The sequence below is a fragment of the Mya arenaria genome, chromosome 5 (assembly GCF_026914265.1).
Source record: "Mya arenaria isolate MELC-2E11 chromosome 5, ASM2691426v1".
NCBI classification, from domain to species: Eukaryota; Metazoa; Mollusca; class Bivalvia; order Myida; family Myidae; genus Mya; species Mya arenaria.
This window is the reverse complement of record NC_069126.1, coordinates 71,735,838-72,024,195: the sequence shown is the minus strand read 5'-3', so window position 1 is coordinate 72,024,195 and position 288,358 is coordinate 71,735,838. Positions and strand designations below refer to the sequence as shown.

The 288,358-nt window shown below is 34.9% G+C and overlaps 6 protein-coding genes, 3 long non-coding RNA genes and 1 pseudogene across 11 annotated transcripts; 4 read left to right on the top strand and 6 right to left on the bottom strand.

Moving 5' to 3' along the window:
* Nucleotides 1-8,710: 8,710 nt before the first annotated feature.
* On the top strand, nt 8,711-22,028 carry LOC128234151 (hemicentin-2-like). 2 transcript variants are annotated; one of them, XM_052948190.1, is made up of 9 exons: nt 8,711-8,831; nt 10,535-10,804; nt 11,266-11,369; nt 12,300-12,477; nt 13,221-13,553; nt 14,658-14,936; nt 15,482-15,793; nt 16,762-17,040; nt 21,896-22,028. In XM_052948190.1, exons 2-9 carry the CDS (start codon nt 10,597-10,599, stop codon nt 21,961-21,963), a joined length of 1,761 nt encoding a protein of 586 aa, XP_052804150.1. In that variant the 5' UTR covers nt 8,711-8,831; nt 10,535-10,596; the 3' UTR covers nt 21,964-22,028. The 2 variants fall into 2 exon arrangements, with proteins under 2 accessions (XP_052804150.1, XP_052804149.1); XM_052948189.1 differs by lacking the exon at nt 8,711-8,831 and adding an exon at nt 8,938-9,080.
* LOC128235932 (contactin-1-like) lies at nt 21,964-26,397 on the top strand (the record flags this gene model as incomplete). The annotated part of the gene is made up of 6 exons (XM_052950719.1): nt 21,964-22,180; nt 22,298-22,630; nt 23,581-23,886; nt 24,886-25,035; nt 25,367-25,388; nt 25,814-26,397. Coding segments are annotated over 6 exons (1,122 nt in total), but the record flags the coding sequence as incomplete, so codon positions are not given.
* A 13,327-nt stretch (nt 26,398-39,724) lies between these two features.
* On the bottom strand, nt 39,725-60,451 carry LOC128234152 (uncharacterized). The gene is made up of 10 exons (XM_052948192.1): nt 60,332-60,451; nt 56,016-56,124; nt 54,716-54,801; nt 52,962-53,028; nt 49,725-49,882; nt 49,202-49,384; nt 48,421-48,662; nt 46,428-46,570; nt 43,666-43,776; nt 39,725-40,654 (listed from the first exon to the last, which is right to left on the bottom strand). Exons 2-7 carry the CDS (start codon nt 56,016-56,018, stop codon nt 48,635-48,637), a joined length of 525 nt encoding a protein of 174 aa, XP_052804152.1. The 5' UTR covers nt 56,019-56,124; nt 60,332-60,451; the 3' UTR covers nt 39,725-40,654; nt 43,666-43,776; nt 46,428-46,570; nt 48,421-48,634.
* Nucleotides 60,452-63,191: 2,740 nt separating this feature from the next.
* LOC128235931 (uncharacterized) lies at nt 63,192-78,895 on the bottom strand (annotated as a pseudogene).
* Nucleotides 78,896-87,737: 8,842 nt separating this feature from the next.
* Nucleotides 87,738-94,734, top strand: LOC128234153 (uncharacterized). 2 transcript variants are annotated; one of them, XR_008260888.1, is made up of 3 exons: nt 87,738-87,964; nt 88,130-88,197; nt 94,121-94,734. It is a non-coding gene; the product is annotated as an uncharacterized LOC128234153 (long non-coding RNA). The 2 variants fall into 2 exon arrangements; XR_008260889.1 differs by having other exon boundaries at nt 88,106-88,197.
* Nucleotides 94,735-104,329: 9,595 nt separating this feature from the next.
* LOC128234283 (uncharacterized) lies at nt 104,330-229,029 on the bottom strand. Its single transcript, XM_052948443.1, has 14 exons — nt 229,009-229,029; nt 227,007-227,070; nt 223,158-223,475; nt 200,638-200,771; nt 154,503-154,743; nt 130,731-130,829; nt 122,098-122,220; nt 121,741-121,767; nt 121,352-121,459; nt 116,243-116,314; nt 115,036-115,107; nt 110,251-110,410; nt 108,751-108,822; nt 104,330-108,625 (listed from the first exon to the last, which is right to left on the bottom strand). The coding sequence occupies exons 2-14, from the start codon at nt 227,065-227,067 to the stop codon at nt 108,427-108,429; spliced, it is 1,686 nt and encodes a 561-aa protein (XP_052804403.1). The 5' UTR covers nt 227,068-227,070; nt 229,009-229,029; the 3' UTR covers nt 104,330-108,426.
* On the bottom strand, nt 203,209-204,904 carry LOC128234284 (uncharacterized). The gene is made up of 2 exons (XR_008260920.1): nt 204,653-204,904; nt 203,209-203,763 (listed from the first exon to the last, which is right to left on the bottom strand). It is a non-coding gene; the product is annotated as an uncharacterized LOC128234284 (long non-coding RNA).
* Nucleotides 229,030-236,216: 7,187 nt separating the features above from the next.
* Nucleotides 236,217-241,684, bottom strand: LOC128233928 (uncharacterized). Its single transcript, XR_008260816.1, has 3 exons — nt 241,554-241,684; nt 240,960-241,026; nt 236,217-236,340 (listed from the first exon to the last, which is right to left on the bottom strand). It is a non-coding gene; the product is annotated as an uncharacterized LOC128233928 (long non-coding RNA).
* A 6,015-nt stretch (nt 241,685-247,699) lies between these two features.
* On the top strand, nt 247,700-250,000 carry LOC128235310 (uncharacterized). The gene is made up of 2 exons (XM_052950126.1): nt 247,700-247,916; nt 248,502-250,000. The coding sequence occupies exons 1-2, from the start codon at nt 247,700-247,702 to the stop codon at nt 248,741-248,743; spliced, it is 459 nt and encodes a 152-aa protein (XP_052806086.1). The 3' UTR covers nt 248,744-250,000.
* Nucleotides 250,001-250,916: 916 nt separating this feature from the next.
* On the bottom strand, nt 250,917-253,206 carry LOC128235930 (uncharacterized). Its single transcript, XM_052950717.1, has 3 exons — nt 252,820-253,206; nt 251,488-252,357; nt 250,917-250,967 (listed from the first exon to the last, which is right to left on the bottom strand). The coding sequence occupies exons 1-3, from the start codon at nt 253,138-253,140 to the stop codon at nt 250,917-250,919; spliced, it is 1,242 nt and encodes a 413-aa protein (XP_052806677.1). The 5' UTR covers nt 253,141-253,206.
* Nucleotides 253,207-288,358: the final 35,152 nt, after the last annotated feature.

The window sequence follows — 288,358 nt, the reverse complement described above, 5'->3', positions numbered from 1 at the left end:
TAGTATTTATGTATGCATCCTCGCTCATAAATGTCTACGATCGTTAGTTTTTGGAAAGGTGAAGACAACAAAAACCATCGCAAGAATTAAACAAATCCTTTATTGGTTGAATTGACGGTTGAACAGTTCGAAAAACAATGCGAATCCATGCAACATATGACTTGACATTACTAAGAAATTGTTTGTTACATGCATACTAAATAACTAAAAATATTGTCAAAGTAGATCGCAGCGTCAATAAAATATCTACATAAATGCCATACGGTCTTTCAAAACAAACGGCACTGTATTTATAAGCTACATAAAAGTCTGGCATCTATGACATACCAGTTGGGTTTGTAACTGTCAGTGTTGTTGTATAGGTGTCTGTAGTTGGTGTTGTGATGCTACATCTGTACTGTCCAGCATCAGTTCCCTCAATTGGAGTAATGATGAGGTTCTTTGTGTCACTAGATCGTGACCATCGAGAGTCAGTTTTACTTGGGTTGAACATTGCCTGTGACTCAGCTATATAAACAGTACTAGAAGTGCAATCATCCCAAGAAGGACTAACGTATGTGCCAACAATGTCACACACTATTGTTGCCGTTTCACCCCTTGCAACTTCAACACTTCGTATGCCATTGATTAAGAGGATCACTGCAATACAAAAATAATGTATGTTATGTTTTGGAAATATGAAAAATTCAAGAAGAAAAAGAAGAAGTTATAAATGTTATTAATTTTGATCTTAGTATATTGTTTATATAATGTATAATTTATGTTGTAAGAATAATAAAAAAATATTAGTACATGAAGGTTGAAATCTGATATCTGACTAAATTATGATATTTTCAATTTTAGATGGTCAGTAAACAAAAGGGTTAATATTTAAGGATGAGTTCTGATTTGTACATGAAACGATTAATCGCCATATGTAATGGAAAACAATGTGTTTTCGGTATATAAAAAGCTATAAGCATATTATTTCGCCATCGACATCAAATAATTTGAAACACAGGGATAAGGATTTTACATAATCAAACCATGTGTAGTTATCCATCATTATGACTATAAGAAATCGGATTTCTATTACACTTTGATTTTTAAAATACTGTCAAAAAGAATTGATGAAAAGTCATCAATAAAATGTATCATTTAGACAATCAAATACACTGGACAAACGGAGTATGCATGTATTTCGAGGATAATGTTTGTATCGATAAAATACTCACAGTAAGGGTTTTAAGGCCATAAATGAGCTCGAGAAATAAACACAATCAACATAACCACGGACAAATCGTTTATATTTAATGATAAAACAAATAATTAAAAGTCGTAAAATTAACTTTATTATATTCACTTTTAAACTAGACAATAACTTCAATACATTCATTAATTTCGATTTTTATATCTAAAATGGCATTTCTGGAGTTTTTGCTATGTTTTTCTCCCATAAAATATATATATGACTAAGGTCCAACCACATTTCACAAACAAAAACACACCCAAATAGTGTCTAAATAAAGCCTTCTGCCGAACCTTAAGGCCAATATTTGGCAGCATTGTATCTAAAAAATACTTGAGTTTGCGAAATTTATTTGCATTCACAAAGTGGAGGTAACTCATAGTGTTGACTTGAACCATGGTGTGATTCTAAAAGAAATATAGCATTAAGTGCTTATAAATCAAATAATTTTTATCATAAATTTCAAGTGCCAATTGAAAAAGTGGCTGGGTAGTTTTATATTACAAATATCATTTACGTGATGGAATTGAAGTAATTAAAAACTAGAGATTGCGTTTTTGAAAAAGCGCTTGTCTCCCCTATTGTGTGGTCGTAGCTGAGAAAAAATAAATGATGGACATGCAATTTGTAATTTTGGACTGGAGACGAACCAATAGTGAAGTTTATTCACCCGTATTAAATAGTGAAGAGAAAAAAGTGTTGTTGATTAATCTTGGAAAATGTAAACGAAGTTTGCATTGTATGAAGTTCCTGGGCGCAAGCGTTATTCAAATCTTGATCGGAAACCGTGACCTTGACCTTTGACCTACTGATCAATAGGGATCATCTACATGACCAACTTGCATCCCAAGTATTAAGCTCTTGGGTGCAAGTGTTTTTAAGTTACTGAGCGGTAACCGTTTCTTCGCCTCGAGGTCACGACAACCTTGACCTTTGACCTACTGATCTCCAAATCAATAGGGGTCATCTACTAGACATGACCAACTAGCATACCAATTAAGTTCCTAGGTACAAGCGTTCTTTAGTTATTGTCAGAAACCATTTTAAGCTTAAGGTCACTGCCAACATATCGTTTTTACCTGAAGGTAACCTTGACCTTTGACCTTTTGATCTCAAAATCAATAGGTGTCATCTTCTAGTCATGAACAACTAGCATACCAAGTATGAAGTTCCTGGACCTAAAGGATCATTAGTAATTGAGCGGACACCGTTTCTTCACCACAAGGTCACGGTGACGTTGACCTTTGACCTAGTGACCCCAAAACCAATAGGGGTCATCTACTAGTCATGACCAACTAGCATACCAAGTATGAAGTTCCTGGGTCTATACGATCTATAGTTATTGAGCGGAAATGAAGTGTGACGTAGTGACAGACTGACTGACTGACTGACTGACGGACTGACGGACTGACTGACGGACAGGGCAAAAACAATATGCCTCCCCATGAATGGGGAGACATAATAATTGAAATGCAAATGTATGGCTAAAACGATGTTAACTGATTGGCACTTCAGAAATCGATATGTTTTATTGGATAATACTGGTTGTGTATTTATTTGGGGTGATTTAAACATAAGGGTTTGAAATAAAAAGGAATCTGTTATACATGGTTTATTAAATAGTTGAATTGAGAGTCCGGATCATAATTTCGTTTGTATAATAGCTACGGGGTAAAAAAAATAAATATTTGTAAATAGATGTCACATGACGGTTGTTTTTGATTGATTTCTTGTTATCAAAGGAACTCATTTTTTTTTCAAGATTAAAGATTAAACTAATGGATATTTAAATGAAATAAGCGATCAGTCGTAATAAACTATTTCATTGCTATGTAACAATACTATACCTTATGTACAAATCACTCAGAGATGAAATATAAATGGATTTTCTCTTATCGGGAGCAGTTTCTCTCCGAGATAATTGCGAATTTGTTTGATTGTAATAATATTATTTACAACTGCAGATTGTTTGAGCAAAGATTGTGTTAAAAGTATGCTAGTTATGTTTATTTATACAATTATTTATTAATACATTTCGTGGTGTACTTGGCCCATTAATTTTTAAAAAATGTCGTTTAAAAGATGAAATATATTTTGAAAACTGTACAACAAGTGGTAAACATTGGTTTGACCATGTATGTACTAGTGCTCGAAGCTTTTACTGAGAGGCACTTTGGCTATTTTATAATAAACTACTGATGCATAAAAACACGAAAACAATCATAAGACTTTTGGTTGAAATTGTTGATCATAGAGAAAGCATAATAGATATGAAAAACCTAAGGAAGAGTAGACCCAGAGAGTTTTTAAACTTCTTATCCAAATCTCCCAATCAGATAAAATTCATCTTGGTGATCTAACGGACTATTTTAAGAAAATTAGTACCAGTATTCGCTATAATATTATTTTAAATAAGGCGTTCCTCCATGAATATTCGACTGAATGTCCTATTATTCCCCTCAACATTCTTAACGCTTAACATCTGGTTTGCAATTGCAAAAATATTGTGCAGGTAATTTGTGCTGTAATTGTTTTAAACAAGAGTTGAATAATAAAAATACAAATTTTAAACGTCTGCCGTTGTACATGTACTTAATTTTACTTATTTGAACAGCTGTGAATTCCTGATTACATTATTATTATAATATAAGTTAGATAAGATCTGCTTACAATCAAGATATCGTTTGAACGATTTTTAAAACAATAAACTGTTGCCCTTAATTGAAGGACTGTTAAATGTATATAAGTTGCAGATTATAAGATGTGGTTACGGAAAAAGCAATAACTCATCTTTTCGATTCGTTTTTACGTCCTTTTGAGACGTATTTTAAGTGTACTAGATGGTCAGATCATTTGTGTCCATAAAGTAGGAATGCACATATAAACTTCTCAAAGATAAGCTGATATACATGGAGAGGTTCTTATCACATTGTTTCATTATTCGACATCATTTTCGTCATATATCTTGTGGCGAAAAACGCTAAGTGAGTGTAGTGCAATATTCGTTCAGCCTTTCCTTCCGATATGGCCGGGGTTGTTTTTTCTGAATTGATATCTAACAACAGTTATAAGATGTAAAATGCACTGAGGTCAATTGGTGTGCTTAATATATCATAATTGAAAAAAAAATCTTTATCCATAAAATCTCTTGGAATGTACATAAACATAATATTTGGATTTTACACGTTCTTAAAATAAATTGCAAGAGGAACATATAACACAAATGAATATTAAATGGGTGTGCATCTTTCGTAGCATGTTACTCTGTAGTTTCTGATTACTTTAAGAGAACTTAACATTTTTATTTGAACAAAAGCATTAACCAATCTTTATTTAATAACCTTTGCCAAACAGCATTTTCCGGTTTTTTGGGTTTCGCTGAAACTATGTTTATATTGCACACTATATCGCGAAATAGCAAGTACATATTCATTTATAGAATGTCTTTAATTGAAGCAAAAGCTTATTTTCAGTGTGTTTTATTTTGGAAAATGTTCATGTATGTTTTATTTAATGTTAGAACTATTCTATAAGCCTTATACAAAAATTCTTTATCCTGTCATTGTAAATTAAGCATAATAAAATAGGTAAAGTATGTATAAAATGTGTGTGTGTGTGTGTGTGTGCGTGTGCGTGTGCGTGTGCGTGTATGTGCATGTATCTGGATAAAAACGTATACAATGAAACGACTTCAGCCTTAAGTACTTCACCTTACTGGCAAAACGAAGGTTACTGCATCACCTTTAAATTTGGAATCAACATAACTGTATGCGCTTTCGCTGATAAGTTAAACAGTTTATAAACCTACAATCTGTCTGCACAACCAGGAAATTTAGAACGCATGTATAGGTTATAAACACTCAGGTATTACAGCAGTGTATCTTTTTATAAAACATTGGCCATGTTTAAGGGGTTGAGCTTTCAAAACTATTTTTAATACACGTCCATTGTTTAAAATAACTTCAAACATCAATAATCATTTGTCAACATTTAATTGAAAAGATCTGAAACTCTTAGCATGCAGAATGTTTGCAGTGATTTCTGAGTCCTTGTCTTTAGCCATTTTAAGAAAAGGTATAAGAAAGGATGCAATCGAGACAATGTATTACAATTTTCCATCCTACAGATTTCTGAAAAAATCATTTATATATAATTATGAACGAAATGTAGTGAAAAATATAAACCATATAATGAGAGGGCCTCTTCTTCCGTCACTTTTCAAGTTGATGACCTTGAGAATGGAAATAGTTAGAAACCATCGATCCTTATTTATGTATGTGGCTCATGTTTGTTTCTATTGTTTGTCAAGGAAGTCTTTGAACACTCTCGATATCAACCAGTTATATGACAGTCATATCAAAAACGTTATTGCAATAATTATTCATTTACATTCATCATCTATATGAATCAATAATGAAACACTTAAACTATTATATAAAAAGGCATCAATTTGATTTTTGTTTTATTTATATATATTATATAGTTAAATATAATTCAATGCACTCGTATACAGCTATAGTATACACAGTATTATTATTAATGCATTTTCTCATTTACAATGATATAATTTTATCATAGTGTTGTTTTAATCAGTATCAGTTATGTCTAAAACGTGATTAGTAATCTGTATCAAAAATCCTCCACTAGTAAAACAATTCCTAGATAAATCAAAGTGCTGAAAGCACTGATGTTCTAGGGCTTTATTTAGGGGAATGTTGACAACCATGTTCTAAGCATTGAAAATATCGGCTCACATCACAAGGGGTCACTGTTTAATGGGCTAGCTTAAACTTTTGACTTAAATTGCTTGCACGCTGCAAAGGAAATTTGAAAAATCTCGTTAAGTGTGTGTAGAGTGAGGGGGGCGGGGTGTGGGGCTAAAGCGTTATATCAGATTAAGTCATAGTTCTTTTGAATTTCTCAAAGTTGTTTTATCAGACTTGTACAAATTAATTTACGTGTTTGGCGTATGTTAACCAAAGTACACATACGAAGATTTTCAATGATGTAATTATATACTATATAGAAAACCTGTCACCTCTTTTTCAGGGAAGCTTTAAACCACAGGGCCATACTTTGAACAATATTTGTAAAAGACATCTACATTTTACACGTATGTCAGACTGCATGCACAATGCTATTAGGAAGTAGTTTTTATTTGAAAAATGAAGAATTATTTTCTCTCTCTTAATTAGTGCTTGGTATTCAATTAATGTAAAATGTTACCATGATAACTTAGTGGGTTTTTTTGTAGATTTTGATTTTACTCGGCTAGTGCCTTGTGAAAACCGAATCTGCAAAAATCTACTTGAGTCCAATACAACCTCCTGAATCAAAACGCAATACTTATAACCCTATTATGTACAAAACCTGTTACCCCATGGTCAATTGTAACCACGCCCCCCTCCACGCAGTGAACAGCAGGTACTTTGACTTTCGGTCCAGCCAGTCCCCGGTAAAATCCCTGCCCTGCGGGAACGAACTGGTGGTAAAATCCCGTGAATAACCCCGCATCCCGGGGATCTAAGGTAAGAGCAATTCCCTGATATAATTTGGGGGAAGACAAAACCACCGCAATCTCCCGGTATTGCGAGGACACAAGTTCTGGCTTCCATTCCATAACTTCAATGTTGATATTTATTTTTTTATGTTTACAACACATTGAACAAGTCCAAAAAGGTAATATATAATGTGTTCGCTGAAGTTCTTTAGCTACGAGGACACCTGAAAGGTTAAAACACAGCCCCCCCCCCCTGTATATCCCCAAGGGGCCGTGGTAACAATTGACTGGTGCATTATACGAGAGGAAATCAAAATTGAGCAGGCAAGATTGTTTTACCTACGGCGATGATTTATCACAATGTCATTGAACAAAATGTACTTACACTGAGAGTGGCTCCAAGAATTTTCTTTGCACATAGGTAAACAATCATCTTATTCATAAGCCAGATGCTGTGCACATATTCATACATTTGGCTTCATTTAGAATGAAACTTCATAAATAAGTATGCGCATATTTGATATTTTTTATCTCCATTTTGCAAAATTGAAATCACATGATTTTATCAAACGAACTTGAAAATTTACGTGTCAAATTAAAAATGCTACCCACGGTAAAATGAAAATAAATCCGTTTGATGGTGGTAATCATTCAAGGCACAGGCATCTGGATCATTGTTTGTCACTTAAATGTTACAAAAAAGAGACTCTTTTTTGTATATCAAAGACACTAAATATCTTCAGATGTGTTGTTTATCTCATTGTATGTACCCAAAATGGTTTTAAACAATATTTAAGTGACAAACCATGATCCAGATGCCTGTGATTAAATGTCGGCTTTATTTCCTCAATAAAACACTACGAAAATCACATCATCAGCATCCGGAAGTAGTGATAACATACATGTCTGAATCATTCGGACGCTCTAATTAGAGTACATTTTGAGGTCAATAAGTAGACTGGTACCCTGATTGACTTTTCCTAAAAAATATAAAGTTATACAGGTACGCGGCATATGGTTTTTAGTTAACATTAATAGTATTTGAACAATAAATACCAAAAATCATGTTGTATTTAAAAAAGTGCTAACTGCCATGCGATGATTAGTTAAAAAAACTTTGTATCGAAAAGAAAATATCACGGAAACATACAAATTATGTCGAAAAAAAGAACAGGGACCGACTTCGGAATACCAACATTCTAAACAAAGGATAACAATACTTTTTTAAACCAACTTTCCTGGTTGTTTTCTACTTAGACCGCATGCTTTATTCGCTTTACGTATGAATTCACAAGACATTTCGAATGCGCGACGGGCGCCGCGGTTAGCTGATACTGGTTTCATTTCGGATAAAAGAGAAAGAGGGTACTAGTCTATCAATACAGAGCATTGAACGGAAAAATTTCGATGCGTACTTTTCCAATATGTTCATATTCTTATTGCATATAATCTGACCGTATGCGAGAACATTCATGCAGTTAACCCGATTAACTCACTCACTACGTATGAATTTCTTGTGCTTCATTAAAAGAACATACAGTTAGCTTGAATTGTTATGAGAACTATTTTTATTGGATGTTTTCATTGTAATCAGTTCTGGTACTACTTTGATTATTCAAATTCGCTAACGGCAATCCAATCAAAATACAGCGTATGAATACATTACGTCGGTGAACCCACAGATGCGGCTTGAAAATGCAGATATCGCGGTTATGGCTATGAACTTGGCCACAAGTGCCCTAGTCCAAAAACTTACCATTTCTTCTTCATTGTAAATACCATTATATCCAACACTTCAAACTTTAATCAACACCGTTACTATAGTTGCAACAATAATAAAGATCGTAAGATTTAACTAACATTAATCTGATAATAAACTATAATGGAAGTTATACAATCTCGCCCTTCTCCCTGAGACAATCAGCATCATTTGCGAATAGCAGCAGATACATTTAAATTTGGCCTATCAACATTTTCTTTTATGTGCATCTATTGCTTTCAGCTACCTTTTAATTAGTCAGTTCAAGATAAAAAGCAGAATCAATCGTGCTTTTTCTAAAACAAATTCACACTGATAAAACAGAATTTTCATCAGCCAATGAGGTCAGTCTCTAAAGTTTTAAAATGATGTTTTCTTGCCCCAATTAATGTAGACATATGCAAACCCCGATCGTATTGGATAAACTCGTTTCAATCGTCGATAGATTTTCTTCCTGTTAATTATGTAAACCATTTCATAATACAAAAATAAGGTAGTTTCAAAGTGAAACATGATTTTAAATATGGAAAAGGTGTATATAAGAGTGTTGATTTGTATAGTGAAAATGATTGTTTTGGCTTTAAAATGTGCAGGTAAGTTCTGATTTATAATTCGCATATACAAATTATCACTGAAGTTAAATATGACAACAAACTACGCTTACTTATATTATAAATAAGACGTAGTTAACTTAAAATAAACTACTTTTTTCTATTAAAGTCAAATTTTAATTCGCCAATAAAGCTTTAATTAAAAGTAGATAAAATGTTAACACAGGAACATATAATATATTTATTATAATAACTTAACCTCTGTATAACATGTCATTCATGAATGGGTGAATTCCTTCGTATACAACTTTTAACACAATTGCTTAACTAACTAAATTTACTTCCTTATGCTGAAGTTTTAATTAACATTGCATTTAGTTTTAACGCGCTTCATCTTAAACTAACCTGTATATTTAAAAACAAATAGTGTATAAATAACAGAGTAACTGAGCATTTAATACTACTTCTATTTCAATAAAACCATAAGTGTTAATCAATATAAATCTTGAGTTTTAAAAATAGTCTGAATATCATTACCATTATCTTACTCAAACTTGAATTTATAATGATTGTAACAGACGACTGACTGTATATTCCTGATGTATGTGTCCTCCTTTAAGATCTTTAATAAACAATAAATAACATGATATGTATACAAGCTTAATTTCTCATATGTACGACTATATCAAGGGCGGTCCAAATATAACATCTAAAAGCTACACGCTGTAAATAGTTCTTTATTTAAGTTGATCAATCTTCCTGCACCAATATGTATCCCGTCACGTTCACCCTGTGTTATTGTATTATCAAGAAATGGAAATTAAGCGCTATTGGGTTAACGGGTATACGTCATTTATATGAATTATTTCGCGATACAACTGTAGAAACCACGAGGACAAATATCAGTTTCCAATTTGCCGACATGCAGTTTTGATGAAATGCCGCGTATTTTAGTGTCACGTAGACTGCCGACTACAAACTGTAGTTTCTAGAGAGCTACCTGCTATCTTTAAGACCTACACTATTTCCTTTAAGCATCATTCACACTTGACAATATAATAAACAAAAGTGATCAGAAACTTTCAGCACGAAACCCATTCTTTGCGAATTCAATTAGAGAAAAATACCTGTTCAGTTGTCAGTTATCGTGATAATAAAATGTATAAAAGAAATATTCCGAACATTCGATGTATAAAAGTTATTGCCAAATAATAGGCAATATATTTTCAATTACAATAAATAGTTTGATATAAGACACTTCCCTTTCGTGAGAAAGAATATATTTCACATGTGTATATGTTTCATGCTTCATGTTATTCTCAAGAATGAATTAACGTGTGTATTCATGTTCATATCACACACACACACACACACACACACACACACACACACGCACACACACACACACACACACACACACATTTTGTTAATTTACCAATATAACAAATGTATACTCTATTTACCGTTTGCCAATGATTTTCCATCATTTCTTTCAGATGCTGCAACATTGACGATATCATCCCCGTCAAATTGTGGAAAGGATACAACATTAACTTGCATGGATGCCAACCCATTCTCGTTCTGGGCTATTTATCATAATGGTTTAAAAATTCTAACGGAAACTGCTAACTTTCCTAAGTATAGTAGCACTTTATCAGAGAACACTCTTGTGGTAACCATACATTACACCAGTCTCAATGATATAGGACGCTACACCTGTTTCGCTGATTACACTCAATCAATGAACGTCTCTTTACTGTTTGAATGTAAGTGATACTTTTTTAGTATCTTTGTTACATAACTACTATTTCATGGAAAGGAAATTTGATACACCAAATAAATATGGTCGATTTACATGTAAAATACATAGACAACCTGGGATATTTTGACACTATTTACAAAGTTTGATCTGTACGGTTTAATGATGTTGTCAAGGTAATTAGTATATTCGTACGATTGATTAAATTGTAATCATGACCGAAAATGCTTTTTATAGTTTGCATAGTTTTTTTAATCGTTGAAACTGAAAGAAACGTAAGTCCTCTAGATAGCCACCAAATCTCTGTGAGTTTATAGATAAGGGTCTGAGTAAACGAGTTATCCGCATTAAAAGTTTCTTTTCGTGAACATAATTTATAACTTAAATGGCACAAAGGAGCCTCAAGAGGAAGCACGATTGTTTAGATAACAAAATTATATAAAATAATGCTTTCTCGCTATATTTCAGGTAAGGCAACGGCCGTTATTGAGACAATTTTGAACACAAAGAAACTCAAGCTACAGCTTGAAAAAGTGTATCCAAGAAATATATCGCTAACAGCTAGTTTTGAGGTTTGTATATCTTCAGAGTTTCACCAATGGAATTATAAAGGCTGTGATCATTGCAAAAACACATTTACGGCATACATATCTCATGCCATACATCAAGTCCATGAACACATCATTGAACGCTGTTTAATTCGCGCAAAACGTTTAAAAGATTGAAAGGGTTATATAATAAGTATGATATGTGTGCCGTTATACATATATATGTACGGTATTAATGATTATTATATTCTATGAAATATTCTAATAAATAAATGCAAATTCGGTGATTTCTTTGCTACTGGAACTAGTTGTATAGTCGTTCATAGAATGCCATCCACAAACTCATTTTAATTATGTTTTTTTTTTATGAAAAAAACACCGTTGTTTTATTTCCAACGAAATAGTTAAGGTGACCAAAACAATTGATTTGCCATGGGCTAGTAATATGCAAAATCACACACGAGAAGTTCGGAAATTATCAATATTTAAGTATTTTTTGACAATCACAATCATCTCCCATTCTCCCTATTGTTTGATGCCGTTCAACTGACAATTAAATTCACGTTAATTTCAATATCATGCATATAATGGTGTTTGGTTGATGATGTATCATCACCTTAATGGCCCGTCGAATAACGTTGCAATTTAAATATTTCTAAACAAAATAACGCCAATTTTTAACTTCTTATGTCCAATTAAATTGTGTGTTTTTATTATACCACCATAAAATTGGGCTACCAAAGTATTATATTGAATACCTCAATGGCCCATATAGTCGTAATTCCCAATTTTCCTTATTTCTGTTCATACCAGAAACATTTGAAAGGTAATAAGAAGTTTGAGCTTGGAATGCGCACATGTTTATCTATAACTTTGGCCTCTTTTTTATGGGAAACCTTGGGATTGATTTAAAAAAACAGATATGCCAATCGGAACAATATGGTTTATTTCCAGAGTGGTGGAATTTCAGCGGTTCTCGGTGGCACTCCCATCTGCAAACCGAGTACAACTTTCGAGGGTTATTTTTCTTGTACATGGACCTCAGACTCTTCGTTGTCGGACGGACAGTACACGTATAGAGCAGTGGTAACAACCTTGACAGCTAGTACTGTCAGTGGCAGTTTCCAAATAGGTATGTTGCATCAATAAAAACGGTTGACGCTACGGAACAATCCCTTATTTTTATGATACTGTTAAAAGCACAAACAAAATTCCAAAACAAAGCTAAACGAAGACACACAGCGTCACAAGACAACAAACACCTTATATTAAAATCGAGTATAACGACAAATATATTGCAAACAAGCAGACATGTTTTATAAAATGATACAATTATTTATATGAGTTGCAGGCATAAGGATCGAATCCGAACAGACATTCAATTTCACATGACAAAAGATAACATATTAAATCATCATTGTCAACAAGATCACCAACAACAGCAACAACGTGTATTGCTTTAAGTAAACTGTCTATTACAAATTGAAGCTTATAGAAAAACAGGGTTTTTCGTAAGAGAGCAAAATGATGCAATATACACCAAACTCACTTACGGTATTATCAATAATACTCGCATTAAATGGGAATAGTGGTGAAAATTTATAGTTGAGAAATGCTAAATCACAATTGATAACTTAACGTTGCAGTGTTGTAGTTACCACATAAGTAAGGTCAATGCAAGAAATAATTCGATGGTAGTTAAACCGGTTTATAAAAACACAACCGGACACTTTTCAAAACATGTATGAATAAAAAAGTAAACATAAACAAGATTGACACATAGCAAGCTAAGTCATGAAAAATGACAAAGTCGGGGAAGATATCTATATATTTTAGTGTAATATCCAAGTAATTTATACAGACTGTGCGTTTCAGCCACTCCCGATGCTCCAACGTTTTCCAACATCGCCAACGAAAATAACCAGGTAGTTCTCCGTGGGGATGTGGGGAGCCCATTGAATGTGACATGTACCTCTTCCGGTGGCTATCCCGTTCAGACAGTCGTATTATACTTTGACGGTAACCAACGAACATCGGCAAACACAGGAACACTTCAGAATGATTTGTACACAGTTGCCGTGACGTATACCATGCCATCACCAGCACGCATAGACGATTCGAAAACATTTTGCTGCAACTCGTCTTATCCAAATGCGGATATTGGCTATAAAGACAATCGTGGAAACTGTTTTCCTCTCTGGTTAAACTGTAAGACTTTCTAGTATTAGCCAAATACATCTGAACAAGTATAACTTAAATAGATTTGATGTTTTATTGTTCTCGTTTTTAAAAGTTAAAGCGACGTTTTTCATGATTGTAACCTTAGTTGAAACCTATAGAGATTAATTAAAAAAAGTCATCATCTTCATTATGACTGCAAATGTGTACCTCTATACACTGCGCATTGTACAAAGTACGCCAGAAAGGTATGTTTCCCTAATGTCTTAAATAATAGATACGTATAAACCGAATAAAAAACATAGCCGATTTTTTTTTTGTCTTAAAATATTCTATAGAACAAAAGTAAACAACATGTAAATACAATTACATATGAATATCTTAAATAGGAACGGGAAAAAACAAGATCTTCTCTTTAATTACAACTAATTTAAACCACATGTACGTTAGCAGTTTAATTTATGTTTAAAATCGATTTAATTTCACGGCGTTTTGTTCGAAGTTTGTGCTTGAATGATAACATCTCAAACCAAACAATGAATCACGTTACAGCACAAACAGCTCAGCGTTTAAAAATATTGTGTGTTTTATTCAGTTTAGAAGCAAAGTATTTGATAATAAAAATGTTTCTCATTTAAGTGTTTATTGAGTCTATGTTGGACGTTCAAAATTAATAGTCAATATCCATTTAACTGAGCAATTTTCTTCAAACGTTAAGATTGTCTTAGTTATCTGATAAAAAAAGTAGTGTAGTTTCATCATAAAACACTGATTTTTTAAAAAAAAGCCCTATCGAAATAAGCGCTTTCACTGAAAAATAGGAATTTCAAAATGTATTTGAACGTTTCTTACAACTGCAGTTGCGAAGTCCCAACATACATGTGTCTGAAAATCATAGAAAAACGAATGTAATGATAAAGGTTTGGAAAACATACGCAATAATAATAAAATGCCTGGTTGTAAGTGTTGTGTAAGTGAATTTCGCTTACGACGTGACTGTGTTGATATTATTATAATAACAAATATAACTTTATTTATATTCAATTATCTCAAATATATTTATAACCATGCTTCAATATGTTCACTTTATGTTAAACCTTATGCACACGTGATTGCCATATTCTTATTTTGCAGACAGTGCAATTATTGTATCAATGACCGACCAAACGGCAAGAGAAGGAGATACAAAGTTTGCACTCAAATGTCAGGCATGGAGCAAGCCTCCCGCCACCTTTCGCTGGTACAAAGAAGGAAACACAACCCTTCTACGCCAGTCCACTGGGACGCTTGATGACAACTCGGGAACTTACGTCATCCCATTCGTTTCTAGGCTACACGCTGGTCGCTACGAGTGTCGTGCAGAGAATGGAGTAGGAAATGCTGATGCAAAACACGTTCATTTATCTGTGCAATGTACATTTGATTCACATAACTTTTGATATTTAATGGTAAAATGGTAAATATAAATAATTTGAGAGAATACCTCTTAATGATACAATATAATAAGTTACTGTTCGATCCATCTTTAATAAGTAGAACAGTCTGAATAGTTGCCATTATTTACTTTCAAAGTAATCCTAACGTTCACACTATTTAAAATACAACATGTAATGTTCTTAAAAAGTCCAGTTGATGTTTGATCACCCTCTTATATGTAATACTTACACAATATAGTGTGTTAATGTTCGATCAGTCTCATGTAAGTAGAGCAGACAGAATAAGTGACATAATTTGCATTCATAAGTTCAGGTATCAGTTATCCTAACTTAAAAAAATGTTTTAATTACAGTCTTTGTAATAATTGTACATCATTTTCGCGTCTCATTGATGGAACGTATCAAGCTACTGAGTGATGCGTTTCTTATAAGTTGAACAGAAATTCTGACTGTTACCCGTTCAAAATAATGTCATACAATAAAAAAAATAATGCGGACGTATATGTTTCACCACAACGTTAGTTCCAGCACTGAATACAACAATCACAGGACATACAGACATTTATGGCAATGGAATAAACAAAGTAACTCTGACATGCAGCACTGGGTCTTCAAACCCATCTTCTAACATCACGTGGTATCGTAACAGTCAACATATCACCAGTAGCAACCCGGTAACGAATTCGGCTGGGGATTATGGCGGGAAAATCACGTCACAAATTTTAGAGTTTGTTCCCACGCGGGAGATGGACGGTCACGTGTTGGAATGTAGAGCTGGAAACGGAATGTCAAGCTCAGTTGCCCAGTGGGCTCGAGTTGGTCTAGATATCAAATGTAAGTTGAATGACAGCATGGTAGCCAAATGGGACGAGACAAATTAGACGGAAATCTAGTATATTTCAATATTGGGACATATATCATATAATATGACTTATCAGTTCGTTCCATATAATCTGGGTTTCTTTTTGTCTGACCGCAATGGCTTGTTGAGTAATGTGTTGTCTTTATATTTCTCGAACAGACTTAACTTAACTCTGTTCTCTACCCCATCTCTTGATTAATAACGTGCTCCAATGATAGTCGATTAGTAAGTGTATATGATTCAACAAAATCCACATATTCGATACTGATAGACGGTTGAGTAAACCACGTTGAGAGTGCTGTCTTTGTTTTTGTATAAAAATGAATTCCCATATCGCACCGGTGATTAGTGGACGGAGCGTAACCGTGCAATAACTATATCGCGATAAATGTCAATGTTTTTTCACTTTCATGTACGCTAGTTATTGAACGCTGTCTTTGACAACATGATATCACACTGACATTACGTGTAATATCTTGGAGAGTGCTGTCATTGTTTTCGTCTATACATTAATACCCAAATCGCAACGGTAACAAGTAGGCGGAGCTTGACCATGCAATAACTATCTAGCGGATAAATCACAATGGTTATTCACTTGTATGCATGCTTGTTATTGAATACAGTAACTTCACCAACTACTCTCGTGGTTAAAGGTATTCACTCGCTCTGAGACGCTCGTGTATCATTTAAATAGCTGGAGTTGTTGGAGGAGAAATTATTAGATATACCATGACATTGGTACTTTGATTGGCGTTTTCGGGCTATTAACATTGACTAAATATTTAAGTTCTGCAGTATTTATGATTCTTATACTGATATGTTATTAAGATATACTTATATTATGCGTAATTATATGCGTATTCATTTTATTTTATTAAAAATAATTGTTTTAAACTGTCATTTCACCTCAGACGGTAACGATATTGTTTAATTCATTCAGACGACCCTATCGTTTCCGTGACTACGGGGTCAGTTGAGATGGACGAGACTCATTCAGGTTCCTTATCATGCACTGTCGATAGTAAACCACCGTCCACAATCACCTGGAGCAGGGTCGACAGCGCTAGCGCCTTACCGACAGATAGTATGACTAGGGGCAACAACTCGCTAAAGTACAGGATCAACACTGCACAGAGAGAGGATGCCGGCCAGTATCGATGTACGGCAAACAACATTTTTGGAGGCAACAAGCACAATCATACCCAGATCGTCGTCAGATGTAAGTATTTGATACTTGTACAAGACGATTTGTAATGCATTACGCTAAGCGATGGACTTGTACCCTTTGTTTATTATCGTTAAAACTTACGACAGGTATGCTCGTTAAATTGTAGCGATTTTCAAGCAAATGTTTTCCCCTTAATAGGGAATTAACCACTGCCTCTACCGGTATCATTGAAAAGGCAGCGAATAATTCAGAACATGTATTTATAAAACATATTTCATATCGGCGTTTTGTTTATTCATTGATATCAAGACGGTACCTTTACAACATGGTCAAAGGACAGTTGAACTAAATGTGTTATTGATAAGTATTCATTTCCTTACTATAAAAAAGCTATCCAACGACACTTTTCCAGTGGAAAGTGTAAAGACGTATTCACATAGACGCGGCCGGATGGCGTCAAATGATGTGCTGATTGGTAAATTAGAAATTCGCTAGAGTACAGTATATGCAATGCACAGGAGGTTAATGTCAGGCAGTAACGATGTACGACAAACAGTTGCTATGATGGCAACATGTTTAAAAATACGTCAAATGTAAGTTAAGAGTCTGTTTGCTTGATGACACAAAATATCAATGGCTGTTTTTTACTAGATTTGCTTAAAATATATTTCAGGAAATGTCATTAAGTACCACAAATAATCTTTAAAAAGTATTGCAATTAACGCAATGGCTTCAAACTAATATGAAGGAATATATAATAAGTTATTTGATTATATCGCTTTTCATTCTGGATCAAAACCAGCATTAACGACTTTCAAACGTGATGATCATGGAAAATGATAGTTCTATTCGGTCTTGGTTAAAAATTGCATTAAGTACGTCCCATCTTAATAAATAGTAGGTATTTTGTAATTCAATGAGAGGTATCGAACGCAAAGCATATAGCGGATACCTTGTATATCCTTTACAAGTTCGGTTGGTTTTAAGAATAGTCTTTAGAACGTTTAAATTTACGGTTAATACCCCTTTCACACACATGGATTGTTCTTACGAGTCCTAACGGATAGTCAAATTGTAGTCTTTTGCAAGCATTCGTATATATTTCGTAAGTATCCGTTTTTACTCGTTACAACTCGCAGACAATCGTGAGGATCCGTGAAATCGGGGGCAATTCTTTTGACATGTCAATGAATTGCATGCGATTGTCTACGGATTATATTTTGCGTACATAACTCGTAAACAACTTGTAACAATTCGTAAGTATCCTTAACCGGTCGAAACAGCACGTAACTGCCTTACGGATTGTTGAGAGTTATTACGAGCATTTTTTAAGTTTGGTTACGAGTACTTTACGAATACGTATGAATACTTGTAAAAATATATTTGCATTTTGTAACCATGAAATGAATTTCATCCACTTTTCCATCATGTTTTTTCAATAATTTACTTATTTGAACAGAAATCCTCTAGAACTCCAAAGACATTGTTGATTAGGTAGTCTTGGGCGTTTTGACCCAATAACAAGGTAATAATGTTAATACTTTTCTGAAATAATGTGAATACATTTTTGGTTCAAAATGTGAAAAAAATCTTCTTTTGCAAAAATTGAAACTTCTTGCTACCCCAAAACATGTCACCAATAATCTAGCTTTTACTCCCTAAGAAGATAAAAACTAAATAAAACTTTTGAAACGTTTTTACTGTTGACCTGCTCCACCCACTTTTGCAATGTGGCCAACCCTTAACATATGTGCAATTATCCACCTATTCCACTTATATCACTTACGTATTTGGTCGATAATTGATTATGAAATATTGAAGAATTATTCGTTATTACTTCTTGTCTACTCTTGAACTTATTGCCTTATGTATTTGAAATATCGAACTTCTATAATAACTTTATGCGGAATACCTCACTTTGGTGAAAGCGATAATCTCACGCCTAATGCACTATCTACATTAATATAGTGTCATTCTTTTAGTTAGCCTGTCGGTGCGGATTTGTTTCCCCCTTGGTTGCTGTGCGTTGCGGGCGGGTGTCGCTGGTAGGAATGGACGGGCGCTGAACTAGGTCGTGTACGGGTGTCCCCCCTTGGTCGTTCGTATGAGTGAACGGGTTTCCACCTTAGTCGCTCGTATTTGTGGACGGGTTTCAACCTTGGTCGCTCGTATGAGTGGACAGGTTTCCACCTTGGTCGCTCGTAGGAGTGGACGGGTTTCCACCTTGGTCGTTCGTATGAGTGGACGGGTTTCCACCTTGGTCGCTCGTAGGAGTGGACGGGTTTCCACCTTGGTCGCTCGTACGAGTGGGCGGGTTTCAACCTTGGTCGCTCGTAGGAGTGGACGTTTTTCCACCTTGGTCGCTCGTAGGAGTGGACGGGTTTCCAACTTGGTCGCTGGTATGAGTGGACTGGTTACCACCTTGGTCACTCGTATGAGTGGACGGGTTTCAACCTTGGTCGCTCGTATGAGTGGACGGGTTTCCACCTTGGTCACTCGTTTGAGTGGACGGGTTTCCACCTTAGTCGCTCATACGAGTGGACGGGTTTCCACCTTGGTCGCTCGTATGAGTGGACGTGTTTCCACCTTGGTCGCTCTTATGAGTGTACGGGTGTCCCCCTTAATCGCTCGTATGAGTGGACGGGTTTCCACCTTGGTCGTTCGTAGGGTTGGACGGGTGTCCACCTTGGTCGCTCGTATGAGTGGACGGGTTTCCACCTTGGTGGCTGGTAGGAGTGAACGGGTGTCCACCTTGGTCGCTCGTGGGAGTGGACTGGTTTCCACCTTGGTAGCTGGTGGAAGTGGGCGGGTTTCCACCTTGATCGCTGGAAGGAGTGGACGGATTTCCGCCTTGGTTACTGGTTGGAACGGACGGGCGACGAACTCAGTCGCTGGTAACAGTGGATGGGTTTCCATCTTGGTCGCTTGTAGAGGTGAACGGATGTCGTATTTGGTCTCTTGGCGGTTGGTCTCTTTGGTTGTTGTGGGGGGGACTGGGTTGTCGAACTTGGTCGCCGGTAAGAGTGAACGAGTTTCCACCTCGAATGCTTGTTGGAGTGGACGGTTGACCATCTTGGTCGCTAGTAGGACTGGACGGGTGTTCACCTTGGTCGGAGAAAGTCGTGAACTTGTCACCTCCTTTGATTGACGGTGTAAATGGTAGAATTCCTCCAGAGTCGTAGCGCAATCTTTTAAAGTAGTTTATGAACAAGTATTCTTGATAAATATATACTGTCGATTCTCCTTTTACTACATTCAGTCAAAATACATTCATAATATTTTCAATGAAAAGGTTTACTCTTATAATTGTTCCGACGTTTATTCCTATGGACTAAAGTTCGAGGTGCAAACATTTTGGCAGATAATATTTATCTTTGATTATAATATCAATTTGTTAATTTATGAGAAAAATTTAGAAACATTAAGTCATAAATTGCAATCTTAAAGCGTATGAAAAATATCTTTAAGAATTAATGGGATATAATCATTTCGATTGATTTCAAATTCTAATTAAAAAAACAGCAACACTCGCTAATTTAAGTCATTTGCAAAAGTAAATCTGGCAATGGGAAAACGCTTAAATCAATCTAAACGCACATAATAATCAACCGTAGATTGTAGATTTTCTTTTGAAAATTATCTTATATTGAAAAAGCGTCGCCATCAAATGGTATGAACTTTCTGTGTATCTTATTATACTACACTAACCATTAAAGTATTTCGCTCGACCAAAGTCCTTACAGTCAACTCTCATGCAACACTGTCGTATCCATGCCTTTGAAAAGTGTTAGTCTGTAACGGTATGTAAAGTTATTTATGCAGAAACCATTAAGGTATACAGAGTCGACTTCTTACTGGATTGAACCATTTTCAAATCAATAGTCTTGTGTTATATCAAAACACAGCTGTTACATAATGGAACTATTTAGGTTTTACTTGTCATTAATATGTATAGCACTTAAATGCACATGAAATACACCTTACTTCATATTTATATAAAAACAAGAATGATGTAATCAATGAAAAGCGATTGTGTTTGTTATGAACAAAAGAATTCTCTAGTATTCCCATGTGCCATATCGTCAAGGAAGGTTTACTGTAGGATAAAGAACATAACCACAAAAGACCTTTCAAACATTTATATTTTAAGATTTGTAGAATGGAAAAAAATGTCTTTTGTCACAACACTGACTAGTTTTGTCATAGAACTGAGGTAAAACTCAGATATAATGTGCTTAATTAGTAAACATAAAAACACATAAAATACACCATAAAACTATCGTTAGGTAATCATTTAAGAGAAACGCATGTTCATTAATGTTAGACATCGTTCCAATTTGTAAAATAGCCATGCGTCATATTGTGGAATTTTACGATAACGATATGTATTTGACCTTTGTGGGTATCTTACAAACCTTTCTGCTTTTATATTCTTCGAGAACGACAACAATTAATACTTAGGATTTTAATGAGACACATTTACGTTATTATTGAAATACAATATATTTAAATGTTACATAATGGATCATGTCATGAGTTCACTCAAAATTCAGGATGCAGAAGTTAATAGCTCCAAGCTAAGAATCAAGGTGTTAGGGGTTATTCTTGTTGAATTTGGTATTGGTTACGTCTTGTATACTTTTCCCATGGAAACTCAAAATATAAAGGAATCAATGTTGGGGTACAGAATATACCTTAAAATTTTACACCCTGTTTTAACATTAAAACTTGGTTTTATATTCCGTTAGACTGAATTAAAAACAGCTTTGTCTCTCTGTTGTAAGAAAAAAGATTGAAATGTCCACGAAGTAACTGGCGCAGCAATAAATAGCATGATGCTGTTACCGGCATCTGACATTTATTCATCATTGTCCAGTTATAACTGTCACACTGGTTCTATTCACAGACGCACCAGACGTTATTGTCGTTACACAGAATACCACTGTCAATGCGTCATCAGTGGATGTACAATGAAATCCAAGTGGTGTTCCTGCAACATACAAGTATACGGCGTGGGAGCAGGTGTGGCCGGGATACGGACTGGTCAGAACATATCCCGGTTCAGACGTTCTCACACTGACAAGGCTCACGTACGAGGATAGCGGTGTCTACACATGCAAAGTGGAGAACGGTGTTCCGTACAGCAGGAACGCGAGTGCAGGTCAAGGACAAGCCCTACTCAACATACTGTGTATGTATACATTTCACATGTCGGAACATTGTATTGTCCTTATGCATGTTAATCATTTTTTTAAGTATTACCTAAAACTAACTATCGCTTGATCATAAGCTTTGATTTTGCTTTCAGCCTATCCTGTTATTGCGAACGCTGAAACCACCATTAACGTTGCAGTTCAGATCGGAAACGTTTCGGAATTTTCGGCTGAGTTCTTCTCGAATACACAAGATGCAACAGTTTATATTAAAAAAGAAAACTTTGAATCAAAAGCAGACATTGCATTGACCAAAATAATGCCAAAAAAGGTGAAAATGCAAGTTTTCGATCACAACATTGAAGTTGAGTGCTTTGTTGTAAGGGCATTGCTGAATATAACGAAGGTAGAAGAACTGGGATCATACAACATGTTCGTTCAAAATTCAATTGAAAGCAGAAGTCTTTCTTTTAATCTTATACCAGAAGGTGGGTGAATATTTTATATATGTATATGATTATTAAGTATTTCAACTCAAAACATGATCATAAAGATTGAAACATTCTACGCAAGGTACTTTATAAGGATAATTTTATTGGTCGCCAAATGATAAATTCGCTGCCAAATTGATTTCTTCCTGAACATTCAAATGATATACTCACTATTTAAAGTAAGTAAAATCCATTTTATTACATGTAGTAAGTGCTCGGGCTCATTGGATCCAATTTCGTGATTCTTAAAAATATCCAATTTATCTCTCACATTCTCAATTAGTCGCTTTTCATAACATGGTCCAACCCGGGCAAGCCACTATACAAGGGATTTTAAACAATGACCGTTGATTATGATCTTGGCATCTGTCTAAAATACATTGGTATTGCGCGCAAAACGCCACCATCTCACGGTGAATCATTTCACAAAGTTATATTAGAATTCCCAAACGCATGGCGTTTTGACCATTATCCTCATGTACGGCCATGACTCTGACATACATACATACTCTCAAATATTACCTTGACCATCCCACAATACATGGTCATGCTAAAACTCGGGCTAGCCAAGAAAGAAGGGATATGACTAATGATCTTAGGTTAAGACATTGACCTTACCCGAGTCACAATTCCCATGTTGAACATCGAACAAGTTATTTTAAATCCCCAAATGTAAAATCAAACTGCAATGTTCATACTCTCGAAATATTGTCCTGTTCAGGACTAGAACCCTTTTAATAGCCTTTAATATAATTTATTCAACACCCTACTATTCATATATGTTTACACAATAAAGATATGTTGTCGGTAATTGCAATCGCTTAGTTGAATAAAAAAAATAATATAGCTATTCATTTCCAACAGGCGTTTATGTAGCAGCAATATTGGGCAATACCGTCCATGAACGATTTAACCAAAACACAATATATATACTATATCACTCACAGGTCCACCAGGTGGCCTAACCATCATTTCCGTAAACAACGTACAACAAACGTCAGCGGTGGTGACCTGGACTCGAGGATTTCATGGTGGGTTCAGACAGACTGTATATGTTGAACTCAGTATCGACAGTCATCGTTGGAATGTTAAATTAAAATTGAATGAAGGGAAAAATGAAGACAAAGATGAAGTAAATACAACATTGCAAGAACTTCAACCAGGATCATTATATTACATACGAATGTATGCTGAAAACGATCGAGGAAAAAGTGGATATACTAGAATTTTCAATGTCACACTATTAGACAGTGGTAAGTGTTTTTCTTCGTTTGCTGTTAAAACTTCATGTATTTTATACATTGTTTGATAAAATGGTAAGAATTGTATCAGTACCTTGAACTTTTTGCAGAAATGTTCAAATAGCGTCAACAAAATTGCGTCGTTGGTAATACGCGTTTCGATTCAATTAGTTCTCGAACGTTTCATTGATTTTAATAAGGCAACACCATGTACACACTTAAAAGTGCTAAGAAAACTACAGGGACATACCTTGTAGCTTAACTATTCTTATATGACTTCGTTCTCGGTCAAGCCTCCCATTTAACGGTATTGCTATACAACTCTGTGATAGCTGTAACTAATAAGAATAAAATCGAATTTAAAAGTTTTTATTTATTATTTTCTAACAGTTGTCTATATAATTGATGCTGGTATAAGCATGCAGTTTAAAGTGCCAGTAAACACACTAGGATATACATATGCAGTGAGCGGTTATAAGATATACGAACTGTTTAAATTAAAAATAAAAATTATTATATTAGATGTTTTATATGTTTAAGTTCATTTTAAATGAATTCTCAATAGTGCCGTGAAAGAGATGTGCCTTGATCTTTTAACGCATTTTATGTCAGATTATTAAACATTACCGGTCATATCCGTTAAAATGTCTGGTCAACAACAAGGACTTGTAAAGGCCGATCAGTATAGTTTTTGCTGTACCATTTGTAGAATTGTCTATTTTGTGAGTCTGTGGGTGCCTCAGTGACTTTATGGTAACATCGTGTCTTTAAAAAGGTCATCGTCATGGTAGTGGGTGTTGATATTGCCCCTGTAGTTTCTATCATATTACTTAAACTTCTATTGATTCATTCAAGTTCAAATCGTTCAAAGGTTAAAGTTTAGATAACTACCTGGCTACGGTCAATACAAACTAAGTAAATAATTATCTGGGTGATAAAACAAGTTTACACTCACTCTTACTCACAGCTGCCCCAACATGCGCCAAACGTTCGAGCTAATCTGTATTTCAGTAACGACAGAGAAAAGTCCAAATGCTGGCCCCGCTATTGGAGGGGCGATTGGTGGAGTTCTTGGAGCGGTCGTGACCGTAGCTGTCTTCATTGTCATTTTCAGACGAAAATACGCATTGCACTGCAACGTGTTCGTAACAAGAAAAACAGGTTCGAAGCAGTTTCATTAAGTCATTAGCCCTATCATCCCCTCCTGTCACACTTACCTTTTGGTAAAGATGTTTTGCCTTGTTCATTTATCGGTCTGAGTGTGCGGTGGATTGCTTATGCCCTCCTTATCCATTCAGTAATTGTATGGCAGAAAATGTCCTTGTATGAATCGTTTAACAACGCAATTTTTAAATAAAAACTAGATGTGATAGTGCATGTTTGTTTTCTATGCAAACTTGACAAGGCATAGCCAGTTTGATTCATGTTTGTATCCTTAGCAGGAGTACAACAACATGTTTTAACGGATCAAACTAGGTTAATTTATTTTCAGGAGGCCCTGCCCAGACATCGATGTAAGTACTGGTACATATATTTGTAATTCCGTAACAAAACAATCCGTCTTGACGGGTTGTATTAGGGTATTTTTAAATTGAAATCAGAAACTGTAACATGACACATTGACCCACCTCATGTCATCCCTTTAAATCACCCATAAACTATATACATACTTATACATGTTTTGTATAAAGACACAACGTTAGAAATATTTCTAAACGAAATATAGCTTCACGAATTGATGAGTTGCAAAAACATGTTGTTTACAGTGCACATAAATATTGACTTGTATTGAAATTACACATAACTATGTTTATGCAGTGAATGTTTAAAAAAATGCATGATGGTGAAATAAATGAGGATGAATGAGGTCATTCGTATTCGATTTATGTTACTTTTTCAATGTAAGCCAGTGTACACAATGATAATTGATTTTCTTCAGATCCGGCGCTGTCAATCCTAATTTCGACGCTGCCCAGACATACGAGGATGTGTCCATGACAACGGGAACATCAGTCTACGATGCTCTGAGTTAGTATAAAACTTAACGTTGTAGTTCGGTATTGTGTTATCCTTGATTATTATACACATACATTAGGCAGCAACTGTTGTAGCAACCGCATTGTTCGTAACCTTGCGCCATACGCATATACAACGTTTATGGCGAATACATGGTTGGTGCTGAGATGAGGGCAGTTTATCTGGCGAGCGAGAAAGCGGTCACTTGTGAGCAAAGTAAAACATACTTTATTTTAACATCAACCGAGAAATAGATTAATCCTGTTGTTTTTTTGAATGCGTGTAACATCAATGTTCTGGATGAGATTTTGAAGTACGCATCTAACTATGTTATTTATAAACATAACTCTTTCCTTAAAAGATCTGCCTTTCGGCGAATAGTTTCTGATGATAAGTGGGGTAGGTTCGGATTGCGACCCATATTATATTTATAAACATGTAACATGTATAAACAAGTGAAAACTGTTCATCTTGTTATTGTTTGTATGGTGTCAGCGTCATAGGAAATTCGTAATTCAACTTGTAAGAAAGTGTTAATTAATAATAAGTTGAATGTGTCGTGGTCATTTACGTTTCAATTTTTCGTTTTAAAGTGACTTGAAGTGATCACTTTTCCCCGCATTATTGTGACGTTATATGATTAACTGGTTCCGGTTATGGTCGGGTCGTTCTATTTACAGAATCGTGAGAAAGAATGACTGAAATGATTTCCTAACTGAAAAAAAGTAATTTTTATCAACTCTTAAAGGAAATAAAGAACTTGTGGTGTAAATATAAGTAACAAGACGTCCTTTGGACTCCACACTCTTCAACAAGCCCAACTGCGTTCATACCCCGATAATGACATCAATCCTTTTTTTTCTTATAATAGTCATCATTTCAAAACTATGATCAGCTTGATAATTACTAAATGTGCATAATTCCCTGGTTTCAAAAACAAAATTTGAAAGAAATTTACCGACAAATAACAATTTGATTTGAATTTGAATTACCCTAGATGCCCCCCCCCCTCCCCCATTTCAGATTGTTTTTATATAAACGGCATAACCCTAGACAATAAAAAATCCTTTATTTATTTAGTTTTCAATATTTTGGTAATAATTTGATATCAGAGTAAGAAAAGTTACATTTGCTTTCAGAACATGTTTTATCAATGATCAATATATTGATATATAATCAAACTATACTGAAATATGTTATTTAACTTATTTCAATCACACTGTTTTGACGCATAAAATTGGAACATTGACGTTTAAAAGCAAAATCAATAAGTTTTAGAAATACTTACGACGTTTTCCTCTTTAATAATAAACCTTAACCTTTTATCTAACATCATGCAAAAAAAAATCAGAATGTTTTACCGCCTCGTTAAAAAATAAGGGTTTGAACGTCCCAACCACCTATTCCAGCCATGACTGCAAGAAAGAAATTCTTCGAAGAGAGAAAGCTTATATTTATGTAACAAATGGAATCAATTACCATAAAACCCTCAAAAAATGTGTAGTCCTGTGCTTTAAAACAGAGGCTAAAGCATTGAACTTAAAGAGTTTCAAATGAGGTTTCCATTAGGGGTGTGCATCCTTGAATCTTGTTATCATTTGTAACGAAATGACGCCGCATTTGCAGCACTTTCACTTGTGTTGAACTTTGTTAAGGGACTAGGATGTCTTACCGATGAATACATTTATAGAACAAAATGTGGAAGCTCATTTATATTTAAAAGGAAAATAATTATAAGTATTTGTAGTAGTCATATAACATTATTTCATTGACTCATGGCATATTCATACGCCGCTCGTGGTGGAACTGCCGGGAATGTCAACAAGTTTAACCAGTATGTTTTTATCGGTCATTCGAAGAGATAATTATACCGGAATAAATAACATTGGAATGTTTGAATAGTTTTGTATGTACTTATTACTTTCATGTCTTTTTTCTGTTGTCAGACCCTATTTTATACTTCAATGATCTGAAATGGAATTGTTAAATGAACATTTACATTAGTATACATTGCAATTAAATTCAAAAGGTAATATAAATCGTCACCCTAGTGCAATAACTCAATAACTGCATATAGAGGTAGAAGCAGATAGTGAGTTCTTGCACTATGGTGACGATATGTAATGTGATTGTAATTGCTTTCCATCGTTATATTTTTTTCAGAAAATGGAAACAATGGGTAAGAATAAAATATCATAATATTTTCATATAAGTCATAAACGTGTCGTATAATGTAAGAGATACAATTGTATTCATGTACAAAATACACCTTCCAAATCACTTCCAATGTCCAAATGTGTCTGCCATATATTAACCCTGTCTCCGTATTGTTTTAATACAATGTTAAATATGTGAAATAGGATAATACATGTAAAGTATGAATAAGTTTGGGACAATTTATGCGAGTCTAATATTCACCTATTTAGGAAATGATGTGTTTGTCATTTGACATACTTATTACTTTTAAACGCACCGATTCAATAACTAAAAATAACACGTCCGTCACATAAATGCCTTTTCCTGCTACACCTATGGCTGTAAAACTTGCACAAGTGTTTCTTTGTCTAAATGTTATGCGAACAACATATTTGACTTTTGAACAGAGTTTGAAAGATTTACATTAATTTACAGATTGACTGATTAAAAAAAACAATAAGTGTTGTATTTTGCTATTTTAGTGAACTATTTTCATCATAGTTTGTCATTGCAATATTGAAAATCTCATTTACCCTTATTTTGCTAAATTTTAGTATGCAATGAAAACCAGCACATTGTGAGTAATCTTTTGTTAACATTACATTTCAGACCCGATGATTCACACGTGTACACGCCGTTGGCTGATTCCAGTTCAAGGTCGCACGTGTTTTACGAAAATGTCAAGAAAGGTATGAAATTTGTCTACATTTTGAAAGACAGTTGTGCATTGCTGCAGATTTGAGTGGTCTGTGGATGATTGTATAACGATCAAAGTATGCAAAATACAAGACATCTTGAGCTTTCATGAAGATAAAGTATGAAGGAAAATCACATATAGTTCTAGTATGTTAAATTTGATATCGTTACTAAAATTCAAATTGCACCAATCTGTGTATCACTTTGAAAGAGTAACAGCTTGATATCGTCTTTCTGACGACTTTGTGTTTGTTTGTAGAGGACCCCGTATACTACAACACGGTGCTGAAGAATCCTGCGCAAACCGTTCTTTAAGTGGATACTTCAAGCCTCAAATAAGACGTTCTGACGCCGTTTGTCTATTTGAAGATCTGGCATTAAGTTTTCACAATTGCATTTTCTTTTCGAGTGAAAGATTCAATGATACTATTTCTTCATTACTGCCTATGAGATGAGGAAAATATTGCAAAAAGAACAGATAATGCATATTTCTGTGTTCATATATTCTTTGTATAAATATTATTGTATCGATAGTATATGCTGAATTCGTAGAATTTATAAGAAGTGACACGAGGAACAAGACATTATGAAATGATTACATAACGATGACGTTAAACTGATGTTTTACCGGGAAAAAAATACCCGAGTAGAAAGTAGGGAAATTAGATTATGTTTTTCAATCTATAAAATGTATGATTGACATTTTTCAGTCGGGACCGTAATTTTTTTTTAAGAATATGACTATAAAATCCAAAAGGATATATCAAATTTAGGACAATAAAGTATTCATTATTAGAAAAGCGCATGCGATGTTTAAAAAAAACTTTCTATATTATTATTTGGTATACCATTACGATAAATATCAAGGAGTTATTTATTTTGGGAGTTCTGGTATGTTCTATACAAAACTATACAAAACTACATTTTCCAATTGCTTAGGCAAAACAAGCCGGACGTTAAGATGTTTTTGCCTCAAATGTGTATTAGGAGAAGAGATCAACTTTTTCTAAGAGTCCTAATCTACTACGTCTAAGTATTATCTTTGATATATCAAATGTCTAATGTATATGCTGAGACAGGAATAACGTTTTTTTGAGATACAATTACATTTCGCTATATGCTTTAACAGGTTAAACTCCCCCCTGAACCGGTCATGACAAACATAGAGAATGGTATGGTGAGATTATATAAATAAGCTCACAAAGTCAATCATTTTCTTAACATTTTTTTTTACTGTCAATTTATTGAAAAGTGTATGCTTCAGAATTGACATCGCTTATTATTATTATTAAGTGTAATACTTATATAAATTTGTATTGAATTGTGTGTCTGTACAAATAACCAGCGTAGCTTCCTATATAAACATTTAAAATAAACTGTACACTATCATGCAGACAAGAGATGTCACAGGAACGTGATACATTTCCCCGAGTTTGTAAGAGTAATAGTTTTGAGTTAATTCTGGTATGCAATTGATGAATAAAGTCGTCATGACTCAAATATTAATTGAGGTTTGGCAATTATCTTTCATAACCAAAGGGTAAGTGTTTCTTTCTGTGATTAAATCATTCCTTTGGCATGGGACGTTATTTGGCCATAAGCCCATTAGAAAATCTATGATTTAAATAGTTTCGATAAAGTACGTGTTTATCTTTGAATGTAAATAGTAGGTTGTTTCCAGCAAACACAAAACGTTGTGACAACATTGTGATAATGTAATAGGAACGGGCTTAATTGTGTCATTATGAGCATGCCGTAAGCACTATTCTTGCGTGTTTATACGTATGATACAAAACACCCAAGTGCAACTAAGGTCCGATAAATTTTGACATACCGTTTTTTTTAGTATTGTTGTCAATTTTCTGAGCGCCTAAAAGCGACTTTACAGTTGTGTTTTCGTACCCATGGTACGAAACGTTTAAATTCGAGTTGACTTTGTTTCAGTGTCCGTACGATAGCGAGATAGACATCAGATCGGTTATATTCTCGTCTACATTCTCAGTAATTTACGTCTATGCTAGAACATTAATATGTAATTGAAACATTGCACAAGTCAATAATAGTGATTGATAGTTGGTCTAGTGGTAAGACGCTGGACTAGCACGCGAGAGGACACAAATTCAAATTCGGGTCAGGCACACTGAAATACCTTCATGTAATTCCAACCTCATTGGAAATGCAAAAGCTGCCTCTCGAATTAAAAATGGCATGTGGAGTATCCAGAAACAACTCGCTGCTGACTTGTGGCAGGGCCAAAATGGCGTTGGACTGAAAAGTGGGAGGCTTCAAAAGAACGAAGAAACCAAAATTACGGCGATATGAAGTACTATTAGGATTGACGCCTCGTCAAGCAGGCGCATGTAAAAAAACTGGGAAATGCTGAACCAGAGGAACCAGATCCGTGCTGTGCTAGGGAAACCTAGTGGGCAACCTCGTAGAACCCCGACAGTCAAGTAACCTTCCGGCCAGACGCTGTGATGACCAGCGGAAGCCAGGGTGTGGGGCGTTGAGAGGTGGACCAAAATATAAGAAATAAAAATAATAATAGTAATAAAAAATATATAAAAAATCAGAAAAATAAATAACAAGAGCTGTCACAGAGACAGCGCGCTCGACTATTCCGCCGCTTTTCAGTGTATGGACTGAAAAGTTTTGGCGAAACATGCATGGATCACTGTTAAATTAGATTTCAATGCAATACATGATGTGCTGAGACATTAACATAAATGTGGTTACATGCAAAATTTCAACCATAATTTTTAAGTCTAATAATAAAGAGACATTATTTACAAAATACAGTTATCTATCTTGGTTATTCAATTATGTTGGGTGGTTGAATACCATTGTTTAAATTCTCAAAGAAATACATAAAGTAGATGCTGAGATATTATCCTATGTGTGCTAACATGCAAGACATTAACCTGAATTTCTAAGTCACATTAGAAAGGGGCAAACATTATATAATATGAAAGATATAGTTATCTTACTTGATTAAAGAAGATGGTTAAATGGTTGGGAGCCTGTGTGTAAAGTTTCAATGTAATACATGATGTATTCGCTGAGGTATTGGCTTAAAAGTGAGAACATGCAAATCCTTAACCAAAATGTCTATGTCGTATAAAAAAGGGACCATAATTTAAATTTATTGAAAACTAGAGTTATTCAACTTGGTTAATTAAGTAGGTTGGATGGTTGAGTACCATTGTATTAAGTCTCAATGCAATATCTCAAGTAGTTGCTGTGATATTAACATATGTGTGCTTACACGCAAAACCTTAACCAGAACTTCTAAGTCGAATAATAAAGGGAAATTATTTGCATTAAATGCAAACTAGAGTTATCCAACTTGGTTAATTAAGTATGTTGGATGGTTGAGTACCATTGAATCAAGCATCAATGCAATACTACAAGAAGTTGCTGAGATATTAACATATGTGTGCTTACACGCAAAACCTTAACCAGAACTTCTAAGTCGAATAATAAAGGGAAATTATTTGCATTAAATGCAAACTAGAGTTATCCAACTTGGTTAATTAAGTATGTTGGATGGTTGAGTACCATTGTATCAAATCTCAATGCAATACCTCAAGTAGTTGCTGAAATATTAATCTATGTGTGCTTGCACGTAAAACCTTAACCAGAATTTCTAAGACGAAAAATAAAGGCCTATTATTTGCATTAAATGCAAACTAGAGTTATCTAACTTAGTTAATTAAGTAGGTTGGATGGTTGAGTACCATTGTATAAAGTCTCAATGCAATACCTCAAGTAGTAACTGAGATATTAACCTATGTGTGCTTGCACGCAAAACCTTAACCAGAATTTCTAAGTCGAATAATAAAGGCCTATTATTTGCATTAAATGCAAAGTAGAGTTATCTAACTTGGTTAATTAGGTAGGTTGGATGGTTGAGTACCACTGCATCAAGTCTCAATGCAATACCTCTAGTATTTGCTGAGATATTAACCTATGTGTGCTTGCATGCAAAACCTTAACCAAGGTGTGACGCCGACGCCGACGCTTGGGTGAGTAGTATAGCTCTCCATGTTCTTCGAATAGTCGAGCTAAAAATATGTCATGGTTTCATAGATACGGTCTCCGACTGCTGATCTAGAGGACCCGGGGTTGATCCCTGATCCACGCGAAATATTAATGTTTAACTTCTAAACTTGAAATGTTTAACACCAAACCCCCAGATTTTTCTATATCTTTTAAAATCAGAAAAGCAGTTAATGCCTTACAATATTCGTATATCCGATTAGATCACAGATCAATATGTGGTAAAACGTTTATAATGTATGTCTGTAAACAACAAGGATGGCAATATATTACCAACGACGACAGTCAATTAATTTGAAGCCAAAATGACGCATGACAATATCATTTCATCTAGTTTAGAGAACATTCTTTTAAGTAAATATTTTCAGCGCTTTTTTGATAAGCCACACGTGTCGCAGCCGAAAAAAGGGAAACGAAGAGTAGCACAAGGTCAATGTTCAAGTTCAAAGCAAGATGAAAGAAGCCATGGGAGTTATGCAGGATTCTTTGACAAACAGTTCGGCGGAGCTCGTCGATTCACACCAGAAAATAACAGAGGGTACTGATATTGTAACTCATACACAAAACCTCATTACGTAGGCAGATTCCTCAGACAGAGGTTGGAGGGTTGTTCAAGAGTTTAATTCTCGCCCGTAAGCTCAATACTCAGACGATGAAAAGAGAAGGCGTCCGGTCATAAGAATATAAGATATCAAAATGTTGAACGGTATAGTTATAAATTGTCATTTAGAGATGTTCCAAAATCTGTATTTTTAAATAATAATAAGTCAGCGAGGGTCAATTAAGCATTTGCTACAGTTGAGATTTAATCCATTGAAACAGGGCTGTATTTTAGAGGTTAGTGAGCCTCCTTTTGTGGTCAATCCGTTGACAGTTGCGAACTGCAAAAAAAAAGGGTGAGCCAAGACTTGTTTTTGATTGTCGTTATATAAGTCCAGAGGTTTTTTAAGTACAAATTTTGTTTTGAAGATCAATTAGTGATAGAACAAATGTTTTGCTCATATACAAGAGATTATTATTTTGCATTTGATATTCGGAGTGCATACCATCATATGATCTTTCCTGAACACAGAACGTTTTAAGGATTCTGGACAGGGAAGAAAGAGAGGCATGCAGTTTACAGTGTGTGGGCTTTGTTTTATTTCTTGATGTAGGACTTGGTGACGCAGCAAATCATGCAGACGCCGCTTATAGGTCATGATTCATTAATAAAATGGCTTTTTAATTGTCGAAGACATATGTCAATGAAAGCCAGGTCAATATATTGCCTAGCTAGGTTATCAATGGAACTCGTCCGAGGGTACGTTGTTGTTGTTATTTCAATGAACGCATAAAGAACATGTTGAGTTTATTGAACAATTTTGTATTTAAACTCGCAGGAAGACCATATTTCCAGTACGTTTAACAGCAAGGTAGCTTAAGAGCTTTTAGGCCGCTTGTGCGTCTCAGGTCAAGGTCACTGTATCAATGCATAGCATAGGTCGCGCAAGCTTGAACGCTTCTGTCATGGTGAGTAGTACGGCATTTGATGAAATGCTGTTCTGGCGGTAAAGTTTAAAGGCGTTGAATTGTGGGAAATTAGACACTGATTCTGATGTTGAGTTGCCCCTGTCAAGTTGAGCAAGTCTTCCTCTAGTGTGACGCCAGTAGAGCTGTATATGGAGGGTATCTAGAGGACGTAGATAACAAAAGCGTCGTAGTTAGTTGTTGATCTGAAACTGAAACAGGTTAAAGTTCCACTTGGGGAGAGCTGGAGGCTGTGCATAGCTCAGTCGATTGGCTGAACGGGCACAATATCACAATTTATACAGACAATGGAAATGTCACCAACATTTTGAAGGATGGTAGCAGAAAACCTTACTTGCACGACATCGCAGTGAATGTAGATTTGTATATAGGGATCACAATATCATGATCGTCCCAAAATGTGTTCCACAAGAAAATGATATTAAAGCATATTTTATAAGTAGATGTACTGATAGCGACGATTGGTCATATCAACTAGAAAACGTAATGGATCCACACATGTTTGGTAGTTTTACATTGCTACAATGCTTAATGCACAGTATTCAATTCAAACCACTGATGCACAAGAACATAAGCGGTAGATGCATTCAGTGTGTAATGGGCTGGAGAGAACAATCGGTTGGTTCCTCCTCCGATGTTGGTGTGCGACTGTAACATAAAGTTGAAGAAAAAACTGTCCGAAAGCTTATTTGTTTCCTATTTAGGAACGGCTCGATTTTGACCGTTGTGCTTTTCGAGTCAAGACAAAAAGGCCGATTATGTAAATGACGTCGTTGTTGTTCCGACTGGCCCTCACACCAAACGGGGACATGGAAGGCAGGGCATGTTTGATGGCAGTCCACTTATACTCGGTTTCATTGCATTGAGATTTGAGTGATTGACAATGTATTATATGTTTTCTGTGTTTATTATAAACTAGGCACATTCTCTTAGAAATTTACCGGATCACACCATTAATTATGTTGTGACAAATTTGCTTGAATCCGCAAAAAGTACATCATCAATACCTACAAACCGTTAAGAGCTCGTTTTAAAACACTCATGGATCACTTTGCGTAACAAGTGATCTGATAGTACAGATGTATATATTCTCAGAGATGTGTGTATTATGGTTGTTGCTTTTAATTGATATTTGCGTTTCAATGCGTTGATTCACTTGAAATGTAATTTGTATATGCTTACTTAACAAATAGAATCAGGGAAAGTAAAACTGAACGATTTCGCAGTGGAAATAAAAAAATATATCTCAAGGCTAGTCCATATGTTGTGTTAAAATGAAATATCAGCGCGGCAAAATTGCCAACCCTCGACAATTGTTGCCTTTTTCTTCCGATACATTGATCGAAAGATCAATATAAGCTGATTTCAAAGAAATAAACCATTGAACTACACTCGTACGCGTGAATGTATTTGATCATGATTGAAAGCTAGTCGGTGGTAAGAACATAGGTCTGCACTCTTTACCCGCAGGGGCGCAACGTGACCATTTTCTCAAGCCCGCTCTTTTTGTTTTCTAAACGAGACATGTCGTCTGGTTTTGCATATAGTTGTTGTTTTAAGTAAAAACGAAGTCGAGCAAAGAATATTCATTTTACGTCACGCGTTTCGATAGTTAAGCGTGAAATATTTGACTATCGCGTTACGAGGGGGATTTTAAAGTAAACTATAGATTGGTCAGTCCTACACGAGGATTTCATGATACAGGTGTAAAGTTGATAGTTGTGAAGTGTATGAACTAATAGCTGAATGCTAAATATTTCTTCAAATCTGAGATGATCACCTCAAAACTTACAGAATTTCGACAAGTATTGTTATTTTTAGGAAATATATCGAAAAATAAAAAATATAAATCGAAGGATTTCACAAGCATTAGCTCAGCTATTTTTATTGTAAGAAATGGCAATGTAACTTTTAAACTGTTAAAGATATGCCCTTAGAAATGTTCATAGTACTGTACTGGGGATAGCCGTATTATGTACTGGGGATAGTTTTAAAGTTGAGAAATGTGTGTCCTGGTGATAACATGTAAAATGGCACAAACATTTATAGTAACACTGTAAATATACAATATACATGTGTATATATTTTTCGAACTTTCAAATAATCTGCAAAAAGTGAGAGTACAATTTGATAAGAAATAATTGAGCAAACTTAAGTTAACAATGAGCTTGATCCATGATCTCCCAAATGAACGTATATATGCAAGCTGCGTAAATATCAGGGTTGGTCACAATACATTCTTTCTCACTTAAGTGAACTAGCAGAGACCATTATTCTGTTCTAAGTAATACCAACATCGACCCAAGCTTAGAAAAATCTTTACATGTTCCAAATTTGATCAAAATATCTGATCACTGGTGACTTTCTGTGTGCAAAAACGTACCTACTTGATTTACAAAGCAATACTATATATAAGAATAGCAAACACCACATAAATTCTACAGCCATATGTTTTGTGTTACTCAATAAATCCGATTACCGGCGTATTTCAAATATTTAGATAATGATGCTTGTGAAAAACACATCATGGTTAACTAATATGTATAAATGAAACAGTTTTTGCTCTCATCCCTCGATATGGACAACATCGAACAAGCTCCCTCGAGCTCGCGTGAAGGAAAATAGCCGTTATCATTATCACTGTCTCGCTATTCTAAATACATCGTTACTATCCTCAGTCCACTTAAATGCTATTCCCTGTGCAGTTATTTATTTGCTTCATCTATCCCCAGTACACTGCCAGGGCATCAAAAGGTATGAATATCTCCGTAACAACAAAATATATCATATTGATATTTTACACATTACTAGATTATGTAATTACAAGGAAATCGCTCGATTCAGTTTTAATTCTTATTTTCAATTTGTTGATTTATGTTTGAAATCGTATCTCATAAATGAACATTTGTGAGCGATCATGCAACTTTTGGCCAGAATAAGGCTATCATACAAAAAAAAGGAAACACATTTCCATCATAGTCGTATATTGCACAGTATCAAGTAATTCAAAACTCTTCGATTTCGTTAAATATATCACCATAAAATACAAACTAGAACTCCGCCAGTCGGATGTGTCGCCTGACGAATTATTTACTGTCGACATTATAGCTGTAAGATTGGCATTTTATTCATTTATAGACAATGATGTTGCCATTTAACTTTCAAGTGTAGGTGGCATTTGAACCCTCAATCAGATATACCTACAGAATAAGTTTCAGGTTGAAACCTCCTATAGTTTACGAGATATGCCACGGACAAACCTAAGCAAGAAAATTAACAAAGGGCAATAACTCTAAAAATATGGCAGCAAGAGTAACGGTTCTTGTGCACTGCACTTACCCTCAATGAGATCTATCTAGCTATGAAGTTTCAAGTTGATACCTCTTATATTCTTCAAGATATGCCCCGGACAAAACTTTAAGCATGAAAATTAACAAAGGGCAATAACTTTAAAAGTAAGAAAGCAAGAGTTACTGTTATTGTGCACTGCACTTACCCTCAATGAGATCTATCTAGCTATGAAGTTTCAAGTTGATACCTCTTATATTCTTCAAGATATGCCCCGGACAAAACTTTAAGCATGAAAATTAACAAAGGGCAATAACTATAAAGGTAAGAAAGCAAGAGTTACCGTTATTGTGCACTGCACTTGCCCTCAATGAGATATATCTAGCTATTAAGTTTCAAGTTGATACCTCTTATATTCTTCAAGATATGCCCCGGACAAAACTTTAAGCATGAAAATTAACAAAGGGCAATAACTTTAAAACTAAGAAAGCAAGAGTTACTGTTATTGTGCACTGCACTTGCCCTCAATGAGATCTATCTAGCTATGAAGTTTCAAGTTGATACCTCTTATATTCTTTAAGATATGCCCCAGACAAAACTTTAAGCATGAAAATTAACAAAGGGCAATAATTTTAAAACTAAGAAAGCAAGAGTTACTGTTATTGTGCACTGCACTTGCCTTCCATGAGATCTATCTACATATGAAGTTTCAAGTTGATAACTCTTATATTGTACAAGATATGCCCCGGACAAAACTTTAAGCATGAAAAATAACAAAGGGCAATAACTCTAAAAAATATGGAAGCAAGAGCAACAATTCTTGTGCACTGCACTTGCCCTCAATTAGATCTATATACATATGAAGTTTCAAGTTGATACCACTAATAGTTTAGGAGATATACCCCGGACAAGCGAAAATTGGACGCGGACGCCGCCGCCGACAAAAGTAACCCCTATATGTCGTCTTTTCAGGCGACACAAAAAATGATAGAAAACTGTTCATGTGTCAAAATCAAACGCTTGTCGATTTATCACTTTTTGAGCTTTATCCGGTGTCCGTTCCCACACAGTGAAAATGGTGTCAATATGTCAGACATTAGGTCTTATGTATTTAAGATCAACAATTGTTTTTTATGGGTTTTTTTTTACAAATGGTAGCAAACAGAATGTTTACTTCAAAGACACTTGAGCAATTGAAATAATCTCTTGAATCAAGTGTATGAACTGTCAACATTGAAGTAGTACAAAAAGTAGCACTTTAAATCAGGAAATTAATTCATGATAAAGCACATTTAACCGACAACTGAACAAGTTTAAACTCAAATTTTATAACAGGGGTTAGCTCAAACGAGTGAATGCGAATACAAATGATCATTTTGTCAAACAATTTCAAAACTGTATTATTTATAACAACATTTTAAATAACAAAATAGTAGGTTTAAGTTGAGGATTCCAATGCACCTTTTCATTTCGTTAAGATTTAATGAACAATAAAGTTGATATCATGCATTTCGTCATGGTCCCCTGATATGAATTGTCCTGGATAATGTACACATATTTAGCATGAATCTTAAAAGGGACAAAACTCAAACTACGTCGATCCGTTAATAGGGTCCTACTAAACACTACAAAGTCAGGCAAAGTCTAGCAAAGTCAAGCAAAGCCTAGCAAAGTCAGGCAAAGTCTAGCAAAGTCAGTTTTATTTTAAACAAAGTCAATTTATTAACACTTACAAGTAATATTTAAAAACAAAAGTATGTCTTTGTGGTATAAATGACTTTATGAGAAAGAGAATAAGGCTTATTTGCATGATACAATATCTAAGTCAAGCAAAGTCAAGCAAAGTCGAGCAAAGTCTAGCAAAGTCAGGCAAAGTCAGGCAAAGTCTAGCAAAGTCAGTTTTATTTTGAACAAAGTCAACACTTATAAGTAATATTTAAAATAATAAACAATGCCTTTGTAGTATAAGTGACTTTATTAGAACAAAATAAGGCATATTTGCATGATATAATATCTTAAGTCAAGCAAGGTCAAGCAAAGCTAGTTTTATTTTGAACAAAGTCAATTTATTTACACTTATAAGTAATATTTAAAAACAAAACGATGTCTTTGTTTTTTATTTGTCTTTATGAGAATGGGAATAAGGCATATTTGCATGGTACAATATCAAAGTCAAGCAAGGCCAAGCAAAGTCAGGCAAAGTCTAGCAAAGTGAGTTTTATTTTGAACAAAGTCAACTTATTAACACTAATAAGTAATATCTAAAAAAATAAACGATGCCTTTGTTGTATAAATGACTTTATTGTCTCAACGAGGACAACATTTGTACCAAGTAATGTATGGAAATCCATCAATGCATAAGTAAGTTATAGCGCGGACACGAGCATGTGTACTCTGACCTTTAAATGTCTGTCTCGTGTGACCTTGACTTGAGGTATGGACCCGGGTCAAGGTCACTGCACATCGTTTCAATGAGGACAACATTTGTACCAAGTAATATGGTAATCCATCAATGCATAAGTAAGTTATAGCCTGGCCACGAGCATGTGTACTATGACCTTTAAATGTGTTGTGTGACCTTGACCTTTGAGGTATGGACCCGGGTCAAGGTCACTGCACATGGTCTCAATGAGGACAAGATTTGTACCAAGTAATATGGTTATCCATCAATGCATAAGTACGTTATAGCGTGGACACGAGCATGTGTACCCTGACCTTTAAATGTCTCATGTGACCTTGACCTTTGAGGTATGGACCCGGGTCAAGGTCATTATGAATTTGCAAAAGAGTTTCAGCCCTAGCACTATTTTCCAACAACTTATGAACACTTTGTCTGTTGATTTAACACCAGAAAACCATATCAAGTTAGTTTCGTGTTTCTGCTATCACCATTTCTTTACAGTCACTATAAATTAACGTCCATGTGACACACTCAAGGCCACATCTCTGTGGTCATCTCTGGGGTCATCTCTGAATCCATCCACCAAAGAAAGAGGTCCTGCAAAACATCATTCAAAACCACATTAATGTCTTCAAATATGATAAAAATCACTGTAAACTTGAAAATGCATACAAGAATGCAACGTTTACATCATCAAATGCTATTTAAGTGGGGAGAAACATTGCTTTTAAGAACTACTTGAAGGGGTACAACAACGCGGAAGCATTTGGGTGTGGGCTAGACCTTTATGCAAACCTTAACTTCTTTAGGGTACAATGTGAAGAAGGGTATTAGATGACCAAGTTCCCCAAGTTTCAAAGTGATAGCTTTGATAGTTCCATGTAAGTGACCTAAACAAAAAACTTAACCAACACCTTCCGACGCCTCTGACAACGACAATCAAGTGACGACAATAGCTCGTCATTTTTTTCATAAATCACAGGAGCTAAAAATTAATAAAACATCAAATTTTTAACTTAAATATGAAATCTGCGATCTGATTTTTTGTCAGCAATCTTATATCACTGGTTTCTATGCATTTTTGCATAAATTGGCTCGTTCAAAGACAAAAAATAAAAAAGTTATCAAAGCGTTTAATCTGTGACAGTGCAGCTTTAAGTGTTAATCTAAAAAAGAAATACACTTTTTTTCCATTTGCTATGAAAAATTGTACCGCAACAGCAATTTAAAGACAGTGATACTCATTGATGGAATAGGCCTTCGGACAGCTACATTTTCTAAGAAAGGGAGATCAGACTAAATTTGATGTTTTTCCAGATATGATTAATAGATTTACATGAAATAAAAAAAAAAAACATGATGCAGTGTTTGTGTTATTCTTGTTCCTTTTCCCTGATTTAGTCCCTTCACTCCATTTAAAATGTGTTTTTTAGAGCTTTACTATAGAAACTAGAAGCGCCGCAATGCGACGAAACCAGGTTTTTGTTATGGGCAATCAGAAATTATAGCCAATTCATTTGTTGTATGACTTGTTACCCAGTAAAGTAAGAAAGTTTTGTTTTTCTATAAATCAACAGAAAAATTAACTTACCTTGTAAAATATTCTCAAAAAATCAGTTGTCTGCTTTTTGAAAACAACCTTAAGTTTTTAACTTACACTCAACAAATCAAGTACCTAGTCCTTCTTCCCCACCCTCAAAAGCAAGTTCAATCTGCAGCTTCATATAAGCTATATTCACACTAAGATTCATCACTATTCATCAATTCTAACTAAGTTGTTGGGCAGAAAAACAATTTTCTATTTTTAGGAACAGTGACCTTGACCCCACCTCCCAAGCTAGCTCTTCACATAAGCTACCTTCCCTCTAAGTTTCATCAATATCTATCAATGCTAACTAAAGTTATTGGGCAGAAACCATTTTTCTATTTTTAGTAACAGTGTCCTTGACCCCACCCCCCTCAAAAGAAATTCCAAGCTTGCTCTTCACAAAAGCTACTAGTACCTAAACACAAAATTTCGTCAATATCTTTCAATCCTAACTAAAGTTATTGGGCAGAAACCATTTTTCTATTTTTAGTAACAGTGACCTTTACCTTAGCTCCACCCCCCTCAAAAGCAATCCCAAGCTAGCTCTGTACATAAGCTACCTACACACCAAGTTTTATCAATATCTATCAATGCTAACTTAAGTTATTGGGCGGACACCATTTTTAAATTTTTAGTAACAGTGACCTTGACCTTAGCCCCAACCCCCTCAAAAGCAATCCCAAGCTAGCTCTTTACATAAGCTACCCACACACCAAGTTTAATCAATATCTATCAATGCTATCAAAAGATATTTGGCAAAGAACATTTTTCTATTTCAAGTAACAGTGACATTGACCGTAGCCCCTCCCCACTCAAAAGCAATACCAAGCTAGCCCTTCACATGCTACCTACACACCAAGTTTCATCAATATCTGTCAATGCTAACTAAAGTTATTGGGCAGAAACCATTTTTCTATTTTAAGTAACAGTGACCTTGACCTTAGCCCCTCCCCCCTCAATAGCAATCCCCAGCTAGCTCTTCACATAAGCTACCTACACACCAACTTTCGTCAATATCTATCAATCCTAACTAAAGTTATTGGGCAGAAACCATTTTTCTATTTTTAGTAACAGGCGACCTTGACCTTAGCCCCACCCCACTCAAAAGCAATCCCAAGCTAGCTCTTCACATAAGCTACCTACAAACCAAGTTTCATCAATATCTGTCAATGCTAACTAAAGTTATTGGGCAGAAACCATTTTTCTAATTTAGGTAACAGTGACCTTGACAATTTTTCTATTTTAAGTAATAGTGACCTTGACCTTAGCCCCTCCCCACTCAAAAGCAATCCCAAGCTAGCTCTTCACATAAGCAACTTACACACCAAGTTTCGTCAATATCTATCAATGCTAACTAAAGTTATTGGGCAGAAACCATTTTTCTATTTTAAGTAACAGTGACCTTGACCTTAGCCCCACCCCCTTCAAAAGCAATCCCAAGCTAGCTCTTCCCATAAGCTACCTACACACCAAGTTTCATCAATATCTATAAATGCTAACTAAAGTTATTGAACAGAAACCAATGTTTGACGCCCGCCTGCCAGCACGTCCGCCCGCCCGCCCAACGACAACCTCATTCTAATAACCCGGTTTTCGTTGAAAACCTGGTTAAAAATGTAAAAGTTACAAAATTTGATTTATTTTCAGCATATATTATAGATATATACAATCATTAGCTTCAAAATAGTGACTAAAACATTTTATTTTATAAAACAGTATTAACTTTCTTATCTCTACACCCCTAACCCAACACATTTAATCTGCCCTTACCCCGAGTGAAGAATGAAAGGTCCACAAGGCCTCTTAAAATCAATGAGAATCCTGTTTACTTATTTTAAAGCATTAAAAAGGCTTTCTATACATAATGGAACAACAATTAGTATCTGGTCTCCAATGCTGTCACAGCTGTATTTCCATTGAGAAATTCTGAGAACTTTTTGTAAAAATGATGAAAGGAAAGCTACAACGCCAGACTTCTGGCAGTTTTTACTAATTTGGAAACAAATACACAGAAGCTCACCATGCTGTTAAGGAGTCTGATATTAATCCTGGCTACAGTTCCGATGGAGATGTCAATTCCAGACGGCTGGAAAACTGGCCTGGTGCACTGGATCTGCACCATTGGCAGTACCTGCAAGAGGAGGGTGTAAATCTGGGAAACTGAATTTGTAATCAATTTAAGAGAGTGTGTATCCATCATAAGTAGTGTACAAACAAGTACCAGTAGGCGAGTAGTTCTCGGACACTTTTAGAGGTTTTATCGATAAAGTATCCTTATTTTAAAGGATATATGATATTCCAATGTTTATAACAAACCTCAGCTCTTCTTCTGTTGAAATAATGCAAAATCAAGTGAAATGAAGCAACTTAAGTCCATTCTTATAGGCTCTGAATGAGGTGCTCAAAAGGGGTTAAATTTTAGTTCGAAATCGGGAAACATGCGCTGAAGTGAATTTTTTTATTTAATATATATAAAAATGGAATTTTCAAACCAGTACGAAATATATATCTTAGTACTTTCATTAAAAACTAATCTAATTGTACATATATACATTTACAGGCTTTCAAGTGACGGATAACAGAAAAGTAGGGATAAAAGTAGGATTTTTGGGAAAAAGTAGGGAAAAATAGGGATATTAAGAGTGAAAAGTAGGGATAGTACCGGGCTCTTTACTTACCTTTTGTATGCGAACAAATGACTACCAAATCAATTGTCCTTTCCAATAACTCATTCATCTGCCCCTGAATACACTCCACCCGTGAGATTTAGTCCACGGAAAAAGAAAAGTTTACTTTCAAATGCCAATGCTTCAATTTCCGCTTGGTTGGGTGTAGCCCTTTTGTGTATAATTCTGTGTTCTAAAGGTTATATTGGGTTTTCAATAACAATGTAAGAAACATGCCCTACAACCAAACCAGCAAAAAGAAAAGCATGACATTTGAAATATGAGTTAACGTATTTTCTCCTTCAGGGGCAGATGAACTAGTTATCGGAAAGGGCAGTTAGAACTGCTTTATTGACAATGGGCATATTGGCCGATACCTGACCCATTTTTCACAAACAGGCTCAAGAATTGACTCAACTGAGTCCACCAAGTTTCACAAAAAAGAAACAAAGATTTATACAAGAAATATTGGCTTAACACTCAAACAAGCCAAATTGTAGCAAGGCATTTCAACTTAAAACTTTTCTACTATTGGGGACTCAATCTCCCAGATGAAATGCCTTTCAGGGGCAGGCATGCATGCTATATCCCCCGCCGGCAGAAAAATCCCCCGGAATTCCTAGCAATCACATGGCCCCCTGCAGGGGGATCCATATCCCCAGGAATTTTTATTTTAATTATTTTTTAATTTTTTTTTAAAAATAGCTCAAGGATGACAGTGTCCATAATACTATGAGTGTGAAATTCCATTAAGGACCATGATGACTAAGTCCAAAAATTACTTATTTAGAGTGCGTTTCTGTATGCATTCCTATACCATGAATGTAGATATTGCTGTGTAAAAATCCCCTGGTGTAATATCAAAATCCTCTGGAATTCAGACCTAAATCCCCTGGCAAGCCTCTTAGAAATATGGCATGTATGGGCAGGTAAATGAGTTATTGGAAAGGACAATTGTGATGTACATGTAGTTATCTTTGCTTATAAACCAGGGCTCCAAGAGGGATTCAGCCACAAAATGCAGAGATGAACCTGGAAATGGTGTCTCTGACTTGTAGACATGCACCACTCATTCTCATCATAGAACCCCTCTTGCAGCACTGGGGACCTACTGCATCAAACTGATCTTACAAAAACACTAGAAATGGCTTCTTATTAAAACCAAGATTTAGATTAATTCAATCAATGCATTCAGTTAAAACGTTTCTATTATTTCTTGAACTATTTGTACAAAAAAAGTAGGGATAGTAGGGCTTTTTCAAGACAAAGTAGGGAAAAGTAGGAGCTTAACAACAAAGTAGGGAAAAGTAGGAGCTTAACAACAAAGTAGGGAAAAGTAGGAGCTTAACAACAAAGTAGGGAAAAGTAGGAGCTTAACAACAAAGTAGGGAAAAGTAGGAGCTTAACAACAAAGTAGGGAAAAGTAGGAGCTTAACAACAAAGTAGGGAAAAGTAGGAGCTTAACAACAAAGTAGGGAAAAGTAGGAAAAGAAGGGCCCGCTTGAAAGCCTGCCATATAACATGAAGCTCATTAAAATGAAATAAGTGGTATCTATTTTTAGCACATGTGTAATGTAAATGCTCAACTAAACATGAATATTTTCATAAATGCAGAAAGTCGTCTGTCCAAAAAAGGAAGTGTACCAAACAAATTGTATAACCTAACTGTTGCCCATATTTTAAGTTGTGCTTTTTGTGCATGCGCACTATACAATTGTGATTCCCAGCGAAAGTAAAACGTGATTTTGTAAACAACTGGAAACTTTTGAAATTTAACGTCTTAAATTCCTTACCTCATGAAAAGATTTGTAACCGGCTGAAACTTTTCAAACACCTGATTGATTTAACATGTTTCTGAGTTGAAATTTCCTTAACAGGTGCTTAATATGTAACTTTCAAAATGAGGACAAAATCACGAGTGTTTGAGAACAATTAGTGTCCGAGAACTACTTGCCGACTGGTATAGAACATCTGAATTTTAGTATTGTAAAGGAGACAAGGTTTTGTCTGAGATCTTAACTTGAATTTTGATGCTGATACTGTGAGTTTTGCTCAAAACAAGTATGGACTTAAAGCAAGTGCATAGATGGCTTGACATCCCAGATTGATCGCTTACCTGAAGTTTGTAGGGCTATAATTGAGAGCTCTGCCGTAAACTGCAGGGAATGTCCACATGAGCCTCTTGTCTCGGAGGAAAAAGGTGGCTTAAGTGACTGGTGTTACAACTATGCATTTCCACCCAAACGCAACACTGAGTACCTGAAAATGAAAGAGAATGACCATGCACTTATGGAAACTAACTGGACTGGAAATACGCCTCGGTAAACAGGCAGTTTTGAGTGTATCAGATAAAACTTCCACAAAAAAATTGTGAGGCCTCCAATACAGCAGTACTGTCAACAATGCCGAAACCTGTTAATCTGTTTATCAGTCATGGAGCTGTTCTGGTCTCTGGCATCAAAGACACTGCAACTGTACAATTCACTAGAAATTTCTGTACAGAAAACAGAAACATCTATTTCTGAGCAGTCTTTCGCCTTGTCCAAGATATAATGACAAAAAGTGTTTCACAAAGGTTAAAAAATAAAAGTATTTAAATAGCCAAATACATTCCATAACAGTAGGGTCATGGTGTTATAAGAATTTGAATAAAATCATTAGGTTCGAGCTCCATTTTTTTCAGGGTGCTTTAAATGTTGGAATACTGATTTTTTTAAATTTTGCGTTGTATTTCTAAATGCTTTTGATAATGTGACAGAATTCTTTTATTATGTTTTTTAGCCAGGCTTGTGGCACAGGCGCCAAATAAAGATATGGGCAAAACAATTGACTACATTCCTTCTAAGTAGAAATAAATGACATTTAACCAAAAATAGCACGATATTATTTTGAATTTGACTGCTTGTAAATGGTCTACCATTTTTAGAAGCCCAAGGAAGCAAATAAAAGTTTGTTTTTCTTATACTAGAATCAATAACAAACAAACAAGGTCATTCTAATTTTTTAGCATTATCTTGATGCATAAAATTTTAAAATCACTTTCTGTATTGGGTCTGAAGTGCCTACGAATGGGAAAAAAACGCACACTATTTACATATGAACTTTAAGTTCAGTTACAAACCTAGTAAAAACATCTCTTGTTGCAAAAATGCTAACAGAACACAAAAATGAAGTATAAAACATTTAATATTTCTAAATTTCAGTAAGAAACCTTATAATTGTAATTTGATAATCAGACTTTTAAGCTCAGTTTTCAGTTGCAACTGTCAAACTTGAAAATTCATTAAAATAAAAGAGTGTCAGTCATATGTTTTAAATTCCTCATTGAACACCAAACGTATGATTTTTCACTGGTTCAGTTGTTAGAAGTAGACACGATGTAAATGTACCATGTGTTGTAAGTGTCTACGGATGGGACATACAACTATTTAATGTGATGAACCAAGCTGCATGCATAAGATATTCCCTGATTGTATCCACAATAGATGTACTGTATCCAGTGACTAACCACTTCAACGTTTTATAAAGGAAATTTCAACTTAGAAACATGTTATCAATAACCAGGGCTTTTTCTATAGTTCCCACAGGTCCCACTATTAGACCCATTCCCAAAGCAAAATATATGATATTTTTCCCAATCTTCAGAGAAAAATCCCAATCAAAAGTAGGTCTTTTTACCTGTAATGGTTCATTCAACATCCTTAAATTATGTGATGTAAAGTTTTGGGGATAATCAAATTCAGGAATTATTGATTTTCATCACATTTAGAGATCAATATGAACTATGAGTATCTGTCATGATTTATTGCAATAGATATTTACACCCCAAGAATTAATATTTTACCTGTTTAAGGTCTTTTGAAAGGGAAAAGAAACTAATATTTAATAATTTCCTGATTCACAGGAGACTTAAAAGCTTGTTCTTTTAACTGTAAAATTTCCCAATTTAGGCATAATTGCGACGGTCCATAGAATTACCGGAATCCCTCTAATTACCGGAATCTACCAAAATCTACCGGAATTCCCTGAGAAATAAAAATAAAACTATACTTAAATGCTGTTTGGGGTGTTTTTAAGCTTTAATATATGTAATGTACTAAGAGGTTTACCTTTATAATCATATTTCCATAAACAGAAAGTGACCAGGATTCCGGTCGGATTGCCGATGACAACAATTTAAAAGTCTGGTATGGACAGGTGAGGTCAAATACAGCTGTCTTCAGGTCAGTAACCTCATGCACTTGCCAGTTTTTATTAGTCAATCAAAGGCACAACAAATAATATAAGCTTGCTTATCATGTCCATATTGCCATTTGTAGGGTTTTAGCCAGGTTGTAGAAAGGACAGGGTTCTGCAAAACAAGCACATTGTATCAGGCTGTGAAGAACTTCAACATTATAAAAGTTTACAGAAAATGTTAGTATTGTTTTTCATTGTAAGTAATATTGGGTTTCAACCAGCAAATATGTTATGTTTGTTGGTAAGTGTTATCATATTTCAGTTTTAATCAAAACAATATAGTTGCCTTGCCATTCTTAAAGCTGCACTCTCACAGATTGACTGTCTTGGCAACTTTTTATTTTTTGTCTTGGAATGAGCCAATTTTGCGTAAATGTTTGGAATCCAGTGATATAAGACTGCTGACAAAAGAACAGATTGCAGTTATCATATTTTGTTTGAAAAGTGATGTTTTTATGGCTAAAAGCTAACGCTTTAGGAAAAATGAAATTTTCTACAGTTTACCTAACAGTTGAGAGCTGTTCTATTGTGAGTTCTCTAATATGACTGAATTGAAGGCATTGATACCAAAATCAGCTCATTCTGAGACAAAAACTAAAAAAATGTCTTAATTGTGAATCTGTGAGAGTGCAGCTTTAAGCTTTTACTTACATAAAGGCAGAAGGGAACCCATGCTGTATTCCATGAAGGCAGAAGAGAACCCATGCTGTTCTCCATGAAGGCAGAAGAGTACCCATGCTGTTCTCCATGAAGGCAGAAGAGTACCCATGCTGTTCTCCATGAAGGCAGAAGAGAACCCATGCTGTTCTCCATGAAGGCAGAAGAGTACCCATGCTGTTCTCCATGAAAGCAAAAGGGTGTTACCAATAAAGGACCCTTCCACAACTCAGCTAAAACTCTACCACTAGCAAAACATGTTCAAAGTTTCGTGTGCAAATGTTGAGCAGTTTTTGAGTTACAGTCCAGGTTTAAGAATATTTATCAAAACAGCAAAGTAAAACGGGCGAATAGTCGGCGCTACCAAAACCCATAGACCAAGCTTGTAACAATATGAACATATTTTTATCAGGCTTGTTCATGAGAATATGAATTTTGAGGCCTAAGTCATGAAGGGAAAAATAATTCTGATCAAATTAGATTATGTGAACAAAAGCATGTTTTTAACATAATCTACCTGGCCAGTTTCAGGTCTGTGGACTTCTGTGAGAAAAGCTTGTGGAGTTTCTTCTCAATGCGTGACTTCACCATGGAAACAGACTGCTCTGAATTCCGAGCATCGTTGACAGACTTCTGAAACTGGACATAACTGAGGAAGTGTTCCTTGTTCCTCTCCTGAATATGTGCATTGTGAAACATTGTTTAATAGATTCTTGACATGTGAATAACCTGTAGAAACTGAAAGGGGGCAATTCTTTAATTCAGAAATGAAATTACAAAATCATGTTCTAAAACTTATGAATGAAGTCACTGGGTATTACTTAGCCATTCTATTATAGTCCCCAACCAATTTTGTTGCCATAGTAACAATATTTTTTGATGTGCGTCATAATCATATCCTTATTAGCCCCTATTAATAAAACCACTTTTGCACAAAGTTTCATGTATCAGTTACTCAGTATCAGAAAATTGGATACTGTGATAAGAAGTATGCAAGCTACTAAGTTGCTTGCAAACTTTTTATCACAGTATCAATTTTTCTGGATAGAAAATATGTGCATGCCCTTCATCCACAAGCCATGTTTCTTTCACCTAGCTGCCATATGTTTTGAGTTATTGCTGCATCTAGTTTTTCCAATGGAACCGATAGAATACTTATTAAATATGTACATTGTGATGATTCCAAAATTAACTATATTAAATAAAACACCTGTTTTTCTTATAATTCTGAAATAGGTTTACATATGTGGTATAATTCTAGGTTGATAGTAATGTCTTAAATATCAATAAAATATTTCAGACAATTAAACAGTTAATAGTAAATTTCAAGCTTTCTGTAGCTATTAAATAATGGTTCTCAGCAGAATGTATGGCTCTTATAACTATGTACTAACGTCTGATGTACCTTTTTTGTGAAATATACACAGCAATGCCAGTAAATATGACGAAAGTGTACCTTTTCTCAACAAATGGTACATCACAAAAATCTGTTTGATCATGACTCATTCGTCGAAATTAGTCTTTTGGATGAACAAGCCCGAATTCATACACTACTGATTGGTATAACATTTTTGAACAAGCCCTGCTGTATAAAACCCAGATTTTGAGCCAGCCTGAAAAGCATTTTTCCAGTGCAGGGCTTGCGGGCTTGTGCTTATTTCGACCACTGTTTAACTGTCCAAGATCTTCTCTTGTCCAGAGATCTATCCCCCTACTGGCATTAAGCCCACACATGGTAAAAACAAATAGGTTATTTTGATGGATTATACATGTATGTAAGTTGGGTGAAATTGTGAATGTTTTGGAAGTAACAAAGCGTTAAGACAAGGCAAGTGGTCTTGAATATAATTCTTAACCTATGACAGTAAGAGCTAATGAACCTAATGTTAGTCAATCATTTAATTGTACATGATTCTTTTCATGTAAAAACAATATCTTTCATGAAAATAAAGCATGAAAACATGCAGAAAACAATATTCATCTTCAAAAAAGGTTATAACTATTTTGGATCAACAGGCCATGCCCCAAGAACCCCTTAACTCCCAAGGGGGAGGACCCCAACACTTCTGCATATTGTAACGACCTACGCAGTCGAGGCAAAACTTCCTTAAAAGTCAGGGAATATGTTGAAACACAACGAACACCGAGTTGAACGTTAAATGGTTTATAGTGTATTCTTATATCTTCGAATCATAAACATCAAACAGTATGTATAGTCATCAGATAACAGTTTATGTTGCATTGGCTCTCATGTTTTCTATATTTGGTAACAATCAACTATATATCGTTAAAACAACGAAGGAACGTTGTTTATATAGAGAACAGGATATGCCCAGTAATCAAAACTGACCGATGGCGGTCGGACCAGTGAAACGTCCGACCAATCACCGAAGGGCCGGTGAAACGCTGACCAATCAAGAGGACCGCCCTAACAGAACAGGGGGACCGGTAGGGCGATACTCACAGTTCCCACTGGGCGCTCTGGCAGCCATGACAGTTTGTTTATAATATTAAAAATACAAATTCAAGACATTAAATCAAGCAGTAGCGAAGTGGCTCAAAATATAAATGTTTATTATAGGACAACTATGAATCTGTTAATAATGTTTATCTAGTTAAGAAAATGGTGAAGCAGTTAAACTTATCAGTTCACATACATTCAACATGTATATGTGGAGAACCCCTCTTGTATGTACATAGCAACAGAAATAAAATGATTGGATGGAATTTAAACAGACATGACCGAAAGTAAGTGTAACGTTAAATTATCAATTTATAAAACATATCATAGTCTTCAAATATATCTCAGTACTTTATGTTAGTTCCACAAAAAGATGGCAAGTAAATGTCCAGGTGAGTAACCTGTGTAATGACAGGGTCATTACAATATTTAGGGGATATACCTCCTACTTATTGGCCATGTGATATTTCTTGCATGACTTTTTCCAACTATTTAGGGACATTATTTTACAATAGTTAAAGGAAGAATTATGGGACTTGCCATACATGTGTCTAGTGTCTCCTGCAAAAACATGTGCCAAGTTTCATTTGACTATCTTGAACATTTTCTGAGTTGTGACCAAGTTAAAAAAAATCACAACAACCCAACGACACCAAGGTTATGACAATAACTGGTATTTTTGTTTTTTTAAACACAGATGAGCTTATAAGGATAATATTACTAATAATGATATTAAATAGAGAATAATACCAATAATGATAATACCGGTAGGTTATGAATTCTAAAGTCAAAGGGAAGTCACTGAGATTTGCATTTTCACCATTTCTCATGATAGATTTGTCTCCCTTGCCTTAAATGTTGAACTTCTCACTAAATTATCATTTTTAACTCTACTGTAACAGCTATTTTAATACAGTATTGATATGGTAATTCCTACAGAAATTAAAATATCAAAAGTAATGAGTTGGTTTGTTTCATAACTAGATTTCCATGGGTTTTTTTAGAATATGAAGGGGCAGTTTTACTTCCTCCTTATTTCCTTGATGAGCCTCAAACCTGTACATGTGCTCTGTGACGTAAATTATGAATATGTCTGTTAAAATGTTAAAGGCAATATGTTCAGAGTCTTGAAAAGAAGTTTGAGGATCTTTGTAAAAAAATTGGAAATTACAAACTTAACCATTATTAAAATAAATCTTGTTTGTTAAATGTCAGGTCATTAACATTGTACATTTATGTAGGAAGGCAAAAATCCTTGGAAGTATTTATAGCTTAATACTCATGGATAGATACCTGCAATAACTGGTATACACTCTTGTTCAAAGATGGCTGTCTGGCTTCTCCACCATCATACTTGCACCTGTAAACACAATATTACAGTTACCAGTGTTAGATGACAACTGATTTACACACTGTACAAGGACGGCTGTCTGGCCAGATCCCTCACTTCACCACCATCATACTTGAACCTGTAAACACAATATTACATTTAATAATGTTAGATGAAAATTGTGACACTATTTTACCTGTTGCATTTTTAAACATATATTTGATGTAGTGTTAGCCCAGCCAAAATGAGTCCTTTCAGTTTGTGATCATTTTCATCTATCATGATAGCATTTGCTTATCAGAACACAAGAAGAATTTTACCCATCTTTTACTGCACAAAACACATAAACAAGGTGCACAATTGTAAGAGCCCAATATGATGTCACTTCCTGTTTACCTGTAACATTACTTGGATGTTTTTAATGCAGTCTGAACAAACACAGGAGATTAGAATGACAGATGCTGACTGTGTCTAGTCTAATAAAACATAGTTTGTCATTCAGATGCTTGAAAAAATACTGCAGCAAACAACCTTGTGATTTATTTTCTATGGGTCAAAATTCCAATCCATTTATAAGAAGCCAACCAAGCATGATAACATATCAATTAATTCATTAGCAATGATGTTGTGAGTAGATATTAAACCAGGAGCAGCCAGGGATAATGCAACAAAAGAGGTTGTGGGTATGTACCAGTAAACAGATAATGGTTTTCTAATTTCAGTAACAGTGGCCATTTCCTTGACATTAGTGATCTAACAATAATGCCAACTAATGTCCTCTCAAGAAAAACCTAACAACAAATTGGATTGGAAAAGCAAAGCATATAGTTCACAAAGATCATTACTTCTAAGGGCACAATTCAAGAAATATCAGACAGGGTGATAGAGCTTGCTACCTCATTGTCTATGGTTGCTGTCAACATGAGAATTTAACTTCATGTATTAACCTTGACAGTGGCGTATCCAGGATTTCGTAACTGGGTGGGGCACAACCTTTAAATCCTGTCAAAACTTTTATTTCACAAGTATTGAAATGACATGTATAAAAAATGTTGATGATTTCAACCCTTCATTCAATAATACTTTTATACATCTGACAAAGTGGACTTAGTTATGAAAAAAAAAAAATATGTATGTATATATCAGCTTATTATTTGTTAAGGTATCAATTTAAGGTTAAAATTAGGGATTTTCATGGTTCCAATGCCGGCCAACTGGGGGGGGGGGGGGGGGGCATTGGCACTTGTGCCCCTCCTCACTAGATCCACCACTGCTTGACCAAGTTGTAGCAAGATGACATCTTTAAAATGTCCTCAAAGTGTATTTAAGTGGAGTTTCCACTAAAACATGAGCGGTTTCCTTTTCACAATACAAGTTAATAAGTAAAATATAAGTTAATCAGCTTTTTCCACCAAAGCATTATTATTATCTTCCTCAAAAATACAACCAGGGTTGAGAAAAGACCCCAGTAGCAATATTTATGAGAAAAGCTACACTTCTACAAGTCTACAAGTCTAGCAAGTCTACACGTAAAGACAAACAGGAAAGGTAACATTCAACTGATGATTTTTATACACTTACCCGGTAGTTTTTAAAAGTCATTTAAAATTTTGATGAATATCATGAAAACCCTTGCTTGAAATTTAGTTCACTACTGGTTTATAAACAAGCAATGGATAATATTGTTACAATTTTAGTAACAAAAGTTTATACTTACAACAATGCCATATCATTCGCGAAGGCTCCATTCAATGTGTCTCGTAGAAATGTACCAATCTCTGAACAGGCCTCTGGTACATGTTTCTACAGGAGATATAATTCATTATTTCAAACAGGCACAAGATACTAGTATCCTCTTTAACAAGCTTGACCTGTTTTCAACAGTTGATTTATAAAGGGAATAACAGATATGATAGAAGGAATAATAGTACTTAGTTTTGGTGTATTTACGCAAGTTGACAACTTGTGATCATGTGTATCGAAGATTCTTTTATAATTTTTTAGTAATTCATCCCACCCCAACCCTTCATTCAGACAGCTATAAGCTGGACTGAATCATTTCCTTGGTTGAAACCTTTTTGAAATGCCACCAGAATGTTCCCGTGTTTGGGTCAAACCAAATCCTCTTTGGTAAGGTAAGTAAATAGTGTTCTAAAAAATCACAGCTATGATCATCACCTTGAAAACTCAAAAAATGACATTAAATCAAACTCAAACATCTGGCCCCAATTTCTCGAAACTTCTTAAGTCCCTTATAACAGGATTAAGCTAATCTCACTATTTTTGTTGTTCTATAAAATGTGTTATATTTACTTCTTCAAGAATTTTTAGAAACTATGTAGGATTAATCTGTATGATTATCAGAATAACCCATTTTTCATTTATCAAAATCCAGTTTCAGTATGTATTTTGGCTAATTGAAATAAGCGACTTAAGGCTGTTAAGCTTAAGAAGTTTTGAGAAATTGGGGCCCGGATATTTTTTTTTTTTTTTTTAAATAAAGCTTATACCAGTCCAGTAGTTGGAATTTTTCTCACAACTCACTGTGAATGCAGTTTCCAGTGTAGATGTTCACTTCCTTTCATTCTCAATCCTTCCAACTGTCCACTAGAGAACTTTAATTGAAATACCTTTACCCTTTTTGTCCACACATACCATGGAAGGTGTCTCTAGTGGGGGCATGTTACCCTCCATTTCATCCTCCACCTATCCTGGCCAGCTATAAACTATAATACACATCCCTTTCCTGTTTCTCCCCATTTACTGTGGAAGCTGTCTCAAAAGTGTCTTTTCCTCATTTATCGTCCCCCCCCCCCCCCCACATTCTTCTCCCATCCAGGACAACTTTCCAATATATTAAACACCACTGTACCTTGTTTGTCTTCACTCACCGTGGAAGCAGTCTCCAGTGTAGATGTCTATTTCCTTCATTTCTTCTTTCCCATCACATTCTCCACCCATCCTGGCCAACTATCCACTATAACACACGCTCCTTTACCCCATTTCTCAACACTTACCATGGAAGCAATCTCCAGTGTAGGTGTCTTTTCCTCTGTTTCTTCCTCCCCATCACTATCTCCACCAGCTGCCTCTCGACTATAATACTCATCATTCTCCAAGCCTTTCCTGATAAAACAGAATTTATACATGAACTAAAGCAAGATGATTAGAATCAGATTCATTTTGGTTAAGTTTAACCGTTGCCAGGTATTATTGACTATGTTGTTTGTAACTTCTACTTACAGTTGCCTAAAAGGGTTAGACAGTCCTGTATGTGTTCAGAAACGGAATGTAATTTGGTATTATCAAAGAATAACCATTTTAACAGGGTTAAAGGAGACAAGCCATGCTTTTAATCAATCGTGACTGCTCGTGAGATCACGATTTAAAATTTCAGCACAATCAGCAGGGTCATTAACAATCATTTTGGTTTGCTTCATAAACTGAGATTCACCGTAAATCACTGTGTATATGACGCTAGCATAGATAGGACACAGGCAAAAGATTCAAGGAAAAAAGGAAAAATATACTTTATAACACCTATACCACAGTAAGGACACAGTGAAAACATGTCATAATTGGCAGGAACCATACAAGTTTTGACAAATTTCAAATCATGAACATAGCAAGGGTTGTTAAATAGTACAGCACAGCATAAATGATTAAATATAAATTGAAATATCAATGGCACAAGTTGAATAAAGCACATAGATAATTAATTGCAATACTGTAGAGCATTTGGGGTCCTTTCATCAAGACTCCAAGGAGTTATTTCATACCTTGAACAGCTTTTCAGTTGTAGAAATGCATGGAAAGTACTTCTAGTAAGAACGAGAGCTGTCGTAAGACAGCACGCTCGACTACGCCGCTTTGACTTAGAATTATACAATAACGATGTAATAATACCAAGTTTGGTCTCTTTATGTCAAACTTAACTAAATTTATTTGATACATAAGGTGACTTTGATGCTGCCCTCCCACCAGCTGGCCCAAACCATGACGCAAGTCATTCAAATAACTTGATTTCCCATTACGAAAATGTGGTTAAGAATATACAAATATGCCTTTCAAAGGAAATTCAAAAAAAAATATATATAAATAAGGGCCATAATTTGTATTTAGGCTTAAAACGGAGTTATGTTTCTTGTTGTAAGATGTTCGTAAATAATTTTGAATTTTATTAAGTGCATTTAATGAACGGTATAGAAGTTTTTTTATTGAAATCCCAACTTGCCCTTAACTTTTACTTGCCTAAAACTTTAACCTAAGTCAATCAGGGGCCATTACTTGTATTAAGGATACGGAGTTATGTAACCTCATTGGGTGATGGTCCTGAACAATTGTGTGAAGTATTAAGTCAATTGAATGAAGGGTATAGAATTAAGTTATTAAACAATATCCCAACCTGCCCTAAAACTTTAACCTAAGTGCCATAGTCAATCAGGGGCCATAATTTGTATAAAAGATAATATGGAGTTATCTAAACTCATTATGTGATGGCTCTGAACATCTGTGTGAAGTATTAAGTCAATTGAATGAATGGTTTTGGAGTTTTAAGTGAAAATCCCAACTTGCCCTAAAACTTTAACCTGCCCTAAAACTTTAACCTAAGTCAATCAGGCCATAACTTGTATTTAGGATAATATGGAGATATGTAACCTCATTGTGTGATGGTCCTGAACAATTGTGTGAAGTATTAAGTCAATTGAACAAAGGATATAGAAGTTATTAATAAATATTCCAACTGGCCTTAAAACTTTAACCAAAGTTCCATAGTCAATCAGGGGCCATAATCTGTGTAAAAAATAATATGGAATTATCTAACCTCATCATGTGATGGCCATGAACAACTGTGTGAAGTATTAAGTCAGTCAATTGAATGTAGGGTATTAGACTTATAAGTGAAAATCTCAACTTGCCCTAAAACTTTAACCGGACGCCGACGCTGACGCTGGGGCAAGTAGTATAGCCCACCTATTCTTTGAAGAGTCGAGCTAAAAAATGGCTTACAAAGCGATCTTAAATTTGTTCATTTCTATATATTTTCGGTCCAAAATGGCTAAATCAGTAAAAATTGTAATACATAAACCTGGTTTGTCATTCACACATCCCCAAACATCCCAATAATAATGACAAGATAACCATCAGATTTACGCGAACAGCTGCTTTGTTTTGCTTTGATGAACACTCGATATCTTCTAATTTGCAGAATTTTGTAATTGGCCCAAACACGTGGTAGATCACAGGAGACACATTTTGCTAATTATATAATACAAATTCTTTGTATATTGGTCAGCTTTTTATTTTTTCCATGTCTGAAACAAAACCAACTTTTTTTTTTTCTACAATCAGGCTTTGCGTATATATTACCTAAATATGTCAGTCAAATACTCTAACATCCCATTTTACTTCAGACTGGTTGACCCATCCCATTTTACTTCAGACTGGTTGACCCATCCCATTTTACTTCAGACTGGTTGACCAACTACAGTATTAACTATGTTTGAGTCTAGGCTGATTAAAAAATGATAGGAATAATAATAATCAATAATCGTTTCTGACAACCTTCAAATCATTGCCAAAATGTTTGAATTCACTACAAATATGAATGGGGAAAGGCAAAAGGGGGGGGGGGGGGGGGGGGGCGGTAGCTGTGATCTGTACCTTGACCATGACTCTTGGTTACCATATGTTAAACCTAACTGAAAATATTTGATACCATAGGTGAGTTTGACACCGCTCTTATGCCGGCCCGCCCCAACAGTCGCATACGTCATTCCAACAAACAGGTTTCACTTTGGTTATAAATATAAAAATGTTCCTGCCAAAAGCAAAAACAAAAAAATTAAAAGGTCAATAAAGGGCCATAATTTGTATTTGAGGGTAATATGGAGTAACTATGTGATGGCTGTTACCAAATGTGTGAGGCACTTAATGAAGGGTATAGAAGTAATAAGTTAAAATCCCAACTTGCCCTAAAACTTTAATCTGTCCCAATGTGCCCTAAAACTTAACTGAAGTCCCTAAGTCAACCAGGGCCATAATTTGTATTTAAGATAATATGGAGTTATGAATCCTCATTGTGTGATGGTCCTGAACAGCTGTGTGAAGTATTAAGTGAATCAAATGAATAAGTAAAATGCCAACCTGCCCTAAAACTAAGCCTCCTTACTCTTCAAATTGTCTAAAAAGGCTAAAAATTCATTTTCAGTCGGCAGGCTACGCCCACAGCTCCCCTTGACTCCCAATTTGATAGAGCCCAAGACTCCTCCTACAACCATTGATTTTTGTATCTAGTCACAAATTAAAATTATATGAACATCTTGAATGATTATTAAGTTAAAGCTGCACTCTCACAGATTGAACGTTTTGACATCTTTTTTTTATTTTTTGCCTTGAAACAAGCCAATTTTTGCCAAAATCTATTGAAACCAGTAATACAAGACTGCTGACAAAAAATTAAAACGCAGATTTTAATATTTAAGTTAAAAACTTGATGTTTAATGCATTTTTCTTAAACTGTTAGTAACGGTTTAAGCCATAAACCATTATTGTTTGTTTGGAAATATGAAAATCTGTGATCTGATTTTTTGTCAGCAATCTTTTATCATTGGTTTTGCAGATATTTATGCAAATATTTGACAAAAAATAAAAAAGTTGTAAAAATGGTATATCTGTGAGAGTGCAGCTTTAAGGCCAAGTGACTTTACAATAAGTAAAGCAAGAGTTATGGTACGTGCTGTACACATGCCTTTCTATAATGTCTCATGTGTACCATTTTCCATTTGAATATCAATAATATTATTATAAACTTGACTGTATTTTGAAGAACAAAATGTCCACGTTGTTTTCATTTATGACCAAGCTAACGCTTACCACAATGACGCCAATGACTTGTTGTTCTCCAAAATACAGGCGAGCTGTTAATAATAAATATAATTTTTATAATAATATTTAATAACAGAGAATAAATATTAATAACAGAGAATAAATTTTACAGTCAAAGAGAGGTCACTGCGATTTTCATTTTTTCATTTTCCATTGATATATTTGCCTCCCTTGCCTAAGTTGTTAAATATTAATCACTTGTTTTATCTTGCTTCTGTATATAACACTGTTTCTTTATAGAAATTGAAATGTTAAAAAATGAGTTGGTTAAATTCATAACAGTTACTGATATTCCCATCATAATTTTGTCTATACATTATGAAGTGGTAGTATTTAGAGCAAAATTTGTTTGTACAATGTTAGGTCATAACTTCCTTGTACATTTATTTTGGAATGCAAAAATCCTTGGGAGTATTTGTAACTTTAATAAGTTTATTATATGTACCTGCAATAACTGATGTAAACTTTTGTACAAGGATGGCCAGCTAGCCAGATCCCTCACTTCTCCACCATCATACTTGAACCTGTAAACACAATATAACAGTAACCAATAATATATAACTTCTGCGACACTGTTTTTATTTGTGGAATTTCATGGTTATGATTTTGCTATTTTAAAAAATAGGCTTAAGAGTCACAGCCAAGAAGAAAAGTGTTATTCAAGTTTGTGATAGCAATTTTGTTTTTTCGGAACACAAAGAAGAAATTCACTCCTAAATGGGGGCAATCTATTTAGAAAGTGCCTCTGGGTCAGATTGTATGGTTAAATGGAATAGCCCTCAAAGGAAATCAAACAAGAAAATTCATTGAATTGATATCCCCCGCCTGATTGGGCTAAGTCAAGGAATGGAAATCAATTGTTGGTGAAATTTATATATGTGGATGGGAATGGGAATATGATCATTCTGGCCCAAAAATGACATTTTGAGATATTGTAACCTTTATGATGCCAAGTATTTCTAGAACAAAAATCCAAAGTTTCGACTTTTCGTAACACAGGTGTAGAAATTGATATGAACAAAATGTATGGGCTAATGTGTTTATTTAGAATGAAATATCCATGTCAGATTAGTATCATTGTCAAGGACTATTTACATGTAACATATAAGTTTTAGCATAGAAACAATAATTAAGCACTCATTGTTTGATTACAAAAGTTTACGAAAAGATCATAACTGCATTTGGTTGCTATGGTAACTATTGATAATGCCATTTTCACTCATTTTCTACATGTTTCTCAAAAAATAATGTTATTCATAAAGTTGTGTTTTAAGTTTTTGACATTTTTATGATAGGAAGCAATTGCAGAAATAAAATCTGAAGTTGCAAGTCAAATATTAAAAAACCCCAATGGATATGGTACATTTTGTAACAGAGGGCTTTAACACAATGTGAACGAAATGTTCGCTAAATCTGTTCTTATTTTGAATGAAGTATAAAAGTCAAAATATTAAAATATACAACTATGTATCTTTACTAGTATCACATAAACTGCAAAAGGAAAATAACAAGTATACATCGCTAATGTCCATAATGTTAAAGAAACTTACAACAAAGGTCAAAGCAAAATTCAGTTGCTATGGTTACTTATGAAAATGCTATTACCAATCATTTTTGAAAGTCTGCATAACAAAGAATTATCTAAGTAAAATTGTTTATAAGTTATTGACATCTTTATGATACTAAGTATTTTCAGAAATTAAATCTGAAGTTTAAAGTCAAATTTCACAAAAGTTAAAAAACATATGAAACATCTTGAAACACAGGGCTAAAAAACAATTTGAACAAAACTGTTCTAATTTTGAATACAATATCCATGTCAAGATATTTATATTTTAACTTATCTTTACAAGTGTTACATAAACTTCAAAATTAAAATAGCAAGTACACATTGCTAATGTCCATAATGACATAGAAATTGACCACAAAGGTCAAAGCAAAAATAGCAAAAATAGCAAGTACACATTGCTAATGCCCATAATGACATAGAAATTGGCCACAAAGGTCAAAGCAAAAATAGCAAGTACACATTGCTAATGTCCATAATGACATAGAAATTGGCCACAAAGGTCAAAGCAAAATAGCAAAAATAGCAAGTACACATTGCTAATGCCCATAATGACATAGAAATTGACCACAAAGGTCAAAGCAAAAATAGCAAAAATAGCAAGTACACATTGCTAATGTCCATAATGACATAGAAATTGGCCACAAAGGTCAAAGCAAAAATAGCAAGTACACATTGCTAATGTCCATAATGACATAGAAATTGGCCACAAAGGTCAAAGCAAAAATAGCAAGTACACATTGCTAATGCCCATAATGACATAGAAATTGGCCACAAAGGTCAAAGCAAAAATAGCAAAAATAGCAAGTACACATTGCTTATGTCCATAATGACATAGAAATTGGCCATAACGGTCAAAGCAAAAATAGCAAGTACACATTGCTAATGTCCATAATGACATAGAAATTGGCCACAAAGGTCAAAGCAAAAATAGCAAAAATAGCAAGTACACATTGCTAATGCCCATAATGACATAGAAATTGGCCACAATGGTCAAAGCAAAAATAGCAAGTACACATTGCTAATGCCCATAATGACATAGAAATTGGCCACAAAGGTCAAAGCAAAAATAGCAAAAATGGCAAGTACACATTGCTAATGTCCATAATGACATAGAAATTGGCCATAACGGTCAAAGCAAAAATCGGTTGCTATGGTTACTAATGAAAATGCTATTTCCAATCATTTTTAAAGTCTGCCACAAAAATGTGTTCTTAATATACAATGCGTTTTAAGTTATTGGCATGTAAATGATACCAAGTATCTAAGATATAAAAACTTAAGTTTCAAGTCATTTTTGTACAAAGAAATCAAAAGATATGGATCATTCTGTTACACATTGATAAACAGTTTGAAAACAATGTCCATTAAAAATGTTCTTACTTTAAATGCAGTATCAATGTCGAAATACTAAATTTACTGTCTGTTATAGCTAACACATAAACTAATAGAAACAATGAGTACACATTGCTCATTATATGTACAAAATGACATAAAAGAACTATGGAAACAACAGTCTGTTGCTATGGTTACATGTGATAAGCCATTTTTTGATCATTTTTTCACATTTGCCACAAACATTTGATCTACAATCAACATTTCACCAACAAATGAGTAAATGACAATAGTTAATTCATCGAGATGTTATTTTCAACTGAAGTAATAATTATAAAAAATGCATCTTCTTAAATTGTCAAGTCACATTTCGGTAATGCTAAAGGCCTAGCAAGTGATTAAGGAAAAATCTGCATGGTCTCTTTCATTTGCAAAAAAAACAGAGTTGTAGTTTGCAATGATTTTGTAATAAAAACACTTGCACAATGCAATGCAACCAATGATATTAGTAATACACAAAAAAGCAAATATTATTTCTCATGTTTCAGATGGCAGAGATACATATATCTTAATTGTGTTAGTCTTTAGATGTAGAGGATATTACTCAAGTTGTTTAATACAAAGTTGATTAAACAAGTGTTTTCTGTCCACCTAATATAAAGGGACTTGGCAAGCCTATAACAATCTGAGTAAACAATTCCAATAAGTTATTTTGCATTTCCTCTCCTGTGATATAATATTCATATCAATCCTACTAATATGAGTATTTACAGTGCTAAACACATTAATTGATACTACAAAGCATTCACATTTTCAACACCATTCATTATTATAATGTCATGTTACAATTTATTACACTTGTTTAAAATGCCATTTATGACATAAGTAAACTTCCAGACTGGTTTGACAAAAACAGATCTATGCAGCACTACATTTAACCAGTCCACATTAAATTAACACAGAAGGCTATGTTTGCGTTTACTGCCTTTTGGTGTGTCATTTTTGGCAATATCAACTTTGACTTTACACAGAGTTGGTTTAGGGCATACTGCAGATCTTGATGACTCAGATCTAAAGAATGGACCAACAGAATCATGAAGGTTGACGTGCAGCATCTAGGCATGGTGCGTGCTTTAGTTCAGGCAAAATACCACATTCTGGATTCATCCTCAAAAGATTAACTTCAATTTCTGTGGAATCTACAAACTCTTTGCAAACTACAACTCCTGGTTTATATTTTGATACATAGAAATGGTGGTATTTGGTAATATTCTTTAGAGTTTTGAAATATGTATTTAGGAATGATTTCCAACTGTGAAATGTGACTTGCTGCTGAGGGTCATTAACCAGCTGTGGGATGTTGTGGCCGGACTTTGAAGAGGCGGATACAGTGTGGGCAATTTCTTGAAGATTCTCGGCATTACAGCATCGCCACTTGACCTTCCAGATGCCGAAGTGACAGTAAGGAGCAAATTTGGTGTGCCCAGACAACATAGTGTTTAGTGTTACACTCTCATGCAGTCCTGAAAATTGTTGGAAGATCTGTTTAGTGTATATAAAACTTATCTATATTCACAAAAAATAAAACTAAGCAAATGGTTTTAACTAGGGTATAATAAAATTTTCAAGACATATAAATCTAACAATAATGGAGTGTTTACATATATGTTTGTTTAGTTATGACATATCCCTTATATCAAACAAATTACTGCCAACTTATAACGCTCTAACTTCATCCAGTTCAGCATTCTATTAAATTAGAGCACCACTCGCAGGTATCAATGATGTGATTGTTTTTAAAAAGACAGCTTAATGCATTAGTCCTAAAAAAACAGACAAACAATTATTAACAGAATAGAAAACTGACCTTTCATAACACGCCACATGGCATACCAAAGCACAGTGTGGTTCTTGTTTTGGCCGACAGCATTATCGAAATAAACCTGGAATACATTCTTTTTTCATATTTAAGCTATATTCAGTACAATGTTATAATAAGGGACACATTTCATAAGCCATAGTTGAATCTAAATATCCAATTGTTATCAATCATCGAATGTGAAATGGAAAAAAAATCTGAGAAAGAATGTGTTTCATGGTGTAATATATGTTAAGTTTCATCATCTATTATATTCACTATTGATTCTCATAATCTCTTCTCAGCAATAAGGATGAAGTTTGCATAGGCTGTTAGAACCTTTAATTCATTAATTATTCTATAGATAATTTTAATGGGTAATCGTTTTGAAGCACTAAATACCTCAGCATGTTTTTCACCAACCGGGCCATGCCGCCGACACTGTCGCTTCCTCTACCCGGCAATTCAGCCTCGTCCACCAGATAAAATGTCTGCTTTTCTGTATAATTAAATATTAACTATTGTTAAAGGGACTTTACACCAGATTGGCACCAAAATCTGAATCTGAAAATCTGAAAATCAAAATTTTCTGTAACAAACCTCAGGACAATTATTTAATAAAATGTTTTACTCTTTGATATCATAATTGTAAAAAAAATACCAAAATGTTAATGTTCGATCCGTAGTCGCCAAATTTGCAGTCCAGTGTTGTATCCACTGTGCTACGAAGGCTTACTCTAAACCTTTGGAACATTTAAGCTATATACCTAACTTGGTAATATCATGTGATAACATCGACAAGCCAATCATGCATAAGAATGAATTCTACTATATAGGTATATATCCATACCTAGTAATCTTTTTTAATGGTAAAATACGAAAAAACTGTGAAAAATAAATTAATTGTAAACTATGTGGTACTTCAGTTAGTTAGTTTCAATGCATTGTACTCATCAATACCAAGTTTATGTCAGTTTTCGACAATTTTCTTTTTTTTCGCTATATAATCATACAGTGGTAGCCCCTTTAAATGATTTCACAAATAATAATAAAATGTTACTAAAATAGTCAGCAAGAAGATAATGTAGACAACCCAAAATGACACTAACAGAATAGCTGTACAGCTTTTACAGATCTATGTTATTTAATTAGAATTTATTTTTAAAACCAAAGCTAAGATCAAGAGTGTTTTACTTGTTTAAGTTGAATCTTTTGAAAGGATTTCTAAGTATGGCCAATGTAAAAGTTTTTGAACAAGAATGCAAAGCTGACAACATAAAAAAATCCAAGCAAAAAATTTAATTCTGACTTGGAAAGACAATTTTTACTGGTACATTTGGTATAAGATCTGTATTCTGTTACTCCTTGTTTAATTCCGAGTGACATCTAACCATAAAAATGTACCTTAACCTTCGGCACACATGCGAAATACTTGACACTTTCGTTGGGTGGCGAAATATATCGGCCCAACTTGTTGCGCATGATGTGGATGGTGGACTTGCTGGGCAAAATCCCATGAGTAGTGGTAGTGCACATCTTGGCTACATGGTTCAGCAACTTCAAAGACAATAATTATAGCATTTAAATAAAAATCAAATAGTATTGTAATTTATGAAAACAGGTGATCCGACCGCTATTCAGTAACTTTCAAATGATAGTAATATACACTGTATCAGAAAGTGTTAGGGTAAATAATAATTAATTGTGGCACAGAAAAGTGTACTCAGAACAAATGTTTTTGATCAATATATTAACATATAAATCTTATTTTGGTTTTGGCATGACTCTAACCTTGTGAAAGAATTTCACTGCTATAAACATCTTTGCTTGCAGCAGTTAAGACCCTGTACTGCTCTCTTTGTTTTTTGGCAGTGCTTAGATGAGCCTCGTACTCACAAGTTCATTTTTATCTTCATCACTTAGTTGACCAGACTTTCCCAATTTTACACCAAAGTCTTGGCATTTAAAACAAAGGTCTGTCGTTGGCTTTGCCAAGGCTATGTTAGGGCAAAGTTCATTCCAAATGTTTCGAAATGTTTTAAGACACACTTGTCTATAGCCAGTCTCAACAGCACTTTCCTGATACATTTCATGAATTTCAGAAATGTTAACATCAGATGGCAATAAAAGAACAGTGATTTGGGCAATTAGGAAGCCGACCTGGCAATGGCAAAGCATTGTCTGTTGCATAATTTTCAATAAAAGTTTTCAACCTGCTTCTGTCTGTAAAGCTAAGGGCGTTAGCTGGGGCCTTGTGCTTATTCCCATGAATTCTGGGCTTTATCCCCTCAGAATCCAGTGATTTTGCCATTCTTTGCAAACTGCAGTAAGATGTTGCATGTGCAAAAATAAATGTGGTTTTACAGATTGTGTGTCCCATAAAATAATACATCTGCGATGGTTTCACACGGGTCTTTTGTGATTTCTTATTGGACAATATGTTGCCAGTGGTAACTCTATGGGCAAGCAAAAGACTCTTAATAACAAGTTCTCTTTCATCATTTGAAAGGTCCATGCAGTCTTGTCTGTAAGCTAATAGTTTCTCAAAATCAACTACTGACGAGCATGGTTTCCCATTATATAATCCTTTACATCCACATGTTTCTGCTCGCAGTTTGTTTACATTTTGAATCTCTTTGACATCTTCAGGGCTTGAAGACCCATCATAATCATTTGACAAAGTAAGTACATCATCGTTGAAACTAGTTTCAGAAACATCATGTTCACTATCAGACTCTTGTTCATTGTTTATTTCACAATCAGAATCATCATTATTTATAAAACATGATAAAATTGACCTTTCATCTAAATCTTTTATATTTTGACTTTGAGATGACTGCACAAGTTCATTGAAATAAAGATTGTCAAGTTTATGTAGTACATTTGCAAAATCTGGATCATCATTTTGAAAATATTCTATATCATAAGGTACCGTCGCGCGAGGCCTGTGACAACGTGAACTGACTCATAGTTTATTTAACATTTAACCTTGGCGGTCATTATCGGTTGCTAACAACAAAAAAAAACATTTTCCAATAGGTGTCGCAGAATTCACTTCCAGGTTTTGTCAATTACTTTGATTGCCATGTGAAAGTACTGTCCAATTGCATTATGAAGCTTGTAGATTGTGTTATACTGATTAAACATAATCATTTAATGAATAAATTACATTTTATTTGCACTTACCACTTGTAATTCCACAATTTGAACCCAGAAACGCTGAAGTTTAACACCGGATGTTCCTTGTGATAAACCGGGAAACGGTGTCTCTGTTACTGCGCTGTTCGTCAGAATGTGAACAAATATCGGTTATAAACATATTCTGATCAATGTCCTTTCATTTCAAAAAAATAAAATAATACTGTTTTTATTTCAAAAACGCCTCACATCATCGGCCAGAAATGTTTGCACCTTACCGTCATACAAACGAAGTTACCAAAGTCCAAAAGCCGAACAGCTGACCAACTCTTTCGGTAAATTAAACACACGTTAAAAGGTTATGATCAACTAAACGTCAACGAATAGTGTTGCAGAGGGTTTATTGCCGAAATTGATGTGGTTTTTTTATGTTGACAACAAATAACTAAGTTTTAAGCTCAAAAATACCATGAAACATCACGGGACAAGAGTGCGCGATTTTATTCTCGCTTTTTCTCGTTATTCACAATAGCACAACAATGATCAAAATCGCGTTCACATCCACATATGAGTTTGATTGCAACTGTTTGAACTAAAAAAATATTGTATATAATGTAGCATGTATGACTCCATGTTACCCTGTTCCAAACTAATCTTAGATTTCATCAAGGCAAACATTCTGATCAAGTTTCATGAAGAATGGTCCAGATATATTGCAAAAAATATAGCCTCTAGAGTGTCCACAATGTTTATTTAAGATTTGACCCAGTGACCTCATTTTTGAGCCCACATGACCTACTGGTTTCAAACTATTCCAAGATTTCATCGAGGCAAACATTCTGATTAAGTCTCATGGAAATAAGAGCAGATGTATTGCCTCTATATTGTTCCCAAGATTTCTGTAAAATATGACCTAGTGACCTAGTTTTAGACCCCATGTGACCATTTTTAAACTCTTGAAAGATTTCATTAAGGCAAACATTCTGACCATATTTGAACATAACTGACTATTCAATACCAATGTTTGGTTCGGGACACAATTTTTCAAAGATTTCACCTACTGACCTGGTTTCTTACTCCATGTGACCCAGTTTCGAACTATTCAACAACAATCAAGGAAAACAGTCTGATTAAGTTTCATGAATATTAGATTGCCTCTAGTGTGTGTTCCCAATATTTTTTCTAAGATTTTACCTATTGACCTTGTTTTAGACCCATATGACCCACTTTTAAAACACAGTCGAAAATGAACCCAAGAGAACATTCTGACCATGTTTGAAAATAATCCGACCAATCACCACCATAAAATAGTTTCAGACAAGATTTTTGAAAGATTTCACCTAGTGACCTAATTTTTATCACATGTAACCCAGTTTAAAACATGTCCAAGATTTCATCAAGGAAAACATTCTCATCAAGTTTCATGAATATTAGACAATACATAATGCCTCTTATGTGTTTCAAAGATTTTTCTAAGATTTGACCTAGTGACCTAGTTTTTTAGCCCATGTGCCCCACTTTTAGAAGTGGTCCATATTTCATCAAGGGGTACATCACGACGAAGTTTGAACATAATCCGACCAATCATTACCATTCAGGACCAAAAAAATCTAAGATTTGACCTAGTGACCTAGATTTTGACCCAATGTGACCCTCTTTTACAAGTGGTCCATATTTCATCAGGGGATACATCATGACCAATTTTGAATAAAACTTGACCAATCATTACCATGATATGGTTCCGGACAAGAATTTTCTAAGATTTGACCTAGTGACCTAATTTTGGATCATATGTGACCCAGTTTTATTTATGACCAAGAGTTCATCAAGGAAAACATTCTGATTAAATTTCATGAATATTTGACCATGTATAATGCCTCTGGTATGTTCCAAAGATTTTTCCATGATTTGACCTAGTGACCTAGTTTTTGAACCCCTGTGACCCACTTTTTTCAGGTGGTCGAGAATTGGTCAAGGGGAACATTCTGACCAAGTTTGAACATTTTCTGATCAATTTCTACCAAGATATGGTACTGGACAGATGGACAGACGGAATGAAAGGACAACGCCAAAACAATATCCCCCTCCCGAAACCTTCAATTCGGCGGGGGATAAAAACAATGAATAATATTGTTTTGTTTGATCGTAATTCGGCGGGGGATAAAAACAATGAATAACATTGTTTTGTTTGAAAGTAACAAAGGTTTTTACTTACAACAAGACCTTATAATTCACGAATGCTCTATTCAACTGTCTTGTAGAAATGTGCCAATCTCTGAACAGCTCTCTGGTACATGTTTCTACAGTAGATATATTTCAATACTTCATTATTTAAATCATTTTGGAAGGCAGTATGTTAATGAAGATGCCCAAGATATCATCATATTTTTAACCTATAAGCTTGATCTGTGTTCAACAGTTGAATCATAAATGGACATACTTAACAAATATGATCAGCAGAATGACAGTTCTTGGTTTTGGTACACACATGCATATCGCACTAGTGATCAAGTGTATAGAAGAATTATATACTTTTTTACACTTTCTTTACAGTATCCTTGCTCAATTCAGTGTAACCCTCCACTCAGAGAGCTATAAGTTGTTGCTTAATCATTTCCTGGTAGGAAACTTAACAATTAAAAGCTATGATCAACATTGCTATAACATCTTGATATTTAAACCAAGAGGGCCAAGATGTCCCTGTATCGCTCTCACAGGACAGGACAAAGGGTTGTTAAGTAATTGATAGGACAACTTACCAGACGCCTCATGCCTGCAAATGGCAGGTGAAACTATATGTTTTTTAATCGGGCTTATAAAAACATGTAAAATATGTATTTGTTTAAACAGCTACAAAGCATTAACTTTTTGAGATATTATGCCCATACACATTCTGGAACAGGATGACCTAATTAACAATTCTGTGAAATTATGTTGAAATCAGGCCCGAGGTTTCTGAAGAGAAGATTTTCAATGTTTTCCTTTTGGCTGCAATGGTTCTGTATGGAACCACTTTTATTGAGGGAATCTGGAAAAGGACTACCAAGGAACATTCCTGAGAAGTTTGGTTGAAATTGTCACGGTGGTTTAGGAGTAGTTGTTTAAAGTTGACAGAGGGACAGACACACCACAATGGACAATCTCCCTCTCAATAGCTTATGTGGAGTTCTTTGTGCTCAGGTGTGCTTAAAATAAAAATAAAAATTTCACCTACACCACCTGGCCTTATGTCAACTACAATTCACCCCGCACCCCTACTCAACCCCACCAGTATCAAATGTCTCCCAACTTACAGCGGAAGCAGTCATGGTTCAAGATCACGAGTGTTTACAAACAATCGCCATATGCTAAATGGATTTAATTCATGTTAATAGTGTTGAATGTTCAGAACTGCACCGGCAAAGAGATCATTCATTTCTGTTGTAAGTGAAATTTTGTCATTCACCACAGAAATGGAATTAACTATTGTTGAATGCTGCACAGTTTCCAGCATTTGCGGGTGGGGTAACAGGGGTTTCAATAAGTGGACGTAGACGTTTTATACGACCGGAAAATCGCCAAAAACTTCCCAGAATTTGACCCCGGGCGTTTTGAAAATTCCTTTTAATAGTCTTGTACACCTCTTTTAATGAGACCAGACTTTTTCATATGCTGTGCACCATTGACTGCTTAAAATATGCCATACTGCCCTTTCATCTTCCCATATGCCTTGTATGTGTCATAATTTATGACAGCTTATTGTTTGTAATGAGCAGACGACCTGTGTATTCATAAACGGCCATCTTCTAATCCGTTAATTAGAAAGAGCCAATTAGTGAAACATCGCCAGGAGGCGGAGCTATTGAATGTCAGCCAATCATAATATGCAATGAGAACTTGTTTATTCAAAGATGAAAGTTCGTAAAATGCTGTAGAAAATGCGAAGGGATGTTGAAAAATGTTGTCAAACACTATTAAACCTTGTAAAATAATTGTATTGTACAGACGAGACTCGCTATTTTAAATATTGTTGACTTAAAGCAGACGGTCACTGCCGATTTGTAGACATAGGAAAGCTGGTGCTAACACAATCAAATACATCAATTTATCACTAAATGTTTTGAAAGGGTATTTGTAAAATATTCATGATGAACATTTCTTTGTAACCCCCAAAAAATATTTTGATGCTTATGTCACGTTTATCTATCACGTCTACGATCTTGTCAAAATTTGCCGAAACCGCCATTTTGTCGGAACGATTGTCGGAGTTATTTTATCAATGTTCTATGCTGTATAAGTGTTTCTTTAAGCAAGGGCAGTGATTTTCATTGTCGTTTTATTCTAAACATCAACATATTAAGCATAACTTTACCAAAGACAATTGAATAAAAGCCAGGCTGAACGTACCCAATCCCGATCGTACCAAATGATATTCGTCCCCTACATATTTTTTTTGTGTATTTAGGCCAGTATAATTGTTTCAAATGCTTAACTGTCTGGGTTTTTTTTATTTTACATGAATTTTAGGAGAAAAATAAGACATTGCACTAAAGAAGAATCCAGACAAGTAGTCATTTTACCACAGACAAAAAGACGAATTTTAATTTCGATATTTAAACACACCCTTCTAAAATTTGTGAAAAAGCCACAACATTTTGTACAAGTCAGAAAATCATGGAAAATGGTTAAAATTAAGTATGAAAACAAAACGTTCTACAAGAAAACCCCACAACCCCCCCCCCCCCTTGTGACAGGGGTCGACCCCTCCCACTCGCATTCCCATGCTACCCTATACTAGACTCTTGTTATGGTTGAATATAAACAATAAACATGAAAACAAACATTTTGAGTTGTGCATCAAATGCGCTATTCTATGAAAATTCCTAAAAATTCCTGAAAATCAGAGCTGGAATTTTAAACAAGAGGGCCATGATGGCCCTAAATCGCTCACCTGAGTAAAAGAGTTTAACATAGCTTGTTTCTCAAAGAATATTAAAAAAGAGCTGTCAAAGTATGTGACAAATGCCCCCCAATGTGACATTGATCTATGAACAAGTACATAAAAAGTTGATCTTGCCTTTATGTGTCAAATACATATTGCAAGTTATATTAAATTGCCTCTGAGCATAGAAAAAAACCCAATCATACTAAATGACAGCCAACACTCTTTATGTCCTCATATTCAGATTCCATTGTGAATAAACACTTAGTGTATCTTTCACCTTAGAGGTAGGGACATGGGTCTTTCACACGACACATTGTCTTGGTATGTCGAAAACATATGGCAAGTCATTTTAAAATCTGTCCATATAAGAGAAAGTCACAGCGCGGACACGACAGCCTATATTTTCCTTCAGGTTGCCATGACAACCAGAGTTCTGCATGGAATTAATTTTTTTGAACAATTTTGAAAAAGCACCAACCAAGGAGCATTCCTATGAAGTTTCATCAAAATTGTCCAAGGGGTTTAGGAGAAGAAGATGATTATAACCAATTGTTGACACTTTTCCTTTAGGTTGCCATGTCAACCAGAGTTCTACATGGAATTAATTTCTTTGAACAATTTTGAAAAAGCACCAACCAAGGATCATTCCTATGAAGTTTCATCAAAATTGTCAAAGCGGTTTAGGAGAAAAAGATGATTATAACCAATTGTTGACATTTTGCCATGGCAACCGGGCCAAACCAAATTATGTGAACAAATTTAAGAGAGGTCCATGCAAGGACACTTCAAACCAAATTTGCTGAAGATCTATCAAGGGGTTCATGCGAAGAAAATGTTAAGTTTTTTTTTACTAATTTTAGCTCTGGTGGCCCTTAAAAGGGGCCAAACAAAATTATTTGAAAAGACCTGACAGAGGCCCATGCTAGGATGCTTCAGACTTGAAGATCCATCAAGCAGTTAATAAGATCAAGTTGTTTAAAGGTTTTTCTATTTTTTGCTCTGGTGACTCCTAAAAGGGGCCAAACAAAACCATTTGAACAAAGTTGAGAGAGGACCATGTAAGGATGCTACATATCAAGTATGGAGTCATTCTGACCTTTACTTTCAGAGGAAAAGATGTTTAAGTGACAAGACAATGTAAAAACAAATGACCCCTGAGCAAGGCTTGAATTTGACCCCGGGACAATAATTTGATTACCTTTGGTGTAGGTCCACTAGGTAACACTATATACCAAATATGAAAGCTCTAGGTCTTATATTTTGGAGAAGAGGATTTTTAAAGTTTTATCATATAAGACTATATAAAAACAAATAACTTTCAGGGCGGGGCCAATTTTGACCCTGTGGCAATAATTTGAACAACTTTGATAGAGGTCCACAAGATGATGTTGTATACCAAATATCTAAGCTCCTGGCCTTACGGTTCTGGAGAAGAATATTTTTAAAGATTTACTATATAACACTACGTAAAAACAAGGACCCCCTAGGCGGGGTCAATTTTGACCCTGTGGCAATAATTTGAACAAATCTGGTAGAGGTCCACTAGATGATGCTGTATACTAAATATCTAAGCCCTGGGCCTTACAGTTTCGGAGAAGAAGATTTTTAAAGATTTACTATATAACACTATGTAATAAAACTAGTGACCCCTGGGGCGGGGCCATTTTTGACCCCAGGAGAATAATTTGAACAAATTTTGTAGAGAACCACTACATGATGACACATACCAATTTTCAAGGTTCTAGGCCTTGTGGTTTTTGAGAAGAAGATTTTTAAATTTTTCCCTATATAAGTCTATGTAAAACAAGTGACCCCCGGGGTGGGGCCATTTTTGACCCCAGGGGGATAGTTTTAACAATTTTGGTAGAGGACCACTAGATGATGCTATATACCAAATATTAAGGCTCTAGGCCTTGTGGTTTTGGAGAAGAAGATTTTTAAAGTTTTTCCTTTCCGTTGCCATGGCAACCAGAGTTCTGCATGGAATTCAATTCTTTGAACAATTTTCAAAGGGGACCACCTGTGAAGTTTGGATGAAATTGGCTAAGCGGTTTATGAGGAGATGTCGTTTAAAGTAAAAGTTTACGGACGGGCGGGCGGACAGACGCCGGACGGACGCCAGACAAATTGTGATCAAAAAAGCTCACCTTGTCACTATGTGACAGGTGAGCTAATAAGGAAACCCATGACCGCCCGGTTGGGGCCATTTTTTGACCCCAGGGCCAAAGATTGAACAATATTGGTACAAGCCAACTAGATGATATATCATGCCAAATATCTAAGCTCTTGTCACTACTTGATTTTACGTGTATATCTATATATATATATTTGTTATTAATTGTTGTATGTGGCCCATATTGAAAATTGGTATGTGTACTAAATATGTTATCCAGTTTAAATTAAGACGTTACTTGTCTTTGTGAGTTCGGAGAAGATTTTTTAAGTTTTCACTATAACACATATAGAGAAAACCCATCAGCCCCGGGGTGTGGCCAATTTTGACCCCAGGGCCATAATTTGAACAAACTTTGTAGAGGTCCACTAGACGATGAATCATGCCAAATATCTAAGCTCTAAGCAACGTAAGTTCAGAGGAGATGATTTTTGAAGTTTTCACTATAAACATATAGAGAAAACCCATGACCCCCCAAGGGGGCGGGGCCAATTTTGACCCCAAGGCCATAATTTGAACAATCTTTGTAGAGGTCCACTAGACGATGAATCATGCCAAATATCTAAGCTCTAGTCCAAGTAAGTTCAGAGCAGAAGATTTTTGAAGTTTTAACTATAAACATATAGAGAAAACCCATGACCCCCCAAGGGGGCGGGGCCAATTTTGACCCCAAGGCCATAATTTGAACAATCTTTGTAGAGGTCCACTAAACGATGAATCATGCCAAATATCTAAGCTCTAAGCAACGTAAGTTCAGAGGAGATGATTTTTGAAGTTTTCACTATAAACATATAGAGAAAACCCATGACCCCCCAGGGGGCGGGGCCAATTTTGACCCCAAGGCCATAATTTGAACAATCTTTGTAGAGGTCCACTAGACGATGAATCATGCCAAATATCTAAGCTCTAGTCCAAGTAAGTTCAGAGGAGAAGATTTTTTAAGTTTTAACTATAAACATATTGAGAATACCCTAACCCCCCGGGGCGGGGCCAATTTTGACCCCAAGGCCATAATTTGAACAATCTTTGTAGAGGTCCACTAAACGATGAATCATGCCAAATATCTAAGCTCTAAGCAACGTAAGTTCAGAGGAGATGATTTTTGAAGTTTTCACTATAAACATATAGAGAAAACCCATGACCCCCCAGGGGCGGGGCCAATTTTGACCCCAGGGCCATAATTTGAACAATCTTTGTAGAGGTCCACTAGACGATGAATCATGCCAAATATCTAAGCTCTAGTCCAAGTAAGTTCAGAGGAGAAGATCTTTGAAGTTTTCACTATAAACATATAGAGAAAACCCATGACCCCCCAGGGGCGGGGCCAATTTTGACCCAAGGGCCATATTTTGAACAAACTTTGTAGAGGTCCACTAGACGATGAATCATGCCAAATATCTAAGCTCTAGGCCAAGTAAGTTCAAAGGAGAAGATTTTTGAAGTTTTCACTATAAACATATAGAGAAAACCCATGACCCCCGGGGCGGGGCCAATCTTGAACACAAGGCCATAACTTAAACAATCTTTGTAAAGGTCCACTAGACGATGAATCATGCCAAATATCTAAGCTCTAGTCCAAGTAAGTTTAGAGGAGAAGATTTTTGAAGTTTTCACTATAAACATATAGAGAAAACCCATGACCCCCCCGGGCGGGGCCAATTTTGACCCAAGGGCCATAATTTGAACAAACTTTGTAGAGGTCCACTAGACTATGAATCATGCCAAATATCTAAGCTCTAGGCCAAGTAAGTTCAAAGGAGAAGATTTTTGAAGTTTTCACTATAAACATAAAGAGAAAACCCATGACCCCCCAGGGGCGGGGCCAATTTTGACCCCAAGACCATAATTTGAACAATCTTTGTAAAGGTCCACTAGACGATGAATCATGCCAAATATCTAAGCTCTAGTCCAAGTAAGTTCAGAGTAGAAGATTTTTGAAGTTTTCACTAAAAACATATAGAGAAAACCCATGAACCCCCGGGGCGGGGCCAATTTTGACCCAGGGCCATAATTTGAACAAACTTTGTAGAGGTCCACTAGACGATGAATCATGCCAAATATCTAAGCTCTAGGCCAAGTAAGTTCAGAGGAGAAGATTTTTGAAGTTTTCACTAAAAACATATAGAGAAAACCCATGACCCCCGGGGCGGGGCCAATTTTGACACCAAGGCCATAATTTGAACAATCTTTGTAAAGGTCCACCAGCCGATGAATCATGCCAAATATCTAAGCTCTAGTCCAAGTAAGTTCAGAGGAGAAGATTTTTGAAGTTTTCACTATAAACATATAGAGCATACCCATGACCCCCCGGGGCGGGGCAAATTTTGACCCCAGGGCCCCATAGAGCAAACTTTGTAGAGGTCCACTAGACGATGAATCATGCCAAATATCTAAGCTCTAGGCCAAGTAAGTTCAGAGGAGAAGATTTATTAAGTTTTCACTATAAACATATAGAGAAAACCCATGACCCCCCCGGGGCGGGGCCAATTTTGACCCAAGGGCCATAATTTGAACAATCTTGGTAGAGGACCATTTGGTGATCCTACGTACAATGTATCAACGGCCTAAGCCTTGTGGTTTGGGAGAAGAAGATTTTTAAAGTTTTTCCTTTCCGTGCCATGGCAATCAGAGTTCTGCATGGAATTCAAGTTTTTGAACAATTTTCAAAGGGGACCACCCAAGGAACATTCCTGTGAAGTTTGGATGAAATTGGCTAAGCGGTTTATGAGGAGATGTTGTTTAAAGTAAAAGTTTACGGACGGACAGACGGACGGACGGACGGACGGACGACGGACAAATTGTGATTACAAAAGCTCACATTGTCACTATGTGACAGGTGAGCTAAAAATTCCTGATTTTGGGTCTTATTGAAACCCCTGGGGTAAGATTTTCCCATCACATGTTGATTTTCTGATCGATTGTTTTGCCAGTGTCTTTTTTATGCAGAGTGATGGGACTCTATTAAGGCAAGTGATTCTTGAAATTGGTTGTTGGCAGACTATTATTAAGATACTGAAACATTATTTGTGCTTTTCCTCTCACATTTCAGAATAGAAAGAAAGTCTGTTTTCACGGTCACATGACCTACTGACTGTAGATAAACATCACGTGGTCTACTATCCTAATAAACTAAAATTTACACGGCACCTTGTTATTGGACTGATTTGTATGCAAGTGACAGGATAAATTAATAATACAAACCTCTGATTCCCTTTTTTCCCAACTTACCATGGAAGCAGTCTCCAGTATGTGGGTCTTTCCCTCAGTTTCCTCCTCCCTGTCACTGTCTCAACCTATCCTGCCCAACTAACAACTAAATTACACACCTCTTTACCCTGTTTCTCCCCACTTACCATGGAAGCAGTCTCCAGTATGGGTGTCTTTCCCTCAGTTTCCTCCTCCCTGTCACTGTCTCAACCCATCCTGGCCAACTAACAACTAAATTACACACCTCTTTACCCTGTTTCTCCCCACTTACCATGGAAGCAGTCTCCAGTATGTGGGTCTTTCCATCAGTTTCCCCCTCCCTGTCACTGTCTCAACCTATCCTGCCCAACTAACAACTAAAATACACACCTCTTTACCCTGTTTCTCCCCACTTACCATTGAAGCAGTCTCCAGTATGTGGGTCTTTCCCTCAGTTTCCTCCTCCCTGTCACTGTCTCAAACCAACCTGCCCAACTAACAACTAAAATACACACCTCTTTACCCTGTTCCTCCCCACTGGACACCATGGAAGCAGTCTCCAGTATGGGTGTCTTTCCCTCAGTTTCCTCCTCCCTGTCACTGTCTCAAACCAACCTGCCCAACTAACAACTAAAATACACACCTCTTTACCCTGTTTCTCCCCACTTACCATGGAAGCAGTCTCCAGTATGGGTGTCTTTCCCTCAGTTTCCTCCTCCCTGTCACTGTCTCAAACCAACCTGCCCAACTAACAACTAAAATACACACCTCTTTACCCTGTTTCTCCCCACTGGACACCATGGAAGCAGTCTCCAGTATTGGTGCCATTCCCTCAGTTTCCTCCTCCCTGTCACTGTCTCAACCCATCCTGGCCAACTAACACCTACAATACTGTAAATCATTGTGTATAGGACGCACCTTTTCGACCCAGAATTCCCATGAATAAAATTTGCGTCTTATAGTATTAGGCTTTTGACGTTTCAAGTCCATTTCAGGCCGAAGTTGCTTATATAGGGAGATAAACAGGGCTTCCGTTAAAAGAAGATTGGAAGTATATTACTTTCTGGAAATGGGTTAAAAATTCCACAATTGATTCCTTGAAAGTAGAAAAACTTCCATAATTTTGAAGAAAACTTCCAAAGTTGAAAGCTTGGAAGTTCATAATATCAAAACATGGGTTCAATATTACTTAAATGGTAACAATTTCAATCAGTATTCAAGTAAAATTATTATGAATTATTATAATATAAGTCTGTGAATTTGGAGAGTTAAAGATTCAAATTATTTCATTTTTTACATAATAGTTGAAAAATAGTGGAAAAAAATATTGTAATCAGCACTTAAACTTCCACATTTTAGTGAAAAACTTCCAAAATTGATGGACTGGAAGTTCACACTTCAAGTATCGAATTCTTAATGGAAGCCCAGGATAAATGGAAGAAATGTGTTTGTTTACATTTCACTTCAAAGGGATGTTCAGTAACTCACATCGATTGATGGATTTAGTGATATAGGCAGTAGGAAATCAGGTACAGTTAGCATCAACAGACGACAACAAAATATTAATAAAAGTATTTGAAAAAGGTGTACAGTAGTTTTTAAGTAGCATGATTCTGTATTAACAATAAGACATGCACCATAGAAAGTGGCATCATTGTGCACTGTGATTGTGTAAAGGTGTGAAAAACTCGCTCTACTGGTTGACGGTACATTTCCGAACAGGCCACAAATCCCGAATACCGTCCAAAACACGGTTTGTTTACCTTGATCGATTATTCAATGATCTAAATCAATACAGAGGCTTGCCTTGGTCACACTTGAGAAGTTTCATCTTGTTTTGTTAAGTATTTTTCTAAAAAAATGCCATTCAATGTTTACCGTAATTCACCTAAGAGTTCGGACACTCTAAATATTCGGACACCCATAATTATTTTCCAAAATAATTTATTTTGCGTACCTAATTTTCGGACACCCAAAGGACATCAATCATAACTTTCATAGTTACCAAGTTTCACAGACGAAGATTATTGATTTTTATCTTTACAATGCCTGGCTAGATTACCTAACCGTATACAACAGTGTGACAAGTTAATTAGTTACTACCCCATCCTAAACAATTTATTGCCTGTTGAAAAGGAAGTGTGATATATTTATTGGAGGATTAAAGAAACAACAAGGGATTAAGAAAACATAGACATGACATGTTTGTAAAACGATCTGCCAATAAACTTCAAACTTGTACCTCACTTATAGACTGTAAGAATCAATAATCGTACAGTTATACATTAATCCTGCATAGCAATGTCCATGCTCTCCACGAGATCCTCGTGGGTATAACTGTAAGTTGTGTGACGTCACACAGTGTGACTCTTTGATCTGAAGCCGATAGAATGTGTTTATTCAGTTCAATGCATGTATATCAGTTTATGACCATTGATTAATACGGATAAATTAATAAGTGGAAAATGCAAACATGAAGAAAAAAGGCAGGTTAAACAAACATGTAAATAAAATGTAAAAATGGTAGTTTTCTATGTATTCGGACAGCGAAAAAAATAATTAATTTAAGGTGTCCGAACTCTTAGGTGAATTACGGTATACCTTAAAGATCAAAATGTAGCACATGGGGGAATGACGTCAGAAGGCGCACGCGCATCTTTAGGTTTGCAGTTATGTTACCTACATTCAAAGTATTTATAAATAGAAATCACGTTGTACATTTGAATTGCATGTTTTAAAAAACATCGGAAACAATAAATAACTGCAGCGTTTATTTAATATAGCATATTTATTAATTATAATTGTATGACCATGTATTTTCGCTTTGCAAGTGTTCGGTATTTGTGCCCTCTATAGCATAAATTTAAAGGTGATTTACTGTCCATAAAATGAACGATTTTCAACATAAAATTGATGAGATCATGAATCTATACTTTGACATATGTTGTCACATTAACCAAAGATGTTTCATACGCAATTTTAACTTACTACAACAAAAACTCTCCAAGATAATTGTGAAAAACCTCAAAAAGTGTTCAGATTTGTGACCTTCGCCAGTACCTTACAGCTGCTGCCTTACTTAACCAATAGTACAAACTGTTGCGATGACAGTGTTGTTTGTCTCATTATACCATGTGAATGAAATACTTAGCTTAGGTGTTCAGCACATTAAAGAACAAGAAACAGCTGTTGCTTAAACAATTCGCAACAACAAATAATTTGAGGGCTCTGAGGAGAGCGACATCAGGATGACAGAGTGAAACTGTTTATTGTTTATTGATTACTTAACACAGTATTGCAATTAATTAAGGAATGAATTATGGGGTTGATGTCATTATCGGGGTATGAACGCAATTGGGCTGGTCAAAGTGTGTGGAGTCTGAAAATACTTTATTTCATTTAAGAAAATCTTTCCGTAATCATTTCTTACCCATTCTGTAAATAGAAGGACCCGACTGTAACCGGAAACATTTTTCAAATGACGTCACAATGACGCGGGAAAAGATCAACCACATGAAATCACTTTTAAATGTAAAATTAAAACACCTATGGCAACAATACATTTAACATATCATAAATTGACACTTGGTTCAATGCTGATTTATATTTTACGGGACCTGCTGACACAATACAAACAATAACAATATCAATAGTTTTCATGTATATTGTTATGCGATGAATTGCCAACTGAACATATCCGAAGATGTTGAGTTCATCGATTGATAAACACAATTGCCGAAAGGCAGTTCATTTAAGGAATGGAAGTTGAGGTGTAAATATCTATTTTTAAGCTTTATACCACTTGTACCTTTGTTATTTCAATATAATTTATCATTTATGCACATGTGCTGTACTATTTAATAAATAATAACCTTTTCCATTTTCTCTATTTAATATAATTCATTAAAACAAATGACATACTATACTAGTGGTATTAAGCTGCTTCTCCTGATTTTTCTCGTATTTTTTTGCCTGCGTCCTACCTTTGACAGCCTCCTACAAACAGTGATTTAGAGTACACTTCTTTACCCTGTTTCTCCCCACTTATTGTGGAAGCAGTCTACAGTACAGGTGTCCTTCCATCCAATTCATCCTCTCCATCCATCCTGGCCAACTATCCACTATAATACACACCTGTTTACCTGGTTTCCTCCTACTCACCGTTTAAAGCAATCTCTAGTGCAGGTGTCTTTCCCTCAGTCTCTTCCTCCCAGTCAAGTTCTCCACCTGCTGCCTCTCGACTTTAATACCTCTGTCTCCAAGCCTTTCCTAATAAAACATTGGAAATATGTACACGTGCAAAAGCAAAATGATGAAGAATAGATTCATTTAGGTTTGATTCACTACCTACGATCTAAAGCATTTTATCCAGGGTTAGACACTAACATTTTTCACAAAGTAGTCCCTTGGAGTACTGGCTCTGAAATCTGGGTAGTCCAGCAAACATTCTGGTAGTCCAAAAATGCAAGCCTGCAACGGATTCCTTCAGTGTTTTGTGAGACTTAGCCTTCTCCTTAGAACATTGTCAGTATAACCCTTTGATTGGTCATGTTTTTTTTCTGTCTCAATCTTAAAATTTCCATATTCTTCAAAACAACTTCTGGCCTTTAAATTTAAATCTTAAAACCTAAAAAAATCGAAAAACCGTGCTATAATACCATCACTTTCAGAAAAATGTTGCAATAAATCACTTGACACCTCGACGGAGATCATTGCTAAGTTGCACAAATGACAGACATCCTGGCTACTGATAAGCAATATTTGATAATTGGCATCCTAATATGAAATAAATTCCAAAAGTGTTATTAAACATTTTTTTTATATGGGAGTAAGATAAAAGTTGTTATTGGCCCTAGCTTCAATGTATTAAATGTTACGACATTTTGGCGTGAAAATTACCGCACACAATTCTGCCGTCGTCTGCACTTACACTGCATTTGACCTGTTTTGGCAGGTATGATTAATGTATCTACTGCTAAACTTCTAAAAGCCAGTTAAAAGATTTCACAAGCCAGACATAATGTTCCTTCTGTTTGCAAAATATATTAACACCGACATTTGGCAATACCCTAAACCATAACCATGACGTATTCTCAGAAAATCTAAAAATAGTAACAACCATCAAGTTTTTGTTTACATCGTATCTTTCATTGTTTCTGACTGAAAATGCATGGGATTTGGAAATTTTAGCACTTTTGGACCCAAATCTACCTCGCTTACATTGGCAAAGGTGCACATGTCTGACGATCAAAACACACCATACAGTGCGAAAATATTTTTTCCTTTTCTCAGAAAAGACATTCCACAGACTGGTTTGAATATTGATCGACAGGCTATTCGAAATGTGCGCCAAATTTGGTTAACAGTTCAGGTTGTCTGGAACTGCTCAGCCATCTTCGGCAAGCTTAGAATGAGTGTTGACCAGTGATATTCGGCTTTTTGATATCACGTTTACGCACGTTTAAGCATAATAAAGATTTTATGCTCAATTAACTGATGTGATATTCACTTTTTCTAGTAGTCAGTCATTAATTTAATCAAGGCAATATTGTCTTTGAACCATTCGATGACCAATAAAGGGATTTTAGTCAATAAATAATAGCACATGTCTGTATAATCTAATGGATTACTTTGACTAGACTGTCCAGCAATTTATGGCAAGAAATAAGGGCTAATTTTAGGGATAAAAAAAAGAAATTTTAGGGCTAATTTAGGGCTAAAATTAGGAATTTAAGGGCTAAATATGATAGTTATAAACAGCATCATGGACTAACATCAAATTTACCAAGAAATAAACTCACATACTCTAAGTACAGAAGTGACATACACCAGGGTTCCATGGTCTCAGCTATTAATTGGCTCTAACCTGAAATATATAAAATGGTGTAATTATCAACCAGGAATGTTATTAAAAAAAAACACATGTTGAAGAACAACAAAGAAAACAAATGACTGTCCACTAGCTATACCCCACGTGAATCAGTGCTTTGAAATTGATGAAGCCTCCTCATCTCCCCGTTTTAAGCCACCACATTTCCTCGGCATTATTTTTTTTCACTTTATTTATCTAATTTCTTTTACAATGAACAATAAAATTTTAAATTGAAAAAGAGTAATCTACTTGTCAACATTAGTGTTGGGAATCGGACAGAAAAAAATACTATCGATAATCAGTTTATGGAACCAATCAATGATAGACTATTAATCGATTTAATTATTATTTAATTATCTTTGCTCTTCATATTTAAGGCAAACAGATATAGTAAATGCACCAGTTTTAAGCACCAATGTTTTCTTACAATATTGTTTATAGATTTCTTTATATAAATTACATAATTTATTCCGAAAGTTTCAGTGTTTACAAGTTACTATTACAGAACATGAGACCACAGGCTCTAATTATTGTCTTACATTTAGTATTGTATACATGTGTAAAATAAACACAAAGAAAGATATCAATTTCTTTTTAATAACCAGTCAGTAAGTACAACAAGCAGTTGAATATTCTATATGTTATACAAGAACAGTTTCTGTTTTACAGGAACAGTTTCTTTCAGAAAACTGAGAAAATTAAATTCTTACATGGTAAGAAGTAAACGGTAACATGTTTTAAAATTCACTTTTAAACCGCAAACATGAGAAGTTGAGAACCAATCCTTTAGCAGTTCAATTACAAAGAAAATTTGTAATAAGGTACTGTAGTGACTTATTGACTTGATAAGAATATGAGTACATAACTCAACATTGTAACACCTTAACATTTCAATATTAACTAGCATTAACCAGAAATAAGTAAATTAGTTGGTAGCGGCTACGTCCCATGTTTCTATAATCGATTGTTCAAATTTCACTATCGATTGTCACCGATGGTGGCCTTTCTGATCAATTGTCGATTATAATCGATCATCGGCACAACACTAGTCAACATATCAAACACTGACTAGAAAGTGCATATAGCTAGCAGACATTTTTACAAACCACAAATTATTCTTACTTCTTATTCTTATGTAAACTTTAAACTTTTCCCAACCATCCATCATTAAACTTAGTTTTTCCATGGGGCATTTTTGCAGCAGTTTTTTTATACTAGTATTATGTTCTGAAAATATAGCATGAATTGCAGTCAAACCTATTATAGAAATTGATATGTTATTTAGACCTGAAAAGAGGTCACCACTGTATAAAGCCCCAAAGGTGATCTTTTACTGTTCAAGTGTTGACAACACTTTTGACTGCAATAAAAAAACAAGTATATATCAACGAAGTGCAACCTATTTACTTTGCATGCTAAACTTTCAGTAAAGGAGCATGGAGTTATCCCTCAGATTATCTTCATTGGGAAATATTGAAATAGTGAGTGTATTAGTTTGTATTTTCAAAACTGCTCAGGCAATTAGAGAAGACCAAGATATTCTGTAAATACACATTCTGCTCCAATTTGGTGATGATTGGAATAAGGCTTCTAAAGTAATTGATTGAAAAAGACCAATTTTTAGTAGGTGATACTCCATAATTAAAGGACATTAACTCTCCCAATGACTCAAGCGATTCGGCTGGCAACCAAACATGTCCATGATATTATGCCCATACACTTTCTGACCAAATTTGGTGATGGTTGGACAAAGGATTCTAAAAGTATTTATCTGACAAGATTTTAGGTAATTTCTACAATTAAAGGGTGATAACTCTTCAGTGACTCAAGCAATATGGCTGGTAATACAACATGTTCATGTAATTATGCCCATACTGCTTCTGACCCAGTTTGGTGTTGATTGGACAAAGGCTTCTAAAGTTATTGATTGGACAAGACCAATTTTAGGTTATTTCTATAATTAAAGGGGTATAACTCTCAAGTAACAAGAGTGACATGGCTGGTTATCATACATGTCCAAGATATAATGCCCATACACTTACTGACGAAATTTGGTGATGGTTGGAGAAAGAATTCTAAAAGTATTGATCGGACAAGACCGATTTTCGGTAATTTCTATAATTAAAGGGCGATAACTCTCAAATGACTGAAGCAATATGGCTGGTTATACAACATGTTCATGTTATTATGCCTATACATCTTCTGACCCAGTTTGGTGATGATTGGACAAAGGCTTCTAAAGTTGTTGATGGGTCAAGACCAATTTTAGATAATTTCTATAATTAAAGGGGGACTACTCTTGAGTAACTAAAGTGACATGGCTGGTTATCAAACTTGTCCATGCTTTTATGCCCATGCACATTCTTACCAAATTTGATGATGATTGGACAAAGCCTTCTAAAGTTATTGATCGGACAACATACTGGCCACCGCTTAACGTATGCCGCAGGTAAAACTATAATACGTCCTGTGCTATGAACAGAAGTACAAAGACATTTCTTCACTAGGCATATGATACGTTAATGTTATGTGTACACTATTACAATTTTCGGACAAAAAATAGGGAAAAAAGTCTTAGATGTGCATTCTACCTTAAAAGCTAAAAGGTTCTTCACATCTTACCTTACTTATGTACAAATGTGACATAAAATAAAAAAACTGCTCAATATGTTTATGTTTATTCTCAAACAGTTTATTATAGGCCCATTAGCAGTTGATTTGATCAAACCAAATGTATAACTTTTCATTTGTTTTTTAAAAACATCAATGACCACAATTTACTCCTATTAAGTATAATGATTAGAAAATGCTGGCGGCAGGAACTGAATACTTAAGATCTGCAGTCTTATTCTGTGTTAGTACACCACTGTGACTTGAAAGTTTTATGTATTATTTAAAATCAATTAAAAATTGTGGCATGATTTATCAACATTGGACCGAAAGATGTCAACATTGAAATAAAATATTTGTTACCATTAGAAAGTTTGATTGTTATTGTGGGTTTTTTAAAAACCTACTTTAGAAAAAAGCTTTGATTTTGGTTGAGTTCTTTGATATCAAGTAGAAACCTTTAGGATACAATGCCAGGTACATTGACTGTTCTCAAAAGGAATAATAACATGTAGCATGCAAAAATGACTCTTTGAAAAAAATAATTCTGCAAACATACATAGTTTTGTATGATTATGTTATTGAGAAAGTAAAGCTTATTGGAGCATCTGGCACTAGCGTATCATGGTTTCGCCCCCCCCCCCCCCACACACACACACACATTTTCTGCTGAGGTGGTGTGACCCCATGCTTCAAAAATAAAGGATCTCTAGGGCCAAACAGATTATCTTCATCTTCAGTTATGTTTTACGATCTAATATACATATTGGACGACTCCTCTAAATATGGTACAACTTCATAGTGGTAAGACTTTGTGTTGTTATGAAATCTCTTGTAATTTGCAGGACTTACTCTGTAGACGTAACAAGCTGTGTCATCCATTGCCAAATTGCAGCTCCTGGCCCTTGACACAACCTGAAAAGCAGAACTTAAAATGTAAAGCATACTTTTGAAATCAGCCCATTTATTTTTAAAGCAGCCGTATTATTTTTACAAAATAATCCAAAAAGCACTAGTACATCAATACTCTTACTCATTTTTATGTTGAAACAATCTGTACTATCATAACATCTTTTCAAAACGCATGTGAAAATGTCCTTATTCTTTGTTCGTTGATATCAGTCACAAACCACGATTGTTTCGCCTTTTGCTGTATTTTAAGTGAATCACCGAGTGGGCTAATTTTTGCACTTCATTGTGTAAGATACAGAAAATACAAAAAATGTACCATATTCAAGGAAGCTAATTTGAGTTTGATTATGCAAGGCATAAAGAAATATTTTCCATCTGCACAAGGAATACAAAACTTAGGAGAATCACCAAAATTGTGATAAGGCAATCATAAGAATTAATCAAGCATAATGCTTGTACAAATTGTGGACTTTATTATACTGTGATGGGTGGCAGTTGGAGGGGTGAGTATGTTCATTCTATGTAAGGGTGTTTGGGTTATCATCTTTTTAATATAATATTATATGAACATATACTTACTATACCTTAAGTATAATGGTTTGTTCAAGAAAATCTTTGTTTTGTTAACTGAAATTACACTACAGAAATTATTACCAACATCATAACAGCAAATGGAACATACACTTTGAACTTGTCTGGATAACGCTGCTGGATAACGCTGCTGAATGGGAGGACTGTAAGTTGAAGTGTATTTCTTGTGTTGTCCATTCTTGTAACTGCCTCGCTAACTCGTTTTCTCTGTATATCTTGGTTCTGAAAGCAATTATGAATACTAATATAATATGTACACTGTTAAATGCTTTACTACAAATTTTTAATTTAACTTACTAATACTATAAACATTATGTGTAGATTATCACATACTGTAGGTCTATATATTCAGGGCTTTATTCATCTATTTTGAGTGTATAACTCACAATTTGGAAATTTTCACATGTAGATCTATGTTAGAAATTGGGAAAAGGAGCAAGAAATTACAGCAAAGTTATTGAATAAAAGTGAACGATATAAAGTAATAGTAATTAATTAATCGACAAAGTTACAACTGCTATTTGAAAGTATCTTTTTGTGTCAATTAAAGGCCAAATTAAACTATTTTTCTTAAGCTTTAATTTGTAAAAGATAAAAACTTTTTGGTATTAGGAATAGAGATAAATAATAGCCAATAACAGCTGAAAAAAGCCCTGATGAGTAACAAATAATAGTGTTCATATACACCTACAAACAAATTATAACAAATAAAAAATGGTTAAACACAGTTCTGTTTACATAAGTAGCATGCCCTGCCTCACTGACCTTTTTTCACTCATACTCCTAAGTTTGTGTGAGACATCAGAATTACAAAAAGCATCAATTTTAGTCATGGAAGCCTTTACAACATTATACTTAGTGAATGAAACTTACATGAACACCACACATCATGAAATTACATAAGGGCGTAAAATAAACTTTACATAAAAAGTTATTTGCAGCTCCTGATGTTTACCTTGTCTAATATCATAAATATAAGGGGGCACTTCGAAATTAGCAGTCCCCATAATAAAAATAAATGGGTTACATAAATCTATACAGAAAGAACAGAGTGCAGCACCTATTCCTACAGTTTGTTTACAAACAGGCTAATTATGGGGACTGTGCCCAGTTGAACTGGAATCTACTCGGATTCCATTAAAAAAGATCACAAGATATTTTTTCCAAAAGGCTTGAAGGGGAGTTATTAACTATGCAATCATTTTAACAAACAACATTGGTGTAGCCACAAAAATGCGCATTACAGGAACTTTGATAACATTTGGACATTCAACTCTTCAATGATTTATTAGATTGCCCATAGTAGAGCAGCCAAAACAAAGCAAAATCGTCAAGACTATGCAGCTAGTCATATGGACTGCCTTAGGTATAACACATGAGCTGCACACAAGAAAGTAAGATTAAAAGGATTAGTATCAATCTTGATTTAGTTTTGTGTACGCCGATGTTGCACGAATGAAGTTGTCAACAAGGTTTCCTTGTTATTCTATGGCATGACAATGTCGCTGACAGGTACCACTCAATTCACTGACAAGCCGGATCATGTTGAAAAGAAATGATAGGAGCGGAGTAACGGGAAACTGCTCAATTAAATAAAAGTGATTTACTGATTTTGTCCGAATTTGCCGCTGGTTTTTTATTTAACCCAATGAAAAATAACCTCGAGCACCGTTAACAGAAAACGTAATGTCTAGTATGCGGTTATAAGCGGTACCCAAAAACTCTCCGGCGGGGTTACCGTTCTTTACAGTTTATCCACTTTTTGCAAAATAAGCTCATTTTTATAAAGAGACTGCAAGCCCCTTGGTTATATGTCTGGTTAATTGAGTCCTTATATGGCTCATGGAATATTCATTAGACGCGCTGCGTGCTAAACTCATTAACCAATGAAAAATCGCTATAAGCATGCATAGGAAAATTTAGAGTTTGGTATCATTCAATACTGGTACCAAGCTTGTAGATAAAATCAATGGAGATAACCGGGAATTAGGGCCTCTGGAGAGCTGAGACGAAACCGAGGCTTCAGGCCAGGAGCATGCTTGCTGTAGTTGAAGGTCAAAAGCCATTTTCTTAGGTTGTGCAGCTACCTTCAGGAAAGATTATTGTACCAAATAACATATGCATATTGGTATCTTTAAGTACGTTGGAAATCACCACAGTCCTTAAGTCGCCGGTTGGGGTAAACATCAGACGCATCGTAGCGTGCTGAACTCATTAACTCATAAAAAAATGAAAACATTACAAATAATCATTTACCACTATAAATATGCAGTGGATCCAATAACAACACCTAATGAATTATAATGACAACGCACATATAAGTAATATTATAAAGGGCATTGCTCCACTAAACCGGGAATTATAATGCAAGATCAAATGAAAATCAAACGTTATCTGTGGAAATACCAACTTGGTTTGAGTATCGGACTTCGGGTCTGAGCTTCGTCGATCATCACCAGGATTGGAAAATGGTTTGTAATTGCATAAAATATTATAGCTTATTTGATGTTCATGGTTGTGACATTGCCACTTCAATGCGACTTTTTGCCTATACATTACCACATGTTCGTGTACAAATGTACCGCTAGCTTTCACTTCCACTATGCGTTATAGCTCCATAGAGTGCTTTTGATAACGCCATGAGATGTGTCGGAAAACGCGAAACGCACAATTAAGAGTAAATATATTTCCAAGTTATAGCGGAGCATGGACATCGGTTTTTGGTCTTGGTTAAGAAATATGGAACTTTATCGGGTCAAAAGGAAAATATAGGCATGTGCTTCATGATATATATGTAATATATACTGTGGGGTACCGCTATTGTTCGTCCAATTTTTATCTGGCTTTAGCTCAACCAACACAACCGCATGAGCAGGAGTTTTAACTGCTTTTTCGTTCAATTCGGTTCGAAAGTATGAACCAGAAGCCAAAATTAGAATTAGTTAATTATGACATGGCACGAACATCGCTTTTGCTCTAGCCTGTAAAACCGTATCGCAACAAAATATAGGCACGGGCTTCAGTTGCAAAATTGAAATTTATCACAAATGAACGAAGTCTAGTTGATGTTTTTCGTGTAATATAGATAAATGCTTTAACTGTGACCGTAATGCTCTTGATGGCCAGGGTCCCGTTTTAATAAAGATCGCAAGGCTTAGCATCGTAAATTTCCTGACGTAACTTCGCTTTTGGCGTAACTTGCGTTTCTATTGAAATATCGTATGGGCATTTATCGCATAGATTATGCTTGTAACTTTACGGGTTTACCTGAACACTCTGAAGCAATGTAAGATTTGCGGCAAAGACATTTTATCGAAACTGGGTCCAGGGCATGTTTATATGCTTTTTTTTTTCTTTCACTTGTAATTCGGTTTTAAAAGCTCACCAGCATGCACATGTATTTTTTTTTATCGAAATGGGTTCTTTGTGGTGTTTGTCTTGTATTATTTATGTATATCTTATTTAGTTGCTCTTCTTGTGTAAGTTTGGTTTTAATAAAACTCATTTTACCATGTATGCTTACATGATTGCAGTGCTTCATTCAGTTGAACCGTTGCTTTTGCTTTTCTTTCATTGCTAGTATGTCATATGCAAGTACCACACATATTATGCAAATAGTGTCACAGCTAATGTCTATGTTTAGGAACTTTCATTGTTGTATTGATCATACATCAAGTCAAATGTCTATTTTAATGTCTTTTAAATGTTCAATATTTGACAAGCACAATATATGTGTCATTTTTAAAATGTGTAGGTGTTCTGAGAGGTGTTCTTTCTTTCCGAAAGAATATTTTATCAGATTTGGGTGCAAAAGGCAAATGTAGTTTTACGCAAAAGTTTAACAATATTAGGAATGGTTTTATGTACCCCAATGTTTGACACTATCAAAGCAACACTGTATTTTCCCTTTTTGGTAATAAATTCCAGTTTAAGAACCATATTTGCATTTTTGTATCCATGAAATAAATTTAACCCCTTATGGATCTATATTCTATTGAAACTCTTCTTTTGTTATAAAAATATATCACCATTAAGCCACATGATATGTATATTGGCTAGTCTACAACATCTGACACAAACCATACTCATACTGCCGAAAAACATTTTTTATGTAAAATTGCAAACGGAATTTCAACAAATCTCTGATATTTAATATTCCTTCGTATTTTGTTCTCTCTTCCTTATAACACTAAAACTTGTTGCAACGGATAGATGTTTTACTTTTGAAAAAGAGTGTACCTTAAATCAAAATTAAATTAATATTAATCAGGATCCATAACTCTGGAATAAGTATTTTTTTAGTTATTGCCTTCTGTTAATTTTCAAACTTTTTTGTCCGGAGCATTACTTGAAAAATCCATGCGTTAATTGTTCGAACTTTATATCTTATTTCGGATAAGTCTAGTGCATAGAAACTATAACTCTGAATGCAGTTTTGTATTAGTAATTGTCCTTTCTGTATTTTCATATTTTGTTTTGTCCGGAGCATTACTCGAACAATCTTTGAGGTATTGACTTCAAAGTTCATATGCAAATAGATCTCATTGAGGAGATGTGCACTGTACAGAAAACTTATCTCTGACTGCAGGTTTTTTTAGTTATTGCTCTTTGTCAATTTTGTCCGGATCATAATTTGAAAATTCTTTGTGGTATTTACTTCAAACTTCATAGACAGATATATCCCATTGAGCAGAAGTGCAATGCTAAGGAACCACAACTCTGGCTGCAGTATTTGTTTTGTTATTGCGCTTTGTGACTATACATGCATCAGGAGCATAACTAGAAAAGTCTTTGATGAATTGACTTCATATACCATAGACAGATATATATCACTGAGGAGAAGTGCAGTGCATAGGAACAAGTACTCTTGTAGCAGTACTGTTTCAGTTATTTTCCTGTTAATATTCATACTTATTTTTGTCCGGAGCATAATTTGAAACGTCCTTGAGGTTTTGCCAACAACTTTATATACTTATATATCTCTATTGAGAAGAAGCACAGTCCAGGGGAACCATAGCTCTAACTGCAGATTTAAGTATTTTTAGGGTTTTGACTTCAAACTTCATATACAGATATGTCTCATTGAGGAGAAGTGCAGTGCACAGGAAACATAACTCTGGCTGCAAGACTTTTAGAGTAATCGGGCTTTGTTAAATGTTCATTGGTATCCTTTGTTGTAAGGCAAATTTGACACTGTAGTTAATTCGTGGGATATGGCTCTTGTTTGATGATTATTCCTTACAAAAAATATCAAGTTTTATCTCGTGTCTTTACATAACTAAGCTCTCAGTCCTTTGATTTCAATAGTGAACATGTGTAGAGACGTGTTATCTTTAAAACCTAAATATTTGGAGCCGTTTCGGTTCGGTCGGAATGTCTCAGCGTACGAAGTCACATTATTCCAATAAACTGAGGATTGGCATTTGGGAAAAAACACAAGCAAATATAGTAATGTAATTTAAGTGTTTGTAGCAAGGTGCATATTTCAGTATTTTATCAGTTTGTGTGTTTGGTATGGTTCTATATCGTATATTGTTTTGTATTGTTTGTGTATCGTCGTGTTTAGTGTTGTGCTACGTGGTTATTGTCCTCTGTGCGTTACTGTCCGTCTATGTTCGTCAATGTCCGTCTATGTCCGAGTGCGTCAGAGCGTGAATACTGGTTATGCGAGTTTGTCTAAATTTATAGAGTGATTGATTGGTTCATAATGCCTTTTCCCCTTTTTCCCGCTTCATTGCACACGCCCTTATTTATATATACACATAAATCATTCCGTTCTGAATCATCATCGACGCAAGTCAAGATTTCAATTGTAACAGTTGTTACTATATTCTTACTTATTTAATATTCGCTCTTATCTTTGAGCTCAAATATTCATTCATATTTAATTATTATTTAGACGTGCCTGGTAAGTTTATTGCTCATAGTTCTTAGAATGTTTTATGTATTTTACCGCGAAGTCTCCCTTGATATATTTACCGATCACTGTCCATTGTCTTTGTATTTGGTGTTATTAATAATATGATTATGTTAGCATATACTTTTATATGTTTTATTATATGTTTTAGGTTTCGTTCGACTACGTATAAATAAATAATATTCGAACTCCGAAGTTGAGTGGTTTTGTCTTGGGACACCCACACTACAAATGGCTCCCCGATCGAGGTTGGCGTAGTCCAGAGCCAGGCCGTCGTGTCCTCCAGACCAGACGTTGAGGGGATTTTGTCTGCGTTTTGACGCCCAGAAGAGGTCGAGAAGCCCAGCATATCCGCCGGCACCTCCGTATTGGTATACCTCCCCGTCCCTTTCCCCTTTTAACGGTTTGCTATGTTTATTCCCAGCGTTAGTGCAACTATGTTTTTTATAATGAAACTCTTATTATTATACAGCTTTAAATCTTTTATTTCTTATTTGATACGATATTTTAAAGATAGGAACCCTCTGCGATTACCCGTCCATTATCATCCAGACAGCAAAGAGGAGAAGGAGGCGGTGGAGGGAATGTTGGTCGAATGTTGGGCAGAAAACGGAATTGAGATGATAAAAAATGCGCCCAAAATCGGCGTTATTGGGCGGCGTTATTTTAACAGTTCACAATAGTGTTTTCAGCTTCCGCTTCCCTAGTAACATGTTTCATCCTGTTATATTTTGAAATAATAAAATAATATAGATTGAACAATAATTGTTTGGTATTTTCTCAATATTCCCCTCCGATTTTTAAGGATATAATTCTTAATAACACGTCTCTAGAATCATTGGCACCAAAATACTTTTAACATCATTTGCACCAATTACTTTGAGTCTGCAAGTGTTCCTGAAAGTGTCATAGACAATTCTAAACGATATGCAATTGAACCGGGATCAAATACTCAATTTCATTGGTGTAACATACCGTGTTTAACGACGTAAAATTGAACCCGGGTGCATTACAAATTGCAATTTACGTTATCGGCACCTCTCCTGAAAGTCTGCGAATCATTTCTCAAAAATGTAGATTATCGGTGCGCGTTTCATTCTCCGGACAAAATGGCGGAGTGTGCGGTCACAATGACGGAATTTCCGTTTTGGGCGCCTTTTTAAGCGGACTGTTTTGGAGGGAAACCAAAACCACAAGAAGAGAAATGCAGCTTACAAACACCATACAACGATCGTGATAGTTGACAACCTGATGCAATATTAATACTGATATAATTATGCCTTCTTTTGATATTACTTTTGTTGGTCTTTATTCGTGTAAATATATCTTTTTCAGTATACGTTCTATGAACGCCATAGCTCGAAGTTGTTGAACAGACATATTTGTTTTATCTTTAGGAGAGATACCATGCTTGATCATGCATCTTCATGGTGGTGTGAACAATTATAACAAGGTGTTCAGGTGCAGAAATGAACAGCGGCTGTAAGTCTAAGTGTGGCCTTGACCTTGACTGTATGAAGATTGAAGAAACATGTGCTCTTTACGTTTGACCGATGTTGTGAACATTTATAGCAAATTATTCTGCATCATTTGATCGGTTATTGAGTTCTTGTGCGCACTCAAAAATGGCCATTGACCCTTTAAGTCATGACGTGTGACATTGACCTTGATGATACCGGGCCGATACGTCTATTCTTAATGTCACATCCGTGTGGTGAATATATGGCCATGATAATTCTTTATCCTTCCAGCGGTACAAGAGGAATCATAAGTGGACGGACGGACATCTGGGAAAATAGTAACTATCTGCAAAGCTTAGGCTCACTGGTCTATGGGACATGAATACAAACTTATTTTCAGATCGACGTAGTTCGAGTTTTGTCCCGTTCATTTATCACGCTGCAAATGTGTACATTATCAAGCATTTATCAGGAAGAAAACCTCGTAACAGGGGACCATGGCGAAATAGCTGAGATCGATTCTCTTGTGTATTGATTCAAATTGAAATGACTTGGTGCATTGTAAACGCCCATGAACACATATTCTACTGCGTTAAATAATTTTGTAATATATCGTATAACTGTGGACGTGTTTGACAAAACTATCATTTTTATTTTCATCAACACGTTTGAACTAACCCCTGATACAAAAATTTGAGTTAACTTCTGTTCACGTGCAAAAATATGTGGTTTAAATTGTTTACATCCCGATTTAAAGTGCTACTTAATTGTTGACAGATTATATTATACGTCCTGTTTGTGAGAGCTTCCTTAGATTTAATATGCTATCAATTGAAACATTCAAATACAAGGATGTAACTTCAATCAATTCTTAGATGATATGTTTCCTGATATAATTATAAAGCAGGCATAAATTTCGGGAAGACTTTCAGTTTGTCTATGTTTTAAATATATAGCAGGCACATTGCACCAGGAAGAGTTTCAATTTCTATTATAATAACAAAATAAACAGCAGCACGTTTTGTTTACGTGTTTTGTGTATTTTTTTCTTATTTTTTTCATGTTCATAACAAATATTGTTTTGAATACAAATAAGGAAGCAAAATGACTACACCGTTAAACTGCGTTTTACCAAATGTTATACATTTCGGGATGTTTGGTTTCGTAAATTAATATATACACTCTTACTATTCTTCCTTCGAAGAACGTATATATTTCAACTGTATATATATTTCGACAAACGCAGCATCTTCGAAAACTGCCTAATAAAAAAATAACAACGTTTGTGATTGGTCAAATGAGGTTTTATTTCAGTAAAACGATTGTGACGTCTACAAGAAAAGTGAAATTATTGAAGCCGCCGCTGTTCAAACAACCGAATAAAGGCTTCTTTCAGTTATATTTAAAGTGTTATTTTCAGCGTTATAGTTGAATAATTAAAGAGTAAATTTGCAAATAAAGAATGTCAGTGCACAATGAACTGACCAAATGTTTTTTATTCACCGATGAACCACAATACCAAAACTTTCAATCCTTAAAAAGTAAGCGCAGTGCATGTCCTTACCGCACATAGAACAATAAAATTGCTTTTTGCATAAGTCGGGATATTTGCCTCTAATGGTATCTTTTGGTGGAACATAACCTGTGAGAGCGGGAAAATTAAATTACGTAATTTTAAAGATCAAACAGCTTTCTGCACTACGTAAGTTATAGGATAACTACGTTTCATGTCTATTTATAGCTTTACATACTGGTATAAGCATATTTTTTTTTAAAATTCAACGCCAGTCTCCACTGTAACTACTTATAACTAGAGAAAAATATGTTAAAAGTCGAGGGACATTCTCTAAGGCCCTCATTTAATATAAAAAAAAAACTCGATTACTTTTGTTTTCGTCCAAATACCAGTGCTATGATTCAATAACGTCTATTTTCTTCTAAAAATAAAACACAGCTTAAAATAGTCTTCGTGGCAATTTTAGAGTGTTAGTCTTTAGTTTGACAACATGGACTATCTCAAAACATTCTTTTCCAAGGAACCATAATTCAACCCTCCGACATACTAGGTCTCTTGGGATGACGTTTATGCTCCAAGACATCTGTATTGATGCGTTTTATGTGTATTATGTTTCTGAGAATCATGTTTTAATACATAAAGGTTGTCATGAACTATTTCAAAACTCTTTGAGACGACCCCGAGCCGAGCGCTGGAGAATTGTCGTCTGTCCAAAAAACTGAATTTCACTTCCTTGTCCATTTATGAGCAACCCATCCGTTTCAGGTATAAAAAAGGTCAATGCCAAATTTGAGGGTAATTGCACTTGAATCAAGCAGATTTTTCTAAAAAGGAATGTCACCCATTTCAACTCAGATAATGTTTCAGTTATAAGACAGCCAAATTCCTCAGGTTTTATACCACTAAAGCTAGACTTGTGCTACACCAACAAACGCTTAGAAATAAATTACATAATTACTGTTCTATATACTGTCTTAATTGTACTTGACATTTCCTACAACGTACTATTATTATTGTATTACTAGCAGTGCTGCATAGGCTGGGTTCATTCGTTTTCAGGCGATGTCTGTATTCGGCCATTTTGTACTTGAAATTACATTTAGGTAATTTCTGTACATGTTGGACCTCTGCTAACTTACAAATTCTAACCTTAGGGACAAGACCAGCACAGGAGGTTAAACCCCGATTTAAAAGGTATATTATAAAAGCTTCAATATAACATGGTTATAATTAAAATGACGCTAAAAAGTAATGTTCAAGAAGGCAACATTGCTATAGTTGTTCAACCATCAAAGCAAACACGAGCACGAAAACTGATTTTACCCACAATCCTCTTTACTGATGATTTTAAGAAGGTACAAACTCTACTTATTGACAACAAAATGTAAAACAATGGTCGTGTAAACTATGTTGGTTATCTTATGTGGTTTTGTGTCTCCCGGTGGTGTCTTGTTTGCCTATGATCCTTGTGCATTTATATAAGGTCAACATCTGAGTATTATTCAAAAGTGACACGTACATTTAAAAAAAAACAAGCGCTGTCACAGGAACGTGACTAATGCCCATGAAAGGTCTCCTCGGACTGACAGCCATTAGTATTTAGGGATATATGAACAGACAGCCTTTAGTATATAACATATTTTCATCTCCCCTTGCAGTTGTTGCGGTAATTCATAAATTGATCGCTAACATTTATAAAGAGTAAAGTACGGACACGAATACGATTAGTCATTGCCAGATGGAGTGGATGTCAATTCGTCTCTGTTCTGTTTTGAAATGAGCTTGTTGCATATTATTGCACATATTTTACAATATGTTAGAGATATTTTAGCAATAGATATGTTTGCAAGGATTCAAGTTGTTAATGAAAACCTAGTATAGAAACTGAAGGGCCAGTTTGGCCCTATATCGCTCACCTGAGTAAAAATTTTCAACCTTTATACCACTAGCCAATGTTAAACGCCGCATATCTTAGCTCTAGAAAGCATATCAGTTGAAAATAAGAAGTGTTTTCCTTTATATCTCTAAGTAACGCCGATGCTCCTTGGGCAGGGGCGAATTTTGGACTCAATGGCATAATTCGAACACTCTTGGAAGAGGGCCATTAGACAATGCTACAAAAGTATCTAAGGTTGATATTTTTTTCAAAACTTTATTCATGGTCCATATTTCATTGATGTAGCTTCGAAAATAAGAAACTTCGTCAAAAGGTCAATCAAGGTCATCCAAACACAACATTGATATTTTTGTTCACATGTTCCAAATTCCATTGCTGTACCAATGCGAGGGGTGAAAGTGAAAAGGTTCTATCTTCTTCTTTATTTAATGTCACTTAGAACCTTTTCGCATTCACCCCTTGAATGACTGTCAAAAGGAAGGTCATTCATGGTAATCCAAGAACAATATTGATATCTGTTTTCAAAACAGTTCCCATTGGTCCATAATTCATTGCTGTAGCTTCAAAGTACGAAAATATGCGAAAAGTTCAAAGTCAAGGTGAACAAAGCACACCATTGATATTTGTTTTCAAAATTGTACATATGGCCAAAATGTCTTTGTTGTAGCTTAAAAAATAAGAAAGGTTTTCAAAAGGTTACAGTCAAGAACATCAGAGGTCAACTTTCGTATTTGTTTTCAAAACTGTACACATGGTCCAAATTTCATTCCTGTAGCTTCAAAAATAAGAAAGTAGGGCAACAGGTCACAGTCAAAGTCATCCAAAAACAGCATTCATATATATCTTCAAAACTGTACACATGGTCCAAAGTACATCGCTGTACTTTAAAAAATAGCAAGAAGGTAAACAATTCACCTAAAGGTCATCAAAGCAAATCATTGATGTGTTTTCAAAACTGTTTACATGGTCTAAATTTCATGGTCGTCGCTACAGATATAGGAAATTAGGTATAATGGTTACAGTCAAGGTAGACCGATGCCAATTAAAAACTGTTCACATGGTCCAAACTTCATTGCTCTAGCTTCAAAGATAAGAAAGTATGTAAAAAAAGGATGGGGACAGCTTTGACACCATGGGCATAATTTGAACAAACTTGGGAGAGGGTCATCATATGACGCAACAAACCAAATATCAAAGGTCTGGGTCTTGTGGTTTGAATATTTTCAAAGATATCTTACATATGTCTTTATGAACTTACCCACTTTTGACCCCAGGGGCACGATTTTAACAAACGTGATAGAGGAAACTATACGATGCTAGATACACATATCAAGGGTCCGGGCCTAGTGGTTTCAGACAAGAAGAATTCCCTAAAAAATCCAAAGGAAACCTGTGACCGCCGGCCAAGTTTTAACCCAAGAGGCATGTATTGAGAGCAATCATATGATGCTACATTCCAAATATCAAAGGTCCGGGCCCAGTATCAGATCAGAAATGTCCTTGTTTACGTAAATAAGAAAATTGTATCCCTAAGGCGGGGCCAGTTTTGACCGCTTGGACATAATTTGAACAAACATGGTAGCGGACCAGAAATGATGCTTCATACAAACATGAAGGGTCAGTGTCTAGCGGTTTCAGACAAGACGATTGTCAAAGATTTCCCTTTATCAGTCTATAGAAAACTTGTGCCCCCGATTTAAAATATCTTGGTACAGGACCACTCTATGTTTTATACACATATCAAACATTTAGGGTCTGGCCCGAGCTGTTTTGAACAAAGAGATTTCCCTATTTATCGTTATGTAAGACAGGTGACCCCCAGGTGACAAAATTTTGTTCCCAGGGGTTAAATTTGAATAATCTTAATAAAGGACCAATATACAATATATCACACCGAATATCTAAGCTCTAATATGTATGTGTTTTGTCAAGGTTTTTCTTTTTTTCTTTTAAGTTACCTTGGTAACCAGAGTTCTGTTTAATGCTTCATTGAACGTTTTGAAAGGGTACCACCCAAGGAACATCCCTGTGGAGTTTTAAAATAATTGTTCGGGCATTTTAGGAGATGTTGCTTCATGCAATTGTTGACACCGGACGCTGGGCACAGACCAATCACAAAAACTCGTTTTGACCATTTTGTGCTCAAGTGAATGGTCTGAAATAAGAGCTTTCACTGTGATTGGTGAATGCCCCCGAAGTACTCTCGAGTGCGATTCAAAGGTCATTTTGAAATGTGTGGATGAAGAATGGAATCGAGCCAGACGATCGGACGGACGGACCTTAAAGGTAAGGATAGGGGTCTCGTTCGTTATCTTGATATGTCAAACACATGTGGCAAGTTATTCTAAAACGTGTCCATACAAGAGAAAGTTACAGCCTTGACACGACCACTTATACTCTATATCCTTAGATGCAGCATACCATAGTAAACACACACTACGTGTGACGTAGACTGTAGAGGTCAAAATACGGGTCGTACACGCCATACCTTATCTTGATATATTTGGCCAGGTATTTCAAAATCTGTTCATACAAGAAATTTATAGCGCTGACACGACCACCTATACCCGATGTCCTTTTATGCAGCATTCCAAAGTAAACAAACACTAATTGTGACCTTGAACTTTGAAGTAAGGACAAGAGTCTTGCACGTGACACGCTGTCTTGGAATGTCGAACACACTAGGCAAGTTATTTTAAAATCAGTCAATACAAGAGAAAAGAACCCCCGGACACTAGACATTGGTAGCCATAAACAATAGTGATTATCCACCGGAAGAACTTAAACTGCATAACAAGTATGAGGTTACTAGGCCCAAGTATTCATCAGAAATTGACCTTAATACTTCGGCCCACTGATTTCAAAATAAATAGGGTTCATGTACTTGTCGTGTCCCACCTGTCTACCAAGTTTGATGGCCCTGTCTCCCAGCATTTTTCAGTCGTTGATCGGAAACGGATTTTCAGGTTGAAGTCACCACAACCTTGACCTTTGACTTACTGACCTCTCAAAATAAGTAAGGTTCATCTAATGTTAGGCCCCTAGATTCCAGCATTGTTCACATATTGATCAGAAACATATTTTTAGCTGAAGGTCACTATGACCTTAGCTTTATACACCACAGTGACCTCTATATAATGGGGTTCATTTTCTGTTCATGACAAATCACCCTACCAAGTTTGTACCCTGGGCCTAGGTGTATGCAAGTTATTGCTCGGAAACCGTGGGGACCGTTCGACTACTATATTCGGCCCTTCAGGGACATAAAATAATACGACTCGAGATAAAAAAACTTTTATTCAAGAATCATCTATACCAATTACAAAACATTTAATGCAAATATAACCAACAAATTGCATATAACAATTAATAAAATACAACTACACAAAAACTTTCAAGCAATAACCAACACCTTGATATATAGATACTTATTTAATGTGCAAACTAACTTTAATCTTTTGCTCTTAAAATCAATTAAAGTATTATTCAAGATGGCTTCATGTTTTTGTGTCGCTGAGCACGTACTCTCTCAAGGCAATAAACAAACACATTACGTAATTGCACAGATTCACGTAACAATGGCACAACGAAAACAAACATGGTTGCACTCAACACAATTCTTCATTCATAACAAAAAAGGTTGTAACGTTTTGATTTGTAAAAGCTTTTTTAAAACAGGAACTATACACTTGAACAAATGCTCTAATAACAGAACAGCATGCAATGGACAAACACATGCATTATACATTTGGAAACACATTTATTATCTATACATTTGACAGAGACAGAACAAACATTAATTAACATACACATTTGATGTTAGGGTCAAAGGAATAGCTAGATAGAACATATGCTTTATCGTGCGGTTTGATAAATAACTTATTACGTGCAAAACAAGTACCAACAAGGTCACCTCTATAAATCACTGATAAGGTTTTCAAACAATGCATTTTCATATTACATTATAAAAATGCACTAAACTCTGGCATAGAATGGTATATAAATTATTCAGATAGAACGAGCATTTTTCATAGGTCCTTCTTATCAGGGGAAACCCCCCTAATATTCCTACAAATATACCAAGCTGCACAATGAATGCACTGTTTACTAAAGATTGCAATACAGTTTATCAAATTTCTTCCTGAATGACATAAACAGGGAAAAATATATCTTTCAATGCATAAAATGCATTAGTAAATGTAACCTTATAATTTACAAAACAATAAGATATACTGTTTAACCCATGCATTACAACATGAATGTAATTAGTTAATAATAAAACATGCATGTTTATACCAGATATCACTGCACTATTAAGATAGGACGTTACACTTACGTCAAGTACAAGTATGATGCACTGTTTACTGGTTATCAATGAATAATACATTTCAATTGTGACGAAATGTTGGATGAAAGTTCCGAATCGTATGATCATTGTTTACTATATGTCATTTGAAATGTCTCGCCATCAAAATAATCAATGTTGATTACAATGCAATTGGATTCAACTGCCATGTATTATAGTATGTCATGTATGTGAAGGCCACCTTCCATTCCATTCAAATTGTTCAAAACTGTTTGTTCTATAGCGTCAAGACAGCGGGTAAATATTTATGGCTACGAGATACATTAGGTTGTCAATTTCATTGAATAACTGACAAAAACATTATGCATTGACGTTTTATCTCGGATTTCATATGACATATTCCGATAATGTCTTATTGAATTTGAAGATCATTTTTGCTAAAAAATATTCAACTCTATGAGTGATGTACAGTAATATACTTCACATATTGTAACACATTTTTTCCTGAAGCACATTCATTTATGACAAAATGAGTATGCCTTTTATAAATTGCATTTGGTTTCCGTTGAAACAGCTATGAAACATTACGTAAGGCCTTTAAAACATTCAGAACATGTATAGTAATTAATAAACTTAAATACCAATTACACATTTAAATTGTCTGCTTTTAACTTGTATAAAAAATGATATCTTTATGTTACACAATTTGTTATACAAATTATGGCACTAAATAAGCGTAGGTTTTCTGGACATCAATAAAGTTCAAACTGGTCGTGACCGACCTGCCTACCAAGTTTGATGACCCTAGGTACCACTTTTCGTTGGTTATTGATCGGAAACGGACTTTCAATCTTGACCTTTGACTTACTGATCTCAAAATAAATAAGTTTCATCTACTGGTCATGACCAAACATGAATATAAAGTATAGGGCCCCTAGGCCCAAGCATTTTTCAGTTATTGTCAGCAACATATTTTCAGCTCAAGCTCACCATGACATTGACTTTATAACCTGTCACCTCTTATCAATAGTGTCCATCTGCTGGTCATGACCAACCTGCCTACCGAGTTTGTGATCCCTGGGTCTACATGTAAGTGTATGCAATTTGTTGATCGGAAACAGTGGCGAAGGTTCGATTACCATATTTAGCCCCTTAGAGACATAAAATAACGCGACTAAAGACAAAGACAACTTTTATTCAAGAATCATTTATACCAATTACATAGAAAACAAAAGCACTTGATAAATATAAACAACCTGATGCGTATAAAAAATGATTAAAATACTAATTGCACTGCAAATAATCAAACCAATTTCTCTGTATTGTACATTTGACAGAGACAGTACATACATACATACCATACATACATACATGGGCCATTCTACAGAAAAGGTTATTTTCGAAAATTTATCAATGTATTTTTAGTTATTTTCTTTTTAACGTAATTCCATAGTCATATTAAATGTTATATTTGATTTAAGGGTTAAAGGAATAGCTAGATAGAAAATATGCTTTATCATGTCAATTGATAAAGAGCTTACTACATGCATAACAAGTACCAAAACGATCATCTCTATAAATCACTGATAGGGTATATTCAAACATTGTATTTTAAAAGCATACTGAGAGATGCAGTAAACCTGCTGAATATAAACCTGGCATGAAATCAGATATTGAAGGTATTCAGATCGAAGGAGCATTTTTCATTGGCTCTTCTTATTGTGGGGAAACCCCCCTAACATTCATACAAGCTATTGAATTTCAACAGTGCACAATTTCTGCTGCACAACGAATGCATTCTTTACTACAGATTGCAAGCATATCAAATTACTTCCTGGATGAAATAAACAGGTCAACTTAACCAAATGCCTTTTCGTTCAGTGCGTTCAGTGTATAAACAAACGTAACGTTCGAAAGTAACGGTATAATTAACATAACAGCATGACTATATTTTGTTAGTATAAAACATGCATGTTTATATCAGATAATACTGCACTATTGAGATGATATTTCTGCACCAGTAAGATAGGGCGTTTCACTTCTGTCTAGTTTAAGTATGCTGCACTGTATACTGTTTATCAAACACTTGAATTATCACTAATTGTTGGATGAAACTTCCCAATCATATTATAATGGGTTACTAACATACTATATATCTTTTCGAATATCTTACAATCATTATAATCAACGTTTACTACAATGCAATTGGTTTCAATTGTTTATTATGTTTAAGAGTATCTCATTGATTTAAGGCCAGACTTATAACATATTTTCAAGTCAAAGGGGTAAACATTGGCGTGATTTTTTCCATATCGTCAAGACACTGGGTAAGTATTTATGGCACTGAGATACTTTAGGTTGTGGCAAGCTGATAATATTTCATTTGCCTTTAATTGCCATTCAATAAATCACATGCACATTATGCATTGACCTATCATATCCTATTTCATACGACATCATCTGATAAATTCTTATTGAATTATTTTTACTCACAAAATATTTAACTCTATGATTAATGTACAAACAGTATAATACTTTACATGTTGTATATCAGTTTAAAGTGAAGCATAATGGTTTATGACAAAATTAGTATGCCTTTAATAAATTGTGTTTAGTTTCCTTTCAAAAAGCTATAAAACAACATGTAAGGCATTAAAACATTCAAAACATATACAGCAAATAATAAATTTTAACACCAATAACAAACTTACACAGTCAACTTTAAACTTTTAAATACATGATATACTAGTATGTTACACAATTTGTTATAGAGAATTATGGCACTCAATAAGCATATGTTTTCTGGACATAAGCAGCAAAGAAATATATAGGCAATCACTTTAACAATTCTTGTACAATGTAAACAATTCTTCAAAAAAAATACTAAATTAAAAACAGTAATCATACACTTAAATCATTGTTGTAAAATGTAAAAAGATAAACTATACTTTTTCTAGAAATGTATCATTTCTCCTCGGATTTCTTGGTTATATAATTCTGTATCTAGCTAAATGTTTTTAACATTTAACATTCTAAATAAAACAGCTACTTATAGCAGCATAGATAAAGTAATGTATGAAAACGCATCGATTGTAACAACTTAATGCATTGCTGGAATTCTTGGTTAGATTGAAGAACAGCAGCTATCATTCCTATTGATATTCATGGTATAAACATGGACACTTATTCACTGCATTATAACACAATTAAAAGTATTCTCAGAAGAATCTAAAATATGAAACATGACTTGATACATAACTTGAGGTCTCTAGTATATGTAGCAACTATGGCACAAAACAATGCATTAGAATCTGTACATGATTGTATCATTTATAAATAACATATAGGCATACAAAATAATATTTGAAACTGAATAATACTTTTTAGCACAGCAAGAAATGAGCATACAGACCTCTAAGATATTGTGGATGGATGGCGGATCAATGTTTTACAAAGCAGATGAAAGAGGGAACCAAACACTCCTATATTGTTTTTCAATTGATAATGTTGCTCTACAATTATTAAAACCAGAGTTATGGGCCTTGACATACTTGTGTATATTGTCTTGAGCAACATACATACCAAGTTCAAGTTTCATTCGAATATATAGCACGTATTGTTAATTAACGCACTTATCGCAGACAAACGACCAAAGGCTAGACAATAACTAGATTAGCTAAAACTATAAATAGATCTGAATGACAAATAACATTAAATGTACAAAAGTAATGACGTGAGGCACTAACAGACTATAGGAAGATTAAAATGATTATTATGCTCTTGGTATAAAATGCTCTTGCTCATCACGATATGAAATACACGAATGTCTGTATAGGAAATAAATGCATGATGATATATTATACACTTGGATACCAAACTCACAACTAGAAGACAATAATAATAATATTAAAATGCTTTTTCAATAATCTCTTCATACAGTCAATAACAACATTATCAGACATTCTGTGGGGGAATATTGCAGATATTACGTATGCGTAATCAATCACTCTTTGTTATGGAATAGATAGGGGAATTCCACACAATCACGCGACCAGACAGACGATCTACATTATGACTCCAAAGTTTTGTACTCAAGATGTTTTTAGGAGAGGTTTTGCAAATATGAATAAATAGACTGTCAGTGTTATATGATCAATGAGGAAGTTGCAGAAGCGTTTGTCCCATTATTTTTATTGGCATAAATATCACATTTTAATTACTTCTCGGTATGGCACTTAAATTGTCAACCTATTCTTTACTTGACCTTGATTTTTTACATGTGATTTTAAAGCATAAAAAATAACTAAATTGAGGAAGTTGACATCATGAATGCAATGGAATGCATGGTGCACCATCATTTTGATGTGTTAATTATTGTTGTGAAATCATTATGTATGTTGTGTTATTGTTATAGATATATTGTTTTAACACACCTTATTGTCCTCATTTGTTTGATTATTGTGTATTTTTAATTGTGACTTATGTCTTACCCCTATGTGTTAGACAGGAATAAATATATTAGAATAAATCATTATGAATTTGGTAGCAGAGTTTCTCCAACTCTTTAATATAAAACATGAACAATTCAGACTAAAATACCGTATATACATATATTTTTTCAGTTATATACCATGCAGCATGGCTTTTTACCAAGGATTTATATAAGAATATTATTTAATTTACATGTACAAAATGCTCTGGCATTGTCTTAACTTCTATCTTGGTGAATAAGTTTATGTTTAGGAATTATCTTAAGCACAATTTTAATTGTTGTCATTACTGTGCTGGAGAGAGATATCAATTACCAACCCTTTTATGCTCAGGCACAATGAATACAACAAAATATGCATTGAATTGCACAATGACAATTGATAATTTGTTAATTTAAAAGCTGTTTTTCAAGGTTGAAAATAAGATATAAATACCAATGCAAACATGTTTTTAATTTGCAAGGTTTTTAATGTTTACCTACATTTTTTATGCCAAACATATCTAATGGATAACATTGAAAGCAGATGTTGTTATACATTTATCTCAATAAAATATATTTCCAATATTCAATTCATTTTAAGATATTTCTGTAAATATGAATGAAAACCGTTAAATATTAGAATTGGATGAGCCATTTATTCGATTGCTTATTATGCATCATGTATATTCTACCAGTATAATATCTATTAATATTTATGTATCCGATGATCATCATAAGTTATATCACAGCATGCAGACTATCAAACTTATTTTTCAAATAAGTCAGAACCATCATGATCACCACTAGCTAGTCTTGTTCTCTCTTTTCCTTGTTCTTTTTCTTCTTCTTTTTCTTCTTCTTAACCTCTGTATCTTCATTCCTATCCATCACAGGTGGCAGTCTCTTAGTATCTACAGCTGGCATGGTATCATTATTGTCCCCAAAATTTGCAGACAACCCTCTTCCATGTCCTTTCTGTCCACCAACTGGAGGCAAAGGCTGTTGTCTGACAAAGATAATTAATATATATCTATATATTGATGAACCAGATAGGTATGTTATATGTGACATAGACACAATATTTCACAAACATAAAACCTACATGTATATATCATGGAGAGTCTTAATTACCTTAATGGCTTTTCAGAAGCTGTCTCATTTAAATGAGGATATATATCATTCCTTGACACTGCAGACCCAGAACTACAAAACAAAACACAACAAACCATTCACTCCACATCAAAGTACATCTGTGTATAATTAGTCAATTAGTCCATTGTACTTTCAATGTATTGATTCACAGCAACCCCCCCCCCCCCCCTCAAAAAAAGAATGAAAGAGAACAGAGATAACATCTTTCAAGACACAATGAGCTCACTGGCTATACTTATATTTCATTACTGAAAACAACAACAGACAAGGCCATTCAATCTATGTGCACTCTGTATGTAATATATAATAAATGTGCTATCATTAATACATCAAGTGATATGATAAAATGGCAGTGAACATATCTTGTATGTGTATAGTTTAAACAGACATCATCTTCCTTGAAACCCTAAAATGCTTGTATTTATCAAGACATATTATATTGTTGTATTTGTGTCATCTGTGTTTGTGGAAATTAAAGTGGTGTTTTATTGATTGTTTGTTAGGTTTTGATCTTTTTTTTCTTTAATAAAGATTCCAGTACTTTTTAGCTGCTATGCCTTCCTATAAGTTCCAATAGTAGTAAAGACATAATCAATACAAGATTTGATTTAAAAGGGGCATAGCTAGAGGTATTTGCCTGGCTTTACATGTGCATAGCATGACAACATGTTTTAAAAAAGGACTACAATGGAATCAACAGGGACAAGCATAGTAGTCAAGAATTCAAGGGAAAGAAAAAGGCTTAGCAGATTCAACACGAAAGACAAACAATGAACAGAAACAACAAGAAAGACTACACATATATCAAAATGTATTCATCAATTAATGTTAAGGCTTTTATGGCCAGTAGGCTCAAGTTTTTGCATGACAAAGACACAGATGACGACAATGGCATAATAGCTTTCACAGTTCCAAAACTGTGTTTTCTATTTTAAGTAAACTTAAGTGCAATGCCAACTTATCACTCATTGAGGAGGGTGATCATAAAATGAAAGACAAGTGCAAGAACTAGACGTTTGTCAGCAGAATACCAACAATATTGAGCCCGCCGATGTCAAAATTATGGAACAGTTCTGAAAAAGATTGCTATTTAACCTTAAATGCTACTGATGGAAATTAATGGCTATACATGATAAACAAGCAAAACATTTTTAACTATCTTATCAATGACCCTTGAATGTGACCTTGACCTTTGACCTACAGACATGGGTTTTGACTGCAGTTGTGTAAAGTTATTTTTAAATCCACAAATGCATGGCCAAGTAAGAGCCCATACAAGCAAAAATACCAGGGATTTTGACCAATACCCCTTGAGTGTGACTATACCTTTGACCTACAGACACAGGTCTAGCACGCAACATAGAGTCTTTGAGGATGAACATTTGTGCCAAGTTGTTTTGCAATTTCCCAATACCTATCTTGAAAAGCAAAATACCAAGGCTTTTGATCAATTACTCTGGGGTGTGATCTAACATTTACCTATGGCTATCCATTGCTTCCTTGTGTTTTGCATCTTTTGGTTCCTTTGTAGCATGGACATGGGCTTTTGACATCGGAACTGTGTTGCTTGCAGCAGCAGTACGGCCCCTTTTCTTGTTACTCATCCCATGCTGAGGATTCTCATCATCATCCTCATCACCTAATTATTCACAATGTAAATTATCAAAACAGGTGCAGAACAATTTTGTTGAATTAGTTTGGTACTAATTGAAAACTACGCAAATATTTAACAACACCCATGGAAGTTTACCAGACAAAGTTGGTGAGGGGAGTCTGACCTAAATTTTCATATTAAAATAATTATCAACAATAAAACCTCTATTTGGTTAAAGGCTTACACATAGATAATTGATCAAACTGTAGAAGACATGTTAAGAACTGAAAATCCCATTGTACTCACAACTTATTCTTGCTCTTCCAAAGTTCTATGTTAGTAATTACATCTGCAGTAAACCTTGATGGTGCAACTATCCAGTTAGTGAAGATATAACTTTGTCACCATGCCACTTGTTTTACAACTATCATAATCATGGTATCTTACAAAAGGGATAAAAAGCAAAATGTGTTAACAATAGATAATGATGCTTTATCTCATTATTTTACTTTAAGAATTCCAAAGGCAGCAAGAGTTTACAAAATTTAATTAAGGGATCTAATCACTTGTTTTGGTGATCAAAAATCAAGTTATAGCTTTATTGTTAATAATTATTTATTTTATTTTGCAGAAAATGCCCTTTTTTGTCATGAAACATTAGTAGGCCAATATTCAAAATGGAATGATTTTAGGTTATAATTTACAATATTTCTTTTCAGATGAGTATCAACAGTGGTGTTCTTTCATAAAATTAAGTAAAAATAACATATGAAATAATGGTTTCCGAAATAAAAAAACAACAACTGTGACGCAGTCCCTTCCACAGTGCAAAAGTCCTTTGAAGCACCAAAACCAAAAATGTTTAAAACATTCAACTTTCATTCAGTTTTGAGGTTCAATATTTAGCAAGCATAATCTATATATCTGTTGCAACATATGTAGCAGTAAAAAGGAGTTGAGCAAATTTTACGAAAGATTTTATCAAATTTCCATTCAAAAAGCATTAAACATTGTTCCGCAATTGGCTTTATACAAAATGAATATGTATTTGTGTCAAAATTGTCAGTACTACCCAATCAAAATGTTTTGAGGCTTTGTAGAGATTGCAGCTTTTTTAAGAAAGATACTTGCACTTTTGTAACCAGGAAATGAATTTAATCCAATATTTTTCAATATATTATTAAATATCATTCTTTTTTGAAAAGATATCATCAAAAACCCAATTAAGTCGTCTTGGGCTTTTTGACACTATAATAAGGTGATTATTTCGCAGACTTTTCCGGAAAAATGTGAATGCTTTTACACCCAAAATCTGATTAAATCTTTATTCGTAAAATTATGTTCAACTCCTTACTACCCCAAAACATGTCACAACCAATGTATATATTACTCCCGAAAAAGATGGGTCCTCGTAACTTAATAAAGCAAGATTTTGAAATGTTATATCTTTTGACCTTACCCACCCACTTTTGCCCTGTGCAAGACCCGTAAGGAATCTTTTATACAATGAAGTGAAACATTTGTTAGTACTTAACAATATCTAATTCTTTCACTAGCTAACAAAGCTAGGAATTATGTCAATAATTTTTCCAGAACATTTTCATGGCAAAGATATTTCAGAAATCCAAAAAACAACAAAGTCTTATCTTTAACACAGATTTACTCCATTTCAAGAATACATTTCAGGAGAGTTTACATGATGCCATTTAGCAAAATTTAATACATACAAAACAAACAGAAATATTTAAGTATAAATATATTTAAAACACAACTAACATTTTCAGCCAATGAAACGGCTCTTAGGCCTGCTTAAACTACTTAATTTGTTCAATTGTTTCAACATTCAGCAGACTTCCAAGCTAGTTTAATTCAGAATCTATGTAAGCGTTGCCTGGTACTTTTCCCTTCCATTATAGTTTCTACCTTTTCAATATAAAGTTGACTTGTCTTAAAAAATTGTGTTTTTTAACATTAATTCAGCAGATATTTATTTAATTGTGTGCTCAAGCCTTTGAAATAAAAATATATGTATTAATGATATGAAAAAGTTTTTGTTTCGTTCAAATAATACAAATTAATGATAACATTCATTTTTAATTAATAGCAACTATGAATTTAATTGTTATTTCAAATAATTGATAATGAATTGTCAAACTTTCTAATACAAAATGGCGCTACATTTCCTATCACTGCAGTTAAGTTGGGAATTGCATAAACACTTTTTTTCATTCAAAATCTATAACTAAAACTCTGCAACACTTAAGCCTAGTAACTAACTAAGGACTAAAAGGTGATTGCATTAGCTGAAATTGTAGGTTAAAATCTAGGTTATATTCGAAATCATAGCTCAATAATCTGTACTATATTGCGCGCCTCCATCATACCTTGGCTTAAATCCTGTTTCTGGCTAAATATTGTTTTATATTATAATATAACTTTACAATACATCTATTAAATCAATTTCATGTCTTAACTTATTACCTTAATGTTTTCCAACATTATCATTCAAACTTGTATATTTAATTGCATCAAAACAGCCACTAATTGAACTTTTACACCAAATTAGTTTTTATTTAATTTCTATGATTTCATCATTTTGTAAATTTAAAAAGTATATTGTGTTATCAAAATTGAAAAAAAAGTCCTTATCAACTAAGAAGTCACTTTTTTTTAGATTTTAACAAGTGAAAATATGACCGATGCCATCAACTACTTCTAATTTGTGATTATTTTACTTTAAAAATATAATTCAATTTTTAAATAAATAACATTTAATATTATTAAACTAACAATAAATAAAGCAATACAAAAACATATTTAAAAAGTACTGGAACATTAAATTAAAAAGAAAATTACTAACATAATTATGGCACTTTCATAAAACTAATGGCACAACACTATGTATAGTCATCGCAACAAGAACAATATAAATACAAGAGCTGTCACACAGACAGGCACTCAACTGTAAAATTAGATCAAATGCAAAACCTTAACCAGAACTTGTAAGTCAAATAATAAAGGGACCAAATTAATAACATATGCAAGATAATAAGTATCTTCCATGGTCTAGAGTGAAAGATAGGTTCATCCTAAGCCAGCGTATGATGATTCGGGGAAACGAGGAGAACCGAGTTTCCGTAGAACACCCTGCGCGAGGGTTGTGATGAACCTATCTTTCACGAGCAGCTGGTAGATGCTTTTTCTCCCACCTTAGTTAAACAAAATAAAGTATAAATGTATTATTTTGCTAAAACTCTTTTAGCGTAGTGAAAATAATTTGCGTATAGATGTGATAATTCGTTGTTGTCATGGATAAACGCGCAGTGATTCAGATTATGTAAATAGTCAATCGTTCTTTAAATAGTTCTGAGGAGAGTGCAGCATTAATTCTTGAATACAGCATGAAAACCTTTTTTTGGTGACATTTGAAGCGAGAAATCATTAATTTGGATTTTAAATATTGGCACAAGACAGGTTTTCCATGATGCTACTGACGACGGTCTTCAACAAGGGAGGCTATTATGTTATGACAATTAAAAAGGAGTTCAATATGCGTACTTGTTTTATCTTTGCACGTGGGCAAGCTAAGGATTTCCAGCATGGCCAAATTTATGGATCTACTTATCTGAGGTGGTAGAAAGAGCAATCTTACTTGACCAATAAAGAAGTTGAATGGTTGCCACTTGCCAATGAACAAAGTTCAATGCATTACAATACATGATGTATAAAAATATGCTGAGATATTGAGTTAAATGTGGCTACATGCAAAACCTTTAACACAATTTCTAAGTCGAATAATAAGGGGCCATCATTTGCAAAATACAGTTGTCTAACTTGGTTATTCAAGTAGGTAAAATTGTTAAGTACTTTTATATAAAGTCTCAATACAATACATCAAGTAGTTACTGAGATATTAACCTATGAGTGCTAACATGCAAAACCTTAACCAGAATTTCAATGTTGAATAATAAAGGGCAATCATATGCATTATATGCATGCAGAGTTATCTCACTCTGTTAATTAAGTAGGTTGGATAGTTGGGAGCTTGTGTATTAAGTTTTGATGCAATACATGATGTATTTGCTGAATTATTGACTTTAATGTGGTCACATGTAAAACCTTAAACCGAATAGTAGTAAAAGGTTATTATTTGCAAAAAAAGAGTTATCTAGTTTGGTTAGTAGTTCAGTAACAGAATTTGAAAGTCAAATAATAAGGGGCCATAATTTGTAATTGTTTGCAAAATAAAGATATATGATTTGGTTATTGAAGTATTTTGGCTGGTTGAGTACCATTGAATAAAGTCTTAATGTAATACAACAAGTATACTAAGATATTAACCTATGTGTGCAAAACCTTTACTAGAATTTCTAAGTCAAATAATAAAGACCCATAATTTGCATCATATTCAAATAGTGTTATCTAACTTGTTGAACAAGCAGAGAAAAAAATCAGAAACCATTTCTGACAATTATGCAAGAGCGAACATTTATATAAGCACTGGGGATACTAGGATATATCATTGACACACACACCAACAAAGTATTACATCCTTATCAATTGCCTTCATGATCATGTTAAAAACACTGCAAAATATATGTTTCTCATCAAACATAACCATGTTAAAATATCACAGAACACAAAAACAATACATTCAAACAATCACTTACTGTCACAACAGAAACATGCTGCTGTGCATAGTCCACAACACCATGAACAGCATGGTGCACAACATCGGCATCCTTTCAAATACAATAATGCATAGTTGGTGCATTGTATTCAATATAAGCATGCAGATCAACACAAGGATAGTGTATAGAAAAGGATATTTGGGTACACTTAAATCAAGGTAAATATACAGAATGCAGGTTCAACAAACAAAAGACATAACCTCATTCCATAAAAGCACAATGAGAAAAAACAAGGGCTTAGTCAGGTGACCTTTTATGTAACATGTTATAACTCAACAGACATTTTTTAAATAATTTTCAAGTTAAAAACATTAGTCTTAGTATAGTCAAATTGAAATTTGATTATAAAACCACTTGCATAATAAATGTCTGCATCTATGTCCTTGCTAATTTAGCTCTTTGTCAAACTTTTAATGACATTTTACAATTAATTAAAATGAGCATAAAAAGTATAAATAAAGCAGGTTGACAGCTTTAAACACCACAAAATCATTAGATAAAGCATTGATCTTGGTGCACATAAAACACATTTAAAACAAACTGTTTTTTATAAGAGCGCCCAAGAGGAGGCAACAGTTTAATATTTGCTGAATTATTGACTTAATTGTGGTCACATGTAAAACCTTAAACTGAATAATAGCAAAAGGCCATTATTTGCCAAAAAATTAGTTATCTAGATTGGTTATTCAAATAGGTTTGTAGTTGGGTAACAGAATTTCAAAGTCAAATAATAAAGGGCCATAATTTGTAATTGTTTACAAAAAAAAGATATATGATTTGGTTATTGAAGTGTTTTGGCTGGTTGAGTAGCATTGGATAAAGTCTTCAAGTAGTTGCTGAGATATTAACCTATGTGTGCTTACATGCAAAACCTTTACTAGAATTTCTAAGTCAAATAATAAAGACCCATAATTTGCATCATATTCAAATAGTGTTATCTAACTTGTTGAACAAGGAGAGAAAAAAATCAGAAACCATTTCTGACAATTATGCAAGAGCGAACATTTATATAAGCACTGGGGATACTAGGATATATCATTGACACACACACCAACAAAGTATTACATCCTTATCAATTGCCTTCATGATCATGTTAAAAACACTGCAAAATATATGTTTCTCATCAAACATAACCATGTTAAAATATCACAGAACACAAAAACAATACATTCAAACAATCACTTACTGTCACAACAGAAACATGCTGCTGTGCATAGTCCACAACACCATGAACAGCATGGTGCACAACATCGGCATCCTTTCAAATACAATAATGCATAGTTGGTGCATTGTATTCAATATAAGCATGCAGATCAACACAAGGATAGTGTATAGAAAAGGATATTTGGGTACACTTAAATCAAGGTAAATATACAGAATGCAGGTTCAACAAACAAAAGACATAACCTCATTCCATAAAAGCACAATGAGAAAAATCAAGTGAGTAGCCAGGTGACCTTTTATGTAACATGTTATAACACAACAGACTGTTTTTATATATTTTTTAAGTTAAAAACATTAGTCTAAGTAGAGTCAAATTGAGCTTTGATTATAAAACCATTTACATAATAAATGTCTGCATCTATGTCCTTGCTAATTTAGCTCTTTGTCAAACTTTTAAATGACATTTTACAATTAATTAAAATGAGCATAAAAAGTATAAATAAAGCAGGTTGACAGCTTTCAAACACCACAAAATCATTAGATAAAGCATTGATCTTGGTGCACATAAAACACATTTAATACAACTAGTGTTTCTATACCGATGGCATGATGTTAGGTTTTAAAAGGTTTGATAAATCACTCTTGCTCCGAGGTGTACAATGAAAGCAAATATCACTTTTATTTTTATAGTACATTATATTTCTCAAATAAAACCAACACTGTGTTTTATAAGAGCAGGACAAGAAGAGGAGGAGACCACAGATATCAGTTTACCCTTCCACAGAAAATTACTAAATATGTCCGAGTGAGAGATAAAAACCTAAGATATGTGGATGGAAATGTGAATAAGCTTTCTAAAAAAATCATAGAACACCTGCATTTTCTGTTTTCTAGATCATTACTAATACTACCAATAATGCATGTAAAACAAAACTCTGACTTTCATCAAAAATTCATGAGCTAAAACATTTTATATAATTGGGGAGATTTAACGGGTGGCTTTTTCTTGTTGAGTTTAGTATTCACAACATTTGCCCACCAAACACATACATATAGTTAAATACTTAAGCAGACATACATGCAGTATGTAAAGTAAACTCAAAATGAATTTTAAAGTTGACGAAGGGTACATGTTACTGAACTTGGTTATCTTTTCTGCCAAACTTGACTTAAATAATTCGAAAACATTTAAACCAAAACAATATTTTGAATTTTGAAAGTTCAATTGTGTGTTTGTGAATCCATTTAATTGACATATTTTTCTGTAATAAGTACACTCAACACCTATGTGTTCTCCTCTGATGTCATACCTGAAGGCACAATAATAATAGGTGTAAGAGTTTCATCAAAACCAATAAGTGATACATTTTCATATCTTATCAAATTTAGCTGTAAAATGTTTAAAGTTCCTAATGTTTGAAACATAAGGTTATTCTGACTAAAGAATCATTAGAATAATAATAAAGCTAAGTGCTTGTGACAGAATTATGTAAAACAGGCTGTATCTTCTTTAGAAAATATTTTGTTGTTACAAGAAATTGGAATTACTTCTCAGAGATTAGCTGCATTTTTAATGTATACCGTCTTCCATTTTTGAGGCCCCTTTAGATGTTTGGTCCAGATTCCTTTCATTAGTACCTGGACAAATGTAATAATTTGTTGATTTTAAAATATGTTTCAACTCCCAAGAAATTCAGTTGGGGCCTCACAACTTGTGCTTTAATCTGTGCATATTACAGCAAAAACTATGCATACACTATTTTAACTAGATATAGAAAAATCAAAGAGCTTAAAGCCTTGAATGGGATTCGGCCTGCAACGTTTTGTAAGTATAGTCATGTAAAACATAATTAACATAATCATAAACACCTATCTATTCCCTGTATGTAATGATGTATCTTAATATTGCTCTCAACCTATGTCACTCATCATGGACAAAATGAACAGATTTATATCATTGGTTTATAAATATGCATTATGCATTATGCTACATGCTCAAGACTTTGGACTATATTACTGAGACAAACTGTGAGAAATATTCACACATTTTCGGTTTCATTCGGCATTACATGACTAAGAAACATAGCCTGTCAACGCTTTACGCAATGCAATTTGAATGGTAAAAGTGTATAATGTGCATTTAGTAATGGTTAAAGGTTGTTAGTATGTACATACACAAAAGAATGGTTTTACGCGACACACATTTTACAAACACAAGTACTAACTAACAATCTAAATAAAAATGTCAAGTAAGAGCCGATTTAAGTAATTTAAAACATAGATAATATACTTGTGAATGAACTACAATCACCCAAAAAACTGATTTAAGGAAAAAACAAAGTATTATCATTTCATTTTAAACATAATGGTTTGATATATTACACATAATAAGCATTTAATTGCACCATAATACAATCCATATTTTTTCCGGGTTTTAACGAGTTCTCAGAGTTTATTTCCGGGGAATAAACCTGTTCGAATGTGATGACCCAGATTATATTCTTAACTAAAATATACATGTAGATAATATTGGTCCTTGGCAGCAGCAAATTCTAAACACAGGTATATAATACATGTATTTATTAGATTCAGTACGTGTTCATTGAACTATTTGCGGATTCTGCTTTTTATATGCATTCTGTTCCTCACTGATATTAAAATGATTGCTTTTGTATAATTTCCATTGCGTTATATCATGCAAAACGCATCTTATTCTAACTATATAAACCACAAAACATTGATTAATAATCAATAACAGCGCTACTTTTAGCAAGCTTAGTAAATTAACATGCAGAAAGCAGTCCGTTTATTTATTTAAAACTGCTTTTACAGCAGGTTGCTTACCAGGTATTTTTGATGTATAATTATGTTAATGTAAACTAGAGCTGTCACAGGAGTGACGAATATCCCCAAATGCCACCTGGACACAGGAATGGCAAACCATTCCTTTGAAAAGAGGCCATAACTCCAAGGTTACTGCACACTGCATCTTCTTTTATCATGCATGTATTGTTTTATTTAAATCTGTTGAGTAATTTAGAAGTAACAAAAAAAGAAAAACTAGCCTTTCATGAGTTATCGTCCGGAAACCGTTTTTCTATTTTTAGTAACAGTGACCTTGACCTTGGCCCCACCAGCCCCAATATCGAACTTGACCTGTATCTTCTGATGTTACACCTGTGTACCAAAAATTGTTCAAATCTGTCTAGCCTTTCATGAGTTATCGTCCGGAAACCGTTTTTCTATTTTTAGTAACAGTGACCTTGAACTTGGCCCCACCAGCCCAATATCGAACTTGACCTGTATCTTCTGATGTTACACCTGTGTACCAAAAATTGTTCAAATCTGTCTAGCCTTTCATGAGTTATCGTCCGGAAACCGTTTTTCTATTTTTAGTAACAGTGACCTTGACTTTGGCCCACCAGCCCCAATATCGAACTTGACCTATATCTTCTGATGTTACACCTGTGTACCAAACTGTATCTTCTAATGTTATACCTGTGTACCAAAAATTGTTCAAATCTGTCTAGCCTTTCATGAGTTATCGTCCGGAAACCGTTTTTCTATTTTTAGTAACAGTGACCTTGACCTTGGCCCCACCAGCCCCAATATCGAACTTGACCTGTATCTTCTGATGTTACACCTGTTTACCAAAAATTGTTCAAATCTGTCTAGCCTTTCATGAGTTATCGTCCAGAAACCGTTTTTTTCTATTTTTAGTAACAGTGACCTTGACCTTGGCCCCACCAGCCCCAATATCGAACTTGACCTGTATCTTCTGATGTTACACCTGTGTACCAAAAATTGTTCAAATCTGTCAAGCCTTTCATGAGTTATCGTCCGGAAACCGTTTTTTCTATTTTTAGTAACAATGACCTTGACCTTGGCCCCACCAGCCCCAATATCGAAATTGACCTGTATCTTCTGATGTTACACCTGTGTACCAAAAATTGTTCAAATCTGTCTAGCCTTTCATGAGTTATCGTCCGGAAACCGTTTTTTCTATTTTTAGTAACAGTGACCTTGACCTTGGCCCCACCAGCTCCAATATCGAACTTGACCTGTATCTTCTGATGTTACACCTGTGTACCAAAAATTGTTCAAATCTGTCAAGCCTTTCATGAGTTATCGTCCGGAAACCGTTTTTCTATTTTTAGTAACAGTGACTTTGACTTTGGCCCACCAGCCCCAATATCGAACTTGACCTATATCTTCTGATGTTACACCTGTGTACCAAACTGTATCTTCTAATGTTATACCTGTGTACCAAAAATTGTTCAAATCTGTCTAGCCTTTCATGAGTTATCGTCCGGAAACCGTTTTTCTATTTTTAGTAACAGTGACCTTGACCTTGGCCCCACCAGCCCCAATATCGAACTTGACCTGTATCTTCTGATGTTACACCTGTTTACCAAAAATTGTTCAAATCTGTCTAGCCTTTCATGAGTTATCGTCCAGAAACCGTTTTTTCTATTTTTAGTAACAGTGACCTTGACCTTGGCCCCACCAGCTCCAATATCGAACTTGACCTGTATCTTCTGATGTTACACCTGTGTACCAAAAATTGTTCAAATCTGTCAAGCCTTTCATGAGTTATCGTTCGGAAACCGTTTTTTCTATTTTTAGTAACAGTGACCTTGACCTTGGCCCCACTAGCCCCAATATCGAACTTGACCTGTATCTTCTGATGTTACACCTGTGTACCAAAACTTTTTCAAATCTGTCTAGCCTTTCATGAGTTATCGTCCGGAAACCATGAAAACCGACAGACCAACCGACCGACAAGCTCACTCCTATATACCCCCTCAAACTTCGTTTGTGGGGGTATAATTACATTACATTATACCCTAGTGCGCTTTAATTCATCAAAAGTTAAAAATGTTATGACGATCTGCCGATGCAATTTCCGAGATACAGTTATTAAAGTCTGCAGGCCTAGCGGCTAACTATGAGCCTAATCACTCATTTTGATGAGATTTGCCTTTAAATGCAATGATATGAATCACTCTGAAGTCCCATTCTGAGTAGAAACCAGTAATTGTGTCCATTGTAAGGGGCGTTGAAGCTGCTCTTGGTAGACAAGGAGCCCTGGAATTCTTGACATGTAAACAATTATACCACTAAGGCTTACCGTTTATAAAGGCAACTACTCCAATGACAATTACTATCACATCTCCTGGCTTGACTACATATCCAATTATGATGTAAACAGGCCAACAATTGCAAATGCAGTCACATTCTGAAAACACATATTAAATAGTGAATACATAAAATGAATAAAAAACTTTATTATATTACAGAAGCCAAAATCTGTGCATGTTTTTCTCTCAGGACATCTATTTCTATAATATATATACATTTTTCATTGACATTAAAAGTGAAGACTTTCCTGGAAAGCAGAGCAATAAATGTTATGCAAAACAAATCATATTCTTAAAAAGAAGAAAATGAAATTTTAAGCAATGTTATATTTGAAAAAGTTAACCATATATATAAATATTATATATATATATAGCATACCTTCTTCGCAACAGTCGTTTTTGCAAACTGTAAAGGAAGAAAACAGATAATATTTAAGTTTATATATTTTTTTCTAATTTTTATAACAGTTGGGCTTATAATGCAAAACTGCAATATGGTTGAGCCTTCACATATACTGTTGTTATATACAATGTATGTATGTATTAATATACAACATGGGCAACAGTGCTCAAATTCAATTTTAGTTAGAAATATGTGCACATATTCTTATATAAATATGGTACAATTATAGAAAATGTTTGAATAAGAAATAGAGTCATAAAAAATTGTAATATGATGGCCATAAATAACTTTAAAGACTAATTTTACAACACATTACAAAGATATCTCACATACCTAGGACGCAAAAGAGGATGGCAGCAATAATGCTGTACACCAGATTCAAAACTACCCAACCAATCATGCAAAGGTGGGCTTGCTCCCCCAAGTTATCATTTAGCCATTTTTTTCTTCTAGCGTCTGAAAATAAGCTCATTAAAGTCAACATCATATAAAAATATGTCTTAAAATGGCTATGTTGTAGGCTTAATCAATCAGGGTTTGTGATCAAAAGAAAATTCATTCTGATACATCCATGAATACTAAACCTTTTATTGAGGTCACAAGATTCAACTATTGTGAGTTCAAACAAGAGCTGTCACAGAGACAGCGCGCTCGACTATTCCGGCGCTTTTCGGTGTATGGATTGAAAAGTTTTGGCGAAACATGCATGGATCACTGTTAGATTAGATTTCAATGCAATACATGATGTGCTGAGATATTTACATAAATTGAATTGGAAAATATTTGAGGTGGTACGCACACTTTAACGTAAATTCTAAGTAGAAAGAGGGGCATAGTTTTCTCAAAATGCTTGATAGAGTTACCTCCTCCTGTGTACAGGTTGGGGGCATGATGGTGAACAAGTGTGCAAAGTTTCAAAGCCATATGTCAATGGACTTTGAAAATATTTGAGTTGGTACGCAAACTTTAACGTAAATTCAAAGTTTAAAAAGGGGCATAATTTTGTCAAAATGCTTGATAGAGTTACCTCCTCCGGTGAACAGGCTGGGGGCATGATGGGGAACAAGTGTGCTAAGTTTCAAAGCCAGATGTCAATTGACTTTGAAAATATTTGAGGTGGTACCAAACTTTAACGTAAATTCTAAGTCGAAAAAGGGGCATAATTTTGTCAAAATGCTTGATAGAGTTACTTCTCCTGTGTATTGGTTGGGGGGGCATGATGGTGAACAAGTGTGCAAAGTTTCAAAGCCATATGTCAATTGACTTTGAAAATATTTGAGGTGGTACGCAAACTTTAACGTAAATTCAAAGTTTAAAAAGAGGCATAATTTTGTCAAAATGCTTGATAGAGTTACCTCCTCCTGTGTACAGGTTGGGGGCATGATGGTTAACAAGTGTTCAAAGTTTCAAAGCCATATGTCAATGGACCCTGATGCTCGGGTGACTAGGATAGCTCTCCTTATTCTTCAAATAGTCAAGCTAAAAATAATTCTATAATCTCATATCTCAGAGACATAGTCTATTTAGTTCAATACCATTAAGTGCATGCCAAAAGTGATCTTGATCAACCCTATGGTATGGTAAAAGCAGGCCCTATGTTTTCATTTAAACATTTAGGAAATCTAACTATTTAGCCTCGTTTTCAATCATCTTGGCACACTTGTATCTCAACCTTGGCTTAATGGTCCAAAAACTGGCCCATATTTCAAATTGAGACTGGTGAAAATTTGGCATTTTTTATAAATTAAGAACAATTATTCCTGGTCTACTGATCAGATTAGGAGATGAATACTTATAAATCAAGGACAACTCTTGATCTACTGGTAATAATTTTGGCCCTGACTTGACCATCAGGTCTTGCATGTGGCTATATACATAACAAGTGTCAAAGTTCCAATAAGATTGGTTACAAAATGTAGATGCTGGAGAGGTAACAAAATAATTATGGACAACAGACCAATGGCAAAAGGCAATCCCATTTAAAGCTCACTTAATATGATTACTTTGTGTTCATCAGGTGTGCGATAGGTGAGCGAAAATCAGCCACGCACCCTTTCCTAAATTTGCCACCAACTTCCACCAAATGCCATGGATTTGGGTGGAATTTGGTGGAAAATGGGTGGCACTTGGTGGAAAATGGGTGGCACTTGGTGGATTATCAAGAATTCCACCAACTGCCATGAAATTTTCACCCAACTGGAGGTGGCATTTGGTGTAAAATTGAACTCAGTTTTTTTTCATGTGGCACTTGGTGAAAAAACATGGACTTAGTTAATTATTCATATGGCAGTTGGTGAAAAACTGAACTAAGTTAATTTTTTGGGTGGCCTTTGGACTTAGAAAATCTCAAGAGTTCTGTAAGATGGAACTCAGCAGAATTCACCATTAATTAGCATCATGGAATAAGAATAGCATTCAGTTGCTGTTGATGCTGCTATTTAGCATCATTACATAATTATATGCTACTATTTAAAACTAACTGGTAATACTACTTTTGGGGATTTCTCCCACTACTACTATAACTAAAGTCCCACTACTCTTCACCATGTTGCTGGTTCTATTGATGATGATTATGATGTTGGTGGTTCTATTGATGATGATTATGATGTTGGTGGTTCTATTGATGATGATTATGATAATGGTGGTGGTGATGGTGATCATGATGATTGTGGTGGTGGTGGTGGTGGTGATCATGATGATTGTGGTGGTGGTGGTGATTATGATGGTGGTGGTGGTGGTGATTGTGGTGGTGGTGGTGGTTGATTGTGGTGTTGGTGATCATGATGATTGTGGTGGTGGTGACAACAATAACATAAACAACATGTTGATGATGATGGTGATGATGATGATGACAACAACAGCAATGTGATGATGATTATCATGATCATGATCATGATGAGTCAAACTCAGTTTTCTGTGTACATGTGCTCTGTTGTTATTTCCCCAAAGGTACAGGGACCCCATTAATGTTTGATTTAAACTTGGGTTGACCTCTCTGCTGGAAAATATCTTGAATCTTCTGACAGTTACTAGCATTTGTGGAATTTTGAATAGTGAGATAATTTTTGTGCAGTTTTGTTTAATTAAATGGATTGATTAAAAGGTAACTTTTTTTATCATATAATAACAAACACAATTTTAATAAGATCAGGACTTATCATATATTTTTTTATTATTTTACACACATAATAGGCTCTTTGTCTTTGTTTAAAGTTTGACTAAGAGATTTATAAGCTTTATGCATGGATGTTTCACTTTTTTCCAACAGAATTGACAAAAACTCATTGTAGGAATTTAAAAAGTATCATTCAATTTGTACAATGAAGTTGAAGATGTATAAAGAAATGTTATAATACACCTTTTTTTTCAGACAAAACCCCCCATAAAAATGACAATGTACCTGGACAAGATTCTAAGACCTTTTTGGTAAATATTTGAATATTAAAATTACTTTAAATGATGTATATGATCTAAAGTGTGTTGTGTGTATATGTTTAAGAAAAAACAGTCGAGGTATTGACAAAGCCTTGGACTGTTATTGATGTTGTTGGTTGCATGATTTTGAAAAAATAAAGATATTCAAGTGAATATGGTGTATACATGTTTCCAAAGACATTTGTAGAACAAATTGTTGAACAAATTACATTCGTCTGTGAGGTAAACCCTGTTTTGTTGAACAGATTTACTTAAATGTTCCCTTTTTCAGAAAGAAATATGAATAGAGAACTTATATAGCAGAAGAAGTACAGCCAAACTTGCAGAAAACAACAACCGGATGTGCATGCATCACTAAAGAAAAGAAACAGGTTATTGACATTTCAATATTCAAAATACCAAAACCGGTAGTTAAATTACCTTTTTACCTTGTCTATATTAGGGAAAAAAATCAGTATTGTCATAGCTAATAAAACAGAGGAGTGCTCTTGTAAAACATATTTGCAATGATTCAATGTATGAGGCTGGATTCTAATATTTTGTTACCATATATCATTTTATTGTTATACTTGGTTTTTATCTGGCTAGGCCCAAAGCTGAAGAAACATATTTAGAGTAGTAATTTTACAAATAAATTTTGAATAATGATAGCTAAAATTAAACCTCCAAATTAAATTCTACTAAAACTATTTTCAGGATTTCTCCAAATGTAGAAATGCAGACAGCTCTTCACCATCAACTGTGATCCTTTGTAATTGTGTGTACACATGAAACTAAATGACTGTAAAGAATTACTGTTTTTTTGTTTTTGTTCTTAGGTTGTTGTATGCATACTTAATAATCCCATGATTTTATTTCCACCAAGTGCCACGTAATTTACACCAAGTGCCACGTTGGCGTGTCATTTGGTGAAAAAAAGATCAAAGAAACTGAACGTGGCATTTGATGGAAAATTGGTGGTAAACGTTCCAATACTCCACCAACTGCCACCTTGGGGTGGCATTTGGTGAAAAATTTGCCACCAACTGCCACATGGCATTTGGTGGAAAACGTTCCAATACTCCACCAAGTGCCACGTTGGGGTGGCATTTGGTGAAAAATATTGCCACATGGCATTTGGTGAAAAATTTGCCACCAACTGCCACATGGCATTTGGTGGAAAACGTTCCAATACTCAACCAAGTGCCACATTGGGGTGGCATTTGGTGAAAAATATTGCCACATGGCATTTGGTGGAAAATGTTCCAATACTCCACCAACTGCCACGTTGGTGTGGCATTTGGTGGACAATGGTGTAAAATTAGATCAAAGTCCCATTTTCTTCTGTTTTTCATCAGTTTACACCAAGTGCCACCCGTTCCAATACTCCACCAACTGCCACCCATTTTCCACGTCCATTTCAAGGCAAATTAGGGAAGGGCTGAGTTCTAAAGGATAGATTTATTATTTGAAATTTAAAAACAAGTGACTAATAACATTTAGACCTTGTTTAAATAAGACTATAAAGAAGGAAATGCTGATAAATTGCTCTATTCCATCTGAGTCTAACAAGTTCACAGAGCGATTTCCGTAATTCTCGCATAAAATTGTCTAAATACATAAGTGTGAGATATTCATGCGCTCTCTCCGTTTGTGTATTTTGTGTCTTTTATTTTTTTTAAATTTTTTTGTTACATACAGCATCCTCTTTGCCTCTCGTTTTTTATTAAATTATGCCATTGCTGTCGTCTATGATTTGCCTGTTCTTAATTATCAATTTTTTTCACCGATATTGTCTATACACTTGATTTCAAGCATTTTTGTGACCCCATTTTAGTTAACTTGGTTTTAATCTGCATTTAATAAGCATTTTCATTATCGGTCAAGCCTCTAAAAGACCACAATAAGTATCATCTTTACAATTAACATTCACAAAGGTATTTGGTATATCAAACCTTATGATTCGGACAATCATTGTAAATCTTGAAAGATTATTTCTAAAAGATATTACAAATAAAGTAAAAGACAAGGAAAATTCTTTAATGTGCATGATTTGTTAACTGTGGCATTGATTAACAATACCGGTGGTTTGAATAATACTGAAAGTTCACATCAGTTTATTTTCAATACAAGTGTTTCATTCAGTCAGAGAAAAAAACATACATAAATAATTGATATTATCATGAACAAGCATTTTCAGTGAAAAGATATCCCCCGCCAACGATGGCTTGTTTGTGCTTGATGGCTTGTTTGTGCTTGAAGGTTAAAACAAATCTCAGAAAGAATAAGATAAGCACATTGGTTTTACTGAGAAACGGCTGCAAACAATGATTCTTTAATAAATCAAGGGCAATAACTCTAAGGAAAATTGATCAATCCAAAAGAAAAATAGACAGGCATCATCACAGTATGTTGGTTCTTATTTATTCCAAGTGTCATGAAATTCTACCAGCTAGTTGCATAGAAAAGGCTGCAAACATGGATCTTTTAACAAATCAAGGGCAAATAACTCATATAGAAATTACACAATCCAAAATATAAATAAACAGGCATCATCGCAGTATGTTGGTTCATATTTATTTCAAGTTTCAAGAATTTCTACCAACTAGTTACTGAGAAATGGCTGTAAATGAGAGTTTTTCAAAAAATCAAGGGCAATAACTCCAAGTACAATTGACCAATCCAAAAAAAAATGAACAGGCATCATCCCAGTATAGTAATTCATATTTATTTTAAGTTTCATGAAATTCTGCCAGCTAGTGACTGAGAAATGGCTGTGAATGTGCATTTTTCAAAAAATCAAGGGCAATAACTCCAAGGACAATTGACCAATCAATTTTTTTTTGGACAGGCATCATTCCAGTATAGTGGTTCATATTTATTTTAAGTTTCATGAAATTCTACCGGCTAGTTACTGAGAAAACGCAGGTGACGGACGGACGGACGGAAGGAAAGACGGACGGACGGAAGGAAGGACGGACGGACAACGCCATTTCAATATCCCCCTCCCTATTTCATAGGCGGGGGATAATTAAACAACAGTTTAGGATTGTTTTATTACTGCATTATACATTTCTTATAAAAACAAGAGGGCCATGATGGCCCTGTATCGCTCACCTGTAGCTTTGCTAAATAAAGTGAACATTCTGACCTATTATCATAAAGATCCAATGAAAAGTATGGCCCCTAGAGGCCACTCTTTTATTTGTCCCACTGACCTAGTTTTTTACCCCACATGACCCTATCAGTAGGCAATGCTTCAAACCAAATATTTAAGACCTAGTCCTTGTGGCTTTAGACAAGAAAATTTTAAAGTTTTTTCCTATATAAGCCTATGTAAAACTTGTGACACCCAGGGTGAGGCCTCTTTTCACCACAGGTGCACAAATTGAACAATCTTGGTAGCGGGCCACTAGGTTATGCCACATATAAAATGCCAATGTCTTGTTGGTTTAGACAAGAAGTTTTTTGTTCTATATAAGCCTATGCAAAACTTGTGACTCCCCCCAGGATAGGGCCTCTTCTCCCCAGGGGCATAAATTGAACAATCTTGGTAGAGGACCACTTGGTTATGATACATACCAAATATTGAATGCGTAGGCCTTGCATTTTCAGACAAGAAGATTTTTAAACACTTTCCTTATATAAGCCTATGTAAAACTTGTGACCCCCTAGGTGGGGCCTCTTATCACTTCAGGGGCATAATTTGAATAATCTCGGTAGAGAACCACAAGGTAAAGCTACATACCATATATCAAATGCCTAGGCCTTGTGATCATTCTGACCAAGTTGCATTAACATTAGGCTAAAATTGTGACCTCTATTGTGTTCACAAGGTTTTTCTACTAATTGACCTATTGACCTAGTTATTGACGGTAAATGACTCAATATCGAACTTGACCTAGATTTTATAGAGATGATCATTCTGACCAAGTTACATTTAGATAAGGCTTAAGTTGTGACCTCTATTGTGTTCACAAGGTTTTTATACTAATTGACCTAGTGACCTAGTTATTGACCGCGAATGACCCAATATCGAACTTGACCTATATTTTTCTAGAGATGATCATTCTGACCAAGTTGAATTGAGTTAAGCCTAAAATTGTGACCTCTATTGTGTTCACAAGGTTTTTCTACTAATTGACCTAGTGACCTAGTTTTTGACCTGGGTTGACCCAATATGGAACTTGACCTAGCTTATGTTAAGATGATCATTCTGACCAAGTTTCATTAAGATAAGGCTAAAATTGTGACCTCTATTTTGTTCACAAGGTTTTTCTAATTATTGACCTAGTGACCTAGTTATTGACTGCGTATGACCCAATATCGAACTTGACCCAGATTTTATAGAGATGATCATTCTGACCAAGTTGCATTAAGATTAGCCTAAAATTGTGACCTCTATTGTGTTCACAAGGTTTTTGCACTAATTGACCTAGTGACCTAGTTATTGACCGCAGATGACCCAATATCGAACTTGACCTAGATTTTATAGAGATGATCATTCTGACCAAGTTGCATTGAGATAAGGCTAAAATTGTGACCTCTATTGTGTTCACAAGGTTTTTGTACTAATTGACCTAGTGACCTAGTTATTGACCGTGAATGACCCAATATCAAACTTGACCTACATTTTATAGCGATGATCATTCTGACCAAGTTGCATTGAGATTAGGCTAAAATTGTGACCTCTATTGTGTTCACAAGGTTTTTCTACTAATTGACCTAGTGACCTAGTTATTGACCCCAGATGACCCAATATCGAACTTGACCTAGATTTTATAGAGATGATCAGTCTGACCAAGTTTCATAAAGATTAGGTCAAAATTGTGACCTCTATTGTGTTCACAAGCAATTGTGAACGGACGGACGGACGACGGACGACGGACGAAGAGTGATCACAAAAGCTCACCTTGTCACTACGTGACAGGTGAGCTAAAAAATCACTAAAATTAAATTTCTCTCACCAATTTTTCACAAATGAGAGCAATTCACTCATTGAAAATCTGACATTGAATTTACCTTGAATTCATTGCACTTCTTTAAAAGGACTAATTTAAGACACCAGATGAACCAAAAATCAGCTTAATACAGTATTTCCTCAAAACAAGCTTAGAATTGTAAATGTGAACTTATTAATATAAGTAGGAGGCTGATAATACATCATTTTACATGTATTGATTAAAGAATAAACAAACAATTCTGTTGCTGCCTCATCTGAGTTTCCCTGCTTAAGAAAATAGGCATAACGGTTTCCCAGATTAAATCATATCTGTATTAAGTACAGATAAATATACTGATGCTATTTCTAAACTTTCTGGGATTTATGTGGTAAACAACCAAAGTAAATTTTGAATTTGAAAAATGTGCAAAAACTGCAAAAGATATGTGTGTGTCATATGCGATGTGATAATCAGTAAGTTAAAGATTTAATGCGTTGTACAAAACAATGTACACTTTATGTAAGTTTTTGACATTTTTTTTTTTTGCAATGGTATCATCTGGTGTCTAGTCCCTTTAAGCTTCATCAAAAAGTATAAAGTCATATTTACCTTTAAGTACGAATAAAGTCCAGCCTAATGATGGGAGACTAAAGAGAGTGGAGACGACTATCCACACAATTTTATGGATACAACAGTCACATTTGCAATCTGAAGTGGAAAACAAAAACATAAAAAGTTTTGAATTTAGTAAAACAAAATGCCAATTTGTAACTAACATTATAGTAACATTGGTGCTGGGTGAAGGACAGCTTCTGAATTTCTGTAAAGAACAAATTACTGACAGAATTAAATTAATAAATGCTTCATTTAGTGAATTGACATTTTTTTCAGAAAATGAATAAAAAACAAGAGGCCCAAAAGGGCCTATGCTCTACTGGCATGGCTTTTGTGGTCATATCAATCCAGAGCATGTATGTATGGGTAAAAGGCAACAGACATATAGTTTATGTTTTGTGTTTGGGTTACCTGAAAACGTAGCACGTTCAACATCTGAGCCCAGAAAGTATTGTAAGCAGATTAGTTGCATGAACTATTTTAATATGTGCCAAGTAAAAGTCATCTGACAAAAAAAAATGCTTTCAAAACTGTACTCATAGTAAAAATTTCTGTAGTTTTAAAAGTTAAAAAAAGTTGGTCAAAAGGTCAAGGGCATCCTAGGACAACACTGATCAATTTGAACAAATATTCACAATCAATTGTGCTGAGATGGATGCACGAACACACAAAAAGATTTTCAAACCTTTCCAGATTTATGTTTACCAAACCTGTGAACCCTGGGTGTGGCCAGTAATGACACCAGGTGCATAACTTAAACATTCACAACCAATTTTGTTAAGATGAATGCACAAACTACAGAACTTAAAGCTAAAAAATGGCCTTTGGGCTTTCAACAAGAACAAGGCAGAGTAATTCACAAAATCAACTGCAGAAGCAAAAAGCAAATTGTCTCTCAAAATCCTAGACTTGCAAATTGTCTCCCTTAACGCTAGACTTGAATTTACATGTACATGTAAACTTGGCTAAAAATAGAATTCACTCATGCAGACCTGGCTAAAAATAGAAAGCATTTCTTTAAAACTTTCATGGCCCATAATCTAGACATTCATGGGCGGATCTTGCTGGTTTTCGAAAGGAACCGAGCTCTAATGGATATCTAGATACTGTACAAGTTTCATCGAGATACAATCACATAAGCTCTTCTGGCCTTTGGCCAGTAGAGCTAAAAAAACATATATTTTTTTGTAAAGCCAATATTTTTCACCCCAAATTGACCAAAAACACTTGAAAATCTATGTTGCATTATAAACAATGCAAAAACATGTTATTGTACCCTTGTTTGGGAGTGTCCTCTTTGTTTTTGTCTACACAAAACTCCCATATTGGAATGATAACCCATAAAATTTGGTGTACTAACCATTCTGTAACTACCATCCAGATATATAACAAGGCTAGTGATATGTTTAGCACACCCTATGTATAGGACGTTGTCCTTGACAACATGGAACAAAGCAGTTCTATACCCAGTATTGGGTATTTACATAAACCTAAGGAACCTTAGAAGCATTTTTTTAAGGATAATACAGTTATACTCATTCAGGATTATCAGTCCAAGGCCATACAAAAAAATGTTGGAATGTATGGTGGCAATTTTCTTTTAAGTTTAATTACCATTTCATTTAAAGAAGAGCCAGGACGAAGGTAAAAACACTTAGTCCTATATAATTAGTAATGATAATCCTTTCAGATTACAACATTATTCACTTCAGATTAAGGTTAAATGAAATTCCCAAAAAATATTCATTTGATAGACCTGTTTCACGAATTTGGATTTGTCACAGACATACTGTAACATCATCTTAAAATGCTCGCTTGATCTAACAATTGTTGGAACAAATCCATTGAATAAAAAAATAAATTGGAGTGGCCTATGGTAAATTATATGTTATATATCCAAGAGCAATACCTATATTGAACTGCCAAATTCCTCTTCTTTGACCCCAACAAAAATCAGGGATGAAAAAATTTAAAAGCCTTGAGTAGCCAAATGTTACAATTAAACTGGAGTTTTAAACATTAAACATTATGACCTTAAGTTTTGATCTAAACTATTGTAACAATTGATACAAAAATGTTCATTCTACATGAACACACACATTTTGTCCACATTTGAAGAAGACTGGAACACTATATATAATTGCCTTTACAGTATCTTATCCACTGCTGGGAGGGGAGGGTGTTGCTCATTAAAAAAGTTAACATAGCAGACAACATGCAATCATATATATTATACAACTCACCATACGAGGACAGTAAGCGCTCTGACAGGTAAGGAAAAGAGAATCTGATAGACTTCTAAAATGCAGCACAGGCAGACATATATAAAGGACAAACTTACATACAAAGCAACAAGTCTAGACTTAACTGAGGAATGTATAATATAGCATTACAATGGTTCCTGTGTTATATGTTGATGAATTACTGGAACATAGCTTTAAAAGGCCATTCATGACTAAATGCGCCAATTATTTTCAAACTTTAATTGTTTGGCAACTACATTTCTTCCAAATATACATGCATAATAATGATGCCAATATTAATCTTAAACTACTACCTCCATGAAAAGACACAACTATTCATATAGTTTTTTTTACATGTTAGTTCTTTGAAATCATTATTCATAACTTGAAAATAACATGTTTATACATGATTGTTAGTATTGTGTTGTACACAACCATATCAATTTTATGTACGTTTTTGACATTATTTTTTTCTTGCATTAATGGTATCAACTGGTGTGTGGTCCCTTTAAAGGTTTTTAAACTACATATTGTAACACACACTATTTTCTTCAGGCCTTAAGACTGAAGTACTGAGAATGTTCATCCTAGAGAATCTGGTCTTTGCTTAAATTAACTAAGCCTGTATTCCTTTCTATGCAAAGCGGTTTTAATTTCAAAATATATTGTCATAAGCATCAGAGGGAAGAAAATACACAGAACATAAATACTCTTTTCTTATATTAAAAATCTAGTCTTCAAATTTATATATTTTAATGTGAATAATAATTAAGTTATTTTAACTTTTGAAAATTTGGCTTCTTCTTTTCTTTCAAATACAATAGAGTATATTAAATTAATACACTTATGTTAAATTTAAGTTACATATGATTGATCCAAACTATATTTTGATACTCCATCTTAAGCCAAAGATATAAGAGTAGCAGTAAGAGTGGGAGCTTGTTTAACACTGAACCCAGGGATAGTTCCTCCATTTATACTATGCTATACAGTGGGGATATAATAACCTGTATAATTGCATGTAGTATTTTCTGTATGATTGAAAACAAAAATCAGAATTAATTATTTCATTAATCATTTAACAATCATTTTCACCTTAGTTCCTAATAGTCATTCCTCCTAATACCTCTTATTAGCTAAACAGTTGTATTTTACTTGGTAAACTCAATAAATAAAACAGAACGTGGAATACATAAAGAATGTAACAAATAAATGTACAACACTAAATGTATTTAAGAGTACCCCATTTAGTGTCTGTTGCATAAAAGCCAATTGCTTTGTATAACAGGAATGAACCAGTAATATTAAAGTTGGTAGACTCAGGACCATAGTATTCCATGGTTACTGTACCAAATATTTTTCAAGGCTCATATATCATTCTCATTGATTACAGGCAAGAAAGACTTGAAGTTATTTCTAAAAAAACATTAAACATAAGCATTGTAACAACATAACACTGATATGTAGTGTGGTTTCCTGATGATAACATGTTCATAAACGAGTCAGATTTCCATTATAATACTGGTAACACAAGTGCAAATTTCTTTCATAACATATAAGCCATCACCATAAAGCCACAATACTTTATTTGGGTGGTGTTGAACACTTTGCCACAGAAAAAAATATTTTGTAGAAAGACTGTTTCAAATAAAAGGTAAAATCTTTTTGACCAACCTCCCTACCAAGTTTGAGGACTGTAGGGCCAAGCATAATCTAGTTATCAATCAGACAAGATTGTCGTGTTGAAGGGCACCTCGAACGAAACCTTTGACGTAAAAAATATAGGGGCATCTGCTGGTCATGAACAACCTCGCTACCAAGTTTGAGAACCTTACACCAGTCCTGAGCCTAAAATAATTTCAGCTAAAAGGTAAACTAACTAGCAGACAAACATACATGCAAGGGTCAATGGAACATGCAAAGCAAATAAAGTAGACCAATAACATTGAATTTTATGATTGTCCAGCAGCAAGCATTTGTTCATTTACTATATCTGGAGTAAAAATTTCCACCCAATTTAGCTTGTGATACAAACACAAACAAGTAAATTCATTGAATTGATATCCCCCGCCTGATTGGGCTTAGTCAAGGAATGGAAATCAATTGTTGGTGAAATATATATATGAGTTTAAGTTTGATCGCAACTGTTTGAAAAAAAAAAAAATATTGTATATAATGTACCATTTAGAATTGACCAAGAAACCTAGTTTATGACTCCATGGTATCCAGTTCCAAACTAATCTAAAATTTTATGAAAGCAAACATTCTGATCAAGTTTCATGAAGATTGGTCCAGATATGTTGCAAAAAATATAGCCTTAAGAGTGTCCACAAGGTTTTTTTAAGATTTGACCCAGTGACCTCATTTTTGACCCCACATGACCTACTAGTTTCAAACTATTCAAAGATTTCATCGAGGCAAACATTCTGATTAAGTTTCATGGAAATTAGAGCAGATGTATTACTTCTAGCGTGTTCCCAAGATTTCTAAGATATAACCTAGTGACCTAGTTTTTGACCCCATGTGATCGATTTTAAAACTCATAATATTTCATTATGGCAAACATTCTGCTCAAATTTGAACATAACTGACCAATACCAATGTTTGGTTCGGGACACATTTTTTCAAAGAATTTACCTACTGACCTGGTTTCTGACCCCATGTGACACAGTTTCAAACTATTCAACAACAAACAAGGAAAACAGTCTGATTAAGTTTCATGAACATTAGATTGCCTCTCTTGTGTTCCCAATATTTTTTCATGTTTGAACATAATTCAACCAATCACCACCAAACAATAGTTTCGGACAAGAGGAAAACATTCTGATCAAGTTTCATGAATATTTGACCATGTATAACGTATAATGCCTCTAGTATGTTCCAAAGATTTTACCTAGTTTTAGACCCAATATGACCAACATTTACAAGTGATCGAGATTTGCTCAAGGGGAACATTCTGACCAAGTTTGAACATTTTCTGATGAATGCCTACCAAGATATGGTACCGGATGGAGGGACGGACACCGCCAAAACAATACCCCCCTCCCGAAACCTTCGATTCGGCAGGGAATAATAAGCAGCAAATTAGGAACATTTTAGTATGATAACATAACAAGAAAACAGAATATAAGAAGACTTAAATTGGGTTACCCTATTAAAACAAGAGGGCCATGATGGCCCTGTATCGCTCACCTGTAGCTTTGCTAAATAAAGTGAACATTCTGACCTATTATCATAAAGATCCAATGAAAAGTATGGCCCCTAGAGGCCACTCTTTTATTTGTCCCACTGACCTAGTTTTTTACCCCACATGACCCTATCAGTAGGCAATGCTTCAAACCAAATATTTAAGACCTAGTCCTTGTGGCTTCAGACAAGAAAATTTTAAAGTTTTTTCCTATATAAGCCTATGTAAAACTTGTGACACCCAGGGTGAGGCCTCTTTTCACCACAGGTGCACAAATTGAACAATCTTGGTAGCGGGCCACTAGGTTATGCCACATATAAAATGCCAATGTCTTGTTGGTTTAGACAAGAAGTTTTTTGTTCTATATAAGCCTATGCAAAACTTGTGACTACCCCCAGGATAGGGCCTCTTCTCCCCAGGGGCATAAATTGAACAATCTTGGTAGAGGACCACTTGGTTATGATACATACCAAATATTGAATGTGTAGGCCTTGCATTTTCAGACAAGAAGATTTTTAAACACTTTCCTTATATAAGCCTATGTAAAACTTGTGACCCCCTAGGTGGGGCCTCTTATCACTTCAGGGGCATAATTTGAATAATCTCGGTAGAGAACCACAAGGTAAAGCTACATACCATATATCAAATGCCTAGGCCTTGTGGTTTTAGACAAGATTTTAAGTTTTCACTAAATAAGCCTATGTAAAACTTGCGACCCCCGGGCAGGGCCTCTTATCACTCCAGAGGCATAATTAGAACAATCTTGGTAGATGTCCATAAAGTAATTATACATGCCAAATATCAAAGCCCTAGGACTTCTAGTTTTGGAGAAGATTTGTTAAGTTTTCCATATCTAAGTCTATGTAAACCACGTGACCCAGGGGCATAATTTGAACAATCTTGGTAGAGGTCCATTAGGTGATGCTACATATCAAATATCAAAGCTCTAGGCCTTGTGGTTTTGGAGGAGAATTTTTTTTAAGTTTTTCTTATCGGTTACCATGGCAACCAGAGTTTCGCATGGAATCCATGTCTTTGAACAACTTTGGTAGAGCTTCATGCAAGGAACATCCCTGCCAAGTTTCATCATGATTGGCCAAGGGGTTAAGGAGATGTTGTTCGAAGCAAAATGTTGACGAACGACGTACATCAAGCGGTCACAAAAGCTCATTATGTCACTGCGTGACAGGTGAGCTAACCATAGGGCCATGGTGGCCCTGTATCGCTTACCTACCATCGATCCATACTATTGGGACTTTCAGGATTGCAATGCATCAATATTTTGAGTTACTGGTTCTTCCTTAATTGTTAGTAATTAATGGATGCCACCAGGCGACAAGTTTACTTTGTTGTTAACAATCATGAATTGACCGTGAATGACCCAATATCAAACTTGACCTACATTTTATAGCGATGATCATTCTGACCAAGTTGCATTGAGATTAGGCTAAAATTGTGACCTCTATTGTGTTCACAAGGTTTTTCTACTAATTGACCTAGTGACCTAGTTATTGACCGCGGATGACCCAATATCGAACTTGACCTAAATTTTATAGAGATGATCATTCTGACCAAGTTGCATTGAGATTAGGCTAAAATTGTGACCTCTAATGTGTTCACAAGGTATTTCTACTAATTGACCTACTGACCTAGTTTTTGACCCCAGATGACCCAATATCGAACTTGACCTAGATTTCATAGAGATGATCAGTCTGACCAAGTTTCATAAAGATTAGGTCAAAATTGTGACCTCTGTTGTGTTCACAAGGTTTTTCTAATAATTGACCTAGTGACCTAGTTATTGACTGCGGATGACCCAATATCGAACTTGACCTAGATTTTATAGAGATGATTATTCTGACCAACTTGCATTGAGATTAGGCCAAAATTGTGACCTCTATTGTGTTCACAAGGTTTTTCTACTAATTGACCTAGTGACCTAGTTGTTGACCGCGGATGACCCAATATCGAACTTGACCTACATTTTATAGAGATGATCATTCTGACCAAGTTGCATTGAGATTAGGCTAAAATTGTGACCTCTATTGTGTTCACAAGGTTTTTCTACTAATTGACCTAGTGACCTAATTATTGACCGCGGATGACCCAATATCGAACTTGACCTAGATTTTATAGAGATGACCATTCTGACCAAGTTGCATTGAGATTAGGCTAAAATTGTGACCTCTATTGTGTTCACAAGGTTTTTCTACTAATTGACCTAGTGACCTAGTTTTTGACCCCAGATGACCCAATATCGAACTTGGCCTAGATTTTATAGAGATGATCAGTCTGACCAAGTTTCATAAAGATTAGGTCAAAATTGTGACCTCTATTGTGTTCACAAGCAATTGTGAACGGACGGACGGACGGACGGACGGACGACGGACGAAGAGTGATCACAAAAGCTCACCTTGTCACTACGTGACAGGTGAGCTAAAAACATACATATCTAATAGCATAGCTACAAAGCTTAATCTCTTAATTACATTAATATCTTACAGTTGGTATTTTTTATGCCAGAAAGAAAGACAGACTCAGGACCTACTGAACATCTAAAAGTATCCAAAGTTTCAAGTTGAGATATTATTTGTGTAACAATGTAAGATACTTTATGTTTGGTTTAAACAGGATCTTCATTGAATGTAAAATTTGCTACTGATAGTGTTATATAAATAAAGTATGACATATAAGTTAAAATGTCAAGAATTTACAAGTACAATTTTGAATAATAAAGGGGAAAACTGTCATTGAACAACCTGTGTTTTGTTAGAAACAGAAATATAAATTATATAACATATGTACATGAATATATTGAAGCACTGGTCAGGATGATAATTTATGCAGCAAAACACCACATTGCAAAAGGGTTGATTCATTTATAATGATCATTCTTTTTGCATTATATTTTGTTGCAAAATATTAAATAATAATGTTTTAAGTACAATAAAAAATAAACATTTAAACTTAAAATTGACCTATCATATTTAGTATAGAAATGATTGTCTATTGATATAGAATTGACTCAGATAACTTACAATATCATAACTTGATATTATAAACATTATATATTATATTTTGTATTTTTGTCATCATATTTGCAACTTGCATAACTTCAGTAATTTCTTAAGCAGACACTTAATTCTTACTTTTGACTGTTGTCACTACTTTTTAGCACCTTTTTTGTTCTATGGTTTTGCTAATCATAAGTATTAGGCTTTAACACCTATGCAAGCCAGACAAGTTGTGATAAGCATATATTAGATCAAAGAAACAAAGATTATTTAAAGGAAACTCTTAATCCTAAGCCGAGTAAAACTCTAAAGATGACAGTGCCTGAGTTGTTGGCAACTTAGCCTCAAATTTCGTATTTAAACCCATGACTTCCCAGTCCAGTCCGCCCGGTTAGCTCAATCGGTAGAGCGTTGGACTCTGAATCGGACAACCCGGGTTCTATTCCCGGGCGGGCCAGATCACTTCTGTTGTGATTGGTTATGAAATCCTTTCTACGACCATTCGCACTGTACCACTGCCCATGGCATGTACAGAAGTTGTCAGTTCCTTGCAGAGGTGAAGGCACCTAGTACTGGTTCTGCCCAGGAAAGGTGTGCGGTGGTCGAACTGTCACTCTGGGACCCTTCAATGTGCTCACGCCGGGACCCGGAGTATAAACTACTAACACCACAGTCCAGGTTGTCATTTAACCTTGGACAATAAACATCGGAAGTCTGATTTGGGTACTTGTCATCTTATTCACAGGTATGTGGTTTTACTCTGTTATTAGATTGTTATTATATTTTTTGACTTAAAAGCTTGGAATTAAATAAAGTTCTTTAAATAGGCTAAAATAAGTTATGTATATTGTTGTTACAATTATGTTGCAAATACCCACTGTTGACCTTATAATTCACTGGTACTATATATTAGTCATACCAGTTGTTTCTCTATTTAATACACTCATATTTATTGGTACCTTTCACATTGCTAAGCGTTGTTATTATCAATAATCCCCAAATATTGTTAATATTCTTAATTGTCACATATTCATGCATTTACATCATTATGCTGATTTACTTTAATATTTAGTTTATTATAAGTTGTCATTTAACCTTGGACAATAAAAATCGGAAGTCTTATTTGGGTACTTGTCATCTTATTCACAGGGACGACCCCCCTCTAGCATTATCGCTGTGCCGTCTTCGGGTAGTAGTTTGACGACAACAAAAATTAGCATCATAATAGAGCATATCAACATTTTTTGTAGGGCTAAGCTGTCAACATTTTTAGTTTCGACACTTCTAATGATTTGCCACACTTTATTACCTCATACAAAAAAAAAGGGTGCGAGTCCCTTTAAATAAATAAAGCTAATTTTTGTTTTCAAAGAGTGATGTCTTATGAAATATCTTTCGGTGTATTATAAGATTCAAGTCGTCAAACTGACTGTTTACTAAGACACCGAATATGTGTTGTTTCGTTGTGGAAATCGCTCATATGTTCAAAGGCTGTCGTAAACTAAATGTAAAATGCAAAAGAAACAACAATAAATGAATAAATAGAAATGATTATTTTAACAAAAAGCACATTTTCGTAAGAAGCAACAATAAAATGACAGTACATATTATGGCATTAGTCAGATTTAAGTTTCGCAAAATCAAGGATTGTTGATTGGCGCATCTTGTCGGTTTCGCGAAAAATGGTTCAATCGACATTTCTCACAATTAGCTTCTCATAATTATCATCTCAAATGCCCTTATCCACTACTATCGGTTATGCGTAAACAGTGATTTATAAACGGGTTTTCACACCTTATCAAATTACCTTTCAACTGTCATTGCAATTTTTACAACTTGTGAAAACTTTAACACCTAGAAATTGTTTGTTTATTTTGGAACACGCGTTCGGGAAAAAGTGAAATTATGACCTCGAGGGCCATAAGGTTTTGTGCATGATTTGTGTACTTGGGACTGACTATTTTGCTCGACATAATTAGGTTTAGATGCAGCGTAGGTATAATTGATATGAAAATAGAAGGAAAAATGTTCAGGACCAAGCTCCGTCCTCAAGGGAATGCCGGTTCTCGAACGACGCTTGTTCGAACGACAGCAGTTTAACTGTATACAGCAACATTATTGCTTCATTCATTATATAAATATGCAATATTTTTCTTTTGGTCTGTCATTTTAAAGTTTTATTGGTAAGTGATGGGCAATTCATAAACACAACCAAGAAAATATTTAATCAGAAACCTGCTTCAGCTCTGCATTTTCGGCTACAACTGCACCACTATACATAATACAATAATCTTGCCAATAATAAATTTTGTGTTGATGCTTAAATTTGATTCCAGTTGTTCAATCTTTTAAACAACTCGCAGAGCGCCACAAGCAATCACCAATTGTCTTTTGGTGTTCATAATCACAAAGAAAGGGGCATTACTTAACGACTATAATAACCAAAGTCATTGGCCTTGTTGTACATATATATGTGTATTGGCATAATGTGTGCCACAGTCATCGAAATTAGACTGATGGATGAAGAAGCCCGAATTCTTATGCTATTGCTTGACATCAAATTTTTTAACAAGCTCTGCTATATAAAATTCAGAATTTGAGCAAGCCCGAAAGACATCTTACTAGTGCAGTCGAGCTTGCGGGCTTGTGCTAATTTCAACCACTGGTGCAAAATAACATTTGAAAATCTTTAATGGGTTTTGAGTTATGGCCAATGACAAAGTTGATATCCAACTTGCTTCTTAAAATCAACAAACAAGAACTCATTTATTTTTTAGTACAATACAATGTATTAGTATAGGTAACTGTAATAAATGATACATACATATATTAAGCTTTATGTGAAAATCCTAAAAGTTTTTTAATTATTTGTACAATGCCAATGACACAAAAATTATGATAAAACTGGTACTATCAATGAATAAAAGTCATACAACACATTTCAATCAAATTTTAAATACTTCAAATAAAACATCTGGAATATCAACAGTCATAAACTTAATGATGAAGGTCCTGTTGACTTATTATAGATCAACCACATCCATTTCACCTTTTGATTGAAGTTACTTTTTATATTATTTTGATTCAAGGAAAAGTGGCACGTTCACATTGAAATCAAGAGTTTTTCAAACTTATTTATAATCCACTGGCTGCCAATTCAACCAGTAGTCTGCATTAATTTAAATTTATGTCCACAAAAAGCAGCTTTCAAAAGGACTGCTCATAATATAATAATTCTTGTAAAGTTTACGTAAAAATGCACTCTTACTCCAAAATAAGATTTACCACAATTAATACAATTGTTTTAATATTCTGAAAAGAAGAATAAATGTCCAAACAATGGTTCTTATTAAGAATACAGTTTAATTTGAAAGAAAGGTGCAAAAAACGGCATTTCTACCTTATGAGATGATAGCAGATATCAGTAAATATTTTAGCACTCACCAATCATGTAATATTTTTGTTTTTTTAGCTTTTAAATACAAATAAACAATCTTGCTATTTAAGTAACTAATATTTTCCATAAATACATTATTTAGTAATTAGTTAACGGTTTATCACTCAAAATTTATGTTTGTAATACATGATTAGTCATTCTTTAAGGAAATTGTTAGCATATTAAGATGATGGAAATTGGAAAAGTGAAACTTTAGTTTCTGGTTAGCATAAACTACAAATACATTGAATAATACATAAATATATATGTATGCCTTACAAATAATTCACAGTAAGTCACATTTTATTGTCTTGATTTTCTAATTGCACACCAATATTTTTTTGTTTCTTCTGTCCATTATGTTTTCTACAACAGTATATTGTTACAGCCGTGGCAACCAGTATCAGAGAAGAGAGTCCTCCAACAATACCACCTATTGCCCCATCAGACAAACGATTGTCAGAGCTATTACTTGTGCTTGTACCAGTGGGCATGTTAGTAGTAGTGTTTGTTGGCGTGTAAGAAGTGCTTGTTGTAGATGGAACTGAAATGACAGCATATGAAGTGCATTAAAAACTGCTTGGTCATTTAATTACTAATGTCAAAATTTTGATATATAACTGTTATTTTAAAGGAACTTGTTCATGTTTTATTTCATGTGAAATGTTAACAAAATTATTGTAGCAATGATGAAAAACATCTACAAATATTCAAATAATCTCTATTTTTAATAATTATCAGAAAAAGTAAAAGAAGATACTCTATTTTGCCAAAAGGCATTAGGAACGCTAATGGAAATGGAATCATTTTGGGTTTGGATTTACCAAATTCTGTTCAAATGAGAATCTGGCAATTGCTGTTCGGTCTTTGTTCATGAAAGTTAGAAAAATCACTCAATTTCAACAAATTTCAATGAAATAAATTTTGCCATAATAAATCTATGAACATCAGTCCCTTTAAAACTCAGATAAATTTTAGAATGCACAAGTGATAGCTCGACTGTTAATGATCAAAACAAAAGCTGTCACAGAGACAGTGTGCTCGACTAATTTTGCTGCCGCTTTTAGGTTAAATAAGGATTGCAATGTTTTGATGACACATGTATTATGAAACAATTTTTGTGTCAAATTGTCTTCCTAATATTAGTTAAAACTTTATTTAATATTTCTTAATGTTTCTGTCTCAGATGTAATTTTATTGTCTCTTTTGTTGTTCAGATGTAAATCTTTAATTGATATGAAACATATAATATTTTGTATGAAAATGAGTGTCATTCTATATGGAATTCATTCATATTCTTTATAATATTTTACCTTTAAATTATAATTATGCAATATTTGATACATTTTATTTATTTCCTTTTACATAGATCTGAAACGTTTTACAACGTACCGATCTTAATTCTTAAACAAACTGTATAATTTCTTGTGTCTACATTTTTCTTATGATTTAAGCACCTTTATTATTTTATGTTCTAGATAATCATTATAAGCTCTCAAAAAAAAATACACTTTTTACCAAAACGCGCTTAAAACGCACTAAAAAGTGTATTTTTCCTGCGTTTTTCTGAAAAAGTGTATTTATTCTGCGTATTTTTATGAATAACTGCGTAATAAGTGTATCTTTTCTAAATAAGTGTATTTTTTCTGCGTCTTTTGTTAACTGAAGTGCGGTTTTTTGTGTGAATAAGTGCGTCTTTTCTAACAGAAGTGCGTTTAAGTGTATTTTTTCTGTCAATAAGTGCGCTTTTTATACAGAAGTGCGTTAAAAGTGAATCTTTTAGGTTTTCGTTTTCAGCTGAGTGCGTTTTAAGTGGATCTTTTAAGGGAAAAGTGCGTCTTTTATTTTGTTTCTTTTTTTACCACCAATAAGTGCGTTTTAAGTGCGTCTTTTATTTTGATATTTTTCTGACCACCAGTAAGTGCGTTTTAAGTGCGTCTTTTTGTTAAGAAGTGAATCTTTTACTTTTTTTTAATATTAATGTGAATCATGCCCTTCTCAAAATAACAATTATGAAATACACACATAAATACAAGAATATGAATGAATGAATAAATAAACCAGTAAATAAGCATTTTATTATTGATCAATATACCTTCAAAATAAAAAAAAATAAAATAATGAAATAAAAAGAAAGATTATTTTAAAAATCAAAAATATATTATAATTTCTTATTTATTGTGTAATCAAAAGAATACATTTTATTTATAGGCAAGAATCAATTGCATGTAATTACAACATTTATAGAATTATTATTCCAAGTTTCTTGTAATGACTACCAAATTCTTTGTCATTTCCTTTCCAATTTTACAACATGCATGATAAGCCTGATCTTATCTGATTGTACCAAGGACCAATTAAATCTCAGCATTTAGGGAGCCAATTTCAAATCAAAGTTACTGGTAGCCATTTTGTTGGGATTTCGTTAAAAGAATATTGATGATGTTTTAATTAATAAATGGATTTACACCAATTAAAACAAATTAATATTAAAGGGATTAGTGAAATAAAATAATGATCATTAGATCAGGTAAATATGAACTATGATTAGAAACATGACAATACCACTATTGGATGATATGTGATAAACTGACATGTGAAAGCACTCAGGTCATGGTATGTATTCTTTATTTCAGTTGTTAATTTCACTGTTTTGACACTTGACTACTTGTGGGACTTTTGTTTGTCAACTTTCAATCTAGTGCACATATTTTAATAAATAACAATGCTGGTGTAGATAGTAGCTGGAAGTAGGATTATTGGTTCCAGATAGTAGATGTAGTTTTAAAACTCCATGAACATGCACTTGTTTTTATCCTTATATATGTTAATATAATATTAACATATTAAGCAGAAATTGCCATGTTTCCATACATATGCACATTAGCACCTTTAAAGTTATACAAATGATTACAGTGTTGGTTTTTGGAGGGATCATAAAACTGTCATCTTCCACATGGCTTACCAGTTATTGGAAACTGGCCAAATTGGGTCAATCAATTTAAGTACTAATAAAGTCATTACTTATTTAAAATATGATACCCTGTTTTATTCCAGAGCTGTCAGGAATCTCTAGATTTGACAAAAATATAACAAAAGATTCTTGAGACTGTCATTTTCCAATTTGTAGCTTACAGTTTCATGATTTTCTATCAATTATTTTTGCCACTGAGTAAAAGGTTATTTTATTATTGCTAAATTTGACAAATATGTACTTGTTTGTCTGACTGTAAATACATTATGTCCAGTTACAAGGTGTCATGTTAAATTAATTATGAGATAAATTTTTTTTATATATGTAACACAAACTCATGTTTAGGAAATTTAAATGAAACAAAATCAGTATTTATTTATTCAAATGTGTTCTATTTTTGATGGTTCAATATATTTATATAAAATGGACACTTTTAATGCAGGTAAAATGCACCTGAGTGAATTTGTGCTCTTTTTTAACACAGAAAAATGCTCTTTTAATGCAGAAAAAATGCACTTTTAACGCATTTTTTTTTCATAAAATTTGGGTGCAAAAGATTCACTTTTAATCAGTAAAAACGGAAGTGCGTTTTAAGCGCGTTTTTTAGGGATCAAAACGCACTTCTTTACTGAAGTGCGTTTAACTGCGTTTTTAACCCAAAAATGCGCACTTAAAACGCAGTTGAGTGCGTCTTTTCTAGAAGTGCGTTTTTACCTCCAAAAAGCGAACTAAAAACGCACTTTCAAGAAGTGCGTATTCTTTCTAAAAAAACGCACTTTAAGTGCGTTTTAACTGCGCTTTTTGGAGGTAAAAAACGCACTTTCAGAAAAGACGCACTCAACTGCGTTTTAAGTGCGCATTTTATCAAAAAAAACGCGGTTTAAACACACTTAGTGCGTTTTTTGTGTGTAAGTTTGTTTTAAGTGTATTTTTTTTGTTAAAAAGCGCACTTAAAATACACTCAAGTGCGTTTTTAGTGCGTTTTTTTTTGTAAAAAGCGCAGAAATATTACGCATAAGTGCGCTTTTCTGTTCAATTTTATTCACTTTTTACGCACTCGGTAAGAAAAATACGCTTAAAACGCAGTGCCAATACCGCTGCGTTAAACGTGCAGAAAACGCGCGTTAAACGCAGCGGTATTGGCACTGCGTTTTAAGCGTATTTTTCTTACCGAGTGCGTAAAAAGTGAATAAAATTCAGTGCCAATACCGCTGCGTTTAACGCGCGTTTTCTGCACGTTTAACGCGCGTTAAACGCGCGTTTTCCGCACTTTTTTGAGAAGGGTGCATAACAGGCAACTGGCTTAGTGAGTGAGACATTTCAAAGATTCCTGTTATTTCTTTTATTTTTTTTAAACAACAATATGTTTGATATTAAAATCTAAGGGTCATTTAATTTTAGCCTGCGAACTGTCAGGTGCTTGCCCCATTACATTTCTTGAAGACTTCGAGTGTTACAAAAGTATGGACATTTAATTTGTGTTACAAATATATTTATTGGGAACAGTTTAATAAACCATTAAATGTGTGTTACATTTAATTTATAACACTTATACACATGTGTTACAAGACACCTTTTGATGACATTTGTATTAATAATTTTAATGGTGTTCTATAAAACTGTATACATGTGTATAATCATAGAGACTATTAAAACTTTAAAACATTCATCGTAAGTTGCGTCAGGAATCAGTATCCACCTATTTACATCAAAAAACATGCATGGATTACTGTAAATTTGCTTACAGTACACTCAGCGAGTTAGACCCACTTTCCGTTTCCCTCCGCGGATTTTTGCTATCGCGGACAACAAAATGATTTTATGGACTGTCCGCGTTCCTCGGAGTTTGAATTTAAGGCCCTCGGAGGGTGATCAGTCGACCGAAGAATAATGAACTCGGCGTTCCTCGGAGGGGTTAACTCCGCGAAACTCTGCGGACACTAGATAAGAATCTACGCTAAAGTTATATTTATTTTATTAAAATTTTCAACCGATTGCGACGGCTCCAGTAAATTGCTATTATTCTTTTTCCTCTGCCCGTTTTGCATTAAGTTAGCTTACCACAAGAATGCAGTCGTATTTCACTAGTTGCACATGCATCTTATAAACGTGTTTTTGCTAATGACTGATAAACATATTTCTTCCGAGAAATTCTAGGTTACACATTTTCGGAAAATCAGGAGGTCAAACACGCGTTCCAAGTTCACAGCGCATGGTTTAGAAGGCCTTCTTGCCTCGTTTTCTGTGGAAAATTCCATGAAACGTCATAGCCATTTTTAACCACCAATAATAAATAGTATATTCTACATTGTATTGATCACGCGCTTGACGTCAGAGGTCATGGTTCAGAATCGTGTAAATAGTCGGCTGCTTTATGATGCAATAACTTAGTGGATATACTTTGATGATTCAATGTTTGTAATTCAAGACAATATTGAATTGGCGTTTACTGACACAAATACAAATTAAACGTTGGTACAGTACACTCAACGAGTTAGACCCACTTTCCGTTTCCCTCCGCGGATTTTTGCTATCGCGGACAACAAAATGATTTTATCGACTGTCCGCGTTCCTCGGAGTTTGAATTTAAGGCCCTCGGAGGGTGATCAGTCGACCGAAGAATAATGAACTCGGCGTTCCTCGGAGGGGTTAACTCCGCGAAACTCTGCGGACACTAGATAAGAATCTACGCTAAAGTTATATTTATTTTATTAAAACTTTCAACTGATTACGACGGCTCCAGTAAATTGCTATTATTCTTTTTCCTCTGCCCGTTTTGCATTAAGTTAGCTTACCACAAGAATGCAGTCGTATTTCACTAGTTGCACATGCATCTTATAAACGTGTTTTTGCTAATGACTGATAAACATATTTCTTCCAAGAAATTCTAGGTTACACATTTTCGGAAAATCAGGAGGTCAAACACGCGTTCCAAGTTCACAGCGCATGGTTTAGAAGGCCTTCTTGCCTCGTTTTCTGTGGAAAATTCCATGAAACGTCATAGCCATTTTTAACCACCAATAATAAATAGTATATTCTACATTGTATTGATCACGCGCTTGACGTCAGAGGTCATGGTTCAGAATCGTGTAAATAGTCGGCTGCTTTATGATGCAATAACTTAGTGGATATACTTTGATGATTCAATGTTTGTAATTCAAGACAATATTGAATTGGCGTTTACTGACACAAATACAAATTAAACGTTGGTACAGTACACTCAACGAGTTAGACCCACTTTCCGTTTCCCTCCGCGGATTTTTGCTATCGCGGACAACAAAATGATTTTATCGACTGTCCGCGTTCCTCGGAGTTTGAATTTAAGGCCCTCGGAGGGTGATCAGTCGACCGAAGAATAATGAACTCGGCGTTCCTCGGAGGGGTTAACTCCGCGAAACTCTGCGGACACTAGATAAGAATCTACGCTAAAGTTATATTTATTTTATTAAAACTTTCAACTGATTACGACGGCTCCAGTAAATTGCTATTATTCTTTTTCCTCTGCCCGTTTTGCATTAAGTTAGCTTACCACAAGAATGCAGTCGTATTTCACTAGTTGCACATGCATCTTATAAACGTGTTTTTGCTAATGACTGATAAACATATTTCTTCCGAGAAATTCTAGGTTACACATTTTCGGAAAATCAGGAGGTCAAACACGCGTTCCAAGTTCACAGCGCATGGTTTAGAAGGCCTTCTTGCCTCGTTTTCTGTGGAAAATTCCATGAAACATCATAGCTACATTTATTTTTAACCACCAATAATAAATAGTATATTCTACATTGTATTGATCACGCGCTTGACGTCAGAGGTCATGGTTCAGAATCGTGTAAATAGTCGGCTGCTTTATGATGCAATAACTTAGTGGATATACTTTGATGATTCAATGTTTGTAATTCAAGACAATATTGAATTGGCGTTTATGGACACAAATACAAATTAAACGTTGGTACATGTAAGAATCTTTTACGCTTAACAATGTGCATAAGCATAAAAATAAATAACTTCTAAACAAGAATGATTTCTTGCTTATCTGATTAGACTCGGAGTTCCGCCGCGGGATCATAAAATCGGACGATTCTCAACGCTATCGTTCATATTAAACTCGGCGGTAAGCCAGCCACTCGGAGGAACTCGGGGGAATTTTAGCGAGGGCAACAGTTTTACCCTCGGAGGAAACCCGCGATCACCGACTTTATCCCTCGGAGTGAGCGAGGAAAGTGGGTCTAACTCGTTGAGTGTACTGTATATGCAAAATTTAAACCCGAGAATTTAAAAATCTGATAATTAATTTTCAATGCAAAACATTAAATTGACTATACACCAGGTTGGCACCCAAATTTTTTTTTCTGTAACGAATCTCAGGACAATTATTTAATAAAATGTTTTACTCTTTGATATCATAATTTAAAAAAAAATACCAAAATGTAAAAAATGTAAAAAAAATACCAAAATGTAAGTAAAAAAAATAGAGTCGGAGACCGGGTTCGAACCAGTGTCGCCAAAATTGCAGTCCAGTGTTGTATCCACTGTGCTACGAACCACTGTGCTACGAAGGCTCACACTATGATTGGAATATTTAAGGTATATACCTAACTTGGTAATATCACGTGATAACATCGACCAGCCAATCACGCATAAGAATGAATTCTACTATATAGGTATATATACATACCTAGTAATCTTTTTTAATGGAAAAATACGAAAAAACTGCGAAAAAATAAATTAATTGTAAACTATGTGGTACTTCCGTTAGTTAATTGTAAACTACGTGGTACTTCCGTTAGTTAATTGTAAACTATGTGGTACTTCCGTTAGTTAGTTTCAATGCATTGTACACATTGATACCATTAGTTTATGTCAGTTTTCGACAATTTTCTCTTATTTTGTTTTTTCGCTATTTCATCATTCGGTGTATAGCCCCTTTAAGTAGTTGCTTAGTTATTTACTTAAATTTGCTAACATGCAAAACCTTACAAAGAATAATAAAGGGGCAAAATTATTATAATAAGCAAGATATAATTATCTAATTGATTATTAAAGAAGGTTGGATGGTTGGGAGCCCTTTTATAAAGTTTCAATGTTATAAATGATGTATGTGTTGAGCTATTGATTTAGAAGTATTACATGCCGTTATAAACCTTAAAACCAGACTTTTTAAGTCAAATAATTATATAAGGGATTTTTTTTCCAGCCGAAATTGCTTAGAGAGATAAATGGAAGCAATATGAGTTTACATTTCACTACAAACAGATGTTACTCACATCCATTCATGAATTTAGATATATTGGCAGTAGAAAATCAGTTTCATGAAATTCTACCGGCTAGTTACTGAGAAAACACAGGTGACGGACGGAAGGAAGGACGGACGGAAGGACGGACGGACAACGCCATTTCAATATCCCCCTCCCTATTTCATAGGCGGGGGATAAAAAGTTACTTGCTTTTTTCCCAAACTATTAAATTGCAGTCGAACCCCATTCTTACCTTCAGCTTAGAGAAAATGGTCCTTTATATCTAATTCAAGCCAATGAGAAATTCGAGCCAAGCGAGTTCAAGCCAACGGGGTTCGACTGTAGGTTAATTTAGCATTCTATATATGCCATATATTAAAGTAACGAACAAAAGTCAATACAAGTGAGTTCTAGTTAAATGTTTAATGAACAAGTGTCAAACATTTCTTTTCCATGATTCCAATATTCTTTAAATCAACAGATCAAAAGACTTTATTCTGACATTTAATAGATTATTTATATCTGCAGATGACACATTCAGGAAAAAACCCAGTGGATTTTCCATTGCTGTACTTGACTGCTTATTACTCATTAGCATCCGTCCTCTTGTATTTTGTTTTGAAATATGGGACTCGCAAATTTTAGCAAGTTGATCTTTTATGAGGTCGCTATCGGCAAAACTGACTCGCATTTAGTGAGAATGCAAGCTTTGATTCGAGCCCTGAGTAGTTGCACCATATGATCATGTTTCATGTAATGCATGTTTTTTTTTTCAATATTTTGGAAATATGACCTATACCCATGAGATTTAGAATTTGAGCGTCAATTTTGGTAAAATTTGGAATTTCTTCATAAAAATTACGAAGGATATAATACTACAATGAATATCATTTATATTTCCAACATAATATGGACTGACTCCATTTACACCTTACATAGCTAAATTCCTTTGTAATAAGTCTTTGAAATAATCAATTGTTTGAACAACATTTAGTTTCTGGCACAGAGATTGGTCCACTTTATCATGCATAAAAATTCTCATCAAAATTGCCAAATTTCATGCTTTTTGAAAATCTCATTCTGATTAGTTTTGTCTGTTGTTGTTTTTTCAGACAGTTTTTGCGACATTTTCAGCAGACCTGAAATCTATCAGAGGTAGTTTAAATTTACTGCTTTTAAAACCCCTCCTACCGCTCTACCGCTCTACACACAACAAAAACTACCGCTTTTGAAAAGTAATCTAAACAGTTTTTGGCCTCAAAATTCTATCAACCATGCTTAAATACCCCATTATCTTTAAGGAAATGGTGCAGTAAACAACCTATCAAAAAATTTGACACCTCGGCCAAGATCATTGCTCAGTTATGGCAGTAAAGACCTGCATCCTTCTATTCAGCATTCTTTGTTTATTGGCATCCTACTAATTAATATTCTTTGTAAATAGTAAATACATATGTTTTGATGCTTTGATCAAAACATAACCAGAAAGAAATAACATTCCCAAATTTTTATTATTATAATATATATAATTATTTTCAATCAATGTATAAAACTTTACGACACTTCGGCACAAAAATTAGAATTCACAATTTTGCAGTCTTCTGCTCTACCACTTTGCACATATCCTGTTGGGCAGTTTGATTGAATTATCAGCAACTCTTCTAAATATAAACTGGAGTTTTCACTAGCCAGACATAATACTTAGGGATGCAAACAAATGGCAAACTTGATATTTGGTAAAAAATATATCGAATATTTGATTAACAAAATGATTTTTTAGAAGTTATAGTAATCTAGAGCTATCACTGGATGTGATTTTAAAGCCCCTGAATGCTGACCTTATAGCAAATGGCATTGAAATATTATAAAAATCCATCCTGAAATTGGAAATGCTGTGGATAGAGTTGTGGTTCTTGGACTCTTAAACTTCCTCTCATTGCGCTTTACAACTGCATAAAATCAAATTAAATGCCATCTAGTAGTTTTGAAGTAATGCTTTGGACATTTTTTTAACAAAGGGCAATATCTCAATAAAAAGCTAGATTAAGATACAGTTCCTTAACAAGACACTTACTCCCATTGTGCTTTACCATTGCATGAAATTCTATAAGATTCAATGCCATAGTGAACAAGTGTGCAAAGTTTCAAAGCCAGATGTCAATGGAGTTTGAAAATATTTGAGGTGGTACGCAAACCTTAACGTAAATTCTAAGTAGAAATAACGTAAATTCTAAGTAGAAAAAGGGGAATAAATCTGTCAAAATGCTTGATAGAGTTACCTCCTCCTGTGTACAGGTTGGGGGCATGATGGTGAACAAGTGTGCAAAGTTTCAAAGCCTGATATCAATGGACTTTGAAAATATTTGAGGTGGTACACAAACTCTTACAAAAACTTTAACAGAAGTGTTTACGCAGGTGACGCTCGGGTGACTAGGATAGCTCTCCTTATTCTTCGAATAGTCGAGCTAAAAAGGGTCATGGACTAGTCATGACCAAGTGGCATACCAAGTATGATGTTCCTGTGTGCAAGCGTTCTTTGGTTATTTTGCCGAAACCATTTTTTTACATTATGGCCACTGCGACCTATACCCAACCTTGACCTTATATCTATTGATCCCAAAACCAATAGGGGTCTTCAAATAGTCATGACCAAATCGCATATCAAGTATGAAGTTTCTAGATGTAAGCATTCCTACTGATCCCAAAATCAATAGGGGTCATCTACCAGTCATGACGAAACTGCATACTAAGTTTAGGGTCATCAACTTGTCGTGACCAAATGGCATACCCAGTATGAAGTTCCTAGATGTAAGCATAAATCTTTAGTTATTCTGTGTTTTCACCTCGAGGTCACGCAACCTTGACTTTTGACCTACTGATCCCAAAATCATTACGGGTCATCTACCAACTGTGGCATACCAGTATAAAGTTTCTGGGTGCAAGCGTTCTTATTATTGGAATCTGTTTTTTTTCAGTGGGACTATTACCTTTGACCTACTGTCCCAAAACTAAAAGGGGTCATCTGCTGGTCATGACCCACGTGCATACCAAGGAAGAAGTTCCTGGACCTACATGTAAAGGATCCTCAGTTATTGAGTGGAAACTATTTTTTCACCTAAAGGTCTGAAAAGGGTATATTTATTTCATCAAAGCAATATCATTCAGCTGATTTATGATGAACCATCACAGTAAACGGTCAAGTTCAATTTAGGTTTTCTGTTGTTGTTTTTTTTTAAATAAAAAAGGGACAAATGGACAATTATTCAAGTCAGAGTTATGAGCAATGCTATCATTGCCAAGGTTAGTTGTGGCTATACAATACCATCAAAGCAATCACTTATATATCTCATGTGTTCTGGCCAAATATCTTTTCCCATATTTGTATGAATTTGTACATTTGAATCTACTGGCAGCCTTCTTGAATATCTTGATTTCACCAAGCGTGGCAAAAAGACATCGATCGGATTCTTGTATCAGAGGGTGTAGCCCACCAAAATATGAACATTTTCTATACACTGCCATGAAGGGTTTTTGACTTCTGCAGCCTGACCAGTGCGATCTTTACTTTTCAATGTTCTGCTTTTAAATGCATTTAATTGCATAGTGTCAATCATAATGCTATAAAATAATGCCATAATCAAATAGTTTTAATTTCAACAGAAAGATATAGCTATTTACCTTTGGGACCTTCCACCCATTGAATGTTAGTTGAATTCCATACGATTTCCCTTGGGTGGTTTGAGTCTCCAGTGTGTTTGATTCGAACTCGCAAATTGCCTTCCACTCGGTTCTTTGTTGCCTGAGTATACTGATATTGAACAGTGACTTTTGCCCAAGCCTCCCCATTGCAAGTATCGGTACAACCAGTTGATGAACTGGTTGGTGTTACGTTTTCACAGGTTTCATACTCGACACCTTCCTGAAATCAAGAAAAAGAGCCATGAGTTGGAAGAAGATCTGTAACAAGAGCTGTCACAGTATGTGATGAATGCCCCCGAAGGTGACATTGACCTATGAACAAGGTCAGTACATGAAAAGTTAAAGATCAAAAACTGACCTTTGATGTATGCATGTGGATCTTACATACGACACACAATCTTTATATGCCAAACACATGTGCCAAGTTTGTTGTAAATCTGTCATATACTTGAAAAAATTACAGCCTGGTTATGACATCTATGTGCATATATATGCAGCATTTTATAATAATATAAAGCAAGGAATGCCTATGAACAAGTGGAATAATTCTAAAAACACTCATTACCTGTCATTGATGTTTTGAAACACCACATGAGACCCATGCATGGTCACTGTAATATGTCAGTGTTGTTGTTTCTCAATTTCGACATTGCCTTAATGTCAAATACATATGGCAAGTTATTTTAAATTGCCTCTGAACACAAAAAATACCACCTATACTTGACAACCTACACTCTTATGTCCTTATATTCAGCATTCCATTGTGAATAAACACCAAGTGTGGCAAGTTATTTTAAAATCTGTCCATACAAAAAAAAGTTACAGCCCTGACACGACAACCTATACTCTATGTCCTTATATGCACCATTCCATTGTAAATAAACACTTAGTGTGACCTTGAACTAAGAGGTAGGGACAAGGGTCTTGGTATGTCGAACATATATGGCAAGTCATTTTAAAATCTGTCCATACAAGAGAAAGTTACAGCCTGGACACGAGTTATTTAGCCGGACAGATGGACGGACTGATGGACGGTGCGATTTTAATATGCCCACCTTCGGGGGCATAAAAAATAAGAGCTGTCTCTGTAAGTAACAAAAGCCCCTTCAGTGGTACTCAAGTGCGAATTAGTACTGATAGTGCAAGTGTAACAAGGTGTCGCAGTTCAGGTTCATTGCCCAATTAAAGGTACAATGAAAATTCATTTAGTGGTCGATCTAGGAAAATAAAAAATTAGACTTAAGGATGACATTTGCTACTGTTCCACATGCATAAAATATATGGGGTTCTGTGTGCCAAATTGGGCCAAACTATGAAAACGTCTCTCACAATTATTCTGTAGAAGAGGATCCAGATTCCAATAGGGAATTCATGTAATGTTGCAAATTCAGGGGACATATATTGCTGCAAGTTCAAGTGACTTTGTGGTGAATAAAAAAAAAAAGATTATTATGTCCGTGATTACGTTGCTGCCATACATGATAAACTAGAAGCGCCGCAATGCGACGAAACCAGGTTTTTGTTATGGGCAATCAGAAATTATAGCCAATTCATTTGTTGTATGACTTTATCTTTACTTTTATCAAAAAGAGACGTAACTATCAATCCTAACTAAAGTTATTGGGCAGAAACCATTTTTCTATTTTTAGTAACAGTGACCTTGACCTTAGCTCCACCCCCCTCAAAAGCAATCCTAAGCTAGCTCTGTACATTAGCTACCTACACACCAAGTTTTATCAATATCTATCAATGCTAACTAAAGTTATTGGGCGGACACCATTTTTCTATTTTTAGTAACAGTGACCTTGACCGTAGCCCCACCCCCCTCAAAAGCAATCCCAAGCTAGCTCATTACATAAGCTACACACACACCAAGTTAATCAATATCTATCAATGCTATCAAAAGTTATTTGGCAAAAAACATTTTTCTATTTCAAGTAACGGTGACATTGACCGTAGCCCCTCCCCACTCAAAAGCAATCCTAAGCTAGCTCTTCACATGCTACCTACACACCAAGTTTCATCAATATCTGTCAATCCTAACTAAAGTTATTGAGCGGAAACCATTTTTATATTTTTAGTAATAGTGACATTGACCTTAGCCCCTCCCCACTCAAAAGCAATTCCAAGCTAGCTCTTCACATAAGCTACCTACACACTAAGTTTCATCAATATCTATCAATGCTAACTTATGTTATTGGGCAGAAACCATTTTTCTATTTTTAGTAACAGGCGACCTTGACCTTAGCCCCACCGCCCTCACAAGCAATCCCAAGCTAGCTCTGTACATAAGCTTCCCACACACCGAGTTTAATCAATATCGGTCAATGCTAACTTAAGTTATTGGGCAGAAACCATTTTTCAATTTTAAGTAACAGTGACCTTGAACATTTTTCTATTTTAAGTAATAGTGACCTTGACCTTAGCCCCTCCCCACTCAAAAGCAATGCCAAGCTAGCTCTTCACATAAGCAACTTACACACCAAGTTTCATCAATATGGGTCATTGCTAACTAAAGTTATTGGGCAGAAACCATTTTTCTATTTTAAGTAACAGTGACCTTGACCTTAGCCCCTCCCCACTCAAAAGCAATGCCAAGCTAGCTCTTCACATAAGCAACTTACACACCAAGTTTCATCAATATGGGTCATTGCTAACTAAAGTTATTGGGCAGAAACCATTTTTCTATTTTTAGTAACAGGCGACCTTGACCTTAGCCCAACCCCCCTCAAAAGCAATCCCAAGCTAGCTCTTCACATAAGCTACCTACACACCAAGTTTCATCAATATCTGTCAATGCTAACTAAAGTTATTGGGCAGAAACCATTTTTCTATTTTAAGTAACAGTGACCTTGACCATTTTTCTATTTTAAGTAAAAGTGACCTTGACCTTAGCCCCTCCCCACTCAAAAGCAATCCCAAGCTAGCTCTTCCCGTAAGCTACCTACACACCAAGTTTCATCAATATCTATCAATGCTAACTAAAGTTATTGAACAGAAACCAATGCTTGACGCCCGCCCGCCCGCCCAACGACAACCTCATTGTAATAACCTGGTTTTCGTTGAAAACCTGGTTAAAAATTTAAGTATGTATAGGAGAAGTTATAGGAGTAGATTGTGAAGACATGGAAATAAAAATAAACTTTCTTTTCCAATGGCCACAAAAACCAGACAGCCTATGGGTAAAGAAAACAGCCGTATTGTGTAAACTTTTGGGTCTTGAAAAAACTGGTAGAACACAAACAAGAGCTGTAGTAAGACAGCGCGCTCGACTACGCTGCTTTGACTTAGAAGTGAATACAATAACGTTGTAATATGTGCCTGTCAAAAGCAATAAAACAATCAAATTAAATAGTGAACAAGAATCGTGATGTGAAAAAACAGGTTTTTAATGATGGCAGAAGAGATTCAGGTTCAACTGCTTTCTTCTATTCTTTGTAACAGTGACCTTGATCCTAAGGGCCCCAAACAAAATCCCATGAAAATCCTCCATAAACTCTTCCTACATATCAAGTTTGGTCACAGTATGTCAACCATAACTGAAACAGTAATCTATTTTTAGTAACAGTGACCTTGACCCTAGGGGGCCAAAAGGCAGTCCATGAAAGCTCTGCATAAACTTTTCCTATATACCAAGTTTGGTCACACTATGTCAACCCTTACTTGAGTTATTCAGTACTAACCATATTTCTTTTTTAGCAACAGCGACCTTGACCTAGATCATAGCTCTCGGGGACCAAAACACAATCTCAGGAAAGGTCTCTATAAACACTTCCTATATACCAAGTTTGGTCACAATATGTATACCCTTACTCAAGTTATTCAATACCAACCCTTTTCTATTAATAGTAACCTTGACCTTGACTGTAGGGGCCGCAAACGCATTACCATAAAAGGTCTCCATAAACTCTTCGTATATACCAAGTTTATGTCAAACCTAGCTGAAATTATTAGATACCTAACGTGACTTTGATGCTGCCCTCCCAGCAGCCTGCCCGAACAATGACGCAAGTCATTCAAATAACTTGTTTTCCCTTTATGAAAATGTGGTTAAGAATACAAAAATGTGCCTTTCAAAAGAAATTAAAAAAAAAAAAAAAAATATATATTCAAGGGCCATTATTTGTATTTAGGGTTAAAATGGAGTTATGTTCCTTGTTGTTAGATGGTCGTCAATAATTTTACATTTTATTAAGTGCATTGAATGAAAGGTATAGAAGTTTTTTTTATTAAAATCCCAACTTGCCCTTAACTTTAACTTGCTCTAAAACTTCAACCTAAGTCAATCAGGGGCCATAACTTGTATTAAGGATAATATGGAGTTATCTGACCTCATCATGTGATGGCCCTGAACAACTGTGTAAAGTATTAAGCCAATTTAATGAATGGTATTGGACTTATAAGTGAAAATCCCTACTTGCCCTAAAACTTTTACTTGCCCTAAAACTTCAACCTAAGTCAACCAGAGGCCATAACTTGTATTAAGGATAATAATTATGGAGTTATGTAACTTCATTGTGTGATGGTCCTGAACAATTTTGTGAAGTATCAAGTCAATTGAATGAAGGGTATAGAAGTTAATCAATACCCCAACCTGCCCTAAAACTTTAACCTAAGTTCCATAGTCAATCAGGGGCCATAATTTGTATAAAAGATAATATGGAGTTACCTAACCTCATCATGTGATGGCTCTGAACAACTGTGTGAAGTATTAAGTCAATTGAATGAATAGTATTGGACTTATAAGTGAAAATCCCTACTTGCCCTAAAACTTTTACTTGCCCTAAAACTTTAACCAAAGTCAATCAGAGGCCATAACTTGTATTAAGGATAATATGGAGTTATGTTACTTCATTGTGTGATGGTCCTGAACAACTGTATGAAGTATTAAGTCAATTGAACGAAGGGTATACAAGTGATTAATAAATATCCCAACCTGCGCTAAAACTTTAACCTAAGTTCTATAGTCAATCAGGCGCCATAATTTGTATAAAGGATAATATGGAGTTATCTAACCTCATCATGTGATGGCCCTGAACAACTGTGTGAAGTATTAAGCCAATTTAATGAAGGGTATTGGACTTATAAGTGAAAATCCAAACTTGCCCTAAAACTTTAACGCCGAAGGCGCCGCCGTAGCTTGAGCAAATAGTATAGCCCTCCTTATTCTTCGAATAGTTGAGCTAAAAATGTATAATGTAAGCAGGGGATAAGGACAAAATTATGAAACTGAATACTGAGCACACTACTTAAGGTTGAACAGTGAAAATAATAAAATTTAATACTAAATTGAAAAGAGCTGTTAACAAAGGTATGACAGCCTCTAATTTTTGTTTAGGGTTTAAACATTCACATTGACATTAATGTACTCAGCCTTCGTTTTTACCTTTGTAAATCACATTTGTTTTGAATCGCCTTATTTCAGCCAATTTCAAAAGGATTTCAATACTTTTAATATAGTCTAAGTTTGATGTTCTGTGTTAACCTTTGTTACAATAAACTTTCGTTACTGTAGTACACAATTTAAAATTTTCCACACATACTATGACAAAATGTTATGAGATAGTTTGTGCTTATCTATTTATCTAAGATTTGGATAACTTTAAGTCATACATAATGCGTTTTTGACATTCTAAAATATTTTCAAATATTGCATTTAATTATATTCTCAAATAAGTACAGGGCCACTCATTTTATACTATTTGGTTTACAAAATCGGCGACTGTCATTTTGGAAAAACGGAAAAAAATATTATTTCTATTTTATTGAGTATGAATAAGATTTTTGATACAACGTTTTTCATTGGTCGGTGAATGGTAATTTACACCAATGATAAGGCTTCTAGCATATAGAATGCTCTGTGACAAGGCGACTTCTGGTTAATTTCCTATTTATCGTAACTAGTAAAAAAGTCTGCATTACAGGCACAATAGATTGATTGGCAAGTAAAACTTGTTAGGCACATCTTTTTTTACATTCTTCTATATATTTTTACGGTTTTTTGTTAATGTCAACAAAGATTTCCAGGTTCATACTCATCTTCAGTACACCTTAACAAGTGGGTGGGGTAAAATACCTAATACTGTAAAGCGTAGTTTCTTTGTAGTTTTCAAAAACTTAATTTTAATTTTGATTGTTATGAATTATGTATAATACAGAATATGGAAATTGAAGTATAATGTGATTTAGAATGGCATGGGAATACTGACTGTTGTACTGTATAAAAACTATTCTGCAAGTCTGCAGAATATGAGTCATACATGCCATATTTTCTGGAGACCATTCAGGGGGATTTGTTCAAAAGTCTGAAAATTCAGGGGGATTTTGGTAGTATTCAGGGGGATTTTTTAGCAGATCTAATTTGGCAAAATTTTGAAGTATTTTAAGACGCAAGTATGAAAAAACAACAAATTGCCATAATTTTGAAAGGCTCCCGAGGGGATTATGTCCACAATTTAAGGGGATTTTGGTCACATACCAGGGGATTTTCATCATCGCCATGTAGCATTACGGGCATGACACACATGCCAATTCACCTTGTTTACCCCTTTTTCCAGCACTTCATCTATATTTTTATAAGACACAACCATATTGCATAATAAAATCACTCACTTGCAAAATAGAATACTTCACAGAAAAATATGTTTCAGAGACAATTTAATGTGCTTACCTTCCTCTAAAATTGGATACAAAATCTGCAGCCTATGATCATAAATGATGACTTTCAGACTAATAGAGAGAATGGAATGAATTATCAATATTTTTCATTTCAATTCCCAAATAGTCAGAATTGTTTGCTTCTGATAAAAAGCAAATGCATAATTTATTAAGTTCATAAACATATCTTCTTCTGGCATTCATAAAAACAAAACAAAAAAAACATCACCATAATAAATAAATAAAAGTCATTTCATCCGAATTGTCAACTTTCAGTTTCTCTTCTGGAAGTTCTGTTATTTTCCGATATTTGCGATGACGGTCAATGTCATGTATGTAAACATATTAGTGAGGCATAACAAAGAACAGCATTGTCTATTAGTTATTTTAATCCTTTTCTTTACTGTATAATTTACAGTCACCTTTAAATTATTGATTCTTTTGATGACAATGACACAAGTTATGAAGAACGCTTTAATTTGTTACATCCTCTCTGATTGGATAAAAATTATAGTTTTAACCAATGAAAATCGACCTTTTATCTGACCAGTCTAATTGACATTTCTTACGCAAATTCTGTCAGTTTCAATCAAAACAATGCATGAAATGTGCCCTGCTGACACCCAATAGGTGTTGTTAAAACACACCATCAGTTGATAATCCAATTAAGCTTCAGGACAGGAAGGGCATTATAACTGTAAACAGGCATATATAATTAAACCCTGTGATAAATTTGCGTAATTTTAAACACTTTTTAATTCCGGGGGATTTTCATCCCCCTCCGGGAGACCGGGGGATGGGTCGAAATTCCGGGGGATTTTATCCCCCTCCGGGGGATATGGCATGTATGATGAGTTGTCAGAACATTATTTTAATAATTGCTTGAACAGTTTTTGTTGAAGATTTTATTTTTTTTCTTCTTAGTTTCCTTACAAACAGTTCTTATATTAAAGATACATTCTGCATTAGGCCATTGCTGTAGAGGCTTAAATCCTCATAATTTCCACCAAAGATTAACATATGTTTTCATATACTTTTGCATGTGCTATTACAATCTGAAATACATTTTTTTTAAACTGACTCGCTGCCCTCTGGATGTTTAGTATTATGTTGACATGTATGTAGTCAATATAAACATCCGCTTCAAAGTTGTTGACAATTTTTGTTTTAGCTCACCCTTCATTGCAGGGGACAAAATGAATGTCCAAATGTTAAAACAAGACGGCCCTGAAGGCCCTGTATCGCTCACCTGATCCAATTCAAGTGTGAAATAAGTGTTTTCAAGGCGAGGGCAATTGTGACAGGGGTTTAGATCCTTCTTAGTGACCAAATTTATTTTTAATATCACAGATGATTTTTTAAATATCACGGATGACCCAGTTGCAAACCTTTCCTTGCTGTAATAAGTACATTCTGACCAGGTTTCATATAGATAAAGTAGAAAATATGGCCACAACAGTGTTTTAACAATGTTTTCTATGATTTGACTTCGTGAACTAGTTTTGGAACTAGGTTACCCAGTTTCAAACTGGACATAGACTTCATTAACACAAACATTCTGACATAGTTTCATGGCGATCAAGGAGAGAATGTTACCTCTACAGTGTTTACAAAGTTTTTCTATGATTTGACCTAGTGGCCTGGTGTTTGACGTGTGATTACCCAGTTTCAAACTCTACCTAAAGATAACCAAGAATAACATTCTGATCAAGTACCATGAAAATATGGTCATAAATGTGGCCTCTAGAGAGTTAACATGCTTTTCCTATTATTTGACCTGGTGACCTAGTTTTTGACCGCACATGACCCAGATTTGAAATAGGCCTAGAGCTAATCAATATCAAAAGTTTCATAAACATACAGTCATAATTGTGACCTCTAGAGTGCTAAGAAGCTTTTCCTATGATTTGACCTAATGACCTAGTTTTTGACCACACATGACCCAGATTCAAACTTGACCTAGAGATTATTAATATAAACATTCTGACCAACTTTCATGAAGATACAGTTATAAACGTGACCTCTAGAGTGTTAAGAAGCTTTACCTTCAATTTGACCTGGTGACCTAGTTTTTGATCGCACATGACCAAGATTCGTACTTGGCCTAGAGCTAATAAATATATACATTCTGACTTAGTTTCATGAACATACAGTCATAAATGTGACCACTAGAGACCTAACAAGCTTTTCCTATGATTTTACCTGGTGACCTAGTTTTTGACCACACATCATCCAGATTTAAACTCGACTTAAAGATTATCAATAATTATAAACATACTGACCAACTTTCATGAAGATACCAACATAAATGTGACCTCTAGAGTGTTAACAAGCTTTTCCTTCAATTTGACCTGGTGACCTAGTTTTTGACCGCACATGACCCAGATTCAAACTTGGCCTAGAGATTATTAATATTAACATTCTGACCAAGTTTCCTGAAGATACAGTCATAAATGTGACCTCTATAGTGTTAACAAGCTTTTCTTTTAATTTGAACTGTTGACCTAGTTTTTAACCCCAGATGACCCAATATTAAACTCGTCCAAAATTTTATTTAGGGTAACATTCTGACCAAGTTTCAGTATGTTTCAGTATGATTGTGCCCAAATTGTGACCTCTAGAGTGTTAACAGTCAAATTGTTGACAACGGACTACAACGGACGACGGACAACTACGATGGACAAAAGGGCGATCACAATAGCTCACCTTGAGCACTTTGTGGTCAGGTGAGCTTAAAAGTTGTCAAAACTTGCTTTTTTCTGGCAAACACTAAAAAAGTATTTGTTAAATTTCAGAGATGACCATTCTGGATGTTCAAATCCTCTGAGTTGATGCTCAACAGAAGAAGGCAGTTGATAATAGTGATCTGGTTACACCTTCTACTACATTAGAGGTTACAAGATATTTTGAAAATTTGTTGAAGCTGTCAGTGTCTTCCATTGCTTTGAAAAGCACAAGAGACAGATTCCATTCAAGAACGGACATAAAATGAATTAATTAAGTGTTATCAATGTGAATGAAAACTTTCCTTGTCTGCAAGTACTAAAGAAATACTCACAAGCCATACCTGTACTAAAGAAATACACACAAGCCATACCTGTCAAGTCTCACAGTTTCACCGTGAGTCTCAAGGTTTTGGCTGACAATTTAATTTCTCATGCATTTCAATAACAACAAAATTCACGAAAATAGATACTATAGTTCTATGAATAAATTGGTGTAAAACATTGGTTTGTATATAAGTTGTGTCTGACCTTATGTTTGCCACCAGAAGCAGTGTTACAATATACTAACACATAACAATCATTACCCGGTGTCTATGTAAACATTAATTTGTCTGCTAATACTAGTACACAGATGAAGAACAAAGAATGTCACGTGACCACAAATGCAAACGCAATTATTATTTTGGTTCGAATGATTGTCAATCCAGGTAAGTTTCTTATCCATATTTTTGTTATACGCGAGAGTTCGTTAAAGTGACAAAACACAAAAAAAGAATGCATTGTTTTGTCTTTCTATCAGTGTGTTGGTCACCATTCATGTTTGCATAGTTTCAAAGAACACTTTGATGCAAAAAGTGTCCAGGAATGCAAACTCACATAGCTAGTTTTATAATGTCATAGCTAGTTTTATAATGTCATAGCTTGTTTTATAATGTCATAGCTTTAGACAAACTTTTAAATAAAATCTATCAATTTGAATCATTAACTTATAGGCTTTAATTCAAACTGATTTCACTTTGTTTTTTTTGTTTTTTCGACCTGACCCAGTGAACATTTCTGCCTAAAAGTTTTGTAAACCAAAAAAACAAGAAGTGGCCTAACTGACATTGTTAGAATACATATACAGTAGAAACTCACTAAACCGGATCTCCACAAAACCTGAATCCTCGGAATACCGGACTTTTTTCAGAGTCCTGGTTTTCCCCTTCTATTTTCAATGTAAAAAATTCCAGATACCGGACAAAAAATCGAGAAAATTTGTTAGTTGTCAACGTAATTTTACCTCATAAAACCGAACGTATATTTGTTCAAACATGTCAAAATCATTTTGTGTATTAGGAATTCGTGAGTTGCATGTCACTTTGTTTTGAGAGCCGGTGCGTCGTTAAATATTGCACCTGTGATGTTGTGTTAACTCGATAATCGATAATGATGATTGCACTGTGGATTGACTGCCGTGCGATAATCAAACTTTCTGAAAAGAAAATTGATTGAAACATTAATGTGTTTGTTATAGAAAATAAAGAATAGAAACGGTTATTAAGTGATCAATTTGGAGGGTTGTTTTATCTAAATACTTCTATGATTGAATCAAATTAGGGCGGTGCGTTAATTAAACTATCAAACATACTTAACAAACATTGAACATTATGTGTCACAGTAGAAACGTAAAGATACAATGATATAAACGATATAAATGATATAAACTGTATCTGTGATGTAACAAGCACATGCACATTAATATATTAATGAATATATATTATATGCATTATTTCAAGTTACTGTAACCATTGTTGATGTAAAATAAATGTTATCTTTATGTGTTTTCATTTTATTCCAGTTTTCAACCTCCCTTTAAAGTTTAACTCAGTTAATATTTTGAGTTAACTTACTCCGTACATCAAATCCTCACTAAACCGGAAATTTTGCCCAGTCCGGACCTTGTCCGGTTTAGTGAGTTTCTACTGTATGATCAAGCTGAACATGTTACATACATGATACAACCTATAAAGTGATTTATATACATCAACATTTGATTAAAGGTACTTAGGTGTTGCCACTATATTTTGAATTGTTTCAGATTTATGTTGTTTATGGTGTTCTTTCGAATGAACCTTTCTTACAGTTTCACTTCTGTTTTATAAATACATAGGATAGACTTACCAAGCCGATCAACAGATTGGTTGTTATTTGTAGATTACCTTCCAATATCTGGTGAATTCTGTTAAACTTAAAAGCAATTGAATCACAGCCTATCCTTATCTATATGTAGTATGAGGTAACATGTTTTTTTAACTATTAAAAGCTATTTTGGAGGACGAATAAATTATTTTACAAACAGAAATATCTACTTGTAAATTCTCAAGTTTAGCTGTATAAAGTGAAAAACATTGTTGCTCAACCCTACTATATCTCATCACTTTCAGTATATTGATCAATAATGCATTGTCCTGTTATAACTGAAGCTAGCATTTTCATAACCTAGGATTTTACATCATGTTTCTGTGGTCGAATTGAACACAAGCCTGCAAGCCCTGCAGTGGTAAAATGTCTTTCAGGCTTGCTCAAATTCGAAATTTTATATAGCAGGGCTTGTTCAAAACTTTGTTGCAAAGCAATAGTAAAATAATTAGGGCTTGTTAATCCAAAAGTCTAATTTCGGTGACTGATGTTTCATTACTCTATTTATCAGTATTCAAACATGGATGTTTGTGAAACAGTGAAACCTAAACATTCAACAAGACGCGAATGCAGCAATGCCGCATTAAAGCCAGATTTTTTACAGGGATGATAACAGAGCCAAGTTGCCAATCCTGAAAACGTCTGCGTCTGGTTCAGGGGGCCGCTTAAGGCCCCCGATGGGTCCAGGGCAAAGCCCTGGTGGGGGGCCAAGGGGGGCAAAGCCCCCCGAAACTTTCAGTATTTCAGGGTTCCTCATACCCTTTTTTGCCTTAGAATAGTGTTCAAGGAGTACACCTTTCGGTTTGGTAGATATAATTATGTTCAACAGGAGACATCCGCAATCAGAACAATTATCAAGAATCTTAGCAGTGAAGTTAAACACCTTTGTCTTTAAACAAAGTTAAATTTACTTTTTTACCTGAAGTCACAGGCATAAGACATGTACCGGACATTTTGGTTCAGTTGTCCACTTCCCATAAAACTCAACTGGCTATGATCAAATGCCTGTGTATGAACAGTCTACACTGTGGGATGTTTGATTTATAATAATGAACAACATATCAATTATCACGCTTGCAAATGTTTATTGTAAAAGTGGTATTTATTCAATTTTTATATATCATAAAGAGTATTTATTCCATTATCTGCACATTTGATGAGAATATAATATTATTAATTATTATATATATTATTCCAAGTAATATCGAAACGGGACTGTACATGCTTTGGCAGTGAGCCGTTGTGGTCATGTGTGCCGCCAATGTCTATGAGGTGAGGGACAAGTTGACGTATTCTGGTCTCAAAGCCAAAATAATTTCCCCTCATGGTGTTACATGAGTCCAGTAGCACACAAATTAGATTGTCCAGATTGTCCCACGTCATTTCAAGTCTCTCAAACAGGCTTTCAAATTCCTTGAAAATTGATTCAGAATCAGCCCTTGTGATTTTTAAGGAGGCCAAATGTCTTAACACTATTTCTTTCTCTATAGCAGAAAAATAGCTGCAACAGTTTTCTCATTGTTTGTGTTTGTTGACCCGTCTAAGTTCAAACAAAACTGAGTTTCACTTAACTCCTCCACAAGTTCATCATTGAAATGGCTTGCCTCTCCCTAAGTCATCTTATATGATGCTGTACACCTTTGAAGTTTTAATTCGCTGAGAGCTTTTGTATCTTTGGCAAGTGTCTTAAGTAAGACTCACTACATGTGGTAACAGGGAGTATGGAAGGTCATGTTCAGCCATAATTCAAAGTATCATGGCCTCTGCATTGAATTGTCAGTCATTGACAGGAACAACTGGATGCACTGGTCGAGTTGTCTGTTCATCCCTGACTTTTGGAACCATCAACATACCTGGAAATTCAAATTACAACTATAGAAATTAAATCTCACTCAAACTGGGTCCTCAAGAAGTTTTGTTGAACTGTCTCAAATAGAAAATAAACTTAATATATAACTGCTCCTACTTAATATATATTACTACTACAAAATATGTATTCATTTTTTTTAAATTTTCATTTAAACCTTCCATTATTATAGTCAACAGCCACTTCTTATTGAGAACAATGCTTCGAACATTATGGGAACAATAAAGAAACAATTTAACAGCGTAAACTTCAATTGGCCAAATAAAATTTGTAAAATGAAAATCGATTATTATGACACAATCCGAATCGCGATGTCCGAAATATTGCGCAAAAGCCATTCTCAGTTTGATCACATTCTATTAACGTAAAAGAAACGTTTCAGGAATTTCTCTTAAAAATAAATAGCAAATATACCTTTAAATCGACGAATGGATGTTTTTAGAAGTTGGTGGTGGTCGTTTTTTTCCAATACTCATTTATTCGTCTTCGTCGTCTGTCATATCTGGATACTGTCTTCTAGTCCCATCAGTAATTTCCGTAATCACCCGATGCTAGCTTAACCAAGCATATAGCTCGACTGGCAAGACGTAAATAGGTTCGATAATAGTTCGGCTTTACACTTCCGGAAAACTCACCTTTCGTACCCATATTGTTCGATCTGAGCTCGAATCGCTCCCAGTAAACCTCCCCCCCCCCCCCCCCCCCCCCCAGAAAAAACTCAATGGATTTACATTAATCTCAAAATCGTTCCGTCACAGGCCTTAAATCCGGAATTCCGGATTAATCCGGAATTTTACCATCCCTGATTTTATTTGACGATGCAATTTTGCAAACCTAGGATTTGAGCTAGTGACCTAGTATTTTTAACCAAAAAGACCCATATTTATACTTATCGGAGATATCGTTCATACAAATAACCTGATCAACAGAAACTATTGCGTTTGTGTGAGGAAAAATGAACATTTTATAAATACATCAGCTTTTCCAATAAGATCTGTCCCAGAGACCTAGTTTTTGACCTTAGATGACACACTTTATTACCTAAGATTTCATGTACAGCAATATTTTTTAAGTTAATTAAAATTTAAATTTTTGAAAAATATGGGTACAGTAGATATGAAATTCATGATTGAGATGTGTGTTTATAAAACAGCAATATGAATTTAGTTTTTGACTAATATTGATAGGTTTGGTAAGCATAGATTTTTTTATGACATCGTGAAGATTTGACCTAATGACCTAGTTTTTGGTCTGAGGTGACCCATATTCACAAATGTTTAAGACAAATATTGACCAAGTTTTATAAAGATTTGACAAAGATTAATGAATTTTTATGACCGTGGAATTCTTTCTCCTAAGATTTGACCTTGTGACCTAGATTTTGACCGGGGATGACCCTTATTAACCCTTTACTTCATGGATACGCAATTTTACTTATCTATCCATAGCTTCATAGATACGCAGATCAATGTTTTATCGATAGCTTCATAGATACGTAATCCTACGTATTAGTAATGTAGGGGCATTTATTTTCATACCTGATGCTTGTTTATTCGCTATTAATTTATATGCATGAAGTATAAACATCGATAAATACAATTCACTAAAAAATTACTATTTAAAGAATTTCGGAAAATTGTGAAATAAGGTCATTGGTATCAAAGATGCGTAAAACGTTGACTGCGCAGGTTTGTGGGCATTCCTGTCTCGTTTTCCTCGTAGAAATTTACACAATACTGCAAGTTATAATTAACTTATCAGAATCGTGTCAAAATGTCGGTCATGTTGGATAAACAAAAAAACGTCTGGCTTATATAAACAAAGGCCATAAATCATTATGTGGGACATAATTATGTGTCACTTCTGTTTCGCTAATCCGGTCATAAAAATGCGCATCTGCTTCTACAAGTAAGTACAAATATGTTATAAAAAAATGACTGTCCCTATTGTTAAGAATGACTATCACGATTGTAAAACTTTGACATGACCCAATTTAACATTGATCAGCTGTTGAAACACATGTTTTCGAATAAATAAGAATGCAATTTAGAACTAATTTCTGCCCTTGTTCACTTCAGTTTAAAACAACATTTCTGAATAATGTCATTTATATTTCAGTGATTATCTGACGAATCTGAACATTCTGGCTTCGATTAAAGTGATGTTGAGTACGACGTCAAGATGAATTCGGACCTCGGCGTCACGTGCACAACGATACGCCAAATGAGGATTTTTATAATCAAACCCAATAATGACAATTCCTGGGCTTTCAATAAACGATATTAATTTTGTAAATTACAACATGTAGGCCTCATTTAGTAGTTTGATAATTACTTTATTTGTTCGTTGTAGTTTGTTTATTTACCAAATGCAATACGTACTGTGACTCAGTGGTTCAAATTTTATTTTTATTTCTTCTGTTTCATATTCTATACACCGTGTTTCTTTGTTTTTAATTCTTTCATCTCTGTTTCAATTCAGGTTGCAATAAATGAATTATAAGAATATGTTGTTTATACTATTTTGTGTCAAGTTTGATAAATTCAAGTGTAATAAAATTTAATTTTCATCAAATTTGAAATGTTTTTCTGTTTGTTTATGAATATCATGTGGAAATAATTTATATCAGGGTTCATACAGCAAGTCAGGCTTAAAATTCAAGGAGTTTTCAAGGACTAATAATTGATTTTCAAGGACTATCTTTACTCGTTATCACTTACATCAACGACAAATGTTTAAAAGTTTTGGAACAAAATATAAAATTTCCACTTTTATTTCAATGTTTTAGAACATAAAATTTCACCCAAATTGTCTATAATTGCTTCAACTTTTCATTCATTTCTACAGAAAGGCTATCTCTAATTGTCTTTTTTTCTTTTGCTCTTCTCCTATTACAATTTGCTTCCATTAACAACTTAAGTTGCCTGCATTTTTTGGCTTTTTCAAACAGACAATCAGCATTTTTTTCCAAATGATCTATGTCATTTGCAATTGTCACTTTTTTCTTCTTTATTTTTTCAATTTCCTCCAATATATTTTTCCTCTTGCCTAACTGAATTTCAGTGTTCTTTTTTTCTCGTTCACTCTCTAAATAGGCCTCATACTTTGACCTAGATGCTGCACAACTTACAAGAAGTTTGTTTGTTATTGGGACATTCAGCACACCCCCTGCATGTTGCACATAATCACAAACTATTCTTTGAGCAACAAGTCCATGTTGAGATAAATTCTCCACTTCAATTTCCTTGTTTGAGGAAAAACCCCGTTCAACATTGGCAGAGTTTGCACATTGCCTTGTGCTTGTTGTCCTGATCTACCAACCAAGGGTATGAAATAAACCATTTCTTATTGAAGACGCATGCCATCTTGGAAACCAAAACGGAAACGGTTTTGTATAATATTTTATATTGTGAAAATAGCAACGCAGGCAAAACCCCGTACACTATCCGTACCGATACACTGACATAAATTCTCTTTCTGCGAGACCCAAACTAAATCGAACTATTTATGTAAAGTTTCTACTTTCTGTCTTTCTTACTACGAACATAAAATACGCAGACAAACTGATTTTTAAACTTGAAAGGAAATTTAAGGACCATTTCTTACTTTTTAAGCACTTTTTAAGCACTTTTCAAGCAGTTTTCAAGGCAACAATAACAAGAGGCACATCAGTGCCTGTGCTCCACTGGCCAAAAGGTTCAAGCAAAGACCACCTAACGAACATTTTCGTCAAGTTTCATAGAAATACAATCATCAATTTTTGAGGAGAAGTTATTTAATTTTTTTTTTACTTTAATAGCTCTGGCTGCCATGTTGTGCAGTGGACCGAAATGATTTGGGCAATTTGAGTAAAGGAGCACCAAACAAACATTTCTGTCAAGTTTTATCGAAAAAAGGTCATCGGTTTCGACGACAAGTCGTATAAAGTTTTTTTTATTTTTTAGCTCTGGCAGCCATGGTGTGCAGTGGACTGGAACCATTTAACAAATTTTGGTTAATGACCATCCAAGGAACATTTCTGTCAAGTTTCATCAAAATCTGATCATCGGTTTCTTAGGAGAAGTGGTGTAAAGGTTTTTCCTATTTTTAGCTCTGGCTGCCATGTTGTGCAGCGGAACGGAACCATTTGGGCCATTTTGTCAAAGATTTTGTTGAGATGACCCTTGTTATTAAGTCTCATAAAGATTATGTCAAAATTGTGACGCAGGCAATTTGTGGACTGACGATTGACTAACATGTAATCTTGTCTTGTCTTGCTAAGTTTTTCCTTTAAACTATAAATATCGACCCAAAATAATGCTTAAAAGTTAAACAATTAATAAACATTTAATCTGAATAGATTATGAAGCAAATATCTAACCTGAACAAGAACTGACAAGATAGAATCGACTTGGTGTTTCACTTACACTTTTCGGCCATTTAAGTTACTAAAAATAGCTGTTTCATTAACTTTCAGAATGTCACTTAAACAAAAATTAATGTTCAGTCTATATATACTTTCCTATGTATAAATGTAAGGTTTTTAAATTGATCTTTTTGTGAGAACTTTATGCTTATATGTTTACTCATAAATTATTATTGTTTAAAAATTATTTAAAGATGCTATACGTGAAAAATTAAGACATTATTTTTTTTTCTATTAAAGGGAGGTAATTCAGTAGTAAAATGTAATCAAAGCTATTAAAGCATGGCATTTCTTTTCTAACCATGTTGATATTATTACAGTCTATTCAAGCAAGATGCCTTTTGTTTTTACATATTACCCATAGGTTCTGAAAAACAAGGAGCACTATTCCCAACAGAAGGATGTCACTCCCTATCACTGCATGAGCATCATAATAAAGAAATGTTTACTCAAACTGCAAGCTGCTCAATTGAAATAGGTATTTACCTCAAGCATACAGTTTTATAATGTGGCAAAATAGTCGGACTACTAGATTGTCATTCGGACTAGTAAAATATGCCATTATGCTAGTCCAACTGGCTAGTAGGTTAAAATGTTTTTCGTGAAGACTGCGGACGAGAAGTCCTTAAAGGTTTTTCTATTTTTAACTCTCGCAGCCATGTTGTGCAGCGGACCGGAACCATTTGGGCAATTTTGGTTAAAGGGCATCCCGATGAACATTTATGTAAAGTTTCATCAAAATCTGATCATCGGTTTCTGAGAAGATGTAGTTTAACGTTTTTTTTTCTATTCTTAGCTCTGGTGCCCATGTTGTGCAGCAGACCAGAACTGTTTGGGCTATTTTGGTTAAGGACTACCCAAGTAACATTTCTGTCAAGTTTCATTGCAATACGATCATCGGTTTCTGAGGAGAAGTCGTTTAAAGGTTTTTCTATTTTTACCTCTGGGGGCCATCTTGTGCAGTGGACCGAAAACATTGAAGCAAATTTGATAAAGGACCATCCAAGGAACATTTCTGTTAAGTTTCATCAAAATCTGATCATCGGTTTCTGAGAAGATGTTCTTTAAAGGTTTTTCTATTTTTTTGCCCTGGCAGCCATGTTGTGCAGCGGACCGGAACCATTTGAGCAATTTTGGTTAAGGACCACCCAAGGAACAATTCTGTCAAGTTTCATCAAAATCTGCCTATCCGTTTCAGAGGAGATGTCGTTTAAAGATTTTGCTATTTTTAGCTGTGGCGGCCATATTGTGCAATGGACCAGAACCATTTGAGCAATTTTAATAAAGGACCACCCAAGGAACATTACTGTCAAGTTTCATCAAAATCTGCCGAACCGTTTCAGAGGAGATGTCGTTTAAAGATTTTGCTATTTTTAGCTCTGGTGGCCATATTGTGCAATGGACCGGAACCATTTGAGCAATTTTGGTAAAGGACCACCAAAGGAACATTCCTGTGAAGTTTTGTCAAAATCCGCTTATCAGTTTCAGAGGAGATGTCGTTTAAAGTAAAAGTTTACGCACGCACGCACGCACGCACTCACGACGGACAATCTGTGAAGACATAAGCTCCATGGCCTTCGGCCAGTGGAGCTAAAAATCAAGTAGTTTCAAGGAGTTTTTTTCAAATTTAAGGACTTTTCATCGCTGCCCAAAATTCAGGCACTTTTCAAGTCTGTGCGAACCCTGTAGATCACAAAATAAAATTTATATGACTGGATTGGAAATTTAATTCTCTAAAAGCTTTACATTGATGACTTATTGATTAAACCAAATGAAATACTAAGAAAATAAGTTTGTAATACATGAGGGTCAAAATTCCAGTAATAACCAATAATCTCCTATGAAGAAGGGGTACTGATATGAACTGATAAGCCATACACTGGCAGCCTTGGCTTGGTTTTACATGAAGTAAAGGGTTAAATAACTTTCAAGATATTATGCACACAATTATTCTGTCCAAGTTTAATAAAGATTTGACAAAAATCATTGAATTTATGACGTGGAAAGATTTTCCTAAGATTTGACCTAGTGACCTAGAATTTGACTCGGGATGACCGATAAAAAAATAAGCAAGATATTATGCAGACGAATATTCTGACCAAGTTTCATCAAGATATGAACAAAATGTTGAAATTATGACTTGAAAATATTTTTTCCTAAGATTTGACCTAGTGACCTAGATTTTGACGCGTATTGACCCATATAAAAAGATATGCAAGATATAATGCAGACAAGCATTCGGACTATGTTTCATCAAAATTTGATAATATTGTTGAATTTATTACCGTGAAATATTCATGCCAACAAATAGTCTGACCAAGTTTGATAACCGTTGGATAAAAACTCTTGATTTTATTACATAAAATGAAAACTTTAACGCAGAATTGTTAACAAACGCCCGCCCAGTTTTTGCCATTCTATAACCCTTAATTTTTCTATGAAAAATCCGGCTAAAAATTGTGGACTTCATTCTTGAGATATTGTTCTTTGGAAGTCACTCACAATGCTTCAATCATGTTTGAAAAGGTTGAATTTCGAACGTTTAATTGTCAAAGTACCATTTGACAATTTTTTTTAACAAGAGCTGTCGTAAGAAAGAGCACTCGACTACATCACTTTGACTTAGAAGTGAATACAATAATGATTAATGTGTCTGTCAAAGGCAAACAAAAATCAAATTAACTAGAACTCCGCGAGTCGGATGTGTCGCCTGACGAATTATTTACTGTCGACATTATAGCTGTTAGATTGGCATTTTATTCATTTATAGACAATGATGTTGCCATTTAACTTTCAAGTGTAGGTGGCATTTGAACCCTCAATCAGATATACCTACGGAATAAGTTTCAGGTTGAAACCTCCTATAGTTTACGAGATATGCCACGGACAAAACCTAAGCAAGAAAATTAACAAAGGGCAATAACTCTAAAAATATGGCAGCAAGAGCAACGGTTCTTGTGCACTGCACTTGCCCTCAATGAGATCTATCTAGCTATGAAGTTTCAAGTTGATACCTCTTATATTCTTCAAGATATGCCCCGGACAAAACTTTAAGCATGAAAATTAACAAAGGGCAATAACTTTAAAAGTAAGAAAGCAAGAGTTACTGTTATTGTGCACTGCACTTGCCCTCAATGAGATCTATCTAGCTATGAAGTTTCAAGTTGATACCTCTTATATTCTTCAAGATATGCCCCGGACAAAACTTTAAGCATGAAAAGTAACAAAGGGCAATAACATTAAAACTAAGAAAGCAAGAGTTACTGTTATTGTGCACTGTACTTGCCCTCAATGAGATCTATCTAGCTATGAAGTTTCAAGTTGATACCTCTTATATTCTTCAAGATATGCCCCGGACAAAACTTTAAGCATGAAAATTAACAAAGGGCAATAATTTTAAAACTAAGAAAGCAAGAGTTACTGTTATTGTGCACTGCACTTGCCCTCCATGAGATCTATCTACATATGAAGTTTCAAGTTGATAACTCTTATATTGTACAAGATATGCCCCGGACAAAACTTTAAGCATGAAAAATAACAAAGGGCAATAACTCTAAAACATATCGAAGCAAGAGCAACAGTTCTTGTGCACTGCACTTGCCCTCAATTAGATCTATGTACATATGAAGTTTCAAGTTGATACCACTAATAGTTTAGGAGATATACCCCGGACAAGCGAAAATGGGCCGCGGACGCCGCCGACGCCGCCGCCACCGAAAAAAGTTACCCCTATATGTCGTCTTTTCAGGCGACACAAAAACGTAAACAGTGACCATAACTCTGGGAGCCAATAAACACAACCTCATGAAAGGTCTTTTTAAACTCTTTATTAATAATACACCATTTTTTTTATTCTTGCGTCTAACAATGTTGGCTTATTACTTTCGATGAAGTACTACCGGGGTAAGTAGCAGCTTATATTACATTTTGAAACCAAATGCCTTATTCAGTATATTTTACGCACACAGAATGAAGCTTTGTTATACATATGTTTTTAAGATACTAATGAATATTTAACTTCGAAACAGTGTTTTTTATATCGCTGAAGGATAGGTTTAGCTTGACACCGGGGTATAACATGCCTATATTTGGTATGTATGTTGTATGACATAGAACTGGCGCTAATAATCAGATGTTTTTCATCGTTATGCTGTTGCACTTATATCATTAAATATATGAAATTGAGGCAATTTTATAGGATAAGCTTGTAAATTTCCCTTTTCCAAATATAGTTCGTGCCCAGTATGTTATTTTACCAAAATCGGACGATTACTTTTCAAGTAAATTGTTATTTTATTTAAAACCAGTCCTTAAAAGCCATGCATTTTGCTTTTTTTCACCTTCTTTTGTAAAATATGACATATTTTACATAAACATAATCATTATTTTATCTTAAACATGTTCTAAAGGAAGATTTGGCATATGTATTTTGATAAAAGAATGCGAACAATTGTGGTTGATAAAATGAAGTTCTGTTTTCTCGTTTCAGGCCAGTTCAAACGTCCAAAATGTGTAGTGTCCGCAACAGGGCTTTAGACAACACTCTTACAGTTTACTTAAAGAGGGCACTTACTGTTCTTTAACAATGGCAAACACACAAACAAAAATATCAAATATCTTCTCCCTGCATTGAATACTTAGGCTACAGCAGATAAATGTCTTTGTCCGCAACGCTGTAGTGTCTGCAACGCATATTTCAGCTGTATATTTCTATACAATTCAGTGTTAATTAATCATTTGTTTTGCTGTAAATATTCAAAAAACAATTCATTTTTATCATAAAACAGCAAAGGGAAAGAAGTAAACAATCTAAGGCTGATTTTACAGGCCCATAAAGCAAAATTTGAATATTTTGTATGTTAATTCATGGAACAATATTTTGGAAATGCTATGTACTCTAAAAGTGTATACATGCTGTAATGAAAAGCTTCATAAATGCTTTCTTTCAAAAACAGCAAAATATGTTATAAGAACAATTTATACTATGTACAGCTTATCTTGTTTTCTGGGTTTGTTGCGGACACTACAGGAACTGTCCAGTGCTTATGTCACGGTACCGATACCTACACATGTGGTGAGGAGGTGTGTAAGCGGTCCGGTAGCTCAGTCGGTAAAGCACTCGCCCTGATAGCGAGGGGTCCCGGGTTCGAGCCCCGGTCTGGCTGCACACTTTTCTCACCCTGTGACATTTATTATCATGTTTTTCTTTTCGTTGCAGAACAAAAAAATGAAAACTAAACCAATGACTATCACTGAAAGATGTAGGAAATGTTGTGCAAAGTTAAAACTAGACAAAAGTAAACATGAACAATCGAAACAAAAAGATAAAGAAAGAAAGAAACGTGAACATGCTAAACAGAAAGAACACGCTAGTAATAATGAAACAATGAAAAGGGAACTGAAGATAAACAAGAGGGTCATGATGGCCCTAAATCGCTCACCTAAGTAAAAGAGTTTAACCTTTGTAATCAATATAGCTTGATATTTGTTCTCAAAGAATATTGAAAAACATACTGGTCAAACATGTTGCCTGGATAATCACTGACAGGACTTGTCACATTTACCTGCACACTGACAGGACTTGTCACAGTTTCCTGCAAACTGACAGGACTTGGTGATTGACTGCACATTGACAGGACTTGATGAATGACTGCACACTGACAGAATTTGATTTGCATACCTGCACATTGACAGGACAACAAACAGGGCACCATCCAATAAAATCAATATACTGCCTTAAGCTCTAAAAATCAATTATCAGTACATATTCTGCACCTTCAACTATTTTTCTCTCCTTCCATCTAGGAAAACATCACCTTCCTTCAAATTGTTGGCATCAAATTCTACTTTATATTAATAAGCCTTATTCACTATCCACACAAAAGATAAGATTGTAGCTTAGAATAATCTACATGAAGTTTACAATAATCTACATGAAGTTCAATGGAAAAGTCTGATTATTTAAATTTATCATTAAGTAAAAATGAAATTTCTTTTTAAGAATTAAGTGTATAATAATTTTTTTAATCTATGAACCTAAAAAAGAAAAATAATTACCTTAGAAGTGACTATGTTGAAGACTTAATAAAATTTAATGAACCTTTGGCTGTACGGAAAACAAACATCCTTTAACGTGTAATGTTGTTCTATTATTAACCTTCCTCAACATTAGAGTTCACAGTTGACATTAAATCGGCAATTTTCTTCCAAGCAAATGAACAAATTTAATTGATAATTGACTGTTTAGCTTGAACATTACCACAGTCTTGGTGAAATTCAAGTGCTGGATTTGCTTTAAAAATTGACCCCATCTTATAAACGAGTCTAGACAAAAATACCAGATTTCATGGGCAAAGTTAGGGGGTCATCTTATAAGCGGATCGCCTTATAGTCGGGAAATAGTCGAAAGTGCAATCTCCAACAAAAAGGGAGACCATATAGCAAGACTTGCTGCCCTTGCTTCAAGAGTAAACTTTACATAACTACTGTGAAATCATTAATGTTCGTGGTTTTCGTGGGTTGGGTGATCCACAAATTCAAGATCCCACGAAATATAAACCCAATATTCACTTTTTCAATTGCCATGTTATGTACATAGTCTAGTTTATTCGTTACAGAGGCCGCAGTATACAGCATAAATATCCTTCTCACTGTACTATCATTGTTTTGTTGAAATATTATATCAGCCTTTAACAAATAATAAACCAAATCATTTTTATGTGTTTTATGAACCAAATAACTGAAGCACATGCCTAAACATGTGCTGTTCATAAAAATCTCCAAGCTTCCAAGATCTGAGTGATGGGTGTCTGTTCTCGATTTTTTTCTTTAATGAAATAATTAAGCGATTACATTGGAGGTTACTGAGCTTCCAATGTGACAATGTACAAAACAACGTTTTCACAAGGTTATTTCTCATTTATATTGTGTTTATAATTATCATCATTGTATTCATATTCAATCTCATCATTTCATCATTTTATAAAGTTTCATGTTTTATCATGTTTTTAGGATCTCAAGATGTTTCATATTTTTAGATTTATGTTAACAGTATTTTATGTACAGTATCTTATAGTTACATAAGTACTGTCTGTGTTTAACCAAATTTCAATACTTTTAATCTCAAAGCAAATTGATTTTACAACTGAAAGGTCTGACTGACCATCTGGCCTTGACAATATTACATTTGTACAAATATTCATTACTGGTCCAGACAACTATTGTATAACACTACTTAACATTTACTGACAAGTTATTACCTTATTATGCAACAACGTCTGGCTTTTCGAGTATTTATACTTGGTTTGAATATAGGCCATCAGACTTGAAATATCAACTGTTTGGCTCTCTTCAAACCAGGTACCCTCCAAACCAAGGCACAAGTGGTCTTAACGACAATAATATAATAATCAGCCAGGACTTTGACATACAGTCAGCAATAACAACAACTAAAACACGAACGGCTGAAAACTGGTGAAGAATCCAAAATCATACAATTGACCACTTGTTGCACATGCTGAGGGTGCCACATACAAGATCACAAGGACAAGTCGAAGACCCAAGCCGTCCGTTGGTACAAGAACGTGAATCCATTCAAGTTCTCCCATCCAAGGAAGAAAACACTATGGCCGAACGAGGACAAGAAGTAGCCAGGCAAGCCGAGGCAGACCCTGGACTTCAAGCCGGGCCGGAAGGAGCTGCCAGAACACAAGGTAGGCCTCCTTTTAAAGTGGAGTTAGTTGGGAAATATGATCCCACTGTAGATGCTAAGACTTGGGTGGAAAGGTTCGAGTATTTTGGCCGTGTTACTCAAACCGATATGGCATCTCTCGCCAAATTTTTCGGCATGTATCTTGCAATAGGTACTGCCTTTGATTGGTTTACAACATTGTCCGATGACATAAAAAATGATTTTAATACATTAAAAACAAAATTTATACAACGTTTTGGTAAAAAGATAGACAAGGTTCAAACATTAGCTGATTTATTCCACATGAGACAAAGGTCAAAACAAACAGTTAGGGATTTTATTTATGAGGTGCATACAAAAGCACACACTGCCGACATTTCCCAAGAAAACATTTTAAGTGCAGTGAGTGGTGGATTACTACCACATATTAGGGCTGATTTAAAGCGTATTATCCTCCACAAACACTTGAGGGATTAATTGAAACAGCAGAATTATCTGAAAACGCATATGCAATTAATCCACCACAAATAAATTTCTCTGAACAAAGTCTTGCAGAAGTAGTCAAAAATGCAATAGGTAATGTCAATATGGCAGAACTGAAAGAACAAGTTGATATTTTGGCGGCAAATCAAGCAGAAATATGCTCAATAAACAAATACAATCAAAGCAGTAATCAATTCAACAATAGAAACCAATTCAGATACCAAAACGCCACCTCATAACATAACAGAACAACTCATTTCAATCAGGACTCAAGGCACAAAAACTACAACAACATCTCACCTGCATACCACCAATCAGAATGTAGAGCCTGTGGAAAGGCAAAACCTCATACTTTTGCACAGTGCTTTGCAAAAACCAAAGTTTGCCATTTTTGCGGCATTAAAGGCCATATTAAACCTGCCTGCTTGAAAATGAAGCAGCAAAATAGAAAATAGGGATACTCGCCTGCCGGTGGTAAAAGGGGGAACCACATGGATAGGCCAAACGTAAACAAACTACAAAACTCTTCTACAAATAGAACTTTCAAAACAAACAAGATTATTCTAAAGCCTCAAAAGCAACAACACCTTGAGAAAAAGGAAAAAATTAATTCAAACACAATTCCATCTATAGCAAATGTGTCCAGTAAAACTTCTTTAAACAGTAATTCTATTGTTGTACAAATAAAAGATGAAGAAATTAAAACTTTAGTAGATTCAGGGAGTAGTTTATGTTGCATTAAGAAATCCCTCTTACAAAAGCTGTGTCCAGATCTGAAATCATTCAATAAAAGCAAATATTCACATGTTAAAGGCATAAGTGGAAGAATGATAAAAGTTCATGGTACTGTAAAATTGACAATCACGATAGGAGACAAGCACTTGTAGAACCAGTGAACTCTTTAACAGATAAGGAGATAGGATTAGCAAAATCTTTGATTAAATCAAAGCATGGTAGAGCTATGTGTAGAATTTTAAATCCCTTTCCATGTCAGAAATATGTTGAATCAGGCACTGTCATTGGCAAATTGGTTCCAATTGATGAAACTTCAATTAGTGCTCCTTTTCAAGAGGATGGCAGTAATGACAATCATGTCACAGACAATGACAATGTTGACATTGACAACAATATAGGAGTAAATTCAACCTCTCCAATTGACAGTAATGAAATATTAAAAACTTTAGGAATTTCATTAGAGGACTCTGATGTATCTCAAGACGAAAAATTAAAATTGAAGAGTTTTATTGTCCGGAATAGAGATATGTTTGCATTAGACACATCAGAACTAGGGTGCACCAAATTACACGCTCATAAGATAGAAACAGGAGACGCAAATCCTCAAAGACAGTATCCTTACAGAGTAGGACCTGATCAAAAGAAAGAAATTGAGAGTCAAGTCAATGATATGCTAAAACATGACATCATAGAACCTTCAGATTCCTACTGGGCTGCACCTGTCATTCTTTGCAAAAAGAAAGATGGAACATTCCGTTTTGCAATTGACTACAGGAAACTTAATGCAGTTACAGTTCCTCAAAATTATCCTTTGCCTAGGTTTGATGATGTTGTTGATTCGGTGAGCACCAATCAATCAAAAATTTTCTCAGTGCTAGATTTAAAAGCTGGATTTCATCAAATTCAGTTGGACCCTGAAACAAAGCACAAGTCTACTTTCACTTGTCACTTAGATAACTATAATTTCAAAAGACTTCCCTACGGCCTTCGAAATGCGCCGATTGCATTCCAAAAACTTATGTGTACAGTTCTTAGAGATATCAACTTCAAATTTACATTAGTTTATGTTGATGACATTTTAGTGCATTCTGCCAATGTAAAAGAACATCTAGAACATTTACAAATTGTCTTTGACCGATTGCGTGAAGCAAATTTAAAATTGCAACCCAATAAATGCAAACTTGCTACACATAGGGTAGAGTATCTTGGTCATTTTTTCTCAAGTGCAGGTATTGAAGTCAATCCAAAAATAATTGAATCCGTAAAAACTTTTCCAGTTCCTAAAAATCAGAAACAGGTCAGACAATTCATGGGACTATGTAATTACTACCGCAAGTTCATTCTCAACTTTGCAGGGATAGCTCAGCCTATGTATGAGTTGACAAAACTTGAAAAATCTTTTAACTGGAATGATAAGTGTCAAATAGCATTTGATACATTGAAGGACAAACTTACTTCAGCTCCCATACTTATTTTGCCAAACCTTGACAAACCATTCATTGTTTCAACTGATGCCTCAAGTTCAGCTATAGGTTTTGTGTTAGGTCAGGTTGACAACAAAAACAGAGAAAGAGTAATTTCATATGGAGGAAGAACTTTACATAAAAATGAGCAAAACTGGCCAATTTATGAAAAAGAATGTTTAGCATTGGTGGAAGCAATCAAACAATTTCGACCATATTTATCATCATCCAAATTTACAGTTTATACTGACAACTTTGGCGTCAAACACTTTCAAAAACTTAAAGATGTCAGTGGTAGGAAAGGTCGATGGGCAATGTTTTTGCAAGAATACAATTTTGAGATTATTCATAAATCAGGTACAAAGAATGCCAATGCTGATGCATTGAGTCGAAGAGACTATTTGCCTATGAATGAACAAATTGACCATAACTCAGTACAGGTGAATTGTCTAGATTCAAAATATTTACAAGCCGAGCTATGTTTTGATGAAACTTCATTAATAGCTGCAATGGATATTGCAGATGACAACGAAGATTTTAAGTCTTTAGATATATCGAGCATGTTCAAAGAAAAAATCGATTTGTCAAAGGATCAGTGGGAATGTCCTGATACGAAACCCATTCTTGCCTATTTGGTAAAAAATGAACTACCTGAAAGTCTTGTTGAAAGTAGGAAGGTCATCATTATGTCAGAGCAATATTTCATACGTGATAAAATTCTCTATCATATCTATGACCCAAGCTTAAAAAGACATAAAAATCAGTCACCTTCATGGGCACAGGTTGTTTTACCTAGGAAGCAACGTCATGAAATCTTATCACGAACAACACGCTCATTTAGGATTTTAGAAAACATATCTTGCAATTAGGGCAAAATATCACTGGCCAAAAATGTACCGTGACGTAGAAGAACACGTGAGCAGTTGCTTAGAATGTCATAAAGCCAAACGCAACTATGATAACTCGACACCACCATTACATCCAATTCCAGTGCCTCCTCATAGCTTTTATAGAATACATCTTGATATAGTTGGACCACTACCTCCATCGAGTGAAAACAAGTTCAAGTATATACTAGTAGTAGTCGACTCATTTTCAAATTGGTGTGAAAGTTTTCCAATGCGAACTCAGGATGCTGTTGAAGTTGCAAAGATTTTATTTGAAGAGATCATTTGTAGATATGGAGCTCCTAGGATAATTGTCACAGACCGAGGGTCAAATTTTCTTTCAAAGCTAGTGTCTGCTGTTTGCGAAAGATTTCAAATAACTAGGCACCATACATCTTCATTTCATCCACAAAGTAACGCAGTTGTAGAAAGGGTTAATGGATTCTTAGGACAAGCTCTTAGAACTCTGTGTATGGATAACCAAAACAATTGGGCAGAACTAATACCAGCAATTATGCTAAGTTTCAGGAACGCTGTTTCATCATCAACTGGGTTTACACCTTATCAAGTTTTGTTTGGTAGACATATGAATTTGCCTATTGATATAGCTCTTATTCCTAAGGAAGACTTGCCTGAAAATGTCAAGAAATTTGTAGACAACCTAAATGAACAGCTGAAGCTTATGAACTTGATTATAAATGCAAACAGATCTGGCCAGCAAATAAAACAAAAAGAATACCATGATAGGAAAGCAAAAGACCCATCTTATGTCAAAGGTCAACAGGTCATGTTAAAAAAGGAAAATGTCAAAGTGGGGCAATGTAGGAAATTGGCACCAAAATATGTAGGTCCATATGAAATTATTGAGTTAGGTCCCAATTACACCTACAAACTGAAACTAGTACACACGGGAAAAATTGTGAAATCATTGGTCAATGCTTCTCGTCTGAAGAAATACCACATCCCATTTGATCGGTATTCAGATGAAAACATTCAAAATGTTAGGGAAAATATGATAGGTCAAACTGGAGACCCTGAAATTGATGTCAGTGGCGATAGTCCAGATGATGATAATGTTCCCACAAACAAAGTAGAGAGAATACTAAGATATTCTCATCAAAATGGAAAGAAATGGTATAGGGTTAAGTTTGAAAACATTGATAATTCGCACAACAAATGGCTTCTTGCGGATTTAGTCCCAGAAGAGATGCGCAATACCTTTCATTTTACATATACGTCTAAAAATAAAAGACGTAAGACGAAAGTATTTAAATATAGAAAGTGAACTGTCTTATAATTTATTACACATATGATGTAAGTTCACTACATTAAGCATGGTATTAATAATTTAGTTTATCAACTCCCAGAATAATTGTGAATAGGCAGACATAAAAATGTCATATTGTGTAGTTAATACCAGGTTTAAAAAATTTATTGACCAAACATTTCATTATCTATATTTTAAGTAATGAGCAGGCTCATGAAATATAGTGCTATATGACGTCAAATAATGATATGTAAGCTCAAAATAATTTTGAATATGGGTATTTTCTACTTGCAGGCTATGTCCTGTTTTTCCTGACCTTATGTCTGCTGTGGCCAAATTCACATGGGCTGATGATTGAGACCAGACTAAATTATGGGACTATTTTTAAACCCATGCCTGATTTGTTTAGTTCTTCAGAACATTGGCAACACACTTTTGTCATTGATTTAAAAATACCAAACTTTCAACATGATGATCAACCAAAATGTAAATGTCCTGAAATTGCTGCTGTATCAAAGCATTTAAGTTCAGTTCATAATGATACAATGTTATATGTTGATACGGTTACCAACAATATTTTGGATATGGTTCATGTTAGTGATAAACTACCCTCTCGTCGTAGACGCAGTTTATTACCTTTTGTAGGAAAAATTGCATCAGGTCTTTTTGGTCTGTCAACATCATCAGATGTTCAGAAAATTGCAAACAATTTAAACGCTTTGCATAAAAATAACGATAAATTAGATGCATCTTTTAAACATCAAATTGATATAATGAGTCCATTTATGGCTACATCTAATGAAAGATTCAATAATGCTATTACTGATTTGAAAAATAATCATGACATGATTGTTCAAATGGAAAACTCTTTTGAGTCATTTTCAGATAATTTTGAAGAAAAGCAGTCTTGGCTCTTTGCAAAAGTCATTGACCAATCTTACAACTATAACTTTATCAGGAATAACTATCAAAATTTATATTTAGGTTTTATTACATTGCTACAAGGTAAATTATCTCCGCTTCTCATATCACAGTCTGACATGAGCAAAGCATTGAGACTTGTAAAGTATACTTTATTAGCGAATAACCCTAGTTTCAAACTATTACATCAGAAACCTTCATTTTATTATAACCATGCTGATTTTTCATTACACAAAAGTAATCATGCTATTCTCATAACTGTGAAATTTCCTATTTCGTCATTAGCGCAACCTTTCAAACTGTATGAAATTATTCATTATCCACTACCAATTAATAACACTGTTACACACTCAACTATGATTGAGGATTTGCCAGCATACATAGCCTCCAATGAGCAACACTATATATCTCTACCAAGAAACATACTTTCAGAATGTGACAAAAGCAAGCACTTTATAAACTGTCACATAAATTTTCCAGTAATACCGATTACCAAACCTGATTGTGCACTCTCAATACTAACATCAAATAAAACATCAGTCAAGAACAACTGCAATTTCAAATTTGTACCAAACGCTCTAAAGCCAACTTTCAGACAACTCAATCAAACTCATTTCCTAGCTGCAAACAATTCTCACACAACAATTCATTGTGGAAAACAAACACATGCTTTGGAAAAATGTCATTTTTGTTTATTCCAAGTTCCATGCAACTGTACAGTTACAACAGACACCGTCATTATACCACAACGAAACACAGGTTGTCATACAAATTCAGGCTTCACAACATTACATCCAGTCAACCTCATCATGCTTCAACATTTTTTTGATGAAAAAGCAATAGCAAACATACAGCCAAACACCACATTTCCTCAACCACTCAACATTACAATTAAACCATTCCACATCTATGAACATCAATTTCAAAACCTTATTGCCAAAGACAAAGCCAACAACTTGAATCTTAATAAAATGATTTCTGCTGCTAAAGAAGACAAAATAATATATAGTGATTTAGCTGAACCTTTTCTGCAGGACTTTACAACTGACAATGAAACTTCATTTTCTGCTGCAACTGCATTAGCACTTATATCCATAACATTCTCTGTTGCACTGGCCATAGCTATGCTATTTATGTACAAAAAACACAACAAACTTATAACAGCACTGTTACTTGCAAACAACGTTCCAACCGTTACCAGTTCTAAATTACCTTCTTTTCACTACACCGACCAACCCGCTATAGCTACACCAACAACACAATCCCCACTTGCACATTTCCATGAAAATTTTCTGGAACTTAATGAATATGTCATCTGCACATTGGCAATACTTGTTTTTGTATATTTCATATACAAACGTATCAAACCATTTAGTCGTCCAGTTCTATATCTGGAGATTTCAAATGGAAAACACTGTGTGTTTTGTCCAATTTTGTATTTACCAACATGTGCCAGAAACTGTGTAGCTACTAAATCTACACTTACCCCATCAGTTACCATTAAGTTAGGATTAAGGTCAGAACTCATGATCAACTGGAATGAATTACACATTCAGGTCACAAACCCGCCCACTCAACTCAATCTACCACATCAGTCAAACTCAACCCAATCAATGCATATTCTGTTTACCGCATACTAAATAATGAAGACCCTTATACACTGTACTTATGGGTAACACATAATCAGTTTTGCATCCCAATAGAAATAGGAGCGAGTCAGGTCCCATCTGCTCCGATGGAGTCAAATGAGGCAAAACCATTGCTATACCCAAAAATCAGCGAATAAAAAAGAACCAAGCCTATCAATCTACCATCTGTATAATTTTGTGCATTCATTTTAACATCAGACAATGTTCTAAACAATTACATTTTTCTTTTTATTAATCAGTGTCATTTTTTTTCATATTATTATATTTTTAATTTTTTTGATCACAGCCAGTTTTAGCATCGAGCCAATTATAATGTTCTCCACATGAACAAGGAGGCCTAGCTTAAACAACATTTTAATTTTAATATGCATGTCTTTAAATAATATGCATTTCAATTAACATTGTTATAGAATATGTGCTGAGTGCTAATGGTATAAGGCCATAGTTCTTAGTCATAGTTTTGTGACATTGTATTCATTAATTATATTCAACATGTTGATTGTTGATACTTGCAGATGGAAATACCTTTATTTCTTCATATGTAAATATGTATAAAATTCTTATATTATTATTCTTTTGCATTTAACTCCTCTGCCCTGTAATTCATTTTACTACTACACATGCATTGTGAACTGTGTTCAATGCAGGAGCATTGCTTTACTGGGCCAGAGGATGTTTTCACAATGTTATTTCTCATTTATATTGTGTTTATAATTATCATCATTGTATTCATATTCAATCTCATCATTTCATTATTTTATAAAGTTTCATGTTTTATCATGTTTTTAGGATCTCAAGATGTTTCATATTTTTAGATTTATGTTAACAGTATTTTATGTACAGTATCTTATAGTTACATAAGTACTGTCTGTGTTAAATTAACCAAATTTCAATACTTTTAATCTCAAAGCAAATTGATTTTACAACTGAAAGGTCTGACTGACCATCTGGCCTTGACAATATTACATTTGTACAAATATTCATTACTGGTCCAGACAACTATTGTATAACACTACTTAACATTTACTGACAAGTTATTACCTTATTATGCAACAACGTCTGGCTTTTCGAGTATTTATACTTGGTTTGAATATAGGCCATCAGACTTGAAATATCAACTGTTTGGCTCTCTTCAAACCAGGTACCCTCCAAACCAAGGCACAAGTGGTCTTAACGACAATAATATAATAATCAGCCAGGACTTTGACATACAGTCAGCAATAACAACAACTAAAACACGAACGGCTGAAAACGCGTTCAATATACTTATTAAACAAAAACGTGTGAATAAATATTGAAATGAGATGATATTCAAAAGTTATTGGATTTGTAGACATCAGCAATCTTTAGGGATTGTGTACTCAAACATACTGACCTTTTCGGTGTTTTCACAGTTTGCAAAATTCTTAATTGGCATTCAATGGCTTCGCCTATTTGTATTTATGATCAGGGTACATCTTCTTTTATGACCTTAATTTCCAATTAAATCGATAATTGACATGGGCATATATGCACTAATTGGCATGTCGTACCACTTTAGCGAGTGTCATAAACCAAGTGACGTAGAAGACAGAAATCAAGGACCTGCATGTGGAGATAATGCAGACGATTCAGAACGATCACAGTTTCAATTATTTATTTTTTTTCAAAATCCACGAATTTAAGTACCGTAAATGACTGGGTATAAGACAATAGGGGGTATTAGACGCAGGGAAAAAATCTGTGAAAAATCCGAGAAAAAAACCTTTTAATCTATGTTTTTGGTTAAAAGACGCATAGAAAAAATGTCAAAATCGTCCGGCATTTTCAGCCACCATGTTTGTTGACCGTGACAAAAAAAAAAAAAATCGTGAAAATGGCGATGGTTATCTTTAAAACCATTCAACCATACTGTCGAGAATGAAAAGTTATGTTATGCAAAAAATATTTTGACAGTGCCCAACTTTGCTTTTTTATATGTAAGTTTGATTATTGTTTAATTCAATTTATTATTCAAAATAATATTGAATACCGTTATTCACAAGAGTTCGGACACTATAAATTAATTATTTTTTTCGCTCTCCGAATACATAGAAAATTATCATTTTTACATTTTATTTACATGTTTGTTTAACCTGCCTTTTTTTCTTCATGTTTGCTTTTTACCACTTATTAATTTATCCGTAGTAATCAATGGTCATAAACTTATTTATTACGCCTATAAGTGTAAATCCTTCATGAAGTTAATTAAAACACCATTTTATACATGCACTGAACTGAATAAACACATTCTATCGGCTTCAGATCAAAGAGTCACACTGTGTGACGTCACATAACTTACAGTTATACCCACGAGGATCTCGTGGAGAGCATGGACATTGCTATGCAGGATTAATGTATAACTGTACGATTATTGCTTCATATAGTCTATAAGTGTGGTACAAGTTTGAAAGCTTATTGGCAGATCGTTTTACAAACATGCCATGTCGATGTTTTCTTAATCCCTTGATTGCCCTTGTTGTTTGTTTAATCCTCAAATAAATATATCACACTTCCTTTTCAACAGGCAATAAATCGTTTAGGATAAGTAGTAACTAATTAAATTGTCAGTGGTGTATACGGTTAGGTAATCCAGTGCTCCACTGGCCAAAAGGTTCAAGCAAAGACCACCTAACGAACATTTTCGTCAAGTTTCATAGAAATACAATCATCAATTTTTGAGGAGAAGTTATTTAAAAAAAAAATTTACTTTAATAGCTCTGGCTGCCATGTTGTGCAGTGGACCGAAATGATTTGGGCAATTTGAGTAAAGGAGCACCAAACAAACATTTCTGTCGAAAAAAAGGTCATCGGTTTCGACGACAAGTCGAATAAAGTTTTTTTTATTTTTTAGCTCTGGTAGCCATGGTGTGCAGTGGACTGGAACCATTTAACAAATTTTGGTTAATGACCACCCAAGGAACATTTCTGTCAAGTTTCATCAAAATCTGATCATCGGTTTCTGAGAAGATGTAGTTTAACGTTTTTTTTCTATTCTTAGCTCTGGTGCCCATGTTGTGCAGCAGACCAGAACTGTTTGGGCTATTTTGGTTAAGGACTACCCAAGTAACATTTCTGTCAAGTTTCATTGCAATACGATCATCGGTTTCTGAGGAGAAGTCGTTTAAAGGTTTTTCTATTTTTACCTCTGGGGGCCATCTTGTGCAGTGGACCGAAACCATTGAAGCAAATTTGATAAAGGACCATCCAAGGAACATTTCTGTTAAGTTTCATCAAAATCTGATCATTGGTTTCTGAGAAGATGTTCTTTAAAGGTTTTTCTATTTTTTTGCCCTGGCAGCCATGTTGTGCAGCGGACCGGAACCATTTGAGCAATTTTGGTTAAGGACCACCCAAGGAACAATTCTGTCAAGTTTCATCAAAATCTGCCTATCCGTTTCAGAGGAGATGTCGTTTAAAGATTTTGCTATTTTTAGCTGTGGCGGCCATATTGTGCAATGGACCAGAACCATTTGAGCAATTTTAATAAAGGACCACCCAAGGAACATTACTGTCAAGTTTCATCAAAATCTGCCGAACCGTTTCAGAGGAGATGTCGTTTAAAGATTTTGCTATTTTTAGCTCTGGCGGCCATATTGTGCAATGGACCGGAACCATTTGAGCAATTTTGGTAAAGGACCACCAAAGGAACATTCCTGTGAAGTTTTGTCAAAATCCGCTTATCAGTTTCAGAGGAGATGTCGTTTAAAGTAAAAGTTTACGCACGCACGCACGCACGCACTCACGACGGACAATCTGTGACGACATAAACTCCATGGCCTTCGGCCAGTGGAGCTAAAAATCAATAATCTTCGTCTGTGAAACTTATTAACTATGAAAGTTATGATTGATGTCCTTTGGGTGTCCGAAAATTAGGTACGCAAAATAAATTATTTTGGGAAATAATTATGGGTGTCCAAATATTTAGAGTGTCCGAACTCTTAGGTGAATTACGGAACCTTTAATCGAAAATTATTTCTGTTGAAATTATAAACGTCTTACGATATACCGTATCCCGATCTTCAACTGCCGTTTTAACCCGTATATACTCGATCAATATGACGTGAGTAACATCCCTTCCTACATAAATCTAAAACTCTCAGCTTGAAATTGACCTCAGAACAAAAGTTCAAAAAATTGTTACTTGGTATTATACGCAGGCATTTTTTTTGCATCAAAATCTGAGGGAAAAAAGTGCGTCTTATACCCAGTCATTTACGGTACCCATAAAATTGTAATTTTTCGGCAAACCAAGAAATTTCATGTCAACGAATATAAATGATTTCACAGATTTTAATAAAATGTATTTATAATGAACTTGTAGCCCACGGGGTGAGGCACATTTTTCTCCAGGGGCATAATTTGAATAAACATGATAGATAAACAATAGACAATGTTACACACCAAATATTTAATCACTGAACCTCATAGTATTTGCCAAAAAACTGTTTTGTAGTTTTTACTTTAGGTTGCCATGGAATACATTTCTTTGAACAATTTTGAAAAAGCACCAACCAAGGATCATTCCTATGATGTTTCATTAAATTTGTCCAAGCGGTTTAGGAGAAGATGATGATTATAACCAATTGTTGACCCTTTTACTTGATATTGCCATGGCAACCAAAATTATGCATGGAATTCATTTCTTTGAAAAATTTCGATAAAAAAACACCAACCAAGGATCATTCATATGAAGTTTCATTAAATTGGCCAAGCGGTTTAGAAGGATGATGGTTATAACCAATTGTTGACGCTTTTCCTTTAGGTTGCAATGGCAACCAGAGTTCTGCATGGAATTCATTTCTTTAAACAATTTTGAAAAAGCACAATCCAAGGATCATTTCTATGAAGTTTCATTAAAATTGGAGCGGTTAAGGAGAAGATGATGATGATAACCAATTGTTGACGTTTTCCTTTAGGTTGCCATGGCAACCAGAGTTCTGCATAGAATTCATTTCTTTGAACAGTTTTGAAAAAGCACCAACCAAGGACCATTCCTATGATGTTTCATTAAAATTGTCCAAGCGGTTTAGGAGAAGAGTTTTATTATAACCAATTGCTGACGCCGTATGACGGACAACAGACGACCGACGACAGACATACACCGATCACAATAGCTCACCTTGAGCACTTTGTGCTCAGGTGAGCTGAAAAGTGTGAGGAAATGCAAAGGTATAGCACTAAAAAGAAGCAACAAAGAAAACACATAAAACAATAAATATTGTCAACAGTACAGCCAAAAAGATGGTTATATAACTAAAGGAGAAGCAAGCAGAAGCTAGAAAGCAGAGAACAGTGTTAAGAACACAAAATTGGCATTTGAGATTAAAGCTAAAGGAAAGTAGCACAAAACAAGGAGAACCCATTAGAATTTGGACACAAATGTACAAAATAAAAATGAAAGCAACATTGATCTTCAATCTGAAAATGAAAACAATAAGGCCATTCAAGTAGGAACTGAAAATAACACTAACATTCATGGAGTAAAGGAAAACACCAGTAGTGCAAAATTTCCCTTCACATCCAGGTGGTCTGAACACTGTGCTTTGAAACGAGTCAAAGAGACCTTACCAACCACACCGGCAAAAAGAGCAAGACTGGTAGAGAAATAACCATTAACAAATGAGCTACTCAAAGAGAAAGGGATTCTTACTTCTCCAAAATTGAGAAAAATGGCTGTCAAATTGGAGAATCTGTAATGGAAACTGTATCTAGTCAAAATAGTACACCAGTAGGTCAAAGTCAAAGTCTAAACATGACAAGAAAACACTAGCCTACTTTGTGAATGAAAGTGCAACTAAAATGAAAAAGAAAAGAACATTTCAGATGAAAAATCGCGTTTGGTCAAAAACACTGAAAGACAATGCTAGTGGAGGAACAGAGTAAGAAAAGCACAAGCAGGCAAGATAACAGCTGAAAAAAAGCTATTGAAAGAGATTTTTTATATGAGGAGAAGTAAGCCGCTGTATTCCAAATAAGAAAGATGTGACAAAAGAATGCCAGCCAATGTTTATCATGACAGCAACAATAACTGATGCCCATCAAGTCTTCTTGCAGAAATATCCAGACAAGAAAATAGGCCGAACAACATTTTATCTGTTAAAGCCAAAGAATGTGAGAAAAGTAAGTGAAACAAATAGAAGATGCTGCCTCTGCCAGATCTGTTGCAATGCAGCACTAGTCGCTGAAAGTATCAACAACTGCCTGTGTGGAAAAAATCCTAACACAATGAAATTAACAAACACCTTGCAGACATCATGCTGTGTGGCAATGTCAATGATCCTGAATGAAAATGTATTTTAGGCAACTGTCATGAATGTGGACCAAATAAGTTTTGTGAAAACTTCCAAGAGACTAAGAAAAAGTATGGAAAGGAAAACATTAAAATTTATACCACAGATGGGAAACAAAAAACATAGAAGGCAAACAAGGCCAGACAAAATGCTGTGTGTCGTGCGTAGCAAAATCCAGCACATTTAGTGAGTTTTAAGAACATTCAGATACGGTACTGAGGCCCTTACCATTGCATTTATTCAGATCTAAATGGCAGCTGACTCAACTGGAAAATGCAAATTGAAAATGGGTGACGATGAAACAGTATGGATTATGCAAAAAATTACAGTTGTCGTTTCCAAAATGAAGTTCTTTTGAGACAGAAACCAAGTCACAATACACCCTATGATGACCTACTATTCAGTAAAAGATGAAAATGACCAAGTCATTACAAGGAGACATTCACTAATTGGAGTGTCTAATGACCAAAAGCATGATGCACATGGGGTGCTTGTGTTAAGAGATCACTTGTATGAAAGGATTGAGAAGAACAAAGACAACTTGAATGTTGTTTATGAATGGACTGATGGTGCAGGGTGTCAATACAAAAGGCGGGTCAGTTTTGCAGACATCAGTGCTGAAAAGAGGTTTGCAGTGCAACGTAACTTTTTTGCGACGTCACATGGCAAGAATTTATGTGATGGATTAGGCACAACTGTGAAGAATTCATGTCATCAGGCAGTTATTTCAGGCAAGAGAGTGATACCAATGCTAAAGATTTGTATGACTTTTGCAATGAGAGACTCGCCGTTAACAAAATAGATAATGTGAGAATTTGTATACATATCGCCACAAAAGACATCAAATGATAGCGTACAAATGCCAATGCTTCAACTATTGTTGGAACAAGGAAAATACACAGAGTGCGCATCACAAAAGAAACTACTGGAAACACCTTACAGATCAGGAACCTTAGCTGTTTCTGCGATGGTTGCAATGACAGTATCAACTGCTTAAACAGCCAGTATGTCGAGCCATTGACTGACTGTGTCTTTCTACTGAAATGCATCCTTTATTCTAAATTGTTGTTGGTTGTACATTTTTAAAATCAATAACATTTAATTTCAGATTTAAAAGATTATTTAATAACTCTGTTTTAAGCAACACCTGATAAACTTCGGAGAGCAGAGTAAATCCACCATAACTGTTGGTACGTGTACTAAAACATCTAAGTCCAGAAAACCGCCGCTGAAGAAGCAGAACAAAACCAGTAAGTGCATCTTCTGCGTTAAATGCAATATTATTACTATTTACGTTTCTTTGATCTATCAAGAAGCTTCATGTGATCTAACAGTCAGATTTAATATGTTACTGTGTCTTCGTCATGCATTTTACTTTGCCCTGCTTTTTGCTAAAATATCCTACATATTGCTAAATAACATGCATGTTGCTAAAATATCCTGAATTTTGCTTTTATCCTGCATGTTGCTTTAATATCCTGCATGTTGCTTAAAAACCTGCATGTTGCTGACCGTATTATACTATGCATAGGACACACTTTTTTACCCCAGATTATTGTCTTAAAAATTGCCTGCCTCCTTTCTATGCTTTTAGGATTTTATCAGTTTTTCTCAAGTCCATATCTGGCCGAAAATGTTGGACCGCAGACGAACGCTGTAATGATAAGTACCTGTACTGTGTCCACCGAAGAGAGCAACTGATGTAGGTAAAATAGCAAAAGTTAACACATGCATAAATGTGTTGAAAGTTAATTTAAAATGATTTATTGAGAAATAAATTGAAAACAAACAAGAGTGTTTACTTTTCTATAAAAGGGACACTACTCACAAAAACTTGATGTGAGTCAAGCGCTTTAACTGGATTGAGTTATAACAGCAATGGAAATTAAGGTAAATATCAATTAAACGTTGTTCGTGATTTTAACAATACAATATTTTACAAAATATTTTACTGTTTTAATATAATAACAAGAAACACAGCAATGCAACGAAACCAGGTTTTTAATGATTGACAGAAGAACTTCAACCTGTGTCTGTTTTTCTATTTTTAGTAAAAGTGACCTTGAACCTAGGGACCCCAAATGCAATCCACTGAAAGGTATCCATAAACTCTTCCTTTATACAAAGTTGTGTCAGGATATATTGCTTTATACCTGGTTTGGTCAAGATGTGTAGACCCTGACTAAAATTATTCAGCTTCAACTGTTTTTCTATTTTTAGTAAGGACCCCAAATGCAATCCCATGAAAGGTATCTATAAACTCTTCCTATAGACTAAGTTTGGTCAAGATATGTCAACCCTAACTAAAGTTATTCAGTTTCAACCATTTTTCTATTTTAGTAACAGTGACCTTGACCTTGACCCTAGGGACCCCAAACACAATCCCATGAAAGGTATCCATAAACTCTTTCTATAGACCAAGTTTGGTCATGATATGTCAACCTTTACTAAAGTTATTCAGTTTCAACCATTTTTCTATTTTTACTAACAATCACCTTGACCTTGAACCTAGGGACCCCAAACGCAATCCCATGAAAGGTCTCCATAAACTCTTCCTATTGACCAAGTTTGGTCAAGATATGTCAACCCTAACTAAAGTTATTAAGTTTCAACCATTTTTTTATTCTTAGTAACAGTGACCTTGACCCTAGGGACCCTAAACGCAATCCCATGAAAGGTCTCCATAAACTCTTTCTTTTGACCAAGTTTAGTCTAGATATGTCATCCCTAACTAAAGTTATTTAGTTTCAACTGTTTTTCTATTTTTAATAACAGTGACCTTGACCTTGACCCTAGGGACCACAAACACATTCCCATGAAAGGTCTCCATAAACTCATCCTATAGACCAAGTTAAGTCAAGATATGTCATCCCTAACTAAAGTTATTCAGTTTCAACTGTTTTTCTATTTTTAGTAACAGTGACCTTGACCTTGACCCTAGGGACCCCAAACGCAATCCCATGAAAGGTACCCATAAACTCTTTCTATAGACCAAGTTTGGTCAAGATATGTCATCCCTAACTAGTTATTCAGTTTCAACTGTTTTTCTATTTTTAGTAACAGTGACCTTGACCTTGATCCTAGGGACCCCAAACACAATCCCATGTAAGGTACCCATAAACTCTTTCTATACTATTACTCTTTCTTTGGTCAAGATATGTCAACCCTTACTTAAGTTATTCAGTTTCATAGGTGAGTTTGATGCCGCCTGCCAGAAAACTATGTGAAAACCTGGTTAATAATAAAGGGATTTGCATACCGCAAAGTAGCATTATTGTCACTATCAAATATTTTCAAATGTGCAAAGGTGTAAAAGACACCCGCTGTCTCACAGTCATTAGAAAAATATCAATAGAACAAACTATTGCGATGGAATGGTTGTTTGTTCGCACGTGATTTAATACTTTGTTGAAGGTGTTGACATTTTGAGAACATTCACGCATACTATAAGACTTATATCATTGATGTTTACAATACACGATCAGAAGACGACGAGGACGAACTAGAGAAAAGCGTCATCAGAATGACAGAATAAAACTGTATTATTACCTGTGTTTAGCTCTTACTTTTCTTGCGCATTGTGTCTAATGTATAAATTTACATGAAGTAAATCAAGAAGCACACATTAGTTTGCTATAAAATTTAATATCGCATGGTTTATTTTGATCTTTGCCATTTTTATGATCCCCCCCAAAAAATCATCAAAACAAATATGGCGGGTACTGGACTTACAGAAATACGCTAAATTACCGAAATACGACGATCATTACGGAAATACACAAGACAGTTATCAAAATATGCCTTGTATACAAACAATTTTTTTGTTTTTTACTTTAATATATGTTATAAATACTTAACCAATCTAAATTTTTAGGCTCCGGTTTTGAAAAGTTTCGACTACGTCTTATCTTATATATTAAGGGTTTTACTAGGGGGTTTTTTCACCACTTTTTTTGGCCTGCGTCCTATCTAAGCTAGCGTCCTATACATAATTTAATACGGTACCTGTATTTTCCCTGAAATATCCTACATGTTGCTAAATAACCTGCATGTTGCTAAAATATCCTGCATGTTGCTAAAATATCCTGAATGTTGTTTTAATATCCTGCTATTGCTTACCTGTATTTTTCCCTGCAAAACCTACTTACATGTATATTCCTTGCAGCTCAGAGAAAGAAAGATGGTGCTAAGAAAACTGTTTACAAAGCATTAAATGAAAATGGTGATGGTGACTCTTAATAGCACAAGGTAAGCTTTAATAAAGAAACAGATTAGTAAATAAAATTTGTTATTATTATTAAAATCAAATATAAGTAGCCTTCAAATTATCTATACTAGTTGGAACCCCCATGGTACATGATGCTTGCATTGCCTGGTTAATGGTTAATATAGACATGCATTACACCACACACCATGGTCACATGTTACTAAGCCAACTAGCACTAAGCAGAGAGTGTTTAATAACCAAAGGGTGCATATATAGATACTAAAGTGAAAAGAATGCATATTTTTGTAACATACAGGGTAACACAAACATATAAAACAACCACACTCATATAATACTTAATATATGTAATGTACAACAGCTACAGAGAAGCACTATTTTTATGCCCTCATTGTTCTCATTTCAGCACTGGTAGTGTTTCCAAGGACAAGAATGTTTCTGTTCAGATTGGCCCCACCTCTGCTGTCAAATGAACATAAATGGCTCAGGTAAAATATGTTTTCCTTGTAAATGATTTTACTAATAAATAAAAAATGTCTAATTATCTACCTTATTGGTATACAACATTGCACAAACACACACAACACACATGTACACAACTAACAGTGATTAAAGTTTTCTGATTGTTTGTTTTGATTTTCAATATTGCAGGTTCTGGAAGTTGACAATGATAGCCAAGAAGTCTGCCTGTCTTTCATGAAGTCTAAGGGTTCCTTGTACATGTGGCCAGATGTTCAGATGAATCTTGGGAGCCAACGCATATATAGCATTATAGAAGTTTTGCCAGACTCAGTATTGTCTGCAATTAAGAGCACAAACAGGAGGAAAATTTTTGTGTTTAAGTGAAGCAATTTTCTTAAGCTAGTTTTTTGTGCATATGACAAACAATTAAAGTGAAAGCCTTATGTGCAAGTGAACTGCACCTGAATAAAGCTGTCAGTTTTTAGTTGAATTGTTACAGTTATTAATTGTTGCTTTTTAAAGTTCCTAGAAGTTAAATTTTGACCAGCAAACCAAGTTTGATATTATTTTAATTTTTATTAAGTTGGGTGTTGCGCAGCTTTTAACAATATATCAGTCATATCCAACCAGTTAGTTGGTGCACCTTCCAGGGCAGGCTTAGACCAAACTAAGCAGGTTACAAGTACTGAAATCATTTCAGCAAGGGGTTTGGGGCCGCTAAGAATAATAAATTAAAATAGTTAAATAACAAATCGGTAACTGATAAAGCGATCACAAACATCAAATCACACTTTGCTTTTCCCTCATCATCAATTTTGCATACCGTATTTTCTCGACTATAAGACGGGGAAATTGGGTCCCGATTTTTACCCCAAAAGTAGGGGACCCGTCTTATAAGCGAGTCGATAAAATATTAAAAAAAGATTCAAGTCAAAATCAGTAAATTTTTACACAGTGTATTCGTCTATCCAGTATATCGTCTGCTGATACAAGTATGGGGCAATTAAGTAAACAACAACACGAAATCTCTTCACCGCGCGTGCTCTGACGTCACACAGTGTACCGTTATATCTGATTTTTTTCTCATGGCGCGTGTCAGTATAATTAGTTTGACAGATATATCAAATCAATAAATTGGAATCTTAATATGATGTAGGTACCTAACTGTAAATTTGATTAAGCAAACAAATGACAATGCGAATATGAATCCTTTATGTTCGTCGCCAATCAAGGGACAATATTGCCTAAAGCATTATTGCTAAACAAACACCTATTCATGCCTCGGCTTTTCGCAGTTATGTTATTGAAGCCATTTATTTTGCCGAAGAACTTCATTGGTGTCTTCAATAAAAAAATAAACTAAAACAAACATATGTTGTTATTGATTAATTATTAAAATTCCGATAAGTAACGACCTGCAAACTTAATAAACGCGTAACCATGTACTTATTTTTAACCTACCTCCAAATAGAGAGCTCACACGCCATTTTCTTTGAGTAAAACAAAAACAGTTACCGCGAAAGTCGATAATTGTCCGTTGAGCTTGAACATTTTTACACATTAGGAAGAATTTTAGCATTTTAGATTTGCTTAAAAATTGACCCCGTCTTATAAGCGAGTCGAAACAAAAAGCACCAGATTTCATGGGCAAAGTTAGGGGGTCGTCTTATAAGCGAATCGCCTTATAGTCGAGAAAATACGGTATGCAAGTTAACATATATGGCATAAAGGGTGACTATTCACTAATTTTTCTAGCCAATTCAATTTAAACTTGCTTCTACAAATGAATTCAATACTATCTGTGGTGTTTCCGTGACCTCATCCACTTGGTTTAAAATATTTTCCATTCTATCATAAAATACAAAAAGTATTAAGATTTTTCTAATTTTCAAATTTTTTTGGCAAGAAGCCATTATTTTGGCTTCTCAGTATAACAAACGATTTTATTGGACTGCAGATTGAAGGCTTGGACCAATGAGAAGATGTGTATGAATGACCATTGTGCTACATGTAGATGTATTTCAGGCTCGAAGAGGAACCCAGTATCAACAAAACTCATGAAATTAATTACAGATGATCCTTAGCAAAGTATAAGAAGTATATATACCAGTAAACCGATTTTCGGTGACCACATTAGTTTATCAACAGTACTCATCGATGTTATATTCAAACCTGAGGGAATTACCTTTGTGTAGTATGTACAACGTTGTGATGATATGGCAGACATTGGTGTTAAACAATCAGTTTCAACGGAAACCTGGCCATCTGTTTTTTCTACTGGTTCAGATAGATTGAGTGAAGATTTGGCTGTGTTTATATCTGAAAAAGAAATTGTTTTTTCACCATTCTCGACTTTCCAATAGACCATAATCCTTTGCGGCATGGTGACTTCCGGTTTATTTCCGGGTTATGACGAAGTACAATAACAGCGATAAATACGGACAAATTATCATTCCAGGTTTGTTATAATTTATTTATTTTTATTAGATTTGTCATTTTAATGAGTTTATATTACATTATTGTGATATTATTTGAATGTCATGAGCTATAAATCGCTTGACTGTTTACTTGGACAGTTAGTTCTGGTGGGTGGGGTAGATGGTTCAGAAAAGACTGCAGTTACTATTCTTATTGGAGTGTTATAAACAACAAATTCTCATCTATTCTAAAACATTTGTTTTGAAAATTAACACAAATAATACATTAGTCTGTTTTACTATCTGACAGTCATAATCTAATGAGGAATCTGTATGTACATTACCAGGTATAACTAATAGTCTTATGAATGAACATAAATAAATCATCATCAATATAAATTCTGATATTTATACTGATGTGTGTATTTTATTACTATGTAATAAACATTTTACTTAGAGTAATTATGTCATGCTGTCACCTGTGTAGTCTTCTAAATGATTTGTTATTTTCAAATATTATGATGCAGTGTTCTCAATAAGAACCGGCTGCCGGCCAAAATGGACATTTCAAATGGCAATAGGGCCGGTTCAAATTTGGAAAACTAAATGAATCTTCAGTAGAATAAGTAGAAGCTGGTCGGTTACTTTACTATTTGAGACGGTTCAACCGAAACTTATTGAGAACCCTGTGATGGCCACCGGACTAGTCGCATACCCCCAGGCCTGGAATTAAATCGGGTTCCAGATTGTCTTAAAACCCATTCATAAAAAAGTCTGAGAGTAACTTACTTTTTTATAAAAATATGCTTTTTATGTTCCATTCCTTTCTTTACAGATATGATTCAAATATGCTGATGTTACCTTCTGAGGTCATTACTTTCAATGAAGAACATCACTACAATTGGTTGGGCTGCTAGATTGGTAGCAACGTGATGGACAGCTAGTACCTAACATGCTATTGTTGGTTTGGCATCTATTGCTTACTGGGCCGCTATATTGGATGGACCATACGTGTTGGTTGAACAATTATAAATGGTTGGACTGGAAGTGTTGGTTGGACCACCAGTGTTGTTTGGACTGCTTGTTGGACAGAATGTGTGATAGACAACTAGTGTTATTTGAATCACTGTTGGGTCATATTGGTTTGATTCCCATTGCTAGTACTTGTTGGATCTCTTTTGTTGGTTGAACTGTTGTTTTTTGACTGTTATTATTGATATTCATACATTGTATAATATGTTAAGTGCTTAGTATTCAACACTTATTATTATTATTGTTATCATAAGAAATATTATTATTCAAAAATCATATAAATATATAAAATTAAATATTTTTTTATGTCCTTGTACTTTAGTTATGTTTTACATTTACAATGTGCATCATAATGTTTTATTATATGAACAACTATTTTTATAGATATTTAAATAAACATTAATTCTGTACAACTATTTTTTGTTTCTTTTGCTACAATTTGTATGATAGTGTCAGACATTTTCTACAGAAATGATAAATTTGTCATAAAAAAGCACAGCAAAAAATCAGAGCTCATGGTAACTTCTTTAAATGCTGATTCTCATCAAAATGAATAAGTTGAATTGCATCATTGAATGTATGATTCTTCATTAAATTTGATGAGATCTCCTGCCAATTGACCTTTATGGACATGCACCTTTAAAACTGCAATCTTACAGATTAACTGATTTTGATATCATTGCCTTCAATTCAGTCAGTCATATAAGATGATTCACAAAATAACAGATCTCAGTTGTTTGAAACACTGTCAAAAGACTCCATTTTCTTAAAGCGTTAGAAACGCTTTTTAACCATAAATATATCCATTTTCAAACAAAGATACGTACAAATGTTAAGATCAAGATAATTCTGTAAAAATGTTTTCTGATCTTCCATCAGCAATCTTATATCACTGGTTTTCAGACATTTTTTTGTCAAAATGGTCAGTCTGAGAATGCAGCTTTAAACTTGAGCACTGTATTTACAATGATGAACAATTTTAGTTATGAAAATTAAAATAAATAGGAGCAGATGTATTGAATCATTCAAGTCTTGAAATATTATGCATGATCTTGCTGGACATGGGCCTATTGTTTCTGGAAATTTGCATGTGTACCAAGTTTCATTTAAATCTCCAGGCTGTTTGAATTTGGGCCAAGAAAATATTCGGCTTACAGTACTGCGCTAACGACACCTAGGCTTATTGACTATAACAATACTAAAGTAACATGATAGGAAAAAGCTCGAACCAAGGGCTGCCAGAAAAAGCACGGTGCTCCAACAAATTAAGTTAACCGGGTGGCTAGTTATTGCCCACAAATGTTAACTCGATTTTATGTCTTTTTAATATTAACCATGGGAGTTTACACAGTCATTGGAATAAAAAGATCATAGACAATCATATTAATAACAACGGTATTTTTTACAATTTAATAATAACATTAAACATGATATAATTCAATAACAATAAATTGTCCTTGGTATGCAATAATCCCTTTAAAGGTTCAGTTGCCAAGGGTTAAAAAACCACATCTTGCTTCTTTTTGAAAAATCTCTTGTTCGACTGTTATCGGCTATAAAGTGTTGTTTCACATCCTGTGTCATAATTTTAAGTTCTAAATGTCTACTTTTTGTACCAAACATTTAAATTTATGTCACTTGTGTGCATTTCTTTAGTCCTTGCAGTCAAGGAAAGTTTTCATTTATATTGACACACTTCATTTATTTTATCTCTGTTCTTGAACCGATTCCGTCTCTTGTGTTTTGCACAAATTTTTCTTGTATAACCACTGATATAGCAGGTGCTATCAGATCAATGGTATCAACTGCCTACTCCTGTTGAGCATCAACTTGGCGGAATCAAACATCCAGAATGTACATCTCTGAAATAAAATAAATAGTTTTATCATCATCCAACTTAGCCAGAAAAAATATAAAAGACTCTGTTAAAGCTGCACTCTCACAGATATACCGTTTTGACAACTTTTTTTATTTGTTGTCTTGGAAAGAGGCAATTTCTGCGTAAATATCTGCAAACCAGTGATATAAGCCTGCTGACAAAAAAAATTAGATCACCGATTTTCATATCTCCATATCTCCATTTAAAAATTATTATTTTATAGCTAATTTTAAAAGCGTTACTAACGGTTTAAGAAAAATGCATTAAAAATTATTTTATTTACTTAAAAATGAAAATCTGCGATCCAATGTTTTGTCAGCAGTCTTATATCACTGGTTTTCTTGCACGTTTGCATAAATTGGCAGTCGAAGACAAAAAAAAACAGTTGTCAAAATGTTTAATCTGTGAGAGTGCAGCTTTAATATCAGTCAGATATTTAAATAGTTACAATTTACTAGTACAATATTAATAAGCTGTTATTTTAAGACCTGCATATTTGTTTACATACAGCACAGCAGTCGGTATTTAAATGCCCTTCTTAATCACATTTAATTTTAAGCTTCATTTATTTGACTGTTTTGAAGTTGCAGAATTTAACAATTTCACACTAATTGCAACATATCATTCATTTAATTTAATAACAAACTAAACAAACCACGATTGAATGCATACTTCATAACAACCAATATGTATTTGAAGTCTTTGAGAACTACTATGAAAGTCTTTACCATTATATTTGTTATTTTACCCCACCCACTTAAATGTGTACTGAAGTTGGGTATAAACGTCGAAAACTTCATTGACATTTACAAAAAACGGTAGATATTTATAGAAGAATGTATAACCTGATGTTCCTAACATGTTTTACTCACCTATCGATCTATTTTGCCAATTATGCTCTTCCTTTCACTCGTATCGATAACTAGGAAATTGAATGCGGAAATAAACCGGAAGTCACCTTTGTCGCAAAGCATTATGGGCTTCTGGAATAAGGCGAATTTAGTAGGATTTGAACTTCAGTATTAATTCATCACCATCATATTCAAAATAATCACACAAGCCATTTTGATCAATCTTTAACTATTTAATCAAAATCAAAAGCCAATTAGACCTGTTATAGGAGTGACAAATACCCCCCCCCACACACACACACATCATGCTGCTTGGATGCGGAATGGTAAAGTTGATAAGGGCCATTACTCCCTAAAACAAAAGATGTCACAGAATGTAACAAATGCCAAAGGCCAAGTTGGAAAGATAGCCATTAGTATATAGGCCTATATGAACAGAAAGCCTTCAGTATCAAAAAATTGTTTTCATGACAACTTTCCCTAACATCCAAAGCAGTTTGAAAATATTGATCACAGTTTATTGAATGAAACCTGGTACAATACACTTAAACCTATCTGTAGATCTGGCATGTTTTGGATTTCTGATGTTAAAAAAAAAAAATCTAGTTATTATTGTTTAAATTGTATTCACATATCCTTTCGAAACCGCTACCGTACATCGACGCGCTACCGTAGCCGCCTAATGCAGGCCAATTTTTCAAGGGTGCTGGTTACCGCTACTGTTTTACTGTAAAAATACTGTAGATGACTGAAACGTACCGAAATAGTAGATACGTTCAGTTCCACAGCCACAAAATGCACATTTTCCACAAATTTGTGGTACGTTTTTCATTAAAATAAGAAGGATTGTGAATTTTAAAAACAGCATTAGTACGCTATGGTACTTTGTCGTAGAAACAGTCACTACACTATGGAATTCCTTTCAAATATAATAACCATGCAAAAATAAGCAACGGTATTTCTTTAAAAATCGTCATTCAACATTATTCGGATCTGGCTTTCGTAAACTTGATTTAATAAAACAGCATGCTTATGTTTTTCCTCTTGTATCAAGAGTATGCTGTGGTATCACTATTAAATTTAAGAAATGAGCAAAACTGCGCAGTGGTATTATTGTGAGATTTGTTTTACGGACTGTGTGTTAACTTCGATAAGGTAGACATTTCATGATTGAATTAAACTAAAATCAGTCACTTAAGTGCACTTTGGTAGCGTTCTTGAATCTAGAAGTACGCAAAACTACGCAGCGTTATTTTCTGTATAAACATAATTACGTAATCAACATAACACAACCCATTTCAAAGGCGACGTTGCCTTTGAAGGTCATTTAACACTAGTTACGATCCCTTTAAAAACTGTTGAAATATAAGCTATAACTTTCTCATAAACCCAACCGGACATCTATTACCTGATCGCTACATGTATAAAGTTATCATGGAAACTAGGGCTTCTAAAAACCGGCAATTTGCTGGTCTGGACCGATTTTGACCAAACCAGACCGATTTCAGTTTCAAAAAGTTTTTAAAAAATCGGTCCGAAATTTTCTCTTTTTTTTTGGTAATTTCGGTCCAAAATGACTAAGTCAGTAAAAGATGTAGAAATTGTAATACACAAACATTCATGGGTCATTCACACATTCAAAACTACATCCAATAGGTCATAAAAGTGTCTTGGTTACCATGAGACCAATGTAACCTGAGCTGCTTTTTCCGCTACGCTGATCACTCTATAGCCTATCTGTTAATTAGCAGACGCTTGCAATCGGTCCAATCACGTGTTTTGGTATAAGCAGAAGACTCAATTAAACAATCTATGTGTTAATTATCTGCTTGCAGCTTTCCTGATTAAGTTTTAAAATCGGTCCATATTTTCACATGGCAATATGCTATGTCGTCGTCGATCATTACATGATATCCATGAGTCCGCCGCTTACGTCATATTTATTCGCAGTAATGAAAATATCGTTGTCGATATCACACTTAAAGCTTGTTGCCCCAACTATAAATCTAGATATATACTATTATTCAAGATTATCAGTTGAATGTCAAGCATTAAGCAAATCAATCATAATACTGTTTCACTTTTTGTCGTCTGACCGCCTCCCGACAGCCACAGTTAATTACGATCGCAGTCTTTCTTGTTAGAAACGCCGCAGAACTCGATGAGAATCTCATTTGAATTAAACTTGTATCAATGACTGTACAAATCAGCTATGCTGGCTCTAGAGCCCTCTTACGAATTGCCACATCGCAAAAAATATTGACAGAATAGACGTCGCGAAAATGTATGACATTTCTATAAAATCGGACTATTGAACAGGTCTTTCTTTTTTTTTTTTTGGGGGGGGGGGGGGGGGGTCGCCAGGTCCGGACTGATTGAGGTTCCAAAGTTTTAGAAGCCCTGATGGAAACCATAGTGACTGCAAATATATCAACAGAACATCCATTACCAAATAGCTGTCACAGTTGCCATGAAAACCACTGCAATAGACAATAAATCAACCAGACCAATATCACAAGGTCGCATCAAGGTTACATTGCAACCACAGTGATCCCTGTTATGGAAGTTGTATGGGAAAGCAGCATGCCTTAATACAACATACATCAATACATATCTGTCGAAGCAATGATCAAATGTCACCATTCAAGAATCGTTGGTGCTCCATACAAGCCCACAAAAAGGATTTAAAATTTTCATGTGCCATAGGGTATCTCAGGACTTAAGTCGAAAGGTAGAAGTTACTATGGGTTGACTTAAACAGTTGCAAAGAACTGAAGAGAAAACATCACAGGACGAAATCATGTTGTATTTGCCAACAAGTTTAAAACATCAGTTCCCCTGGCATATGGAAAAAATCTACACATTCGTTCACGCATTTAACACTGGAAGGAAATATTGGTCAATATCAAAATCAGTCCACGAAAAGGGATGGCAAAGTTAGGATGCTCAGCAGAGGGGAACACATGGCTTGAAATATCTCGGACCGGAAGCTTATGTCCACTGCATGGGAATAATCAGAACATGTTTGCAACCCGATGACATGTTTCAATCCTATAATAAATAGCCGACAGAACAAGGTTTTGAGGGAAGAAGAAAATACAAAAGGAAAGTGGGAAAAAGCATGCATCCAATTCAGCAAGTTATATTTTAATTAAAAAAGAACATGGGTGTTGTAGACAGTCATGACCATCTCAACATTAACAGTGTACAAACACAAAGCGCTCGTTTTGGACCTAATTTGTGTGGTTTGCTGTGGAAATCTAGCTTATGATTCATCATGTATAAAGCGTCAACCCTCCTGCTACTTATAAGCTGTTTGAGAGAATGGTAATACCTTTTTTACAGTATATTACAAACATGCTGTAGAATGTTAAATCGTAACCATAATCACGTTTAATAACATATTGATCGTTGCATGTACCACCAAAATGAAACATGAACAACATCTTTTTAAATCAATCAGCTGTTTAATGTTTATGTTTCTGTTTTCAGGTTGCACAACAACTTTTCGGTGGGAATAGCACACGTATAAGGAAATTCAAACAAATGAGCGCCATTTTTTAACTTGTCTTCTTTGGCAATGTGCAGTGCAGAGTCAGCTTGCACAAGTATAATTCTAATGTTTATAAAATAAAACTCAAATGAAATGTTATTTTATTTAAGGGAATGTTTTATTTCGTATCATGGCATTACCTCTAGGAAAGGCCGAATGGAGGTAAAGTCCAACAAGACTATGTCTCCAGAAACACTGAGGAACGGAAAACAACTCAAATACTTATGTACATGACATTGTGTTCTTTGTTGATAGAGAAAAAAATATTATCATTATTGATTATCGTCATGTTTGATTTTATCCCTATGTATTCCCCAAGTTCCTTTGATGTAAATAAATTAATGAAATTCAATCCATGATCTATACTTTTTATAACCTTGATGTATGAATGAATTGTGAATCTGTACTTGGATTTTAGTCCTATAAGTATACATTTATATGGGAAATAAATGAGCATGTGTGTAAAATATCATGATAGAGAATTGTTATCTTAATTCCTTTCTGATTTATTTGATAAAAAATCCATATTGTTTTGTAATCGCTCAATGCATGTGTAAATACTAAAAGAAACAAAAATATGTATAATATAATGAAAACTACAAGGGCAAACCCATTAGTTGAACAGTAAAAAATAGGCCCTGTTTAGGGGTACACGTCAAGGACCCAAACAAAAACAACGAACTAGAGACACAAACATTTTACACCACTTCTTAAATAATAAGTTTCACCTTTTGTTTTACTACTGAATTTTATTTGGAATGACATGTGCCTCGAAAACTGTGATAATGTGATGTCTGCATTAAAATTAAGCACGGCTAATATAGCGTATTTATACATACATGGTTTAGTCACACATGGCATTCCAGAGAGTGTTTATGTGGATTTCTTCAATTTACTCAGATTCAAGCACACACATGCATAAATTGATAAAAAACATTTCGCAACATTGCCTTACAAACATATTTTAAAGCATTATACCAGTGTTCGACTCTAACGGGGTCCCGGGATCCCGAGGACACCAGTTTTTCAGGAGGGACACCTGAACTTCGAAGTCCGGTATTCCGTCGGGACACTTTAAATTTCTGACTGATAAACGCTAAATATCAATAAATAAGTAGCATTTAATTAATTTATAACCTAAATTCGGGCTCCCTAAATTTCTTGACAGCACATGTCAAAACAATATTATTAATTATCATTATCGGACTCATCAAAGCGAAAGTATAGCTGACTATTTGACTATAGTTACGTCATGAATCTATAAATAAACAGGTCATTTCACAGGCGCATGCAGGTTAACGCTTCCGTTTTGTTGTTTACATTTTAAACAAGGTCAGAGCTGACAGAGATTTATTATCGGTAAAATACTTATGTGGAATTGTTTTGCTTATGTGTCAGAACCGCCCAAAAAGATGCCAACTCTGATGATACCTTTTATATAATATGATGCGACCTTTGAGTATTTACAGTAACATTTACGACACAAAAGAACTGCATCCTACATTCAGCATTCTTTGTTAATTGGCATTCAACTTATCAATATTCTTTGTTAATTTTAAAGACATATATTTTATGCCTTGATAAAAAATAATAGAAATAAAATTTGCAGGGTTTTATTCATTAATTCAATAAATTTATAAAATTTTATGACTTTTTGGCGCGAAAATTAACATGTATACACAATTTTTGGTCGTCTGCTCTTCCAGTATGCATGCACTACGACTGTTGGGCAGTCTGATTGATTTATCAACAGCTCTACTAAATATTGATTGGAGTTTTCACAAGCCAGATGTAATATTCCTACAGTTTCTTAATGAAAAGCACCGACATTTGACAAGACCCTGAATCATGATGTATTTTATGCGTTTTTTCCAAAAATCTAAAAATAGTAACAACATCAAGTTTTTGTTTACATTGTATCCATCTCTGTTTTTGACTGAAAACAAAAGGGACTTAGACATTCTCCCGCGTTTGAACCCAATCTACCAACTTAGAGACCAAAATATACCTCACTGCCATTCAGTACTACTAACCTGTCATTACATGCTGCTGAAAACATGTATAATAATTATGGTGGTTTATACTTGCATTACAAATTGAAAAGTAAAAGGATGTTGAATTTAATATTAAAACAGGCTCAACAATGAAAAAATGTAAAAAGTGGAAGGGACTCCTAATTTCAGGAAGGGACACCTGATTTCAAATGTTGGTGTCCCTTCGGGATCCCTTGGAAAAAATGGTTAGTGTCGACCCCTGATTATACTTTTGAAAGATTTTGGAAAACCTGTTTCTACTACTGTTGTACAAAATTGCTGTTTTAGAAATATCAAATACTAGCCGTAGCGTATTTATGAGGAAAACAACAGACATTAATATCGAGTTACTACATAAGTTAAAACTGCCATAGTGTATCTATGCACGCACACGTGGTATAATTTCAAGATTGATCATAACATTAAACGTCTCCGGAATTTTGAAATACATATACATGAAATGTTTGTAATAGAACTACCAGAGTGTATTAATGCATAATATTATCCTTTATGTACTTTACATAAAAAGAACCAATTCCTATCTACAAAACTCGCCTAAAGTAGTTTTATAAACATTAAAAAGTAGCCAATACTGAAGATGAAAATTACCACAATCTACATATCACAGGATTACCATTGCCCTGTTTTGCAATTGTGCATTTACCTACTGATGATCGTCTTCAATTAAATTACTACAACACACGTCTACGGTTATTCCTACATTTGTTCAAAATTCATCATATCATCATATTAATGAGAGTTTTGTATTTTTCTGAAGTCAACCAGAGCGTAGTTATGCTGATATGTCATATTTATTTAAAAGTGAATATTTTAATTGCCGTTACATAATAAAAACAATAAAATGCATTTTATTATATTAATATGTCTATAAAAGGGTTTAAGTAAAAGGAACAAGAGCGGTCACAGACAGCTATATCCCCCGCCTCATGGGGCATTTTTTGTAACGAAAGCCAATCAATGGTAAGGGTAGTTTCTCAGGAACATAAGAAATGCGTTAAATTAAGAAAGGGCAATAACTCTTTCAAAAAAGGTCAAATTGCAAAAACCTGACAATATGCGTTGCATCACTATATAGTCATTAATCTGTGAAAGTTTGGTAGAAATCCCATAAAAAAACTTTAGAGCAGTTGCGAAGAAACTAATTTTAAATGTAAAAAAAGCAAAGGGCAATAACTCTTTCAAAAATGGTCATATTGCAAAAGCCCGACAATATGCGCTTCTTCACTTTATGATCATCAATTTGTGAAAGTTTGGTAGAAATCGAAAGAAAAACGTCAGAGCAGTTGCGAAAAAAACAATTTTAAATGTGAAATAAGCAAAGGGCAATAACTCAAAAACAGTCCAATCGGGAAAGCCCGACAATATGCGCTGCTTCACTTTATGATAATCAATCTGTGAAAGTTTGGTAGAAATCGCATGAAAAACGTAAGAGGAGATGCAAAGAAATGAATGTGGGCCGGACGGATGCACACACACACACACACACACACGGACACACACACACACGGAATCGCGCCTACCATTACTATATATACTTGAAAAGGCGAGGGATAAAAATGTACATTTTCACTAGAACATTATCTAATTAGGGATAATGTATATGTTACTAATTAGTGAAATGCAAACTTGATTAATAAGGGTGTTATATTATATAATTTTATGTACTACAGGGCTCTCGCGAGGGGGCGACTTGGGCGAAGTGGTCACCTAAAATTCCCAGACTTCGCCCATTTGTATCATCCAAGCGACATTGACTTCGCCGAAAAAATTAGCACATTGTAAATCTGTCAATCAACGAGTATTTGACCACTGTCACATTAGTCAAAACACGCAATTAGCCATTCATTAAATTAGGTAATCTCCTAATCTGATAATTGGGCCGTGCCATCCAATTACCAAAACATCGCCAGTAGACGGAGCTATTGATGGTCAACCAATCAGAATGTACATTGAGAAGTCCCTGATGAAATGATATAAGTTCGTTTTAATCAGATTGAAAAGGCGACATAATTATGAAAAATCTTGTCAAGCATTAAAGAATTTAAAAAGTAATTGATATATGCATTGAACAAACAATGCAAGACATTTTAAACATTGTTGTTTTTGAAGCTGACGGTCATAGCCATCTCGGGCCATCTTGGTGGCGCTAAGAAAATCAATAACATGACGTATCAACAAATATTTCATTGGTTTTAGTGAAATGTTCATGATAAAATGAAATGATAAAAAAATTCTTCTTTTTTTGCTTTATGTAGTGTTTACTTACAGTATTTTTCTCCTGTTAATGACTTAAAAATCGGCGAGATCGCCATTTTGTCAAAACAATTTTCCAAGTAAATTTCTCAACCTCCCATTATGTTTTAGTAAAAATTTCATCAAGAACAGTGATTTAAATGTCATTTGGTTCTTAAATGTCAGTATATTGAAAATTATTTAGCCAGAGACAAATGTATATATAACAGCATAGCTGAATGTGACATTCGTACCCATCCTAAACGTACCAAAATAAGATTCGCCCCCCTACTATATTGACAGTTCATTTATAAGGTCATTTTGATTGTTTCAAATCCTTAGCTGTCTTGGTATTTGATTCATTTTAGATTCTATTTGGAGATAAACTATGTGACATTGACAAATACACTTTTGCTGAGCAAAAAATGATACATTGTGAACATTTTGTATAGTTAAAGCAATTAATTTGAATGTGAATATAAACTTAGGTGTGTGGTATGGCATAGTTTTTGTATCAGGTGTTACGATAAGTATCACTTCTCCCTAAAGTCTCCCCACTTCTCCCTAAATTGACAGAAGGGAGAAGTCACTTTTCCCAAAAATTTCAGCCTAGTGAGAGCCCTGTACTATATAATGTTTGTAATTAATTTCTTTAATTGTGTTAGAAATTTGTACTGTTTCGAAATTGATAAACATTTTACCTAATTGCTAACGCTTTTTAAATGGGAGATTTAAGCCTCTGCTTTGAGCAAAACATGTACAAGATTAAAAAAATAAGCGGTATTCCCACGCTGTACGATAGCTGTAATCAGAAGCCGAAAATTTTAGTACGCTTTTCACCGCTGCGGTACTTCGCCAGTGTATGATAGAGGTAATGGAGACACCCGAATTTAGGGTCTGCATTAGGCGGCTATGGTAGCGGAAAGGATATAATGAAAATAAGATGGATATTTAAGTGTTTAGTTGTTTATATGTTAATAATATGGATGCTCCCCATACGCCCTTTTCTATGAAAAGGCAGAACTTGTAATACAATGTGCAGGTAGTAAGTAAATTGTTGTAGCATTATTATACTAGGTTGGAAAAATTCATAACATGGAAAGATATGGGCAGGTTTGAGAAATAAATATAAAGGTAATTAACAAGAAATGACACAAGAGGGCCATGATGGCCCTAGATCGCTCACCTGTAAAATGCTCTGAACTGTTGGGCAGGGATAAATTTGACACAAGGGTCAGGATTTGAAGAAAACTTTATAGAAGTCTACTATAAGCAGTTAACCTCTTCCAAGACTTGTAGGTAGCCTGGCAGTGTATTAATTAAGTAGTTTTTAGGCTGTTGCCCCCCAGGCCTGCAGACTTTTATAACCATATCTCGGAAATCACATCGGCAGATCGACATAACATTGTTAACTTTTGGCGAATTAATGTGCGCACGGGATTCAAACAAACTCCAGCGTGAATCGAACTATGGTGGTCAATGACCTAATTTACATTAACATTTACATCGACAACATCTAGTAAGCAATCTGCTCTAATAGCTTCGGACTGCGTTCTGCATATTAATTACCTTGTTAAAAGTAGCGTTATAATGAGTTTCCAATCCATGTTGTGTGGTTAATTATAGTTTGAATAAGCTGTGTTTTGTGTAATATAACGCAATTAAAATTATACAAAAAGCAATTATTCAGGGATTATTATTTTATCAGGGAGTAACAGAACGCAATATAAAAAGCAGAATCCGCAAATAAAAATAAATTTACACTTTAATTGCACGCTGACAGTTGATTACGATACATCTAACAATTTGATTCATTAATACAATAAAACATGGATAATAAATGAATTATACGCGTAAGAGAAGATTTTCTGTATAAAAAACAAATTGTCGACAATCAGCATGGAACTGCAATACTCTGATACTAGTGTGTCAAAAGGTTATGTGTAAGTAGACCTTGAGCAGTTTTTATGTTTATGTATGGGTCCTTCTGAGCTATTGAGTAATATTATTTTTTTTTTATAAAAATGCTTGTAAAATTGCAATTATACTTGGAATATAAATAAATAACATTTGTGTTTTCAAAACTTATATCAAGGATATAGAAAACGATAACTAAAATGTCCTGTTTATTAGGAATAATTTTTAAACTTTAAATATTTGTTAAAAAACGACGATTTTGGGGACGTTATTTGTGACATTTTCGAGTGCTATCTTGCAAACTGTAAAAAAAAAGTAAATATTGCTTCATAATTACGGCAATTAGAAACAAACAATACAACAATAAAGTATGTGTATAAATACGCAAATAGTTTGATTAAATCAGTTTGTTTTCTTGTATTTCTGTCCCGATAAACAAGTGCATTAGGACGTTACTATGTCGGTCCATTTTTTTGCATGAAAACATTGGAATCTCGATACGTCCATGCATATAATGTTGTGTGATGTGAGCGGTCTTTTACAAGAAGAAACACTGGTTTCGCGATATTTATGCGTTGCACCTGAATCTGATGATCAGAAGCGCCACTATAAACTTTTATTCACAAAGTTTAATGTGTCGGTCCAACCTATAACGTCCGGTTATTTATCATTAAATACAAAACTACGTAATTTTATAAACATGTTATACTTCTGAAACGCAGTGTTGTGTACTACGTCATCAATTGTGGGCCCCGGTGTACACAACGAAAATTAGCATGGATGCAAATGAGGTAAGTTGGTGTCGGTCCATCATGTTCTTGAGCGCATAACGGGCATAGTAGAAACCGAAAATGATTGTCATATTGTGTTTCTACTGTATTCATGTATTGGGGTGATTTATTAACCTCCTTATACATGACAAATGACAATGTGTTGGATTTTCGATGTTTTCACTCGGCATACTGGGGGCCTCCCGATAGTTATCGTCTGTATTGAGCATGCTCGTTACGTTTGGACCATTATTTTGGTTTTCCCGTTACACGTGGACAACGCTATGCATTGAGTCTACACTGCCAATGTAACGTCCACATACTATATTATCATTCTTGCATTGTATTATAGTTTACAATCACCATCTTATTGGTAAAAAACACTTCATGTTTCACATAATGTATCTGTACAGACAGTGTATTGAGAGAATGTCGTTGAAGTACATGAAACACTTGAATATCACAGACGTTATTTTGGACAATGATTTTTTGTTTTTTTGTTACGTCAACCCATAACATCTATACATACAGATCTACATTCCGAATGTATCTGATAGAATATTGTTTCATTACTTGCAAGATGTGTTACATTTGATTTGATGATCAAGTAAATGAGACAAACCAGATCCGAAGTAATATTATAGAGGAATAAAACTGTTTTCATGTATGGACGTTACTTCTACACCTAAACTGTATGTCAATGTGTTCTACATAACGTCCAAATAGATTTTGATTATATCTATAAACAATCTTGTGCTAAAACTTGTATGAATGAATAATATGTATGTTTATTTAAGAAATATGATTGCACATGAAACATTTAAGTTGAATAAAACAGAATTCATATAAATAACAACATTTGTGTACGGACGTTAAATTTGACATGATATTAGTGTCGTAAGCTTATTGACGACTGATCCGTGTTGACATGACGTCGAAAAACGCTGTCTCATATTGTCTCATTCAATTGTCTCAGTCTGTCCATATTATAAATAATTATATATATATACAGGTTGAATTTCAACTTGGGTGGATTCGTGGAAGTTGCCTTGCCATGCAGTAAAAACAGAAAACTGTTTGTAGCAGAGGTATACACTTAAAACAAAGTTGTCTCTTGCTTTGAACGAATTCTTTATTTTGTTCTTGTTAATAGTTATTGTTCACATTATATGTTTGTGTTTGAAACATTGTTATGTTACAGAACTTTCCATTTATTCTTGGATTCACAAACATTGATAGGAAGCGGTAGGTCCCGTGTTCGATCCGGCCGGAGGGCGGTCTCTATTCATTTCCGAACACCGCTTCATTGGACAGGATGTCATTCATGTTGATTTTCATGATAATCATACTCATCGGCCCTATATGACCTACAATGTCCAGTGTTTTTCCTGCCTATCAACTCCATTCTGAAGTAAATTTTGTTTTAACCCACCAAAACTCTTTTCCAATCATAAGATGAATTTATTGTATAAAACACCTAAATCCAGACATAGTCGTATGATGTACATGTAACATACCTTTTATAGTAAATAAAGGGATACATGTAGTTATACTTAGCTCTAACAATCCATGATGATGATGATGATGATGATCTACCTATCCATGGTGATGATGATATCATGATGACTGCCTTTTTCATTCAGCAATAGTATGATGATGTCAACAAACAAACCAGAATGCTTCAAATGCTGTTACAATACTAACAGACAGGTGCAGCACCCTTAGTTGAATACCATTTGTTGCTTTTCTGATGCTGATGCTGATGATAATGATGATGATGATGATGATGATGATGATGATGATGATGATGATGATGATTGGTATAATGTCCAATAAAGGCATGCAGGTGCAACAGTCATATCATGAGTGTTGCTTTACAATTGATGATGATGAAATCAGAAGTTGATGATGAATGACTGCCTCCTTCCATTCAGCTATTTTATATTGTTGTCAACAAACACACCAGAATGCTACAACTGCTGTAACAGTACTAAAAGACATGTGCAGGAGCTGTATTCACACAAAATCTTAAACTTAAGTCAAAATTTCAAATGCAGACTTCTCTATTACTAACTATACGACTTCAATGAAACTTTTCATGACAAGTTTCATTGAAGTATAACTGAAAATGAATTAGAAATCTGCATTCGAAATTTTCACTTACGTCCAATGTCTTTCCTAAATAGCTTTGTGAATACAGCCCCTGCACTCTAGTGCCTTTTATTACTTTTACATCTATAGATAATGATGATGATGATAAAAATGAGCATTAAGTACACTAAATTACTGATTTGTAATGATTAAATGTGTCAATCTGACTAATTATTCATCCAATGTCTTCATCTGACTTCAGGTTATTGATGTCCAGGAGGATGAAGTGTTGTTTTGCTACATGGAAGCTGCCAGAGGTGGATTTAAATGGCCAACAGTTGAAGATGTCAGCTGGGAGCATCATTCATCAGTTACTCGCCACCTTGATAACCCTGTTCTTGACATCCAGAAGAGTTCAAACCATGTTCAGATTTTTAAGTTAAATTAGACTTTGACTTTATCATAGGGGAGAACCCTGTTCTTGACATCCAGAAGAGTTCAAACTGTGTTCAGATTTTTAAGTTAAATTAGACTTTGACTTTATCACAGGGGAGTACCCTGTTCTTGACATCCAGAAGAGTTCAAACTGTGTTCAGATTTTTAAGTTAAATTCGACTTTGACTTTATCACATGTATGGGAGAACCCTGTTCTTGACATCCAGAAGAGTTCAAACCGTGTTCAGATTTTTAAGTTAAATTAGACTTTGACTTTATCACAGGGGAGAACCAATCATTTGTTGTGGTATTTTTTCTATTATAATTTAGGCGATTTCAGTTAAACAAATAAAGTTATGTGAATACTTCAGTATCGTTTATAACGTTGGGGCCAGGTCCGTGTGCAGGGTCCATCCTAGAGGGTAATAGTCGATTTGCCAGATAGAGATCACTGTGCAACTTGTCCGGGGTGAGCAATGATGTGTAACAATGAAAATGATGTCATCACAGATAATGACATCAGTGTCATTGTCACTTGCTATTGTTCACTCTGGACAAGTTGCACAATAATCTCTATCTGGCAAATCGACTATTAGGGAGAAATACTTGTTAGCCTAGAGCAATAGATTACCAAACTTCTCCAATGCCGAACTCAAGAAGTGTTTTTTATATATATAACGTTGCGGCACACCAATTCGCCCACCAAAAGAATATATTTAAACGGTGAAGGAAAAATAATAAAGTTATGAAGCTTTTATTTTGTGTCCACCCAAGAGAACATGTGACCTTGATAATTGTCATAACATGTTTCCAACCGGGTTCATATAAAGGTCAGTAGTACCGTCGCCAGGTGTCTCTCTCTCTCTTCTCTCTCTCTTCTCTCTCTCTTCTCTCTCTCTCTCTCTCTCTCCTCTCTCTCTATCTCTCATGCATTTTAGGTACCTTTTACCCATAGGGCATGCAATTTGTTGGTTTTTAATATAATATGGTGCGTTAATCCAATGCCCTTTGTCAATAGTAACGTCCAAACAGAATTTTGGTCAAACTGTCAACAGTAACGTCCGAACATTATTTTGTCCAGAATTGTTTCCTACCTTCAAATAAACATTTACAAAGTACATACATTATAGTCTACGTTGTAATAAAGAGATTACAAAGCTAATATAAGTTTAGAAGTCAAATCTGATATGTAGAAACAAATGTAAAGTCCAAAAATTTGGGTAACGTCCGTAACACTTACAATTTAATGTTTTATTCTTTTTTACATTACAATGTTTGAGAAATGATCACTATGAGCATGTACACTGTGCATCCAACTTGTTGTAAATTAACATTCATCTCCAATTTAGCACTTTATTTTTATGTCAAACCAATGTCAAAGCATGTTGAGTAACGTCCGTAACTTTCAATGTAGCTCATAAAAAAACTTGATTTGTATATATTATGCATTCTGAACTATCTTCTAACGTACCATTTATAAATGGTGAATAAATCTGCCATAACTAGAACCCATGCATTACAGGATATACTCAATTCTATTTGTTCAGGTGTTGTCAAAAAAATATTACCCAATAGCTCAGAAGGACCCGTATACTTTATATAAATATATATATATATATATATATTTATAAACATAGCAAAGAGGTGAAAAAAGTAAAGAAAATATAAACAGTATGTTCTTGTACAAAGTATATTAGTTTTTACTGTTTTTAAAATGTATGTGGTCTAGATAAACAATTTTACAACTGACCAATTACTAAGTTCTGTATCATTTACGGTTACTAATGGTTTTAGAAAATGCCTAAAACATCAAATTTTGAACTTTATATATATATATATATATAAAAATCTGCGATCTGATTTTTGTCAGCTGTTTTATATAACTGGTTTCCATGGACTTTTGCAAAAATTGGGACGTTCCAAGACAAAAAATAAAAAAGTTGTCAAAACGTTAAATCTGTGAGAGTGCAGCTTCAATGGGAATTTACTGGAAGGAAAAATTGACATTTACTCGACTTTTACCACAAAACAAAAAAAATACGTAGATACCGGAAGTAACTTTAGCGACATTGATTCTAGACAACCACTATCGATTGTCGCCAACATAGCATTGTCAGCGACGATTAATCGATTGTACTTGATAATCGTTTCATCACTATATATTATATGCATTATTTCAAGTTACTTGATCCATTGTTGATGTAAAATAAATGTTATCTTTATGTGTTTTCATTTTTTCCAGTTTTCAACTTCTCTTTAACTCAGTTAATATTTTGAGTAAACTTACTCCGTACATCAAATCCTCACTTAACCGGAAATTTTGCAAATTCCGGACCTTGTCCGGTTTAGTGAAATTCTACTGTATTTAAAAAATATGATGCGCATTCGGCTCTACAATTACCATGCCTCACTCGGCTTTTTATTTCATGCGTCTAGGTTATGGAATAAAAAAGTTATCAAAGGAAAACCTTCGGCCAGTCTGTTGTTTACAAATGTGGAACGCGAGAATTTGATACTTTTTAGGACGTTTAAGTTCCAAAAACACATATTTTTGCAATGGTTTCTGCTTTAACATTATTTAAATGTGGTATTTTAATTTCCTGACAATTACTTTGCTGTACAAGAGCCTTCATGGTATTTTTTTTTAGTTTAACCACCTAAATGTGTGCTGAAAATAGTTCAACCACCTTTTGGCATCTGCCCTGAAAGACACTTTTATAAATGAAAACAAACTGTGTGACAAATTGTGACAAACGTTCCATAATATTATGACAAACTTTCATTTATGATAATCAGAAGTCTAATTTCTTTCAGGCAGGAAAATAGCTGAATATTACAAAGTCAACAACACTGTGTTATGAAGAATTCCAGCCTGCATTGAGATCCTTTATAGCGGACTTGATAGCCATGTCTATGTACAAGGCAGTTGCTTCTGATAGAAATGATGCGAGTGTTTTATATAAAATATTGACTTGGTTTTTGTTTTTATAAACACACTGTTTTCAATAATCAAGTGGTGATGATGGTGATGATGATATTAAACTGTTTCTATTTTATTTTATATATTTTTTCCAACATAATTAGCTATAATAATTAGTTAGAAAGGCTTTAAAGTACAACTTTCTTTTTCTTTACAGCACTAAACATTCTTGATAGGTAAAGTACCTGAAAAGGCCTGAAAACCAAATCAGCATTGACTCAGCATTGAGTAGTTATCATCTGTGCACACTCTACAAGTACAAACGCATGGGAACAGACCAAACTTCAAATGTTGAAGAGTGAAGAATTATTGTGAAAAAATCTAAATGGTTAGAATACAAATTAAATATCAAAATAAAACATACAGACATCAAATTACCCACAGAGATTGTTTTCAAGTTTTATAACTTTAGTTAAAACTTTCACTTTGACATTTTGGAGGGGCATTTCCGCCTGCTTAAGTGTTCTTGTATCTTCAAATATTTTAATTTAAAAGTTAACACTCATTTTTTAAAACTCTGTATTCTGAGTTAATATCATAAGTAAAATGCATTTATTTGAAAGAGTACGTTTTATGAATAAGTCTCATTAAGCATTATATTTATTTTTTTACAAGAAAAAGGTTGATTTTTAAGCATTTTATTAGCTATTCAATATCTATTTACGGTTACATGACATTATGCATATTTTCTTCAAAACTGTACGATAAACTGTTATAAATTGTCTTTTAAGTTGTTCAAAAGACATAGCATAGAAAATATCTAAAATAATTTCACCAGCTTGCCTTATATTTAACTATTTTTTATGAATTTTATAAAACTGCTATATATTTTCAAACATCGAAAAACTGCTATAATATTATATTTTCAAACATCAAAAAACTGCTCTGTTCTGAAGAGTCACAAGATCAATCAAATTGATTTTTTTTTGCCATTTGTATCAATATTGTGTTCGTTTGAACTTTAGTATTCTGTTAACTGAAGGTTATTTTACCTGAAATTGTGACATTTGTCGTTGTTTCAGGTTGAAAGATATAAGCATTTGTAACGGCATTTTCACTAACCGAAATTTCAAAACCATGACGTCGACAGATGACCTCGTGTTAGGGGCAGCCATTAATTTTGCGTGGGATTAGACAAGACTATAAGTGAAACATTGAAGATGTTACAGAGTTCCAGAACGACCAAAAGACGCACTCACTGCAGGGTTGTCTTTAAGTTGGTTTCGGGGAGGAAGATAATCTATAGAAGACGATGAAAAATGTGGCCGTCCGTCTAAGGTTAAATGTTCATTTTCAGATAAAGTGAAGAATATTGTGTACAGTGACAGGCGACACACTTTGAAAAGTTTATCTTCTGAACTAGATGTTTCCAGTTCTACAGTGCATGAAATTTTGAAAGCAGAATAGGCATGTCTCGAGAGTGGGCGCTGGTGCCGATACTCCTTAAGGATCACTAGCAGGCAACAAGGGTTCGCTGCTTGCAAGAGTTCGTCCCCCGGTATGAGCGTGAAGGCAAAGAATTCCTTAACCGCATAGTTACTCTGACGAAACTTGGTTTTGGCACTTCCACCCGGAGACAAATATGGAAAACCTCCGGGACCCCTCCCACAAAAAAGGCAAGAGTACAGAAAAGCGGTGGGAAACACATGTTCATGTTTTTCATGGCAGGAATGGCATTATCCAACAGTTCCAGGTTCCCGATGGCCAGACAGTGACCGCTAGTTACTATTTGAAGGTAAAGCAGAACATTATTTTAACTATTAACTAGAGATTGCTTTTTTGAAAAAGCGCTTATGTCTCCCCTATTGTGTGGTCGTATCTGAGAAAAAAAATAAATGATTTACATGAAGTTTGTAGTTTTGGACTGGAGAAGAACTAACAGTGAAGTCTGGTTTATTCACCCGTATCAAATAGTGAATATCTACTGCGACCTTGACCTTTGACCTACTGAAAATCAATAGGGGACATCTACTAGTCATGACCAACTAGCATACCTGGTATGAAGTTCCTGGGTGCAAGCGTTCTTTATTAATTGAGGGAAAACGCCCGAGTAATTACTTAGGACAAACACCCTGAACAAGTCCTTTATGGAATGTGGGATTACCTTAAATGTCATGCTGTATTTAGAACTGATTATTATACTTGTGAAAGAACGTTGAATAATAAAGAACTAACATTCGAACGGTTGTTGTTTAATAACTTAAAGACTTCCAACAAGTTAAGTGAACAGTAGCATTACGCTACATAAAACTTTGAAGTTATTCTACGGACAAGAGTGTGACAGACAAGGGAGGGACGGACAGACAAAGCTGCAACTATAATTATGCTCTCCCTTTGGGGAGTATAAAAAAAAGCTTATATAATCCTAATTTTATAGTCCTGTTTTCATGAACATCAATAGTTTCAACATCTCTTTTACAGCACGAAATTAGTTACCTTAACTGAATAGACTGATAGAGTTTAATGACAAAATATTTGAGAAAAAGTGACATACCTGAAATATTTACTGTAAGAGGGTCTGAATCAAAAGTTGTAGCATCATTACATGTGTAGATCCCACAATTTGATAATGAAACACTGTCTATCTGCATGTTAAATGTGTTGTTAGAAACATCTGAGGTGAACGTATATCCAGTCCGAATTGGCAAACATGTATTGTCAGTTGAAGCAATACAGGTTGTTAGTACCGATGAAGATCCAGCATATTCCAGACCCCAGTTGATGTTATTACTTGGATTGGTATTGGTACATGTTAGAGTAAAACTTTCCCCCTTCATTGGAAACTCATTTTTAGGTGATATTGAAACTGCTCCTGAAAATAAAAACAAGAGCACTATAAAAAGTCTTTAGAATAATTTGTCCAGTATCAGATTTTAATGAAAATCTCGGCATTAACTGAACTTGACCATGATCAACATGTCTGTTAAGTATACTCAGTGCAAGGCCTTGTAAAATCTAACAATTTGCATGTTTTGACCGATTTTTATCATGCCTGACCGCTTAGTAAATGTATTATTCAGCATTGTCATTATTAAGTATCGGATGTGTAATGTTGCAAACAGTATGATGAGGGTACAGGACTATGCCGATTAAATACTCTACTCTAGCAGAGATTTCATAGGTAAATAGCTTGAAGTACAGTAGTTAGTGTATCAAAGAATAAAACACATTCAGTAAGCGTTCCTGCCTGGCTCGATATTGGTGAGGCTCAAAGTATGTCGACTACTCCCTGAAATATCAAGCCAAGAGATATTCCAAAAAATTATAATAAGAGTTTGAAACATTTGAAAATGTCATTTAAAACATGCAAATGCATATCCTAAAAGTTGGGATTAATTAGCATTCCAAAATCATCGCACAATTCATCAAAATGAATAAAAAGTGAAATCAAAATGGCGCTGCACGTTCCTTTTTGTCAGAGTAACGTTATGTGGCAGACAAACGCAATGTCGTGTTGCGGGTGTGAGGCGCACAATGCCGAGCACCCAAAATGTCGCATAAAACATAGACCTGATAGCGACTGACTATGGATAGGAAAGAGGTCACCCTTGGACTTGCTGAAAATTCCCCTCTACACACATTTTCAACAGCCCTAACACATGGTAAACTGTCTGTAAGGACACATGCTTGCTGATCAGATTGTATGATGTAAGGACTGAAGTGTTTGATGGCTGTAGCGATACCCAAAGCCTCTATCTCACATGGTAGCCACGAAACCTGATGTTTCCGTAGCTTTGCACTAAAGAAACCTGCAAAGAAAAGGGTCCGGTCTCTTGTAACAAATAGTGTGGCTCCAATACCATGCCTAGACGAGGAGCCGTCAGTGACTATATAATCCAAAGCTGATCTGATGATCTAGGAAGTGCAATACACTAATGTATTGTTCAGAGCAGCCTGAGCATCACTTAAAATCTTCAAAGATGAGTCAGTCCAATACACCTTCTCTTGGGATTGTTTGCCGGCAATCATATCATCTAATGGAGAAAGGTAAGTGGAGCAATGTTGTAGAACTCTTCCTAAATGTTTGTACGCACTGAGATCGCAAGCCACGAACAGTCTCTGGAGGGGCATGTACGAAGATAATGTAGCAATGCGATGGGATCTTGCATAAATCTGACCTGCCGACCATATCCATACGAGTATATCTGTTTTCTTTGGACAAATCACTGTTTTAGATGGTGACAAACGTAAGTGGCATCTTGAAAGTGCCTTTAACACACATTGCCAGTTGCATAAAAGATCATCTACAGAGTTTGCTCCACAGTACCATCAGCAAGCTTGGCTACCACAACATCCTGAACAAGATCACCAAGTACTCAACACATAAGCTCTTCCAACACTGTCTCAGAACCTGGCATGCCCATAGCACAACGTGTATAGACACGCACACCTCTGAACGAGGTAGGCTGGTAGCAACGCCACAATACTTCATGGACTGTGTGGAGAAAGGAATTTGGTAAAAAGCACTTGTCAAGTCACTTTTGATATTATATTTCCATTGGCCAATAGTTTGTAGTGTGGAGTATACATCTGGAAATAAGCTCGGTTGCGGTTTGGAGTATCTTCCTACATCTCATAAGGCGGTGACAAGATGATAACCTCCCTTTGACTTTTTTTACTAAGAATGAGGGGTTACGATACTCTGCTGTTAAGTTTACATCTTCAGGTTTACTAAACACACCTTGGCTCTCTAACTCATGAAACTTCTGTTGTAATTCAATAAGTCTGTTCCAGGAGTATTGTGGAACCCTGCCCTTTCATTGTGGAACATTGTACAGGACCCATATTTACCACGGCCTTGGGCCACTGGACTGCACCAGCTTAAGATCTGGGCTCAACAGGGATCTATGTCAGCCAGTAAATTAATTTCCATGAACGACCCAGGCCAAATGACAGAAGTGGGACACTCAGTTCTTAACACAAAAGCCTGCGTGCGCCGTACAACATTGGTCTGAGTAATGTCTCTATCTGGTCCATAATGATCCTTTATATTTTTGCCAATAAGAGATTTCACATTTAGCCGGGCGGATAGCTATATCATTGCATGTCATGAAAGGAATACCAGCAAGAACCTCGACATCTAGGTCATTTTCAACAAGAGCTTCCAACTCTAAGTCACAAGACTCCTCTACCACCATACCCCTTTCCCTTCGAAATCTACCGGTATCGAAAGCTCTTTTTAACTAGAACTGTAAGCCATAGGCTAACGAATACCCCCCACCCCTCCATGTCTAGGTTGTTTGCCCTGGAGTTAGGCCGGACAAAGCTAATTTTGCCTACAAGGGGAGATAACTCCAGTCAGGGTCATGTGACCTGTACCAAATTCACAGAGGCGAAAGTTTACAACATGGCCATTAATTTCTGAAAGTTTGATAAAGATTTGTTGAATAATAACAAAGATGAATCCCGGACAGGGCTTATTTTGCCTACTTTAACACATCAAGGGGAGATAACTCCAGTCAGGGTCATGTGACCTGTACCAAATTCACAGAGGCGAAAGTTTACAACATGGCCATTAATTTCTGAAAGTTTGATAAAGATTTGTTGAATAATAACAAAGATGAATCCCGGACAGGGCTTATTTTGCCTACTTTAACACATCAAGGGGAGATAACTCCAGTCAGGGTCATGTGACCTGTACCAATTTCACAGAGGCGCAAGTTTACATCATGGCCATTAATTTCTGAAAGTTTGAAAAAGATTTGTTGAATAATAACAAAGATGAATCCCGGACAGGGCTTATTTTGCCTACTTTAACACATCAAGGGGAGATAACTCTGGTCAGGGTCATGTGACCCGTACCAATTTCACAGAGGCGCAAGTTTACATCATGGCCATTAATATCTGAAAGTTTGAAAAAGATTTGTTCAATAACGACAAAGATGAATCCCGGACAAAAAAAAAACGGACGGACAGACAGACGGACAACCCGATTCCAGTATACCCCCCCAAACTTTGTTTTGGGGGGTATAAAAATATCTAAACTAGAGTTATCACTGAAGGTGATTAATACCCATGAACGCCGCCTCTCATTATGATTTATCATTGTTTGAAGTTTTATGCTATTCCATCTAGTAGTTTTCAAGTTACTGTCCAGACAAAAGTTTGACAAAATAAAACACAGAAAAAGACAATAACTCTGTAATTTGCTAAAATAGTGTATTGATTCATGTACATGTATATGTTTCTTATTCAGCGTGCAGGACTCTCATAGAGTCACACACCCGATGCATTTAATGGGACATTTAAATTAGGTATTTCCTTAACTTACAAATGAGTGAATACTGTTTTTAAATATGGTTGACAGATTTAGAGGAGAGACAAAAAAAACATGACTTCTTACCATTCACTGTACACCACAAGCATGTCAGCAATATAGGTACACGACATGACATCCAAAACATGATCTGTAATTTAAAAGAACAAGATGTCAAGTATAGCTAATGACCCCAGAATTGGGTGTACAATAAACTGTTTTTCTATTTTAGTAAAAGTGACAATAATGTAATCCCCCCCCAATGCAATCCCAATACGCCTTTAATTTTTTAAGCTTGCCCCATTTCATCACAATACATTACTCCTAATAATTATGACTGAGCAGAAATTGTTCCCTTAGAAGCAATGACCTTGACCATGACCCAACATATTCCAAAAAGCAATCCAAATGATTGTCTTAATAAAAAACTTATTGAAGCGAAATCACAAGTATCCAGGTCCTGGCCAATCTCCCTTCAAGTTTGAGGACAATTGGCCAAAGCAGTCTCAATTCATCAGTCAGACAAGCTTTCTTTGTCCAAGGTCACTGCCATTGTGACCTTTGAACTGATTACCTCTGATGATAATCAAAAGGTGTTATCTGCTGGGCATGGCCAACCACTTTACAAGTTTTAGGCCCTTAGTCATAACCCTTATCCAGTTATCAATAAGACATGATTTTGTCTACTGATTGAGGGACAGGTGGACAGTATGACATGTGCAAAGCAAAATATACCCCAATTTCATCTCAAGGGAGCATTATATTTAATGATTTAAATCATAAATACACAGAACAATAATGTATTTCCTACTCCATGGTATAGATAATTCCCAATTCGCAACCAGATAGGTATATTGATAGCCATATCCGAATTCAGGAAAGTTGATGTTGAAAGAACATGTATACAGAATGGAAGCAATTTTAGATTATCGATCTGGTTACCTTTTGTTTTATTGCCAGTGACAATTTTCATGCTCTGTCTTTGTTTTATTTGGCAAATCTAGATTTTTTTTGAAAACTAAGTTTCAACTTCTGTTTCAAGTTTTATTTGTAGTATGTTATAAATAACAATTGATAAACAACAAAGAAAAAGTTCAAACAACAAAAAGAAAACAACAGTGCAATGTACACAAACAATTGACATTATGGCACACTAAAAATAAATATAAGAAATTTATTATGCAAAATCAAGATACATTATATAAAGGAGAATGCAATTTTCTTGAATTTGGACATGATGATCTTAGAAAATAAAGCTAATTTTAGTAGTTTGTTCTTGCTGTTACTATTCATAATATCATCAAATTTATAAGTATTGGGATGGTTGAATTAGTAATGAGACAAAAATTTCGAACTATAACAATTGAAATGAAAACAGGCTCAGAAAAATAATAAAATTCATCACCTATTAAATCTTGATTAAAGAGTGTACATTTTCTTTGGCTGTTAAAATTATGAAATCTCAGTGTTTTACCAGGGTCAATTTAATAACCATGGTTAAGGATAGTTCAATATTAAGTACAACCATGGTCACAAAAAGATGGACCAGAATGATGTCAACTAACATAGCCATGGTAGCCTTGCATATTAATGAAGCTGAACTTAAAATATATCTCAAAACAATAGAAATTCTCATTGTAATTTTAACCTTTATTGTTGTTAAAAAGTTTTGTTTGTTTAGCTTATCAAGTTTCCTTATAAAGCCTTTTTTGAACTCACCCTGTCGAGAATCTGTTCATGAACTGATGAACTGTTCATAAACTGTCCATCAAGTTCTTTAAAAAAAATCATCAACATATTCATCAACAGTTCAAGACCCAAAGTTGATGTATTTTTCATGAACTGTTCATCAAAAGAAGTTCATGAACCTTATGCCATAATAATAAAAATCACCAAATTTCTTGCACAGAATTCATCAAAATATAAGTCAATGAAACTGTTCATGAACTTGAAGCATCAAAATTTATTGAATTTGATGAACTGTTTAACCATTCAAATGATAAGACGATGGCAAAAAAAAAATATCCAACAAGTTGCAGATTTGAAACATTTGTTTGAATTAACAATTGACCATAAAATAAAATATTACCTGATTTTTTTTTATCAGATAGTCCAAGGAATAGTCACTATGGTAGGCACAGGTGCTCGGCACCTTGCCTTATATAAATAAATATTTCTTTCATGCATATTGGTGAAAGAATGAAAAATATTGGTGAATGATAACTTGATCATTGTACTCTGTACAGAAAACTTGAGACTATTTTTTTCCATCTTTTATAAATAAGATTTGCTTCCCTTGACTTGGAAAGTACATGTATGTAACAAGTACATGTTTGTTGTCGTCTGTAGTGCAGTAATATACACATTGACCGAATCATATAGAATTGTCAAAATCAATTTCTTGCACAGAATTAATCAAAACATAAGTCAATGAAACTGTTCATAAACTTGAAGCATCAAAATTTATTGAATTTGATGAACTGTTTAACCATTCAAATGATAAGACGACCAGCAGAAGGGTGCTGCAGCAACAGGCAGAGGGTTAACGAGTGAGAGGTGGTGACTGTTTGGTGAAGATCGGACAAATACTGATTGACTTAAAATACATTTTGGACGATTCAAGGGAAATAACCCATAAATGCGTTGGGTTTCTATCAACTGGCAAAAAAAATAATATCCAACAAGTTGCAGATTTGAAACATTTGTTTGAATTAACAATTGACCATAAAATATTCCCGTGCAGAAATTACCAAGACCTTCCTGAGAATTTCCTGGGAATTTCCTGAGAAAAAATCCTGAGAAAATCCCAGGAAATTCCTGGTTTCCTGGGACCCAGGCACAGTATTGGAACAGGAATTTTCCAGGAACTCCAGGATTGAAATTTCTTTAAAAAAAATCCTGGGTCCAGGATTTACTCAGAAATTACCCCGGATCTCAGGAAATTCCTGGAACCAGGAAATTCCTGAGAATTTCTGGAGACCAGGAACTTCCTGAGAATTTCTTGGGACCAGGATATTCCTGAAATTCCTGTAACAAGTACATGTTTGTTGTCGTCTGTAGTGCAGTAATATACACTTTGACTGAATCATATAGAATTGTCAAAATCAATTTCTTGCACAGAATTCATCAAAACATAAGTCTTCCTACAAACTCTAACCGCGTACATGACTGTATGCACAAGCATTTTGAATTTGACCAATTTCCTTCAATTATTTACCTTCATCAGTTCAACAATTCATTTTTCTTTTTAAAAATAATGCTCAGAAAAGGCTTGTCCAAAAGCTGAACGATAAAGGTGTCCCGCCTTATCAAATAGCTCAGATCATCGGCCATAAAAACCTGAACAATTAAAGCAGATTGAAAACCAACTGGCCTTACTAAGCCATGGTGTTTTCCGACATCTTGTCGAGAAAACTTTCAAAGTCTGCGCTCCATCCTTTTCAAAAGCATCTTCGGGCACATCCTCGACATTTCCTCTGGGGTCTTCCTAAACACAAAATTTAACGGAAACGTGACATTCAACTGTAATAGATATGAAACTAATTCGCTGTCTCAACAAACATCCTTTGGCTGCACTGAGCATGAATTCACCCCGAAAAAATACCGTATGATCCAGAGTCCGAGAGCGACAGTGACTAGATATACACTAAGAAATACACTAATCACAGACTTCCGTTGCTTTTACGAATACACACTTGTATAAGTCCATCATTGTTAATTTAAATCTGTTGAAATTGTTCTTGAATGTTCAAAAAATGTCACATGCTCAAGTTTCATTTAATTGTATTTTTATTCGATACATTTTTTTTTCCGAAATGCTTTTGTTTAAATACTTGTTTTGTGCCTCAATAAATGTGAAAAATGATAGGTTTCGTTGATGGAAGTACACGGCCTCTAAACGCCAGCTCCACCACTTTACGGTGGTGCAAAGAAAAAGAGCTGTCGACACTTCCGTGGTGGAGCTGTGCCCTATGTTTACATGAACAAACGTGAGTATGATTTATATTTTATTTGATAATTTCATTTAACGGACGTATTTCGAAAATCGGAGAATGTAGTACCGTGTAAGAACACTTCTACTGTAGCCTGTTTACTATTTCGTTTCAATATTGTGCAAACTGTAGTGTCAGGAGCTTTTCTCCCGAATCGGACTTGTGCATATTTTGAGATCTGATTGCATAGCAAGTACATTTTGGTGCTTATACACCCCGTAAGAACATTCTCACGCATGAAAACATAACTGTTATGTATAGTAACTATGCCGGAACACAACACAACTGATAAGCACTTCTTAAAAAGAAAAAATGCACATATTTATAAAAGTGGTGGCGCTGTTGCCCTAGTGGTGGCGCTATCGAATATGTTTTGCGCTTGAAGTAATATAAAATGTAAATGCTTTTGGAATGAATACAACAGTTGCTATGTTTATCATTTATTGAACATTATGCTGGTTATGCATACTACTTGCGGAAACAAAACTCTACGCGAACTACCTTAACCTTTCAAAAACTATTTCGAAAACAAATGGCTAGGTGCTGTTAATTTTACCATATAACTATAAGTATCTATCATGTGTGTCCAATTTTGGCAACAAAACCTGCAAGTTACTTGTTCTTCAAACCTGAGCCCCCAGGTCCTCTTGACAGATGATGATTGAGGTTTCCTTGGTTGATGGCTTATAATGGTAAATTTGCTGTCCCACTCTCCATGTAATTATGTAACAGGCAGATTAGCGTACTACAGAGGGTCATTGAGAGCCAAAGGGGTTCCTGGAAAGTCTTTAATAATAGCAGAGTGGTGTACCATAACTTAGTTGAAATCCAACCATCATTGTCAAAGTATTTAACCAGACATATAAAGAATGTTTCCTTTGAAGCATGGAACATGTTTAAAAACTGCTAATAAACATGAAAATTGATGTCTTTAATTAAATTCTAGTTTAATTGTTACAGTCTGAGTCAACTGAAATCAATATGTAAAAAAAAAAATAATTCCAACCTACCTACCCTATTTTTTTGGCAGTGTTACATGATACGCACCTATTTTTCATTTGGCCTAAGCCTCACCTCATCGGGAGCGAGACAAATCGGCCCCTTACCAAATCGGCCTACAAACAAATCGGCCCCTAAGACGTTTCGGCCCTGCCATTTCGTCCCCTTAATTAAATTGACTCGAGACGTTTCGGCCCCTTACTGATTTTCAACAGAGACATTTCGGCCCCTTAATTTTATTTTATTTTTTTATTTTGAATATAAGGAAAAAACATAATTTGTCAAATTTTATTTCAAAAGAAGTTGTAAATGAGATCTGTAAACTCACAAATAGACAAATATTCATGAAAAACATTGCTAAGATTGATAAAAAAAATTAATTCAAATCTAAATTTAAATTTAAACCCTTATTTTTAATATAATGTTAAAAAATGTAAGAACGTATTTTATTATATAACTGTTAAATATCGGCGGACGATAGGTGCTTGAAACAGTTTTAGATAGTGGACTTGATATAAAACACATATCATTTATACCTCTTGTAAATATTAGCAACATGCTTATATGTATATTATTTCAAGATTTGTTTGAAGTATAAAGATTTATGTTCTAATTCAATTTATTTTCATATAAAAACAATCTCATGAATAAAATGTCTATGTTCACATGTATATTTGTGTTCAAGTATAAATATATTTTCTTTTAATAAAATATATTTTTTATCAATATATTTGTATGCATATATATAGCTTAATGTGAATACACATATCTCATTATAACTTTTTTTCAAATAAAAATTGAAATTTTATGTTTTAACTTTTATTTAGATATAAATAACAAAATAAAAATAAGGGTCGAAACGTCTCCGTAATCAGGCGCCAAAACGTCTACAGGATGGGGCCGATTTGGTAAGGGGCCGAAAAAGTAACCGTTTCAACTAGGGGCCGATTTGTTAAGAGGCCGATTTGTCTGGTAGCCACCTCATCGGGTTAAGTCAAATCAAAGTATACTTATTCAAGAAAAAACTCAATTTTCGAGCGGAAATGGGTCAATTACCAGAATAGTTAAATACTCAACAATCGTATAATAACAAATATCATTTTTATAATGAACAGATTTGTAGAAATGAGTTTTACCGTAATAATGTCAACACCTAAATGTTAAATCCACTTCCCTCCGTTTCCGTTGGAAGAGGAGCAGGCAACAGTTTTGAACTGTTTTATACACAGTATACTCCCCTTATTATTGTAACTGTACGCTTGTATGCGGCGGATGTGCGTGTAACGGTCCGCTGTAAGTGGCGGATGTGCGTTCATAATCATGTTACGGTCCGCTGTAGGCAGCGGATGTGCGTTCACAGTATAACATTCCGTTATAGACGGAAGTACGTTCATAGTACGTACGTTTACTTGGTTGGTAATATGAAAATTAGCAAAGCCCGGGTTCTGCACGTGGATTGAGAATTTACTGTATATAAAGCCTACGGAGTTGAGCATGCTTTTCTCTGAAGGGATATGTTGTTGTTTGTTTTGCTCGCACGTTATTATGAATTATTTTCGATTTTAATGTTTCGTCAAGAAAAAATATTTTAATTCAAACATAATTATGATATTTCTGTTAAATATTCATATCTCAACATCTCGACTTCACTTCATCCGCCTAGCATTTGCACATTAAGCTTTGATTTTTACAATGTAATGCCGAATGCTTTTTTTTGAATTCACCAGAAGCAATGATTTAGAGTGTATTTTGTCATATATTGTTTTGTTTAATTTCTGTCACGCAACACCTCTGTTCTGACCGTGCAGTCTATAGACAGAGGCATCCTTAATTTCAATCAAAACATGTTAAGAAATTCTTTTAACATAGTGGATGGGATGGTATCAAAATCAATCATTCATGAAAAAGGCATAAATATTATTATTTTACCACGTTTTAAGTTCGGAGTAAGGCTATAATGGGACAAAATTTGCGTTTCAAGTATTATCGCTGTCGGTGATTGTTGGTATACATTCTGTACCTATCATAACTTTCTGCAGTTGCCGTCTGTCTTAAAATCGTCACACACCACATGTTGTTTCATACTAGGTATTCGAGTGTTCAAATATTTCAACTACAACCAGGCTTCATATTTAATATATGCTTTCTTGCCATCTTAAATACAGTATTGTAACGTAGTCCGGTGCGAGCTTCAAAAGCGTATGATGGTTATTCTTTGTCCATTTATGACCCCAGCGTTATTCATTGAACGGAACTATTTTAACACTAAATGTATCTGGTATAACTTTGCGAATTTTACAAGCACCGCTCCGTTGATAATGGAGTTGATCATGAACACGTTTTGAAACTTGACATGTTCGTATGCAATATTTAAATGCGAAAAGCTACAGAAACAAGCTCAGTAGCAAAAGGTTTAAACATAAAACCCGGTTTAATGAGTAAACGCCAAAGACATATAACATAAAATCACAAACAAGAAACATGGAAGAAAAACACAAAACTCCGCAAGCAGCACAGTGCATACATATTATATATAAAAAAACTAGGTACGTTTATCAAGGATTGTTAGGTACCACCTTGGGACGGTCAGTAAAAGACCGAATGTTTCCAATATGAATTTTCGAAATTGTTTCGCCAAGCATATGCCAGGCCATGAAATCAAGGGTTAATTGACCTAACTCGTGATCGTATTTCAAGCAATACAGACGCCATATTAACTAATGGGCTCAAAATCTACGTTCTGTTAAACATCGAATTCTATGAACTCACATTATGAATGCTATCTGCTTAAACGGTGTCCTCGGATTATCGCAGTTTTACTGTATGAAGAAAGCCTGGACCGATGACAGATTTGCTTAAGTAATCCAAACGTTGAAGGGGATTCAAAGGCAATTATGTGTTTATGTGTAAATAATCCAGCAATGATTGAATAAAAACTTGGCACACAACTTTCAAAGTTATATCGCATACGTTATTTTCCATATATTGTCTCTCCACTTTTTTAAAATCTAATTCAATCAAAGAGATCTTTTCGAACTGATGATGTGTACAGCGGAAATGATATACAATGTACGTTCAATATACGCAACAAAACTGTAAATAGCCTTATTATATAGGGGAATTTTACCATAAAGCAGTGTTTTATAAGTTATATAATATGATTATGTTATATTATACTTCATAAATATAACAAAAGTATGACAAAACAAACGTCAACGAGCAACATTCTCAAAATATAACTAGATAAGAACACGAAACGGAGCTTAGTAGTAGTTAGCGTGGTCGACTTACCGTCACCCGTACGAAATTTTTCGCCCGGAATTGACACGTAATTTAACTATAAGTTCCGGGCGGAAAATATTTCCAGGCGTTCTTTGAATAGTATACATTTTAGTGTTTGAGGCGGAACCCCGGCTGGATCGGGCGAAATATGTTAATGAGGTGGGACGGAATTCAAATTCCGGGCAGAATTTCAGGCTACGGGCGGATTTTCATATAAAGCTTGAATTTTAGTGACGGGCGGATTTTCAGATTACGGGCGGAATTTCAGAATAAGTCGGATTTTCAGTTGAGGGCGGAATTTCAGTTTACGTGCGGAATTTCAGTTACGGGCATAATTTTAGTTTACGGGCGGATTTTGATACAAATGTCACATGAAGTTTAATTAATTTTAATTTTATGTGCGCATTAATTTACAGGCGGAAAATATCTAATGGACTTAAAAAGACAATGTGAATAAGCATACTAAAGCTTACTCAATTTATTTTGCATTTCAAATACAGATTCCAAGTATAATAAAAGTTTCAATTATCATATTGGCTATAAAATGAAGTTCCAGTCACTAGTACACTTCACAGTAGAATGAGTACCTCCCGATTGTTTATTAATCTTTTATTTGTCAACTGCAATCGCGAATACGTGTTCCTTTCAATGGTGGTCTGATGTAAGTCTACTTCAGGGAACGTCATGGCAGTATTTTCCGTCATATCACATATTCTACAAACAAGACATTATTTTTTTATTAAATGGAAAGTATAAACGTTCTTGTCATAAGCTAACCGAAAGCCGATTACCGAGTGCTACATTGCTAACCTCTGTGTATGGTAAACTAAGTCTTCCGTAGATTATTTTGCACAATGATTTGTAAAAGGGTAACCATGAGTCTTGACATTTGACTTATGTTTATATTTTAGGCAGTGCTACCTAAAATGTTGTTTATGAAACTACATAGACTTGTAATATAGTATCTACCTTCAAGTATTGACAGTGGTCTAGCATATTTGCTTGGTTTCTTCTCCAGGGCTGAGTTGCCCAATACCTGTCTCCCACGGAGTTCGCCAGTTCACCTGGTCAAGGAGGTCATACATCAAGTAGTCTCTTTTTGCCCCTTGTCGGATAGCATTGGTACATGTTTCGTTCTTTAAACCTCACTGTGAGGTAAAAGCCTCACATGTAAATAAGTTGAAACCTTAGAGTGTTTGCTTATATTTATATTGTAAATACAGTTTTAATGATTTGATTTTATTAAAATTGTGTACTTCAGGTTTATTTGATATTATTGTATAATTTATACTCCTGAATTGAAACATGATCTATGGATAACTCTGTAACACATTTTGTCAACAATTACAGAAATAAAGTCATACGTAACATGTCATTTAAGTAGCATGCTATATTACAAGGCTGGCTGAATTGTATTTCAAATAAAAGTCAGTTTAGTTACGAACATGTTATTTATTTATTACATAGTCATACACTTCTGAGCTTGAGTTTTTTTGCCATATTAAGATATAGTATCATAACTATTATGATAAAACAAACAGGTTTAACTAAATTTAGAGTGTTTCTTGCAGCACACACATTTGAATGTGAGGTTCATTATTTTCTGATAAATATTGTTAATAAAACATTTTGTTAGTAACTGAAATTACAAAGAAGGAGTCATTATAAGGTAGCATCGACTCCTGTAGCAACCGTTTGATTAACATTCTGTTATTAGTATGAAAATAATCAGTTACAGGGTGAGGAATCACGTGACTTCAACGGGGTTCTCACATGTGTCACCACGGTTCAAATCCGATGTAAACAAGCAAGAAAGTGACAGTTATTTTTAAATAACTTTTTTGAGAGAAAAGATGGTAAATTATTTCTTAGCCTATGAAAGACTATACTATTTTCTGCTTCTACAAGTGTGAAATATTTTGGATTTACTTGTATATTAACGATGGAATCCTTGACCAAAATTTCGAATCGACATGATTTTGAAGAACGATGCAACGCTGTGTGCGCCGTGAGTCTTTGTTTTGTATACATTTCTTGGTAATTAGTAATATTTAAGAACCCAAACATGTGTTTAAATGTTGATTTTACTAATTTTATTCATTAAACGAATTGATTGTAAGATTTATTTCAGTTCTTTTTTGAATATCGATATTTTAAGAGAGGCTGTTGTTATCGTGAATTTTATATTTGCTGCTGTTAACGTGAATTCTTCTCATAACATGCGTAATTGATTTAATGAGTAGTTTGAACTACTCTCTCAACTTTGACGATAATGCATTCAACACTGAACTTTTATTCCAAATAGTATTTCTTTGATGAAATGAATATATATCCACCCATTTGTTCGATTTAAGATGTTAAATATATGTTCTAGGTTGGCCGTCATGGTGATACGTCCAAATTTTCGATTGTCCTTCTGTAAGAGACGGAGTCAACCCTTATATGTTTCACCAAATGTTGACAAAAGATGGATAAATCTAATTGATGCAGTGATGACTACATTCAAATTGAAGACAAGATATACTCCAGCCAACCCCGTTCCATGTACATCCCCTGGTCAAAGAAAGTCAACAGCGAAGAAATGATTAAACTACGTTTAAATGTACAATAAATCATTAAACTATTGAATAAAAGAAATGTTGATTACATGTTTTGCTGGTTGGATCCATTGTATTTGTATATGACGTCATTATAAACTACTTATTTCTTTTTTCATGATATAAGAAAAACCCTTTGAGTGAAATTATTCAAAACTTCGCACTCGTAATGTAAAAAATCAACCCTTATACGTTATGGATGTAATGTATGCAATAACAATTTCTTTGATATATTTTTACGTATTACATAAGTAAAGTCATGTTGTTGTTTATATTGTAACGGTCCGCTTGTAGGCGGCGGATGTGCGTTATAATAATGTAGCGGTCCGCTGTAGGCGGCGGATTAATGTAACGGTCCGCTGTAGGCGGCGGATGTGCGTTCATAATAACGTTCCGTTATAAACGGAAGTACGTTCATAACGGATGTAAACTTGGTGGGTTATATGCAAATAAGCAAAGCCCGGCCTCTGTGTAAATAGAGAATTCAGTGTATATAAAGACCAGTGGACCCCTTCAGGGTCGAGCATGCTTTTCTCTGAAGGGATCTGTTGGTGTTTCATTGGCTCGCACGTTACAATATAAATATAACCATGTATCATTGTTGTTTGACATTACTAATTATAGGAATTGTAAATGTGATTTATTATTTGTAAAAGATTTCACAATGTGATAATATTAAAGCAACTGTGCACCAGATGATCAAATTGCAAGAAAAAAAAGAAAATTGTCGAATACTGACATAAACTTGGTATAAATGTGTACAATGCATTGAAACTTACTAACTGAAGTACCACATAGTTTACAATTTATTTAAGTTTAGCAATTATTTCGTATTTTTCCATTAAAAAAGATTACTGGGTATGTCTACCTAATAGAGTTCATTCCTTATGCGTGATTGGCTAGTCGATGTTATCACGTGATATTACCAAGTTAGATGTATAGCTTAAATATACCACTCGATTGAAGTAAGCTTCGTAGCTCAGTGGATACAACACTAGATTGCAATTTTGGCGACACGGGTTCGAACCCGATCTCCGACACATTTTTTTTTAATATTTTGGTACCTTTTTTACAATTATGATATCAAAGCGTAACACTTTCTATTAAATAATTGTCTCGAGATTCGTCACGATCGATTGATAGAAGTGCATTTAATTATATATATTATGAATTCCACTGGTGTATGTTCATGGGCCTAAGGCCTTTATGCATTTGAATAAACTATAAAACTTTACTATCACAACTCGAGGCTTGTGATTCCACTTAAGGTCTTGGTTTGTGATATTTTCTTCTATGGCGTTAAAGCTATCAATTTCTCTCTCTCCCTCTCACTCTCTATTCCCCTCCCCAGATAAGTAGATTAAAATATTTGACGCCGGACATTCTTATCGTGCTCATAGCTACAGAACATTTTGATAAAATCTACAAAAGACAATTTTCCCATAAAATTAAAAAAAATAGATATAGAAAGGAAAAAAAAATATCAATCATGTGTTTCCAGTAAGGATAGAAAAATCCGACGCTCGGGCACGCTGCGTGGCCGGTAACTCGGTAAGCCTCGTTACCTGCTTACGCGCGAGCCCTCGGGTCGGATTCTTCTATCCGTACCGGAAACACATGATAGATACTTATACTCTTCGTTTGTCATCACATACCTGCCTCCCTTGTTGAAGACCGTCGTCTGCAGCACAATGGAAACATTGTCATATGGTATTATTTAAAAAGTGAAAACTTTTTAACCTTGTTTCCGCATAACACGCTATGCTCGGGTTGGGGACGAACCTTTTTACACGAAATGCTATGCAAGATACAATTTATCATCTTACGAGGGAAGGTCAATTTTATGGTAGTCAATTTCGTTGTCAGTGCTTCTCATTATATCCTGATTTCTTATGGATAACGATATTTTGACCATTTTCGAAGCATGGAATTTAACTGGAGCGTTGACAGTTTTATGATTAATCTTTAGGAATGGCGATTTTGTTATTTAATTGTTATTGCTATTTGTCGTTTATTGGGTGTTGAATTTCTTTAACTTTGGAACGTACATGAGACGGGTTTGGCTGAAGTGAATTTTGCCTTCCATTTTATTCAATATTGTATCTATTACTTCACCATTTAATTTATCCATCTTTGTAAACTGCAGAGGGAAATATTAGATATTAGGAAGTTTCAAATCGATCAAATTGGTGAATAATAGCTTTAGGTTGTATAAATTCTCGTCACAAATGAGAGGGCAATACAAACCATACAATAGAATAAACTGAGCATGTTATGATAAGTTTGTTAAGGATACCGACTTAACTTAGTGAGCTTTATTGAGATGATAATAAGTTTACGTTAATGACAGCACATATCACTATCACGTTTACAACAGCACTTCATGATAATTCGATATTTATTGAAAAAAAAACAACATTTAACGAACAATTCGTTTTATGAGGGTAATGAGCAAAACTAACTTTTTAACGCATGTCTAATAACTTAACTATTACAGATGACTAAGATATATGTACAAAACAAAGAAACACGGCGCATACAGCGTAGCATCGTTCTACAAAATCACGTCGATTCGAAATTTTGGCCAAAGATTGCATCGTTAAAATACAAGTAAATCCAAAATATTTCACACTTGTAGAAGCAGATAATAGCATAGTCTTTTAAAGGCTAAGAAATATTTTTCCATCTTTTCTCTTAAAAAAGTTATTTAGAAATAACTGTCACTTTCTTGCTTGTTTACACCTGTTTTTAACTGTGGTGACACATGTGAGAACCCCGTTGAGTCACGTGATTCCTTACCCTGAGTTATGAACATGAGTATGTTTCGGGAGGCCAGAAGACGTGACAGAAGGTTAAGCAATATTGAAATGTATTTTTAATACATCAGAGTTGCCTGGGGTTACATGAGTGGAGATGGTTGACATTAGTTTTCTTGGGAAGTTGAGCTTCTAGGATGCTCCGATAACTGTATAAGTAGTTTGATTAATTGCAACAATCTCTTTATAACAGTTAAATGATGACTTATCATTAGTTGTATACACAATCCATATTATTTATATTATAACTGTTCTCATATCTATCCTTATCTTAAATAACAACTTTATATACTATATGGTACATGTTCACTAATTAAGCACTTCAGAGGTTTAATCGAGAAAGCCAATTAATACCTTTACTGCGAAATCTGTTGATTAAGATGCAGTCGAATTCTGCGTGTGAAAGTGGCTGCTGAAATATCTAGAAGAACGAGTTATTTCTGTTTGATATATTTATTAATTTAAAGGTGTTTTTTTAAATTAAGACGAAAACCGTTATTCAAGCATGATGCAGAACTTTTTTTTTATTTATACCAACTTATTAAAATGAATATAATATGTAATATGAGTACGGCAAGTTTCTTTTTGATAACACCGACAACAACTACTCGGAAACTTTCGACGAAAGCCGAAGGTAAGTGCTAATAGCTTTTTCTTGCACATTTGAATTTCTTTGTGAAGTTTAATGATTGCGAGATGCCACAGAAGAAAAAGATAAACTAATGTTTTTCGGGTGAAAATAATGTAACAAGGCAGAATATAAATTAAAATGGTCGTAATAAACATGGAATTGATACCCAACAAAATATTTTGTACAACATAAAGCAATCTTAATCGCACAGAACTATTACTCGATTTAAATCAAACAAAATAGTTGTAAAAGTGAGAATACACAAACACAATTTAAGAACCAGTACTGGTAAAACAAATAATGGAAAAGTTACGTACACCTTCGAATTGTTGCTTTTGATTATCCACTAGTCTCACACAGCATATGCATTTTATTTCGCGATTCAAAATTTGTAATAATCCTCAAGTCCGCGTCATTTTTATCAAACACGGCTTATGTTCAATCTGTTGGAAAATACACACAACCGTACATTTTTAACTATAACGTTAGTCACGCAAGTTCAAATGTGTTCTTGGTAAAAATTCTAGTTATCCATTGTTGATGACGGAACGAAAGCGCGGTACATGTATGTCTATCAGTAATGGTTTCCGTTGTCACGTAACGTAGTTACGTATAAACACTTTAAAGTGTCACGTAACATAAAAGTTACATATGAAACACTTTAAAGTAATAACAAAAATCAATAGTAAAATTCAAAGTTTATTTGTAACAAAAAGCAAGTATTTCATCATAATTATCAAATGTAGATGTACTCAACTGGTGACAGTCGTGATAGCCGCTGGCTATTAGTCCAATTAGCTTGACAGTTCATGACTATAGAATACGTTCTTTTGGTATATAATAAGAAATTAAATATGCTCAACTGTCAAATGCTAGACGAAATCAGCAGTATATATGAAAGCATGTTAGACAGTTAGCTAGAGATTAGGTTTTGGGCATGAACTAGACTTATAGCCCGTATGATACTTAAGAAGGTACATAACAAAATAAAGACTTAGAACACTTGAACAGTTGTTGGTTGTTTACTGAACGTACTATCACGAAAGTTACGTGAACGGTAGCGTTACGTGACACGTAAAAGTTTGGCGCCTGCTGACCGAAGATATTCAAGAACAGGGTTGACGTGGAACACAACGGCGAAGTACTGACGACCACCTGAAACGAAAAAGGGGTGAGTGACAATTTCGGTTATATTGGATAACATAGAGAAATGGCAGAACCAGATATTAGTAGAATTTTTCAAAATTTAGGGGAACAATTACAAAATGTATCGGCTGTAGTAGGCGCTCAGAGTATATCACAAGTAGTACCATATTTTGATGGGGATACCAAACAATTTAAATATTGGATAAAAATATTGAAAAATACGGCGTTCTCACAGGTCTCGATAGCGAAAGATTAAAAATGGTAGCATATTAGTCTAGCAAAAATGCAGTTAGTGATTTTATACAAAGGTATCTAAAAAGTAACCCTGATGATAACTGGGATACATTAAAAGGGGAATTAAAATCAAGATTTTCGGAAGTACAAGATCCACAACATGTTTTCTGTCTATTAAGGGCAATAAAACAGACACCAGGGGAAAATGTTCAAATATATGCAGAACGACTTTTAACTATGGCGGAAGAAGCTTTCGTAGGACATAACGGCGACCTAGTAGTTATTGAAAGGCAATTAATAGGGTTCTTTATTGATGGTTTGGCACATGATTTCCTAAAAATGAAAGTAATGCGAGAAAATCCAGATACTCTTCAAGCCGCGGTGCGTAGTGCTACAAATGAACAAAATCTTAGAACTAGATTTATTCTTCGAATAGGTAATGCGCCGAGTCAAAATAGCAGGCATGGTATTAGCAACAATGATAGGCATGAACCTATGGAAATTGATCATTTGAGACCAAATAAATACTGCATATACTGTAGACGGCCCGGTCATAACATAAAAGATTGTAAGTCAAGAAAACGCGAAATAAATGCCATAGGTAAAGAATTTCAAGTTCAAGATAACCAATTTAGTGATAGGCCAAATAACGATTGGAAATCAAAGATTGAATGTTGGAATTGTGGGAAAATGGGTCATTTTCAAAGGGAATGTCGAAATGGCAGGAGACCATATTACCCCTCACGTAATCAAAAAAACTAGATGTCTCTTATCATAAAGAAGTCGGTGATAGGAGAAAACATATGTCAACATTCACTATAGCAATTTGTGGGAACCCAAATTCATGTCTGATAAAAATAGGAAACATATCTTTTAGAAGTTTAATAGACACAGGTGCTGAAGTTAGTTTAATTAGTCGAAAGGCTCTTGAGGTTATTGCAAAACAGACCTAAACTCTCAAATAAACGCGCTCATTTACAATCAGTTAACGGTAATTCGCTACAAGTTGATGGCTCAGTACAATTAAAATTTAAAACCGGCCGAGTTCACAAAGTGCACGAATTCTATGTTGTCCCAAATATAAATAGAAATATCATTTTAGGCAGGGATTTGTTATCAAAAAATGGGGTAATACTCTATTTTGATTTAGAATGTATGCGCATCGATGATAGTTATGTACCTTTCGAAGAAGATTTACATATTGCATCAATTGTGAGACTTCAAAAATGTACTGTCTTGAAACCACAAACAAGGTACTTATTAAATGGTAAGGTAAAATCAAATCCCAATATAGATACAAAAAAATGTTATGAGCTCAAAAACATAAACTCAAATTAAAAATGAGAAAATGTCAATTCATGCAAGAAGAAACACAGTACTTAGGTTTTGTTATTGATAAATTAGGAATCAGACCAGACCCTAAGAAAGTAGAAGCAATTAGACAAATTCCAACTCCAAAATGTGTAAGAGATGTTAGGTCAGTCTTGGGAGCTGCCGTCTTTTACCGCCGATTTTGTCCAAAGTATTCTGAAATGGTTGAGCCATTGATTAATTTAACTAGAAAAACAGTCAAATTCTTTTGGTCACCAGACTTTGAACGAAGTTTTCAACTACTTAAAGACAATCTGACGAAAATTCCCTATTTATCTTATCCTGACATAAACAAGCCATGCATTTTGTATACAGACGCTTCAGATAAAAATATCGGAGCATGCCTCACACAAAAGTGTGAAGAAAATGAGATTGGGGATTATGCCAATGAAAAATCAATTTATCTGCTTTCACATAAATTGTCCGATACACAAACTCGGTGGAGTACCGTGGAAAAGGAAGCGTTTGCATACATTACGCATTACAAAAATTAGACAATTATTTGCACAATGCTGAGTTTGTTATTAGAACCGATCATAAACCCTTAAATTATCTTTTAGAATCACCCATGCAAAACAAGAAAATTCAACTCTGGGCGCTAGGCATAGCTGGTTATAATTGTAAAATCGAATATATACCTGGAAAAACTAATATCATAGCAGATTTCTTGAGTCGCACCCCATCGTCCGATGCTATCCAAATTGACCCATCCACTGATTACGAACCGGATATAAGTGATAACACCTTTCAAATTTCCGAAAATTATGTTCCAGAGAATATTAAACAAGTCAACGCCATTAATTCCCATTATCTAAATAAAAAACTGGTTGTTGATAAAGAATATGAAGAACAAGATTCTTTCGTAGAACCAGTAAAACAATTTGAAAGTATGTCAATGGCTAATGAACAAGATCTTGATGCCAATCTTTTACAATTAAAGATAAAACTGCGACATGATCAGCCTAGCAAAACGGAGCAGAAGAAATATATTGAAATAGACCGCATTCTGTATTACTTGTCAAACGCCGATGAGGAGCCAAATTTAAGGTTAGTAATTCCCAGCCATTTAACACCTTTAGTCATTACGCAATATCATGATAATAACGGGCACCCGGGTAGTCAAAGGTTATTTTCAAGCATTAAACAAAAATATTTTTGGCCTGGACTGTTTAAAGAATTACACGCATATGTTGAAAAATGCGTTACCTGTCAAAGTCGGAATTTAACCAAAATAAAAGCTCCCATGCAAGACCGTCTGAACATGGCACCATACCCATTCTCAGTAGTGTCTGTGGATGTCCAGGGGCCCCTACCCATGACCAGTTCGAGGAACTGTTTTATAATTTGCTTCTTAGATATGTATTCAGGCTTTGTAGAGGCTTTTCCAGCACTCGACAAAAGTTCAGATACCTTAATACACTTACTGGTAGAAGAAATCTGTTGTAGATACTCAACTCCCCTTCGTTTAATCTCCGACAATGGTAGCGAAGTAACTAGCGGTGCTTTCCAGGCCGTTCTGAAAGAATTAAACATAGATCATGTAAAAACTTCCACCTTCCACCCCCAGGCAAACGGTCAAAATGAAAGATCTCATGCAACTATCAATAACATTTTATCAAAACTAGTAGAGGGTAATGTCCGACAATGGGATGTACATCTTAACATGACCTCGGCCGCAATGAGATTTTCAACATCAGAGAGTTCTAAACATTCACCCTATTTCTTTCTTTTTAATCGGGATCCGGTTCTTCCAATCGATAATCTACTTAAGCCCAGAATGAAATACCATGGCAAACAATATTATAGAATTATGCTTAATGAACAACATAAAGCATTTGTAGAAGTCCGCAGACAGCTTAAAAAATCTAAACGAAAACGAGTAGAGTATGCAAATAGGAATGCCAAAGACTGATTCAAGTTCTGATTCAAATGATTCTGAGCCCATTAATTCAGAGCCCCATCAAGTTAATTTACCTCCTATAACAAAAAGGGTTAAGCAAGAACTTGGCACAGAGTCTGATAGTGAAAATGAAATACCCCTCGCAGAACTCCAAAAGATTCTACGAAATAAATCTAAAGTCACAGAGATGCCAACAGAGGTGACGAATGATACTCTAAGCAGTTCTGATTCTGAATCCCTTATGAGCGGCATCAATCTAAATAACCCACCCGCAGATACAAATCATATTGATTCTGATAATTTGATAACCCCTGAGTCTAGCGACGATGCAGCAATGAATATTGAGGCTGTTTCAGCTCCCCCACTTAATGTCAAAAAACATAAGAAGGATTCGAGGCATAAAAAGAACACGAACAATGTTAAATATTTGTCCGTTATGCTGTAATCACAATTCCTTTCTTATGAGTACGATGTGCTAAACATCAGACACCAACGACTTGCGACTTCGAGTTGTTTTAAGAATGTTGACATATGTAGAAGACTTCGCACTGTATAAGTAATTGTGTGAAAAAATGTAATTGTGTGAAAATACGGTATTTGTGTGAAAATACTGTAATTGTTTGTAAATACTGTAAATACCTACACATCGATTATTAATGATTGATTGTTATCAATTATATTAATCATCTATTTTCAGAAACAAGGATGAATTACCTTAATTACCTTGTACTCTGGTACGCGATTGGCATGAGTGATACTTTTGAGATATACGATAATGTCATATTTCAAAAACTTAAGGATATTTCAATTACTAAGTCACACTGGCAATTAGCACTGGTAATTGACACTAAGGTGTTTGCCAACTTTCTTGATCAAGTTGATCAGAGATAAATAAATTCTACCGAAATGGCTAATCAGGTTATTATGCATTTTAAGGAAAATGATAAGTATACTGATAAAGACGCATTTATTGAAACAATTAGGAACATTCAGTTAGATTTGGGAAAGGTACAGGACACTTACGCGAAAGTATTAAATAGCTATACAGATTTACAAACTTTAGGACAACGATCTGAACGGTCTTTATTACCTTTGGGAGGCATATTCAAATTTCTATTCGGGGTAGGAGACGATTCCGACGTTCAAGCTTTGAGACATAACGTTGCTAAGATCGCGCATACACAACAGACGGTGATACATATTCTTGAAAGTAGTTTAACAGTTTTAAACGTATCACAATCCCATATATCAGAAAACAGGCAATCAATCAATAAATTAATCGAGGCATTAAAAATGGTTAATATAAAAATGTCACGTTGGCAGGGTAGAATAGAAAAGCAACTGGAAATGGTGCAAGGATACGCGATTAACTACAATAATTTAAAACTCATTGTTGAAGAAATAAAACAATTAGTAATGCACGCGACGATGTATTTGGATGAATTTAGATCTAAGTTAGATATGCTTAGTACACGCAAAATATTCCCAACCCTGATATCACCATTACATTTGAGAGAAATACTTTTAGACATAGTCTCGAATTTACCGCAACAATATACCCTTCCTGCCGATCCTCAAACACAACTTTGGAAATTCTATCAAATCCTCTCATGTAACACAATAATGTATAATGACCACATAATTGTAACGATCAAAATTCCACTTTCCGAACTCAACAATCAATAGACGAATTTCATGTTACGTAATCATTTTGCCGGCGGCCATCTTGGAGGCCCATGCGCAGTACGGAATATCCGGTGATTAACACATCCGAACAGCTGATCGATGTAAACAAATCGTTAGTCAATAAAAATGGTACTTAAATGTTCGATTTATGGCTGTAATCACAGAAAAGATCGTGAAAAAGACCTGCAGTATTATAGATTACCTGCAGTAATTACAAATCAAGGCGCTGAATGGGAAAAACTTACTGCAGACCGAAGAAGAGAATGGCTAGCAAGAATTAACCAAGACTTCAGCACGAAAAATTTGACCAATGTTAGAATATGTTCAACTCACTTCATAAGCGGTATGTGATGAAATAGAAAAGCTGCTACATTATATTTAACATTATAATGACTTGACTGTATGACACTTACTACTGTGCTTGAGGTAGCTTGATGAACTTCAGTAATGAGTTGCAAATGTACATGCAGTATATATATATAAGCTGAATTTTTTATATTATAAATTTCCATGACGTGTACTGTTGTACCCTCTTTAAGTATTATTGGCAGGTAATAAGCATTGTTCCCTAAAGGATTATTGCAAATGGCCTGAGAGGTATACACAAGGGAGAGACAGATGTGTGATACAAGGAGTCTGGGTGCGATACCCCAGATCTTTCCAATAGACCCATTCCTTCTTTAACATGAGTGGTCTCTATTGCCGATACATCCGAGCATATTGTGTGTCGAACCAATTCATCGCTAGTCGAAAAGTACCATAACCCTAACCCCAGTGCCCCAGGCAGGTTTCAAACCATGCACCCCAGGATTAGTAGTCCAGAGTGTTTCAAGCTACCAAAATATGCCACCCCATTATTTCATAATTATTGTCAAGTTATAACGGTCTGTACAACATGAAACTCACATGGTATATTGAAAACTTTCAGGCAAGAAAGCAGATCTGCATGACAGACTAAATCCCGACTGGGCACCAAGCATAGGTCTTCGTGGAGCACAGATCCTCGCAGAACCTGAAGAAACTCCAAGTGTAAGCCGCTATAACAGAATCAAGAATCGGACCCAGCGCAGGTTGTATTCAGAAGAGATACGTGGAGATGAAATTGACAGTGTGATAGAAGACTTCGATGATGTGAATGTCAACAGCAAGTTTGTGAGTACAGGTGTGTAGACAGACATTACATTTAGTTTTATCAATGGGATGGAGTGTGAAATAAATAGTCTTCGTGGAGGATGATGATAAAGTGAAACAACTGACTGGTATAAACACATATGCTGTGTTGATGGTAGTATTTGAGTATCTTGCTAACTTTTTACCATGCAGCGAGTCACTTTCAAAGTTTGAAATTTTCATTATGACACTCATGAGATTGAGATTGAATCTTTCATCTATGTTCATAGCGTATTTATTCCAAGTGTCACAATCGACTGTGTCAAGACTTTTCTCTAGCACAATAGATGCTATGTATGAACGACTGCATCCATCCATATACTGGCCAGCCCGGGAAACACTTGAGAAGACAATGCCGATGCAATTCAGGAAACATTTTGGCAGAAAATGTGCAGTCATAATTGATTGTTTCGATGTTTTCATCGAGCGACCTTCCCGCTTAGAGGCCAGGGCCGAGACATGGTCTTCATATAAGCATCACCACACTGTAAATTTTTTAATCGGTATAACTCCTCAGGGCACTGTCTGTTTTGTTTCTAAAGCTTGGGGTGGTCGCACCAGTGATAAACATTTGACTGAAAACTGTGGATTTCTTTTCAAGATCATGCCAGGAGATTTAGTGTTAGCTGACCGTGGGTTTGATATAGGTGCAAGTGTAGGGTCTCATGCCGGTCATGTTCATATTCCAGCGTTCACTCGAGGCCAAAATCAACTTTCAGCTGCTGATATTGAAACAACACGCAAACTAGCAAATGTCAGAATCCATGTTGAAAGAGTGATCGGACTTGTTCGCCAGAAGTACACATTTTTGAATGGTGTCATTCCTATTCGTTTTCTGATGCAAAAGGATGAAAATGATGTGTCAACTATAGACAAAATAGCATTGATATGCTGTGCCCTGATTAATTTTAATGACTCCATTGTAGCTGTAGATTAAGATCTGAAGGATGAAAGTAAAATGATAATGCATGTATGGAGTCGTGGTTTAATTCTATGCTACGGAACAAATGCCTAATATACTCTATGACTTTCATAATCAGTGTATTGTATGTAAATGGATGAGTTCTCTATTGAGTAGAGGGTTATAGTGGGTTTTAAATGTGTGTTGACGACAATTAAGCACATCCAGGAATTTTCTTTTTGTCCCTAATGTCTGCTACATTACATGTCTTAGTGATGACATTTCAGTTGTCAATTTTATAACTTGTGTCACATGTTTATGTTGTACTATTACAAACTGATGAAATAAAATTATAATTTATTCTAGTAATTATTCTTATTTCCTGTTTGATTGCAATCAGTTTTATGTAGCCAGTATCTGTACACAATCTACCTAGGTCATTATTAAAATAGTTGTTCGCTATATAATATACAAACACCAAAAACAAGGGAAAACATTCAGCATGACTAATGATTTTGTTCAATACATTTGGTTAAGATAACTGAACATAAGAATCAATTCATTAAATTAATTAATTTTCATTTTTGGAATAATTACAATAATATCAAACTTAAAATTTTTAATAATGACCTGGGTAGTTAATGTATATGTACCACCAAGACAAACAGAGTTTTTTGATACTATTTATTGCAGTGAATAATTTATGAACCATTAATATTGCATCTAAAACATATATCCAGCTTGGTATAATTGATTAATTCACTTATAGATTGATAGCAATAAATATAACATTGAAAATGAACACCAAACATAGTTACAACAGCATTCAGCAAATAAGTCATTACACATGAACATAATGTACAACACAATAAAACAGTCCTGAGTATTATGTTGGATATAATATTGATAACCTTTCAAAATTATATCTAGCTCTTTACTCCACAGCAACAAACATGTTTACAGTCAGATATATAAATGATATGAACATAAGTACATGATGTGAAATAATTATGTTGTGCGTAATTATTTCAGATACACACATTTAATATATATCAATATTTTTCCAACAAGCCCTATACATCACACACTATCCATGGGTCCATAATCAGTACAGGGTTAAAAATCAGACAACAATTCATTTCTTTCTGAGTCTTTTGAATGCAGGTAACTTTCTACAGTCTGGGCAGTACCACTTTCCTCTTGGGGAATTTTCCAACTTAAGACAAGTAAAGTGGAACCAAACAATTGAACAATCGTTATTGTCACATGCTATCATTTTACCAGATTCAACCTGGTCGCAATAACAATATCTTTCCTCGGAGTCTGATAGTAAGACAGGTTTCATTTGGGTATCAGAACACTGAACATTTTCTATTGCTTTTAATACCGGTTGCTTGACATTATCAGTAGTATTCAATACTGGCTGTTTGGCTGGCACTGGCAAGCTTGTGAATACTTTACCAACTAATTCTGGCAAAACCGCACACTCAAAGAAACCTTTTGACTTGCTGCATATGTCTTCCCAAACAATTGGATTGAATTTCACTTCTTTAATAAATAAATCACATAATGTCCAAACAACAAAGAAGCACATTTCCTGTTTACATACACCTAATTGAGTTTGTATCTGGTAATAGTACTTGTGATTTTCACTTAAATGGAGTTGATCATTTTTTAAAACTAAGAAATCACATGTGTTCTCATCAATTTTATCATTTCTAGCATTAAAGGGGCATTTAATTTCAATACATGCATTGCCACAACAGTCACAGGCAGTTATACCATCAGGTGAAGCACCAATGCAGGGTAGATCTTCTGAAATAATAAATCCACTTTCTCTCACTAGCAGATTTTCATGCTTTGGGCTGGTATACTCCACAAACTGCTTTAGAGCCACTCTTTCATTCACTGTTCCCCACTTCATGGCTTCAGTCTGGAAACACTGGGTCTCTGGATAGCATATTTTCTTTACAAGAGATTTCGATGGCTTGTCAGGGTCTGTAAAAACCACACTTCGCATGTTTGATGCTGTGATTCTACCAGCTCGGAACTGGTTCCATAGCTTTGATTTTGACTGCAGCCGAGTTTCAACCTCAACATTTTCGGATTGTTCTTTGCTGCATGAAACCCTTATGTTTTTACATTTAGATTGTACTGTGCACAATGGCTCACCAATCATATCCGGATCTTTCAGTTCACTAAGTATTAAAGGAAAGTCTCGTTTCTCACATGTTGGAACATAATCTGCAGCATACGGCTCTATGACTGATAGTACGGCTGGTTTAGATTTTAACACTGACAGTTTTTGACAGAATGACATGAAATCTGCCTCTGATGCTCTAGGTGTTTTAACTTTTCTTACTGAAGGGGTGTTTGTAACTGGGATTTCTCCATTATTCATGCACTGCAAATTATCATCAAAATGTTTTTTGGCAGTTTTTGCTGAGGTAAAGTTTATGTTGCTTACAGTTTTATACCTTATGGTCTTCACTGATGCTGGTATAATCTTCCAATATGCTGCGGACTGGGTACACGTTTGCGAATCTCTTATTTGCACAGCTGCAGATATTGAAAACAGAAGAGCTGCTATGTGGGTGCATGCTTCTCCAAGACCAGCCATACAATTACAGTGGGCCCCCTCCACAACACCATCTGGTTTCACTATGACCCAGGGTCTAAGTGGCTTCTCTCTAAGTCGTTGTGAATGTAATACCTGAAAAGAAATCCATGATAATATTATATTAATAAGTAATGACAGGTGCCCAGCTAGCTCGGTAGAGCAAGGAACAGGTTATACCGGGGATCATGGGTTCGAGCCCACATGAGATAAACTCTCTTCTCTAATTTTACTGGTTATAGCAGTCAGAGGCGGCTGGGTGAGAATATGATCCTACCGAGAAATAAAGCTGGTAGGAGTGTAGTGACTATTGATACTGACTCAAGACAGGCGGCCCGCAAGCTCAGTGGGTAGACGGATCAATGTTGTAACACATTGGTAATACCGTGGGTCATGGGTTTGCATCCCATGTCGGGTGCACTGTTTCCTGGACCCCTAGTTTACTACATTGCCAACTTACCTATTATTACACATAAAAATGTGAGTGAAATAAAACAATTTATTCAAAATTTTACACTGTTTTACAGACATTATTATAGTTAATGCTGAGTTATATACCTTTGCAGTGACTATGACATGGTTGTTTGTCTTGTAACTTGATCTCTCTTGCACCCATCCACTGCAGAGTTGGTTTACAGCATCAAGTGATTTCCAAGCTTTCAAATCTTCTTTCGTGTATGGACTAGGGGTAAAGAGTAAATAGTGAACGATGTCTATATGCGTAACTGAGGGTAGGCACGCCACATCTTTTGACCAAACCAAATCAGTTGCGTAAGGGTCTACCCCACCCACTATGGTTATCTTCTGCTCGTAGCGCTTTTTGGCAACACTATCCAGGCTATCTTTATACTCCGTAGCAAATGAAAGTTTCTTAGACATGTTGTGTCAATAAAATCTGCATCTGTATTGATTTACCGATATATTTGAAGAAAATCGTGCGATAAATTGCTGAAGAAAGTTGAAAATACGCGAGAGCCTCCAAGATGGCGGATCAACCGGTGTTATGGTAAATTGTTACCGCTCGTGCAATTCCTCTATATGAATTATATCAAGCCTACAATTTAGACCTACCTTTCATTAGTAGAAACCGCAGTCTTACACAAGCAGACAATATCAGTATGACAGCTCGTTATGATTTGGATTCTACGCGTATGATTACTAATAAAGAACGCACTCAATTCTCCATCCTAACTGAATGTGAATTACAATCTTGTGTACAAAGCATCAGTCCATTCTGCGAAGTTCGCTCGGAGCTTTATCAAATGAGTTTATCCCAGTTCTGTATTACAGCCTTATTTATGAAACAAGACAATAAAATCAAAAGTCAATGCTCTACCATAACAAGACCAAATAAACGCCTACCAGCCGCGGAATATCTATATGATGGTATTTGGATGATCGCTTCCAAAACGGACTTAACATTTGTAATCATATGCCAAAACTCCATTCAAACTCATAGCAAAAAGACAGTAGAAGCTCCTTTAAGTTTGCTATCGTTGCAAATGAACTGCAAAGCGTATAATGAACATTTTACACTGGGGTCATGGTTTACAAATAGTTCAAGACTGCTATTAAATAATTATGAACATTATCAAGTACTTCCCAATTTCACATCACTTCAAATCTGTGAACCTCTCCATAAGATTCTTACTAACTTCTCAAAAATTGAAATGCCTGATGAATTGAAACAGATACACGAACTTCCCTTAAGAGCTTTAATGAATAAATTAATTTAATTACCTAATTCTGTCCTTGACGTATCCTCTGGGTGGCCACTATGGAAATTAATTACAATCATAGCAGCTGGTGTTCTGCTTGTCAGTGTGACCGTTCTCATTCTTTGTAAATATCATTCTGCCTTTCTCAAATGTATTCCTGACCGATCGCGTCCCAAACCCCACCCACAATACAGTCAGGTGGTCTACAAGACCGGTGAGGAATCTACTCTCGCCCAATCAGAGGCGAGGCCTGAAAACCGGATATCTGCAACCAATCAACGTCGGCTGCAACCCCGCTGTCCGAAGCCATCAAAAGACTTTATCCCTGCTTGGATCGGATGGATTTAAACCCTGAGGGCCACAATTAAAATTGTTGACAGCCACCATGACTTTTTGACATGTCACTAAAAAGATCGTCAGCCGACGATACCACAATAGTGATGGACATCATTAATGGACTTGCACATAAGAATTGTTTATATATTTATGGACTTTTTTACTAAAGTACATTCGGAAATTCACCGTGTAGCGGCCCAACGCCAGGTCCATGTCTGCGTCTGCTGCTGTGAGGCCACAGTTTCTCGCAGGTCGGTGAGAGCCCTCACCAGGAAAACGGCCGTGTTCCAAAGCGTTTGGACACGTGCCACTGCGAATCTCGAGCTGCCGCCCCAAGGACCAGCAGCTTCGCCCATCCTTCCGGTATTGTCGCTTACATGGACGTGCACCGGATGCTCGAGTGACCGTCCCCGGTCACCATCCATCAACAGTGTCGATTAGAGACTATAAGTGTTGGCTGCATTTATGACTTTTATTTCTGCTTTAGTGTATTGTGCTTGTTTCTATTGATTATTTTTCATATTTGTTTTCGGGTATAATTTATTTGCAGGTATTATTGTTTTCTTCATCGTTCATATAAAACAAAACAAAAACCGTACCTTCATATTCACTAATTCTTTTTAATTTTTGTTTCCGATCATCTACTTATTATAGTTGACAGGTTTTTCTCAAGTTTAAATACCGAAGAGTATTTCTCTCTGATCAAAAGTCTACATTAACAACATTCCTGTTGACACCTAATCATTAGCAAGTGTCATCATCCTCACGAGCAATTAAACTTTAAGCTTTGACACCAATTAACCCTGCGGGTTTAAGTAATGATAGTTTCTCCGATCTTTACCGAAGTAATTATCACCTATTTATGACACTTCCTAAAAATAAGATAAGGGCGGAAACGCGTTGAACTTCAACGCTTGTTTGATTTAAATTGGCGTCGACGCTTGTTAGATTTAAAGTGGCGCTTGTTAAATTGAAAAAAAATTATTGGAAAAAAAAAATACTAAAAATATTACTGGGATAAAAAGTATAACGCAATGGTTATTGGTGGCAAAACAAAACAATTTTTTTTATTTCCTCGGGTTTCGGACCTCGAAGTGAAATTAAATTAAAATATATTATGTACGATGAAATAATTCCCATGATGAAATATTTCTTTTATGAAAAATCGGACGAATGTCACGTAACGTATAAACACTTTAAAGTGTCACGTAACATAAAAGTTACATATGAAACACTTTAAAGTAATAACAAAAATCAATAGTAGAATTCAAAGTTTATTTGTAACAAAAAGCAAATATTTCATCATAATTATCAAATGTAGATGTACTCAACTGGTGACAGTCGTGATAGCCGCTGGCTATTAGTCCAATTAACTTGACAGTTCATGACTATAGAATACGTTCTTTTGGTATATAACAAGAAATTAAATATGCTCAACTGTCAAATGCTAGACGAAATCAGCAGTATATATGAAAGCATGTTAGACAGTTAGTTAGAGAGTAGGTTTTGGGCATGAACTAGACTTATAGCCCGTATGATACTTAAGAAGGTACATAACAAAATAAAGACTTAGAACACTTGAACAGTTGTTGGTTGTTTACTGAACGAACTATCACGAAAGTTACGTGAACGGTAGCGTTACGTGACACCGTGAAGGCATCTTGAGAAACACATGACCGGAATAAATGAATAAAGGTTAAGGTGCTCAGAGGGAAATCTGACCAGATTGGCGCAAGATAAGGTGAGTTTTTATTAACAACTGGTTCTTGTACCCCATTGATAGCCCTGGAGGCTTATCGGTGAGTCAACACAGTCTTGTACACAATGGTCTCGAATCGAATGGAAGTTAATGATGTATAGCCGAGTGGGCCGAGTTTAGTTCAACTGCTGTAAGTGATTGATGTTGTAATATCCCAAGAAGTGTCATAAGTAACATTCTAAGTTGACTTTAAAGTTCATGAAAACTGAGTGTAAATCATGGGGTCATGTTTTTTTCTGTATTTTTTTTGACTTACCTTTGTAGTTTTATGTTTTTGTTGCATCTTTTATTTTACAAAGAGTATGCGATGTACAGATACTAACAGAAGATGTTTATCTTTAACGTTTCTATGTGAAATGTAAACGATAAAGGGAACAAAAAAATATTCAATAATTTCTCATGACTTTCGAATCTTTTGGATTTTTTGGCTGAAAATATATGGCTTAGTTCGAAATTACGCTCCACTAAAATGTTATATAGGATATTCCGCCCCAAAGGTTGCATAGAAAAACCAAAGTACGAAATTTCTGTGTCACACAAATGTTCAAGTATATAAATACTCCCGTAATTTGTTTACGCCTGGAACTTCCAATAATTTTACGCCCAGAATTTACAAGAAACACGTATAGATATCGGGAGGAATAATGATTCCGTCCATGATTCAGGCGGAATTCACTGATTCCGTGCCAATTCCGCCTCGATTCCGCCCGGAATCCGCCCTTTTATTTCGTACGGGGAATAAAACTGAGACCTGTTTGTCTTCGGAGTTACAGGACTGTCTTACAACTAGTTTTTGGGCCTAATCTTCCATTAGTTCTTTAACAACAAGATATTGAAAATACCTGAATGTCTAAATAAATAATTCATGCATATATGAAAAGTTGATTCGATAACACGAAAAAAAGCGACAAGTAGCCGAATTGTTTGATAAATACACTATTTAAATGCACATGGTTAAGGCCTACCATCATGATACTCAACGAGAGACATACAACCTCAATAAAACGTAAACAGCGTAGACAGACATAACATATCCAACAAAGCATATATATTTACAATATACAAAATATATACAAAATTAGGGGTTACTCCCTTGGAACGGTCAGTGAAACAAGAGTTCTATCATTTATCCATAAATCACTTTAAAGAAATTTTGCAAACACCTTTTAGCCTCAATTACAATACATTAATATGTACATGTATACGAAGACATACACATCTAGTTTCGCAACTTCTCTAAAATGTGATTTGAGGCTCTAGAGATTGGTGAACAACACTACTGTTTTTTTGTTTGCATGTTTCATAAGGTGGTCACATGCATAATACCACGGCACCCGTCGTTAGCTGTGCTTGAGTATATGATTTTGACAGATTATATGACAAGTTTAATTCACAGAATATCCAGAAGGCCATGGCACATGTAGACAAATACATACTTGTTAATAAGTGTTACAGTTGAATCACTGCACATACTCATACAAATCAAATAACCAATATACAAATGAATGTTGAATGCATAAATGTATCTATGACCGAAGCAATCGGAGAAAAGTTTTACTGTTTTGTTAGCATATGAATATGCATGAATTTAAAAATGCCATTTTGTTTTGCTTATTTATATAATTTTATGCCGACATAAAATATTTTATGGATCTGCGGGTTGAACTGAATCACCCCTAGCTAATTCTGCGAGTTGAACCGATTACATCTTAAGTATGGCTTATCAGCGTTCCACGCCGTGACCAGTGGTCAGGAAGTGTGTACGTGGCTTATCAGCGGTCCAAGCCGTGACCGGTGGTCACGTGGTGTGTATCGGCCTATCGCTAGCCTCTCGCTTCAGCCATTCTAGAAAAAATATTTAGAGATACGTGCTTGCGAATTTTGAGCATATATTTTGCATAATTTTACCGATATTATTGTGTGCGAAGGTCTATACTTTACGCATTATTAATAGGAATTGCTTCGTCTCAATTCTGGAATGAAATATAGTGTCGGCAACCTACCGATGCCTTTCAACTTTGTGATATATTGTACGGTTTGCGTTATTTAGAAAACGGATTACTCAGACAGTGGATGTAAGCGTCTTTGAACTACATGTGTGTCGCAAGGACATAACCGATTCAATATGGCTGCGCCCATGAAAGTTCAACTTTTCGGACATTCTTTTGTATCTCGACTTCAAACTTTTATTCGAGTGGAGGATTCGCTTAACTTTCATTTCGGTTTACACGGACGGCTTATGGCGGATGGCTTTCCTGGGACCTCAGCAGCCGTTCTCAAAACTGAAACAGTTGGCGACTTTTCGCCGGATTGGCACTAATGACGTGTATAATTCTTACATACCCGTGCAATGCATTACAAGTCAAACGTGTGATATAGTTGACAGTGCACTTAATATTTTGAACATTGCACAGATCGTTGTATGCCAAGTGTTTCATCGATGTCCAGCATCTGTGCAAAACCATTAACCAGGTGACATTGATTGGTTCAATGATCGACCGGATGCTTTGAATATACAACATAACATCAATCTTCATATCCGTTTTCCTGGTCGTGCATATCTATAGCGCTTCAAGGGATTTTGGTCAGCAGAGGCGAAGGCAAAACACTTCAGTTCGGATGGTTGCCACCTTTCCAGAGACGGGCAGTTCAAACTTCTGTCAAATCATTGGGCAGCCATGGTTGCAGCCTTCAGTACCACAACCAAGTGATACGCAAGTTACGTTAAATAATTTAAACTGGCTTAAAAAAATACGCAAAAGTTTGAGAATAGCTTTGCATTTCTTTTATTTACTAAGAATTTTAAACTTAGACAAGTATATTCATTTACGACAAGCTTTATGCATGTCTGTTCAGTTTGATTAATTAAAAATACACCTTGAAAGTTTAAAAAATTGTATATATTGTTTGTCGTTCGTGTGGCGCATATCTTAACTGTGACCACGGTGTGGCATGGTTTCACTGTTTTTAGTGGGGTCTATTTTTATTTAGTGCGATGAGTAATATTTACTTTTAACTTTGTGCGGTGCACATTGCGACCACGATGTGGCGCGGGTCAACCTAATTTAGTGCTAAGTGCACATTTTATGACTTTTTTGCGGTGCACAGTGCGACCACGGTGTGGCGCGGGTCATTTTTATTAAGTGCAGTATGCACATTTTGACTTTGTGCGGTGCACAATGCGACCACGGTGTGGCGCGGGTCAAACTTATTTAGTGCGGTGCAAATTTTATGACTTTGTGCGGTGCAAAATGCGACCACGGTGTGGCGCGGGTCAATTTTATTTAGTGCAATGTGCACATTTTATGTCTTTGTGCGGTGCACAGTGCGACCACGGTGGGGCGCGGGTCATTTTTATTTAGTGCAGTATGCACATTTTGACTTTGTGCGGTGCATAATGCGACCACGGTGTGGCGCGGCTCAAATCGATTTAGTGCGGTGCACATTTTATGACTTTGTGCGGTGCACATTGCGACCACGGTGTGGCGCGGGTCAACTTTATTTAGTGCGGTTTGCACAATTTTCTGTTACTTTGTGTGGTGCACAATGCGATCACATTTTCTTTGCGTATTGTGCACTATTATACGCTTAACATGAACAGATGTTGCACATTTATAGGCCTTTCGATACTTCATGGTTTTGATATTTTTTAGATGCGGCGTCAATAACGCATGTCAACCACAGTATCCTTGTAGTAGTTGTCCTTGCTGTCTTGACACAGACACTAACAAAGAAGCCCCAATTACACTACAGTTGTCCCAGTTATCCACTGGAACCTTCGCAGTCAATAAAATATATGGATATAGTTCGGGATATCGCTTAAAGGCGCCCAGGCTTTTCATTTGCTTTCTACGACACCCAGTTTCGAGCATCTGCACCTTTGCCATGGGACAGGTTACACACAGAGTTTGGGTTAATGGCTTGTACCTCTTTCAACACAGTATCTGCAAAGCCACAGCCGTTTCGACTCTTTCGTCCTGGTAAAAACTCGACTTCATTCAAAGTAAGACAATTTATCGACAACACATGCTGAAATCACAACAAGCGCGCAGGATGCCATAATCCCAAATGTCCTGGCCCCAAGTGTGTGGGTTTTGCAGAGGACAACATACAACATTCCATTCCACATAATCTAATAAACTGCTCGCTGCCCACGCCATTCAAAATTCATCCACGCCCACATCATCCCAAGCCAAGTCTTTAAAACCAAGTGGTCACTCCAGTTAATATTGCCAATATAACCCGTTTTCTACTCGGGAACCCTTTTGTTTCCTATTGTTTTGGCATTGTACTTATGGGGTCAACAGTAACAATATCGTTGCATTGTGTTACACACTGACAACATTTCTGTCACACATATAACTAACAGACAAACGTCTAAAGAATATTATGGTTTTGGTTTACCTGATTTACTTTCTCGCCTTCAAGTCGTCAAGTTCCGTCAGTTAGCGTCCCACATGGACATAGACTCAACTCCGGTGCCAGAAAACATGGCCACAATTTTCTGAACAACAGTGTGTTACTCTCCTTAATACGCCTCTGGCACCCTCCACGCTGAATAGTTATAGAAATCATGGCCTCTCACCAACTGTATTTCCCTCAATGCGCTCCTTTGCCCGTACCAGTGGTACATCTTACTCAATGTATTGCCACTTGCCAACATCGTCAGCTCAATCCTTCCACAGTCACATCATATGTATCAGCTATTGCATATGTGTATAAAATTCAAAACTTTAATAATCCGGTTGAAGCATTCATAGTACAAAAATTGTTACGCGATATTCGGCGTAATGGTGCAGAAGACAAGCGGCTCGCTTTCTGCCTCAACGACCTGGAAAACATTATTTAGTATTTACCATCTGTTTGCGTGAACGGCTTTTATGCTGTGATATATAAAGCTATCATACTTGTTAATTTTTTTTTTCGGTCTATTCCGCTTCGGCGAACTGGCATTATCAAAGTTAGGGGTAAAACAATTTGATCCAAAAGGCAGGCATTCAGTTTAAATACGCAAACGGGAAAGCATCCGGCGTTCTGGTTGAGTTACAAGCTTATAAACACTCCGCGAGTAGGGGCGCCAGGATTCCCTTGTCTCGACAGCCTTTAAATTCACTCTGTCCGGTTCGCGCTTTAACTCATTATCTACGCCGCTCATGCGCTTATCAGGACCCCCTATTTCATAATCCTCATGGCATTCCTATAACTACATCTGTGTTTCGTCAGGTCTTAAGGCAATGCGTTATAAAATGTAATCTTGAACCAAAAACGTTATACGAGTCATTCTCTGCGGATCGGATGCACTACTCACATCCATCTATTGCATATGCCCGCAACACAGATTCAACAACTTGGCCGTTGGCGTATTAATGCATACCTAAAGTACATCCGTCCGAAACCAGCGCCTAATACCAGTTAGGGGCACGGGGTCGCCATTTTGCTCCCATGCATTCAATATGTTTATTAGTGTGTAACCTACCGTTATGAAGCGGGGTCCTATTTCAATATGTTTATTAACAGTGTTACCTACCGTTACGAAGCGGAGGTCAAATTTCAATATGTTTATTAACAGTGTTACCTACCGTTATGAAGCGGAGGTCCTGTTTCAATATGTTTATTAACAGTGTTACCTACCGTTATGAAGCGGAGGTCATGTTTCAATATGTTTATTAAGGTGTTACCTACCGTTATGAAGCGGAGGTCATGTTTCAATATGTTTATTAAGGTGTTACCTACCGTTACGAGGCGGAGGTCATGTTTCAATATGTTTATTAACAGTGTTACCTACCGTTATGAAGCGGAGGTCATGTTTCAATATGTTTATTAAGGTGTTACCTACCGTTATAAAGCGGAGGTCATGTTTCAATATGTTTATTAAGGTGTTACCTACCGTTATGAAGCGGAGGTCATGTTTCAATATGTTTATTAACAGTGTTACCTACCGTTATGAAGCGGAGGTCATGTTTCAATATGTTTATTAACAGTGTTACCTACCGTTATGAAGCGGAGGTCCTATTTCAATATGTTTATTAACAGTGTAACCTACCGTTACGAAGCGGAGGTCCTGTTTCAATATGTTTATTAACAGTGTTACCTACCGTTATGAAGCGGAGGTCCTGTTTCAATGTGTTTATTAAGGTGTTACCTACCGTTACAAAGTGGAGGTCATATTTTAATAGGTTCATTAATAATGTTACCTACCGTTATGAAGCGGAGGTCATATTTCAATATGTTTATTAACAGTGTTACCTACCGTTACGAGGCGGAGGTCATGTTTCAATATGTTCATTAATAGTGTTACCTAACGTTATGAAGCGGAGGTCATATTTCAATATGTTCATTAATAGTGTTACCTAACGTTATGAAGCGGGGGTCATATTTCAATATGCTTATTAACAGTGTTACTTACCTATACAAAGCGGAGGTCATATTTTAATAGGTTCATTAATAGTGTTACCTACCGTTATAAAGCGGAGGTCATATTTCAATATGTTTATTAACAGTGTTACCTACCGTTATGAAGCGGAGGTCATGTTTCAATATGCTTATTAACAGTGTTACCTACCGTTTTGAAGCGGAGGTCATATTTCAATATGTTTATTAACAGTGTTACCTACCGTTATGAAGCGGAGGTCATATTTCAATATGTTTATTAACAGTGTTACCTAACGTTATGAAGCGGAGGTCATATTTCAATATGTTTATTAACAGTGTTACCTAACGTTATGAAGCGGAGGTCATATTTCAATATGTTTATTAACAGTGTTACCTATCGTTACAAAGCGGAGGTCATGTTTCAATATGTTTATTAACAGTGTTACCTACCGTTACGAGGCGGAGGTCATGTTTTAATATATTTATTAACAGTGTTACCTACCGTTATGAAGCGGAGGTCATATTTCAATATGTTTATTAACAGTGTTACCTACCGTTATGAAGCGGAGGTCATATTTCAATATGTTTATTAACAGTGTTACCTATCGTTACAAAGCGGAGGTCATGTTTTAATATGTTTATTAACAGTGTTACCTACCGTTACGAGGCGGAGGTCATGTTTCAATATGTTTATTAACAGTGTTACCTAACGTTACAAAGCGGAGGTCATATTTTAATATATTTATTAACAGTGTTACCTACCGTTACGAAGCGGGGGTCCTAATTGAATATGTTCATTAACAGTGTTGCCTACCGTTACGAGGCGGAGGTCATGTTTCAATATGTTCATTAACAGTGTTGCCTACCGTTACAAAGCGGAGGTCATGTTTCAATATGTTCATTAACAGTGTTACCTACCGTTACGAGGCGAAGGTCATGTTTCAATATGTTTATTAACAGTGTTACCTACCGTTACAAAGCGGAGGTCTTATTTTAATATATTTATTAACAGTGTTACCTACCGTTACGAAGCGGGGGTCCTAATTCAATATGTTCATTAACAGTGTTGCCTACCGTTACGAGGCGGAGGTCATGTTTCAATATGTTCATTAACAGTGTTACCTATCGTTACGAGGCGAAGGTCATGTTTCAATATGTTTATTAACAGTGTTACCTACCGTTACGAGGCGGAGGTCATGTTTTAATATGTTTATTTACAGTGTTACCTACCGTTACGAAGCGGAGGTCATGTTTCAATATGTTTATTAAGGTGTTACCTACCGTTATGAAGCGGAGGTCATGTTTCAATATGTTTATTAAGGTGTTACCTACCGTTACGAGGCGGAGGTCATGTTTCAATATGTTTATTAACAGTGTTACCTACCGTTATGAAGCGGAGGTCATGTTTCAATATGTTTATTAACAGTGTTACCAACTGTTATGAAGCGGAGGTCATGTTTCAATATGTTTATTAAGGTGTTACCTACCGTTATAAAGCGGAGGTCATGTTTCAATATGTTTATTAACAGTGTTACCTACCGTTATGAAGCGGAGGTCATGTTTCAATATATTTATTAACAGTGTTACCTATCGTTACGAGGCGGAGGTCATGTTTCAATATGTTTATTAACAGTGTTACCTATCGTTACTAGGCGGAGGTCATATTTCAATATGTTCATTAACAGTGTTACCTACGGTTACGAGGCGGAGGTCATGTTTCAATATGTTCATTAACAGTGTTACCTACCGTTACGAGGCGAAGGTCATGTTTCAATAAGTTTATTAACAGTGTGACCTACCGTTACAAAGCGGAGGTCATGTTTCAATATGTTCATTAACAGTGTTACCTACCGTTACGAAGCGGGGGTCCTTATTCAATATGTTCATTAACAGTGTTGCCTACCGTTACGAGGCGGAGGTCATGTTTCAATATGTTCATTAACAGTGTTACCTATCGTTACGAGGCGAAGGTCATGTTTCAATATGTTTATTAACAGTGTTACCTACCGTTACGAGGCGGAGGTCATGTTTCAATATGTTTATTAACAGTGTTACCTACCGTTATGAAGCGGAGGTCATGTTTCAATATGTTTATTAACAGTGTTACCTACCGTTATGAAGCGGAGGTCATGTTTCAATATGTTTATTAAGGTGTTACCTACCGTTATGAAGCGGAGGTCATGTTTCAATATGTTTATTAACAGTGTTACCTACCGTTATGAAGCGGAGGTCATGTTTCAATATGTTTATTAACAGTGTTACCTATCGTGACGAGGCGGAGGTCATGTTTCAATATGTTCATTAACAGTGTTACCTACCGTTACGAGGCGAAGGTCATGTTTCAATATGTTTATTAACAGTGTTACCTACCGTTACGAGGCGGAGGTCATGTTTCAATATGTTCATTAACAGTGTTACCTACCGTTACGAGGCGGAGGTCATGTTTCAATATGTTCATTAACAGTGTTACCTACCGTTACGAAGCGGAGGTCATGTTTCAATATGTTTATTAAGGTGTTACCTACCGTTATGAAGCGGAGGTCATGTTTCAATATGTTTATTAATAGTGTTACCTACCGTTACAAAGCGGAGGTCATATTTTAATATATTTATTAACAGTGTTACCTACCGTTACGAGAAGGAGGTCATGTTTCAATATGTTCATTAACAGTGTTACCTACCGTTACGAAGCGGAGGTCATGTTTCAATATGTTTATTAACAGTGTTACCTACCGTTACGAAGCGGAGGTCATGTTTCAATATGTTTATTAACAGTGTTACCTACCGTTACGAGAAGGAGGTCATGTTTCAATATGTTTATTAACAGTGTTACCTACCGTTACAAAGCGGAGGTCATATTTCAATATGTTAATTAACAGTGTTACCTACCGTTACGAAGCGGAGGTCATGTTTCAATATGTTTATTAACAGTGTTACCTACCGTTACGAAGCGGAGGTCATGTTTCAATATGTTTATTAACAGTGTTACCTACCGTTATGAAGCGGAGGTCATGTTTCAATATGTTTATTAACAGTGTTACCTACCGTTACGAAGCGGAGGTCATGTTTCAATATGTTTATTAACAGTGTTACCTACCGTTACGAGGCGGAGGTCCTATTTCAATATGTTTTAACAATGTAGTTGTTACCTACCTTTACGAAAAGGAGATATAATCTTAACTGTGTCGCCCATCGTAAAAAAGCGGGGTTTTTATAAAAAAAAATAGTTTGTATTTTTTTTTTATGTGTGTAACCTTAGTACCGTGATAAAACGGGGGAATGTGCCAGAAGTAATGTTGTGTATAATATTTTACTCAATTTTATAAGCGATCGTTTATTACATTCAATTTAGAGATTGAAAATCGGACCAAAGTCATAATCGATCATCGAAAATAATCGGACGAGCCATTTCAATCAATCGTCGATTATATAATCGAAACGGAACAAGTGAATATATTACAAATATATCCAAAACTATATTGGTTTGTACATACATGTCTTTAAATGAATAAACATATTACAATCAGTTATGTTTTATATGCTGTTTTGTTATACATTCTAGGTTACAATTGATAATTTAGTAAAATGTTTTTAGGAGATAACTTAATTCTAAAATAATTGAGAATAAATTGCCGTCTAACCCCGTATAAGTCCGTACCGTTTACCGTTTTAAAGAAAATCGGTACATACACAACACGGTTACTTCCCTTAGCCGTACATTAGCGATAATCGATTATGGAATAATGAAATCGATTATCGTCGACCTCGGACACAAATAATCGACTTTTGACAATACTCGATCATCGTTTTATCCCTAACACTCATGGTTGTATTCACGTGTTTATGCTTGTAACTTGTACATAATGTATGGTGTTGTTATGTTATCTAACGCGCCCATGCCGTAGCATTTGTAACAAGTACGTTGTCAAATTATTGTTTTGTTGGAGTTTGATTTCAATGAAGTTGTTATTATTTTTCACGTTATATAGGAAAACTTTTGTTTTCGTAAATGATAGAATTGAACTCACACCGATTAGGTTCCCATTGTCATAAGCAAACCATCATTAACAGCATCTACAACGCATCGCCATGCCAAGTTCCTCTCTTTGGGCGTCGTGTTGTTACACTTATGGCGGTTGTTTGGACGCCCAATATGCAAGTCGTGAATAATATGTTACGAGGATGTCAAACTCGTATTTACTATTTAATTTTGACATTGAATAAATGTCCTTTTCACTCACTGTGGTTTATTATTCACGTCTCCCATTTGGTTGAACTTCTCATGGCTAGCCCTTCCTTATTCAGTAGCAATACATAAATTATATTATTATAAAATAAATTCCTTAAATATAAGCGTATTTACATGGTCAATATGTTTTCTTATTTAATAAAACTTCGTGAATCTATAAGTCTATAACCGTAAAAACCCTTTAATTAAATTTTAATTAAACCACATAAACGTAACGAAACAAGGGCCTAGGGAATTTGCTAAAACATTTAAAAAATACTATAAAGTACTATATATAGTTCTTACCTGAATCGAAGTAGGCATCTTTAAAACACTTTAAATTCGATAGCTTATAGAAAGCATTTGTTGAATAGTATTTATTATTTAATAATAAAAGTGCAAAACAAGTATGCTTTAAAAGTGTGTTGCTGTTGTTGTTGTTTTTAGGCAAGAAGTACCAGACATGGATTTTTTTACGGTTTGCTTCAAGCCTGATTGCTCCGGATTACGGCGCTCTTGTTATAATCTGTTACGTATACATTTACACAAATGACATTATCACGTTAATCCAAATCATACAGTTTATTTTGACGTCCACGGGTTTTGTTATTTGTTGGTTTTTTATTGATCTATTCAGTGGATATCAAATTAAGACGGAGAAAATAATTCTTGTCTTTTTCCTCTTCTGCTAGCAATATTGTTCAAAATGTAGCCCTGTGGTCAAAAATTGCCCTATTCCAGGGGTGTGAGATTTTCTATATATTATCGAATAATAATTTGTCAATCTTCATCTCTGAATCCGCTAATTCCAGACCTTTGATATTTGTTGTATTTGAAATTACTTTAGAATTATTCCAACTTAGTGACCAGTTCATAAATTGCAGAACAACGCTTTCAATATTTTCCACGTTGCATGATAAAAATGTAAAGTTTAGTGTGTTTTATAAAACTTTACACTTTAATTGATAATGTTTGTTTTGAAAATGTCATTCGAAAGAATGAACTCCAGATAATTCCCTCTGAATGTATAGTATTTTTATCCCCGTTCTATTTACTCAAAAGTAAACAGTGTGTTCACAAAAACAAAAATACACTATATATTTAGCCCGGAATTCACATAACTGGGTTTCCCCATGCCGGTTTAAATAAAAGGTGAATTTCATGCTATTGAAATTCATGCATTAGACCAATGTCTCTTATATCTTCCGAAAAACGTGTGTATATTTTTGGTATAATTTAGTTTGTACCGTAGGATTAGCTTGGAAAAATAATTCCGGGCATCTTAACTATTGTAACAATATTATCAACCATAATGTCCTTCGAACATATGTATACCCAACATATTATCATTGAAATAATAACTATTTTTTTGGTTATCTACATGCACATTTTTCTTCTAATGTTATTGCGCCGACTTGATGCTATGCATCACTTTTTTTCTTGTCTCATTATGTGGTTCTTTACCAAGATTGTTCGCTAAGTTTTCTATATACTTAAATAGTTAAAAAGTTATGAAAAAAATACCTTCTCTGGAACCTCAAGGCCAAGACGATTGATAATTGGTTTGTTCATTTAGCCTCAAGTTGTGACTATTTACCAAGAGTGTTATTATGCTTTCCCTGGGAGTCCATCGTTTTTAGGCTGTAGGCCGCTAGGCCGGCAGACTTTTATTACCGTATCTCGGAAATTGCATCGGCAGATCGACATAACATTTTTAACCTTTGGCGAATTAATGCGCGCACCGGCGTATCAACCCGTATAGAACTGCGTTGGTCAATGACCTGATTTACATTAACATTTACATCGAAAATACCTAGTAAGCAATCTGCTTCAATAGCTACGGGCTGCGTTCTGCTTATTAATTAGCTAACTAAAAGTAGCGCTGTTAGGAGTTTCAATCTATGTTATGCGATTAATATAGTTCGAATAAGCTACGTTTTGCGTAATATAACGCAATTCAAATTGTACAAAAAGCAATTATTTTAATATCTGCGAATTTCAGAACGCAATATAAAAAGCAGAATCTGCAAATAGATTCAAAATGAACGCGTATTGAATCAATTAAATACATGTATTATATACCTGTGTTTGGATTTCGCTGCGGCCGAGGACCGATTATATCTACATATACATTGTAGTTAAGAATAATATCTGGGTCATCGCATTCGGACAGGTTTATTCCCCTGAAATAAACTCTGAGAACTCGTTAAAACCCGGAAAATATGGATCGTATAATGATGCAATTAAATGCTAATTAGGCGTAAGAGATCAAACCATAATGTTTTAAATGAAATTATAATACTTCATTTTATCCTACAATTTTATATTTGGTGATTAAAGGTCTTCCATAAGAATATTTTCTATGTTTCAAATTGCTTAAATTGGCTCTTAATTGACATTTTTATTAGGATTGTTAGTTTGTACTTGTGTTTGTTAAATGTGTGTCGCATAAGACCTTTTCTCTTGTGTAAGTTCATACTAACAACCTTTAACCAATAGTGAATGCATATTATACACTTTTCCATTCAAATCAAATCGCATAAAGCGTTGACAGGCTATCGACCTGCTACAATTTGTGTCATTGTCATGTATTGTCGAATGAAACAGAAAGTGTGTGAATATTTCTCATTTTGTCTCAGTAATTTCAGACCATGTCATAAGCATATAGCATAATGCATATGCATATGCATATGCATATAAAAACACTGATATAAATGAGTAATCTATTCATTTTGTAACAAAGGTTGAGGGCATTATTAAGATACATGTACATCAAACATACAGGGAATAAATAGTATTCGGATGATTCGATCCAGATGTATTTGTCGTTGTAGAAGAAAGCCTTAAACATAATTAATATGTCCAATGCACTTTATTGGGACGCATTTGGTTAAGCTGGCATATGTCGCGAATCACGCGATATCAATATTCAACATATTGTAGTGTATGTAGCAAGTTTTTTTAGACTAAACCGAACTAAATAAGGATGTTTAAGTGTTATAAAAGAATATAGAATTATTAAAAGTTATAAAAAGTGATTGTAAAATGGATGTTTAAAGATAATGAAAAGGATTATTAGTTGTGTTTAGTTCTCATATAAAAATAAAAAATTAAAATGTGTTAAACGAATCAGTGTGTTTGTTTTTCATGTAAAAATATCGATGTGGTTAAATTGCCGGAACCTTAGAGTTGTTATAACCTTGAGGTGGTTTAAAATAAAGTCACCACAGCATTACCAGGAAGTAAACTAAATACACCTCAGTCAAGTTTGAATTGTAGAGTTCATTTTACTAAAACTTCCTAAATGCTTTATCCGTGGCAGTGCATTGTTTATAAAACCCAAGCTCCAGATAAAGTTTTATATGATATTGAGTATTACTCTATACCTAAATATAAGTAACTATTTGGCGTATTCCACATTTCAAGTGACTTAAACTACATGATCTAATTGAGAATTAAAACAAAATTCTAAAAGTTTTTGCGAAGGAAATTATGAGCGAGCATATATCTTTCAAGTTTTATGTTAATAATTATGTTTTACAATTACATGACTATACTCACAAAACGTTGCAGGCCGAAAGCCATTCGACGCTTTAAGCGCTTTTATTTGATATAGTAAAATCTTTGGAAATCTGAAAGCATCTACACTTAATATTAAGTATGTACCCGCATGCAATGGTCCTTTGGGTAAAACTGGTCGCACTCCTGGTGTTTCCTGGTTTTATATAAAATTATATCTTAAAGTTAAATCTTTAAAAATATTCTCATATCATACAAAGCCCTTGCTATTTGGGGTATGTCACCTTCTAAGGTAGTGAGTACTACCTACATGAATAGCTACCAATGTCTTTCTTAGAAACCAGTTACTTCCTTAGCAACCAGTTATTTTTTCAGCAACGATTCCCTTCTTTAGAAACCATCAACCTCCTTAGCAAGCAATGGCATTGGCATGATAATCCCCTGCTGTGCCTCTCCTGCTTATTGCACTTGTGTCACAGTAGGGGCTAATTTCCTGTGTATTCGTTTATTGGCTCAGGACCATTTAGGGTCCATTTCTATAATAAAACTTCTAAAACTGCACAGCATATCGGAGATCTGATAAGAGGGATCAAGGCAAGTTGATTTAGATCAATAAACAGAGGTTGTGTACTATACACAGTTTTTTGGGTGTGTGTGTGTGGGGGGGGGGGGCACTTATAGAAGGCTTAAACTAGGCCTTTAAGGGAAATGATATTTATGATGTATTTATACGATCTGTCACGAATCGTCAAATATGATATACGATGTTGTTCAACGAGTATAGAAATATGTTAGTAAGCGAACCTTTGGCGAGAATACTTACACATATTCCTGACGAGTTAAATATATGTGTATTACATGATGACGAGTGTCAGATACTTTTTATCACGTGCTTTTTTCATAAACATATATTGTAAAAATCGGCATTTCTGTTTCACCTGCTCTACCGATGAGCCGAATACCACAAAACAATTTCCTTTCCCGCGTAACATGTATCGCAGAAATATATTACACGAAGCAATATAAAACTACAGATACTTCCGTTTTAATATTGTTGACAAGTAGAATGCATATAAAATGATATCCTTTATCATCTTATTAAAAGAAAACAAAGAAAACGCAATTTTTTTATATGAAATTTGCTGTATTATAAATTGTAGCGTCAAATCCGGTAAGATGTCGTCATATCAACCGTCCTTATTTATTTCTCACTAAAGCAAGACGAAATGGGAATTCATTCTTTATGGCTTTACTTTAGGTTTGAAAGATGAACTTACTTTTATTCATCTTGTATGAAGTTTAGCAAGACAATTAAAATCAAACATATAATAGTTTGCTATATGCAAACTTTTACTTCCAGTTTTTAGGGTTAGATCACATGATAAATAAAAATGGCCATGAACCCAAATACCAAGACGATTTCAATTTTCCTCTTGAATGTTAATTACATCATGATTTACGAATAGATTATATAATTCGATATTATTGGAGCACTCAAAACATTGCGAAATATATCGAACTTTTCCCGAATGAGTATGAGTATGAAGACATACTACGGAAAGTATCATGATTCGTTAAAATCACATTTCAAATGCGCCAAAATAGATCGATTCTAGACACACTTTTCTCAAGTTATTTATTACATTCTCTCACTGGATATATTTTATTGTTTGAAAAGTCCCCCACCCCCTCACCCATCCCATTGTACGATCACAAAAATTTTTACCTCGTGAACCAATCGGAACACTTCGGCCAGAAGACAACAGGAATTGACCTCGGCAATAATACGGATTATAAGAAAATAGTCCACCATGGCCGACCAAGGTGATGTTCAACACAGAGACTTGAATTATGATGCAGATCCAACCAGCTGCCCCTGGCTTACTTTAAATTGACGCAATTATATAACCCTAGTGGAATTTTAGATTATATTGGAATATCGTCGACAAATCATGATTAATAGTTGTATTGTGTCCCATGACGTGATAAGCTGCCCATAAAATGTTGTATTTTTTCATTTTCAGGATCAAGACTGATTTTACCCAGCTGAGGCCACAGGCAACTATTTGGAGTAAGCCAGGGACAGCTGTTGGGATCTGCATCATAATTCAAGTTTCTGTGTTGAACATCACCTTGGTCGGCCATGGTTTTTGGAGCTCCAGTGATCAGTGGCAGATACCAAGAACACAAATACTTTATTTTATTTCTTTGAAATACAAATGCGTCTGAATCTGACTTTACTAATTGTGTTGGTAACAATCAGCTCAATGGAATGGCAAAATTGGATGCCAGTTACTGTTCACTGTGGATCATCATGCTAGTGGTCTGACAAAATGGGTTTGAACACAATAACCAGCACACATTTCATTCAAGGTTAAATTATATAACATCAAGTGGTGGTGATGCAGAAACATTTTAAAATGATGACATTTTTGCTGTGCCCATGAATTGAGGACATTTAAATTTAATCTTGTTGTTATTTACAGAAGGTAGTATGGTACTAATGGTGTGATCGGTTCTGAATTTCCGGCTTGTTCTTAAGAAAAATGGCAGATGAGGTAATGGTTGTGCTTTTTTTTGAAATTCGGACAATAATGCAACAATCAATAAAGTACCCTACTGGTTTTAGCCAAAATATGTACCTGCATGTTTGAACAATTAATTAACAAATAATAACATTTTAAAATTTCAACATTATAGTGGAATTTCAACACAACAATTTCATTTTACATCGTTTTTTAAATTTGGTCCAGGTGGAGGTTCACCACTTGATAAATAAATGTCTTTCAAAATATTAATACACAGCATTTAAACTGCTCCCTCACAGATTGCCACTTCTTCTTGGTCATTTCTCAAAAGCCTTTCAATTGGTGTCAAAGGAGTAAGGGATGTGATTCTTTAAATTAAATGTACACAAATATACGGCTTTAAGCAATAGTGAAAAAAAATCGGCACTTTTCCAAACAATTGAGATCTGTTCTATTACGCTTAACCATATATGACTGATTTAAAAACAATCTTAACTGTCAGTCTGTGAGTGACTGTCAGTAAAAGCAGTAAAAGCTGGGGGGGGGGGGGGGGGGTTCTGTGAGACTGTGATCTGATACTATGTCAGCAGCCTCATATCACTGGTTTGTAGACATTTGCACAATAGTTGCCTATTGGCTCCATATCAGACAAAAAGGTGTCAGATTAAAAAATACTAGCTGACTTGCAAACAGTTTTATCATTTGTGTTGATTTGTTTTTAAGTCTGTTGGAATGTTTATTAGAAGTGATGAGCAATTGCTTACTGCAACCAATATTTATTTTCTTTATTAAGTTGACTTTAATGAATACATAACATGACTCGTGATTTTACAGGTACATTTTTATGTCATTGATTGTATGGGTATATTGACTAAAATGATGTAATAAAAGTTATTCTTAAATTCGGTGTTTTTGTTTAAAAAAAAGTATTGAGGTTTTGGCATAGGATTAGTGTCATCATCATTGTTGTGGGCAAAAAATCATTCACACAATGTAATAAAAACATCAAGGTCAAGCCAAATACTCAAAGAGGCACATGGTTATCGCCAAAGAGACTTGTAATATATTTAGACAAAAATGCATAGAAATATCTTTAACTCTGACTAATGGTTATGCTTTAGATCTCGTATAGTGAGTGTATGGTTAAGACTGTGACATTCAGTTGTTTCATGAATGGGGGTTAAACACCAGAAAGATTGTGAAATATCCAAAAATACTTAATGCACTTAAAAGGGCTTAGCACAAAAATGAAATTTTAAAATGGGAGCAGAACCCAAATTATACTCAATATTACAGTGGATTGCATACAGATGGCTCCGTTATTGCTTGGCTTATATTAAAAATAAAAATTAGGAACATGTTGATCAATACCGATAGTAACTAGAATTAGACGTGTTTGCATTTTATGGAGTCGGACATTAAAAAGAGTCATTATGATTGAACAGTGATCTAAAGGCTTATTATTCAAAATAGGTTGTTTAGTATTATTGAAAAAAAGTCTGGTATACATTGCTGAAAAACTTAGTAACATGGCTGAATATTTTGTTTTAGGCTTTTTCATTTACCAAAAAAAGTTCAAATAAGTATCTTGTGAGTTATTGTTTTGGTTGTTTTTTTAATAAAAATGACAATTTATTCAATGATATTAAGACTAACAATTACTGTCAAATATATTGTGTATACAAATTTTAATGAGAGGGTTTATCCAGAGCATAGGGGGAAAAGTGAGCTCTATGTGAAGCATCATGTGCCGTAAACAAACACTATTTGAAGACAAGTCAAATTCTGCCTACTTAGCTAACACAACGTTTTGGCCGCACTCCCACGCACTTTGTATGGTTCATTGCCCGTTGAACTAACTGAGTGGATAGCCACCACCCCAACCCACCTCCACAGAACTGATTGCAAAAATAATGTTCAGGCTGGCAGTCCAAACCCAATAATGCTAAATAAAAGGCATGCATGGCTATCAACTGATAAAGCTGATTGGGGCCAAGAGTTCTGCACAATGCAATCAATGTGTTTTGCAGACTGGTAATGTTGTTTTAATTGCAAGGAAAGCTGAAAAAACGTACAAGCAAACTATGACTTAAAACTTACTTCTCATCAGGTAATTGTATGCTGGTTGAGAAAATGCTGACATTTAGTCCATGCATACATTAAATCCGAAGTATTGGTTGATGCATGCCATGAACTATGACCAGTTCGTTTACTGTCAAGTACATTTTCTGTGTGCAACGATTTATCTCGAGGAAACAGTGTGCTTCAGGTATAAATAAACATCTTATCATCATCGAAATTAACCATGTGAACTTTCTTGATGTAACAATAAATGTTTTCTCTTAAACTAGCACATTTAATTTGACAATATCCATTTCCTTGTTGTTACAATGGGCCTTTTTTTATTGAAAACGGTGTTAATCGCCGGCGGCCGCATCGCACTTTCGTATATTCCTACTACTATTTACGCGGTCTATCTCGAAGGATGCCGGAGATGGCCGAGTTGTTACGATTGCTCGTGAACACAAAAGTACTTATTTACTATGGCATCGCCAATCGTAAAACATAGCTTTTAGTTTTCACTAGGTGAAATATATTGCGATCTTTGTCAAACAAACAAGACCAACTATCATATCTTGCCACTACTCAACGCTGTGCTGACAATGCGACGTTGTGTCAATTTTATTGTGCCTGCTTTTAGAAAAATGTTTAAGATGTTTATGTGTTATACAATACAAGTTATAAATATCTACATGTTAAAATTTACTATGTTATAATTTTTTTGTGTTTTTCTTATACTTCACACTAAAAAAAAGCAAATACATTTTGTACGATATAATCAGTGAATATTTATGAATCGCAAAGTGTTAAAAGAGAGAACTATATATGTAACTCATCGGCTGTAAACTAATAGTTAAACAATATGTATTTGCTTCTTTTTCTATCTGATTGTGAAGTAGTTTGGAGCTTATTAAAAGACATGTATTGCGTCATTTAAGAACGAACTTATTCCCATAGCGTCATCGCTTCTTTGCGATTTTTCATATACGAACTATAAGCTAGTTGGATGAAGAAACTTATGAATTTGACAGTAAAAATATAACATACAGAACACAAATTTATTTCACAACATTATATTACATCTATATCAATGATATAGTTTGTAATAATCCATGATTATTTAAATTAATTAACACTATAAAGACGGTTGACATTTAAAGTCCTTTTAGAGCATATATTAGTAAATATATATGTATAGGCAGAACAAATACGTTACGATTTTGGCTAGTTCTAACAACATAGGAATTAATAAGCTACATAATAACAAGACATAATCTTCTTGCTTAATACTAGCAAATTAACAAATTGTAAGCTACAACGTGATACAACCCTTTCTCTTAACAAATATGCTTTGTGTTCGAAAATAAAAAGAATGATAAATATCACATTACTATCTGTATTCAACAGTTTCTACGGTGAAAACTCCACGTGACCTACGAGTATTGGTCAAGTGCACGGCAAAAGTGGTAAACAACAGGTCTCGAAGTCGTTTATTTAAAGAAAACTTTCTGAATACTGGGATGCTTTTTATCATATATAGACCATAGACCCCGCAATAAAGGACACTTTCCACGCTGATATAGAACTTTCTCTAACATCTTAAACTTTTCATGAATATATTTACCAACCGATTTTTTGAAGTACACAGTTTCTGACAAATGTTTTACTTAAATTGGGGTTAGCCGTACGTAATTCATAATATTATCATACTTGCAGTAATTTTCTGCATTTTGTAGGTTTAAGAGGTTACGGTTTCATTTCCTATAGTCATTTCAAAAAGCAAAAATGAGCAATTTTTTTTGGATAAAGTACACGAACATTTTAGATTCGATCAAGAACACGGGCGTATTCCAACCTTTAGTGCATATCCTTATGATTTACTTGACGGATGCTTAAAAGCGATTTCATAAATAATTTCTATTCTGTTAAACTTATTATTGAACGTTCGTCCCTGAATGTTATTTCTTTTATTGCCCTTCCACTACAATGCATCTTTAGTTTGTACAACACATGATCTCTCATTATATAGTCAAATTTATCTGTAATATCGAAGACAGCACGTAATGGTTGTTTATGATTTTGATTTTCAAAATGGAAAATTAACAAAAAAAATGTTGCACAAATATATTTCAACTTTTCACATTTTTGCTCTGAAACCAACATATGCCTCAAAATATAGATGGCAGATTCTGCTTATGTCGAGATCCGACTATTTCTCATACTGTGAATCAACTTCCCACAACACTTAATAACTAATTCCTCAAACATTTCTCAACCTTATTAACATTGCTATATAACTTAAAAATGAGGAGAATATACTTTATCCTATATCAAGAATTCAATTATCATGAGATCTAGACCAGCACTTCTTGCTAGTATCTTTAAATCCTTATCTTCCTTATTATTTTCTGTAGAAATTAGTCTATTATTTACATCCTTCCCCCCTAAATGAAGTGTTCATTCATGAATCCATTGAAAAGTTTTCCCTGAATTACCATGAAATAAAATTGTCTTGTTTTGATAACCTTTGATAACAATTGTAAGTTGAATCCTGGGTTTGGCAATTATACTCCAATAACAGAACGTTATCAAGTTAATGTGTTTTTTGACTAATTAAAATGTCAAACACTCTGTAAATGTACATGTCCAAGATTAGCTTTTTTGTGAATAATAGTGTTCCAACATTCCACTGTTAATTTTAGTAGATATACAAAGAAATGCCGATCATTTCAAGCAATCATTCACATAACGTAATAAACATACACAGAGGAATATATGGTTATTAATTATAATAGCATACACTAGTATATGAATATTAGGGTTTCAAACAAATGCCAAAATTGATATTAGAATATTCGGCAAAATAAGATAGGGGAATTTCGTACTGGTTAAATGACGATGTGCGCCAACGTGGAACTTGCAGCCCCGTTCTGGGATTGCTGTTTACAAAATATGTTTATAGAAAACGACACCATGACCAAACGTCGATTTTGACTTATGTATTGTACAACAATACAGGACATAATTTATATTCTTAAACGCTAAACTATTCAATTACTTTTCAAGGCAAGAGCGTTATTTCGAAACATGAAATAAAGCACATAACTAGCAGATGTCCTTCATATCATCAGTGCGGTTTGAGCAATATCGCCAAGCTTCATAGTAGTGAAGATAACACATTGGTATACAGGCCGATCTCTTAAACCCTTAATTGGCATGGTCATTTGAATGTACCCAAAACAATTGGAATTTGATTAATGTCACTTGTCTAACAGCCAGTAAATGCAAAATTACAGGGACAGTAGGAAAAAAGTTTATTTATGTATTAATTCAACAAAAACATCGAATATTCGAATACCGATTTTGAGATTCGAATACCAAAGGTTCATTCGAATATTCGAATATTCGTTTGCATCCCTAATTAAATATTGATATATACTAATTCCATCAATTTATGAAAGAAAATATCAGCTTAGTATGATACTTGACACTAATGGATGGTTAGGGATTATTATACCCTTTTAACACACAACTATAATGTTGTGAGCATAAAAGCTCTGCCTCAATATGCAAATCAATAACCGCCCTGCTAAGGCACCAAGGTGGAACCCCTAGAAGTATTAGAGAGGCAGTATGATTCAGACGATTGATGTACTCAGTTATACACCTGTAGAATAAATGTAGTAAAAACTTTAAGTGTCTTTATTACATACCTACATTGACACACAACAATGGCGACGAGGATGAGATGTGTGAAACACATGAAAAGCGGATTAACTGTGTAAACGAACAACCTGTGCTGTGTAATTAATTAGTAGGACTGATTATTTACCAAAAAATGACTCAACGAATACCAGTATTCCCATCATTCAATGTAATTGAAACAACAGTGGACAGTCGCTGGAAAAAGTGGTTAGGCCGACTGGAAATCATGCTAGTCGGCATGGATGTCAAGGACGCTAAACGCCAGAGAGCGTTACTTTTGCACTACGCTGGTGAAGATGTTTTTATGACATGTTTACACCACTTCCAGACGTCAATATTTGACGCTGCCAAGCAAGCACTAACCCAGTATTTTGCACCAAAGAAAAGTTTTGAATTCGAAGTGTACAAGTTTCGACAGGCAAAGCAAGCATCTCACGAAAACTTAGACAGTTTCCACACAAGACTTAGAAAGCTTGGAGAACACTGCGACTTTTCAAACACAGACAAGGAAATTAAGTCACAAATCATACAAGGGTGTACGCCAACAAGACTTAGGCGCAAAGCGCTCAGATCAGAAATGTCTTTAGACGAAATAATCAAAGAAGCGCGATCTCTAGAACTATCCGACAAAAACGCAAGCGAGATAGAACAATCAGCCAACCACAACAACAGTTACAACACCTGTGAAATCAGGCAAATGCAAAAACCAAACCTTCGTCAACAACGACAGTCTACCAACACTTATCGTCAGTCGCAACAGAAAACACGACGCTGCAGAAACAGTGGTAAGGAATATCCGCACATGAATGGCCAATGTCCCGCTGCCGGCAAAATATGTATTTTTTGCAAGAAATCGAATCATGTTGAGCTTGTTTGTCGTTCAAAGCACAAACAGTCAAAGTCAGTGCGAACAGTAGGTACCGATACATGTTCAGACAGTGAAATTTCGGACAATGATAAGAGCAGCAACGAATTTACATTTGGACTTGCAATAAATTCAAACAAGCCAGACATATCCTGCAAGCGACCTACAATCAAAATCAAAGTCGAGGTTAATGTCTTAAAAATTCTCGTAGACACGGGGTCATCGATAAAAGCAAACAACGCCATGAAACTGAAGCCACAATTAAACAAAGCGGATACGAAAGTATACGCATATAGTTCAAATGAATCTGTCAAAAGTATGTGCCAGTTTCAAGCAATGATAGAAACCCAAGACAAGTTTACGACAGCCATGATATACGTAACGAAAGGAAACAGTGGGTTATCTGTTATCATACTCTACATCAGTGTCACTGCAAGTCGTTCCAGAAATATATTCAATGACAAGCAAAAGAGAAATATTTGACAAATTCCCGAAGGTATTCACAGGCATTGAGAAATTGAAAGACACACAAATTGAGTTATTTGTAGACAAAACAGTTCAACTCGTTGTGCAGCCTCATAGAAGAATACCATTTCACCTTCGAAAACAGGTGGAAATTGAACTCAAAAGGCTCGAAGACATGGTCATAATCGAAAAAGTAGATGGATCAATAGACTGGGTATCACCGATTGTCGTAGCACCGAAACCAAAGAGCATAAACAATGAAATACGTATCTGTGTAGACATGCGCGTTCCTAACGAAGCCATTAAAAGGACTCGACATATTATACCAACAATTGACGATCTAATTGTGGACTTAAATGGTTAAAAATTATTCTCAAAATTGGATTAAAATCAAAGATACCATCAACTTGTGTCACGTAACGCCAACGCTCACTTAACTTTCGTGATAGTTCGTTCAGTAACCAACCAACAACTGTTCAAGTGTTCTAAGTCTTTATTGTTCACCGTTCTTTCTAAGTATAATAATCAGTATATAATAAAGTATCATACGGGCCATATGTCCAGTCCACGCCCAAAATCTAATCTAACTAACATGAGTAACATGCGTTCATATATACTGCTGATCTCGTCCAGTTTGTGACAGGTATGCATATCTAATATCTTATTACAGACGAAGGGATGTATTCTATAGTCATGAACTGTCACGCTAATTGGTCTAATAGCCAGCGGCTATCACGAACTGTCAGCATCTAAGTGTATCTACATTTGATCCCATGATGGAGTATTTGCTTTTTGATACAAATATGGAGTATTTACTTTTTGATACAAATAAATTTTGAATTCTATTATTGATTTTTGGTAATTACTTTAAAGTGTTTCATACGTAACTTTTATGTTACGTAACACTTTAAAGTTGATACGTAACGACGGTTACGTGACACTTGAAAGCTCAAAGAAATCACACAACATAACCACATTCACTACACATGTTGGCCTGAGACATTACAAAGGACTAAAATATGGATTAATATGTGCATCAGAAGTTTTCCAAAATGCAATGCGGACCTCACTTGAAGAACTTGAAGGTGTACAAAACATCAGCGATGACATAATCCAATTCACAGGAGCAACACGACAGTAGACTGGCAGCCGCCATTTGACGTCTACAGGGAAAAGGACTCACACCGAACAAACAGAAATGTGAATTCAACAAGAAAACGCTTGAATTCTTCGGCTATATTTTCAGTGAAAACGGATTTTCTGCTGAGAAGTAAAAATGTGAAACAATCCAAAAAACACCTTGTCCACAAAACGCATCAGAAGTAGGAAGCTTCATCGCAATGACAAACTATGTCTCCGGATTCATACCAAACTACTCAACAACTACAGAACCTTTGCGTATGCTCGTGAAGAAAGATGTCAAATTCGTTTGGGAATAAAGACAGCAAAAAGCTTTTGACAAGCTCAAATCGGATTTAAGCAGCGAAACTGTAATGACATATTTCGATCCAAATCTGACAACACAAATTGTTGCAGATGCAAGCCCCGTAGGCATATCATCTATCATGCTGCAAGGAGGGAAAGTAGTTAGCTATGCAAGCAAATCACTGACAGATATCGAGAAAAGGTACTCTCAGACCGAAGAAGAAAACTTAGCTATCGTATGGGATATTGAACACTGACATATATAGCTCTTTGGACACAAGTTCACCGTCGTAACAGACGCAAAAGCGCTTGAACACATACACAAAAACCCGAAGTCCAAGCCACCAGCCAGACTCGAACAGTGGCGAATGAGTTTACAAGCCTATGATTTTGATGTCATATACAAGCCAGGTGAATCAAACATGTCAGACTACCTAAGTAGGCACCCTGATGTCACAAAGACTCAAGGAAGCAACGCAGGAAAAATTGCAGAAGAATATCTGTCTTTCATTACGTACCATGATGTTCCAAAAGCGATGACGTTGCAGGACATAATGTGACAACAACCTTTAACAGGTGATGCAAAAAACGTCAGACAGTCCTCGTGGAAATCGAATTACAAAAACAATACGGTACACTTGCACGTGTGAAAAATGAACTGACAGTTGTGAGGTTCGAAAACGGCGAAGTTCTCTTGCATGGAAATCGAATGGTGTTACCTAAAGAGTTGCAACAGAAGGTTATTTTAATAACACACGAAGGACACCCAGAAATAGTTAGGACAAAACAACTTTTGCGCGAAAATATGTACTTTCCAAAAATGGACAAAATGTTTGAGGACTTGTGTAACAGTTGTATTCTTTGTCTCGCAGCAACTGATAAAAATATCCAAGGAACCACTTCAAATGACTTAAATGCCAAAACAGGCATGGGATTCATTGAGCATGGATTTCTGTTGACCATTTCCTGATGGAAAATGTCTTCTTGTTTTGATTGATGACTTTTCAAGATTCCCAATTGTTGAAATAATAAAATCTCTTAGTGCAAAATCAGTTATTGGGAAGCTTGACAAAATATTCTTAGAATATGGATTACCTATAGTACTGAGAACTGACAATGGACTGCCTATGAATAGTGCAGAAGTTTCAAAACAATTTGGTTCAAACGCAGAAAAATAACCCCATATCTGGCCTCAAGCAAACAGGGAATGGGAGCGATTCATGAAAACAATAGAAAAAGTAATTCGTGCAGGAAAAACTCAAAAAGGAGATTGGCGCACAGACATGTATGCATTCGTACGCAACTATAGAGCTACAACACATGCGACTACAAAATAAAGTCCAGCGGAACTTTTATTTGGAAGACAGATTAGAATAACATTACCATTTGCACCATCGAAACCTTCAAAGAAAAATGTGCAAATCAAAGCTTGGGAAAATTACGCAAATCAAAAAGCTAAAATGAAATCGTATGCGGACGCATAACGGCATGCAAAGCCGGCAACATTTAACGTAGGCGACACTGTACACAAAGCAAACAAGTTCTCCACACCTTTCGACAGTCAGCCATATAAAATTACAAATATAAACGGTTCGATAATAACAGCGAAAAGAGGAGACAAGTCAATCACCCGCAATTCGTCCTTTTTCAAGCTGATAAGGCTACACGATTCCGACAGCGAGGACGACTTCGACGACTTCTACCGTCCTGGCACTGTACGTACGGGCGAACAAGAGCATTCACAACCAAGACGTTCAACGCGCACTCGAAACCCCTCAGAACGTTTCCAAGACTTTGTGCAAAAGTGATTTATAGTGAAAAGGGCATAATAATCCCTTTATGTATTTGAATTAATTTACCAATATGTTTGCGCATTCTTTTTATGTTTAAGAAATGGAATATTCGTTTACTATGTGTATACTTGTCTACCCATCATTTAAAATCATGACATTTTGATGTTAGTGTAAATCTCTTAATATGTTACAGTGTAAGTCTTATTCTAAAAAAAACAAAAAAAGTAAGACCAGATTATCTATATACAGATTCTTGTGACCAGTCTAAATTTATTGAACAGACTTAACTTTCTATCGAAAACTGACTTACCTGGAATTCTTTGGAATTTACAATCCTTCCAAAGACATGCTATTAATCTCAGAAAACGACCAGTGTAATAAAAAACAGACAATTTGTTTTCAAAACCCTTGTGGTGAATCAAGCAATCAGTGCTCGCCGCAGCAATAAATCTGACACTGTTGGACATTAGCTCTATCCGATACTGGCCATAATGCCACATTTCGTAAACTGCAAGAACATTAACTACTCTCCTAATGAATTGCCTATTATGTGGGTAAACTTTAATGATTGATTATGTTTTTAATATTAAATTAATCTTTGGCAGATGTTGAGAGTTTAAATCTGAGAAAAGATGGGATGTAATGCTGTGAGCATAGACGCTCTGCCTCTATATGCAAATCATTAACCGCCCTGCTAAGGCACCAAGGTGGAACCCCTGATTTTGATTAATGTCACTTGTCTTACAGCCAGTAAATGCAAAATTACAGGGACAGTAGGAACAAAGTTTATTTATGTATTAATTCAACAAAAACATCGAATATTCGAATACCGATTTTGAGATTCGAATACCAAAGGTTCGATCGAATATTCGAATATTCGTTTGCATCCCTAATTAAATATTGATATATACTAATTCTATCAATTTATGAAAGAAAATATCAGCTTAGTATGATACTTGACACTAATGGATGGTTAGGGATTATTATGCCCTTTTAACACACAACAGTAATGTTGTGAGTATAAAAGCTCTGCCTCTATATGCAAATCAGTAACCGCCCTGCTAAGGCACCAAGGTGGAACCCCTAGAAGTATCAGAGAGGCAGTATGATCTAGACGATTGATGTACTCACATGTTATACACTTGTAGAATAAATGTAGTAAAAACTTTAAGTGTTTCTATTACATACCAACATTGAAACACAACAACAACCATATTGTAAGAACCTTTTAACACACGTAATCCTTGTAACAAATTGACGGTTTGCTCTCGCGTTGTGGTCGTTTATACTGCTGTTGTTGTAGTTGTAGATTTGGTGGTTGCTGTGGTTGTTCCGCTGCTATTGAGGTATCGGCGATGGTTGACGAATCCTTCACTTCTGGCATACTCTCGATTGTATCCTTCTGTTGCATGAGCTTAGCTGGATTTGGATTTGGGGGTATAACACCCTCCAATTCAGGCTCTTCTGTGATAACAAAACAGTGTCGGTCACGCAAATGATCCACATGTTTTTTCAACAAACGACCATCATTTCCTTCAATTTCATATGAAACCGGGCTTGTTTGATTAATAACTGTCCCCTGTGTCCATGAACACTTTCCCACACAAAGACCTTTTCCCCAGTTTGATATTGTCTGTCTTTTGCATGTGCATCGGGATAGGTTTTTGCCTGTTTATTTTGAACCTTTCAGTAAAATTTGGCATTACCATATCTAACCTTGACCTTAATTTTCTTTCATAAAAGAGTTCACTCGGGCACACGCCAAGTGACGTCTGCGTAGTGATTCGATATGTAAGTAACACCTTTACCAACTTTTTCCGAATAGTCCCATGACGTTGCTTCTTTAACCCACTTTTGATTTTTTTCTACAGCTCGCTCTCCCTGACCATTGCTCGCTGCGTGGTAACTCGCAAATCGAATGTGCTTTATGCCATTCTTTTTCATGAACTCGTCAAACTCTGAACTAGTGAATGCACTTCCATTGTCTGTGACCAGTTGCTTGCATAGTCCATATGTAGCAAATGTCCTTTGTAATAGTTCAATTGTCACTTCTGAAGTAGCTTTGTTCGTATCGAATGCTTCGATCCACTTCGAATGAGCATCGATTATGACCAAAAACATTTTGCAATCTCACCCGAGGTATTTGCGGCTATTCCCACGGATGCAATTTCACTTCTGCAGGCATGTTTATGTTTGTCTGACATAATAAACAATGTTTAACATGGTTTTAAATTTCAGTGTCCATTAAAAAGGCCACCATACATACATTCTGGCTAAGGATTTCATCCTGTTTGTGCTGAATGTCCTTCGTGCAACGTGTCCAACATCGTTTCGCGTCCACGTGTAGGTATAATTACACGATTTTCTCGAAGAATGCATCCATCATGCATGTTAAAATCATTTCTAACAGCAAAATAAGGTCTTAATTCCTTATTTGGACATTCCTCCGACCATCCCTTTTGCAGAAACACAGCAACTTTTGACATAACCGGATCTCGTTGCGTCCATAGCTTGACCTGTTGTGATGTTACAGGCTTTTCATCCAATTATTCAATGGCTTACACGACTTCCGTTGGAATTGGCGGTTCGGAAACCTCTGTATGTCTCGGCAATCGACTTAGACCATCAGCATTGCCAATGCTTGGTCATGCATTGTATTGAGAAACATACTCGTAACCTGCCAACGTGCATGCCCGTTGCTGCATTCTTGCGGCTGCCGTTGTTGGAATTTGTTTGTTTCCTTCAGTAAACCCAGTAGCGGTTTATGGTCCGAAAGCAATACAAATTTGTTTCCATACAAATATTGGTGAAATTTTTACACTCCAAATACTAATGCTAATGCCTCCTTTTCAAGAACTGAATAGTTTTTCTCTGCAGGTATATTTCTTGAAGCAAACGCAATCGGCCTCTCGGGACCGTCCTTCTTATTGTGTGACAAAACCGCTGAAACTCCATACGGCGATGCGTCAAAGGCCTACAGTAGCTGTTTTTCATGGTAAAAATGAACTTAGAAATCTGAAGATGCCACGAGATTCTTTCATTGCAGAAATGCCTGAATTTCGTTCTTGTCCCAAAGCCATGCTGCCCCTTTCACAAGTAACGCATATAACCGCGTCTAAATATGTGTGTTCTTAAGAAACATATGATAAAAGTTAATCATTCCCAGATAACTTTGTAGCTGCTTCTTGTTGCTGGGTGCTGGCTTTTCCTATATAGCCTTTACCTGTTCTGGTAGTGGTGCAACTCCCTTTTTCTGTGAGTTTGTGTCCCAGTTATATAACCTCGTTTGCTAAGAAGACACACTTGTTTCGGTTCAGCCTGTCACCATACCTCTGTAACCGTTCTAACACACATTCAAGATTTTGCAAATGTTCTTTGCGTGTGCGTCCTGTGACTAAAATGTCATCAACTCTCATAATAACATGCGACAGTCCCTGTAGCTTATGTTCATGGTACGCTGAAAAATTTCTGGACAAGACTTAACGCCGTAAGGCATTCGATTGTACACAAATAAGCCTTTGTGCGTATTTATGGTGACCTACTTCTTCGAATGTTCTTTAAGTTCCAATTGCAAGTACGCATGTGACATGTTCAATTTTGAAAACTTTTTCCCACCAATTAGCATAGCATACAAATCGTTAATTTTGGGAAATGGATAATTGTCAAACTTGGAACACAGATTTATTGTTACTTTATAATTACCACATATCCTGATCAATTTATCACTTTTGATAATCGGTACAATCGGCCCTGCCCATTCAGAAAACTCTTCAGGGGTTATTGTTCCTTCATTTTGTAGACATTCAGGCCCTTTCTCAATGCCTTCTTTCATAGCATACGGTACTGGTCGTGCTTTAAAGTACTTTGGTTTGGCATCCACGTCACTGTAGATTTTTGCCTTCACGCCAGTTATTTTTCCTAATCCTTCATTGAATACGCTCCCGTATTTGTTCAAAATCGCATTCAAATCACTGTCATCAGTTGCCCCACTGACTTTCACAGAACATATTTCTCCCCAGTCAAGCTTTATTTTTTCATGCCAGTTTCTTTCAAGGAGATTTGGCCCATCATTATTCACCACAATGATCGGCAATACAGCGTTCTTGTCCTCGTATTTCACGTTGACATTGCATTTCCCAAGGATTGTTAAATACTCTCCAGAGTATGTTTTCAACTTTGCCCTAGTTTTCTCAAGAGATGAAGATTCTTTCAAACTTTCCAAGGTCTCCCGATTAACTATCGTTGATGAAGCACCCGTGTCCAGCTCAAATGACACAGTTGTGGAGTTAAGGTTCATTTTAACCTTATATGGATTTGTCTGATCACCAAAGTTATACATGGTGTACACTTCATCATCGTTATCGTCCTCCACAAAGTTCTGTTTTCCTGGTCACTTTTTTAACTGTTTTGGTGGAAGCTGTTTTTGCTTCTTCTACAAGCTTTTTGCGCATGTCCTGTTTTTGAACAATTGTAGCAAACACAGTCCTTATATGGACAGTCATTTGGTCCATGAGTTATACCTGTGCACCTATAACACGGCTTCCCACCTGCTTTTCCAGGTTGCCTGTTGGGAGCAGTCCTTGCTGGCTTGTGCCTATGTTGACCAACTTTATTCACAGTACTTCCATTTATCGACTGATTATGTAAAGTGGCAGAACTTTTTCCCGCAAGTTCCAAGCTTGTCGTAATATCCAACGCTTTTATAAAATCCAACTTTGGTTGACAGTAATCTCCGCTACATCCTGTCTTCATTAATGCCATAAACGAGTCGATCACGAAGCATTCCTTCTAGTGTCTGTCCAAAATCGCAATCCTCCGACAATTTACGTAATTCCGGCACAAAGTTTGATACAATTTCTCCACTTTTTCAAGCACGGCTGTTAAACTTGAATCTTTGTACTATTTCTGATGGTTTAGGATGATGATGTTTCTGAACAAGTTCTTTTAATTCAGCAAAAGTTTGTCACTTGGTTTGACTGGTGAAATTTAATTACATATCAGTTTGTATGTTTTTGCACCAACCACTTATAATACAATCGCTTTCTTCTTGTCCGCATCAGTAATTGCATTTGCAATAAAATAATATTCCAATCTTTCAATGTACCCGTTCCAATCTTCTTCCCCATAGCAAAACTATTTTATTCTTCCGTACACAGCCATTTTCTACTTTCCTCGTCGCCAAATGAAATAACTTAAGAGTTCATAAGCTTTACACACATTTATTCTCGACAAGCATCACAGTACAACTGAATACATTTAGACAATTCAAACCATCTACCTATAGTCTATTTCACATTACTACAGCACATGCCTAGGAACATCC

Excerpts from the sequence above, each read along its gene's own strand:
- LOC128235930 (XM_052950717.1), bottom strand. The coding sequence starts at position 253,140 with ATGTCTAAGAAACTTTCATTTGCTACGGAGTATAAAGATAGCCTGGAT. Across the intron at positions 252,358-252,819 it reads ATGTCATAGTCACTGCAAAG|GTATTACATTCACAACGACT; the intron begins GTATATAACTCA and ends ATTTCTTTTCAG. Across the intron at positions 250,968-251,487 it reads CAAAGCATGAAAATCTGCTA|ACTCCGAGGAAAGATATTGT; the intron begins GTGAGAGAAAGT and ends TCTTACTATCAG.
- LOC128234152 (XM_052948192.1), bottom strand. Across the intron at positions 53,029-54,715 it reads GCGAATGATATGGCATTGTT|GTGCAAGTATGATGGTGGAG; the intron begins GTAAGTATAAAC and ends TTGTGTTTACAG. Across the intron at positions 48,663-49,201 it reads GGGTTCCCTTCTGCCTTTAT|AACCCTGTCCTTTCTACAAC; the intron begins GTAAGTAAAAGC and ends CTTGTTTTGCAG.
- LOC128234283 (XM_052948443.1), bottom strand. The coding sequence starts at position 227,067 with ATGTTTTGGATGTCATGTCGTGTACCTATATTGCTGACATGCTTGTGG. Across the intron at positions 200,772-223,157 it reads TCTTACAGTAAATATTTCAG|ATATAAACACAGCCAAATCT; the intron begins GTATGTCACTTT and ends TTTCTTTTTCAG. Across the intron at positions 108,626-108,750 it reads GCTTCTGAAAAGCCATTAAG|ACAACAGCCTTTGCCTCCAG; the intron begins GTAATTAAGACT and ends TATCTTTGTCAG.
- LOC128234151 (XM_052948189.1), top strand. The coding sequence starts at position 8,999 with ATGATTTTAAATATGGAAAAGGTGTATATAAGAGTGTTGATTTGTATA. Across the intron at positions 10,805-11,265 it reads CGTCTCTTTACTGTTTGAAT|GTAAGGCAACGGCCGTTATT; the intron begins GTAAGTGATACT and ends GCTATATTTCAG. Across the intron at positions 14,937-15,481 it reads CGTTCATTTATCTGTGCAAT|TTCCAGCACTGAATACAACA; the intron begins GTACATTTGATT and ends CCACAACGTTAG.
- LOC128235310 (XM_052950126.1), top strand. The coding sequence starts at position 247,700 with ATGGTACTTAAATGTTCGATTTATGGCTGTAATCACAGAAAAGATCGT. Across the intron at positions 247,917-248,501 it reads TTCAACTCACTTCATAAGCG|GCAAGAAAGCAGATCTGCAT; the intron begins GTATGTGATGAA and ends GAAAACTTTCAG.